Source organism: Anas acuta, chromosome 8, assembly GCF_963932015.1.
Source record: "Anas acuta chromosome 8, bAnaAcu1.1, whole genome shotgun sequence".
Lineage (NCBI taxonomy): Eukaryota > Metazoa > Chordata > Aves > Anseriformes > Anatidae > Anas > Anas acuta.
Genome location: NC_088986.1, coordinates 20,213,454 through 20,489,937, shown reverse-complemented (window position 1 = coordinate 20,489,937; position 276,484 = coordinate 20,213,454). Strand labels below are relative to the sequence as shown.

Below are 276,484 nucleotides of genomic sequence, written 5' to 3'. Positions count from 1 at the left end.
TCTTCCACGTCGAGGTTTTCAGTGACCCTTGCTCCCACGGACCGCAGGAAGCCGCCGGCGAGGTTTCTGCCTTCAAACACCTCATTCCCTGTCAATTCTGCAGCTTCTTGCCTCGGAGGACAGCTGCAATTTAGTTTTATTTCGCGAAATTTGACATGACTTGAGCCTGTGATTTACTGGCCTTGAAGGATATGGTGTATGTAACCGTGGAGGGCATAAGTGGCTTTTCATGGTAGAGGAGTCATAAATTGAGATGAAAAAAAATGAGGGAAGCATTACTGTCCAACTTTACAAGGTAGCACTGAGAACAGGACACACCGAAGCCATCTGTAACTGTCAGGGGTCTTTATTGTCCCTGATTGTGTGTAATAAAGCTCTGGAACGAGCCCCATGGTCTCCAGTACAGAGGCAACCAACACTCGAGCACCGGAGGAGACACAAGATGGCAATCTTTCCAAAAGGACGCTCTGGAACGTGGTGGGGCTGAGTATCTCTGAGCTATCGGCTTTCCTTGGGAGTTGCTGCTGCTTCAGTATTTGTTTGTCCTCTGAATATTTCCAGGCCTATTTGCAGGTGATCTCTGTAAGGCAGTGAGCAGGGAGACAAACACCAATTTTCTGGCGTAGAAAACATGAGGGAGCTGTGCAGAAAGACAAGGGGACCCGAGTACTGACCCCTCCTCGGTGTGGTGGGGTTTGGCTGCTGTGTCCCCGTTACCCCGTGGACACCCTGCTGGGATGCCCGGTGGCACGGCCTCGGTTCGGGGCTGGGAGATGGACGTGGCATTCACAGCCAGGAGCTGCAGGTCCTGCTGCGGCAGGGATGGAGGAAGGGGAAGGCTTTGAATTTTTTGGGGCGTTTCTTCATAATGGCAGGCTGGCATTGCACACATGGTGTGGCGCATTGCACAGGCACGCTTTGATTTCTGCAGATAAGAGCTTTTTGCACGTCTGCTTTTTCTCTGAGTACAACACTGGGTGTAAACTGCTGTTTCTTAATTTGCTTTATGCTGAACACTACCGGAATGCAATTAATATTCATACCCTGAAGTCACAAAAAAAAAAATTAATAGGCATATTTTGGTGCTGCTAAATGTGTGTTTGTAGGAATGGTGAAGTTCCTCAAGGCTGGGGACAGACTTGCAAGGGCTGAAGCAGACAGAAGGATTTTGGGAAGTGCTGTGCTGTGGATCAGATCCACACGATGGAGCTAACACAGCAGCTCTCATCTTTGCTGCTTCAGGAGCCACCACCTTCCCCGCCCTGGGAAGGCCAAAATGCCCCTGCGAGACCCAGATAGAGCTGGGCTCCCACCTGGCAGGAGTGCTCAGGCTAATTAATGAGCTGCCACTGAGGCTGATTGAGGCTGAAGGCTCTGCCAATACTCATAAAGCTCCTGGGTGGGTTTGGTGGTCTCAGTCTTCATGTGATGTGAGATGCTGGTGGGTGTCCCGAGTGCTGGTGTCTTTACTTTGAAGAACCTGCAGATCAGTCCCCCTGTTTCTGCAGCCCGTTTGCTGCTCACATTCCTGCCCCACAGATGGGACGAGGCTTTTTGGTGTTCCCTCCGGATGCCACCAGCCCTCGCAAACCTGCTGTGCCGGGGCGTGATGCTCCCACAGCCCCGCCGGCAGACAGCCTGCGTCACCTCCGGGGGGCTGCAGCTCAGAGGTGGGCAACACTTCCTACTCATGCCATTTACAATAATGATCTCATCTTGGAGATGATTAAAAACAACATAAAACCGCTAAAAATAGCTTCAGGTGCTGCGGCCACCTCGGTTTCTCCTTTGGTTGCAAGGACTTCTGCTCAGGCTTTGCTGATTTTTCCCCAGCTGGGCTCGGTGCCCCAGCCCGGGCTGGCTGCAGGCGATGTGATGCACACCCCAGGGCATGGAGAAAAATGTTTTCCACCTAATCTTGTTACTGTGACAACAGCAGGGAAACCTTTTAAAGTGAAAAATATGATTTTTTAAAGAGATAGCTGTGCCCCTTCAACTTCGTGTAACAAATGCCATCTATAGTGCCTACTGCCTGTCTTGCAGTGGACTTGTGTGCTTGGTGGCAGTCCTGTGGCACAGCTCTGGGGTTCCCAGGACATCTCTGGATCCTTCTCAAATAGAAATGTATTGGCTAGGAGAGATGCAGTTCAAGGGCTACTTTTTTTTTCTTTTTTCTTTTTTTTTTTCTCTTTTTCTCCCTCTTTCCAGCCTACCTGCTCCTTTTGTCTGCATCTCTTCCTTTCACTTCTCATTTCCCAGCTCCTTCCCCTGGCTCTCCTCTTCTAACACACTTTTCTGCTTGCTTTTCCTGAGAAATTGGCGTTCCCCAGCTGTCCATTTTAAGCTGCTGTTGCTCACAGCTTCATGTTGCTGGCAGTGGTTCTCCCACCTCCTTCCCCAGCGCACAGCCAGGCAGCATTTCCCACATCCCAAACCCCGGCAGCACCAGCCACTGCTGCTTTCGTGCAGGTCGAGCATCTTCCCTGCAGCCCAGACCCCGAGGTCTTGCAGGCAGCAGCAGCCTAAGAAACCACAGGTGCTCCAAGTGTTGCTGCTTGCCCCTCAGGAGTCCCACATATAAATCCTCGTGGTTGCTAGAAAATGGGCTGGAAGCAGCCAGTAGTCACCTCTTGGCCAGAAACCTGGAATTATTAGCCAGTGGAGAGAGGAGGGGGAGAAATCTATGTGTATGCATGCTAAAATATATATTAAATATATTAAAGCAGCATCCTTGTGTTCTCTTGGGCTCCTTTCTTGCTGTCCCAGGAGGGCTGCCCTTTCCATATCAGGCATTTTGCTTTGCTCCCAGCCACCCAAAATGATGAAGAGCAGCTGTGGAACTGAAAGGGGAGCCTTCGTTCTGCCCTGCCCAAGCAGCTTGTGGGTGTGGGGATGACGCTTCCCAGGTTTGTTTCCTCCAGGCTGGTGGCACGGCTGAGTGATGAAGATGTTGGTTTTTATTTGAAGCCCTTAATTCTGTGGAGACTGAGCGCTTATTTCTTGGGATCACCAGGGAAAAGTTCTATTTTCCCAGTGGGGTGGAAATTTCAAGCTCAGAAGCTGAAACACTGTAATCTTCCAGCATCCTTAAAACGGGATTTCTCCTGGTGGTGCAGGTGGGATCAGGACACATTTGGGAGTGAGAGGCCCGGGTCTTTTTCTAGGGCCACCCTGTGATTTTGGGAGAAGATGGCATGTCACTGTGCTGCTGGGCAGAAAGCAGTTTTACGTTTGGCTCTTGCTGTGTGTCTCTGTGATGCAGTCTGCCTTCATTTCCTCCATTTTTCAGTGACTGGGGCTTCTGAGGGGTTGCAGGAGGCTCTGTAGGAAGGAATCCCTGGTCTCTTACAGAGTAAGGACTTAGAGGCATTGCTGGGGTGCTGCCTGGGTCCGTTCTGCCCAAATTGTGTCCCAGTCAGCATCCCATGGGACGGATGTTGTTTGCTTGAGCATCTGTGGTTGGGTCCGGATCAGCTGAGCTTAATCTGCAGGTTTTATTTCTAATTTCTTAGGGAGTACAGCAGTGGGAGCAACAAGAAGATGGGCAAGGGAGGATGCGTGAACCATGGCTTAAAAATAATAATAAAAAAGAATACAGGAAAAAATATGCTTTTTTGGGGGGGCTCAGGGGCTCGTGTGCTTCCTGTCAGGTGGGAGGGGATCCCCAGGGGCCCAGTTCCAGCAGCAGCAGCACCGACCTGGCTGGTCCCCGGGCGGAGGAGCCGCTGCCCTTTGTCCCCTGCAGTGGCAGTGGACTTTGGCAGCGGCGCCTGGGGAGCGGAAGAAGGGCCCCAGCGGCCTCCCAGCAGGTGTGTGCGGCTCTGGGGGGTCCGAAAATGGGGGGGGAACCCCAGTGATGGGCACCTGCCCACTTGCACCGGGGCAAGGGGAGGTTAGTTAGGTGGAACCCTTTTTTCACCTCTGTTCGGACATGAAATGACCCCAAAATGCCTTAAATTTTGAGCGTGAGGGGCACTGCTTGTAGTATGGCATGTACAGCACGGGGTTTTACCCTCTTGTTGTGGAGGGGAGCGGGTTTTCCCCCCCTGCGTGGGGCAGCAGTGCCCTGGGGTGCTTTGGAGGCTGGCCAGGAGGATGCTGCCTGGCTGCAGGCTGCTCGCAGTGATGGCCGTGTTCATCCCGATGTTTTATGGGAAGCTTCACGGGGAGCCAAAAGGGGAAATCAATGCTTTATCTTGCCTCTGCTATGGGTATTTTGGAAACAGGATGGCAGGCTTGCAGGTGGGTGGGCAGAAGGTGGCCACAGGCTTCAGAGGAGGCTTAGTGGTGGGTGAGAAGCCCTTGTTGAAGCCCTTTGTCATTCATCTTGTTGCTCTCAGGCCTCCAAAGCCCCTTGGATCTTCTGCATGGAGCCCTGGCCCCCCCTGAGGCCACCCCTGCCTTGGCAGGGTCGCGCAGCCCGGGGCGAGAAGTGGTCTGTGTGGGCAGAGGGCCACCATGGGCCACCTCCTCGGTGGCCTGTCCTCCACACAGGTCTCCCACCTCGTCCCGGCTCCTGGGAGCAGGGCCACCCCCCCGGCAGGGACACGCGCCGCCCGGCATCCCGGGCAGAGAGCTACGAGAGCGGCCACCCCTTCAGGCCCTACTCCAGGTAGGAGGCGTGTGGCTTTTAGCATGGCTCGTGCTGAGCCCCTTCTCATCCCTCCACCTCATTAACGATTTTTCTGGAAGGTTCGGTGAAACCTTCTTGGCAGAGAAGCTGCTTTTTGTCTCCAAAAGGTCTACCCTAAAGGTCCCATCCCTGGATGGGGCCGGGGGCTGGCGTGGTGTCCTTTCCCAGCTCCACGCCTTGTGTTGCTCCAGGCAAGGACATGAAGACCCCCACTGGCAGTACCCAGCGGCCACCTACGGGGACAACCACGCTTACCAAAGCCACCAGCGGCAGCCTGCGGCCTGGCAGGGTGACAGAGGTACCCCCTCCTCCTCTGGGTCTGGGGACAGACCTCTGGCTTGCAGAAGGAGGTGATATTTTCTCCGGGATGGGATGTTCTCCTGGGACTTGCACACCTCCAGGGCTTTCTCCTGCCCATGCTCACAGGGCAACAGTGCTGTTCCCCCTGGGCTGTGCTGCCCTAAATTTACATTTGGGAGCTGGGCATGTTTAATGCGTCCCAAGGGAGCATTTAATTTTGACCTGCATGTCTCAAAATCTGCATCGTGCCTGGGTGCAGGCTGAGCGTGGGGATGCTAATGTGGTCAGGGTGGCTGGTACCTCATTTCTGCTGCATTTCTGGGCTGAAGAAAAGGGGAGGCAGGAAAGAAGGAAGGGTGCTGTTGGCAAATGTGCACAAGGCTTCCTCAGACCTCCGACTTGCCAGGCGAATTTGGAAGCAAATGGAGTGCGTGCAGCAAATTGCCCAGCTCCTTGCTTTGCTTTTTTTAACTCCACGACGGCTTGCTGCTCTGGGGGGCAACGCGAAATCTTGTTTCCCTCTCTAGACTTGAGGCAGGGCGAGCCCTACAGCAAGAGCAGCACCTACCGGGACCAGCACTACCACAGGGGCTACCACCCCAACCTGGCCACCAGCCCCCCTGGGCAGGACAGGTGAGGGGGTGCTTGGGCTGTGGCTCGTCCCTTCACACAAACCAGCAGGTTTGTGGCTGGTCCCAAAATCTCCAGCACCAAGAGCGTCTCCTTTTGCTCCCTCCTGCAGGTCCCAGAGCTACGACGTGTACAAGGAGGGCTCCAGGCGGTCGTGGGCAGGGGGGGAGGCCATCGGCCAGCCCCGAGAGGTAACCCCAGGATGGGCAGGGATGGGGGGGAAAGGCTTGGAGCTCTCCCAGGGATTTCGGGAGCCATCCTGTGCTCCTCCTCCAGCTGGGAGAGGATGAGGAGAAAAGGGCTGCTTTGCTATGTTACGCTTGCTGCTAAACGTTTTATCTGGAGGTTATTAGGATTTATGAAATCTGTCTGCTGGGCTGGTGAATCTAGGATGCTGAAGGGCTTGAGCTGCTAGGACAGCAATCAGCTGTGCTCCTGCCGCCCCAGGTGAGCGGTGGAGCCCCTAGTTTCTCAGCCAGGTTCATGTCTTCTCCCCTCCTCGCCGTGCCGCGGGCCAGCCCAGCCTGCTCCTGCAGTACCGCGAGTCAGGGCTCAGCTCCAGTGGCTACGAGCTCAGCCAGTACATCCGCGACGGAGCCGACCACTGCGACACCGCGTTTTCGGAGAGCTGGAGCCCAGCGCAGGGAGGTGAGGACACGTCAACAAATGGCTGCTTCAGGAGGTTTGCTGTCCTGTGGCGTGGGCCTTTGCTGGAGGTGATCCTGCTGGGTGCGAGGAGCTGCCACCCATTTGTCTTCTGCTTTAGGCGGCGGTCCCTGTGTGGGGGGCCACTGGAGCGTTGCTCGAGTTGGGGGGCCAGGAAGGGAGCTGGTCACCTCACCATGGAGGTGGTGGTGTGGGGTCAGGGTGGGGGGACTCACGCTGGCTTGTATTGTTGCAGGGGGGCCCTCGGTGTCTGGCCTGGCACCCCCCAAGTTCTCGCTGCCGCACAGGGCGGTGTGCTTTGGGGCTGGAGGGCAGCTGGTGCTGGTGTGTCCCCACAGCCCTGCCGAGGGGCAGCGGCCCCTGGTCGAGCTGCACAGCCTGGAGGTACGCCCCAGCTCCCAAATCCACCCGCGGTTCCCTCCCTGGAGCTGCCCCTTCCACCCCTTTCCTCACCCAAGCGGCCTCCTCAGCGGCCTTCCCGACCCCCTGCTCCATCTCATCTCCAGCCCTCATGGCCTCCTGGGCCTCGTTGTGCCAGCCCGTACCTGGGCATCACTCTCAGCCTTTGGACCCATCTCCTGCTCCTTTGGCTCCACAACCCTCGTGTTGTCCATGGCCTGCTCACAGCGATCCCCTTCCCTTGGGGTGGATGTGGTCCGTACCTCTCTGAGGGACAGATCTGCCTACCTTTCCGAGGTCCTTCTATATGGAGGCCATACCCATTCCCTGAGTCCACCACAACACTTCCCCCTCCTTTCTTGCCTCCCAGAGGAGGCAGGTGCCATCTCAAGGACCATCCTGGCCATAAGGCCTCACATGATGGTTTAGTGTCCATGCTGTGGGGTTACCTTAACAAGGCACAGAGGATGGGTTCACCTGGGCCAAGGCACTGACTTTCAGCTAGCCCAGTGAAAGCAGGCCTCCTTACTGGAGCCCAGCTGCTGAATTTGTTGCTGTTTTTTAGGTAATCCTTCACGGCACAAAAGAGCAGGAGGAGCTGCAGGCCTTCCCAGGGCCCCTGGCCAGGTATGGACTTGGTGGATCCCAGAGCCACGTCCTGTGCTGGCACAAGCCCAAGGCAGGCTCCAGAGCCCCCCTGGTTTTGGGAGATGATGTGTGCAAGAGCCAAGTCTGGGCTGGGATGGGGAGCCTGGGGATGAATCTTAGTGTGTTGCACCAGGCAATTCTCCTGGTCACACCAGCATGCAAAAGGAGAAAAAACTTTTACTGAGCAAAAGCTGCAGGTGCTCAGCAACTGTGTGGAAGATCTGGAGGTCCCTCTCCTCTGGCTGACGTTCCCCGTGTCTCTCAGCCACCCCTTCCGTACGACTGTCAGATTTTTCTCTTTGTAAGACAGAGTAGCACTGCCTGGTTTGCACACAGCTTAAAGGTTCTGCCTCTGTCAGACCCTAAGCGTATATATGGTCACAACCGTGTCTTTTGCCCTGCACTGTGGCAGTTAATCAAATAAAAGATACTGCCTGTGTGTGTGCCTGCTCCTACAGCCCTGGACATCCACGTCTGTGACAGCATTGCACCTAGAAGCAGTGGGGGATCTTTCTGGGTAGATTGGGGAACAGGCTATTAGTAGGGCAGAGGGTGTGAGATGCCTTCAGCACCCCCAAAACACAGAAATTTGCAAAGAGTCATCAAAATGACCAAATTTGTTAAGCATTTTTGAGCTTAGTGGGGTCAATGCAGTATGTTTCTTTGACTGCTTAGGATCTTCTCTTTTCTGTCTCTTGCTTCTTTGAATCTTTGGCATCCCTGTCTGTGAACCTGGGGGCGCTTTGATTCTTAATGATGTCCTAGATTGCTTTCCCTTGGGTTTCTTTTGATGCCTTTGTTTGCTGCCGTAGGGAAGATCTGCACAAGGTGGATGTGATGACATTTTGCCAGCAGAAGATAGCCACAAGCTGTGATCTTTCAACACAAAGAGGCAGAGATTCAGCTCTTCTCTGGAAACTCCTGGTCCTCCTCTGCCGGCAGAACGGGGTAGGTACTGACCCTTTTGATCTTTGTGGTGAGACAAGTGAGAACCTTTATGTGTCTCTTGATCCAGTGGCTGCTTTAGGGGAAAGCTAAAACCATCCCATTCCCAATTTGGTGTCAATCACTGTGGTACTGCCTGGGTATCTGGAGCAAAACCCTTCTGCATTGCTTCTCGTCCTTGTGAACCACCAGCAGCCCAATGCAACGGCAGCTCTGTTGCAAGGAGATGAATCCCTTAATCCAACAAAATCTACCACATCTAGTCTGTGGCTGCTTGTTGGAAGTGGGTGAACAAGATCTTCAGAGCTGTGATGGTCTTGGGACTGGTGCTGGCTCCTTTACCCCCCCAGCTGCATGCTGGTGGCCAAGGCTGGTCTTGCTGGGAAGAGTTTTTGGGCATTGAGCTGGAAGTGGTGTTGGGCGGCCTCCACAGGCCTTGTTCCTCCATTCCCCACCTTCCCTTCCACAGTCCATGGTGGGCTCAGACGTGGCCGAGCTGTTGATGCAAGACCGCAGGCACCAGGAGAAGTACAAGAGGCAAAACCCCATGGAGAACCCAACCAGCCTGGTGGAGGATGAGTGGCGCCAGCCAGGGACGCTGGACCTCATTACAGGAGAGGTCCCTCCCGTCGTGGAGACACAAGCGCAGATAGTGGAGAAGTTCACCAAGCTCCTCTACTACGGCAGAAAGAAAGTGAGTTGTGAGCAGGACCCGGGATGTAGGGGGGACTTTTTTGTTGGTCCCATTGGCCTCTCCAGGCAGGTTTGAAGGGGGGGTCAGGAAGTATCTTGTGGTTGCAGGATTGGCTCTTCAAGTTGTGTTTGTGCAATAGTTGTCATTGTTGTGGAAGTCAGAAAGCTAAATAGGGCTTTGTGAATGTTTTTTGGAGGGTAATTAGTTAAACCTCAGGGACTACGCTGGGTTTTTCTCCGAGCCGGATGAGCAGAGGAGGAGAGCAGGGAACTGGAGTGAGCGCAGACCCCTTACCCCTCTGCCTTGGCTGCAGGATGCCCTGCTCTGGGCCATGAGAAACCAGCTGTGGGGCCATGCCCTCTTCCTCTCCAGCAAGATGGACCCGCGGACCTACAGCTGGGTGCTCGCAGGGTAAGTGGGGGAGTTCAAGCAAGGTGAGCTGCTGGCGATGGGCTTTGTGAGCAGGTGTCCCCCTGGGTGTCCCCCTGGGTGCTCTCCGCCCCGAGGCACTGAAACAGAGGACCTTTCAGAGGAGCCAAAAGGGAGAGGAGAGCACCTGTCCAGGTGGGGCTGAGTCCTTCAGGCTTCCTGATGGGCAGCAGAAACCAACCGGAGGGCCGGGAAGCAGAAGGAAAGCTGTTCCCCAGAGACGTTGGGGGGATTTATTCCAAGGGCTTTGCTTTGCTCTAGCTGCAGGTGGGCAAAGGCTGGGGTAGGGGTAGCTGAGCCATCTCTGCCAGCATCCAGCCCAGGCTGAGCTGTTCATCCTACTCGTGTGAGCATTTTCTGGTGGAATTAATATACTTAGGCTGGATTGGGTTGATCCCTTCAGGGAGGGTTAAGCAAAAATTTTCTCTTGCGCATCCGGAATCCTTTTAAGAAGGTTTTATCCAGCATTGTCCTTGAGACTTGCCTGCTCCGGAGGCAGCACAGCTCACCAGCCTGGTGGGGCTTGCTCTCCTTTCTGCCTTGCCTTCAGCAGCAAAACAAAGCCTCCCAGGACACTGCTTTGCTGCAGCCTCTGGGACGTGCCCTAGGGGGTGTGTGAGAGTTTTGGGGTGCCGGCACAGCATCCCCATCTCTGCTGTCTCCTCGCAGGTTCACCAGCACACTGGCCACCAACGACCCGCTGCAGACCCTCTTCCAGCTCATGTCGGGAAGGATCCCACAGGTGGCACAGGTCCGTGAGCCTGTCCTGGCCTGTGCTGTCACCCACCGGGGACACCTGCCTGGTGGTGACCGCCTCATCTCACCTGGGCTTTCCTCTCCCTCCAGAGCTGTGGGGATGCCAAGTGGGGAGACTGGAGGCCCCACCTGGCCGTGCTGCTGTCCAACAAGGTGGGAGACATGGAGCTGAACCACCGGGCCATCATCACCATGGGGGACAGCTTGGGTGAGCTGAGGCCCCGATGCTACGTGCACCCCTTTCTGGGAGCTGCTTGGTTAGCTGCTCTTCTGGAGACGCCTGGGATTTTCAGGCGAGCTTGAAGGCCTTCAAAGCAGCGCCGAGCTGGTGTTGCTTGCTTGCCAGGGCTGAGTATCTGTCTGCCTTCCCCCAGCTGCCCGGGGAGCCGTGGAGGCAGCTCACTTCTGCTACCTGATGGCAGATATTCCTTTTGGTTACTTCGGGGTGAAGGCAGACCGCATGGCGCTGCTGGGCAGCAGCCACCGGTGAGTCAGCCCGGTCCCACCATAGCTTCATCTCCCCTCTCTTCCTCATCCCCGGGGTTTCTCCCACAAAACCGAAGCCTGTTTGGGGGGGATTTTATTGCCCTTAATGCCAGCTGTGCTCTGGGCGCCTCCAGTTGCAGGCTGGCACCGTGGCAGAGCTGTGGCCCTGCAGTTTGGGATGGAGAACCTCTCTCCTATGCCCTGAGCACCCCTCTCCCCTCTGCCCCACAGGCAGGCATTTGCCCAGTTCGCCAGCACGGAGGCCATCCAGCGCATGGAAATCTTTGAGTATTGCCAGCAGCTGCGGCAGCCCAAATCCTTCCTGCTCCCCTTCCAGGTAGTGAGGGCAAGCAAACATGGATGCTGCTCAGACCTGCCCTAAGGCATCCCATAAGCATCCCCCAGCCCTGCTGGAGCTGAGGGCAGGGGCTGCTCTCCACAACTTGGCCCCTTGCAGTTTGTTGGGGTTGATGGTGGGGCTGCGGTGGCCAAGGGGCTGCTCCAAGGCAGGGTTTTGGGTTTTGAGGACTGGCAGATGTGAGCATCCCCTCGCTCCTGCCCTATGACCGCTGCTCTCCCAAGGTGTACAAGCTCCTCTACGCCTCTCGCCTGGCTGACCATGGGCTCCCAGCCCAGGCCCTGACCTACTGCGAGCACATTGCCACCGTGCTCCTGGGACAGGATCCGGCCAGCCACCCCGTCCTGGCCCAGCAGCTGGTGAAGGTGAGTCTTGTGTCCCTGCTGCGCAGATCCCGGGTGGGGGCATCGCTGGGGTTCCTGCCAAGTCTGGGACTTCACCTGGGTGCCTGCACACATTGATGGTATCACCTGGCAAACAGGGATGGAGTTGTTTAGAGGCCAAGGGTGCTTTCTGTTGTGGAGGTTTTGAACTTTTAAATAGCCCAGACTGTTAGATTTGCTTTTGAGAAGCTGCAATCCACAGGGCGCTTGACGTTTCCTCCCCAGAACATCATCTCATGGTTGGATTTTCTGGCTGGGGACTCTTCTGGGCTGGCAGTGGATGGGAGCATGTCCCTGTTTGCAGCTCAGAGCTTCTTTCCTGCAAAACCATGGTCTCATGCTCATGGTGAGCTGGGAGGTGCCTATGGCACATATGAGGTGCTGGTGCTTGCACATCACCCCTTTTTGGTGACAGCGTTGCAGCTTGAACTGGAAATCCCCCATCCCATGCTGGGGCACGGTGCACGTCAGTGTCCCATGTCCCCAGGGGCAGGTTGCACATCTTCCCGTGGCAGTCCTCTGCAGGGTGAGATGGGGAGAATGGGGTGCAGGATGCTGCAGGAATGGCATCCAGCCCCAAAACTCGGCATTGTGCATCACACCCCCCTCACACACCGTTGTCGAAACCTATTTACTGTCTAACAGCCTCTCAGATCTGCAGTTCTGCTGGGGATAATGCTTCTCCTGGGAGAAAACACTTTCATCTGAAAAACCAGTGCATTCGTAGACACTCTTGTCTTTGATGTTTTAGACTGTGTTACAAATTATGATACACATTAGTGTTTGATTAAGACTTCCCCTCTTTTGAAGCTGGGGACGATATACAACCAGGTGCTGGTTCATTAATATTGGATCAAAGTGCACATTAGCTTTTGGATTAAACATTCCCCCCGTTTAGGAGTAATCATGCTTATAATTTCCTCTTTCCTGCAATTGATTTAGGATGAGCACACGTGTGTTTGCACAAAGCCGGGACGGTGGGGTCCAGCCGGCCGCGCTGGGTGGCTCCACGGCTGGTCCCTGTCCCCAGGACGGGTCCCATCTCACTGTCACCTGGTGGTGGTGGGAGCTGGGTTTGTGCTGGTTTAGGCTCCATTTCTAACATCTTTGGGATTAGGAAGAAGCAGCTGATGTGGACTTGGTGCAGGGTGGGGGGGTGAGGTCTGCAGGGTGGCCCTTGGGGTGGCAGCCTTCGAAGGAGCATAAATCAGTGCCAGGTGGGGAAATGGAGCTGGGAGAGAGCTCGACAAGTCCCCAGACAGAGGGTCGATAACAGTAAGAACAGACTGGACGAAGAGCTGTGCTTTGGGTGTTGTTTCCCCTCGACCTTCTGTCTTGAAACTGGATCCAGGTCTAAGCAGGAGTCCCGGGTCATTCAGACGGCTTCGGCTGGGGTGGCATGGACCCTACTCGTGCTGGAGAAATGAAACGTGCAGCAGCAATGCTGCAGAGAGGGACCTGGGGGAGACAGCGGAGCACGGAAAAAATATTGAGCAGTAAAATGATAACAGGATGCTGCTGAAAAAAAAAAAAGCCAATGTTATCATGTTATTCTGGGCTGTGAGAGCAAGAATGGCATGTGTGAGACAAGGAGGTGATAATCCCCCGTGCTCAGGGGTCTCAGCTGGGGCACTGTGCCCCATTTTGGATGCTGTGCTCAGGGACAGTGCCAGATTGGAGCCAGTGATGAAGAGAAGAGCTCGGGTGATAAGAGGTGGAGGGGAAAATGACCTCAGGGTTATTTTCTGCAGGCAAGATAAGCTGGCGGAGGAAGGGGGCACGGGGGGATGTGATAAGGGTTCTCCAGTGTGCAGGAGGTTGATTTTAGGGGCTGGTGCCTGGCCATCCCTGCAGCATTTGCAGAGCAAGAATCAAGAGGCTTAGCTTGCAGTGGGGCAGATTTCACCTAGATATCAGGAAAATCCCCGTTGTCCCCGTCCCTGCAGCTGGCCGAGCGGCTGAAGCTCTGTGACCCGCTGCTGCTGGAGATGCCCGAGCAGGACCAGGCGCTGGAGCCAGAGTGGCTGCTGCAGCTCCGAGCCCACTGCCAGCACTGGGAGGTGAGGAGCAGCCCTGGGGTGCTCCCGGTCTCATCTCTTCTGGTGGTTTTGTGTCCCTCTGGCTTCCCCTTCTGCCTGCTTGCAATGGGGCACAGAGCCATGGGGGTGTTGGTATGGGGGTCTCCTTTAACTGAGCTTGTGCTTTGCTTCACGCTGGCTGCACGGTGTCCTCGGGCTTTGCCCTGTGCCCCCCTGTCCTCCTCTTTGTCACGTTTGTCCTCTGGCTCCCTGCAGGTGGAGGACAACCTCCCTCCAGAGGTGGCACCGACCCAGCCGGAGCTCTCCTGGGCTGCTGCGTCCACCCCAGGTACGGAAGGGGGACAGGACCAAAGGCTGCCTGCCTAATTACCTCACTGGGCCTAATTATCTCTGTGGGTGGGGAGGGTGCCGGTGGCACACATCTGTTGGGCATCCCATTGAGGAGAAGCCCAGCCGGGTGGCTCCTTGGTGGTGCCCCACAGCTACCTCCATCAGGAGGATGTTTGCTCCTGGCTGCCTGCTCGTACAGTTTTCTGGCGCCGAGGAGTGGCGGCGGAGACGCCAGCACTGATGGGTAGAGGATGAAGGCTGGAGCAGACAGGATAAAACAAGACAGATTTCTCCGAGCCATTTCTTCCTATCAGCTTTCCCTGCTGCTGCCAAATTCCCCTTCAAGGAGCTCTCCCAGGCAGTAAAAAGGATCATCAATCCTGATTGCCTCATGCTGCTATCAGGGCTGAGGCTATGATCGTCCCTCTCTGAAGAAAAAAATACATCGCAGGTATGATGGGATGGCTTCTCCGAGCCTGTGGCCGCCGCTGCTTGCTTGCTTTCCTTATGCCCAGCACTTTGCTTCATCGAGAAGGCTGTCCAGAACCAACCTTGGGACGGGAGGCTGCCTTGTTCTTCCTCATCAATGGACTGGTGTGCAGGGAAAGCTGGCTTGATGCTGAATTCATCCATCCTGCAAAGAAAAAGCCTGGATGAAGCCTGTTTGGGTGCAGAGGATTTGGCCCAGCGACCCAGTCCAAGGTCTGACCACAAAGTGTCCTCCCAAGTGCCACGCTGGGATGGGCATGGGCACAGCAGCCTCCCTGTGGCTTCCTCCTGGGCTTTCTCCAGCTGAACGTGGAGTCGAGTATCGGTGGTGCACTGGTCCCTTCTCCTTGCTGCAAGCATCTCCAGGCAGGTGCAGAGCCCTGAGCAGGCTGGGAGCAATGCCAGCAGGCCAAGTGAAGGACTTGGTAGAGCCTCATCCAAGAAGAAGTGTGGTCCTTCCCCTGGCGGGGTCTGGCTCATGCCTGGTGGCATCTCAGGGTGATGGGAGAGAAGATGCACCGTGAAGAGCACGTTTCTGCCCAGAGACACAGAGCTGGAGCAAGCGGTGTGCAGGAGGGACACGCGCCTTGGGGCATCCCTGGGACACGTGTCTAACATCAGGCAGAGCATCGCCTGCATGTGCTAAATAAAACCAACCCTCGCCACCTACTCAGCCTTCCCTTCAAACAAAAACCCACCCTCGAACAAATCTGCCTGAAGCAAGAAGCTCCCCCATGTGTGAGGCTGCAGCTGGAGAGCTGTGGGTCTTCACTCCCACTTGGGTTTGCAGCGAGAGGGGAAAAAAAAGGCTCGGGGCCCCACATTGCTTTCATCTGCTTTCAGCTGCTGGGCACGTGTTGCTCGCTCCTGGCCTCTACTTCGACAGTGTTCTTCTGGGCTTGTTTGCAACCTCAGGCAGGTTCCCAGGAGGTTTTCCACCATCAGTCACAGCCCACCTTCCTTGGAGCCTCTTGCTCCGTGCTCTGCCTCCTTCCTCGCCCACGTGTGGTCCCTGGGGTCTGTCCTCACCCTCGCAGCTCCTGCTGATGTATAATGGAGGAGGAGAAAACCCAGTGCAACAGCCCGATGGAATTGCAAACACTGGTCTGAGCTCTCGGATGTGTTTTGCAGGTGGAGAGCCCGACTACGAGCTGCCCCCGAGTGATGGCTACCAGCAGGAGCTGTGGCACCAGCCTGTCCCCCCTGTGCCACCACAGGGACCCAGTCCCCACCAGGATGTGTCCATCCAGCCCCTGGCACCTGCTGAAGTTGCAGTGTTGGGCACGGGACCGGCCACCTCTCCAGGAGGGCTTTCCTCTGAGCCCTCTCCGCAGGAGGTGCCACCAGCAGGTAGGCACCAGCCTGGCTTTTCTGCAGAAATGCCTGTCCCCAAGTCGTGGCAGTCAAGTGGGGTGTCAGTTGGGAAAATAGGGTCACCATGCACCCAAACAGTTTCCACCAGGACCATCACCTTGGTCACGTGGGTTGTCTTTCCTGCAAGGCATTGTCCAAAGCAGCAAGGGGCTTAAAAGACTTTCAACAGATGGGGCAGGAGCTTCCTGGGCTCAGCCCTGACCATGTCTTCTCCTTTGCTCCTTAGGAGATGCTGGAGAGCCCCAAGACACCCATGGGGTGCAGAAGCAGCCGTCCCTGCCAGCAGAGCCAGTGAGTTGGGGTGAGCGGTCAAACCGCAGTGCTTGGTGTTGAGATGGGGACGTGGGACTCATTGATTCCTCTCCTTCCACACCTTTGTTTCCATACCACACAGCACAGTGCCACCTGTCCCCTTAGGGAGAGCCGAGGGGTCATGGTGGCCCTCTCCAGCATCCTCCATCCCAAATCTGGGGCACCTGGCAGCACCTTCCCACCTGCCCTAAGGGACACAACAGGTCCCAGGGGACATTAACCATCAAGCCTGGTGTGGTGGTGGCCCCAGGCTGCTCTGGTCACACTTGGTGCTCCACAAGCACCATGTTACAGACCAGGTGGTCTCCGATGCCAGCAGGGGTTAAGCACGAGGGCTCGCTCGGTCTCGGAGAGCTCGACCATCTCCCAGGAGGAAGGCAGCCAGCTGTCTTCGGACAGCGCAGCCGAGGAGCCAGCAGCAGAGGTGACACCGGGTGAGGACAAGGTGAGCAAGCTGTAGCTGATGGGAAGCGTGGCTGTACTGTGCCTGGCTGCCCTCTCCCAGCCGTGCCTTGGACAAAATGTCTGTCTGGGTGTCAGCAGTACAAGGGGGAGCTGCAGGCACCGTCCTGCTCCCATCCATTGGGCTTGTAGCAGCCTCACCTGCTTGCCGCTTTGACTGTGAAACCTGTGCTTGCCAGAGCTCTGGATTCAGGTGGTTTGGCTGGTTTCGGTCGAAGCCCACTACAGAAGCCTCTCCCAAAGCCACGTCTGCTGCAGACTGCCCCACACCAGAACCACAGGTAGGAGGGACACAGGTGCAGCTATGAGGATGGGTGGTTCATTGCTCCCTGCATCCCTCCCCTCCATCCTTCAATCCTAGAAGTGAATCCTTTATTGAAAATAACTGTAAATACATGAAGCGTTACTGCTCTGGGAGGTGCCCCAAGCTCTGGGCAATCTCCCCAGAGACTGCTCACCCCAGCCAGCTGCCTTATAGCCCCCATAGTGGCTCTTCAGGGGGTGCAGGCTGGCACCCCAAACCGGAACGTGCAGGGCAAAGGCCTTCTCCACACACAGAGCCCCAAGCGGGTGGATGTGTTTCAGGAACGGATGTCACCATCCCCACCTGATGCTGCTCCTGCAGCTGGGACGAGTCCTTCAGCCTCCCCATTGCCTCCCTCCAGAAACCCCGGTAAGTGTGGCACGGGGCATTTCTGCCCCCTCCCTTTGGAATGCTGCTCCTTTTGTTTCTTTTAAGTATGTTTTTGAGTTGCATGCCTCAGAATCACCAAAAAGTCAAATCTCTTTGTTGCTACTGCAGTGTCCATTGACATGAAAGGCCCGTGGGATGTGGACAGTCACAAGGCTGGAGAGCAGGTGAGGGGAGGTGGGCGTAGTGGTGTCCAGCCACCCCTCTGCTTGGGGCAGCTCTGAAATCGGGGTTGACTGGTGTCTCTCCCTTCACCCACTGCAGCCTGGCTCCAAGCAACCACCGCTGGGGACAATCCCGCTTTTCAACCCTGCTGAGATCTCCCAGGTGAGAGCCTCCTTCTGGGCTGCTGCTTGACTGGGCGGGGGGGCAGCACCCTGACTTTTGGGCATAACAGAGGCGCGATTGTGGCCAGCCATCACACCTGTTCTGGGGGGCAGTGGGGACAAACCATGAATGTCTCTTCTTGTGCTTCCCCAGCTCACCGCCGCCCGACCCAGCCAGCCCAGGCTGCTCTCCCAACGCCGCTACCCCAACCCTTTGTGAGTGGAGGGGGCAATGCATGTGTATGGCTGTGAGAAACCAACAGCAGTTTGTGGAAAGCTTTGATATAAAATGGTGTTTGTGGTTTCTTTATTTATTTTTTTTTGGTGGGGGGTGGAGGGGGGGTAGGGGGGGGCAAGGGCGGATGACGCAAAATGTCTGGCTCTCCCCAGCTTCTGCCTGTAGGTTCTGAGGGTGTTGGGGGGTGTTTCTGTCATAAAATGGTGGGGGTGTTGGGGGTGATTCTGTCATCTGGGGGTGATAAAATGGTGGGGGAGGGGGGTTGAGGGGGTGTTTCTGTCATAAAAGCTTATGTGTGGGGCTTTTGGGGGGTGTTTAGATGTAGAGCTTAGGGATATGGTTTAGTGGGGACTGTTAGTGTTAGGTTAGAGGCTGGACTCGATGATCTTGAGGTCTCTTCCAACCTAGAAATTCTGTGATTCTGTTTCTGTCATAAAATATTGGGAGTGTGGGTTTTTGGGGGAGTTTCTGTCATAAAATGTTAGGTATGGCGGTTTTGGGGGCTGTTTCTGTCATAAAATGTTGGGGAGAGGGTTTTGGGGGAGTTTCTGTCATAAAACGTTAGGTATGGGTTTTTTGGGTGTGTTACTGTCATAAAATGTTAGTTTTTTTTTTTTTTTTTTTTGGGGGGGTGTTTTTGTCATAAAATGTTGGGGGTGTGGGTTTTGGGGGTGTTTCTGTCATAAAATGTTAGTTTTTTGGGGGGGGATGTTTCTGTCATAAAATGTTGGGGGTGTGGGTTTTGGGGGATGTTTCTGTCACAAAATGTTAGGTATGGGTTTTTTGGGTGTGTTACTGTCATAAAATGTTAATTGTTTTTTTTTTTTGGGGGGGGGGGGTGTTTCTGTCATAAAATGTTGGGGGTGTGGGTTTTGGGGGTGCTTCTGTCATAAAAGGTTTGTTTTTTTTGGGGGGGAGGTTTCTGTCATAAAATGTTGGAGGTGTGGGTTTTGGGTGTGTTTCTGTCATAAAATGTTAGGCATGAGGGTTTTGGGGGGTGTTTCAGTCATAAAATGTTACCCTGGCAACCGTTACCATGGGTTATACCAGGGCAATTGTGACTATGGAACCATTACCATGGCAACCATTACCACTGTAACCGTTACCACGGCAACTGTTACTATGGCAACCGTTACCATCCATCTCCTTTTCAAGGCCAATAGGGCCTGGGTCAAAAGGCACGTCCAGGTCACCAGGAGATGTAACAGCAAAAGCCTTCGATGGCTGTAGCAGCAGAGGGGCCCATGGCGTAGCAGTCAGATCAGTAAAGGAGCCCGCAGCTCCCTCACTGCCTGGCAAACCACACGTTTGTGACTGCGGTCCCACAGGGCTCTTTAAGGCCTCAGGGACTGCTCGCCAGGTGCCGAGCAATCCCGCCACTACCTTGTCGGTTTTAGTTGCAGAGTCCCACACCTTGACCTCAATTTGGTCCCGTATTTCAGGCTCATAAACTGTCCGATTGTTAACAAGGAGAATAAGCTGTAAGGTTACCAGGACAGTCTTTGTTCCTAAGGACGTATGATTCCCCGTAATGCGCAGCTGCTTACCAGCGAGGGGCAGTTGTGTGCGCGGCTCCACTTCTCTCAGCTTCAGCTTCTCTCCAGCTCTGGTGCGCCCATTTCCAGCGACTTTCAGTACGAGCTTCTCTGAGCGGTTTGCTGAGTGGCCGAACCCATCTTCATGAGGCGATCAATGTGCCTGTTCCCGTCCTGGTCTCTGTTCTGCCAGCCTGTTCCTCTCCATTCCTTCTTTCTCCTTTATTGATGGCATAACTTCATTGTGCTGTGTTGCCTTTTATTTTTATTTTGAGGGCAGGCTCCCCTCTTATGCCCTTCTCCCCACAGCAGTCCTTTTCAGAACAACTTTTCACTGGTCAAACAACTTTGCATATAACAGCAAACACCCAGAAACTTCCATGCCTTAACGGCTGGAGAACAAGCAACCCGGGACTGCATGGAGTCTCCTGAAGCACCCTGCTGTGTTCCCTTTATATTCCTGATGGAATCATCGTTAGCAGTCTGATGGCACCATCAGCCACGGGGCTTTCGGACCCCACGGCCACACTCCCAAATCTCCTGCTTCTTTATTAATAGCACCCACTTTCTCGACCCCCACTCAAAGTGTTGGGGTGCGAGTGTTGCGGGTGGGATTGTCTGTGGGTGTACCTAAGATGGTGGGCAGCGGGCCCCCCAAAATGGTGCCCGGGGGAGAGTAGTCTGAATTGGGTTGTGGGGCCGTGCCCCACCCCACCCATTGGACTCAGCGCGCCGGCCGTGAGTCTGTCTCAAGGCCCCGCGGGGCCACGAGCATCCGCGGGGCTGGGGTTGGCCGCTGGGGGCTTCCCCCGCCCCCGCTTCTCCTGCCCGGGCCGGCCCTGCGCGGCGCCCCCCCTTGCTGGTGGCTCACCCGCCCGCGCGGGCGGGGCCCTGCTGGGGCCGCGGGCGGCCCTTCCCTCAGACCTTCCCCGAGGCGGGGCCGGCGGGTGACGGGCACCCCGTGGGTGGCCTCGGCGGTGAGCTTCCCCCGGACAGCGCTGGGGGTGCCGGGCGGGGATATAAAGCCCCGCGCTGCGCCTGCCCTTTAGGTCAGGGCGAGGTACCCGGCGTGCACCGCGCCGCATGCAAATGAGGCCACGCCCCTCATTAGCATGCGGCCCTTTCCCGGCCAGCGGGGGGCTCGAGGGGCCGTGGGGCGCTGCCGGCTGCTGGGCACCGCCAGCGAGTGGGCCCCTGTGGGGCCGGCACCCACCCGTGACCGGCTGTGGGGTATCGCTGCTCTCACAAAACCCACCAGGAGTGACACAAACCCGAGCACACCTGGCTCTGCCTCCGCCAGGGCCCCCTGCACCTCAGGTCTGCCTTACGGGGCAGAAGTGACCCCACACTGGGATGGACCCCACAGGTTTGCGGACCCCACAGGGGGCCCTGGACAGCGGTGCTTGTAGGGCAGCCCTGCTGTGAGGCCCGTACCCCGCCTGCTTTGTGGCACTAAGCACTTCTTGCTGCCTTCCCCCCTTTTAGGATGGTTTAAATGGGCTGAGCGGTAGGCAGCACTCACCTGGAGCCTTAAACATCCTACTTTTTTGGGATTGTGTCTCATGGCCCGCAGGAAACCTCTTTTTTTTGGGGGAGAAAAGTGATCTTGTGTAAGATGGCACAGGTGGAAATATCTGGTATTTCTGCAAGGCGGAGGTGCCGAAATAACGCCCTGTGCTTGCAGCGGCAGGCAGGGAGCAGGCAGCGCTGGGGGCAAGCAAGCTGCGGGCAGCCTGAGCGGAGGAGAAGTGAGGGCGGTGGTGGAGGGGGAATGAATGGCAGGTCTCTTCCCCGCCGAGGGATGAGGGTGGCAAGCAGTTTCTGCCTGAGCAGACACGGAGACTCCTGCGTGTTGGCAGAGGAACAGAATGAAATTTGAAATGTCAAGGGAAATATTTTTAGATAGAAGTTGTATGGTCTCGAGCTCGCTCCTCGGGTTTTTAGTTTCAAACTCCTTTCTTGATACCCCTGGGGTTGTAAGGAGTCGGGCAGCGAGGTGTTTCTGAGGCAGGAGAGGCAGCTCAGCCACACGTGGGGAGGGGCAGCGCGAATTTGCTCACTTGCTTCTAGCTGGGTGTGCTGTTTGGTCTCAATAACATGGGGAATGGAGATCAGGAGTCATGAAAAAGTTCAGAGGGTGGATCTGCATTGTCTGGTGTGTGTGAACCGTGTGTCAGGCTTCAGTCAAAGGGCTTAAAAAACATCGAGGCTGTGGCTGGTGCTGGTGGCTCCTTGCAGCAGGGAGGGCTGGGCTCTGGGTGAGAAGTGATTTTCCATTAGTGTCTCGCTGTGGAAGTGTAGAGGCAGGCCAGCTGTCTGCTTGGGCTAGGAGGCTGGCAGAGATTTTCTTCTGTGCTGCTTTGGGCACTTCAGAGGTAGCGAGAACATCTCTGTGCTGGGGGCAAAGCCCCCTGGCCTGCAGGACCACTCTGCTCAGCTCAGCAAGGCTGGAGACAGGGGATCCATTTGTCCCGTGTTGTGCACTTAGGGGTGCACCGCAGTGATTCTCTGAGGTGCTGGCCCAGCCTTTAAGAAGAAATAGGGGATTCCCCAGGCCTTGCAGCTATACTAAATATCCTGGGGAATCGTGGCATCTGATTGTCTACAGAGGGGCACCTCAACTGGGAAGTTTGCCTGTGAGTTGCTTACTTATGGCCTCCTGATGAACTTGAGGTAAACTGGGACTAAGGCTCTCTTTTTCTTCCCCATCCTCTCCTAGGAGCCCTGGAAATGCATTAACCTGACGCTAAGTGTTACTCTGACTGATAGCAGCAATTAGGGCCGGTAATCTGAGATCGGGTGTCTGCTACGTGCAGTGCTGTAATTGCTGCCTGGGGGAGCTCCCGTTAAATGCCCTGAGATGGGATGCTCTGGGAGCACTGGGATGCTCCTCGATGCCACTGGCTTGCAGAGGGAGGTGTGTATGCCAGGCTCTGAGGATGCGGGGCTCTGTCGCAGCCTTGCTGTGTCTCCACACTGGCTGCCTGCTTAGGAAGACCCTTGGGGACAAAAAGAGGGCAGCTGAAGATGTCTTTCATTCAGGCCATGCTCAGAAACGGATCCGCATCTCTGTCATTGCCATAGGAGCTGTCTAGAGGAATTGTTTCCTGACAGAATTGTGCTGCACAGCGTGGCAGTAGGTGCGAGCACAACACTGATAGAGGGACGAGGAGGGCTGGTGAGGTCTTTACATTTCTCAGTGAAAATGGCTGGAAGCTGAACCAGGCTGCAAATGCTTTCTGCTGGCATTAAGGTGACTGGCTGCATGGTTCCAGCCATGACTTGAGTATTCAGGAGGTAATGGTGCAGCCGGGGGGTGCTGGAAACCCGTCAGCAGCCTGTGATGGGGTGCAAGAGCTCTCAAACGGGTCACTGGCGTATGGAGTTCCTTGAAGGTTAGTGAGGGCACATACTCTCTGTGCCTGTGACAGGTGAGTATGGATGGACTGCTTTTGGGGCAGCTCCAGTTCCCACTGAACTGGAGCTAGCTGTGCCCAAAACACTGATTTATTTAGGAATTAGGCTGGTGAGATGTTCCTTCCTCGCTTTCCCCGCTGCACAGAGGAGGCACCGCGGTGCCCAGCTTGTGCTTCTGGCATCTTCTGCCCAGCTGCTTTTAGTCTCGCGTGTGTCCCGCTGGGTATTGCAAGGCCACAGTCATTTAGAACTGTTATTTATTAAAAGAAGTGCTGGGTGGTGACCCTGTCTCTGTCCCTTCAGCTCCTGGTGACATCTGTGACGCAGCTGGTCTTAAGAGGTCACTCATTTCCCCCCACTTAATGATCTGCTGTAGAAAGCTTGCTTTCATTGCTTGCTCGGATGTCAATGGGACATGAATATTAATGAAACCTCGGTTGTCCTGTGGTGCTGGCTGTCACGGCCGCAGAGGGCTCGTTTGGAGCTGCTGGGCAGTGCGGGGAACTCCATGATGGAGCTATAATAAAGTGTTCATGAACTCTGCTCCAAGGTGCTGCTCAGGACTTTGAACTTGCGGGCTCCTGGCACAGTGCAATGAGGTGGCTTGGCTGCTTCTCCAGGCTCTTGCGTAGCAGTGTGAACATTAACAGGAAGGGGACTCACTGGGACACTTCTGATACTGCTGGTAGAGGAGAGCTTGTTGTTGCAACTTCAGGTGGCAAATGTGTTGGTTAGTGAAAGTCAACGTCCTCCAGGGCCCTGAGATGGAAGCAGGGGAGGGCAGACACGACACAACATCTATTGCAGTGGCCTCTTTTTGCTGGGATCACCTCAAAGAATGAGATGACTGCCTGATGCCTGTGATGTGCACGAGGAAGGAACATAATTTTGAGTCTGGGAAATGGGATTTTGCTGTGTTACTGTGGGAAAGTCCCTTCCAACATCTGTTACCCTACGTGGAAAAGTTGGATGCCAACTGAGATTTCATAGATAAATATATATATATATATTTTTTTTTTAATTAAGTATTTTACATACTAATCTGGCAAATGTCATATAGGCATTTCACTGTGCCTTTCAACAGTGCATATTTAATATATGCCTTGAATGGCTGCAAAATTGCTTGTCAAAAGTCTACCTTGGAGAGATGACCCCAAATCAAGGTCTCTTGCTCTGAACTCTTATGGGTCTCCATGCTGAGAGCCCAGGGTCAAGCTGCTTGGCCTAGGTGGCTGGTGACTCTTATTTTCTTATCTGTGGAAAAGCTTCAACCTGCTGCAGTCCTGGAGAAAGTAGACCACAGGGAGCAAAGCAGCACTTGCTTGCCCTGCTTTCAGGTAGAGCAATCTTATTCCCCTGTTGGCTGGGTTGTTCCCTGCCCACAGTGATCACAGGAGCCCCTCTGCAGGTGTTTTTGGGAGATCAGGGCCTTGGGATCTTGCTGGAATCTGGTCACAGTAATGGACATCTGCCTTCAACACCTTCATATGCCTGCACCTGTAGAAATTTCCCTTTAGTTGACCAGGTTTGTGCACCATGCTACACAGAGGGATTGTTCCAAACTCCTCTGATCTAAAGGAGCATCACCTTCCCTTCTGTGTCCTGTCAGGTGTGGCACAGCTGTGCTCATTTATGTTTAAAAACGGTGCGTGTTGGCCACCAAGCTGTGGCTGCTGCAGGCTGTCATGTCCTAACAGCACAGAAAGCCTTTGGTACCCAAATATGCCCACATTCACTGTGAAATAAGGGACATTCACTATGGTAGGAAACCCAATGGGTTGCCTTGGGGAGAACTGCAAGATGGTTTCATACCTGCTCATCTTTGCTCAGAAACACTGGAGATACCCAGCCCTCTAACGAGGGCAGGAAAGACTGACCTACAAAATCCTCTGTGAGCCTATGTCCATGCACCAGCGTTTCCATGGAGTATAATCCATGTGAGTAGGGAGCAGGAGGGCCTCCTGCACCTGCAGGACCTGAGGGACCTATGCCACTGCTCTTGGAGATCTTAAGTACTGAATATCATCTTGAGGCAGTAAATTGTCTTCACAGAGGGAGAAAAAAAGGCCAAAAAAGTTTGGTAGAAGCCTTTGACAGTGTAGGGTAAAAGCATCACCTTTCTTGACATGTTTGTCATGAGAGGAGATTGTATCTGGTGGTAAGATGAAGAGAAGTTGCATGCTGTCTGGTGTTAATTACAAAGGGAAAAACACATGAAAATCAAGTGAAATTGAATCCCACTGCATTTGATATTCCCAGAGTTGAAGGCCTCAGTGCATCTCATTAGTTTAAAACCCCCTGATGGAGAGAACTCAGCTTCGAACAGGAAATTGATATGACATTGAAACCTGGGAGAGGATTAGCCGCCTGCCTGTGAACTTGTCCAAAGGAGTTTAACATGTAAATGTTCCAACAGAGCAGCTCCCTGTGAGAAGGCATGCCAGTTAATTAAGGCCCCCGGGACTGCACGGTTGCAATGAGGGAGGGATGAGGTCTGTGCATGCGGAAAGACCTGCTGCTGTTTGCTCTCTGTGGTAAAAACACTCCGTGGGTTATACAGACAGACCCAGAGCTTTGTGTCTGAGGGCTCTCCCGGTGGAAGAGATGCTTTGATGTAGCTCTCAGAGGACTTTGTGGGCTCTGGGTTAGGATTGTGCCCAGCAGGATGTGGTGTTCAGTGACTTCTGGGGCTAACGTGGTGGCCCTTTTGAAGGAAGTATCTTCAGGGGGTGTGTGATGGGGAGCAGAACCTAGATGTTGCCTACAGGTTACTTGGGGACTGGCTTTTGTGCCAAAGACACTGATTCAATTTCTGGACTTCTCAGAGATGCTGAGGGCCTAGAGGTCTGTGAATCTGATGTCTGTGTGCCGAAACATCCCATTGCTGTGACCCACCATCATTGCTCTGAAGGTATGAAAGCTGCAACTGCACCAAAGCAACGTCCTCACTACTTGCAGAAAGCTTAAGCTCTTTTTTCATTGCTTGAGCTGATGAGAGAGATTTGCCAGGGAATGAAGACCATCAGATACGCCACACTTCTCAATTTATGCCTGTGATCAATCTGCTTTGGGCCCTGCTGTGTTTTCCCTTCTGATGCAGCGTTTTGTAACTGCCGTGTGTGGAGAGAGAGCCATTTCCCATTTTCTCTTGTGATCACCAGCCGTGCTGCGTGCAGTCTTGAGGTAAGGTGCTAATGGTGAAGAATCCAAGGCTCAGTGGCACACCAGGCTTTTCAGTGGCATTTTGCTCTTTTTGAAAACAAAATGGCTGGGCTGACTGCAACCTGGGCCAGGTACCATTTGGAGGCCATACCAACATCTTTGCGCTTCTCTTGTGTTTGGAGGGCAATTTTGAGTTGAAACATTGCTGTCACTCAGGCAGGAGTTCTGGAAAGAGGGCTGGTGGTGATGTGGGCTCTGAAAACCTGCAGGAATCTGGCTGTCAGCACGATGCCTCTCCCAAGGGGCCAGGGGCTGCCAACCTGTGCACCCCTCCAGCACGGGCCTGCTCAGGGGAAAATCTTGTCTCTGGTGAAGAAGTAGTGGCCTGTGGCAGGCTGTACCACCATGTAAAAGGCAGAGATCCTCACCTACCCTCTGCCTGTGCCTCTCACTGTTCTGCCTGCCCACTCTCAAGGCCTGCTTAAAATAAGCAGACCTTCAGGTTCTCTGTGGGAAAAAGGCCCCAGTGAGGAGCCCCAGAGGAGAGCCCATGTCCCAGGGCAACGCATTGCTTGTGCTCACACCGCTGCTGGAGATGTGAGCTGGGCTTTGAGTAACTTGACAGCATTGCAGCTTCCATGTGTGGAGACACCAGGTCAGGACTCACCAGCCTGGAAAAGACAGGAGTGATGATAAAGACTTGTGAGGGACCAGTGCAGGGCTAAGAAGTGGCAAGAAGGTGTTTAGGAAGCAATTTTATTGTTTTCTGCAGTGCAAGAAGCTGGGGCTTCCTGCTGAAAGCATCAGGCTTTATGAAGGCTTAAAACAATGTGGGGTTAAACCAAACAGCAGCACGTGCTATGTCTCTGGGGGTAAGTAACTCAGCTGAGGAAGCTTTGTTGTCCTGAAATGTTGGGGAGCCCAAAAATAACATGAGCCTTTAAAAAGGGATTTGACAATTTCATGGCAGATAACCCTTGTCAATGGACCTGAACACAGCCCTGGAGCAACTTACAACCTGGGGGTTTATAAACCCATGCTGCTGGAAGCTAGAGAAGTGTACTGGGAGAAGACCTCCATGTTCCACCTTCTGTTAAGCTCCTTCCATCAGCACCATGCTCGGCTGCTGTTGGAGGTGGGATGCTTAATTAGAGGGACCTGTGGTCTCTTGGCTCATGGCTGTGGTGAGTAGCCAGAGGGGTGGGTGGCCATAGCGGCTGTCCAAAGGAAGACCCTCCTTTTGGGAGGCTGTGATCACAAGAGCCAGTTCGGTTCTATCTGAAGGCCTGTTCCTGCTTAGCGGACTTCTGATAACCACGCGTGCCTGTGCAGGGCAGGGAATTAAACAGTAAGTAGGATTAATAAAAGCGTATCAAAATATGTAAACATATGTATCTCATCTCTTTGATAATGAAGGAGCGGTTAATAAGTATTTGCAATCAACGTTCCTACGTGAAAGCATTCTCTGAAAGCAGCTCTGAGACTCTCAAGCAACCCATTTATTTCCATCACTTTAACAGCTTGTTTCCTCGAGGCAGTTGAAATGACTTGCCTGAAGAGCTATCTCCACGTCTTGCCTCCTCCCCACCTAGACAGCCTCCATTTTCTAGGCCTCGGCTTGGCCTCTGGCTCCTGGCCATGTTCTGAGGTGCTGGGACAGATCCCGAGCCTTGTCTTGTCTGGGCTCCTGCTCTGCTGGGGTGTCTGCAGGGCAGGTGGGCGGCTGGGGGTGATGGTGAGAACCTGGATCATAATTACTCACGGAGACATCCCTACCCAAAAGGCAGCATGGGCAGGGAGTTGGGAGCTGCCTCGATGCATGGCCTAGGTGCATGTCCCTTGGGAACAGGCACACGGGTCGGAAGAGCTCTTGTTGTGGCAGTTTTTGAGCAGGGCTCCTCTTTTGCCATCTTGCTGAAGCAGCTCCTCCTGCTGAAGTGTCCTGAGGACTTGTAGGACACTTTTTCTCAGTCACCCAGTCGCTAATGCCTGTGCCTGTTTCTTTCAGTGCCTTGATGATCTGTTATATACATCCTGGTTCTTCTCTGGGGGGAGGGAGAGGTGCAGCTCCCCGACTGCTTCCAGAACACGTGGCCAGCACATAGGTACGGATGGCCTGGCTAAGGTGCAACGACAGGTGATGGGAGAAAGGTTCAATTTCCAGGGCTCTTCCCCACAGACTTCTCACGGGGGTTTTGGTGCTTTCTGTGCTGCAGCTTTGCATTCCCCTAAGGCCACAGGAGCCCCTCAGCTTGTGGTGTTCCCCTGGTTCCTGCGGTTGTTCCCCGTCCCTTTCTCTGAGGATATGTTTGGGCTCTGCTTTGTGGGATAACTGATGGGACTGTCAGGCCTGTTGTCCCAACAACCTGAGAAGATAAATGGTCCAACACGTGCAGCAGCCTTCGCCGGTCCTGCAGGCCCAGAAGGAACCAGCGCCGTGACAGATGGGCTGACGAGCAGCGCTGACACAACTGGGGCAGCATCAATGTCAGAGGGTGAGAACTGCATCCCTCTCCCTTCCTCTTGGCACCCCAGCGCCTCTGGGCCAGACGGCCGCCACTTATCAGCACCTCCTTGCGTTATTGATGTAAGCTGGCAGCATGAGAGCCTCATCTAGGAGGAAGACACTAGTCATGGTCCTAACGTTGCTCCGTGGAGTTGCCATCTGTCCTCTCTTCGGATGCTGGTGCCAGGGCGGTGTGGGAACATATCCGATAGTGTCAGTTACATTTCTGGTTGGACTCTGCTCTGCTCCCTTCTCAGCATACTGTGGCGCTCCTTTTCCTCCTCCAAAAAAAAGCGAGCTTCATATATTTGCACATGTATATGCGTATTTTTAGAGAATTCTAACTTTGTGCTCTGCGGCTTGGCACCTCTGCCCGTGCTCTACCTCGTGCAGCCTCAGCACTTCTTGCTTCTCCTCTCTGAGACATGGGACAGGTTAGTTGTTCCTGCCTGGGGCCCTGGAGTCACTGCAGATGGTGCAGGGTAAGGTCTCTGAGCATGCTCCGGGCTCAAAGCACCTGCCCCAGGCAAAGCCATGTCACAAACTGCTCCGGGAGACAATTGTGGCAGTGTCTGCGGCCCACCAGGCCTACGTCACCTGTGAGCCTTCTTGCAGGCAGAAAGACACGAGGGGTTCTGGTGACCTGTAATGATAAATGTTGATGGGAGAGGTGGGGAAAGGAGGCAAAGCAGTGGATTGGACCACACAAAATGGCTGCTTTGCGTGAGTGATGGGGTCGCTGTATGAGAAATGCTTGCCCAAACTGGTGTGGCCGAAGCAGCCTGTCGGTGTCTCTCCCTTCTCTCCTCAGTCACCCCAGGAGCCCTCCTTGGGTAGCTGTTACACAAAGCTGGTGGCCATCACACAGGGAGCTCCCAAAGAGCAGAAGCTTTGCGTGTCTAAGTTTTACAAAATAGCCATGGTCTGGGGGTTTGGGGAGGTAAGAATCTTGGTTTTGTATGGAAAAACATGAAAAAAAAATACACGTGACTGTGTGAACTTGTGATGCTGGCTGCTTTGTGGAGGGCTGGCACAGAAAATGCAACTCACTTCCTATGGAGCTTGCTCAAAAGCCATTTGCACAAAGCAGTCTTGGAGACTGTTCACACCAACGCATTAATGCAAGTGTGACTTGCTCTCCAGCACAGCAGCCTTTGGGGTCCAGCTGTACTCATTAAAAGGACCTTGTTGTTCCTCCTAGTGAGGAGCAAACCCCTCAGGAATCTGTGTGAGATCCCAGACTGGCTCTTTGGGATCCCATTCCTGAGCTGTCCATGTGCCACCACGTGCCCACCACCTGTCCTGCTGATGAGCACGTAATGCTGACAGTGCTGGTGCAGCAGCAGCCTGCTGCTCGCCTTGGGGCATCTGGAGTGGCTGGGCGGGGAGGAGGGATGCTTGCAAAATGCCACAGCTAAAGCTGTTTGTTGGGGATTGTGCTAGTGTGACCACATGACTTTCTCCTTTTGTGAATGGGTGAGGAAAATTTGGCAAGACTGCTGCAAATGAATCTTTTGAGCGTCCTGGAGCTGTGCGCCTCGAGCCACGAGCCAGCTTTACTGTGAAAAATCCATTAGCCATGAGCAAAACTGCTTCTGGGCTCAGCATTCAGTACCTGTTACGGGCTGAATTAGTCCTTAATTTCTGTCCCTGACAGTTAAAATGACTCAGACGTTTTTTTCGTGAGACTGGGTATTGCTTCTGACTACATACCCTGTAGCCATGGCTCTACTGCCTATTAAATTGGTCTCAGAAACCCAGTGACCGTCTTGTCTGCAGGTCAGGGTAGGCTGGTGCTGTCACCTGCATGTTGCTACGTGGCTAGAAGAGCTGCTTTGCTATAGGAAAGCAAATGCCGAGACACATTTTAGGACTCGATGGCTGCAGGTTTAACAAGATCAATACCACCTCTGCAAAAGATTACATGGTATACTAGGCAGCAAATAGACCACTTCTGCTGGATTTGGAAGCCATTTATAGAGTCTATTAGGGATGCTAAGGTAGAAGGGATGTATCCGGAGTGAATTGCAGAGATGCAGTAACTCACTCCCACGTTAAGGGTTTTGCAGTCTATTAAATAATAGAACTAAAGGCAAAATAAATGAGAATTTCTGTAAGAAGCTTTACCTGCAGCCTCAGCAGCAGCAATGGCAGAGCTGGACTGTAGCAGCCGTCTGGCTCCTGCTGCTCCCTCTAGAAGGGCTAAAAACCTCCTTTTTCCAAGTCAGTGGCCTGATTCTGCTCGAAGACTGAACCTCCACCCTTACAGAAAGAACAGGGAACAAAAGCAGCTGCCCAGGAGACAAGAAGGTGGCACCTACAAGCTGCCTGACACAGCAGGGAAGAGCCGGACAGGGGGTAAGACCGGGGCCGGTTTGGATGGAGGTCCTTGCTGCTCCCACCCAGCAACTTGTTGGCTCTCGTACCCCACGGATGGTAGGTCAGAGCGTGTCCCCTGCTGTGAAGTGTCCCCTTTCCCCTGCTCCACCCCTCATCCCACACAGCGAGCTCTGCAGCTGGTGTCGATGCTGGCCCGTGGTGGGCAGGCTGGAGCTGGGGATTGCTGCTGGGAGCAGCCTCTCCATGCCCAGGCTGCTCTGTCGGCTGTGTTTGAGCTGCCCTTGTGCTGCCATTGCCTCCTGTGGTGTGCCCTCAGAATAATTAACTCTAATAACACATGAGCAATAGCCTGCCTGGTCACCCTGCCCGCACAGCAGGGCTCTCGGCTCCTGTCATTTCTCCCATGCTCTGTCCAGTCTCATTTGAAACATCTCGCAGGATGAATTACAGTGCTCTGAGGGAATCTGCAAAATAGGATCACAGGCCAATTGAATCCATCTGCAAAGTATGGGAGCACGATATATCACCCTGCAGATGGATTTTTATTTTTTTTTCCCCTCCCTCCTCTATTTTAAAAGACTCTCAGACCAAGGAAGAACAACAAATGCTTAGGAAACAAGCTCCATGGTGTAATTTGGCAAGTAGCTGGGTCAGGCCGTGCTGACTGGAGGTGTGATGCAGAAGGGGAGGCGATGCTGAGGATGTACGTGGGCAGCAGCAAGGCAGAGATCCACGCTGTGGCATTGCCCAGCCTGGTCCCTCCCACAGCAGGACGATGTTCTGGGATCATGGCATGGGGTGAAGTGCCTGTGTGCAGGGAAAGACAGGAGCTGAAAACATTTACCAGCAGTGGGAGGCTTTAGGGACCAAAAGCTGTCCAAGGCTGGTCAGGAGTTTCACTAGGAGGCACGCAGTGCCACGAGGAGGTGCTGCAACGCGTGCGGAGGATTCGGTTACATAAACCCAGTGTGCTGACCCCTCAGGGTCAGGGGGCAGCTACTTTCGGGAGGTTGATGTGGCCAAGCCTGCTCCCCTTAGCTCCCCAGCCTGGCGCAGGTGGGCTGCTGTGGAAGGAGTCTAACCCCCTGCCCTTTGGGTGGCTGGAGGTTGGCCTTGGCCCATTCCCAAACCTCCTTTCTCCTAGGGCTGGGATGCTCCAGTCATTGCCCGAGGGGGAAGGGAAATGAGTTAAACCCATCTTCAGACACGTTTGTATTGATTCTGTCACTTTCTTGCTGCTTGCTGACAGGTGATGGATGGCTCATAATGCGACCGGCACAGTACATTACGTTTCCCATCCAGGGACTCCTAAATCATTTCAAATTTTCAAATTCCCTAATCAATATTTTATCAGTAGCAGAAGAAAGCGGAACGGGCCCATTTCTCAAGAGGCAGAGGAGTGAGTGTGTGTGTATGCGTGCCTGCACATATATTTTGTATAGGCATGTGAGTTTTTGTATTTATAATAGCAACTAAAGCACTGCTAGTACAACAATTATAATACCTGCAACCATAAAAATAAATACAGAAGTAGGACTGGGAGTGATGCTTACGTTTCGGTGACTACAGGATGAAGCAAATGAAGGACTCGCGTTTCTGATGTGAGCACGTAGGGTTCATGCAGGTGGGGCCTGAGCTGATCTCAGCCAGTCGGTCCAGCCTTGGGCAGGGTGCAGGAGGGCTGGAGGCAGATGGGAACGTGCCTAGGATCTAGCAGGGAGGAAACGTGGTGTGCAGCCTCCTGTCCTGCAGTGGGGCTCAGGTCTGTCACTTGCTGTGGAAGCGGTGGCAGGGCAGTGTCCCCTCAGGGCCTGCCTGGGTTTGGTTTCCTGCTGCCGCGGCGTGCAGCTCCTGGTGGGCACTGGGTGGTCCTGGGCACACCACATGGGCTCTTCTGCTGGCACTGGCTGTTGCAGTAGGGTTTGCTCCAGGCACTTTGGGATGGAGGGAGGCTACAGAAAGAAGTACCGGTGGTTTTTGGAGGAGGTGGGGAGGGCTCTGCGATGTTCGTCCCCGTTCTGCAGCAGCTAGTTCTGCCCAGGCTCACAGACTCGGCGTGTCCTCCACTCCGGGCTACCTTCAGCAGAAGGTCCCAGCTCCTGTCCAGTGTCTGGCTTCCTGCCTGGCTTTGCGGTGCAGGAGCTCAGGGGAGAATGGAGCTAGCTGCTGCTTCCCCTGCAAGATGATCCCATAAAGCAGGCAGAGCAGGAGCATGCCTGCCAACCCCATGGGTCCTGTCCTGTGCCAGTGGTCTCGCACGCTCACTCTCCACATCCCCTGGCCTCTTCTGTTCAACAGCCTCTCTCCGTTGAACTGTTCTTAGACTGCTTTTTTATTTCCAGGCTGGATTTTTTTTTTTTTTTTTCAAGTAAAAGATTTATTCTTGAGATGTTCCCACCACCGACCCCCCTGAAGAGAGCCTCCGAACAGCACAGATGTGAGGCTAAACATAACCCTCCTTGTTACTGTCACCTCTCCTCAGCGTCTGCTTGGGTGCCCTGGTGTCGTCCTCGCTTCCGAGCGCTGTTTCACAGCTCGCTCGTGGCTTGCCGCGGGAGCAGGCGGCGCAGCGTGGCACGTCTGGGTGGCACTTGCAAAACTGCTGCTGATGTCCTGGCTCTGTCCCAGGCTGTGCAGGGACACCAGCCCTTTTGGCCTGCAGGTAGGTGAGGTGTGCTGCTGTCCCCTCTCTGTCATCACACGTGGAGAGCTGCTGCTCTGTTTGGCAGGGAGGGGAGGGCCTGTGGGTTGTGCTGTCCGAGCTGCTCCCATCCCTAGAGGCACCAGCCCTGCTTGGGGATTGCAGTGAGGTGTGTGGGAATAACCCACCTCCCTCTCCTCAAAGCCTGGGCTGATTCAGGAGGGCAGGAATCCCGAGGAAGGGCTCCTGTCAACGTGCAGGGAGGTTGCTCCAGCCCAGCAGAGCCCATGAGCGTTCATCCTCTGGAAGGTAAATGGCTCCTCCTTCGTGCCCAGCAGTGTGCCTGAGGCAGGATGTAAAAGATGCCTTTTTCCTGAAGAAAAAAGACGGGTGTCATTTAATGGTCTGGTGGCCACTCGGGGTTGGATGTGGAAGGACTGCAGTAAAATGGGGCTCATCCAGCCATGCGCTGCGCTGGACAGCGTGTGTCTGAGGCTGGGAGCAGAGACAAGTACCGAGCTGCTTCCCGGAGAGATGTTTGTCAGGTACCTATCGCCAACCTCTCCTCAAAGCAAACTTGGTCACCCAGACAACCTGCTGCCTTCTCTTTAATATGCACTGGCATGAGTTGTCTTTCTCCTGGCTCTCTTTGACGTTAACCTCTGCTTGTTCTGGGGCTTTTTGAGGACAGGCCGTGTGTTTCACTGCCAGTGGGGCGAGAGGCAGATGCAGACCTCGGTGCTTCACGCTGGCACCCTCGCCATGCACACCTGAGAGCCTGTCAATACTTGATCTTGACAACTACTGCACTCGGCTGATAAATTCAGTCCTTCACCAGAAGAGGTGAAGCCCATTGTGTGTGGATGGCCCTAAACACTGTCTGCCGGGGTGAGAGATGTTCTGAGAAGGTCTGTACCGCAGAGGAAAGACCCGTGCAGCCTGCAGAAGTTGCTGTGGTTCTGTAATTTGGTTCTTGTCCTCATGGTTGCTGCGGAAAGAAGGTGAGAAGCTGTGGACTCTGCAGGCAGTACTGCGAGGGGCAGCTCGAGCAGGAGGGAATGGGGTGAGCTGGCTCCCCAAGGAACAGTGCTTACCCCCGATTTGTTTTTGGGACAAGGAATATGTCTAACCCCGAAGCTCCAGGACACAGGTCCACACGGCACCCTGCATGTTTTAAAACATCCTTGGATGGGGGCTGGAGGAAATCTCAGGTTGGGAGAGGGATTTACATCCCTCAGGATAAAACCTGGTGGCAAGAAGGAGATCTCAACTTTGCTGGCTGTCTGCCTAGGTTGGCAGCAGGGCCGGGCGATCTCGGCCCTGGCACAGGGGGACAGAGCTGCTCGTGGTGCTGCCTCCGCTCTGAGGACGGAGCTCTCTGCATCTGAGCTAGTCCCGTTCTTTGCTATGCCACACTGACCGGAGGGGAGTCCCTCTGCTCATTTTGTCTTTGTTCAGGGTGGTCTGGGGAGGTCGGATTTGCCTGCTTTGTCCGGGTCTAAGCTAGACGCTGATAAGCAAATAGCTGTTTTTCCCTGCCAGCCACTTCTGCCAAGCCAGAAATAGCCTGCCTGAGTTAGCTCACCATAGCAGCATTTCTCATTCAAAAGTTAATAAGCTTTGAAATTGGATTTTAATCAACTAATCTTTGATCCTAGGCACTAGAGCTCCATTAGGAGGGTCCAGTAAACCAAGTTTCATCTTTCTCTCTCGTGGTGTCTTTTTTTTTGCCCCAGTTTTGCAAATAAAAGGCTGGGAGATGTTTTACCATACGAGGACTGGTGTGTTGTAGGATTTCTGTTGCCCCTGCTCTTGTGATCTGATCCATCCCATAGATGAATGGAAAAGCTCATTTCTGACAGACATCTGCTTTCTCAAGGTTGTTTGACAACTCCTTTTGGGGAAAGTGCCAGAGCTCTTTGAATCCAGCCCTGTGCTAGAAACCAGACCAGGTGGGACAAGGGATGGGAGATCTGTGGTGGCCCTAGCCACATCCCTGCTATTCCCAGCATCAAAATAGGGAGCCATGAATCCCATGTCCAACAGAATTGCAGAATAGCTGATGTTGGAGGGACCTCTAGGGATCATTTAGACCAACCTGCCTGCACAAAGCAAGGTCAGATGGAGCTGCAGCACTTGAGTATCTCCAGGGAAGCAGACTTGGAGAACCTCCAAGGGTGGACGCCTCTCTGGCAACCTGGTCAGCTGTTTCATTGCCCTCATGGTAAAGAAGGTTGTGTGTTTAAACAGAATTTCTGTATTTCAGTTCATGCCTGTTACCACCGAGAGGACCCTGGCTCCCTTGTCTTTGCTCCTCCTTCTCGGTGCACGGGGTTGTGCCTGCCCACACGTGGGGCTTTGTCTTCCCGAGGTTCCTGCTGAGGTTCTCCAGCCTGTCGAGGTCCCCCTGAAGGGCAGTGCAGCCATCTGGGCTGCTGACCACTTCTCCCTGCTTTGTCTCATCCACAAACTCGCAGGCAGTGCGCTGTCCTGTCATCTGAGTCACTGATGAAGGTCATTAAGGGACCTTTTGTCCCCTCTTTGTGGATTTTGGCAGGCAGCAAAGGCCGTTATAGCTAGACTTTCAGGGTTATGTAGTTGCACTTCCACCGAGGGGATGGATTTGGTTCAGATCTCTCCGAGTTGTTATTCAGACTCCCCATAAATCTGAGCAAACACTCCTGTCTTGGTTTACCCTCTGAAGACTTCCCTCTTGCTCCGATGGAGTAGAGCCTGATTTTATTTTTTCAAGCTATATTTAGGTTCTGGTGCACAGGCACCCGTCTCATGCAGAAGTACTAGCTTAGTGAGCTCTCCAAGGACCAAACACAGCTCCTGTGCCATTCAGGGCTAGGGCTCTGCTTGCTCTAATGAGCATCTCAGCCCCTGGGCTGCAGGGGGATGCTGCGAAAGACCCGCAGCGGGCTTGCCGGAGGTGGTCTGGGTTTGATGGCACGCTGGCAGGGCGAGCCAGGTGTGTGAGCAGTCCCTGCCTGTGCCTGAGCTCTGCTCTCCAGTACTTTTGTTAGCTGTCACTTAGGGTGCCGTGCTTCCCTTGCCCAGGGCTGTGAACACCTGACCAGACATTTGTCTCCTTTCCTCTAAGGAAGGAGGAGGGAAGGAATGTAGAAGTCCTTCCAAACACACTTTAGAGGGTAGAATATCTCTATCCAATATAAAGCTGCCCCGGTGGCCGGCTTTTACTATTTCCAACACTTTCCAGGGATGTTGAGCCCTATGCTGGAACTTGGCAGGAATGTGAACTGCCTGATGCTGGCTTTAGGGGGCTGGCAGGCACCCTGGGGGGAAGCTGGTGTGCTGCACAGGGCTTGGGGTGAGCCCGCTTCACCCAGAGGGGTGCTGCCAGCCAGCCCGTCCACACGAGCAATTAGAAGTGACGTTAATCAACCAAGCCCCAGGCCAGCGCAGTCGTCAGGGCTGATCCTACGAGGGTAAGGAAAGGGATGCCCGTCCCTTCTTGTGTTAGCAGCGATCTTTCTCTTATGGCATTTGGTGGCTGGTTACTTTTCAAGGCTTTTTGGAGAGCAGTAGCCCAATGCCATAACTGAACATTGTTTTAACCTGCCTGGAGCTGCCTGGTGTGGTGCTTTAGGGCCTGGTCTCTGTGTCCCCCAGCATGTGTCCAACTTTCTTGTCCCCATCAGTGATGGCTGAGCATGGAGCCAGGTTTCAAAAATCAGTTTTGGAAACTATTCCACATGCTGTGGGAATTTTCTTTTTGGGTCAAAAGCAGACGTAGCTTGAACTACCTGGGAGGGTTTGCCACCGAGTGCCTCTTCCTATCCCTTCCTCTACATCCTCCAGACACTCCGGATTTTTCCTCCTTGTTGCTACCAGCCACTGGCAGGACTGGAACCACTCAAGATGCCCCTTGCTGGATGTGTGTGTACATTGAAGAGACTCTGTCTATGGGGAAGGCTGTGGGAGCTGGGATGTGAGACATGAGTTCAGAACATGGGAGACACGGTTTTGAGTCCTTGCTCTGCTTGATTCAGAGCAAACAGCTTTTTCTCCCCCCTCACAGGCTAGGGAATCTCTGACCTGATCTGTGCTGTCGTTCCCCTAACCTTCCTCACCGAACTTTACCGATATATCTCCCTGAGAAAGGTTGCCAGTATTGAAATAGCATTTTAACTGTCTTTTTCGTGGTTGTGTTGTATTGTGACAGGTTTGGAAATGATTATGGGAACTGGTAGGAGGATGCTATAGAAATGCTGTATGCTGTGCGTGCACGGGCCCGGGCAGGGGGAGAAGGATGGAAAGCTGTAGTAAAGCCATTGCCCCAAGGGGAGAGGAGAGCATTTGCCCGGAGCTGTTCCCAAGGGCTGGTGCTCAGTGCTCTGACAGACGTCCGTCTGTCCTCCGCTGCAGACAGGGGTGGGCTTCAGGGCTCCTTCTGTGGTGAACCACTGCAAAGACTTGATTGCACTTGGAACATTAGAGCAGGCCCCACCAGGGACAGGCAGCGTTGTCCTTTCCAGATTCTGTACGGTTCCTTTTAATGAGGGCAGAACTTGTCTGTAAGCTGATGGACAAAGATCTGCCTGTGCAGGGGTGGCAGCCCCCAGCTCTTCCATGCAGCAGCACCCAGGGCTGATGTGAACCTGACAAACCCAGCCGCTGGCCCAGCCCGGCCAGAGCATTGCTGTGTGCTAGCACAGTCCTGTTGCTCTCACTGATGTTACCCTTGTGTGGAAACTGCGCTCAAACCACTTACGTCTGCGGATTGCTTAGGATCCAGGTGAGCTTCAGAGTTTTCTCGTCTGCCTTCTTCCCATCCCTGCACAGAGTGTGGGGCTCATCCCTGCTGAAGGACGCAAACAGCCTTGTCAGAAGAAAATCGTCTGCAGGTGACAGTCCCCAGGGACTGCTTTGCAAAGACCTGCCAGAGCTGCGGGGGCCACAGAATTGCTTAAGTTCCAACACGGAGCTCGTCAGTGCCAAATCCCATTTGCATCGCTGTGAAAAATGGTAAAATCATCGTTAGGTGTTCACTAAAATACTCTAAATTTTGCAGAACACGAGGCATGAGTCAGGCATTGAAACCAGCATCCAGAGGAGGGAGGGAGTGGGGGGAGACGACAGGAGTGCTTATGAAATATTTTGTTTCACTGGCAAGAGGACAAGAAATAATTGGGCCCTAAATCAAGGAAATGGGAGAAAAGGAACAGCAAATCAAGGGAAATGGTGGAAAATTAGGTCTTAGAGTAGAGAAATGTGTACACATGATCACCTGGTGGTTCTGGCAAAGATATATGTCTATAAATCTCCTCCTTTAACCTGTTCCCTGCTGCTTTAAGGGGAGTAGTGTCAGATGTGCTGCTCCTATGCACCTTTTCCAGGGTTTGGCCTCAGCCTGCATGGTGCTGAGTGGCCTGAGCCTCTTCCAGAGCTGGCGTGGGTGCTCCAAGGGTGCCTGCACAGCCTGGAGACCCCTCACCCCATCACACAGACCCACCCTGTGCACGGGGAGGGCAGCAGAGGCTGTCCCCCTAGGTTTGCAGCGTGTCTGTGTGAACACCTTGGCTGTCCCGGGGTGGGAACACGGGATGTCCCGGCAGGCTCTTCCAGCCGCAAACCTGCAATTCTGCTGTTAAACAATCCCCTCTATGCCCCCCTCCATAAAGTCCCCGGCTTGTCTTTCTTACAAAAATAACGACATGTAAAAATAAAGCTTTCTGTGTTTGCTTTCCCCCGGCCCTCCCTCCCGCCGCACAGCGCTCATTAACTCCCCGAACGCTCGAGTCAGACGCGGCCCCTGGTTAAAAACAGCATCCGCCCTCGTGCCTCGCCTGTTTCCCGGGAGCTGGCAGCCAGACAATAACACCGATGGGATCGTCTTCATCAGAACATGTCAGCCCCTCTGCGAAATTTAAGTAACTTGAACTTGGAGGCTGAAAAAGATTAAAAAAACAAAAAAATTGCTTGCCAAAGAAGTGGAGAGATCAGAGGAGAGCGGCCGCTGGAGAAGCCTCCTCCATCAGGGCAGGGGATTTGGGGCAGGTAGGGGCCTCTGCTCCTGGGATCACAGGTGCTGTGGGTTATGTTGCTGCCTTTTTTTTTTATTTATTATTATTTTTATTTATTTTTTTTCCTTCCTGGAATAGCTGACCCTGCCTTTCTGAGCGGCTCTGATATCTGGAGGCAAAAGTACTCTGCGAGAGAGGGGTGTTAAATTATTCTGCTGAAAACAAAAGTCTCGGCTGAGCATTGTTCTAAAATAGCCGGCCTCAGCCACGTGACTGCGTGTGGCTTGAAGAGCTCTATTAGGCAGATGAAAATGTTGTCTCCTGCCTCGATATTTTAGCAGCGTGGGAGTTTCCAGAGGTGTCTAACAGGAAGGCTGTCCCAGCAAAGCCTTTTCCCTGATGTCATTTGGCCGTGAGCCCACCCGAGCGGGGAGCTCGTGTCTGTGTGGTGGTAAGGGCACAACCCATCCAGCAAGGAAGGACTGTGAGCTTGATTTGGGGTGATGGTGGTGATCCCCAATTCCTGCTGCTATTCTGAAGGAATGGGGGAGAGGAACCCCTGCAGGGGCTGCGTGCCCCCGTGGTGTCCCCAGCAGGGAGGAGCGGCTGCCACCAGCCGCTTGGGTGAGGGAGGAGAATTGCCCGGAGCTGCCTGGAGGAAACTCCTTCACCCCGTTAGGCGTGACACGGCCCCGGAGCTCAGAGTGGTTAATGCTATTGTGGATCTCTTTTCAAGGTCTGTCCATCAGGCTTTTATAGTTATCAGAGCTCCAGAGATGGCAATGGAGCTAATACCCGTGCCGGCAGCCGATGAGAGCAGCAGCAGCCGAGTCCATTAAGCACAAGTTCAGGTCCCGGCCAGCGTGCTGTGTCGTGACCGTCCCCGGCTGAAGATGTGTCCAGGAGATGTCAGGCAAAGCTTGTCGTCTTCAGTTAGTTTCCTGCCTTTTTAAACGTGGAAGGTGCTGGAAGATGCTGCAGTTTGGGGTGTGTGCAGGCACAGCAGCGTTGCTTTTCCATAAGAGCGTGCTGTTATGCTGCTGCAGCCTCTGCTTGTTTGCTTGCTGTTGTTGTGACTGTATTTTTTTCTCCCCCCCTACTTCATCTCTAACATAAAAAGTTATTTAGCCTGGAAGTGTGCGGGAGCTCATTGTGCAGAGAGCTTCAGCACAAAGGGTTCCAGAAACAATCTCGTTTGCTCTCACCAGCGCAAGCCGTGCGGGCAGATGATTCAGGAACACAACATCTGCGAGTCTGAAAAGGAGTTCTGCTCTGCCGGGCTGCAGCTTCGGGCGAGAGGACGGGGGATCCTGCTGGTGGTGGCGAGACTACTTCCCTGCATCACAGCCCAGCCCCGGGGCTGTGCAAGTGGTGCCTGGGTTTGCAGTGGGGTCTGCAGGGTTTGGGCAAGCAGAGTTTCCCCTGGGCAACCCCGACAGGAGCTCTGGCTGTCGGGAGCAGAGCCGTCTCCCTGCTCTTGTCGGCACTTGCTGGCCCTCCAGATGAGGCACTCTCTACAATGCCTCGGGGTTTGGGTGGGCTCTTTGTCACTCCTTGGGTGCCATTTGGTTTCAGCGCTGCACCAAGTGGGAGAGGAGGAGGCGTTCCAGAAAATGGCAGGGACAAGCAGCTTTAAAAAAAGCCTATTTTCAGAGTGCTGTTTCTCTTAACCTTTAGCGTCTCTGCTTTGCTTCCCTTCAAAGCCTCCTGCTTTGATTTCCCGTTCACAGTTGTCATTCTGGCAGCCCCTGGAAGAAAGGAGAAGCGTATGAGGGTTAAAGAACAGCTGCGGGAACATAATTAATGCTTTGCAACATTTCTGAAGGCCTTTAGCACCTTGCCGTGACCCAGCCTGTAACATCTGTGCGTTGGCAGCAGCCAAGCTGTAAAACTTCCCCCCTCCAAGTCCTGCACAAAGCAACTGTCGCCTGCCCGAGGCGTGCAATCAGGGCAAAAAACTTAACAAATCAGTGGAGGAGGCAGGCTGCCGCGCAGATGGCAGGTCCTTCGGTGCTGGGATTGGCAGTGGGAAGGGGCTTCCAGCTGCTGGTCCTCGTAGTTGTCCAAGGGGGAGGTGGGAAAGCTCTGCTTTTGTAGGGATTTGGTGGTAGAAATGGGACAAGTTGCTCCAAATCTGGGAGCAACAGCAGCCCTCCCGCTTGCTTTTACCCGCTGAAGGGCTCTGGGCAGAAGGCAGTGCCCGAGCCCTGCCCGGAGCTGTCGGGTGGCTGCAAGCTGTCACGGACCCTGAGGGATGCTGTGAGCATCCCGTTTGGATCGCGATCTACCAAGGTCTGTCTTTCACGGTAACAGGAAAAGTTTTCCTGTTACATGGCTAAAAGGCACCTTCAGGGCTTGTCACCCTCCTTTTTACGGGAGCCACAACTCAGTATAAAGAAGACACAGAAGTGGCTCCGGTTCTCGAGAGCTCCAGCTGGAGTTTGCCTTTCAGTCCCAGCACACAAGTCACAGCTGGCGCCACCCTGGTGACCAAAGGGAAGATGAACAAAAACACTTTCTGTTTTTAAGGATTAACCTCTCCTGCCATATGTCCATTTTCCTCCCTGTTTCGCTGCGGCCAGCCCCGCCGAGCTCCCAACCTTCAAAGCCCATCAAATGCAGCTGGAGGGGAGCGAGCCTGCCAAGGGGAGGTGTTCGTCCTTTGCTCGTTGTGGATTTCTGAGAGGCCTGCGACTGCACTGAATGCCAAGCAGCCCTGACCTTCACCTGACTGGGGCTCCCAGCTGCTGCCGTGTTGTTACAGCATCTCTGCCTGATACGGATTCAGCTTGGCTCCTCGGACCTGGGTATTTTATCTGACAAATGGGCCTCATTTCTGATTCTAGCCTCTGTTTGATGGGCCAGACTGTCTGCTACCTGGGAGAGGTTCATAGATCTGCAAGGCCGGAAGGAAGCATTACATTCCTCTCCTTTGCCTCCTATTAAGAATGTGCCAGAGACACTAATCCAGCATTTGAATTTCAGCCAGGTAGCTGGAAGGGCTGTGGCTCAGCACCCTGCTCTGATGGACTATCCAGCACTGCTGCTCTTCACGCCTTCCTCTGCTGCTCTCGCCTTGGGCAGGAGGGAGGTGTCACGGGAGAGAGGAGCTTTCTTGAAAGAAATCTCTTTCTTCACAAGGCAGATGAGGATGGCTTTCTGCGTGCCGATGAAATTTCTCCCCTTCAGAAGAAAATGTGGTTGGTTTTGCAGTCTGCTCCCTCCTGGTAATGAAAGCGAGGGGTTACTTCGGTGACAGCAGCAGGGGAATTAGGGCTTATGCTCCGAGTGACAGCGTTTCGGTACATCGCAGACACCTTTGTGTAAGCAATGCATCAGCCACATGTCCACATAGGCTAGCTGCCCCCCACAAGCTGTACGGCTTTCCTCCACCCCGGGCACCTTTGGGGCCGATCTGTGGTTTTGCAGAGAGGTGTGTGTGACTCCACGCCTGCTGCCACGCACTTACCCTCCTCTGTGGAGAGGATTACTGGCTTGTTGGGATGCAGCTTGGCTCTGCTTTCATTTCTGGTGCTGTATTATTTTTCCTTTGGTTGGCATTTGCAGGTAGGCATTTTTATTTTTATTATTTTTTTTTCTGATGGTAGTACGTTAGGGTCATAATTTATGACCAGCTCCTCTTGCTGGATGCTGTGCAGTCACTTCCTTGTCTCACCCTACAGACAGTATATTTAAGAGGACTGGAGGAAGCTACGCAGCATTATTTTAGTCCGGGAGTTGCAGCTGCAGTAGAAATTGCCTTGCACTGATGTTCAGTCCAGTCTCAGGCATGTCCAAACCACGCTGGTTGGAAAATAGCAGGTTGCTGCAGGCTGCATGATGGTGAGAAGCGAGCATAACCATGGAGGAAGGGAAGCTGAAGGTTGGCCTGGAGCATGGGGAAAACCTTTAGGCCCTGCAGCCATGCCAGAAATGAACGGGAGAGGAGGGCCAGGAGTGTCGCCACCACTGGATACATCACCTAGGACCCTGAGAGCAGTTTATCCAGAAGCAACCTCCTCCAGAAGCAAGCACGAGCCCAAGGAGTGCCAGAGCTCCCCAGTCATCCCAGCAAGAAAGGGTCTGGAATGGGGAAAGAGAAGGGATGCAGGAGGGAACAGGGCAGTGGATTAATAAGTTATGCACAGCAGATTGCCACGGCTCCTTTTCTTGGTCTTATCCCCCTCAACTCCAACACAGTGATTTTAAAAAGAAAACGAGTGCCAAGATTATATGCGGAACATACACAAACCCCCGAGCGTTCTGCGAGGAAACTGCTCTTTTCTCCCAGGAATATTCTTTCTCCCTGTGCAAACGCATATGTTCTGGGCAAATTCCATTACAGATATTTTGTGGCGAAGGTCCTGAAATATCACCGTCTGAAGGAGAGCCTATTTCATATTTGCACCCGAATTTCTTCTCGTATGGCTAAAACAACGCCACGTTTCCAGCCAATTCTCCCGAAGCAAGGAAGCATTACATTCCTCTCCTTTGCCTCCTATTAGCAGGGTTTCCAGAGGCTCTGCAGCTCCCACTGACGTGAGCAGGGCAGAGCAACTCTGAAAATTAGATGTGAGAGCTCTCCGAAGAGCGCAGCCCTCTGTTTGCTTTGCTGCTCTTCCAGGGCACAGTGCGAGGCCCCGGACACGAGACCCAGCGTGTTTGCTATGTGCGGTGATGCTTTAGGGCTTCCTGTCTGTTTTATAGCCCTCTGCGGTGGGATTCTCAACCCAGCAGTTCACTGGTTGATGGGATGATGGGGACCTGACCTGGGCACTCGTGCTTTTGGGTGGTGGTCATCCCCTTGGATTGCTAGGCATAAATCTCCCTGAGGTTACAGGCGGAGATGAATACATCAGCGAGGCCCCGGCCACGGAGTCAGAGCAAGCATCAGGGGAATTGCTTGCATGCTTGCTTGCGGTCCCAGTGCTGTGGCAGGGTGCAAAGGACCAGTTAATCAAGCTGGAGGACTGAGGTGCCCCCCGGCTGTTCTGCAGTTGTCACCTGGCAGTCAGACAAGCGCTGCTCCGACAGCCCCATGTGGATGCACATGGATGGGGTTGTTGGCGGTGGATTAAACAGCAGAGCCTCGTTCTCTGCTCCGTGCCCCTACAAACTGGGACCGAGTCCTCAAAATCACCGTTTACCTATGTGTGGCAGGAGGGAAAACCAGGGTTGTCGAATAAAATGGAACAGACCAGTCAAGTAATTTAATTCTTAAATCTTGTCTCCCTCAGGCTAATCTCCAAGCCGCTCTTTGCTCAGGTCAACTGCTTTTAATTAGCAAGCTTCATTGATCAGGGCAGGAGTGGGAGCTGGTGGGTTGCTGTCCAGACCTTTTTAATTTAGAGGCTTTTCTCTCTTGCTGGAGGGATGGTGATACCCAGAGAGGGACCTGGCAGGAAGACCCCGGAATTGTTTGAAGGAGGCTGACCTGCAGCTGCCTTTACCGCATCTCTGCTGGCAGTGTCAGGCGTTGGCTAATTGTCAGGTAGGGAAAGGGGAATAAAAAAAAAGATAATCCTGAAAGCAGGCTGTGGTGACACTGGGAGTTACTACGTGCCTGTGTGTATTATTGCTGTAAGGCTGCTGCACAACCCAGGGAAAGGGGAGACCCCCAGCTCCAGGAGCTGCTCTTCTCCTCTCTGCCCAGCAGCACGGGGGGACCTTTGGGACAGGGGGTGGATGATGCCTGTTCCCTGCCTTGTGGAGGGGCTGCTGCAGCCTGGCAGGCTCCTACCATGGCTTGTCAGCCTCTTGCAGTGGCTCTCTCCGAGCTGGTACCACGGAGGATGGTGCTCACCATGCGAACGTGCCTTTGGGCAAGGGAGGTGGGAGTGCTCGTTGGCTTCTCTGGCTGCTGCTTCCTTAGGAAACAAAGTTAAAACAGTTCGACAGCTAAAAAAAGGCACCTCCCGAAGGAAGACACTTCATTACTCCTTCTTCCTATAAATGGAAACAGCTATAAACCTGATAGCAGTCCTTTTTCACCAGAGGTGGTTGGACCCCAGGCTGGATGTGGGACACGAACCTCCAGAAGAGGTGGAACACGAGGACGTGGGCGCACCAGCACCTCCCTTCTCTGCTGGGTTCGCTCCTGGTTCGTCTGCCCCACAGCCCGGGAAACATCCTGCATTTGGGATGAGCCTCCAGGGGGTTGTGTGATGACTGTAGGTGGGAATCTCGGGGCCGTGCTGCGTGGTTGCTGGGTCATTGCTTGCTCTGCCTCTCCTGCAGTTCGCAGTTAAAGAAAATCCATCTGAGTAACACGTTTCCTGGTTTATGTATTTGATCAGCTAAGCTATGAAAATTCTGAAATGAAGTTCTCTCAGGTAAATCAAACAGAAAGGAAGTGGCTTTGTATCAAACTATTGAATTAATAGAATTATTGTATTGATTAAATCATCAAATTAGCCTGCAGCTCCTCTATCTGCTTTACGTTGTCGTTTGGGAAGGCAGCCGCCTGGTTGAGCTCGCAGTCCCTGAAGCACCGATCTCGATGCCAGCTGCTCCCTTTGTATTCCAGGCAGAGAGCTGGGCCTCGCGAAGGCTGCAGCCATCTCTGGCTGAATCTCGCACGGAGAGCAGTGCTCCGGTGCCCATTACAGCTGTCAGCCAAAATTATACCCATTTGGGTAAGAGGTGATCTCTCACACATCCCCTCCAACGTGAATCACTGAGCCTGAGCTGGCATTACGCAGCCTGTTACACTCCAAATTACGGAAGGAAAACGTCGGTGAGTCATGGCTTCTTGGGGTTAAGCGTGCCCCAGGAGCACGCTCGCCTCTCTTGCGGGCAAAGGGCTGCAGCACCAGCTGCCTTCGGAGCTGGGAGGTGCTCCTGAAATGTCTTCTGCAATACATCAGGTGGCTCTTTCTTTGTGACAGGCTTCCCCTTCTTGCATCTTGAGAGGGAGGCGTGTGAGGGAATAGGTGTCATTAATAAATGCTAACATGGGAGGACGTGGGGAAACCTCAGTGGACTGAGATTTATGTGGAGCGGCCGAGGCATGGCTCTGCTGCAAGTAATTGCAACCAACGACTACAGTTGCTCAGCTGCTTCACGTCTCGGACTTGTTAGCTGGCCTGTCAGCTGTGAGACCCTGCTGGCTGGCTGCTTTTTGGTTGCTGGCCAAAACAGGGAGAGGAACCAGCTATGTGGGAAAGGTGGCAGAGCCTAAGGTGGAGCCAGGCTGCTGTAATGGCAGCGAGAGCGGAGGCACTGGTTTGTAAAAGGGGTCAAACTGTAATGTCTGATTTTCAGTGAGTCCATCAGAAGCACGGATGTTGCCCTGTGATCCATCATCTCTCCCCAAGTGACCATCCTTGAGTGTTCATCCTCCCCATGATCGTCTCAATATCTGCTCTCACTGCTCTGCAGCTTTGGGGTAGGGAGTATTTTCCATCCTAAAAAATGAAGCTGTAAAATGTTGGCTTGGCTTTAGAGCAGGGTCAGAGTAATACAGATCTTTAACCAGATGGCCAGAGAAGAGCTGGGTGTGATCATTCAGAGACATTGTGATCAGTGAGTCCATGTCCGTTGACCCTGCAGGACTCCCAGCTTGAAAACATTAAGAACTTGTCACAATTTGGTGCTAAAATTGTCATCGAACCCCCAGCAAGTTTTCTCCTCTGTAGGCAGATTGCTGTCTCTGCAAGCAGATGTTTAGCTTGTTTTTAGGCTTTGGAGCAACGCTGAGCGTGTGTAGGAATTGAGCAAAAGGTTGAGGCTTTTGGGAACATCCCTATTTTGGGCTCAGCCTGGCTCACAGGTCCTGCAGCCACCTCCCCTGCTGGCTCGTGGCTGATAAGCGATGTAATTTCATCCTTCTTCCAGCTGACAACAGTGAAGACTGACTCATCCCCAGCACTGCTATTTGAGTGTGAGTTTAGCCTCCCATTGTACTGTAAAAAGAGAAAAGAAAAAAAAAAAAAAAAACGGACCAGTTCATGAAGAGGGCTGTATTGTTCCTTCCAGCCTTGGCTTGCTGTCGGTGGCTTGGACGCTTACAGGATCACCAGCCTCTCCGAAAACTCCCTCCCAGTGTGCCTCAGTGGGGGAGAAGCAATAAAACAAGAGGCATGATCCGGGCTTGGCTTTCTGCTGTGCTCAAACTTTTCTATGGTCCCTCCTTCTTCAGGAAACAGTCGGTCTGCAGGTGAGGCGTGAAATGCTTCCACTGAACAAATTGAAAGAGACTGCCTCAGCAGGGGAGGGATTTGAATAACCTTGTGCTTATATCACTTTTTGGGGGGAGGTTTTCAGACTTCCTTGGATGCAGATTTCCCAGGGGTGATGCTTTTCGCCCTGCATGTAATTTTTTTTTATTTGTGTGTGTGTGTGTGTGTTGGCAAGCTGCCCTTCATGCTGCGTGTTGCTTGAGATGAAAAGCCGGAGCGGAGCACGTTCCTAACACTTAGGAAAGCAGCTGCGTCGTCAGATTCACCTTGAAGTGCTGGCAAACAGCTCGCAGGGGCCAGCACCCTCGTTACCCTGCCTTGTCAGCGCCGCAATCTGCATAGGTGAGGGAGGCCACAGCCTCCCTTGCCGGTGGAGGAAGCAGCAGGAGGAGGCCGAGAGGGCTGAAGACACAAAGGAAGAATGGTTTGGCCCCGGCCTCAAATTTGGGAAATCCTGAGGCTGAGATTGCAGGCTGTGCTCGTGTCCCCTCTGAGCAGCACCATTTCTCTGGGTTCCCTCCTGGAGAGCTGTCATGGCCCTGCTGGTGGCAGCCCCCAGCTGGCGGGACCTTGCTGTTGTCCGCAAGGATTTGCCTTCCCCTGTTGTTGTTGTGCTGTGCTGGTGCCTCCCTGCGCCCCTCACGGCGGGCAGATACCTTCATGTGGAGTGCCTAATGTCTAGAGACAAGTGGATGGCGATGGCTGAAGGGACATCTGCTTGAAAATGTGTGCACGTCGGGGACTGTCAGAGCATCCGTGACCTGTGTAGCTGGCGTTAGGGTCAAACTTTCTGGCTGTGCGCCAGCAAAGCGCTGACGGGTTGTTTATGCAAGCACCTGCAGGGTGAGCGAGACCTTTCTGCTGGAGGTCTCCGCGGCAGGAGCGGGGAGCTCTGCTGGTGCTGGGAGCAGTCGCTGCGGTCTGCCCGGTGCCAGCACCCCAATTTATAGCCCTGATGGTGCTGCGTGGCCGTGCCGCAGCCTGTGGGACCTCGCAGCTCGGAGCAGCTCCCCTCCTCCTCCAGTGCCTCACTCAGCGGTGACTGTGGGTTTGCATAAGGTCAGATTCCTCTTCCTCCTTGTCCCGCTCACAGCGTGCCTGCACGGCATGCCTCTGACAGGCCGATCCGCCTCGAGGAGACCTCCTGTCTGTCCCCTACCTGCCTCCACTGCTCGTATCCCCAGCTCAAGGTAGGAGAGAGGGCAGCGCTCTGAGCACGGGGCTGCGTTGGTGCTCGATGCCGCAGCGCCGTGCAGGAGCCACGGGCAGGACTGTCCCCGTGTGCCACCTCCAGAAGACACCGTGGAGCTTCTCTTCCCTCCCTCACCTGTATCCTCCTGCCCAAAAGCAGACGCTCCAGCCCCGCATTCACATTCAGTGCCGGTGCTGGCACCCCTTGCCCTATCGATTCCCCCCGCTGTCGGGTGTTCACGAGCTGCCTGCTGCATGTGGTGCAGGCTCGGGACTGCCTCAGCCCTGCAGCTTCTCCCCTCGTCTCTCTCCTCCCAGCCTCCCCTCGAGCTGCACACCTGCCTGGCCAGCGCCGTGGCCCTTTGTCCTGCAGAGGATGCTGAGGCCGGGCTGCTATTTTTTCTGCAGAACGAGGGCCTTTGCTTAGCTCAGCTGTAATTTAATCAAGCGGTACAAAGGATTTAGTGCACCTTGCTGATGGAAATTGCCTTGGGCTGGACAAAAGAAATATGCATGCCTTTCCCTTCCTCTCCTCCTGCAACAGCTTAGTCTCTGGTTGTTGTTTTTTTTTTTTCCCCTCCCCGCTCCATGGCATGTAACTCGGAGGTAGTTTGCATCTCACTATCTGCCTCAAAGCGTTACGAGGCTTCTTCCCTAGCAATGATGAATTCAGCGTATAAAGCCCACAGCCATGATTTCCCTCAGGGTCCCTTGTAATAATAATTTCTGTAAATAAAGGCTGGAATCAGGATCTCTGTTGTAATAGGATTTTGTTTGTGCAAGGGCTGGGAGCCGCGTCCCCCCGGCACTGCCCTGTAATAGGATTTGGGGCTGTATGGCAGCGCTGCTCGTGGGCTGGGGGGTGGATCTTCCAGGGCATCAGCAGGAAAACCCTGCGGGGTGGGGCAGAGGGATGCAGATTTGGGGAGCAGGCCATGAACACAGAGCTGATGGGCACCTCCGCTTGTGTTTGACATCTCTGACTCTTGAACTTCTGCAGGGGTTGCAGGCTGCAGGGCTCTCTGCAAAGACCTGGCGGCCCGAGAGCCTTCTGTACCCCTTCAGGGGACAAAGCCGATGTGTCTGGGAGTAGAGGGAAGAGCCGGGGAGGATGGGGGCTGCTGCTGTAGCTGAAGTGATCTGCACCTAGAGATGCTGCAATCTCTTAGTCTCTGGACTATGCTGGTGACCCGCACCCAAAGCAGCCGCCTCGCTGCTAAGCTCATGTCTGCAAAGCGCTTACAGCCACCGAGAGAGCAATTCGGCAGCCTCACGGATGCAGGGTGCAAGGAGACGGTGTGCTTAATTACAGCTGCCTGGGAGAGAAGCGGGTGAGGGAGGCATGTGTGATCGCAAGCCTTTGGGGCTGCTAACGTTTTCTTCTCACCTGTTCTTGCAGCACGAAGCACATGTGTGTTTGCACCTTCACGTCGCTACCCCTGCTGGCTGCAAGAAGCCTTCCTCTGCTGGGGCACGGGTGGCAGTGGGGGCTTTTTGTGGGGGGTGGGACGTGCTGGAAGCGATGGGGGTTTTGGTTTGCTGGCTGCTGGAGCAGTGCAGAGCATTGTAGCCACAGCCTCTGGTACAGCGGTGGGTGAAGGCAGCATGTTTCGAACACATACTCCTCGGACACGTTGGTAAATGGAGATTTCTGGTCTCACGTTGGCTGTGTCTCGTCCCAAAAGGCTTGCAGCCTGGATTGGTCCTGCACCCTGATACAAGTAGGCTCAGCACCACCTGGAAACATGGAGAGGAGCCCTGCAATTTCAGCTGATACAGCAGTGTGAGGCTTCTCCCCAAGCAAGGGTGATGGCAAAGGGCTGGTGCGGATTTTAGGGTGGGCTGAGCGGGCCCTGGCAGCAGCGAGCCGTGTTGTTTTCAAAAATAACCAGCTGCCAAAACCGTTTGTCACTGCTGCTTTCTGCAAGGTGTGCTGGCACCTCGCGTACCTCGACAGCATCGTGGGTAAGGCTCAAGTTAGCTCTGACAAAGCCTGCACACCATTCACAGTGTAATTAGCACCACAAGTCTAGCTAATTGCTGAGTTTTTTCCCCCCTTCTACCTCTCCCCCTCCTTTCCTCCAGCACAAAATTTCTCTAGTTATCTTGGGTTATCATCATGGTAGACAGCGTGCTAAGCCTGGATGCCCCTTCAGAGGGCTGGTGTCAGGAATAATTACTGCCATAGTAAGCTGATCAGCCTTTCATTATTAGCTGCTGTTGTTGTTACCCGACATTGATTAGTAATTTGTAGCTGCCAGTGCTTTCCCCTGCCCTCAAAGCTGCGTGTTTGCTGGAGCCTCAGCGCTGCTCTGCCAAGGACAAATGAGCATCTCTCCTCTTGCCCCCCCCCACCATTTCCCTAGCTGCACTTTGTTTTTTAAACACGATGTTCCTTGCAGGGAGAGCGGCACCAGCCCCATCTGAATGCTGACTTTGCAGCTGAAAATCACCCAGGGTCCCAGTTGGCCGCGATGATGGAAGACCCTGCGATGAGCCAACCGGTGGCGGGACGATATTTGTGATTTCAGATTGAGTGCTTCGCAGCGCTGCCCTGAAAGCCCCACCGTCCCCGGCCCTGCCGGGTAGAGGCAGCAGCAGAAGCAGAAACACTGCCGTAAATATTAACTGCAGGCTCCAGAGCCCTCCGGGGTGCTTGCAGGTGGCTGCTCACGTGCGTTCCTGTCTGGGCTGGTGAGCAGCGGCGAAGGGAGAGGTGGGTGGGAGGGGGGGAAAGGAGGAAACACAGCACAGGTCCTGTCTTGGTGTGAAGTGTTCGGAGATGTTTTAATAAAAACATTTAGTAACTTGAAATTGAAAATGCTGGGAAGAGGGGGAACTTCATAGCTAGGTTCTGGGCTGGCTGTGGGTCTGTGCTCTGCAAAGCCTCCCCGTTTTGTGGTGCCGCACTCCCTGCGGCTGGGACTGTCTCTCTTGTGTTTTGGCTGTTCCTTGCTCCGTGAGCTGCCTGCCATCACTGGTTTGCCTGAGCTGCGAACCAGCTGTGCCTGGCAAAGGAGGGTCAGGGAGCAGCAGAAAGGCTTGCAGGTCCGTGCTGTGGCTGGGAGGTGAGTTTGGGAAATGGATGTTGGGAGGCAAATGTCCTGCAATGTGCATCCCCTTGTGCCAGCGTGAGCCCTCCGCCACCCACTGGGTAGGGTCCGTTCCCAAGTGCCTTCCCAGGAGATGCCCCACGCACGAGCTGGTAACAGGGCTCTGCTTTCCTCTCCACAGGGAGATAAGGGGGTGCCCAGCAGCCTCCCCAATGGCTCCAGTGCTTCCCTCCAGCCCTGCTCCCCAGGGACAGGGGCTCGCTGAGGGCAAGCCCCGCTGCAGCTGCGGGGAGGCGGCGTGTGCGGCCGTGCCAGGGTATGTAAATGTCTGTCTGACACAGCAGGTATAAATCATGCATGGGTAGCCAGAGACGGCAGGGAATGTGCCTCCTCGAACCCCCGCGCTGACTGGCGTCCTCGCTGTGCCAAGGGGGTGGCAAGGGGCAAAGCTTGATGTCACTTCTTGGCGCTCCACGAGGACGTTATTCAAAGAGACGCTGACCTCTCCTGGCACGCTGAGCACCGCCGGAGACCTCCAGCCCCGCGTCTGCGGCAAATCGAATGATGTGTTGTGGGAGAAGAGGGCTGGGACTCTGGCATCCATCACGAATCTCACCGCAGAGAGGGAGAAGAAGAAGCTACCAGGAAGCTTCCCCTCCATCGTCAGTCCTCAGAGGCGCCGGGGGCTTTCATCCCGGGGTGTCTTCTTACTCAGCCATTAGCAAGCACTAAGCGTGGCTCCGGGCACAAGCACAGTAATTGTTGCCTGGTCTGGACCAGCCCTAATTAAGACCAAATAGTGGTTTCTTTATAAAACCCTTGCTTTTATTATTTTTTTTTTTTTTAATATACTCTCACCTTCCCCACTCAGGTGGCGAGTTTTTTTTCCTACTCTTTAGCAGATTCACCAGTGTAGAAATGTGACATTATTGTGGGACACCCAACCAGACTTTCTTTCTGAACAATGCATTCAGAGGATTTTATTATCTTTTCTTTTCCTCCCCAGACAGCTCAAGCTCCAAGGTAGCTCAGGTAGAAAGCTGCAAACTGCAGAAATTAATCTTTGCTGACAAAGGCTTCCCTACTAAGCGCTGATCTGGATTTGGGGATGTGCCTGAAGTTGCAGGCTGCGTGTGAGCAGGGTGCTTCCCAGGTGAGCTTGAAAAGGTGCAGATTGCACCAGGATGTGCACTGCCACATACAGAGAGGTTGGTGCAAGGTGTGTGCCCACCGTGGGGCACTGAACGTACCAGGGGAGGACACCGTGGGCAGCCCAAAGGGGGCATTTGTGGGCTGTCTGAATCACGCTCCTTTCTGGCAGGCCTGACCCTCTCTGCTGATCAGGGGTCCCAACCACTGCTGTTGCTTCCAGGCCCTGCTGCACCACAGAGGGCAAAGAAGCAGCAGCCAGGAGCTGCGGCTCTTTAAAGTGGTGAGTTGAGAGGTCTTGCTGGGAGGAATTACGTATTTTGGTTTCTTATTTTCTTTCTGGGAAGTTGGTCACTGTGGTGATCAGGACCGAGTATCAGCTTGATGAGCCATGCTCCGCAAAAAGTCTGACAGAAATTGCCTAGATCCTTAAGACTGTCCTTGAGAGCCCTGAGCAGCACAAAAATCATAGTTTGGCTGCAGAATTGCCTGAAGCTGGATATTTACTGACTGAACCTGGCAGCAAAGGGCTCAGGGCACCCACCACCAGCATGGGTGCTGAGTTCCCGAGTATCCCAGCACAGCTGTGAGGTTGAGACCACCTCTCCAGGACCATACAGGAGCTGGGCAGGAGGGGGCTGTGGTACTCGGGGAGCCACCCAGATGGCCGTGTGAGAGGTGACTCGTGCTAATGAGCAATTAGTGTCCAAGCGGCAGCTGGTGCTGCTCAAGGAGTGATTTAGCAGTTGCTGGGCCCCCACTTGAGTGGCTGCTGCTGCTGGGGGTGCCTGCTAAGTGTTAAATGGGAAGGGGGTGGGGGGTTGCTGGCCCCTTGTCCTGGTGGCACAGGGAAGGGCATAGAATTACTACTGGACTTTCTCTCTCCCAGCTCCTGGACTGCTGGCTTTAGCTCTGATGAAAAAGAGCCCTCAGAAAGGATGAGCGTGGCCGGATAACCCCTGACTGAAGGTACAGAGAAGCTGGGTGTGAGTGTGGAGGGCTGTGCATGGCTGAGACCTTTGCAGTGTACGTAACTAGGCTGAGCTCTGCTATTTGAGAAGCTGCGTGTTAGGAAGCTGAGATATCAGTCTGTGACATGTTGACAGGTTAGGCACACTCCTTTACTGTCTCTGGGGGTTACTCTGGTTCCACAGCCTTAGAGCTGTGGGGAGGTGGCTGACTAGGGTTTAGGTCTGCATTGTTCTCCACAAAATTATTGGGTTTTGGGGCTGAATTTTCCTGGGTTAAGCTTCCTGGCAGCTGCTAGCGAAGCATACCTGTCCTGTTGGACTGCACGGCATTTGTTGTCCTGCAGCTCTCCATACGATCATATCCGCAGTTACTTTTTGTGTGGTCAGCTGTGAAAGCCTGAGTCTCTCAGCTGGCATCTCCAAAAGCTGTCCTTTCCTCCTGCTCACTGGCTTTTTTCTCATGGACTGGTCTGTGATGGATTTATTTAGGTCTCCAGATCTGTTCAGACCCATTTGGTTCCAGATACTGCCTCCAACCATTGGCTTGCAGACCTGGAGGGTTGGGTGCAGGCCTGGCTTCCTTACTGGGGGGAGAATTTTCTGACCCATTTCCCCCCCCTTGCATGGCTGAGACCTGGGACCCTGCTCTTCCTTCTGAGCCTTACATAGAGCTGTGCAGAGAGCATCCCTGCTCTGGCTGAGCCTCCGTGTGTCCAAGCGCTCCCAAGGAAATAGCACAGCTGAGTATTGCAGTACCCTTTAAAATTCCTTACCTGGTATTGAAATTTTCCTGGAGTGTGACGCATGCACCTTCATGCCCCCTGGTCCTGCTAACACCTTTCTTCCATGCAGGAGCCTTGGGAGGGTGGAAATACCTACCGAGTTTTACCAGGCCCTTCCAGAAGCAAGGCAAGAGGGCCTCTAGATGGCAATGTTACTGTTCAGGAGGCCAGGAGCTGCTTTCAGGCAAGCTGTGCCATTCTTCTCCGTGCCTAGCTTTGGGGAAGCTCTGAGATTTACTCGGAGCTGGAGTGGACAGCTTAACACCCTGCTGCCTCTTATCACTTCCTGAAAGTGGCTGGGATTTTGTGACCTCAGGGGACCAGTGGTTTCAGCAGGCTGGACAATAGTTTTCTGGCTTTCCTTTCTTCCGTGTGATAAAGTTGGCTCTGGCTCTATCGCTCCGAGAGCTGCTGTCGGTCTGGGAGGCACCGGGTTTTTTGGAGTGATGCGGATGCCATGCTGTGACTGGGAGCTGCTGGCGAAGTGCTTGGCGTTCCTGACGTTCAGCAGGCAGGGATGCTTGAGGAGGGCAGCTCCATTTGCTGCAGTCAGCCTGCCTGGAGGGGAGAGTGTGTGGAAACAGGGCCTTGCTGTTCAGCAGGAGAAAAGCTGGGAGGTTAGGGAAGGGAAATGTCACTGGGAACAGGACTGTAATTACTTCTTCACACTTAGAGCTGTCACTCGCTACTTCTTTCCTGCACCTTGCTCTGCTCTGCTCAACGCCTGAGTGATGGGATGCTGGGATAAATGCCCTCTGCTTTCCCCAGAGCTCCTGCCGTGATGCTGGATGGAGACCACAGCTCGGACGCTGTGCCCGTGTTCATTATCTCTTCTGGGTGCCAGTGCAGCAGGTACTTTCTTTGGCCATCACTGGCAAGGGAGGGAGGCTTGGAGGCCTACCAGAAATCTGCTGTCCCTCACTGGCCCCACAGACAGCATTAGATCAAGAAAATCTGTCTTGCCCGTGCTACAAATCCTTCTTCAGGGCCCTCCAAAAGCAGGTCTGAGTGACAGGCTGCCCAAGGAGCCAGCTGCCACGTGCTTTTAGCATCTCCCCAATGTCCTTGCAGCTCCCAGGGGTATTGAGCTCACTGGGCTTTTCCCGGCTGTACTTTTTCATGGGCTCAACCCACTTGCAGTCAAAAAGAGGAGAGGAAGATTCAGAGAGCTGGGGATGTCTTCCTGCCTCTGAGCGCTGTGAAATGCAGCATGTGTAGACTGGGCTCCTGTAACCCTTCCCTCTATTGTCCTCCCAGGAGCTGGCAAGAAAATACAGCCCCTCTCTGAAGTCCCTAGCCAGGCAGGGTGGAAAGCAAGCACCGTATTCAACAAAGATCAGACAAGCAGTTCATCCATGTTACGGCTCCTCAAAGTTTTATGAATCCAATTATACCCTCATCTTGGGAGGACTCTCTCTGTTTTGTGGACCAGAAATAGAGGCTAGACCAAGATCTTGCTTGGACTTGTAGTCTGGCGTTGTGGTAACAGCTGTCCTGGGATCTGGGTCTTCCTTTCTGGCTTTCAGTTGTGGTCTCCAGCCTGGACTTCAGCTGTTAATGCCTCTGCCTCGAGCCTGCCCTTGTGTGCAGGCATTTGCAATGTGGTCTAAAAGGGCTGCCTCCCTGAGGCTGAGGTATTGGAATATTTACAGCCAGGGTGTCGGGCTGGGTGTAGATACAGGTGAATGAAGCAGAAGCTCCAGGGCTTGTGGTGGTGGTTGGAGGGCCTGGGAAACATCTTCCTGGCCTGTCTCTGCCAGCCCCAGCTCCTCACCTGGGCTGCTCGTGCTCTGCTCCCCCAGTACTGCAGAGGAGTGGATCTGGCCCTGGGTGGGGGAATGATGCTGGGGTTGGGATGCAGGGTGCAGTGCGACACCCATCCTGTCCCAGCTTTGCAGCAAGGGAAATCCTTCCTGCCTCCCTCTGTGTACAACAGACTGTGATCCTCTCCTTGCCTTGCTGAATTAACACCAAAGGGGAGAGACTGGCTTCCCCCTGTGAGGATAACAGTCTCTGCGGGGCTGGTGTGCTCGCGCCAGGGCTCTCCAGTCCACCAAGGGCCCTTGAACCATAGCCTGAAACGAGCCCAGCAGCTGCAGGCTGGGCTTCCTCGCTGCCTCTCCAGGTATTCAAGGCTGTGCTAAGCTATCTCTTGTCTCCAGCCCACGCAGAGCTTTTTCAGCTAGTCCTGCACCTGCAGCACTGAAGACGGCTATAGTCATGCTGCAGTGGGCATGGACAATTGATTATAACTGGTCGTAGATTACCTGGAGCAATGCTATTAAATTTAATACAGTTCTCCACTGGCTCTTTGGGCACAGCCTTGGGTTGTGTAACTGACATCTTGTTGCAAAGCATTTTGGGGACATTGCTAGGGGCGTGAGGCAAAGAGATTCAGCTGCAAAGCGGGAGAAGAAGATGAGTTTCTGTTGAGATTTATTTCCTACCCAATAATTGCCCAGAAAAGCTGTGTAAACCTTCTCTGTTTGTGGAACAAATACTGCAAGAGTTACTGCTCTGACCTTTTTTTTCTTTTCCACTGGACAATTGTCTGTGCCCTTGCTATTCAGAAGCCTTGATATGCTGCTGGCAGATTTATGCCTCTTTGAAACCCACCTCTTATTGCCTCTGAGTTGATTGGAAGAAAGGAAACTTGTTTGCTGAAAAATAAACCCACTGCCATGTGCCACGCATGCCAAGTCAGGGGGGAAGTTTAGGAGAGCAATTTGGAGCCCTGACCTCATTTCCTTGTCAGCTGCTTGTTTTCTGTCACTGTGTCACCCGGGAAAGGTGAGTGACTGGCTCCAAGAGGGATCACTGCTGGATTCAGGCAGGAGCAGGGCACCTGATGAGCAGCCTGGGCTGTGATGGAGTGAGCGAGGGCACTGCCAGCCCTGGGCCTGATGCATCTCGAGGGAAAGGCAGTGTGAAAATCCTGCCCTGGCTTAACAAAAGCTTGTGGCAAATCCCCATGTGAGCACTCTCGCATTGATTTGGCAGCTGCTAAATTTGGGAATAAATCCACCTTCCTTGGCAGCAGTAGTAAATCAGATGAGGCATGTCCAGCAGTGTTTTGGAGTCTGATGCAAAATGCACTTAGTTTGTGTGTGGTTCAGGGTTGGCCCATGCTGAAGAGGAGTTGGCACTGATGCTCTCTGGAACAAACCTCAGAGTCGAAATCCTGTTTGTGGTGAGATCCCAGCAGCTTTAGTGCTTTGCGGAGGCCTTCGTTGCTCCGTGAGCCTCTGGTGGTGATAAGTGTCCCTCTTACCTCTGTATCGACACAGACCTGATAAGCCAACAGGGCTTCACAGTAGCCAAAGAGCCTGGAGAGGCTGTACCAAAGGCCACTTAGAGTCATTGATCCTTCCCTTGGATGCTGCACGAGAGCAGATGCCACAAGCAAAACCAACCTGGGCTCCTCATCCGTGCCGAGCCACTGCTTGGAGCCTGCGCCCACCTCCGCCCGCGCTGCCAGGGAGCAGCCCTGTCCAAGCAGAGCTGGTTCTGCCTGTAAGTTTTATTCCTGGCAGTTTGGGATCTCTGGTAGCTGGTAAATGTCAGCCCTCATTAGGAAATGTATCTCGTGGGTGTGTTTCTCCTTGCGCACAAACCTGTTGGAGGCTGCTGATATTTCGCCGCGTGGCTGAGCAGGGAATCGGGCCCCGCGCGTGTGTGTGTGTGCATGCACTTCCTGCAGGTGACGAGAGAGAGGAGGGTGTGGGTTTTAATCCGTGTGTGTGGGCAGCTCTGCTGATGCTGTTTGTCAGCTGGAATCCCAGCACAGGGCTCTGCAGCAACCGTCGCGGCTTCTTTTTTGCCTTCTGTCACATTTGGAGGGAGGGAAGATGTAGCTGAGTCTTGCAGTAGTAGGTCAAAACATACTGCAGCACTAAAGATCAGAGCAAAAGCTTTCTTGTACAAACACATGGTTTTATTCATCCTGTTATTTTCTTTATCAAATGCTTACTTGCTTTCACAGAGGAGCTTTCAGCCCCAGGGAAGGTAAGCGTCTCACTGGAAGGGAAGCTGGCGTAGTGGTTAGAGTGGGTCATGGTTGGGGAAGGCAGGAGATCTGGGCTTTATTCCCTGCTCTGTGCTGCCCTGGCTTTGGAACTGCTCAATATCCCTGGCCTTTCATCCTCCAGATCTCCATCAAGACCTTAGGAGACGAAGAGCAGGAACTGTCGCTGCGTGTGTGTGCAGCACAGAGCGCGATGGCACCCCAGGGGCATCCCTGGCACGGTGAGGTGCTGGAGGTGACAGTTGTGCAGTGAACAAGGACTGCACGCTGCACAAGTGCGGCTGCTGCTGGGTGGGGAGCAGGCTGGTTAGGGTATAACCTGGTTAGGGTCCTGGAGCAAGCTGGCTTAGCCAGACAAAGCTCTGCTCAGGATTCTTCAGTGCCCAGACGCACAGACAGCTTATTTTTAAGGTCTCATTTGAAAGATGTCAGCTCCCCCTCCCTACTCTTCCCCAGGCAGCGAGAGCAGAAAACTAAATTTATCTGCATCGGGACAGAGAGAGCTGGAGTAAACCAGCCAGGCGCTGCTCCAGGTCTGCTGGGGAGAGCAAACAGCACGAGGCTGTCTGTCTGTCTGTCCGTGGCTCGCGAGGTGCTCGGGGTGCTGCTGATGCTGCAGTGTCAGTGAGAACCGCACCGTTTTTTCTATCCCAGCCCATGAGTTTCAGAATTTACTAGACAGTTTGCCTGGTGGGGGTGATGTTTTATCTGCCTTGGCCCCTAGGGTGATCTTATTTAATGTGCAAAGCAGTCCCTCTGCTTTGTGAGGGGAAGATAAGGAGCTGCACGCCTTGCCTTGCCTCTCAGGACCTCGGGAGTACCTGTTACTCTGGGACTTCTGAATATCCTGAGAGCAGTGCATAGCAGAGGGCTCGATATTTTCAGTTTAGCCTAGCTGTTTTCTGGCTCTGGCCCGCAGCTCCCTGTTTTGGGGACACGGGGCAGGTGTTTGAATGGGTGCAAGCTATGCTGGCTGCTGTGTGCCTGAGCTGAAGAGGAGGCTCTTCAGTGCGAAACCCTGCCTGGGAGGTGTGCTGAGGCCGTGGGCAGGTGGGGATGGGCTAGGATGTTTTTTCTTTTCACCTCCTCTTAAAACTGGAGCATCCGTCTCTGTCAGGCTGCTGCTAATGAGTTAGTTAAACAGCGTCTCCTTACTGGAAGCTCTTTTCAGTCCAATTAAGATCTTGCAACATGTCAGTTGTGACAATAAAAGTGAATTAAGTCTCATTTCTCCTATTTTTATGATGTTTATTAGAAGATGGGGATGCTCATTTAGAGTATCTAATCATGATCATTTATATGGCAGCGGTACCACAAAGGCTCAGGCTCGGGACTGCTGTGCCAGGTGCTGCAAGCACCCGCAGAAGGCAGCAGAGCCCGTCCCAGGGGAAGGACTGACCACGCAGGAGAGGCACCCACGGCAGCTCGGGACTCACTGCTGCCTGGAGACACTGCAGGAGTCACTGGGGCCAGCAGATCCCTGGGAATCCTCCTCCGTCACTCAGCAGAGGTTGCTCAGAGCAGCAGGATCTCTCCTCTGCCCGCTTGTCCTCGTTGCGATACCTCTGCCCGCGTTTGCCGGTCTTGGAGCTGCCGGGGAGCATGTGCTGGGGGAGATGGATAGGCAGGCACGTCGCACGGCTCCATAAACCTCTTTTCCAGGGGAAACCAGAGTAAAAGTAAAAAATGAAAGCTTTAAGTCTGGAGTGCAGCTCGACAGGAAGGCTAAATTGTGGCAAGAGGCATATCTGACAGTCCTCTGGGTCCCTTCTGTTTTCGAGGGCCTCTATTCCTCACCCCTAGGCCTTTGTTTGCAGGCAAAGAGGAGAGTGCTTAATTCATCTCTCCTCTCAAGCTGCTCTGATTCAGTAGCTTGGCCAAGACGTAGAGCAAGCTCTGCCAGGGCCTTGGGCTGCTAGTTGGTGTGCTTTCTGACACTTCTAAAGGGGCAAAAGAGTAGTGTTTTTTTTTTTATTATGATTTTATTGCTGTGAGGAACCCAGGCAGGAGGATGCAATATAGGAGGCCTGTAGGAAGGGTCAGCTTGTTTTCAAGAGGAGATCGGTTTGTGCTTCTCAGAGCTGGTTAACTCCATCCTTAACTGATGTGCTTAAAGACCCCACAACGAGGAGTGGAAATCCAAGAATATGGAGGCCCAGGGACTGAGAAGCAGGCTAAGAAGGAGAAAGCCATGTGTCAAGCTGCCAATTGTCCCATTGGGTCTGTCCTATGGATGCGGTTCTGCTTCCTCCCACCCTGCACTGCACGAGCTGCTGGTTTGGGTACGGTCTTTTCTCTAGCCTGTGCTTTGGACTTCAGGTGTCTGGCTTCCAGCCTTGTCCTGCCCCTTTGCTGGGGCTCTTTGCTGCGGCTCAGCGTCCAGCGAGCCGCCTTTCTGCCTTGTGGCGGGCTGAGCCTCCGTCTGCATGGAAGGGAAAGTGTCATCGCTGCTCTTCTTGCAGTCCCGCAGCTGTTGATGTTTTGAAGTTAAGAAAACATTTAAATGATTAAAAAAAAAAAAAAAGAAAAAGCCAGCCTTGCTTTATCAAGGGAGCTTCTAATGAGCAGAAGGGGAGGGGGAGCAGACACGGGAAGGGCAGCAGAGACTAACAGCCTGGCAGAGCACTTGTCATCTTGACAACACAATAAGTTTCAAACTGGGCTCACTCCTGACGCTTGCCTGAAGGTATATTTAACTAGTGCGGGAGATGCTGGAGCAGAATTGTGCACCTTTCAGCCCAAGGAAGCCTCAGTGGGGGCTGGCTGGCTTCTGGAAAGGGGGAGATCAGCTCCGTATGGAAAATGTGCATCCTTCCCTCCCTGCCTGTCTGTGTGTAGCCAGACTGAAAGGCTGTGCTCGCAGCTTGGTGAGGGGATGCTAATGAAGCATGAACTGGCTGCGCTCAGTGGCAGCTCCCGTGCTATCTGCCACCAGCTCGCCTGCCTGCCTGCTCCTTTCTTTCCTTCTTTCGGTATTTGCATGTTGTCTGCCTGGCTCTGGATGACTGTGGGCTTCTCTTTGATGCAGAGGGATCTCAAACAAGCAGGGTGGGGACTGAAATTTTCATTTCCTAGGCTAAGATGTACGAGGAGGCATCTAGGGGGGATTGACAGGGACCTGGGTCTGCCTGGAGACCCCAGCTGATGCAGGTCCAGTGGGGTGCAGATAAGGGGTCTCTGGGTGGCTCCTAACTCTGCCCAGAAATCCTCTGCCCCTTCCTGAGGGGGTTGGATTCCCCCATCATTTGCTCTGTTGGCTGGGGTGATGCTGTTACATGCTTCTCTCCTCTCTGCTCAGGAGGAGAGGTGTTAGCCCCACATGGTCTGTGCCCCGTTGGCAGCAGGGGAAGGTGGGCAGAGCTTGGTGGAGGCTGGGAGGCTGTGCTCTGCTACCCCAAACTGCTTCACCCTCTATGTAGGGTACCAAGCCCCCAACCCTGCTCACCCCCTTGCTCCCAAAATACACCTCCCACCTCCCTCGTACCTTCCCCAGCTCTCCTTGCTGGAGCAAGCCTGCTCCCCCCAGGTACCCCTGCCCCAATGCTCCTCTCCTCCCAGCACAGAGCATTGCAACCAAGTCCTTGTTTGCTTTCTGTCACCAGACCCAGTGCTGTGGGATTTCAGAAACCTGGTTACAGCTGTTTCCCTAAATCCCAAGGTGGTGCCTGAAGACTGCAGGCTTGTGTGCTGTGTACACATTATGTGCGCGCAGGGGTGGAAGGCATCCTGTCTGCAAGCTCGCCTGCTGCAAAACAGGCTGTGCAGGCACAGGAGAGCAGGGTGCTTTGTTCCTTCCTGCTTGCAAGGGTGGTTGTGCGAGGAGGCAAAGGGGGCTGCTCCTGCGTCACCAGAGGTTTCCGTGGCAGAGCTTCAGGGGGTCACATTGACATTGGATGCTGCTGAAAATAGACATGTTTGGAGTCTTCTATTGACTTTTTTGGCATTTCTGAGAAGCCAGCCCCAGACTAGGAGGCAGAAGAATTTGGTACAAGACAGAGGGTGAAGCTCGTTTGTGTTTGTGCCTATGTTTGACAGCTGGACGGATGCCATGGAAAGAAAGTCCAAGAGAAGTGTGGCTGACCTCAGGCAGATATTCGGCAGTCAGAGTCTTCTCAGGCCTTGAGCTTGAGTGTGCAAAGGTGGTGCGAATGCAAGAAGTGTGTTTGTGCTGGCACTGCAGAACAAAGCCAGATGACTAAAGCTGAAATGCAGCATTAGAAGCTGTGCTGGGGGGCCCTGCCCATGAGTCCTGCCTGGAAACGGGAGTCTGGTGGTGTGGGGAAGGGGCTCAGGGTCAGGGATATTAGTCCAGGCTTGTCCCCGGCGGCAGCAGGGTTTTATCTTCCTTTCCAGGTTCATTTTAAGATATGGGAAAATGTTGACGTTCTTCCCACAGGAGAAATTTGCTGAGGTCCTTGGCTGGTACAGATCAATCAAGCTGTAACTCAGAAAGCACCCTTTGGGGACACAGCTTCGGTAGGAGCCTTCCCTCTGAAGTTTGATGTGATTTCCTTTTCTTCCAGCCACACATTTGCCCCTTTCTATCATGAAAATAAAAGCTGTGACAAAACCTGACACAGCCCAGGAGCTGGTTCCCACCTCCCTTGTCCCAGCCCTCATGCCCTCCATCAAAAAACCACGAGTCATCACCTCTTGGCTCCACCAGTCTTGCAATTTTTTTCTCCTCCTCATCCCTCTCCACCCCACCCCAGGTGGGGCGAAGAAGCGAGAAAGCAAATAGGAATAAATACCTCCAGCCATAAAAGTGAAATAAATCAATACCTCTTCTCTGAAGCCAGAGATGCTTAATAGGCAAGGATCACTGCCAGATTGTAAAAAAATGTGTTTAGTGTGCGGCTGGGGCAAGTTTAACCCTTGGACATAAACAGCTGAGCAGCTTCTCTCACCTCTGAATTAAATAACTTTAACTGCAGAGGGGTATGATTAATAGGGGTGCCTCTCAATGGGATGCACCAGGTATTTTGTGCCTGTGCATCATCTAGGCAATTGCCTGGGAGGGAGTTGTTGCCAGCTCCTTTCTGCATACACAGTGGTGCTTTTTTCATGAAGGCATAGCTCTGCTTGCTGGTAAGGTGGCTCCTGGGCCCTGTGCTGAGCTGGTGGGACTTCAGCTGCCCTTCCTGAACGTTAAGGACTTTTCCAGATCACCTCCCACCTTTCGGTGGTGGGAATGTGGAGGAGCAAAGCGAGTGAAGCGACCTTGTCTAAACAAACTTGGTGGTGTCCATGCTGGGGAAGAGCTGAGGGAAGTTTGTGTCCACAGTGTCCTGGGCTTTCTGAGCACACAGATGAGGATGCATGAGTGTCACCACACAAGGGAGTGAGAAGAACCATCCCAGAGGGATAATCCCTTCTGGGGGATATGGGAAACTAAGTCTCTTATTTTCAGGGTTGCTCCAAGGTTCTGCTCCGGATAGATGGTTTGGTTATCCTGCCCAGCTCTCAGCACGCGTTTTGTCTTTTTGCCTGGCTAACAGAGCTAGAAGACAGTAAATCTCTCAAAGCTGTCATGGGGGTGGGCTGGGTCTCCAGTCCCAGTCTATAGATTTATCGTTTTGTTTTTCTTAAATCTTTTCTTTTCTTTCCAGGGAAATTTGCCCTAGGACCTCCATAGCTTTATGGTCACTTAGAATCATGGAATCTTTTAGGTTGGAAAAGACCTCCAAGATCATCTAGTCCAACCTTTAACCTCATGAGTCCAACCTTTAACCTAGCTAACTTGTTTTCCCCAGTGAGTATGAGGCAGCAGGATGATGAGCTGCAGCCGAGGCTGGAGCAGATGGGATTGTAAGAAACCCCAGTGAGGTGTTTTGTAGTAGGCTGGGGGATGTGTTAGCACCATCATTAGCTTTTTTGGTGAGACCCCATCAGAAGCAGTGAGGATGCTCCGGCCACCTTTTCTGAAGTCAAAAGGGAGCAGGTATGTAGGAGACCAGAAAGAAATTCAGGGAAAGAAGATCAGACACTGAGAGTTTGGCTTCACAAAAGCAAGGCTGAGAGGTAACGTGCTGTGTGTATGTTGGGGCAGGAACAGCTGGCAGGGGGAAGATGTGCTTAGGTTAATCAGCTGTTGGCACACAGACAATTAGTTACATGCTGGCAATGGACCTGGCGGTGAGCTGAAGGCTCCCGCACGACAGAGCAGAAAGGTGCTGGTCACGGAGCTGGGAAGCACATCCCTGTTCTTGAAGGTGAAGCTGAGCTGGAGTGATTATGTGGTGGGACTCCAGCACTGCTCAGAGGTAGGGGCTTCTTGCTCATCTTGTTCATGACAGTCCGTGTGTCTTTTGTGGGGCTGGGAGCTCAAAGGTAGCCAGGAGGTTTCAGGAGAGGATTGGGGTCGCTTTTCTGCAAAGCCTTCCTGCCCCTCTGTTAGTTGTTTGTTCTCTTGGCACACGCTTGCTCTCAATTAAGTGCTGCCTGGCATGCGATTTTTTTTTCCTGAACTACGGCAGAAGTGTTTTGCTGCAAAGATCCCTGTGATGGAAGTTAACTTTGTACTGAAGAGCAGCAGTGCCAGCGGCATCTGGCACAGCCCTTACAAAGCCAGCTGGTTGCGTGCTAGAGGAAGGTAGGCTGCACTGGGAAGGGTGGTTCTGGAAGCACTTGTATAGGTTTTGCTTTTTTCTCATGCTTAGAGGAAATTAAATCTTTCTAACATACCTGTGACAAGCAGAGGTCATAGGGAGTTATTGAAGTAGCAAAGGAAAAACTCAAATATCCTCACTATGTGAAGGACACTGAAGCCCTGGAACGTGTCCAGAGAAGGGCTGTGAAGCTGGTGAAGGGCCTGGAGCACAAGTCCTGTGAGGGGCGGCTGAGGGAACTGGGGGTGTTTGGGCTGGGGAAGAGGAGGCTCAGGGGAGGCCTCATTGCTCTCTGCAACTGCCTGAAAGGAAGGGGTGGGGAGCTGGGGGTCGGCCTCTTCTCACAGGTAACTGTGATAGGACTAGAGGGAACGGCCTCAAGTTGTGCCAGGGGAGGTTCAGGTTGGAAATTAGAGAAATTTCTCCTCAAAAAGAGCAGTCAGGCACTGGGACAGGTTGCCCAGGGAGGTGGTGGCGTCACCGTCCCTGGGGGGTGTTGAAGGAGAGGCTGGACCTGGTGCTTAAGGACGTGGTTTAGTGAATGACATTGGTGGCAGGGGAATGGTTGGAGCAGATGATCTTGGAGGGCTTTTCCAACCTTAATGACTCTATGAAAAGGCTATTCTGAATGAGCATGATTTTGTTCTCCCCCCATGGAGCGCATTGATCTTGATTGGGACAGGACAAAGAGACTGAGGTTGTGGTTGGTATAAAATAGGCAGTGTCTGTCCCATCAGTTGTGCAAGCCCTTCTTTATGGGCAGGAAGGGAGGTTTGGTCTTAAACCCCTCCAAAAAAGGCCCTTTACTTGCTGTTGACACTTTGCCTCTACCTCCTCCAAGTGTCCATCAACACTTGGCTTGACAGGCAGCTCCCTCTGCTCTGCCAGCCTCCAAATGTTTGAGTTTGGACCTGAAAGGACTCCTAGTTAGAGCAGGAAGAATCTCTGGAAGTTCCCCCTACTTAAATCTCCCTCATATTCTCAACCTCCTGGCTTCCTCAAGCAGGTGCGAAGGATGGATAGTATTGCCTGACCAAGGTCTGTAAGAGCCTACTGCCTTCAGGAGCCCAGTCCTTTGGGCAAGTCATTGTGCTGTGAACATCAAACATCTGCATGGCCATGTGTGCATCATTCCATCCCCATGCCTTCCTCTGCCTGCAGACTTGGGAGAAAACACACTTTGTGGTGCCCAGAGAGCTGTCTGTGGGAATGGAGCCGTGGAAGAGCTAGTAAATTGCTTTTGTGCCCCAGGCAAGCCAATTGCTCCCCGTACAGTAATCAATCCACCTGAGAGCTCCCCCAGCTGAGCGTGGTGGCCCTGGTTTTATGGAGTGAGCAGTGTTTGCCCTGTAATGCCTGCGGCCCCCCTCTGACCAGCAGCATGCGATGGCTCACTCATGGGATGGAGTGTGTGTGTTTAGAGGTGGTGAAATGCTTCGTGGCAGAAAGCTCCGGCCGTTCCCTGTGCCAGCAGGAGAGCTCCCAGCACTTCAGTTTCCTTGGCATAAAATCATAGTGGCAGGTAAATCCCGGAGAAATGAAACAAACCCGATGAAATTAACCCAGGACCACGTGCAGGAGGTGGGGAACCTTTTCACTGTGTTTAGCCCTCTCTTGTGGCTACCACATCATTGCAGGTAATTTTTCAGCATGCTGCAGTTCAAACCAGCAAGCAGTCCTTGTTGATTAATGCTAATAAGGGAGAGAGGCCAGTTCTCTGATGGTCTAGAAGTGCCCCATTAGTGCTGTGTTTCCTGAAGTGGTAAGAAAAGGCACTAGCTGTTTGTTCTGGGCTTTTCAGGGTGCCCATTTACTTGCTTCTTGGAATTCCTGGTGCTGTGTCTGAAGGCATGAAGAGGCTGGGAGAAGGATGCTCCCAGGCGTCAGCCAGCTCCCTGGGGCATCCGATGGGGCTAGAGCATCACCTGCATGATCATTTTGGGGTGAGGGAGACTGGGAAGAGCTGCAGAGAGGGATTGGGGCTGGGGAGGCAGGGAAAGAGTTTCTTTCAGCATCTGAGGGTGGATTAAGCAGAGCGTTCCTTGTTAGCTAATTGAAACAGTCAAAATGTCAAATGAGGCATTTCAATAATAGTAATGTTAGCAGCTTTACGTTTTTATTTCTCTCCCGCTCTCTTTTGTATTGCGCCTTCAAGACATGGAGATATAAGTCCCTGCCTCTACAAAAACCCTCTTAAAGAGGGGCTTCAGGGGGATGGGGGCAAGGACAGAAGCAGTTTTAATCCCCTCCAATTCCAGCATTATTGTATTTCAGCAAATATTTTGCAAAAGGATTTTCAAGCTGAACTTCAAACAGGCATGTGCCTCACTCCAGTGACTCGGGGAGCTTTGCAAATTTAGAAAAGAAAATGAAGATTGTTTTAGCTGACATTTAAACCTCTTCTCTTCCTTTCCCAGCCTGTCAGGAAGCTTCATACACTTTGGGTCAGACGCTCTTTCCCTGAAGAAGAGAAAGATATTTATAGCCGCGTAGGACCGTAGCGGGGAAATCTCCAGGCTGCAATACCTGTCAGATAAGGTTACTTATGGGCCCCGTTGTAACAGCCCACGTGGAGTCTGTTGCAAGAAAGAAAGAAGGTGAGGGGCCTGGGACACCCAGGTTATCTGGCCTAGGTCCTTGGGGTGGAGGTGGACTTGGCTGGAGCACGATATTTTCTGTGGAAAAAAATCCACCATTTTCTGTATGGCTTAGCGTGCTTTTTTGCTTGTTGGAAACTTGTGGGAAGTGACACAGTGATCTTCAAGCATGGTGTGGATCGTTCCTGCCACTGTGGGAGGCAGGGTGGGGATTAACTAGAGGTGAGGTGCTGACCCCCCAGAAAAGCAGCTCTTCACGCCGAGGCCCTGGCTCGCTCGCCCTGTGCGCTTGGGAGCTCTGGGGGCTGGCGGAGCACCTGGCCCCTGGTCTTGGTTTCTCCTTGCTCCCTCTCAGCCAGGGCTGACACCAGGCCAGGGAGGTGGAGCAGCGAGCAGCTGTCTGGGCTGTGGTTGGAGCAGGTTGCTGCCTGGGATTAGAGTGATTAAGGTTTCTTAAGGTAAAGACAGCTTGCGAAGAAAAAGCAGTGTGTCTGGGGACAGCAGAGCTCTGCCGCAACCTGCTCTTCCCCCCGGTTTGTTCTGCACAAAGAGTTCTGGTTTATGGCAAGCCAGAAGGAGGGTGAGGGGCTGGGTGGCTCTGCTGCAGCTTTTGGGGAGCTCAGCGTGGCTGTGGTGGCCTTTGGTTTCGTGGGGCCACGCAGGGCTTTGGTGTAAGCAGTGCTGCAGGCTGGGCCCTGGGCTTGCTCTGAGGCACCAAGCGCGGTGCAGAGGAGGCTCTGATGAGGCACCGGGTGTCTGGATGCTGAGGGTTGGTGCCAGCCAAATGCAGCTCTGGGGCTGTTCTTCCTGTGCTGTGAAAACCTCTGAGTTTAAATGGCCTGGGAACACACATCCCAGCTGTAGGCAAAGGCCCATTCCTTCTCCGTTTAGTCAGCACGGGACCGTCTTTTTCTCCATTTCCATGTGTTTCCCAAGTTTTTGAAGGAAAGAAATCCAGGTGCATTATCTGGAGAGGGAGCTGTAATGTGGTGTGGCCAAAGCCCTGACTTCCCCATCACAGTGTGGGGATCCCCCCTTCTCCAAGGAGTGGGGATATAGCTACTGCTCGGAGCAGCACGGGGTGCTTTTCCTTCAGGAAGACTCCCCAGGGTGAGGGAATAACAAACCCTCCTACCAACCACCTCTCCCAGAGCTGACATCCAGGCACCACGGAGGTGGCAGGGGACCCTCAGCTGGTGCTGCTCTTCTGGGCTCAGTGCTGGATGATGCTCAGGAGGGCACCAGGCACGCAGCTGCTGTGTCTGCTTCCTTCTGGGGCCCTCCGCAGCAGCATGGAGCCGAGCTGGCCAGGTTCTCACCATCCCCACAAAGGAAAGCAACAAATCTTGTACGTGGATTGCTCTCCACCGTGGTTTTCCTGCCATCTGCCCACCCTGGTGGACGTTAACAAGCTAGTAGATCTAGTCCTGCTGTGCCGTGATACAAAGATTTATTTTTAGGATGTTGATATTTAAAATGATCTGTTATAATTTCATGCTTAAGTAACACTAAATAATGTTCCCTGTTTGCACAGCGTAATTGGAAGAGGCAAATAAACCAAACAAACCAGCTATGGCTGAGCTTCCTTAGTATTTTCAAACTGAAACAAACAGTAAAAAACAAGGGCTTGGCCAAGTTAACACTTCGGGGGTATTTTCTTGCTCGCATTCTACTTTTTCATTTTCACAGGCCAAGAAATGCAAGAGCTTTGAAGAGCTAGTGGCTTTTTGCCAAAGAAAGCTCAGTTGGTCTTCAACTGAAGAAAAAAAAAAAAAGAAAAAATTAAAAGTGAACTTATTGTGTATGTTTTTTTTTTTTTTTTTTTTTTTTTTTTTAGGAACTGGCAGGGCTAATGACTCCAGAAGTGCCATGGGATTTTATGTGAGTGCAGAAAAGACTTAGAAACTATTCAGCAAGTTCATTTAGGCTCCTTTCATGCTTCTCAAATCTTGAAGCTTCTTTATTGCTGCTTTATGTCAATTTGACACTGCTTGATTTCACTGTCGTTCTTGATTTTACTGTGATGGCACTGCAGTGTTTGGTGCTGAGCGGGTCCCACACCGATCACATCTGTAACATCTCATGTTATCTGCGTGGGATTTCAGGTGATTTAATTAAAGCTGCTGCTTTTAGATCGCCCTATTTGGGGATAGGAAGTTCTGGCTGAGCTGATGTTACCTATGTGCAAAATCACAGGCACATCATGTAAGCAAAGAGGTGTTGTGATTTGTCATGAATGTGTTTCCTCCTGGAAAATTGCCGTGGGAAACTGCATGTAGCCTGGGCTTTTTAAGCCGCTGCGCATCAACTAATCAATGCATCTTTAGCTGGAAGGATCCCTCCCACTAAAAGCGTGAGAGGGACTTTCCCTCCGTGTCCGTGTGCTTACGTTGCACCATGGAGCGATGTCTCTCTGGGCTGCAAAGCTGTTGGTGCTCTGCCTTTCCCCGCTGAGACCTGCCTTCATTCTCCTCTTGCCCCTGGAGGCCAAGGCAGGACCAGCCCTGGGGGGCACAGCAGGGTGTAAATGCCATGGCCATCTCCCCTCACCAATTCCTGCTCCTGCAGACCTCCTTCCTGCCACCGCTGCTGCTTCTCTCTCCACATCTGCGCTTTCCCCAACCTCATCCTACCCTGAGTCTCCCCTTAGCATCCTAGTGTCGTTCTCCCTGCTTCCCCATCCCTCCGGTGCCCCCATCCTCCTTGTGTCCCACCTGCCCTGGGCAGCTGGCTGCCCACCAGCCCTTCTCCTTCTCCATCTTCCTATCCCTGCGCTCCCACACCCCGCCGCTCCGCACAAGCCTCGGCTCTGTTTGTGCCCACATTAGCATTTCTGCTGACTGCAAGGATTGGTTTAATTTCATGGGTGTCATTTCCTTCAAGAAATCTCTCTCTGAGCAGCAGCCCGACGAATGCCTGATAAAACATATTTTCCTACGGTAATGATTTTATGGACCCATAAGTCATGAATTTATTATGATCTCAGCCCCTGCTGCTGATTGCTGTAAAATGCAAAGTAATTAACAGCAAGCGGTAGCAGCTATTCCCACCTGGTAGCGTGTTCTTGGGTACGCTGATGGGTTTGATTAAAGTAATGGCTAAAGTGTACAGCCCGGCTGTAAAATATTAGCATGATTAATGCCGTATCCTAAATAAGAAACAAAACTAATGGGCATGGTTTAAAGAATTAAAAATATATATATATATTCCTCTCCCTCCCTCAAGCTATTGTTCTGGCTCATTTATGCTTTCTTTTCTGTTAAATAATGTATGGGCTTCAGGGCCAGGGGGCAGGCTAGAGATGCATATTGCAGTTTCATAACATCTTAAGTGCTTGTGTTAATTTTTCACTCCTCCCTTCTCTTTCCCCTCAACCTGCCATCTCCCATTGGATAGGGGAGAAAGATAATCAAGTTTTCTGGTCTTGGCTTGAAGTCAGATGTGATTTGATTTGGATTGCAGACAGCCTGAGGAAGTGGCTCAGAGGCAACTTGGAGAGTTGGACTTGGTTCCTGGCCTCGCAGAATAAAAATCCTCAAACCGTGCTCACAGTTCCATGGCTGGGGGTGATCTCCATTCTGTGTCAGGAGCCTGGAGCCCGTAAGTTTTTCACACATGAACAATAACCACGTGGCTATCCACAAGCTGCAGTGCTTCCACTGAGAAAACAGTGCTTTTTCTTTTCTTTCTTGAACAGCTTAGAAGCCAAGCAATGGCTGGGTTTGAGTTTTTTTTTTTTTTTTTTAAAAAAAAAGGCTAAAATAAGGCTTGAAATACAATAACTCATGTCAGATTTCTTTTTCTCTTCACTCCCCTGCCAGAAGCATGGTATGTTTGATTTCTAATATATGGCATTTTCCAGTTAAAAAAAAAAAAAAAAAAAGATCAGAAACTACTTGGTTTGGGGGGTGAGAATAAAGTATTAAAAAAAAAAAAGACATTTTTCATGTCAAACAGAAAAAAAAATATTTGGAAATGAAGAAAATACCTGTTTCAAAAGAAAAAAAAAAAAGGGTTTAGTGACCTCCACGTTTTGATCAGCTCTTCTCTTTAAATTTCTGAAGATGCATACAAGATGCCATGTAATTCCCTCTGATCTGCCTCTAACTTTCCAGTTGTATTGATCTGCTCTAGTTTATGAAGGTACCGACTATTGGAAAGAAGAGTTTATAAATAACTACAGAGAAACAGGCTTCCATATCACAAGAGTTCCAGCAGGGCTGCTTTTGTTTATCGCACAACACACATTTTTGGAACTTTTCTTAACCGGGAGATTGCAAGGGAGCTCAGTGTGCCAGTGTCACTGAGAATTGTTGGGTTGTATTGTACTGTGCAAATGGTGTTTTCTCCCCCTTGGGACGGAGAGGTTTCTGTGTTTGTTTTTGTAGATAAGATATAAACTCTGTAGTGGTTCTGCTAGTAAATACAAGCAGCCTGAAGCTCCGGAATATGTCTTGTTAGTCCCTCCAGTAATTTGACAAAGTATCCTTCCAGCAACCTCCTAAAAGTACAACATGAAAAATGTTGTTGAGCCTTCAGTATCTGGAACAGTTGTGGCAAGGGGGTGCTGGGCTGTGCAAATAGCTGCGCATGATGGCCAGCTCTCTGCCAGTGCTGGTGTGTGTTTCGGATGTCTCATCCATGTTCTGTGGTGGTCAACACCAGCAGTAGACATAAGCGTTACCAGGAGAGAGAGAGACTGCCACCTCTGGGGTTGTCATCATCCTTTTTGGAAGGTTATAGGAAGTGTCAAAAAAAGAAAGATTGTGATCAAAGGCACGGGGGAGCTTCTGAATAAGGAGAGATCAAGCAGATTGGGATGTGTCAGCTTAGAAAAGAGGCAGGTAGGAGAGGGGTGCAATCGAGACATCATGCAGCCCGGAGTGGAGAAGAGGTGGCAGAGATGATTGTTTGCCATGTCTTGTGATTCAAGAGGGTTACCCAGTGAACTCATTAAGCAGAAGGCTTAAAGCAAATGAAGGAAAGTACATTTTCCTGAAGTGCATAATTACATACGTAATTCATCACTGTGGGCTGCTGTGGAGTCCGAGAGGGTAGTATAGATGTGAAGTGGGCCTAGGTTGTTGTGGAAGGCAGATCCCAGGGGGTTGCAGAGCATAACCAAAGGGTTTGTAGAAAGAAGAGGGCCATAAATATCCCATCACTCATTTGCTTCCTCCCTCCTCCCCTCTGCAAGGCTGTGGCCATGTTTCCTCTGCCCAGAGCATCCTCTATGGTGAAGCAGGGGCTCAGGGGCTGAGCCCTGGAGGATATAGTTGCTGAGGTCTCACTGACAACACTTTCTCTCCTCAGGGTCAGATGCCCCCAGAGTCTTCTCCCTCAGTGTGTGGCCTTGTGTAGTGGCTGAGGAAGCACGGGGATGGAGGGGCTGTGATGCTGGTGGGCTACATCATGGTCCTGACCAGAAACATCTGGGCTCGGTGGGGCAGCAGACACCACATGGGGCTGAAGCCTGGCAGTGGGCTTGAGAGGTAAGAGCCAAGTTGTGAATTTCAGCCCACCTATGGGACTCGATGGTACCCCAGCAAACACCTGAGTGTTTGGATGGTGCATGGTGGCTGGGCAGGGGAAGGCAGATCCTTTCCATTTCTCATTTAGGTACTGCTGGAGTTGGTTTCTGCAGGCAGGCAGCACGGCTGCAGGGTCATATTTGGAAGGCTTTCTCAGCAGTGTGCACATGTTAATGATGTTTGAGGAGTAGTTTCTGTGGGAGATCTGGGAGCCAGGCAGCTCTGCAAATCAGCCCATTAGTATTTTTAAAAGAAAGCCTCCATCCTGTAGTAACTACTGCGGCCTCTGGAGAGGTGCCAGAACTGTATCCCAGATTGCACTGCATTCACTTCTCCTATTAGATCTTTCCTTCTCTGCTTTCATCCACCCCTTTTCCTTCCCTCCTGGATAGAGCTTTCTATTGCTATTCTATCCAAAACGCACCCCAGCTATTGCTTTTCGTGCCTCTCTTGCCTGGAAGTTTGCACGAGGATAGGTTGTCGTTTCCCCCCCCCCCCCCTTCTCCTTTTGGAGCTAATCACCCTGGTGAAATTGAGCTGTAATGCAGTTGGCAGTGGTCAGATTGAGCTGAACGTGTGTGCTCCAGCACATACCCAGATTCTTGCATCAATAAAAATGAACACAGACAGCCGCAAAGCGAAAGGGATATCACTCGGCCTTGTTTAAAACACACTCACACCAAAGCATAAGCAACCCGAACAAAAGGTCCCTGTCTCCTCTTTTGAGGCAGGTGAAAGAAGAAGTTATTGGACTTGATGTACACGGTGAGAGGGGGAGACAGTCTCCCCCCCCTCCCCCCTGCCATCCGCAGCTGTGCAGCAGGTAAAGAGGAGATTGCCTTTGGTGGGGAGGATTTATAGGTATCGTGAGTCAGTCAGAGTGTCAGGGTAAATCAAGCCTGACGTTTTTAACATCTTCCCCACACAAAGGGGGGCAAGGGGGAATGGAGGAAGCAATTGTAATTTTATGTCTATATCCTGCTCGGCTAATCAAGGTGAGCAAGAGACATGCCAGCCAGAGGAGATTTTCCTCTTGTTAGCTTGATCGTTTCATGGCTTTGGCTCTTCCCTTCCGTTCCTGGACTACCAAAGCAATTTCCTCTGGGGTGGGGGGGAAGAAGGACCCAGCTGATCAGGCTGTAGGCAAATAGTTCTTGTTCTCTGGGCCTTTCTCCTGCAATATGCCTTGATTCAGGTAAATGCAAATGCATGGAAAAAGACCTTTTAGCAGAGGTTTGGTTACCTTTGGCCCTCTCCCATCTCCTCCTTCCTGTTCAGAGCCCTGGCTGACCCCAGACCCTGAGATGGCAGTGCCGTGGTGTGCAGCATCCTCTCCTGGTCCTCTTTCATCCCCGTCTCTCAGGAGCATCCTGCTCAGGCTGGACATGCAGGTGAGCTGTGGAAGGAAGGGTTATCTGTATCACAGGGGGAAGTTAATTCCAGAGGATTTCCAGCAGCAGCATGGCTTACGGAGTCATGCATGGCATTTGTCTTGTCTTGCCTTAGGCCCCTGCTGCTGTAAATCCTCCCGGTGCCTTTTGCCATGCTCCCAGCACAGGCAGCCTCCCCACGGGGTGCTGGGTGGGCTCTGGTGTGCGAGGAGATAGAGGGAGGCAGAGTAAATACATAATTAGGTCCTCTTTCACCCTTCCCAAGCCAGAGTGAGGATGCCTTGACCATGGAGGTGTCTGCTGTGGGTGGGAAGAGGGAGCAGGATGAGCCCTGGCCATGCAGTGCTGAGCAGAGCTGAAAACTGCACGCTGGGTCTGTGTGCAGTACGGGCAGGGCAGCAGCATTGAAATTCCTTGCGTGCACACAAGTGGGCGAAGCCATCAGCAGAGGGCAGGGAGCCTCCGAGCTCTGTGGGCTTGTGCTGATTTACACCAGCTGGGGAACTGGGCCAAATCTGTCTCTTTCAATGAATGATCATTCAATTTTTCTCTCGGCTATCAAGCCCTTAAACAAAAGCCAATTGAAATCAATGGGAGACTTGCATCATTTTCAGGGTTATAGGTCTAAAAAAATGGGATGCTCGGGGAAAAAGCAGGCAGGGAAGAGAAAGGGAAGAGAAGGAGGAATAAATGCTGCTGTAACGTTATGGCTTACAATGTAAACAGATGTGAGTGAGAAATGCTTTCGTTACGATTCTCCCAGCAGCCACAATTCAGGGAAGCGGTACGCAGACATGTATACATGGAGAGCATCCTTCGTTATGCAAACTGCTCCGCAGGCACAGAGGGAGCCCAGCCCTCTGAGAGTCCTTTCTCTGCATGCCCTGTTCCTATATGTGATTAAGTTCTCTGCTCGCCCACTGCACTTAGGGCTCTTATTAGCGGTAAGCACATGCTCCGCAGGATGGCTCTTGCATGCGGAACTACAGCAAGAAGCACTGCCTTCTGCTTGCAGAAACCAGCAGGATTTTTTGCAGGAGCTGGAAGATGGGGAAGCTATTATCTTGTCCAGCCTCTGGCTGCATTTTGATAAAAATCCGTTGTCCAATGACTGCAAAGTATTTTGCAAGTACAGGCGGGTAAATCCTCGACAGACAGGCATTATCTGGCCTATTTTTACAGCTGAGAATTCACAGCCATCAGACCCATCTAGGTGATGCTGCTGTCTTCACCTGGTGATCTCCTCAGCTGAATGAATATGTCAGGACCAGTCCTTTCAAATGCAGTCCCAGTTTGAACACAGCCCTCCAGTGTGTCTGGATAAAGTCACACTCTTCCTACCTCAGCCTCCCCATCCATATAACAGGTATGACAATCATCCTTTCCCCTGGGTAAACATTTCATTATGCGATGCTGCTGAAGTACCTTGGAGGGGAGAAGACCTTCGGATAAGTCTGCATTCTCAATTTGGATATATTTGTCTGCGTGTTTTCTGCTTTAGCTGTCGTTCTCTTGCTTTGCCTGCTCATTAGTTCTGCCTGAGTGCAAGACCTCTCCAAAAATGCAGCGTTGGCAGTGGGCATGAATTCTTAACGACTCCTGTCTCTAATGACAGAAACCAGGGCCAGGCAGTCAGTTTGCTCGCTGAGAGCAGGAGACGCAGACTAGTGTGCTGCCGATTTCTCTCATCACAGGGCGAGTTTGCAAATCACAGAAGGATCTGCGAAATATGCTCAGGTGCTGGCCTGCTTCTCGGGTGGCAAGGAGAATTGGTTGGGATGACAGACAGAAAGAGAAGAGGTGCCTCGCATTCCGTGGAAGGTGCTGAATTTGATTTTAATGCTCTCTCTGTCTCTCTCTGGACTCTCTTCTGTTCTGCCCAAGAGATCAAGAACGTATTTTGGCTTTTGATACAGAGGTGGAAATACCAAGCCTGACTTGCTCAGCGCCCTGTTGTGACGCCCAACTTCACACGGAGGGAAATATTAAATCAGTAAAAACAACAGACAACACAGCAGCCAATTTAAAGCAAGAGTTAAAACCAAATCCATTGTACAGAAAAGAAGGACTTAATGGGAAGCTTAAAAGTTATTTTTAGTAATGTTTTTGCTGCCTTTTGTTTCCATTCTGTGCTTGTATTCAAAGCTTTGTTGACTTCTAGAAACATAATTTTCAACACAAGTTAGCCTTTCCTTTTACAGACTCTTTATATTTTGTTTAAAAAAAAAACTCTTGGCAAGTTAGAATAGGTAGGAAGGGAAAGGAAGGTGAATCCTGCCTAGGTGCCATTCATTCTATTTCATTTAATGGCAGGGATAAGAAGAAAGAAATGAGAAAATAGCATTCAAAATCTTCACAGCTCTTTGATTTTTTTTGACTCTTAAAAGCCAAAAGAGAGAAAATTACAATTTTACGGGGAGGAGAAAAAAATCTGAATTCTCATTTTTGCTGCGTTCCTACTGAAGTGTTACTTGGTGGAATTGTATTGTTTCTGATGAAATCTCGGTATACACTGAGAAAAATTTGAGTTGTTTTTGTGCTCTCCACTCCCTCTTAGAGCTCTGCTTATTTCTTTGTGCTCGTCTTTGCTTTTCTTTTTCATCTCTTGTACTGTTTGTGTTTCTCCCTTCTGTCCTTGCTGATGCCTTTTTTCCACTCCTCCTCCCATTCCACTAAAATTACCACCGTCAAGACTGTTAAAATGACTCTGAGGTGTTTCCTTCCTGGACGGACTAATTGGGGCTGAGATCTTTATAATTCCCAGAGCTATTTTCTTGGGCTGACCAAGTTGACTTCACTTTACACATTACTGCTGGAAAGTTTGGTTCAGGGTATCTCTCTCCCAGTCTAATATGGCAAGGTAGGCTCTGGCACTGGGGTAGTCCACGTGGCCCATGTAGGTCGGTCAGGTGGCTGTATGTGCCTGGAGTGACTGGAGAGTCATTCTGGATTTGCAATAACTGAAGCTCAGCCTCCTTGCTAGCACTCTGCCCATCTGTTAGATAAGTTTGGAAATAAAAAGTTAACTATAAGCTATTTTTAAATATATATATATAACAGCTGTTTAGGCAGTCTTCTGAACCATAGGTTGGTGTTTGGAGGAAAGGAAAGAGAAAGCTGTGAGGTGTTCTGGCCATGTACCCCTCAGGATTTATTTTCTGTTTCAGGTCCCTTCTGTGGATGAGTGGAGCCATTGCCTGCTGTGGGACCCTGGTGCTCTTCGGTGGGGCTGAGGAGTGTGATGTCCAGCAGTGCTCTCCTGCTGTGTTTGGCTGTGACCTTCTTTTTTCTCTGTGGGGTAGGGCCACGCATCAAGCTGTATGGCTGTGTCAGTTCAGGGACTGCAGGTCAGCTTTGGCATTGTGCCACCCAAACATGTGAGGCATGGCTATAGCTCCCAGTGGGGCTTTCAGAGCCACCTCAGCCTGCAAACCTCACTTAGACTCTGCTCTGTTCCTAACGATGTCTGGCTACCACGTCCACTGAGCAGCGAAGGGAATACGTGCTGGGAAGAGAAAAATGAGACAAGGCTGGGATGAGAGGCTCAGCCATCCCTGGATAAAATGTTTGAGATCATGCTGGAAGTCTGGCAAAGGTACACTGCATCTCTCATGGGTGTCACGGGTCTAACTTGGGGATGAAAAGCTCAACAGCTGTTTTTAGTGAAGTCTCTGGGGCTCTCTGTTCTCTGCTTCACTGGCGGGCAGTTCCCACTTTGTCTTTACCCTTTGAGCCCCGCAAGAAGGCATGTTGATTCCACAGTGCACTTGTTCTTGAGGGCGGCTCTTGAAATCCTGCCGTAATTATTCACGAGCTGTGATTGGAGCCCACGCACGGAAGGGTGGGGGCTGTTATTTGCATCTAGGGAGGATCTGATTATAATTGTAGCAGGGAAGTTTGTTTGAGCCTGATTCGGTGTCAGCTTGAAATTCCTTGATGATGCTCCTTGGGCAGGAGAGGTGTACAGGCACAAGGTCTGTGGAAGGTTAATGGAAGGGACTCGGGGTGTCAGGCTTGTGTAGGGGAATTACTTTTAGTTCACAAAAGATGAACGCAATAGAACTGCTTAGCTGGAGAAAGAGCAGCATAGTAGAAACTAGAATTATCTGGCTGATCCTTAGGATACCACTGTCTTCTCCACCCTGAAGACTTCAGAAAGATGCATGTTTTGTTCAGGATGGTTGATTTAAATCACCCATTTTAATCATGATTTAAATCAACAAGCAGGAAATCTTGATTTAAAAAGCACATTTTAATCTTGTATTTTAAAGTTCATTTCCTAATGAAACATAGTTTCTCATTGGTTGGCATAATTTGGTACTATTTTTGGCAAAGCAGAAGGGGACGCGACACCCATACATATTTATTGATGTGACTGTATAGCTTAACATATATCTGTTCTGATTTGGAACTTTTACATCTTTTTCTTACATTGGAGAAATGGGAAACATGTAATTCCTGATTTATTAGACATGGCTGCTTCTTTTACGTGTCTCGAGCTACATGAGGATGAAAATTAAAATGCAATTAAAAATGCATGAAGAAAGCATTTTGGAAGTTTTGTTCGTATTGCAGAACAGAGGGCTGGAACGAGCTGCTGCAGATAAATCTCCTTCTAGGTTGGCATTGAGGCAAGATCAATTACACCTTTCCCCTTCTCACAGGTGTTTGCTTAACCTTTCCGTAGTTGTCTCCAGTGAAAAATTCTGCAACTTCCCTGATATCTGTTCCGGTGAGAAAGTTTTTTTTAATGTCTAAACTTAAGCTTTCTTTGCTCCAAGTTAAATTATTTCTTCTTCTCCTGCCACTGTGAACACAGAGAACAATCGACTTCTGTCTTAATAACCTGCTAGCTATTGGAAGATTGTTATGCCTCTGTGCCTTAGCCTTCTCTTTTTTTCTTAATTTTTTTTTTTAGGCTGAATGAACCTAGTTCATTTAACCTTTACTTGCCAGTTCTTCTTCCTAAAGCTGTGGCTGTTTTTATTTCTTTTCCTCCGGACAGCCTCCTGATTTTTTCATCTCACTCTGCATCCGCAGTGAAATTACTTTATGGATGCTTCAGAAGGAGAAATTGCTTGCCGCAGTGTGCCTGCAAACTGCGGAACTCATTGCTACAGGATACTGGGGATGCTAAAGTTAAATGGGTTTGGAGAGCATTTAAGCAAACTAATGAAAGACGTTCCTGAGCTGCGAACTGCTGGAAGGCCTCATGAGACTGGGACAAGCAAGACATGGAGGGAGGAGGGATAGTGTGCTGCTGCTCAGTCCCATGGTTTCATTGCTGGTTTTGGGGTGCAGCTCGCCCTGTTGGGGTCCTGCTGCCACTGGTCTGCTGCTCTGCATCCACACCGTGCTGTTATCTGCCAAGAGCCCATCACGTTGCTGTGCTTTGGAGAAGAGTTGGGATGTGCCGGTGCCTTCCTCCCTGCAGCTCCTCTTCGCAGCCTCTGCAGTGTCTGCCCCCAAGCTGGCTGTGAAAGCAGGGCTGGCTCTGCCGTGGGTACGCTGGCAGTCAGAGCCTTGGGGAAGCTGGATGGTTGCAGGGGTGTGCAAATGTGGTAGGATTTGAGTGCTCACTGGAGGCTGGCAGAGTCCAGTTCTGCTCCTTCCGATGGCAAACACAACTGCGGGGTGGTGCTGGGATCTGTGCCGGGGCACCAGGGTGGTTACTGCTGCCCTGGCCAGGCTGTGCTACCACTGTAATTAAACGGCTGCGGGGAAGCAAAATCTGCCTCTTCCCCAGAATGTGCTGGATTCAAGCTCTCCTTTTATCTGTTCAGAAAGTGCTGAAGTGTTTCTAGCTGCTCTTCAAAAGCAATTCTGCACTGCCCAGAGGGGGCTGTAAGTCATGTGGGGAGCCAGGAGAAAACGATACTCATCATCTCAGCAGAAGTGTGTAAACCACTTAACTTTTCTGGCTTCAGCTCCTGGGTGAGATTTAAACCCTCGGATGGGACTGTGGTTACAAGGGTACCTTTAGTTTACCCTGTGAAGCTATCACTTCTGGAAGGGCTGGGTTTGGGAAAAGTGCTGCTGTGGTGTCTTGGAGGATGTTCACAAAGGTAATTGCAGTCCTTGGCTTTCCCGTGTGCCGAGACATCATGGTGCTCTGTGGTTTCTGTGAGAAAGCCCTGTTATTGAGGGCCTTTGGAGAACAGCACTTCTTTGTTCCTGTTCATGGCTGGCTTTCCAAACCCCTTCTTCCTTTACAGTTCACCTTGTGGAAAGGAACACATTCAGAAGGGGCACAAACTTAGGAAGATCCTGTCTGGGATTAACTCTGCTGAGGCCACTGGAGTGCAGCACGGAGCCGGCAGGTCCGTGGGTCTGTGGGTGCTAATGGTGCTGCACCAGCACCTGCAGAGGGCTGAGAAGGGGCAAAGCAAAAAACTGCTCCTCAGCTTCCAAATGGTGCTCCCAAGAGGAGAATTGCTTCAGAAGGAGCTCCTCACAGGTATTGGATCCCTTGTATCTCTTGACAAACCTTTGCACTGAGAGATGTCTCTTTTTTTCAGAAAATAATAAAGCTGGGCAGCTTGCAAGCCGCGGGCTTGTGATCGCCTTCTCCCTCATGTTCATGTGCTTGGCAGTGTCTGTGCTTTTGCTGAAGCAGCCTGGATTTGGTTTTAACTCTTGCTTCTCTGTGAAAGTAGAGAGCATGCAGAGAGAGAATAGGTTTGCTTTTTTATAGGCAGGCGGAGGGTGGGCACCAAAACCCACTTCCCTTCTTTAATCTTACCTGCTGAGGATGACAGAACTCGTTATATAGACTCCTATCCACTGCCAGCTTAATTAACTAGTGGTCCCAGAAAGCCCTTATAGAACAACTGACTTATTTTTTTTATCCAATTTGGTATTGTTATCTCTGTCCTGTTGGCACTCACCCTTGCTCCTTTTCCCAAGCCTGATTTTATCCCATAGGCTTTTAGACCAGAGATGCAGATTTAGAGAGCAGAAACCCTCGCTGTCTATAGCTGTGTGGGGAGTGTGTGGCTGCAGCTGGAACAGCCTTCGAGTATGAATGGCACAGGGCAAGGAAAACATGCTCAGCGTTGTTTCATTGCCTTGGCTTACTGTCTTTGCTCCACACCTGACCTGAGGACACATGTGAGAGCAATACAAGATGTTCAGCCACTTGTCATGTTGTGTCTTTTCCTTGCCTCTGGCCTGAACCGAGGTCTTTCGGTTGCTAGTTCTTGCGGTTTTACTGGTGGCCCTCCTGGTGATACATGTCATGTCGACGCCCCGTGTTGTAGGAGCATGTGACAAAGAGAATCACAGCCCTGATTGCAATAAAACTTAATTTCCCCTGCCTCCATAAAAATGTGTATGTGAAAAGACACAGCTGAGCCCTCAGGGCTAGATGTAAGAAGGCAGGGGGAAGATCTCCCGGGGTGTGGGGATTTAAGAGGTTGCTGGTGTGGGGATGTGGGCTCTGGGGTCACTGGTTCTGGGTTCCCTGAGGCTGCTGCAATGGGGGGTGCTGGGGTGAATCGGGGCTTGAAGAGAATTAAAGCTGGCTCTGAGGAAAATGACCTGAACCCTCCAACTTGACACAAGGTTGGGTTTTGTGTTGTCTGTGCCAAGGACGTGAAATTTGTAATGGCAAGCAGGGTGAGGGCAAACAGCTTTTAAACCCAGGGCAGGTCCTCCCTGTTCCCAACCCCCTAGCTTCCCCAGCCCTCTTCTCACTCCCTGTTCCATTGACCAAGCACGGAGTACACCCTTAACCCTCATCACCTAGCCAGCTGGGCACATCCACCTCTGGCACCTCTGACTGTCCCTCTGCCCTATCTGCAGCCTCAGAGACACCAAAGGCATCCTGGAGAGGGTGGGGGTCCTCTGGGACTGCTGGTGGCTGGCAGGATGGTGTTGCTTTGCTTGAAAACACGGAAGGGGTCATTAAGTCAACAAATTTGGCTTCCTGCACGGCTGAGAGTGCCCCAGAAACTTAATGGGCTGCTCTTTTGGGCAATAGCTTGTGCTCAATATTTATAGAGAAATGGTGCTTTGAAAAGATCCCATTTTTTAGCCTCTCCTGCTGTTCTCTAGCTAGGGCTGAGCCTTACCGTTAATAAGGGAAATGCAGACATCTCTTCACAGTAAAGGCAAAAAAAAATATATAAACCCCCTTTGCTTTCCTTCCCATCTTGTCAGGAGCACCCTGCTGCTCCCCTGTGCTTTCTTCCTATTGCACAAAGAGCGGATTCTCTCTCTCTGTTGTGCTCCTCACTAGAGGAATGGCTGCTGAGCGTGTCCATGCTGCCATACTGTATCCTGAAGTTGGCTTTTAACAGCAGACAAAGGAAAGTGCAGCAGTTTGGGAGAAAACGGAGAGTCTGGAGGACCTGGGGTTAGTCTCTGTTGTGCTTTGGATTTACTGTGCAGCCTTGGAAAAGTCACTTGTATGCATCTGCTCTCAGCCTGTAAGCATAGCCTCTGTCCGCACCAGTGTGATCTGCTGGACTTTTTTAGTACTGCACAGTAGTCATGTGTCACTCCTAACCATATTCCATCCACGGAGGAAAATATGCGGGTGCTGAAACAAGGGGCACTTTGAAACTGCAGCTTGGACGTTTGTGTCGCTCAGGTGCTTTCAGAAATATGACCTGCAGTTTATGGTGCAGGCTGAAATATTGCAAAAGGCTATTTTGAGCCTTGCTAGCTTTAATTGAGATCCAGGCTCCTACCAGTCCTTGTGAAATGAGCCTGACACCCTCCTCTGTGTTGTTCTAGTGAAAATGGGTTTCTTAAGCTTTCTGGCTGCACTTTGGATAAGCGTTTCTGTTTGGAGGTGTGTGTAATGCCTGTCACCAAAAGGATGGGGGTCCTGGCTCCGGAGGGTTTGTTGGGTGTAACATAATTCTGCTTTCAGTTTTGGCTTTGGAAAATCACCAGCAGTGTTAGGATCTCCAGTGAGAGATGGTGGCTGAGAACTTGGAAGGACACTCGGTGGTTCACCCAGGGGAGAATCCATTGCCCAAGCCCCCTCCTGTCTGTGGGGGCTATTAGGAGATCAATTTATTCTTGAAGCCTGCAGGTTTATGAACACTGTCTCTTTTCTTCAGCTGAGTTAAAAGGAACTGTTTCCATTTGATTTCCTTGGGGACTGAAGCTGGCTGTCTCTGTTCCTCAGCTCAGGGCCATGGCAGTGGGGAGAAGAGGGAAGAGGGAAAGCTGGGAGCGTGCAGCAAGGGTCTTGGCTTGTGCTGGACTAGGAAAACCTGCCTCGTGGCAAGGATGGGGAGCAAGCTGTGGGATTGCTCCCCCAGTAAAACATGCAGTGCTGCAGCTGTGGCTTCCTGCCAGGAGGATCAGCCCCATCAGTGCTCCTGTTGCAGCATCCCTGGTGTGGTGGGTGGGTGAGGGCACGGTTTGGCTCTTAGGCTGAGCTGCTTGGCTTTGGAGGCTGCGGGGAAGGGGCAGCTTTCCCTGGGCTGGTGCAACATGCAGAAGACTGGCATTTCTGAGGCCTCTGAATGTCACCAGTGTGTTGAAGATGGCACTGGGCTTCTGGCTGGCAGATGCTATCAGCCGTCTGTGTAAGAAAGCCTACGGTATCTGAGAGCTTGCAGAGCTCCCTGCAGAACTGATACCAGAGAAAACATCTTGGTTTCTCTTACTGTTTTTTTCCCCTATTCTTTATTCAGGACGATTCAAATGCTCCTGGGACCTCTGAGGCTTCCTGGTCATTCTGTAGCTGCTGGATTTGTTTTCACCTTGCAAAATGGATTGAAGTGCTTTTCACCAGAACTCCTCGCCCTTCTGCACGGGGATCGAAGAGCTACGCTCCTTGGTTTGTGTGACAGAATGACCGCAGGTGCTGTAAGAAAGCAGGAAATCATCTTTGTAAAGCTGTCCAGAAAGCCTTGAATTCAGGTACAAGCCTCATGTTTATAGGAACATAAAAGGAACCATGGAAACTAAATATAGGTCGGAGCACCCGCAAGTAGAAAAAGAATCAGGGATTGAAAAGTTACCCAGATTTCTCTGCCTTTGGGTTTGCTCTGCTGGTTTCAAACTCGTTTGGGGTCCTAGGCTCTGTAGGAGTCTTTGGGATCCATGTAAAGAAGGAATTTCTGGGGAAAGCAGCTGACAAAAGATCTCATTTAAATCCTGGCTATGCTTTGGTCCTTGGGCTTATCGTTGAGGGCTTGTTCCACCAGGGTCCCATGCTGTTCGGTCCTAAGTGAGCTGCTGCTGGTTGTGGTGTTCCTGTTGAGCCCCAGGAGAGGTCAGATACCCGGAGAGGATTTGAGAGCTTTACATGTGTTGTTGACCTGGACCTTACACTTTGCTCCCTCCTGTTCCCTTATCTAGAGGATTATCCCACGGAGTGCTGCGTGCCCTCCTGGGCTCTTAGCAGGGATTCAGCTCCTCTGCAGTCCCCAGCTTCATCACAGGAAGCTTCTTCACCTCGCTGCTGCCAGCATGCTTTTGGCGACCCTGAGTGTCCCGTCAGCTGTTACAGGCCATTAAAGGATTTGTTTCTCGGCGTATGAAAAGGCTTAATTCAATTCTCATTCTCTCCTGGCATTCCTCAGAGGTGAGTGCGTCCCCTCGGCACGAATCCTCCGATGCCGCTAATTGACTTGAAAGTAGCTCATGTCTCCTTGGAAATGTCACCCAGCCCTTTTCAAGTGCAATTCCAGGCAATCAGGATCAATATGTTGCTTTAGCTAAGGGTATTAGCACATGACTGACAGCCCGGCGACATTAGCTTATTCATATGGACTTCCAGATGCTCATTTTTCTTCGCTGCCTCAGCTGCAATCCCAGTAAGAGGGGACAGAGCTTGGAGTGGAGCCATTACCTGGGCTGTGTTTGTTCACAGCACAATGGTGGGTACGGTGTTGGCTCTTGCACACCTGCCCTAAACCTACACAGTGTTCCCATCCCTCTCCTTCCTGGTGAGATCAAACCGTGCTGCCCCATCCACTTGTTCCTTGTGTCATGGCCTTGAGATGTTTCCGAGCGGCAGGGGCTGAGTTTTCAGCCTGTGTTAATCAGCGTGGTGCTTTGTTTGATATGAGACAAGGTGTTGGCGTATTTTTGCTGTACCTTTGCACAGAGAATATTGTCAGTGCAATTATCCCTCCTCAGATCTCTATCCCTTCATGCTCCTCTTGAGGCTTGGGTCCACAGCTGAAGATTTCTCTTGCTTCCCTTGTTGTGTGGTGATGCTCCTGTGGTCCTGGCGTCATTTGGAGCCAACATTTGGGTTTCTGATTTCTGTCTTTCAGCAAGTACCCATTGTTCCCCTTTGTCTCAAAAATGTCTTTGAATTTGTCTTCCCAGCAGCTCTGTGAGGAAGGGAAGTGCTGCTCTCTCTGCTTAGAGGTAGGTGGTGAAAGCAGCGGTAAAAGGAATTGAGAGGAGCTTACAAAAGAACTCGAGGCAGTGCTTCTGCAAGTGAATTCAATACGGGCCCAAGTGCCCTCTGCTCTTCTTGCCCTCTTTAACGAGGCTGGCACAGCTAATGCCATTGCACTGCTCCTCTCTGGGGACAGCTCGCATCCCTTCTGTACCCAGCCATGCCTCTCTGCTTGGGAGGGAGAGGGAACCTTATCCCCCGGTTCAGGAAACCCTGACCCAGGGAACATAGCAGCAATATTCAGAAGCAGGTTAAAGAATATTTCAGGTTTTCAAAGGAAGAAACTGAGATGCTGGGAAGCCAGGTGCCATGTCCTAAGTGAGGCGGTGTTTCTCAGAAGCGATTCCTCCGAGTGCCTGCCTCGCGGCTGTTGGTACTCCCAGCTCTCGAGAAGAGCTGCTCCCTGGCATCAGAGCAGGTTGGAGCCGCAAGGAAGAAACCTGAAGTTAGCTCCCAAGTGGCAAATATTAACAGATGTGGGAACGAGGTGTGCTGTGCTGGAGGACTGGGAAAACTTGGAGGGGCTTCTGTGCCATGCTGTGACTTTGAGCATCTCCCTTGCAGGGCTGGTGAAGGCACGCGGTGTGCTGCAGTCTGGGGCTCGAAGCTGCTGCAGAGCCAGAGGTGGGGAATCTGTGTCAGGGAGCTTCTGAGAACATGTTCCCAAAAGACACATCAAGAGATAAACAAGCAAGACTGGAAAACTACTTTTAATCTGTGATGCTGCCTGGATACCTGCAGATGTCTCGCTGAATGCTGTGCCCTTTGAAATTCGTCAGGGTAGTCAGGAAGGGGTTAACATGTTTGCCCTGTGAAACAGCCAGAACGAGTGCATCTGAAACTCTGGCAATCAGAGGCAAGCAACAATTATTAACGCCTCGGCATTTAATGTGGCAGATCGCTTCCGCCCCCAGTTATATCGTGTGTTCAATTCCAGAGCACTCGGAGTTGTCAGTCAGCAGGTCCATAGATCATGGCGACCTTAGCATCGTGTCAAGGGGCTTCACTCCATCAGGGATAATGAACATCTCCCACCGGTTTCTTCCCATCATTCATTTGAGATCCAGAAGTTCATCATGCAAATGACAAACAATGTTAATTTTCTGCAAATAATTCCTCCAGATGTCCGTGGGACTCCAGCGCTCCTCGCCCAGAACAGTAAAATATGTTTGTCTTCCTCCCTATAATTCATCACTAGGCCTGCAAATCTCCACGAACTCTCTATAAACAAAGCAGGAGGCAGAGCACAGAGCCTGATAGTTCGCTGCAGTGCAGACGTGCCTCGTGCTCTCTCAGCAATGCACGTGGGAGAAAGAGTGGAGAGGTGGAAGAGGTCAAGAAGTTTCTTCTCAGCTGAGTTGACTTTGTGCTCAGCCTTGCAAATGTACGCGTGATGGTCTGAGCCAAGCCTCGCACAAATGCGAGTCAACGTGAGAGGAGAAACTCGAATATTTCTGGACTTAAAACTTAAGACTGGCCTTCAGGAACAGCTGGATCTCCAGTGAAACCTGCTGCGAGCCTTATCTGCGTCACTAGGAGACTTGCCATCGGATGGTGAGGCTTTGCCGTGGCTCTGTATTGAGCTGCTCTCGGATGAGTAGTGAGGCAAATAGGCAGAGCTTGCTTGGTTTCTCCAAGCATCTCTCCAGCTCCCTGAGCTCCAGATCCAGCCAAAAATATATGAAGAGCTGAAATCCAGGGTGGTTTGGGCTACAGAGTATAAGAAAGAGTTTTGGCTTGGACAAGTACGAAGATGACGCAGAAATTAGTTCCAGCAAGTACATCTGGAACAGGGCAGACCCATGATGAAGCAGCCAACAAAACAGTTGTTTGTTTTTGTGTGTGTGTGTTTTTTTGTTTTTTTTTTTTACTCATAAGAAGTCAGCGGGCAGGTAGGACAAAAATACCAAGAGGATGGTGCAAATCCTGGTCTCCTGCCAAAATTCCAGCAGATCCAAAGCTCAGGTGATGCTGTATGCACCCAGATTTGCCACTCCATCCCCTACTCCTGCCAGCCATTAAATGGCATGGACCCGCTCCCTCCCCTGCTGTCCTTCTCACTCTGGAAGGGTTTTTAAAGGTCCCTCTAAGCGGCAGCTGCTGTGTGGCTTTTTGTTTTTTGTTTTTTGTTTTTTTTATGATGAGCTGGAAATTAATTTCCTTTTTGCTGGCATTGGACTATCTGTTCCCACGTCGCAGTGCAGAATGAGCTCGTAACTCTCTTGACTGCCTCATGGCTGAGTTATGGGGTCTTCTGTAGTGCAGCCCAAAGGGTTTAATTTAAGTACGGGTGTCTTGAAGAAAGCAGAGAAGTGGCAACTACCTAGTGCTTTTGCAGTCCATACACTTGGAAACTTTTACTACTCCTGGACTGAAAGGGCTCTTGTTTTAAATTAAAATTAGGATTTCTTGTTCTTCCCACAGCAGCGCTAGGAACAGGTTTTCCCCCTATTTCCTTTTTGCTTGTTGGGACATGTAACCACGTCTTCAGCTTTCTGTCTTCCCTTGCCAACAGTCTCCTACAGATTTCCAGTTGCTGTTGTCTGTCTCCTTTGGACTGTCTCCAGTTGTTCATATGGTCTTGGAGCTCAGCATCCCAAGCAGGACATTATGCTCCAGCTGAGACCTGAGCAGCGCAGAAGATGTGCAAGGATAATCCGGACCACTTATGCGTGACATCTTTGTCTGCTTTGATCTTGGTCGCCCTTGGCATGATCTTGAACTTGTTTTGGGGCAAGTGGGGTGAAGTGCTTTGGTTACTGTCTGGGCCACCTGTTGGTGGCACCTCATTGCCACACATGGGCACTAATAAGACCATCTGCTGCAGGAACCCGTGCCTCGCATCAGGGATGCTTGGGTGAGCTAATAGGAACGGACAAAAGACACAGCCTGCTTGCGGGACCCGATGGTCATTAACCCCTCTGTGGATGTTCTCCATGTAGGCTACTTTGTGAGACTGTTTGCAGGGCGCTTTAATAGGCGTGCAATGCCTATTAATATGCAACCTGTGTTGAGTCACACCTTAGCTGATTCGCCTTAGCTTTCCCAGCTGTCTGCTTGCTGACAGATTGGTGCAGTGTGGGCAGCTTGTCTGGCAAGTCTAGAGGCTGGAAGAGCAACCAGCAACTTGTATTTAACCCTTCTTGCTAAATGCATTGCTGTCTCTCACCTCCCTGAGGCTAGGACTAAGAGAATTGGCAAGTGATCCCTTATCCTTGCTTTCTTATCTCTTATATACCTTATCTTTTGCCTTCTGCAGGCTCCATGCTGTCAGCTCTATGCTTCCCGATGGCCTTTGGCTCTTCACAAACAGCAGAGGCTAACTGCAGGTCCAGGACTTCCTCAAAATCTGTCCTGGCCTGGCTGTGGGTGGGAAGAGTTGCTGGCAAGCTCTGCCTGGATGGTCCCCAAGACCTGCAGGACTTGGGGCCAGGCCCTGGATGTGACACCAGGGGCTTTGCTGCCTCTTTGGTGTTCTTTCTGTATGGGGGAAACTAGTGGGGTTGTGTTCGCTGTAGCACTCGTCTACTCCACAGAGAAGTGGAGGAGCCACGGGGGAAGAAACAAACTCCTCATCTCATCCTTAGCTCTTTTTGTGCTTTCTACTTACAGCTATCATAACTACCAGATGATTTCTTTTTTTTTTTTTTTTTCTCCTCAGCCCTTCTTTGGTCCCCTTATTGAGCAATAGCATCTTAACAGCACTCTCCTATGGCTTTGTCCCTAATGTGACAGCATCTAATCCTGCATTGTTTGTTCAGCTGAGTGGGTCACTGGTTTTACTGGGCTTGCGTGAAGGACAGGGTAAAGATCCAAATGCAGTTCAGGGGTTGGGCTGTCTTGGGCTCTTCCAAGGGGAGGACTTTATTTTTACCAGCTTTGGCATGCTTTGACTTTGGGGTGTGGAAAACAAAAGTGAGCTGTGTGGCTGTGGAGCAGGATGGCAGAAACAGTCATGAGCAGGACAGGATTTGATCCTGGCTTGCCTGGCTAACCCAGCTGGAGCCAGTAATGATGGCAGGTTCAGCTGATTGTCTGTCTAAAGACAGAATGAGATGCTCAAGTTGTCCTCCTCCTGTTCAGGAGTGGGCCTAAACTAGAGAAAAGTCTTCAGGTTTTGCCAGAACCCTATACCATCTTAGCAGTAAGGATGGAAATGCATTTTTACTGCGATGCATCGGTGTAACTCCTCAGGAGATGCATAAGTACAAGATGTGCTTTTGATTTAGCTTCTGTCTAAGTGAAAATGACCTAAGAGAACCTGTGAAAAACCTAATGTTACCAAGGAGTTCAGCCCCAAACGTGGAAGTAAATCAGTATAACCCTCTTGGTTTGCCTTTACCAGTCTGCCAGGCAGTCATCTATTTCTGTCTTGGCTTAGACTCTGCAGTCCAAACCCTGACACGTTCTGTGGGACAGCCTCCCTCTCAACCTCAGCCTTGTCTCCTGCAGTCAGGTGATTAGATGAGACTCTCTTTCATGTAAGTACTTTTTTATCTTTCTCATCTGTGGAGGGAAGCCAGCACATGTCATCTTTAAAGGCAAGGAAAATGGAACCAGCATTTTGTATTCCAGAAATCTCATTATTTTTCAACTAATATGCTGATTTTGGATGCCGGGGTTTGGCAGAGACACTGAGGGTCATTGCTGAACAAAGCAGAAGCGGGTCCATCCTGGAGAAGCCTGAATGGGTAAAATATGCAATTTCTATATCAGCGGAAAATGCGATTCTCCGGGTCATGTCAGAGCGAGGCACTGTGGGTAGCTTCCCTCTGACTCAGGCTTGACGCTAGATTTCACAAGAGGAAAAAGTGTGTTTAAGAAGTTACTTGATACTGATCTGTCCAGAGTGTTTTTCCCAGGCTGGATTTAGGGAGGGATTATCTCAGATTTTCATTTAGTTCTGAAATCCTGGGTATTGGTTTTATAAATTAAACCCCCTTCACAGCAGGTCGCTTGTTCTGTATTGTTGTTTTAGTTTGATGCATAGGGAGGAATTTAAATTTTCTGAAAGGACGGGGCTTGCTCCTTGCTGGGGTAAAGCAACATAGTTCAAATATTTAAAGGCAGATGCATCAATCCTGGCAGCTGAGGATCTGGCTTACTTTGATTAAAATCTGATCAAGATTACTCAGCCTTACCAAGGGACTTGGATTACCATTCTATAAAAAGAAGAGTAGGAGAGGAGAGGACATTAAATATAAAAATAATCCAATGAAGGACGTGAAGCTAAACTCACTGCAAATTGAACAATAATGAAAACATCCTACTGAAACAGGTGGAGGGCAGCAGTGCTGATGGGCAAACGCGAGACTTGAAGTTAAAAATATTGCTCCTGGGTTTCTCATGGCCATGGCCTAGTCTTTTAAAGGTAGATTTATTTTTTTATTTTTTTATTTTTTCAGAAGAGAGCCTTGCTCATTAGAAAATCCCCAGGGGAGCATTGCAGGAGATATGGGTGACAAATCCTTTGGAAAAATCCTTGCCTCTGCTTCCTCAGGGGACCCAGGATGGTGCCAAATCTCACTCACAAAGAGGTGATTGAAGCTGGGGAACAAAAAAAATCAACTCTTACAGGTATGAAACTGTGAAATGAACATTGTCTTCGTGGTTTCTTATAGTGGTTGAACTTCTCTCCCCTTCCAGTGTTCTTTTTCCTGGTCCTTTGTTACTTTTTAAATGTGAAGTTTATTTAAAGACTTGTTATGCGGTGTGATTATGCTTGATGGGCAGTGACTGATGGGGAGGCTACACCAAGCCCTTTGCTGGCTGGGTGGTCAGCAGAGGTGACCTTTTTCATGAGTCTGTCAAACCGTTCAGCACATGTCTAGCTTTCCTAAGATTTCTTATCCGTATGTCCCCTAGCATCAATAAAATCTGGTCATGCTTCTGCTCCTGTCAAGCAGTGGTGTAGCTGTTAATAGGGCAGACACACTTGGGTCCTAAGCTAGAGGGCTTTCTGAAGCCCCCAAACCCATTTATCTCTTCTCTTGATGGAGTATGCTGGCTGGATTGGATGGGAAGCACCTCCCTTGCTGATCTCTGCGAAAGACATGGAAGATCTTCAGCAGCGGTTGCAGGACTTCTGACTTGAGTATCCTTTTGGATCCAGGACAAGCAGAGGAGAACAAGGTGCACGGTGAGCTGGCTGCTCCGGGAGGCTGTCTGGGGTAACTGGAAGATGCTTTGATGTCAGAGAGCCCTGGGAGCCTGGAGAGCAAGGCTGAGCAGCCTTAAAAACACTGGTGACTTAAACTGATGCAGCTAAGTGTGCCAGAGGAAAGGCGAGGGGGTTGTTCTGGGACCTCCTGGGCAATTATATACATGGATGGTCAGTGACATCGCCTGAGTGCACCGACAGCTATGCCAGTCTCCCAGTTTTCTTCAGTCGGAGTTAGGGTCAGACGAGGATAAGGTTGTGTTTTAATAAGTATTTGTTAGGGACGTGCTTTCCCTTCCCCCCCGCCCCCATAAAACTGTTTATTTTCCTTGCAGTAACACGTGTGTCGTTCAGCTTCTGCTGTTCCATGTGTCGTGCTCTGTTACTCGGGCTCACTCACAGCCGCAGAGCAAGGGGAATGCTGCCAAGGCTTTTTCTGGGAGTTTGCTCTGGCCGTGCTACTTCCCTGGGAGTGCTCAGCTGATGTGTTTTGTTTGCAGGGGGAAAAAAAATGCTCAAATGTCAGTGTCTGAACTGACCGTCAAGAGACCAAGGCAAGGACCAGCTGCTCCTCTCTCTGTCTCTGCGAGCAGGTGCCTGCATACATATAGCCACAGTAAGTCTTGGGCAATGACTTTTTGAGCAAGAGAAGTTGCAAGAAGGTCGCATTTACTGCCTAGCTCTCTTTTCAAAGATGAGACTTTGCTTAAGGCAGCCCTAGGGTAAAGATGCTTCCTGTCCACCTGCCTCAAATCCTTTACCAGGTGCAAAAATCGGGCCTCCAAGTGGCTGTGATACCTTGTGGGAGGGCACTCCTCTCTCAGCCCCAGATACAGCTGTATCTTCACTTGGGCTGGGTGTGAAATGGTGTTTAGAACATTATTAATTGAGACATATTGGTGAACACATTTTTAAAACACCTGCTTTCTTGTTGGAGACGTGATTTTACTTACCCAGACTAAAGTGCTGCAGGGAAGGTGGAGGCGCAGTGCTCTCTGCGGCTGCTGAGGCCGTTCATTTGCTAGCGTGGCTTTGGATTTCTGATGACTCAGAAGGGAGCTCGGCTTCCTCTCAGCTATTTGCAGATCTGAAGATCTGTTGTACTGTGCCTGTGAACCAGGACTCAGAGCATAGTGCAGGGGTGGGACCGAAAGCACTCTGTCTCAAAATGTGTAAGAGCAAATAGCTGATGGTTCCCGAGTGTCAGGTTTGTGTGGGGTACTGACAGGCAAGTCCTGGCAAAACAATAAAGTGGGTGCCAAATATATGGGGTTCTTGCTGTTTGCCTTGGCTTCTTTCAGGCTGGGATGGGTGTGGGGGGGATTATGGATTTCAAGCCTCTTGTTGAACCCTTTGAAGTAGATGAGGAATGAGATGAATGTTGTGCAAATCCGCTGACTCCAGGAGCAGGCGCTTTACTACTGCGAGAGCTGGCAATACTGAATATCTTATTCTTTCTGATTTATAATTTCTTCCTGATCTGGAGTACTTTACCAAATATCTTCATACACAAAGCCTGTTGAATACATGATGGGAAAGCTCCTTTTCTTCTGGGACACGTGCAAGGCTTCTCTACCAGATAACAGCAGCTGCAGAGCTCCTGACCACCATTACAGGCCAAAAGTACACAGGCACAAGACTGGTAAGCACTGGTCGCTAGTTTGTGTCGATCCACGGCCTGCACCTATGCTCGTAGCACCCTTTGCAGAGCCTGCATGCCCACTGGAGGTATTTAACCTCAGTAACCTCAGCTCTAGGTGCAGTAGGTCTCCTTGTGCCATGTTCTGAGCTCCTGGGCTATGCTCAATTCACTGTCCTATCTGGGCTTTCTCTTTCTGAGCTCTCAAAGAGTCGGACAGGACAGCTGCCCAAACCCACTTGTTACACCCTTACTTCTTATCTTGAGGTTGCTTTTCTGAGAAAACAGGGTTAATGAGTTCTGGCTCCCTCTTGCCCACCTTTAATAACTTTCCAGCCTGATGACTGATTCCAGCTCTGCGTGCCAGAGATCTTAAAGATAATGAGTTCCTACTGGCTTGATATAAATAGATGGCAGGGGAAGACTTTATCTTTGCCCCCCTCTGACAAGAGAGTTCATTCCTTATCAGTCCAAGAGCATCTGTGTGAGGTGGAACAAGAAAGAGATGTTATGAATGCCTATGGGGAAGACTGCTCTCCAAGCTGGTACCCTGCTACCTCTTGGAGAATCCACCCGTGCTGTGTAACTTCAGGGATGGCAATGCTGGCTCTGCCACCCACTGAGCACTGTGTGAGCCTTTCTGCTGCTCGCTTTCACCACAGGCTCTCATCAGAGGCTGGACACTGCGGTGTGCATGCTGTTCCTGGCCGGAGTCGGGGCAGAGAGCTTGGGGGCAGCAGCCTGGCATGGGAGCAAAGAGCTGCAGCCTGTTGCCCGTGGGATGGGGCTCTTCTAGCCTCTGGTCTGTTGGCTGGGGAGGCAGCTTTCCCCTGCAGCAGCAATTGCCTTCCCTGGGCTGTTCTTTCTAGCATGGTCCTCTGGCTCATCACCCATCTCTTTGCTTTCTGCAAGAAAGCTGTTTAATCAAAGATGTATTAAAATCTGTGCACTCTGGTGTCAACAGCCTAGCTTCAGGGGGAATTTTAACTATTTTCTGTCCACAGCATGTGATGGATTTCATTGCCAAGGGGTTGGAGGCAGGGAAGCAAAGGTATTTTAATTACATCTGATTGCAGCATTTTGCAGGCTTGCCCTGTCAGTTGTCTTGCCACAGCACTGTTTAGAGTCCACTTTGAGCAGCACAGGCATATTAGCTGGGCGTTTACTGATCACGGAGGAAAACAGTAATATTTCAATCCTGACATCACTTGAGGCTGTATCTTTTCTCTCTGCCTTTGTGGCATCAGTTTCCTCCTCATTAGAGGCCTTAGTCCTTCTGTATCGTGTCACTTAGAAGCAGTAAAACCGAATTCAGCCTATTGCAAGGGCATCATATCTAGGCAGAGCAGGGGTACTTTGCTTTTAGGAGAACCTGCCTTACTTCAACAGAAATGTCCCTGTGAGCCCCTTTCCCACCCCCTTGGCTCCTGTATTGGTTTCACGGCTGGTCAGCCTCAGGGGGCTTCTCTTTTTCTCAGTCAAGCAGGAGTGCTCCTCCTCACGAGGAAAGGTTGAAACACTGTCTCCAACAGGACTATTTGGGGGATGAAGGCGGCAATGAAAAGAAGTTGCTCTCTGTGCTGAAACACCCAAATTGGACCCCCGGGGGCTGGATCAGTGCGTCGAGCAGGTCAAGTTGCGCGGAGGGACAGGCAGGAGCACTGCAGGTGCAATAAAGCACATCTTCAGAAGTGCCTGCTCACCAAAGGAGAGCAACTCCAGCTGTGTGTTTGTGAAATGAGAGTAACTACTGCATCTTTATGTGGCGTTAGGTGCATTGTCACTAGTGCTCAGGGCTAGCAGTATCTGCAATTCTGCCTGGATGTTTTCTGGAGCATTCAGCAGGTAGCAGCTCCCAGTGCCCATACTCTGACCTGCCTTTTCGGAGTGTTTAGCATGCTGAAGGCAGAAACTGTTCGAATCTAACCCAGGGTTTGGAGAAAGGAAAGTCTGAAGAGGAGAAGGGCAGAGTTAAGGTCAATTTTGTGTGACTGTTAGTATGCATTTCCACTCTTGCCAAAGCTCTTGCTTCTGATTTAAGAGGAACCCTAATCCTCAATATCCACAATTTTTCAGTGTTGGAACGTGTTTGTGTTAACAACTCTCATCCGTGTTTCCTCTTCTAATGGATATAACCCCAGCTTGCAGATTACAGAAGTGTTTTGTTTGTGATTCCTAGATGCTTGATGCATTGTTTTTGTACAACACAGGGCAAACTGTATTCCTTCCTTCTGGCCTGGGCTGTAATGATGGATTAAGTAGGTAAGTAATAGAGTGGTAATGAGATAACCACTGACATCGAGCATTAACGCGGGAATAAATGAAGTTACCATCCAGAACTAATGGCCTGAACTATCACTGGGTTGTAATTAATGAATGTGGTGTCTGAGATTTACAAGGGTATTTTAGGATGCAGCTTGCATGCAGCTTTGGTTTTTATGGCTTGGTTGGAGAGAAATCAATTAACGCCATGAACTTAATGAATGGGCTGAAGATGTTCTCTGTCAGATTGTAGTGCCCCTTTTGTGGAAGAGGCAAGACTGGTGCATGTGGAGTGCCCTCCTTTTCCTTACTCCAGGGCAGTGGAAGAAGATGGGATACTGTGGTCTCTGACTCCCTGGACTCTGTAGTGCATGGTGGAGTTGTTGCAATCTCAGAGGTCTTGTTTCTTCCTCTGTTTTATTAGTGCAGAGCAGCAGGAGTCTTCATGGAAGCAGAGCATCTGAGGTGAACCCATACAGCAGGCTGACAAGACGTTAGCAGTAAGGATGGCCTGGGAGGGGGATTCTCCAGACAGGACCTCTGACTAGAGCAATGCCAAATCGCCCAATTTCTACCCTTGTGGGTTAAACATCTAATTCCTTCTTCCAGCCTTTTCCTTGCCACTCTTGGTTCTGCCTTGTGCATGTTAGAGGGACACAGAAGGCAGAGCCTGGGTGTCCTGAGTGGCCTGCCGTGTGCCCCAATGACTGGCAGCACCTGCTGTGTGAGCATCCTGGCGTCCCAAACACACACCTGTAGTGCGCCCATGCTCAGGAGGCCTCAAAAGGGAGAGCTATCCCTCCCTGCTCGCCTAGCTTGCTATGTGTGCGACCCTGCCAAACGCTTTGGAGATGTGTGAGTAACACTTCTGAGGTGGTTGCTAGGCTCTTACAGAAAACACAGAAGAGCAGTCAAAATTCTTCACGTTAATTGGTAGGAATAACCCAGCCATCTCTGCTAACTGTTGCTTCCCTCTTCTTTCCATGGCAACACTCTCTACAGCAGCCCAGGTGCTCGTAGTTGGATGTACTGGGATTTCTGAGCCCTCTGTCTTCCCAATCACCCCCTGGAGCACAGAGGGAACATCTGTACTTTTAAAGTGTGGGCACCATGTCATGCATCAAATGGCTTTCTTTTGTGTGACCATACTCCTTTTCCTATGCTCTGGGACAGAAGGCTTTGGAAACATGCACAAATTGAATCCTTGCATTTCTTTGGTGGAAAGAGCTGCTCCCTGTTTTGTAACAGGGAGAGAAAGGTGCTGACAAAGTACCGCGTGTTTCTTGTGCTTTCCATGGCCTGGGCTGTCAGAGCTTTCTGAGAGCTGGGGGAAGGAAAGGGGCTGGTGAGCAAAGGGAAGGAAGATCTCTCTCTCCTGCAGAGCCCACGTGGGACGCTGCTGGGAAGTTTCCTTCAGGAAGGTGCCTCTTTAAAGCATCTCTGTGCGTATTTGAGCACCGTTTTCTCTTTTGGGACCCATTTTACAGGCACTTTTAATGATTCCAGGGGGAAAATGAGAGACAGATGGCCAGTGACAAACCCAGTTCAAAGCTGCCCAAACCTGGGGAAGGGTGCTGTTACAGGGAAGGGTGCTGTTTGAGCTGCAAGCATTGCTTTGTCTTGGTGCAGGCTCAGCGGCTCCCTTCCAGGCTGAACAGGAGGAAGAACATTCCACCTGCTGGATCAGTGCAAGCCAAACCCCAGACTGAACAAAGACTGGATGAATGGTTCATGGATTTACATATTCAGGGCTACGCAGCTCCCCTTCCCCCAGCCTTGGGAAGTTTATTGCCCTCAACAAAGTACACAGTGTGGCTGTCATTGCGGAGGAGCCCAGGCAGGTCGTTATGTGACGAGGGAAAATTACCCAGACTGTTCTCCAGAAGGCAAGTGAGCAAAAATTTTCCTCCGACTGGTTCAGGACAAAGTTAATGTAGGAAAGCCATTAAAATTAATGCTGGTAAACAAGGATAAAAACCAGCAGGGTTGTAACAAAATTTGGACCAGATTGGGTTTCCCAGCTGTCGTGCTGCTCGCTGTCTTAAAGGCAGCAGGGAGAGGGTGAGGCACACTCCGAAAGCTCTTGTTGATGGGGGCTGTGAGGTTGGGGACACCTGGGTTCTGGTGGCACTGGCTCCTTGGTCCAGCACTTTGGACCCCCTGTCTATTTTTGGGAAGCAATGACTTTTTTTTTTTTGTCTGATGGTCCTTTCATCTCATATTTTATTCATGCAGTGGTTATCTGCTTTCTTCCAGAGTCTGCCCTCAAAATCCAGGCCCTGCTCCAGGATGCTGGGAACCTGCCTGCCTGTGCTTGATGGCAGTAGCTGCTTAGTGCAAGCACGCAAGAGGCCATGGCTCAGGCTCTTGGGGCAGTGGCTCACTCCAAGCAGCCGATGCTCACAGTTCAGTTGGAAAAGGTGCAAAGGAGCATAGCCACCCCCCCATCTCTGTTTTGTTTGCTTCTGAGAATGAGAGAGTGCTCAGGCTGGCAGAGCAAGTGGTACTGGGTACATGGGTCCCATAGGGAGGAAAGCTCAGGTTTGTTTCCTTGTCCAGGTGGTAGGTATGAGCTAAATAGGGCCCAGAGCATCCCAGGGAGAATATCCCAGCACAGGGTCTGTGTGTTGCTTCTTCCTTTTAAATAACATGCTGCAGGGCTGGAGAAAGCTAACACAAGCCAGTCACCTTCACCAAAACTCCTGGCACCAGATATTCAGCTGGCTTGATGCTTTTGAACAGGCTGACTCCAATATAACCAACCCAAATTTTCTAGCCCCAGAAACATAGCAATGGCAAGCTGTGCTTGCCCAGACTTAAACAGTTTTGATGATCTGGTCCTGGATGGCTGTATGGTTGGGTTCTGGTGGAGCCTCCATGTAGCAGCTCATGGAGTGAAGCGAGGCTTCTGAGATGAAGTGCTGTGCTAGGTGCCTCCAACCCGGTGTGGGGAACTAGAACAGGATGCCTGAAGTCATCAACATCCAGGAGATAAGGGAAAGTCTGGGCAGGTCAAGGCTGATGTTGAAATGAAGAGCAGCGTCGAGGGAGGCCCAGTGCACAAATCTTCCTCTGGAGCCCTCATCCCTGGGGAAATCCTCAGGCTGCGTGTGTGGGGAGACCTCAGCTCCCTTTCAGAGGTGCTACAGACAGAATGGACAGAGCTGGACAGCTTTCTTCCTGTTTGTCATGAGAAATCATCAAAAAATCAGGGTGACAAAAATATTTCTGTGGAAGTGACTATGCGAAATATTTTTTCATTTTGATTATTTGAAAACCAAAACTGTTCATGGATTTTAAAATTCATGTCCCCTCCGGGTTGCTTTGCTTTGTTTCGTTTCTTATTCCTTCTCCCTTATTCCTTAGAGGGAGCCATCCAAACCTACACAGTGCATTCATTTTTTGAGGAAATGCAATGTGATCGTTTTCCAGTCTAACCTAGGCTGAAAATGCTTCTGGTGTTTTGTTTGTCTGAGAAATTTAAAAAGGCTCGGATGGAGCAGAATCCCGGCTGGTTCGGGGGGAGCTTTCTTGTTTCTGAAGAACCACTTGGGGGGTGGTGCGAAGGAGTTGTTTCAAAAGCTTTTTATCAGAAAAAGGAATCGTTGGTAGACTTTGTTGGGAAGATTTGGGCTCCAGCCATTCTTCTGTTAGAGCTGCTTGCGTGGTGCTGAGCTCTGGATGCCTGCTGCATGGCGGAGCTGGGCCACCTCTCACCAGGCCCTCCCCCTGCAGCCCTTGCTCTGCAGGCTGGTTGGGGGTGATGCCATCTTTGCCTTGACTGTGCTTTGCACCAAAAGCCCTCCCCAGGAGTGAGGACACGTGGGTGCAGAGCTGTGTCTTTGCCACAGCAGGGACCCGCTGCTATTGCAGCGAGGGGCCCAGGTCCCAGCGCACTGTTACAGTCTGCTCAAGCTCCTGACCACCACCAAGAACCCCTTTCTGAGGCTTCCCAATGTCCAGAGAGGTAGAAACCATCACAAAGTCCCTTAGAGAATCTCTTTGGCCTCCGATTTCCCCACCTGTAGAACAAACGTGGTTAAGGGGTGTGCTCTCGGAGGCACGGCGCACAGCTGTACATGTCCATGAGGAGCTGCGGAAGGCAAGCAGGTGAGGGCTGAAGTCAGAAGAGCTGGTCTGTCACAGCCCTGGGGCTCTCCTGGATTTTGGGGGCTGTTCTTATCGCCCCAGTGGTAGCTCAATCAAGATGAAGCACAGAGGCAGGACTGTGCTGGAGAGAGAGACACGGGTGTGCAGATACATCCCATGGGACAGGAGCGGTGACAAGTGTCTGCGTGTCTGGAAACCCAGTGAGAAAGGGGCTGGATGGAGGACACCACCTACTCCTGCTGCTGCTGGCTCTGCGAGCTGCCAGCTCTGCTGTTTGGCGCTGGCCAAACATAGCTGCTCATCCCCAGTCCCTGCCGTCTCCGTACCCCACATGCTGCTCCTCCTATAAATAGCCCGCTGGGAAGCGGAGCACGGAGCCACCGCAGATGGCCCCCAGTTCCACGTGCAGTCATGTGTGAGATCCCAGAAAGGGGCTGTCAATTCCTCGCCTTGAGCCACCCATGAAACCTCATTAAAAATGGTGTCCGCTCCCTTCACTCCCGCTGCCCCCCTCCCTTCCCACTTCAGCGTGCCGGCGTTGAAGCACCCTTATTAAACGTGCACTTCCAAGCAAGGAGCGCTGACTTCCCCTTAATTGAGGCATAATAATTAGAGCATTAACACATTAGGAGGGTGAGACAGCATGTTTAGCTTTTGTGATTAATTATCTGAGGATTGTAATAAGTTGTTAAGACATTAATTACTCTGGCATGTTTATTGCTCTTTATTGCAGAACAGACACTTCAGAGCAGCAAGTGCTGGTGTGTCTGGGAAGGCGGCGAGGAGGGGGCTGGCCGCAGGAGACCACCTACCCACCCTCAAACAAAATGAGCTGCTGCTGGGGGATGTGGCCTGGGTGGACCTTGGTGGCCAGAAATAGCTCCTGCATCTCCAGGAGGCCGCAGATGGATAGAAAGGGTACGCGAGGCTCTTAGGGCGATGTGGGAAGTATTCACCAATGTTTTCCTCTGGGTTTTTCTCCTCTTTTGCATGAAGTGTTTCCTTCTTGGTGGTTGGAGCTCCCCCACATTTGGATCTTCTGGTTTTCCAAGTCCCATCTGCGTGGCTTGTTCTCTGCCTGGAGGTGAGGAGGAAGGCTGTCTGCGTTTCAGACAGGCTGAAATTCAGGAGTTCAGAGTCAGCAGTGGTCAAGAAATGAGCCAGGGCCCCAGCAGCCTCATTCTCTCTAATGGATGAATTTTCTGCTGGGAAACAGGGAGGTAGATCAGGGAAGGCTGTTGCAGTGGTGGCAGAGCAGATTGGGCTGCTGTAGCCTGCTCGTTAGACAGCAAGCTGTTCTCCAGCCCCGGGTCAGCTCCGAGCTGCTCGATTGGACTGGGTCTGATGGCAAAGGTCACAGAGGATGGGTGGGTGTTACGTGCTGCTGAAACTCTGACTGAGAGAAAGGGCAGCCAGATCAGCAACAGCACAGCAAGCAGAATGACGTGATGGGCCCGTTCCCAGCCTTCTGCTTTCCCCATGAAATTCATGGTGTCAGATGCTCCCTGCCCAGTTCTTTGGGCTGGGAATAACACAGGAGACCTGATGGGAGATCAGGAACAGCCCCAGCCACTGGCTTAGGAAAAGAAATTTGGGAGGAAAAGATGAAAGACAAGAATAGGGTGGGAAAGCTGCGGGTTTTCTGTGTTTGGTATAGGTTTCCTTGGGGATCCCCCACCTGACATTTCTTGTTTGCAGGCTGTGTCCTCGTGACATTGCAACGTGTGCTTGTGTCCTGGGGCAGCAGCCAAGGGACTGGGAGGGGTCTTCCTCTGTTGCTTCTTTTTAGAGTTAAAACATGGTGATCCTGCCCAGCCTGCCTTCCCCAGGGACCGACTGGGGGCCTGCTTCACTGTGGCCTCCCCCGACTTGAGCTGGTATCACTGTCACTCAGCTGTCTTGGTGGCTGGGGAGCTGAGGCTACAGCCCAGGCTGAATCCCTTCCCTGGGATCCATCTCGTGCCAGCCGAGCGTTAGCTGCTGCCTTCAGCTCCTTGGAGCCTGCGCCTGCCTCTCGCTAGCCTGGCCTGAATTTGGCATTCACTGTCAGGTGTCTGATTTCTGCCTGCAGAACGTGCAAAGTGTCAGCCTGGCATTTCCTCTTCGGCTCCTAGGGACAAAGCGGGTCACGACTTAACGTGTTTTATCATTAAAAAGATAATTTCCTCTGGATGTGTGCAATAAGACAATGGTGCTGACCTGTGATCCTGGCATTGCACAGCATTAATGATTTCCCTTTGCAGGTAATCAGCAGCAAATGTACACATTTTGGGGGGAGATCTGATGTTTTTTTTTTTTCCTTTTAAGACTGCTGTCTTCCTAGGCCAGACTTAATTAGCAGACCTCATTATTTCCTCAAATGTAACTTGACTTCCATTGAATGAGAATTGTTCAGTGGATGGGGAGCAGCAGAGCGGTGCTGCAATATTCATATTGTTTTAATTGCAACATTAACATTTCATGCAGCTCTTGGCATATTTTCAGGTGCGGCCCTTTAGCTCAATGCAATGCTGTGAAAGGTTGGATCAGAACAATTAGGATACAGTGACTGGATTTCTGGATTTATTTTTTTTTCTTTTGTAAGAAACACAAGCCTAGATTCAATTGCTGTCACTCCTTTTGTTTGGCAGAACAGGGAGTCAAGCACCCCTGAAGTAAATGGAATAAAGGATACGCTGTGGCACGTGCCTTCCTTCTCTCTTTGCTGAGCTGAAGCCCTGCAGGTATGTAGGATATGTGATCCACCGGGCTGACAGCACCTCCTGGGACTTGACCTCACCAGGTAAATCAGACAATTCCCCAAAATGGGTCTGGCCAGCTGGGCAGTGGTCACATGCTGAAGGGAAGATGGCTGTTTTCCATTAGCAGGGCTTTTGGCTGCCTTGAGGCTGGAAGTGGTAACGACAGGGTCTGTGCAGGTCCTAAACGAGCCCATGGACTGCCCACTCTGCCCCTATACAGCTTGTGGGGCTGCTCCTCCTGCACGGGGGTCAGCGGATGGGGCTGTGTTCAGCCTTGCCAGCTCTGTGACCTTTGCCTGGCCACATGCCATGCTGGCTGCTAATTGTTCCCACCCCGGGGAGCAGCGGTCAGCAGTGGGAATTCCTGTCAAGAATGACTCCGGCTTCCACCCTGAAACAGCCTAATTAGGGTCCCCTAATTGGGTCACTGAAGGGAGCACTGTGCTCGCGCTGAGGCTGGGCAGGGTCTGGTGTGGAGCAGGGGCTGGTGGGCAGGGGGACAGGCTGGAGTGCTGCGATTCAGCAGCCCGCTAATGATGTGCAAGTGGTACTGCTGCGAGCTCCCCAGGCTCCTCCTCTGCCTCGGGCTGCGTTCCTGGCACTTGCTGGCAGCAGCCTGCGATGAAACATCTTGCTGGAGGCTGAAGTCTCTGTCCATGTGGCTGTGGGAGGATCAGGAAGGGGGGAGAACCGCTCAGTCCATCAGTGCTCCTCCTCGGAGCTGGGGATGTCTCTTCTCTTTCAGGGAGTGTCTGGACATGTCTGTATGGACTCCTGATGCGTGCAACACGGGGGGGTTAGGCCAGTGGTTTTAATGCAGTGGGGCCTCGGCTTGGTCACTGGAAGAAAGGTGAGAAAAAAGCACACGGCCCATTTCCAGAGGCTTGCCAAAGGCTAACGTGCCTTCCTGGCTGGCTCTCGTGTCAGCCAAACAGGTCTGAAACCTTCTCCCACTTGTACTGAGTGCGGTGGGATCCATGAGCTCGTGTCTCCTATGGCTCTATAGCTTGGGTTTAAGATTCTCTGGTGTCTAGTAAGCTGCTTGTGCTGAATGGAGCACTGCCCTTCCTGGGATATTTATAACGGCTTGCTCTCCCACGCAGAATGTCTGGTGTCTAATAATGGATGATACACTACGGTTTTGAAGGTACTAATAATTTCCATCCTCTGTTTGACAGTCTGTTCCCCTGAAATTTATAGACTCTGCCTGTCTCCGAGACCTCTGTCTCTCTGTCAGGACAGGTTGAAATCTGTTCTCGGTGCCAGGAGTTCCTGGGGAGTGGGCAGGGGGCAGGCTGATGTGGCAGGACTGCGTATGCTCCGCATCCCATAGGAACTCAGGCTAAAAATGTGCCTGGCTCTGCTTCCTGCCACCCTGGGGGGTGGTAGTGGCTCTGGGTTCCCAATTGTGAGTTTTAGGAAGGCAAGTGGACTGTGTGGGAGCAAGGCAAACCTCCAGGAGACACGGGCTGCCGTGCTGTGGGCTGTTCATGAGCCACACTCGGTGTTCCCACTGCCGGAGGGGCCCGCGAGCAGCAGAGCACGGGCTCTGCGGGAACAGCCCCTGAGGACGACAAACGAGTGAGCGCGGAGCTGCTGGCCGGTGTGAAGAATTGCCTGGCTGAAAGATAATGAATGCCGCGGCAGGAGACAGAGCATTTCTCTGGGGCCATTCATCCCCTTTATCACCCCACTAACAAGCCCCAGAGCGGCTGGCACGGAGCAGCACCATCCCTCACCGTGCTGGCAGCTGGGTGCCGGCGGTCAGGAGCACCGCACGTGGCTCTGCAGGGAGCCGCGGACCTCACCCCAAATAGCAGCCCCTGGCACGGCTGTCAGCAGGAGCAGCCACATGCTGTGCTGGCAGGGAGGATGGTCCCTCCTTTGGGACCCCTATAGTGCCACCGGAGAGATGCAGGTGTCAAAGCCCAGCACCCAGCTCCTTAAAGCACTTCTGGGCAGCGAGGACGCTGCAATACCCTTTGGAGGATTGCTCTGTCCCAGCTCCCAGCTTGTCTGAGACTTACAGGGTTATTTATACAGCCCGACAGGAGTTTGGGGCTGCTGGCTAGGAGGTAAGTCAGTTCTGCTTCACTTGCAGCTTGTGCACGAGCCTCGTGAGAGGAGGAGAGGGCAGGAGTGATGCGCTCTTCCTAAGAGCTAATAAAAGCTAATTCCTCCCTTTGCTCCGAGACGGTGGGAAGCATTAGTGGCTGGCTGAGTGCCTCCCGCGCTGCGGCAGCGTGCTGGGTGCCTCCTTCCTCCCGGCTGGGAGCAAAGCCTGTCCCCCCGCCGAGGGGAAGGCAGCTCAGCAAGAGCCGCGCGGTCTGCGGCTGCGTGAGCGGGCACCCGTGGCGCTGCCTGTAGCTGGCAGCCCTCCTGCCAAGGTAAACTAGCCAAATAACCCAGACAGGTGGCCAAGGGAGCGCAGGCGGTGGGCCCGTGGGCAATTTCCCAGTTGTGAGTGAGCTCCTCTACCTCTGCTGCAGGGTTTGGGGTGGGAAAAGCACTGTTCCTGACCCCACTGGTGTATGAGAGGGCACGTGGGCATGCAGCAGGGCTGGTTACCAGCAATTGGAAGGTCTCTTTTTTCTTTTCCCTCCTGCCTCCATATCTGTAGTTTCTCCTTTCCTTCCCAGTGTGAGGTGCTTTTTTTTATTATTATTTTTTTTTGTTCCTTGATAAACATCCAGTGCCTCAGCGGGCAGGGCGGGGGGAAGATGAGGAAGAGGAGAAAGGAAAGCAAACACAAAGCCGTGAGGCACTGTGCTTGGGTGTCCTCGGCAGTGCTGGTGGCCTGGGGGGGGCACAAAGGAGGAGAAGAGCTGTGAAGCCTTGCAGGTGGAGGGTGCGGGGAGCACTGTGATGGGCGATTCGGTTGTTCCAGCAAGGGCAGAAACAGCAGGGCAGCAGCAGAGAGGAGGCTGAGGAGCTGTGTGGTCCTTAGTCCCAGCTCTGACTTGTTAAGGGTGCTGGATAGGGCAGGTTGTCTTTCGTGGCCCTTCAGGGAGGGCTGCGTTTACAGGGGGGCTCCCTTGTGGCAGGGGGGAACGTTCCTGCTTGAGCTCTTCCAGCTCCCCATATGGGAGGAGTTGGCTTACAGGCTGCAAACATCTGGCTCTTAAAACAGCTGGCTCTTTCTTTTTTTGCCAGCACCGTTAAACGTCGAGCTGAAGGGAAGTGCAATCCATCACCTTCCTCGTGGGCTGCCACTCAGCCGAGAGGAACAGAGATCAGCCTTCAATCACACGGGGGCTGGGGCTGAAGGAAACCTTCTGGAGAACACAGTGGAGAAATATTTTCATTAGCAGAGGAGGACCTGACAGAGATGAAGTGTCCCTTCACCTCGCCTGCTGGACCTCTGCCCTGCCCGGCGCTAACAGGACGAGCAAACACGGTCCCAGCAGCTTGTGCCAGCTGCCAAATTTTAAGGGCTGGCTGCATCCAGATGTGTGAAACAGCCCCCACATGGAGAACCAGGCTTTTATAGCCTGGGGGAGATGGCTTTGCTTTTCTCCTGCTTGTCTACAAGTGAACGGGTGCCCTCGCACAGGCCAGAAAATGTTGTCCTTGGGCAATAAGGTCCGGGAGCACAGGAGGTATTGTGGGCTCTGCCTCCTGCAGCGTGTTTGCAAATGTAACAGGACTGCCCTTGGGGTGGGGGGTTTTCTCTGCTTCTCTCCAAGGAAAGCCATTTCACAGGCTGCTGTTGCAGTCACCTTCTCTTAGTCTGTGTCCCCCCGTGGCAGTGGAGATGCCCAGGACTCACTTCTGCTCTTTGTGTCGGTTGTGCCAGGGAAATGCATGCAGCTGGGAGCCTGGCACAGGAAGGTCTGGTCCTCCACTCACAGTATAAGGATGCCTCGCCAGGTCCTGTCTTGCAGGTTGAAGGGAAATTGTTTTAATTTGTGTGACACGTTCCTTTGTGGGCAGAAAGAAGAAGGGGGGAAGAAAAAGCAGACAAGCAAACCAACAAACTCTGGCCAGTGGGGATATTTTTAGTTCTTTGCAAAGGACCATTAATATTTCTCTTTAACTCCCTGAAGACCGTTCTTGCTCTGCAGGTGCCCGCGATGCTGTGCTCACACCAGCACAGCCCTGCCATGGAGGTAACGCAGTGCCCCAGAGACTGCAGCTTGCAGGGAGCCTCACCTCCACTGCCTCTTCTCAGGGTGCCCACCACAGCACAGCTCTCGAGGGGCTTGGACATTCACTTCTGTGATGTTTGTTTTTTTTTTAGTTGCAGTCTGGTTTGAGCTTCCTCAGCCCAGCAGCCAAGGCGTTGACGTGGGACACAAAATCAGTCAGCTTCAGGCTGTGGCTGTGCTGCTAACTGGCTGTGCAAATTTCCAAGTGCCTCGTGCCTCAGTTTCCTCTTTTGTGAAATAGAGGTGGAGGAGAGAAGCTCCCAAATGCCTCCCCTGAGCTGCTCCAAGCTCTCCCTTCCCTACCCAAAGGAGCGCTCAGGGGCCAGCTGCACACCCGGGTGTCTGTGCTGTTTTTTTTGCAGGGAGAGCGTTCCTGTATTGAGGCACCTCTTGCTCTCTCCTTCTCCCTTTCTGAACTGAGAGCAGACAAAATTAGAGGAAAACTTGGCTTCTGAGCTTTTTTTCCCTGACCCCTTCACCTGGCTTGTTTTTCCTTTTTTTTTCTTTTCTTTTTTTTCCTGCTACGGTCTCGGCTGGCTGAGTTTCAGCACCAGCCTATTGCAAGGAAGGGCACGTGCTACCTTACAGAGGGGAGAGAGACCTGAGGAAGGATAAATCTGGAGGCAATGAGGTCGGGGGGAGGCACGTCAGCTGCTCTGACACTTTTATTATGGAGCGAGGCTGCTTGGGAGTGAATCTTGCTCGAAGCATATGTGGTAGGATGACATTTCCACCAGGGCCCAGCAGTAACCTTCCCCAGCCCTATGCTTGTCTGTTCCCGGGGCGAGGGGACTGAATGTCAGCTGGAAATGCCACAGGCAGCAGCAGGGCTGCTGGGGTGAGTCCCTGCCATGTGCTGGCCTTGGCCACCATTTCCCTTCCCTCCTGGGTCTGCTGGGCTCTGACTTGTGGCAGAGCTGTTGGGGCATCCCAGATGGGTCTGACTGTGCAGCCAGAAACCTTTGGTGATTTCAGCTTATGAACACGGGCGGTGTTTTGAAAGGGAGATGTTGGCTTCTGTGTGCCTCCCATTTTAGAAACGGAGAGGATGCAGCGGAGATCACAATGAAATCCTCCTCGGGGTTGCCCAGAAGGATCGAGAGCTTCAAGGCAAGCTTACCCCCGAGAAGGAAGATCTGATTGCTCAACAAAGTGGCGAGATGTTGCTGGCCGTGCTGTGCAGGGGCTGGAGGCCAGGAGAGGCTTTGATACTTTGCAGTATCACTGTCAGCTTCGATTGCACGTGGAGGAGGCGATGCTGTGGCTGGCGGTGGCTATCTGAATGTCACTGGAGGAGGTGACATTTTTCCTCCACAAGGCTGCTACTTCCTTGCCTTTCCTTTTGGCTCAATCAAGAGCTGCTTGCTCCCAGCGCCGAGTGGGACGTATGTGTGTGATGCCCCGGGGATGGTGCATGCAGCGCTGAGCACCGCTTCTCACTGTGCCAGGAGGCAGCTCTGTGGGGCTGGTAACTCGCCAGCACTGGGGGCTGCCGGGTGGGTGACTGGGGGCAGACACTTGTCCCTGTCTGAGACAAACCAGGGCTGTTGGGAGCTGCCGTTTGCCACCCTGGGGAGCAGTGCGCAGACGGAGCCCTTGCCGTGCTGGCAGCCTCCGACCAGCAAGAGGTCTGCCAAGGCCATCCCCTCAGAGCCACAAGAACTCAGACCTGAGAGAAGTCGGGGTCTGAGTGACAGACAAATGTGTTTTAATGGCTAATGTTCCCCCCAGGCCTGCTCTTGCCTCCTCTAAACAGGAGCTAATCTGGTAGAAAAGTGCCTGTGCCCACACCGCTCCAGCAGCCCCTTTGCCAGCCTGCTGTCCTCAAGGGTGATTTCAGCAAAGCCCGAGTGCTGCTCCGGGTCCAGCTTTCATCTTCCAGCTGGTTACGGAGGAAAGAATGGAGGTGGTTGCTGCTGCCAGGCTGTGCTAGAAAGCAGGCAGGGGACAGGCCTTTTTGTGCACTTCAAGATCCAAGAGCTTAATCTGATTCTGCTTCTCTATTAGCCCTGATCCTGTCTTGCATCTCTTCCAGCTGATGCCTGAGCCTATCTTTGTTTTGTTTTCCTTTCTCCCCTTTTCCCTCACCTGATGAAAAATGGCTTTGCCATCTGCATCTGTCAGGAGTCCGCAGAGCGGGGCGTACGGCTCAGTGAATATACAAATGTGCGGTTGGATTGTGGCCCCTTCCAGCAGACCAGAGCTGAATACCAACGTGCAGGAGGGTGAGTGCCTTCCCTTCTTCTGCTGCTGGTGCCTCTGATGGTTGTTTTATTTTTTTTATCCTGAGGAGGTGTGAACGTTGCCTTTGGGAGCAATACTTCCTTCTGCTCTTGTTCCACCTCGCCAAGGTTCAGCTCTCTGCCATCCATCATCGGATGAGTCCTCTCCTCGCTCCTGCATCTGAGCTGCTGGTGGGAATGCTGGGGAGACTGTTTCACCCTGCTTTTCCTACCTACCCTTCCCTTCTTGTTTTGCATCTCACCTCCCGGGCTCGTTAAAGGGCAGCAGGCAGCCTGGGCCTTGAGGACACTTGCCTTTGCTTGCTGATGCCAAGTGGTTTTGGATAGAAGTGAGGATGACACAGAGGGAGGAGACTGTCCAACCCTACACACATGGCTAAAGATGTGATTTCAGAATGGAAGCTTTCAGCACAGGACTCCTTGGGCACTTTCAACACATCTTACATTTGCTCCCACATGTCTTGTCCTCAGTGTGTCCCCCATCCCCGTGAGGAAGCTGTGCAGGGAGGGATGCGCCCAGCTGGGAGATGCTCAGGTGCTGTAACTCTGCAGGTCACCCAGGTGTCCCCGGGGAGGTGACACCCTGCCTTGGCACTGCTGGGTGTGCTCGCCTCCATCCTAACTCTTGGTTTCTTGCAGCCTGGCGTGAGCTGCTTCCAAAATCTGGCTGTACTGAAATGCATTGAGCCAGGTGGGCTCGGAGGAGCAGGCAGAAAACAAAATGAGTGCCTCCACATTCCTGCCACAGCTATCTGGTCAAGGGGGGGAATTTTCTGGGAGGGCGGCCCCCCGCTTTGGCAGGAGGAGAGAGCTGGCAGCTTGAGCTGAGCTGGTTTTTTGACAAGCAGATGGATGTTCAGCAGGGGCCCAAGAAAACCTTCTAGCTCCAGGCTAGCTGCAAGCCCTCCAAACCATAGCATTGTGCTGACACAAAGAAAGCATCGCTCCGTTGGTTCTGGGTCTGAATTACCTCTTCTGGGTGCCTGGCTCGGGGGCAGCGCCTGTCCCCTCCTGCCACCAGCTCCTGGGAGGTGCCAGCTGCCTGCTTGTGGCTGGGCAGGGACCACCACGCTGCAAACCACCACGCAAGGAGGGAGGAAGGCGAGTGATGGCAGGCTCCTCCAGCATCTCCACGCCGTGGGGCTCTTGGCGAGCAGGCGCCAGCCTGCTTTGAAAGCTCGTCGTGCTCCTGCAGGTGGGAGCCAATTTGTCTGCTTTCCTGCCCAGGTGCCATCTGCTGTAGGATCGCCTGCGTTACGGATGAACGCGATGGGGATGGCGAAGGGGAGGTGGGAGAGACCAGCCTCAAACTTCCCTGGGTAACTTCAGCGCTCCTTGCAGCTCCCTCTGCCCGGCATCGCGGCGGGGAAATCACAGCCTGTCATTTGTCGTTCCTGGAGCGTGATAGGGAGCCGAGGCGCTGCTAATAGCAAGCTATCATTTTAATGCTAATTTCCCACCATTAGATCGGGCTGGGGGAGGCACAGCCTCTGAGGAGGGAAGTCCTTAGCAGATGGAGAGGGGGGAAGAACGTGCGGGGCTTGTTCTGCACCCTGAGAAGGGACTTCCAGGGGGGCAGATGATTAACAACCACTGGGGAAATGGGGAGCAGATGCTGGGGTCAGTCTCTGGTGGCTGTGGGAGGGAGAGAGAGGGATGCTTTATTCCAAGTCTCCTTCCTGTATGGCTTTCTTGAGTGCCTCAGGCTTTTGGGTTGAATTTGGTGTTTGCTGTTGGCTGCCAGCCCCCAGAGCTTGGTGGCCGCGGGGGTGCTCAGAGCAGCAGCAGGACTGTGCTGGTGGCTGGGTCGTCCTGTTTAGGAAGGAGCCAGGCCTCACCAGGGTTGGGTGTAGTGACCGGCCCCACTTTAGGACCCTGGATATCCCTGTTGGGTGGTGGTTTTCAGGGAAATTTGCAACCTGCTTGGCTGGCTGGTGCCCCCAGCCTGGTGCTGCTGCCCAAGGTCGCTGATGGTGGAGATCTCACATCCCACCTCTCAGTCTGTCTCCTGTAGCCATGCTTGCCAAGTGGCAATGCCCCTGGTACTCCTCATCCTCCTGTTGTTGCTCCTGGGAAGATGAAAGGGAGGTGACTGGTCGTGGTGGGAGCGTGGGGCTTCTTTGGGACCACTGGTGGTCGGAGCAGGTCCTCTGCCGCTTCTGGACCTGCTTGGAGATCTTGGGGCTAGAGGGAAATGAGCTTGGCCGCTGTGCCTGGCTGGCAAGAAGCAGGTTACTTCTTGCTGAGGGCTGGCATTGATTCAAAGCAAGGGCCTGGCTGGGTCCCTCAGTGGGACGCGTCTCCTGAAGATCCACCAGCCTGCGCTGATGTGCAGACCATTAGAGTTATTTCATGTGGAAGCACACATAGGTTTTTCAAGACCAGCAAAAAAAAAAAAAAAAAAAAAAAAAGAAAAAAGGCTCCTGTCCTGGCTAGAGCCTCTTCTGCACCTTGGGCAAGGAGACATTTAAGAAAAAAAAAAGTGATGGGTTGTTTTTTTTCCTAGCTGAGGAGAAGCAAACAAGTGGCTAAGTGAGGAAATCAACGCCTCATGCATGTCCAAGAATAATATAATCAAGTAATTTTTTTGGGGAAAAAAAAAATTGTTGCTTTTCCCAGCTGAGCACTCTGAGTGATGAGCCTACGAGCTGGAGGGGGAGCTCCCGGGAGAGGCGCCCGTGTGCGGGAGACAGACAACAAGTGTCTCGGATGGGCCCGTGTCTGCAGCGATCTCTCTCTAATTTTCTACATCAGTGAGAACTCGGCGCAGCACCATCCATCATAGTCAAAGCCTCCTCGGCGAGCCACCTCCCGGCAGAGGGACACCCCACCCCTGTGTCCGCCCCAGCGAGGGGCTCCAGGTGCTCCTGCGTGCAGTTGGCTCTCTCTGCTGTCTCCCTTGTGGGCTCAAGCACCAGCGAGAACCGGGGAGCGTGCTGCTTGCTTGAGCGCAGCTCCAGACAGAAGCATCTTCGGAATAAACCACTGCAAATAAACCACCGCAATTGCCACCTGCTTCTCAGCCTCTGGCTTCTCAGAGCAGTCAAAGAGCCCTGACCTCTCTCTCAGGCATGGTGATCTGCTTGTTTCAACCCTGCTCCGGCATTGCGGAGCTGTTGCTGGCTTCTGTAATAGCTGCTTTGTTTACTTCCCCAATGCCTGCCCTTTTGGTAATGAGCTATAATTCATTCTGTTTTATACAGTGCTCAGAGATACCTGGAGCAAGGAAGGTGTGCCATTAAAAACACCTTCTAGCCTGCTCTCTGGAGCAGGGGTTGCTGATCTCCTGGAGAGGTAAAATGGGGGGGAAAAGGGGAGGAGATGGAAAAGGGGAATAATTGCCTCCCAGGGTAAAAGGGGCTGGCTGGGTTCGAAACTGCTGGGGGCTGACGTGCAGGTGTAGATGAAAGGCTGTGATGGGCAGACAGGGCGGAGGGATGAAAGATATTTTTTTAAAAGCATCTGCTTTTCTCTCTTTCCCTGCTTTATAACCTGTTTTTATAGAGACTGCATGAGGAACACATTTTTTTATTAGCAGCTTGGGAGTGGAGAGTAATAAAGATTAATTTTTTAAATAATTCCTTGCATTATCTTTTAATTTCCTGTGGCAGCATTTGACTTTTAAATCTGAAAATGGAGTTAACCACTGATGTGCTCCTCAGTTTGGAAGTGCCAGCCGAAGGAGCTGCAGGATGTGGGGATGCTGGTGTGGTCCCAGAGCCGAGCCTGGAGCCTCAGCTTCTCCCGGGGAGGCCTGTCTGTCCTTGGCTGCAAGGATCTGCTCAGGTTTGTAGCTCTGGGCATCATTTCTGCTCCAGGAAGACTGCTGTAAGCCATCCTGCAGCTCGCAGTGTCCATTTTGCTTCCTTCCACTGATGGTAATTATGATGCTCCCTTTATTGCTGTTGAGGAAGGATGAAACCCAATGGCTCTGCGGGTGCGGGATGGGGAGGAGATGTTGGGAAGAAGCAATGAGGGTTGGAGAAGAGGGGGATGAGGTGGGAGAGGTGATGCAGACCTGAAGCCTGAGGCTCTGCTGGGCTTTAACCTGCTGGGGAGACTGGCTGAGATCTTGTGCACCATGCGTGTGCTCCTGCAGGCACTGAAGCTGAGCAGAAGCGATGCTCAGCCTGCAGAGACCCCGGCTTCCTTTGGCCACTCGCCTTCTTTCCGTGACCTGTGCTCCGTCAGCCCAGCTGCTGGCTGCCAGACTTGGCTCTGAGCTTCTCCTCTCCCTGTAGAGCGAGCGGTGGAGGTGAGAAGAGGTTGGTCTGGGGAAGCAGCCAGCATGAGCTGCAGCCCTTTGGCTCACGTCGGGATGAAGCCAGGTGCCACCCGGAGCAGGCACTATGCACGCCTGGCCGGCTGCGTGCCTTGGCAGCCCTCGGGTGGCCGGCTCTGCTGATCCAGCATGGGAGGGCTGCGCTCTCCCTGATCACAGAGCTGCTCCGCCTGCTTTGGAGACATGCTCTGCACTGCAGCAGGATGCTCAGCCAGTCCCACTGCTATCCCCACGTCTCCCTCGCTCCCTGCAGGAGGAGAACAAACACCCCAGCCCGTCCCCACGTGTGAAGGTCAGTCATCCCATGCCCAGATGTTGGTGTCTGCTGGCGTCTTGCTGGCAGGGCCGGGTCTGTGGGCACAGTGCAGGAGGATGTGGATCGGTCTGCTGCTGGAGGCAGCGACTGCCTGGCACCAGGCAGCCCGCTCGCAGCACTAAACGTGGCTGTGCTCTGCTTTTGTGCTTTGGCAGCAGGCTGAGATCTCGTCCTGCTGGCCAGGCTTCAGCCTGCTGGGTCCTCTGGTGTCCAAGGGAGCAATAAAAAGCTTTGGTGCACGTGGCTCGGGCATGGCTTTGGTGGGAAAAGGCACTCCTCATCCCTCTTTTTGGATTCTCCAGTTATTCATGTCTTTGTGCAGAAAAGGACCCTGTGCTCTGCCAGCAGGAGAAGACAAAGGTTCCTTATGGATGCTCCTTATCTTGGAGGCTCCTTGGTAAGAAGGTGCTCACAGACCTCCATCATCCACAGGGAGATCTTGGATGAAAAGGCAGAAAAGGAGGGTGGCCTTTTAGAGGGGGAAACCGAGGCACAAAGATGTGGCTTGGTGGGCTGTGCAGGGCTTGTGCACATCCAACCCCATGTACGGGGTGTCAGGAAAAGTGGAGGGCAGTTCCCAGCTGTCAGTGTCTGTCCAAAAGCAGAAACTTCTCGTAGTGTTTTTTTTTTTTTTTTCTTCTTCTTCTTCTGAAGTCACAGAGAGAAAAATGGAAATAAAGAGCAGCAGGGAGAGAGCTGTTAAAAAGCTTAAAGCTGTCACAAGGCATTGGTTAGTTTATGTGCAGTGAAGTATACAAACAAGTTTTCAGCTTGTTGGTTGGAGCCAAAGAGCTTTTTTTTTTTTTTTTTTTCTGTGTGTGTGTGAGAGATAAATATGTTTTATGGGTCTTTTATGGGATTTTTTAAAATGGCTGTCCCAATAAATTATTTACCAGGGTAATAAAAGATCAAGGAAATTGTTCCAACCGTATCGCCAAGCATCTAAATCCCGGAGTTTTGCTGGGGTACGAGGACCCCCTGAATTCCCCCGGCCTTATAAAAGCTGGCTCAGGCGTGCTGCTTTTAGCAGCGTGCAGCTGGAGGCCGGGTCCACAGCCAGTGCCAGCACTGAGAGCATCTCCAGGAGCTCCCGGGCAGCCAATGCCACTTCCCAGCCTCCAGCATCTGCTCCTGGAGGCTGGTGGTGCCTCCTTCCACCGCTGGCTCTCACGGACGTAGATCCCTTGTTCTCTGGCTCCTTATTGACGTTTCCAGCAGATGTTAGTGGTCCTTGCTGCTATGGAATGGGAGCTAGAAATCACTTGCAAAGTGGCAAGGGTTTGCCACTTTGGGATTGGGATCCTACTGAGGGTTCCTGTGGATGCTTTGGCTGCATCCCAGACCCGCCGTAGTGAGAGGGATCAGTGTTAGCCCCCAGCAGGGTTTGCAGGACACCCATTAAGGCAGTGGCTTTGGTAAGGACTCCGGTAGAGCAAGACGCATCCCCCTCTGGTAAGCTGGTCATAAGAAAATGTAGTCTGGGTTTTTAGAAGCAATTTCAGAGGCTTGAAAGAGATGATGCTGGAGGGACCATGGGTGGGAAGGGCCGTCTGCTGTTCCAAGGTAATTCTCAATATTCATAGGAAGGATTATCCATTTGGCCTTCCCAGACAGGAGAGTCCTTGGGCACCTGGTGTGTTGAAAGTGAGACTAGACTGATCTTTGCTGTCTTTGTCTTGTGTTAATCCTGTGCCTTAGGGCACCTGCTGTCCTCCTGTGGTGCAGGAGAAGTCCTTGTCCCCGCTGACCCCTGGTTTGGCTCATGAGCTTGGCGATATTCCCCTCTCTGAGGTGCTGGAGCCACGTCTGGGGGACAGGGAGAGATTTCCTGAAATTCAGGGAAATTTCTGAAGCTGCTTTAATGGTGATGTCTGCTGGGTTTGAGGCTGCGTGGGTTGGCTTTACACTGGCAGCTGGGGACTCGGTTTCAGAGCAAGCTTCCTGCTGGGGGGGCAGCGGCTGATACAGCCTGTGACGTCTGCCTTTGAAGAAAAGAAAAAAGGACACGTTTCCCCACATCCTTCTTAATTGTGAGCATGTCCTGCCAGGCTGGTAACGGCTGCCATAAGCTGAAGTTAGAGCACGGGTTGAATTGGGAACAACTGAACGTCCCGGCAGCTCCTAAGGCGGCCTCTCTCAGGCCGAGCAGCTTTAAAAATAATAACTGGGGCTGGTTTGGGCTGTGGTTTTGAGGTGGCGGTGATTTTGTGGAAGGAGGAATTCTAGAGGGTGGGTGGTTCAGACTGGGGCTGAATCCAGGCCCTCCAAGCTGCGATGGGGAGTGCATCTTGGAGGGGCTGTGTGCCAGGGCTGGGGAGGGATGCTTCCTCGAGGAGCCAGGCAGAACGGAGCAAGGCAGTGGTTGGGAAGAAATGTTACTATTCTCCCAGCCAGAAACAAGGATGATTTTGAAGAAGCAAATTTCTCTAGTGTTCGTGCAGGTCAGCCTCGTGTGCAGGTCACCAGCGTGCCGTTACTTACATCCAGGGGGGCACCGCCACGGCAAGGGAACAAAAAGAAAGATGAGAAATCCCATCTGTGCCACTTGAAACACCTCTGTTCAGTTGGGCTGTGGTCCAGGAAAGCACTTAAGCATGGGCAGCACCCCCGAGGCAGTGGGTGGCCGAGGGGACCTTGCTCTTGAGCCTTGACACCAAGGCCACCACCAGGTCCGGGGTCCCACCTCGAGCCGCTGGCTGCCCTTTCATCGGCATGCAGTGGTGCGTTTGCTGTTGTACAAACCTTGGCTGTGTCATTAACAGAGGAAGGAAATAAAAAAGCAAGGGCTCCAAATGGATCCCAAAGGGATTCCCTGTAGCAATTAGGTTTATACTTGAAAACATATTTCCAATCTTTACTGCCTGCTCTCTGTATTTGAAATAATTTTCTACCCAATAAACCTTAGTAGCCCCCAAACATAATTTCAGCGATGCATTAATTAACAACAGGCGACCTGCTGGTTCAAAAGCTGAGCAAAAACCAATGCATATATTAGGCAGAAGCAGTATTTCTGAGACACTCAGCGTGCGGATGCAAGCGCTTTATATAGGACATTATCTAAGGCCGGGGAGCACAGGGCAGCCTGGTGCCTTACTTGCTGACTGGCACCTTCTGCACGGGGTGAGCACATGGGAGCTGGAGAGGAGGCATTTCTCTCTCCTGATTTTTCATTGTTACAGCGAAAAACTTTTGATGTGTTGGGCATAGAAAGGTCTCCAGATGTGGAAAACCACTTGCTCAGTGGCAGGGAGTTTGCTCTTGGGGGCATGGGCTCGGCAGCCACTGCTTTCCAGGTCCCTATAACGCAGCCCTGGGACCATCTCCAGGTCCCATGCCTCCAGATCCCATACAGCCTCTGTCTGTAGGATCTGGGGAACCCAGATCTTCTCCATGGGGTCTACAGAAGCAGGTCAGGACCCTGCTGGAGAACATTGTGCCAGTGTGATGCCTTCAGCAGGTCCCTGCTGGGGATGCAGGAGGGACACCAGGGGTTGGTGTCCTCCTGTTGAGGAGGTGACCAGAGTCCCTGCAGCCTGGTCTCAGCCTGTGGGGTGAGCCCGTAATCTGCTGCTGAACAGCGGCTGGGAGGCAGCGTTAGGGGCTGCTGCTGCTATCGGCTGTGGCGGGCTCATCCTGCTTTATCTGCGGCGTGTGAAATATCCCATGTAAAGCTAAGCAAAGCTGCAAAGCTACTGTAATCCTTCCTAAAGCCACACTGCCCCTCAGTGCGAATATTGTACTAGATGATATGCTTATTAAACTTGTTCAACACAAGTTTTACTTCCAGCCGGCGCCGATAGCCTTGAGATGCCATTAAGGTAATAATTGCATCACGTCACCCTTGATCCGGTTTCCAGGCGGTTGCTGTTCACACGTGCAAGGCAAGGGAGAAGGCACGGGGCTGGAGGTGGGACCTGGAGAGCCTCTGGCACCCGTTGTCCCCAGCTTTGTGGAGCACCTTGGGTGCTTCTGGCAAACGAGTGGTGGAAGCTTCGTGCTCAGAGGAGGACAAAGGGAAGGGAAAGGAGATCGTTGTGGCTCGTTCTTACCCATGGGTGCAGGTCTGTGAGAGCAGCTGGTTGGCCACAGCCCTGTGCTGGGGGTAAGAGAGAGCGTCGTGGTTGTCACTTTGTCCCCTGTGAAAGCCCTGGATCCTCCCCTCAAATGTAAAGCTCAATTAACTTCAGTCAATTATACAAGGCTTATAGGCTGTACGTGGCTCACTCCTAGCATGCCTACTTAAATCTGGGAAGGGGAAGGGGTCTGTGATTTTTAAATTCATCGTAACTTCAAGAGGTGGCTACTTTATGAGTCAGGTGAGCTCGGTGCTGCCCGTAGGGCTTGCAGTGGCTCTTTGCATCCCCTGAAGGACAGCAGGGTGCTGCCTGCTCACACCTCGTGCTGCTCGGGGTGGGACACGTGTGGGAAGGGGGGGTCCCAGCAGACTGTGACAGTCCAAGGCGGTGTGCCCTGCCTCCCAGAGGTGAGGTTTGGCTTCTCCCGGCAGCAGCGGTGGGCTTGCAGGGCTGAGCCTTGCTCCTGTGCAGTCTGGGAGTTACGGCCTGCGTGTGGACACGATCCCAGCTGCCACCAAGGCGAGGGGCATTTTGTCTTCTCTTCGGCCCTGGTGGCTCTGCAGCAGGTAAGGGTCCCTAACCAACCAGGTGGGAATTGGGCATCTCATCCCATCCCCTCCTCTGTCCCCTGCCTTCGGGCTCCCTCCCCGAGCCTCCAGGGACAGGCGTCTGCCATCAGTCAGGGGCGGGCGGCGATCGGCTCCATCAGCACGACACTGATGTAAATTTAAACCCTTCTGCGCTCTCCACCAGCAGCCCTGTATTTTCAGGAAGAAAGAGAATGGGAAACAACTTTTTTAATGAAGTACGGCATTTAAATTCTCTTTATATTTAGTCCTATCTGGAGCTCTTTGCCCAAATGAAGCAGAAAGCGTTTACAGCTGTATTTTCCATCACACCAACCAAGGAATATATTCATTTGCGGCAACACGACACTCAATGAAGTGGAAAATAAGCTCCCCAAATTGCTCTCGCTATGAAACCATCTCAATAACGAGGAAAAGCCTGGTTGGAGACCACTGACCGGTCACTTTGGTTATGATAAAAATTAATTTGGTCAAGCACCTGGACTGCGGCCGGCGCTGGGCCCCGTGGTGGCTCTGCTCGTGGAGCAGCTCAGGGGTGCTGGAGCCATGGGCAATTAAACCTGGACCGGGGGCTGATCCTGCCCAACTTTGGTGCTGTGGTCGCAGGAGGGGACGACCTGTGGATGAGTCTGGGTTCCTCCTTCCCCCCTTGGCAGCCCGAGGAGGACGTGAGCAGGGCGCTGAGCAGGCGGCGGCGTAGCGGCGCGGAGGGCTTGCTAATTGCTTCTGATGTCTCGTCCAACTCCGCTGGCGCGAGCAACAATTGCTACTGGAAACGCAATTAATAATTAAGCGCCCGCTGCTGGCAGGTGTCTGCAGGAATCCGCCGGGCTGGCATTCCCCACGCTGACACCTGCGCCTGCAGCACTGAGCAGGATGAGGCCCCGCGCTGCCGGGGCTGGTGCTTGGTGAGATGCGGATCCCTGCCTCGGGGGAGCAACGTGCCGCTGGTGGCTCACATGTCGGCTGTTTTACCACCACCTTCTGCTGGAACAGAAGGACTTTGGGGTGCCGAGGACTGTTAGCATCCCACCCGGGGCTGGCACGACCCCTGTGCATGCTGAGGGTCCTCGCCAGCTGGCACGTCCCCGTTCCTGCTGGGAATGGTGGCATGCGGGGCAGCAGCTGGCAGCGAGCAGTGGTTCTCCCTAGAACCTCCTGCACTGACCTGCTACGTACTGGGGACCCCTCGGGACCCCTCCACTCTGCACCCTGCCAGTTCAGGCAGCATCCCCTCCTCCTGCAGCCCTCACTGCTGCACGGGCTGACTTAACGGTGTTCCTCAAGCTGGCTTTTATTTTTAATTACATTTTGCCTCTGAATACGCGCTGATCTGCCATTTTATTTTATTTTATATTTTCCCCTGCTCTTTTTCTCTTCCTTTTTACAAGTCACTGGGTTTTAGGCTACTCAAGAAGCAGCCCCAGCTTTTAGGGAGGTGCGGAGCGCTTCCCCCGAGCAGCAAAGTGCTGATTTCCAGCCACGGGGCTGACTGATGGTGATTCCCTTATTAAATTGCACTTAGAGGCAGCGACTGTCAGGCAGGAACAGAGAGCCTCTCCGATAAGTTGGAGCTATTCATTATTAAATTATCTTCATTCACTCGAACAGCTCATTTTCATTGAATTAGATGAAAAGTGCTCAAAGCCAGCTGCCGCGGCGGCTTGCGGGCTGCCAGGAGCATGGTGCGGACGTCACCGCTGGCCTTGCCTCCCGCCTCCAGCCTTCCTGGGGGATGAAGACCCAAACCCAGCGGTGGGTGTGAGCAGCCGGGGAGGTGCTTTGGCTGCTGGCCCACGCTTGGGGACCTCAAAGTAGCAGCAGCAACCCCTTTGGCTCACTGCTCCAAGTGCTATGTGGTGCTTTGTGCCTCCCACCATCGGTGCAGTGGCTTTTCTCTCTTATTTATTTATTTATTTATTTTTTCCCCACCAGCATCCATGGTGGTGTTCCCAGACCAGCTCGGCACCAACTGTTGCTGTTCCTTGCCAGCAAATCTCACCCGGAGACACGGCTTTGATCAGTGCGCTCGGATGTCAGGCTTCAGCCTTGATCAAGGCGAGGGGAGGGATGAGCGCACGGACTCTTCTGGGACGGTCCAGAAAAAGCAGCTCCGAGAAAAACCTGCTTCAAAGGAAGAGGCGGCGCTGCCGGAGGAAGAGCGAGGAGGAGGAGGAAGGGGGGCTCCAGGGGCTCCCTGTGGGCACGGTGAGGTGTGGGCCCAGCAGGGACAGGGACAGCAGCGGTGACAGCGGTGTCCGTGGGGCTGGAGCTGCTGCTGGGAGAGAGGATGGTGTGGGCCTGGTGGAGGGGCCACCCAGCCAACCTTTTCCTCCTGCAGGTGTGCACACACGCACACACACACACACGCGTGTGTGCTCCCCTTCCCTGTGCGCCGCAGATGGCAGGCAGAGGCGCCAGCCAGCCAGATGTGTTTTTCATAGCTCCCAAGCCGGGCATAACTAAACATTTACATTTATTACCAATTAGAGGGGAAACAGACTGTAGTTTTATGGACTGTGTGTGTCTGGGGGTATTTCTCTTCGTGACCTTACCCCCAGCAACCAACAGTCACTTTCAGGGGGACGTCACCCTTGGGGACACCTCCCTGCGGCCAGGGGACCACAGCGCTGGTGGCACGGGGTGTGGGATCCCCAGCTCTGTGTGCACGGTTCCCCTCTCGCTCCACTGACGTGCTGGGAGGAAAATTGAATTTATTTTTAGTTTCTTTTTTTTTTCCTTTCTCCCTCAACTTTGCTGGAGTGTGACAGAGGTGGGAGCTCTTGGCAGCTGGGATGTTAAATGTTTTTCCACATGGTCTCTTGGTTATTAATGGATTTTAGCACTTGACAAAGTAGAAATTAGGAGATAAAAGCTATTAGAAACTAATTTGGGTAATCACTGCGTCTGTTCCCCCAGGAGCCTTCCTGAGAGCACTGCTCCCAACGCTGCCACCTCTTGGGAGAGAGGGGACCCCCTGTGGGATGGGGTCAGGATGCAGCCCAGGAGCAGCTCAGCTCCAGGCACCTCTCCCCTCCCAGCAGCCGCTGGGGATTTATCGTGTTCCCCATGGTTTATACACTGTAATTTTGGGCTGTTAAATCAGCAAAACAGGCAAACTAGTTTGGAAAAACAACGTGGGTGCGTTGCAGTGGCTCTGTGATGCAGGAACAGAGCCAAGAGCTTGTGGAAGGTGCAGGGCTGGTGGCTTTCAAAGTGAGGGATCGGGGAGGAAAACCACTGCAAAGGGGAGAAAATAGACTGAAGGAGAGAGGGAAAATGTGCTGAAGCAGCTGATGACAACCCAAACAGCAGGGGAAGGCTCCTGCCTGCCAATTAACGAGTCTCTGGTGCTAATTTGCCACCTCGGTTGCACTTCTGAGCTTGTCAGGAGATGAGGAAATAACAGACGAGGCTGAGAAAGAAGCGGCAAGGCTTCGTCTCGCCTCTTGGCTATGCGGGTGCTGCTGGGCCGTGGGGGGGTGTGGGCACACCCCTGGGTGCTGGAGCACAGCGTGTTTGTGTGGGCAGGGAAACTGAGGCACGGCGCAGCTCCGAGCCCTGCAAACAGCAGAGTGATGTTGGCTGAGCAGCTGGAGGCAAAAAGGCCTCAGGCTGCCCAATTTGTGCCCTTGGGTTTGCAGGGACTGCCTCCCGTGGTCTGCTTTGCTGGTTGGGTGTGTACGGGGAGAGTCCTCGTGTGCTCAGGGGCATCTCTGCCACGCACCCAGCCCACGTTACGAGGAGGGTGGCGAGGGAGGGCGGCTGCTTGAGGGGCAGTTTTTTTTTTCCCTGCACTCCAAGCACGTTCCCTGGTGCCACCTGCTTGGGCAGGGCGTGCTGCCACCACCGCATCCCCCAGGTCACTGCTTTCTTGCTCGGCTGTGACCCGTCCTGTCCCTCCCTAGCACACCCAGGGCTGCCTCTCCCTCCCCGTTGGGGCAGATGTCCCACCCTGACCCTCACCGAGATGATGGCTGTGACTCCCCCCGTCCTCCCTGTGTGTTTCATTGCCTGACTTTTCTCTTTTTAGGACCAGGAGACACGGGCAAAGGATGGCAGCTGTACAGAGAGCAGAAGTCCAGGTGACAGCTTGAGGGATGCTGTAAACACAATAGGCTGCCTGATGGATTGATGGATCAGACAGGGAATATAGTTTATCTACTCCGCTTTTATTTTCCTCCTGCTTATCTCTTCATCTGTATCGCCCAAGGATGGAGGAGAGGGGGAGCAGCAGGAGAGATGAATCCGGGCTGCCGTGGCTCTTCCAGCAGTCACACAGACAAGTTTTGGCAGCCAGGGAGGATTTGGCAGAGTCGTGAAGATTGCCTTGAGCAGTGGGGCTGCTGCTCTTCTTCAGCCTTGGGGTAGGAAGCAGGGTAGGAAGGGGGCTTTCCCACTCCTGTCTTACCTCCATGGGGCTGGAGCTGATGTCTTTTGAAGACCCTGTGATGGGGGATGCAGCGCTGCCCTTGCTGCCTGCGCTGGGTTTAGCTGATGGGGAGCTGAGGCAGCTTTGGGGGCATTCAGGATGGGCTGCACCTGGTTTTTGCCTCTTCTAAGGGACAATGAACGAGGAGGGCAACGAGGACACTGCAGGTATGGAGCAACCTCCCCCCACAGCCCAGGGAAGGGCAGCACGGCACAGCTCTGACCATCATCTTCGTGGCTGAGTGCCCAGCAAGGGCGGCTGAGGTCAGTCAGTGCTCGTCTCCTTCCACACCACATCTCCGGGGCACTATGAGAGGCTCCTAAGGGCCACATCTATCATGCCCGAGGAGGTGCTACGTGCCACAGGGAGCGCATCCGACGGTCATAATGGGCCACCTCAGAGCCCCTGGCACAGCCCTGGCAGCTAACCAAGCCCTTGGTGGGAGGCAGAGGGCCGGCCAGCATGGGCTGAGCTCCCAACCTCTGCCCTGGGGGCACAGAGAAACGTGGGGGACACAGCACGGGGGTCTCCTCACCACCCCCCTGCAGCATGGCAATGGAGAAGCCGGGGCCAGAGATGACAGTAAGTGTTCTTTTTTTTTTTTTTTTTTTCCTCAGTTGTTTTGGTTACTCTTTTGCTCAAAAAAAGGCATTTTTTTAAAAAATATATTAAACAGATACATTTTACTAAGATGTCCCTTGGCTGGAGCCACCGACGAGAAATAACCCTCCCCAAATAAATAGGCTTAAAAAACTCCCTCCCAAACCAACCAAATAAATAAATACATAAATAAAACATTTTTTTTTTCTTTCTCTTTCCTTCTCTTGCTCTTGTTTTGCTGTAAAGAAAAGCGGCCCAGAGGTCTCTCCCGGTGTCCACAACAGCAGTGCCCATGGGGCAGACGCCAGGTCCCTGCCCGTGTGCGGGGTGGTGGTGCCTCGGATCTGCCCGTCACATCTTGGTCCCCCCCATGCCACGTGCGAGGACACAGCCGTAGGAAGGTTGGGATGTGAGAGCATCAGCAGAAAGACATTTCAAAAAACCTATGAAGCTGGGGCACCGCGGAGATTGTCGCTGGAGGAACCGATGGCGTGCACCAGGTTGGGGTCTTGAGGGGTTCGCTGTGGTGGGGCCAGCAGCTGCCTCTATCAGAGCTGTGTCCCCCAGCCAGCAGCACATCCCCTTGGCCACCAGCGTGGCGTGCTCAAGCAGAAGCAATGTCCCCACCAGAGTCATCCTGCGCCCTAGGTCCTGCTGCCTTCCTCCGCTCGAGCCCTGCATCCCTTCAGCCAGTGGCTGGGTGTACCGTGGAAGCACGCGGTTGGCACTAAGGTAAGGCCTTGATTTAATCTGTCGGGGGTGTTTTTGCTCTCTCCCATCCCTGTCGCTCCACCATCTGAGCAGCCCTGGCCGTTAGCTGCACAGCTTGCCCGTCTCCTGCTCCACCGCGTTAGGCAGCTTGGCGCTGAAGGCCCGCAGAGAGGACTGGATCCTGGCCACCTCGTTGTTGGCCAGCTTGAGCCGGTGGCGCAGCAGGCAGGTGAAGAGGTCGAGGCGGGTTTTGCCGGGGGGCGACAGCCTGTTCACCCGGTCCCTGATCTCCACCAGCTGCAGCATGGCCGAGTCCTGGGAGCCCTGCGTGTAGGGGTAGTCCAGCTGCAGGATCAGGTCGCGTATGGCGTCCGGCTCAAAGGGCAGGCTGTAGCCGAAGACCTGCAGGCTGTTGATTTTCATGTACCCCAGGTTCTTGGAGGGGTCTGCCATCTCCAGGGGCTCGTAGTAGATCGTCTCGTTGGAGCTGTCGTCCAGAGACTTGATGCGGCTCCGCAGGTAGACGTGGACCGTCTCAAAGAAGGTCTTCCACTTGTTGCCCAAGGTGAGCGTCCAGTTTTGGCACTGGGCAGAGGCATCCACGTTAGTCCTTTCCCAGTCTGGGAAGCTGCCCTCATTGACGGGCACGAACCAGCTCTCCGAGTGGCTCCCCCCAAAGGGGTTGACATAAATGGCCATGACGGGCTCCAGCGTGCTGTTCTTGGTGAGGCAGATCTGCAGGGACAGGGCCAGCATGACGTGCACCAGCCCGGGTTTGTACTTGTTGCTCTTCAGGGTCAGGAGCATGCGCTTCCTCCAGGAGGGGTCGAACCAGCTGCCCAGGCGCATGTCGTTGCTGATGAAGATGGAGTGCACCTCGATGCGGCTGTCCCGCTTCTGCAGGAGGTACTTGAGCTCCAAGTCCTGCAGGTCTGTCTCCAGCCCCAGGTAGTGCTCCAGCGAGTCAGCCACCTCGGGGCGGCACGAGCCCTGGGCCAGCACGTAGCCCTGGTTGCACGCCCCGCAGCGGGTGGTGTTGTCCTCGGCGCAGCTGGCGCAGGCTGTCCCCTCGCCCAAGGCACACGGGATGGACCCCTGGCAGGAGGGCTGCTCCGAGGGGCACGTGCAGCTGTGGCTTTCCTCCAGGAAGGTCCCGGGCACAGCGGTCTCGCTGCAGTAGAGAAGCGACTGTGCGCGGCTCCACCAGTAAGGAAGCGACCTAGAGGAGAAGGGACGGGGAGGACAGGTGCTTAGGGGGGCTCTGAAGGGCCACCCGCCCTCTGTTCACTTTTTGGGGGCAACACAACTCAACCAAGCCTGGTTTTGCACCTTGAACCCAACCTCTGAGGACCATGTCCCCAGGTGGCGAAGCCGCCTCTGCTACTTGCCTACTCCCAGGCTTCTCCCCAGCGAGGTGGGAGCCCCTCGGGTCCCAGTCATGGGGGACAGGGGCTGTGGCAGCCTACCTCTCCTTGGGCAGTTTGAAGCGAGGCTGCCGGTGACAGCGTTTGCTGAGGTTGAAGAGCCTGCGGATGATGCGGTGGGTTTTCCTGGCGAGCAGTTTCAGGCTGGTGCCCAGCTGCTGGTAGCGGTGCTGGACATCCAGGTCCATGGCCCAGAAGTGGGAGATGGCCGTCCTGTTGAGGAAACGGTCCCCTGGGAGCCTCTTCACCAGGGCCTGGAACTCCTCTGTGAGAAGAGAGACTGAGTCAGCAAGCCCAGAGGGGCGAGGAGCGAGGGAAGAAAGCGAAGGTAAAGCAGGAGCCAACCTCCCTCCAGCCAGGGTCATTCCTCCAGGGAACCCCCCTGCCTAAATGTTGTTGGGGATGTGTCTCCATGAGGTGTGAGGGAAGGTCTTTTCCTTCCATGTGCTCCCTTCCCCAAGCTCTGAGGGTTACTGGGACAGTGGTGGCCCACCACGCAGCGCTGCCCTCACTGCCCTGCAGCACCCCGGGATGGCTCTGGGGGGGCTGGTGTGACCAGACCCTGTCCTTGGTGTCACCAGAGGTTGTCACTTCCCATTAAAAAATGCCCGCAGGCTCCTTATTCTTCATGGTAAGACCCATCCTACATGCCAATCGCGGACGCTCTGGTGCCCCTGCAGCACCCCCCACCCATCCTGAGCACCCACGGGTGCTCCCCAAATGCGTTTGCCACCCACCACTGCTACAGGATCAGGGCTGGCCGGAGGGCTTCAGGCACGGAGTTGCTTTGGGGCCCGGGTCCCAGCACCTGGGGAGCTTTCCCTCAGCCTCACCTGACTCCTCGAACTGGCCGTGGTGGCTCTCCCAGGCACGATGGAGCTGGGCCAGGCTGCCTTCCAGCGCCTGCACGTCGGCCTCGGGGCAGTTGCAGTGGGGGAAGGCGGGCTGGCACTGGCAGCGGCAGTCGCTCCGGCGGCACAGCAGCTCCCCAGCCGAGCCGCAGGCGATGTAGCTCAGGGCAGCCGCCACGAAACGCTCCCGGAGGTGCGGGGGGAGCACCGTCTGCAGCCCTGTGGGCAGGAGGGAGCCCCCGGGGGGGTCAGGGCACCCGGCACGCCCAGCCTGGACCCTATCCCAACCCGTGTCCCTCCTGGGTGCCCACATCCATTCAGAGTGGAGCCGCCTGTCTGGGCTCTCCATCGATCGCGGCTCCTCTTGGCAGAGGAGCAGCAGCCCCTTCCTGGCCAGCTTTGATTTATTTTTAGTGTTTTTTTTTTTTTCTTAAAGCAGCAGCCTGATCCAGCACCCTGCACGCCTCCCTGCCTGCCCGCCAGCACCCCTTGGTGGCACTCGCACCGTCCCCGCGGCACCGGCCCTACCTTGCAGCTGCACCTTGTTCTCCGGGCTCTGCACCAGCACCGAGCTCACCGAGTCCAGGTTGTCGTAGTTGCTGCAGCCGAGCGGCCCCGTCCGCGTCTCTGTCACCTAGGTGGGACCCGTGGGGGCTAAGGCACAGGGCAGGGGGCCAGGGCTGCGTGCTGCCACACGGCACCGTGCACAGAGGGGGCTGCAGACAGCCCGTGGCCGTGCCTCAGCTCGCAAGGCACTGCGGCAGCAGCTCGGAGAGGAGAAATAATTGCCTGCTAATTGCCTTGTCGACAGCCGGCAGCCCCGCTGAAAAACGCGCCTTCATTAGCGTGCCCGATTTCCCATAAATAACACGGGTGGGCCAAACTTTGCTCTGCCCCCGCCTCGCCGCCAGCCCCCTGCCCGCTGTCCCCTCCCTCGCGCCCTCGCCCACCTTGATGGCGGCGGTGGCGATCTGGATGTGGTGCAGCCGGCGCAGCGTGCTCTCCCGGTCGATGAAGTAGGAGGCTGCCAGCTGGTGCAGCGTCTCCAGCGACACCGCTGAGCTGTTCCCGGCCCCCGCGGGCTCTGCCCTGCGGCTCAGCTTGCGCTTGTCCACAAAAATGGTCAGCGACTCCTCTCCTGCGGGGACACGCCATGCTCTGGGGGGCTGCCGGGCTCCCCTTTGTGTCAACATTTCCCCCCCCAGGCCATGCTGTTGCTCGCTGCCCTCCTGTTCCCCTTCCCCGTGCTCGGGGGCGGCTGCCGGAGCGGGCAGCTCCCCTCCCAGCTCACCTCCCAGCGTGGCGGCGAGCAAGAAGTGCGTGCCGTACTTCTTGATGATGCTGTCGGTGACCTGCTGCAGGCTGGGCCTGCGCCCCAGCAGGCGGATGTTGCGGATGAATTCGGGGGCGAGGGGCAGCGGCAAGCTGAAGAAGTCCTTCCTCTCCAGGGCCAGGTTGTTCACCTTCCAGCGGGCGAACTCCCTGCGGGACGAAGGCGAGGAGAGCAGCGGTGAGGGCCACAGAGGTGGGTGGGGAATGGGGTGCCCGGCTGCAAGGCTCCATCCCACCCCGAGCCATTGATGGGAGGCATTGGAGCCGTGCACGTGACATTGGTGTCACCTCTGCTGGGACACTGTCACCACTCTGCTGCCTGTGCCAGCCTGCTGGGCCAGACCTCATTCTGCCAGCCTCATCCAGCCTCCATCCTCATCCACAGGGATCCGGGTGGAAATCCAAGGTCTGGTGTCTCTGGATAACGGGCAGCGCTCTCTGTGAAGCTGGAGGTACTGGGATGAGGCAGTGGATGGGGTGAGGATGCTGGGGGTGGCGGGCACGGTGACAGCAGGATGTGGGACACTGGTGCTGGACCCCACTGAAAGCTTGGGTTGCTCAGAGCAGGGCAGGATCTGGCCTTTCCCCTCCACCAGCAGGGTCTTGTAGGGGCAGGGGATTGACCATGTGCCTCGAGCAGACCTGAAGTGTGGTGGGATGGCAGTGGGGAAGGAGGAGGGCAGGATGGGCTGGCACTGGGTGACATCTCTGTGCCCACCGGGAGCCCCCAGCACCGCGGGCTGTGCCAGCCTGCTGCTGCCTCAACCAACAGCCCTGTCAACACCCAGCGGCCAGCTTCAGCCTGATCTTCAGCGTTTTGCTCTAATTAAAACCAGGCGGTGTCTCTCCAACAGTTTAATTAGAGCTGATTGGGAGAGAAAAGAGAAGGAGGAGGAGGGAGGGAAGATGGGCACGAAGCAGCTGAGGGACTCGCCAGGCACCGGCCTGCCTCCCATGGTGACTTTTGGGCTCAAAAAGCATGATGCTGGGGGGAGGGGGGTGATGCTCCCTCTCCCGGGTGCAGTGGGATTTGCAGGGATGGAGGCCACCAGCACTGCACCAGGTCCCCCTCGGTCCCATCCCATGGGTGAAGTGAGGCTGCCTGCAGGTTGTCTTCCTCCTTCTCCTCCTCCTCCTCCTCCTTGGTGCAAGCCGGCTGCTGTCCCAGCGGGTGCTCCTTCCTGTCCCACCTCCGTCACCAGCAGCATCCCCGGAGGATGGCAGCGTGCAGGGAAGGGGAGAGGGGGAAATGAGCTCCCTGGGGGTGCCAGGCTTCATAACAACGCAGCCGTCCCTGCACTGACGTCAGGTCTCCAGGTAGGGTGCAGCAGGGCTTGCTCTGGTGCCACAAACACCTCCTGGGCTGCAGGGGGCTTTGCAAGGACCCCCCAGCATCAGCCCTGCTCCTGTAGCATCCTAGCTGTGTGTTTGCATCTCACCCTGCACTGCAAACTGCTGCTGGGTTGGGGAAACACCTGCCTGGGGCCGCATCCTGGCCAGCCCAGCACACGGTGGGGATGGGCTGAAAAGACCCCACCAGGCTCTGCAGCCAAATGTGCGTAGGGTAGGGACCGGATGCTCCCTTGCCGGGGGGAGACCCGGAGCCTGGAGCCCCCACGGGGATCAAACCCCCTCCCCACAACCCCACCGCCCTTGGCGCTGCCTCTCACCTGTAGATCCTGTACCTGGTGGTGAAACCCTGCCGGTAGCGCTCCGTGAAGTCCACGTACTCCTGGGCTCGGTAGAAGGGACCCCGGTCGGTGAGGAGCCAGTCCAGGGGTGCCCGGCCGGGGGAGGATGAGGATGGGGACGAAGGGGACGCGGCACCGGCGGCATGCTGCTCGGGCACGGCGCCGCCCGCCCCGCAGCACGCGCTCAGGGCCAGCAGGGCCAGTGGCCACGGGAGCATCGGCAGGGGCCCGTCAGCGCGCCGCAGGTCCTGCCGCCCCATGCTGCTGCCGCCCGGCCGGCTTCTTCATTCTCTCGCCCCGCCGCGCTCCTCGGGGACGGGCCCTGCCCTGCAACGGCACCATGTAGGGGATGAATTGTGAGGATGGGGCAACCTCATCCTGGTCCTGCTGGCCAGGAGTGAGAGGCTAGGTGGGGACAATTCCTCCACCCCCCAGTGACACGGGGCATGGAGCATCTGGGGGATGCACCATGAGGATGCGCAGGTCATCTGGGGTGGCTGCACAAGCTTCGCATCTACCCTGCAGCTGCCTGGGCTGACCGCATCAGTGTCTTGAGGCCAACCAGCATTTATCGTGAGCTGAGACCCTTCTGGCGCTCAGCATCTTAAACACGGGAGCAGCAGCCTGGGGTAAGAGCCCAAATCTGCCTTTTGCTCGCTGGAGCCGCGAGGTGCGTGGCTCCCAGCTGGCCAGGCTGGGGCAGGGAGAGGCTTCCTGCCTCGTGCCGCGAGGGCTGGCTGCCTGAAAACCCGCTTCAAACAGAGCCGAGTTCAAAGTCAGCGCAGGAACATCAGAACTGACTTGTTCTTCATTAGCCGATGTAAATGCTGGGCGTAAAGATATGGAACTGGGCCAGGGCAGGGAGAGCCGCTGCCCACTCCTGAGCCGGGGATGGATGCAGGGAGGGCTCCCGGGCTTATCTCTGGAGCCCAGCAAAGGCTGCAGACTTCAAACGGCCAGATCCGGGGCTTACCCTGCCCGCCTGGCAGCTTTGTGCTCCATCCTCAGGCTCTGCTGCAAGTTAAAACCTAGGAGAAGCCCCCAGCAGCAGGCTAGCTCTGAGATGGGACAAGGTTTTGGGGCCCCCATAGCCACGGTGCTTTTATTCCCCGTAGCAGGAACCACCAAACCCTCGCCAGCCCCATGCTTTGCCAAACAGGGGCTGTGGTGCATGAATCACCGTGATTAAACACGTATTATTATTTTATTTTTTTCCCCACCTCTTCTATTTTTAAACCCTTAAGGGTGCGTGTTGATGACGCGGGCTCAGCTGGATCCCTGGCACTTGTGAACGAAGCAGAGGGGCTCGCCGGGGTGCCGGGACAGCCGCCTGCGTGCAGCCTGGTGGTGAGACCGCGGGTGGAGGCGTGCACACCGGGGTGCGGTAGGTGCTGCGCACGTGAGCATCGCTGCTGACAGAAGTGGGACAGGCCAGGTGGGATGGGAAGGCACTACGGGTGGCTATCCCGCACCATCGTTACCGTGTTTATTATTTATGTTGGTGGTGGGTTAAGTGAAACCAGGATGGACGTACAAATCAGGACATGCGGAAGCATGGGGACAGCAAAGCTCTTTGGTAGCAAGTGACCCCCTTGACCTCACTACTAGAGCTGGAAATAACTCCTAATCACTTATCCTTGATCCAAAAGAATGGAGATTTGATAAGAAGCATCTGACTACCCCTCTTTTATTTTTTTGATTTAGGGTTTGTATCACAAAAGCTGGAGAACTTCCAGCTTGCTAATTATTTTTTTTTCCTTCCCCTTTTTCTATAAAAACCTTAAAGCAAAGGAAGAGACAGACCAATACAAATATTCTTGGCAGACCCGTCCAGGACCACAGCCTGCTTCCTGCCCAGGCCTGCCTGGTCTCCTTGCAGCCCTGTGTCCCCACTGCCCGCAGGACGAAGCCCAGGGTCCCTTTGGTGATGTCCCACGCCTGTCCCCCGCACCACCGGTCGTATGAGCTGCATCTCAAAAATAACTGGCTGTAAATTCCCACCTCTCGAGGCTCCCTCCTCCCCCTCAGGTGCCCGCGAGCAGCGGGGCTGAGCCGCAGGAGCCCGGTGCCGGTGCCAGCAGCAGCACCCTGCCGCCTCGGGCCACGTCCCGCTCGCTTCAATGCCAGCGGTGAAGCAGCTCTGGAGCCATGCGCTCCACTGCTAATCAAGCGGAGTTCGATAATTAAGACATTAGCTAATTGTCAGGGACATTAGCATTGATTTCTGCCCTTTCACGCTGCAGACACTGATCCGGCCACGTACATGCTGCACAAGGCGTGTGCGGGGGAGAGGCTGGGCTGGCTCAGGGCGCATCGAGCACCCCACGAGCACCCCTGGTGCGGGTGCCCCAGCACCCCCTGGGACAGGGCCAGCCATGAAGCAGTGAGGGGGGAGCACTGAGCCCCACAGAGATGCCTCTCAGTGGGAATGCAACCCGAACCGAGCCACCTTCCTGTTAAATGCAGGAACGGTTTATCAAATTAAGGCCGCTTAAGAGAGGCTGGGCAGAGGCTAAGTGCAGTTTAGTGCCTGGAGTGGGCTGACTTGGCTGCGTGTGCCGATGCAAGCTGAGCCACCAGCCCAGCTCCGCACCCACCCAGGGCCACGCAGGACCCAGCCCTGCCTCTTCCCACCCACGCCTGCATCGCGTCCCGAGGAAGCGCCGGGGCCGCATCGATCTGCCAGGGGAAGGATGGGCACGAGCCAGGCACCGCCGTGGCGGCAGCGGCGTAGTAATGGGCAGCAAAGTGGGCACGGCGGGGCGCTGGCAGCGGGCCCGCAGCTCCCGAGCACGCGGACAGCCACCTCCCAGCCTGCTGTCCTCGCCTGAGCGGCGGCATTAGAGATCCCAGCCACGGCTCTGAGCCCATCCCTGCTCCTTGCTATTGCAAAGGGGCTTCGGTAAGTCAGTGCCTTGCCCCCTCCCAGCCCAGCAGGCTGGTTAAAAAACCTGCAGGACTCTGTGAATTGGGCTCCTTTTATTAGCTCTCCTTAGAGCGAGGAACTTTGAGGTGAGAGCAAAGGAAAATGTCAGAAAATCCCTGGGCTTAGGGAGCGAAGGATTTGCATAAGACATCAAATAAGATGAAGCCCGGGCTGCGGTGGAGGGAGGTGGCAGCTGGGCGCCCCGCACCACACCGGTGCCATGTGCCGTGCCCTCTGGCTTCGCTCACTGGAGATTTTCACACCCGCAGGCAGGAGCCCTCTGAGCAGAGCGATGTGGAGCACGGCTCCCTCCAGCGCAGCGGCGGCTCCTCCAGCCTCAGGCCGAGCTCCCAGCCCCAGGCACCCCCGCGTCCCCCTCCCCGCTGTCAGGGTGGGCACCGGTGCGAGGCGAGGAAGCTCCCAGCCACCCCTCTCCCTGCTTAGTGGCACCAGCGTGGCACCGGGTGTCACGACAAGCAGCGAGGCACGGCAGCAGCCGGGCACGGGGAGCCTGGGGAACACGGGGCTGGTGCTGGGATGAGATGTGGGGTCTCAGCGGGGCCCCCCCAGATCTCCCCAGCCCTGCCCTCATGCCGGGCTCAGCCCGCTGCTCCTGGAGAGCAAAAGCGTCCCTGAATCCCCCCCAAAACCTATCCTGGGGAGAGCGCAGGGGGGTCCTCGGCACCGACCCTCCCGGCTGCAGACGGAGGGGGGACACTGACACCTGCCGGCAGGTCCCGCAGCGCCCGGCCCGGCCCCGGGACCACCGAGGGGGGTTTGGGGGCACCCCAGGACCCCCAGCACCTGCAGCCCGTGCCAACGCAGCGCTCGGGGGGAGAGGGGGACATAGCGCGGGGCTCCCCCGAAAAGGGGAGGCAGAGCTCTCAGAGTTTGGGTTCCTCCCGAAATTAAAGACCGGGGGGAGCAGGGGAAGAGCCGAGCCACCGCTCCCCGAGCCCCCGCTCCCGGCCCCACACGGGCATCCCGCATCCTCCCGCCCTCGCCCCGGGAACCGTGCGGCGGCACCGGGGCCGGGACCCCCCCTTATCCCCCTCCCCCCCTTATCCCCTCCCCAGCTCCCAGGGTCCAGCTGTTGATCGATGCGTGCCCGGCGGGGTGGGGGCGCGTTTGGGCATTTTAGAGGGCACCTTCCCCGCTGCTGCCGTCCCGAGGCTCTCCTGGCCACAGCGCGGCTCGCAGCCCCCCGCTGCCCCCCAGCCCCCCCGGGGGCAGCTCCGCGCTCCGTCCCGGGACAAACCCGGCCACGGGGGCTCGTCCCCCCCGGGACAAGGTCACCGAGCAGCGGCAGCGCATCCCTAGCGGGCTGCCCGCGGGGAGCAGGGGGGGACACAGGCAGCGCGGGGCACCCCACCGCCCTGCCTCAGCATCCCGATAATCGCGACATCATCCCCCTCCCGAGCCCCGGCCGCCCCCCCGGGGATGCTCCGCGCTCCCGAGGACTTACCCCAGGCTCCGGGGGTTCTCCGTCCCGTCCTGCCCCGTCCCCTCCTGCTCCGTCTCAGCCCCCCCGGGCCCGGCCCCGCCGCCCCATGGCGCGGAGCCCCCCGGCGGGCAGCGGCCACCCGGGTCCCGCCGCGCTCCGCGGCCGCCGCCGCCGCCTCCACGCTCGCCCTCGGCCGCCCCCTGATATATGCACGGGCCGCAGCCAATCAGCGGCGCCGCCTGCCTCCCCGCGCCCTCCCATTGGTGCTCCCGCGGCCGCTCGCCTCGTGGGGGCGCGGGGGGCGCGGACACGCGTGGGGGGCGCGGGGCGGCGGCGGCGGGGAGAGCGCGGAGCCGGCAGTGCCCGGGGGGAGCCCCAGCAGGCGGCAGCCCCCCCGCCTCCAGCCCGCTGGCTGAGTGTCCCCTGAAAGGGGAGGGGGTCCCCCAAAAGGCGGGGGGTCCCCCCCCGAAAAGGGTTTCCCCCGGGAAAGGGCCCCCACGCAGCCCCGCGCTCCTCCTGCGTCCCACGGCCGGGTATTGCAGAGCTGGGTTTGGGGACGGGGTGGGTGGGGTTTGGGGGGAGCGGGCCCGGCGTGGGGGGCTCCCTCGCGTCGTTTCCCACGGCCAGTTCCTCCACTCGTGCCATTTCCCACGGTCATTTTCTCTGCTTGTGCCCTTTCCCATGGTCTATCCCTCCACTCGTGTCATTTCCCAGGGCCAGTTCTTCTGCTCGGGTCCTTTCCCACGGCCAATTCCTCCACTTGTGTCTTTCCCCACGGTCTGTCCCTCTGCCCGTGCCCCCTGCCACGCGTTATTTTCCTCCCACGGCAGGGGGATGCTCCTGGGCAGCAGCCGCCCCCCCAAGCGGGGACCCTGGGGGTCCCCTCGGCTTCCCGCCGGTTGGGGCAGGGCTTTGGGGTCAGTTTCTGGGCCCCACTGAGCAGAGAGCCGTGGTCAGCCTGCCAGGGGGCTTCTGCCCCCAAAGAGAAGGCCAGGCCCCATCTTACAAAACACTGCTGTGGGTTTTTACTGTATTTTTACTGTTTTTTCCCCTTATCCTCCATTATATAGCCTTTATATTGTCTTTGTATTTTTCCTTATTATTTCTTTATATTTTTCCTTATGTTTTCCTCATATTTTCCCCTATATTATCCTATTTTTTTTCCATTTTCTCCCCATTTATTATATTAAACAATATAAAATATTATAAAATCCACATCACTTTTATTTATATTACATTTAAAAAGCATAAAATATATTTTCCCATATTCTCCCCATCTTTTTTCCTTATATTCTATCCCCCCCACCCCGCTATATTCCCTTCACACTCCCCTTCTGCCTCCTCTTATTTCCCTTTACATTTCCTCCACCCTTCCCTTACACCCCCCTTTCATTTTCCCTTACATTTCCCCACCGTGCTGGCAGTTCCGTACCGGGCCGTGTGTGTGCACAGTGTCCCCCGTGTCCCCCCCTCCCCCTCCCCATCCTTTCCCAACTCCGAAAGCACCCTCCCCGTTCAACGAGGCAGAGATTGAGAACGGGGCGGGGAGGGGGGATTTAATTTCCGGCGAGACGAGCCGTGCCGAGCCGTGCCGAGCCTAGCAGTGCCGTGCCAAGCCGTGCCGAGCCGTGCCGAGCCTAGCAGTGCCGTGCCAAGCCGTGCCAAGCTGTGCCGAGCCTTGCCGAGCCATGCCGAGCCTAGCAGTGCCGTGCCAAGCCGTGCCGAGCAGTGCCGTGCCGAGCCTTGCCGAGCCTAGCAGTGCCGTGCCTAGCAGTGCCAAGCCGTGCCGAGCCTAGCAGTGCCGTGCCGAGCCGTGCCGAGACATGCCGAGCCTAGCAGTGCCGTGCCAAGCCGTGCCAAGCCGTGCCGAGCCTTGCCGAGCCATGCCGAGCCTAGCAGTGCCGTGCAGAGCCGTGCCGAGCCTAGCAGTGCCGTGCCAAGCCGTGCCGAGCCTAGCAGTGCCGTGCCGAGCCGTGCCGAGCCGTGCCGAGCCTAGCAGTGCCGAGCCTAGCAGTGCCGTGCCAAGCCGTGCCAAGCCGTGCCGAGCCTTGCCGAGCCATGCCGAGCCTAGCAGTGCCGTGCCGAGCCGTGCCGAGCCTAGTAGTGCCGTGCCAAGCCGTGCCAAGCCGTGCCGAGCGTAGCAGTGCCGTGCCGAGCCGTGCCGAGCCTAGCAGTGCCGAACCGTGCCGAGCCAGGCCGTGCCGAGCCGTGCCGAGCCTAGCAGTGCCGTGCCAAGCCGTGCCAAGCCGTGCCGAGCGGTGCCGAGCCTAGCAGTGCTGTGCCGAGCCGTGCCGAGCCTAGCAGTGCCGAGCCAAGCCGTGCCAAGCCGTGCCGAGCCGTGCCGAGCCTAGCAGTGCCGTGCCGAGCCTAGAAGTGCCGTGCCAAGCCGTGCCGAGCCTAGCAGTGCCGTGCAGAGCCGTGCCGAGCCTAGCAGTGCCGTGCCAAGCCATGCCGAGCCTAGCAGTGCCGTGCCGAACCGTGCAGAGCCGTGCCGAGCCTAGCAGTGCCGTGCCAAGCCATGCCGAGCCTAGCAGTGCCGTGCCGAGCCGTGCAGAGCCGTGCCGAGCCTAGCAGTGCCGTGCCAAGCCATGCCGAGCCTAGCAGTGCCGTGCAGAGCCGTGCCGAGCCTAGCAGTGCCGTGCCGAGCCGTGCAGAGCCGTGCCGAGCCTAGCAGTGCCGTGCCGAGCCGTGCCGAGCCGTGCCGTGCCGAACCGTGCCGAGCCGTGCCGAACCGTGCCGAGCCGTGCCGAACCGTGCCGAGCCGTGCCGTGCCGAACCGTGCCGAGCCGTGCCGAACCGTGCCGAACCGTGCCGAACCGTGCCGAGCCGTGCCGAGCCGTGCCGAGCCGTGCCGAGCCGTGCCGAGCCGTGCCGTGCCGAACCGTGCCGAGCCGTGCCGAACCGTGCCGAGCCGTGCCGAACCGTGCCGAGCCGTGCCGTGCCGTGCCGAGCCGTGCCGAGCCGTGCCGAGCCGTGCCGAACCGTGCCGTGCCGAGCCGTGCCGTGCCGAACCGTGCCGAGCCGTGCCGAGCCGTGCCGAACCGTGCCGAGCCGTGCCGAACCGTGCCGAGCCGTGCCGAGCCGTGCCGTGCCGTGCCGAACCGTGCCGAGCCGTGCCGTGCCGAGCCGTGCCGTGCCGAGCCGTGCCGAGCCGTGCCGTGCCGTGCCGAACCGTGCCGAGCCGTGCCGTGCCGTGCCGAACCGTGCCGAGCCGTGCCGAGCCGTGCCGAGCCGTGCCGAACCGTGCCGAGCCGTGCCGAACCGTGCCGAACCGTGCCGAGCCGTGCCGAGCCGTGCCGTGCCGAGCCGTGCCGTGCCAAGCCGAGCCTAGCAGTGCCGTGGCAAGCCGTGCCGAGCCGTGCCGTGCCTAGCAGTGCCGTGCCAAGCCGTGCCGAGCCGTGCCGAGCCTAGCAGTGCCGTGCCAAGCCGTGCCGAGCTGTGCCGAGCCTAGCAGTGCCGTGCCAAGCCGTGCCGAGCCTTGCCGAGCCATGCCGAGCCTAGCAGTGCCGTGCCGAGCCGTGCCGAGCCTAGCAGTGCTGTGCCAAGCCGTGCCAAGCTGTGCCGAGCCTAGCAGTGCCGTGCCGAGCCGTGCCGAGCCTAGCAGTGCCGTACCAAGCCATGCCAAGCCGTGCCGAGCCTAGCAGTGCCGTGCAGAGCCATTGTGAGCCTAGCAGTGCCGTGCCAAGCCGTGCCGAGCCGTGCCGAGCCTAGTAGTGCCGTGCCAAGCCGTGCCAAGCCGTGCCGAGCGTAGCAGTGCCGTGCCGAGCCGTGCCGAGCCTAGCAGTGCCGAACCGTGCCGAGCCAGGCCGTGCCGAGCCGTGCCGAGCCTAGCAGTGCCGTGCCAAGCCGTGCCAAGCCGTGCCGAGCGGTGCTGAGCCTAGCAGTGCTGTGCCGAGCCGTGCCGAGCCTAGCAGTGCCGAGCCTAGCAGTGCCGTGCCGAGCCTTGCCGAGCCATGCCGAGCCTAGCAGTGCCGTGCCGAGCCTAGCAGTGCCGTGCCAAGCCGTGCCAAGCCGTGCCGAGCCGTGCCGAGCCTAGCAGTGCTGTGCCGAGCCGTGCCGAGCTGTGCCGAGCCTAGCAGTGCCGTGCCGAGCCGTGGCGAGCCTAGAAGTGCCGTGCCAAGCCGTGCCAAGCCGTGCCGAGCTGTGCCGAGCCTAGCAGTGCCGTGCCGAGCCGTGGCGAGCCTAGAAGTGCCGTGCCAAGCCGTGCCAAGCCGTGCCGATCCTAGAAGTGCCGTGCCAAGCCGTGCCAAGCCGTGCCGAGCCGTGCCGAGCCTAGCAGTGCCGTGCCGAGCCGTGCCGAGCCTAGCAGTGCCGAGCCTAGCAGTGCCGTGCCAAGACGTGCCGAGCTGTGCCGAGCCTAGAAGTGCCGTGCCAAGCCGTGCCAAGCCGTGCCGAGCCGTGCCGAGCCTAGAAGTGCCGTGCCAAGCCGTGCCAAGCCGTGCCGAGCCGTGCCGAGCCTAGCAGTGCCGTGCCGAGCCGTGCCGAGCCTAGCAGTGCCGAGCCTAGCAGTGCCGTGCCAAGACGTGCCGAGCTGTGCCGAGCCTAGCAGTGCCGTGCCAAGCCGTGCCAAGCCGTGCCGAGCCGTGCCGAGCCTAGCAGTGCCGTGCAGAGCCATTGTGAGCCTAGCAGTGCTGTGCTAAGCCGTGCCAAGCTGTGCCGAGCCTAGCAGTGCCGTGCCAAGCCGGGCCGAGCCGTGCCGAGCCTAGCAGTGCCGTGCCAAGCCTAGCAGTGCCGAGCCTAGCAGTGCCGTGCCAAGCCGTGCCAAGCCGTGCCGAGCCGTGCCGAGCCTAGCAGTCCCGTGCCGTGCCATGCCGAGCCGTGCCGAGCCTAGCAGTGCCGTGCCGTGCCAAGCCGTGCCAGGCCGTGCCGAACCGTGCCGAACCGTGCCGAGCCGTGCCGAGCCTAGCAGTGCCGTGCCAAGCCGTGCCGAGCCTTGCCGAGCCTAGCAGTGCCGTGCCGAGCCGTGCCGAGCCTAGCAGTGCCGTGCCAAGCCGTGCCGTGCCGTGCCGAGCCGTGCCGAGCCTAGCAGTGCCTTGCCAAGCCGTGCCAAGCCGTGCCGAGCCGTGCCGAGCCTAGCAGTGCCGTGCCAAGCCGTGCCAAGCCTAGCAGTGCTGTGCCAAGCCGTGCCAAGCCGTGCCGAGCCTAGCAGTGCCGTGCCAAGCCGTGCTGAGCCGTGCCGAGCCTAGCAGTGCCGTGCCAAGCCGTGCCGAGCCGTGCCGAGCCATGCCGAGCCTAGCAGTGCCTTGCCAAGCCGTGCCAAGCCGAGCCTAGCAGTGCCGTGCCGAGCCGTGCCGAGCCTAGCAGTGCCCTGCCGAGCCGTGCCGAGCCGAGCCTAGCAGTGCCGTGCCAAGCCGTGCCAAGCCGTGCCAAGCCGTGCCGAGCCGTGCCGAGCCTAGCAGTGCCCTGCCGAGCCATGCCGAGCCTAGCAGTGTCGTGCCAAGCCGTGCCGAGCCGTGCCGAGCCTAGCAGTGCCGTGCCAAGCCGTGCCAAGCCGTGCCGAGCCTAGCAGTGCCGTGCCAAGCCGTGCCAAGCCGTGCCGAGCCTAGGAGTGCCGTGCCAAGCCGTGCCAAGCAGTGCCGAGCCTAGCAGTGCCGTGCCAAGCCGTGCCGAGCCGTGCCGAGCCTAGCAGTGCCGTGCCGTGCCAAGCCGTGCCAGGCCGTGCCGAGCCTAGCAGTGCCGTGCCGTGCCGTGCCGCACGGGGAGGCGCCGTGCCCCGCGTCCCCGCCCCTCGCCGCCGCCGCCGCCCGGCCGGGGCTCGGAGCGGCGGGGCTGCGGGATGGCTTGGGCCGGGCTGTGCGCCCTGCTGGCCGGGTGCTGCCTGGCGGCGGGCAGCGGCCCCGCCGAGGCGGCGGCGGAGGCGGCGGCCAAGGAGCTGGAGTGCAAGCTGAAGAGCATCACGGTGTCGGCGCTGCCCTTCCTGCGGGAGAACGACCTGAGCATCATGCACGGCCCGTCGGCCGCCGAGCCCAAGCTGCTCTTCTCCGTGCGCAACGACTTCCCCGGCGAGATGGTGGTGGTGGACGACCTGGAGAACACCGAGCTGCCCTACTTCGTGCTGGGTGAGCCGAGCATCCCGAGCATCCCCAGCATCCCAGCCCGGGGGGCTCCTCCCTGCGGCATCCCTGCCCCGGCCGCCCCGCCGCAGCGTGCGCTCCCGGAGGCCGGGGCCGGGGAGGGGGTTTGGGGGGCTCCCTGCGCCCCTCCCGGGGCGGCATCCCGGGGGCCGCCACCCTGGGTCTCGCCCCGGCCGGGGGCCCGCAGCCCGAGGCCGGGGGGAGGCCGCCGGAGCCCCCCCGAGCGGAGGCCGGTGGGAAAATGTCCCCGGCGGTCCCCACGCTCCGCCCGCGGGGGCCCTGCCACAGCCCCCCCGGGTCCCCATGCCGCGGCCTGCTCGCGTGGGCCAGGCTGCACACCCCCTCCCCCCCCCATGGCCAGGTACGTCCCCGTGCTGCCTGGGCTCCGTTTTCTCAGATCTGGTGGCCTCATTCTGCTGTGTGTGTTTTATAGCCATATGTATTTTTATTTATTTATTTATTTCCATCCAAAAGCCGACCGCTTGCTGCTTTGTTTGTGCTGGGATCACAGCAAGGCCTCCGCCACCCGGACGCGGGCACCCGCTCCCCTTGGCGCCAGCCGCGCTGTAGCAGCCACTGCAATTTTTAATTTTCAGTGATATTTGTGCCGAATACCAATTTCCTACCAACCCCCCATGTAAGCCCTGGGTGGGCTCCACAGCTGCACCCCCACCGTGTCTGTGCGTGCCTCCTGTGCACCCTGCCAGCACCTTTGGGTGCCCCGTGACGTGTTCAGTATGCCCCCCTTGCCTGCGTGCTGTCCCCACAATAATGTGCTGGCGCGTGGCTTTGCATGCTGATGCCCACCTCCTGCGGCGGCCCCTCTCTGGGTTGTGTCCCCAGTGCTTTGTCACCCTCCCGTCCCCCAGACCTCCTGCAGAAAACCCGCGGTCCTGGCTCAGAGCAGCGCTGGCTGCTGCATGGGCATCCCCCTGCTCCCATGGGAACGGCAGAGGAGGGCGCAGGGATGGAGATGCCATGGGGGGGAGGTTGTGGGGACACCCCTGGTTCTGTGCCCGGGGAATGGGGGATGGCTGGAGGGGGCTGTGGGATGCGATGTCCCCACCCGTGGCACAGCCCCTCCGTGTGATGCTGCGGCGGAGGCCAGGGAGCGTTGCTCTGGCAACGGGGCCGCAGCGCAGCGGATGCTGCGGGGCCGCGCACGCGTGGCGTTGACGCCCCAAAAGCAGCACGGGTTCTCGTCCCCTCCTCGGACCCACTCCCGAGGAGCCAGACCCCCATGGCTCTGGGGCGTGGGATGCTCCTGCCCTTCGGATCTGGGGCTGGGATGCGTGGTGCTGCATGGGGAGGGGTCCCAGGGCGCGTCGCGGTGGGCCCTGCTGTGATATCGGTCCCCTGCGAGCCTGCGGGTGCCTGGGGCTGTGGCAGGGTGCGGGGGTGCTGGAGCAGCAGGATGGGCACCCCGGGGGCTCACTGTCCCCGTGGCTTTGCCTGGGTGACTCCTTGCTACGTCTCCGTCCCTCCCAGCAGGGGATGCGCCGGCTTGGCATGGCCACCTTGCACAGTGTCATTATTGTTATTATTATTATTGTTGATATTATTATTGTTGTTGGTATTATTATTATTATTGTTGTTGTTATTGCTGTTACCATTATTATCATCGTCACTGTTGTCATCATCCTGGGTGCTGTGCTGGCCCCGGGGAAGCCCTCCAGTGCACAGAGGTCTCACGAGACCCAGCCTTGCTACCTCGGGGGCTGTGTCCTCTGCACCTGGAGAGCCCCCAGCCCAAGAAGCCCCTGGGGCAGAGGAGCATCCCTGGCTGGTGCTGAGCACTCTCATTCACTTTGCACCAAAGCTAACATGGATTTGTCCGAGGGCAAACATGGGCATGACCATGTTACTCTGTGAGCTTGCCCCAATTTCTTTACAACCCCCTTGAGTGCCCTGGCAGCTCCCTGTCCTCCTTGGAGTCTTCCCAGGGGGTTGGAAAAGTTGCTTCGGGGAGTCTGTGAGCTCCATGAGCTTGCTGGTCCCCGCTCCGAGTTCCTCCCAAAGCGGAGGGATAGCAGGTTGTTTGTGGGGTTTTATTGCCCCCGTTTACTGATGGGGGGGCACTGGGCAGGGACTGCAGCTGCTCAGGGGTTTGGTGCCCCGCGTTCGCACGGCAGCATCTCAGACACGTGCACAGCACCTCCCGTGCTCGCTGGCACGCACTGGGAGGTGGGGATGGAGCAGCGCCCTGCTTCGTCCTTATTTAAATCGGGGGAGCCTCAATCGCTGCCTTTCATCTCACTTGGTGCTCGTTGCATTAGTTATGGCTTTCCTGAAGGAAGGCTGCCTCTCACTGCTCGGTGGCCATTAAGAAATGCTAATTTTCAGCTCAATATTCCCTTTCTGCCAACCTTCGCAACCCCTTCTTCCTGGCCCGTTGGCTCGGCGGCATCAATCCGCATTTGATATGTCATTAGCTGGCTGCGCACTCAGGCGGGCTGCGGACTTCTTTGGTCCCTTCCCTCTCAGGTTATAAACGGCGAGCGGGGTATTTCCGAGCAGCCTGGCTTCCCGCGGCCAGGCGGGCTCGGAGGACATTTGCAATGCAATTAAAAATGCACAAAAGGCAGCATCTCTGCCTCCTTTCCCTTCTCATCAACGTACCAGGGGTGTGGAAAGAGAAGTCGCGAAATGCGTTTGGTTCACAAAACGGGCTCGAAGCACGAGAATGCTGGGGAGCTGAGCTGGTGGGTTCAAGATGCCAAAACGTCCTGTTCTCCCTGGGTTTGGATGAGCCAAATGAGCTTTTTTTGCCTGCCCAGTTTGCAGCCACGCTGAGCTGCTCTGGGACGGTGGCACCGTGTCCCCTCGTGTCCCCAGAAGTGTCCCCTGCTGCCCGGGCCTTGGCTGGCCGCCTCACCTGCTCAGCAGACAGACGCTCCCAGCCCCAGTGACTTTAATGGATTATCATAAACTCAGGCCTTAATACAAGCTGTCACAATTTCAAATTATCTTACTTTCAAATTAAATAGATTCCTTTTTAAATACAAAATCAATTCTAATTTTTTAGAGGGGTGAGATCTTTCAAAGGCACTGATGAGCTGGGCATATTTAACCGCTGCAGGATATCTCCCTGAAATACCTAACATTTCTCGTCCTTTTAATTTATTTATGTATTTTTCTATGCTTTTATATTTTCTCTGCTATGCTCTTGGCTCTGCTGTAGGGTGCTCAGGGGCTGCTCTGGGCATTGAGGTTGGGGTGGCAGCGGGACGGACCCCCAAGGGGCACGGGATGCTTGTTACTTTGGTCACCCAAAACACCTCCTTCCTGTGGCAAAGCCACGGGGAGCCCTTAAACCTCCCAACACCCAAAGCTGCCTCTGCCCACAGGGAGCAGAGCTCCCATCACTTGCCTGCCGCGTGTGTCAGGCTGAAAGTGATGTTCCTTGATGGTCACATCCTCCCTCCACCCTAAAACAAAATAATGGGGAGCTCTTTGCACACCAAGGTGATCCCCGTGCCCAAACCATGGCTCAGCTTCATTTCTGGGGAGGTGAGGGCACCCCGCCTTTGCTGATGGAGCTCCCCTTCCCCATCCCCATCTCCTGTCCCCCAAGACTAGGGCACGACAGTGGGGTGCAGTGGGGCTGGTCCACCCTGCCATGGGACCCACAGCATCGCATTAGTGCTAACCTTGCACCTGAGAATAGGTGTAATGGTGAAATAATGGAGCAAATATTAAGAAATTCTTAAGTACCCAGAGAATAACCGAGTTAAATTATACCAGAGGAGCTCAATTGCCTTGCTTAGATTGATTGAATTACTAAATGAGCCTGACTAATGGAATGGAGTGGATATATCGGACTTTTACTCAAGATCCTGAAATAATTTCTCTAATAAGATTGTGAGCCATTAATTGAACTTGGCTTTGATCCTGGACACTGTCGCATGCACCGAGACCCGCCGCTATGATCTATGCTCCCGCGTTCCTGCAGCTGTCGGGATGATGTCCCTGGCGCCCTAACACTGCGTGGTGCAGGGTGCTTCCCTCCGTGCCGCTGTTTGCCACCTCCTCTGTTCTCCAGCGAACATCTGCTGGTCATCGCTGAGGCCTCAGTGCTGCAAAATCTCCTCTCTCTGCTGTTTTGGCACCTGTTTTTCATGCTGAAGGCACCCTCACAGCCCCCCACTGCCCCCTTGGCCAGGAGCGAGTGTTTCGGTGGCATACCAGCTATGGAGGGTTGCTGTATATTTTATTTTATTATTTATTTTTTTTTCCTGGAAAAAAAAAATTGGGATTTTGTCTCTGGGAACCCATTGCCACAGCAACCGTGCATCCAGCCGGCTCCAGCGGCAGCGGGGCTGGGGCATCTCCCTGACCCAGAAAGCAGCGGGGGGAGCCCACGGCGGGGCTTGTGCCGCTGCCCTGGGGCTCCGTGGGCGTCTGGCTGTGGGGCAGGGTGGCTGCGGGGGGCTGGTTCCCCCCGTTTTGGCTGCTGGGTGTGCAGAGCGATGCTCCCATCTTGCTGAACTCACAGCCTTATTCCTCGCTCCCGTCCCCGCAGAGCCCTGTCCCTTGTGGATGCAGTTTCGGGGGGCACGCTGCCCGTGTGGGTGCTTCAAAAGCCCACCAAAGCTTTGCCACTCCGCCACCTGCCTCTGCCCTGCCGTCCCCAAGCCAGCAGGTTTTGCTCCTGGGCTTCATCCCATTTCCCACCTTCTGTTTAATTTTTTTGGGACTGCTTATCCAGCTAAACGGGGCACGGGGCAGTCATTATTGGGGGGCAGCATCTCGCTGCAGAGGAGCCCTTTGGATGAAGGAATTTTTACCTCCCAGGACTGAGGAGGCGTCTGGGTGCTGGCAGCTCTGTCACTGCAAACTGAGCGTCCTTTTACTGGCACATTGCTGGGGCTCGCGCCCAGCAGCAGCATGCAGGTCGGGAGGATTTTCCTAAAAAAAGGGAAGAGTTTGATTGCTCATTGCTGGCTGCTCGGTGCCGAGAAGGGCTGGTTGCTAGCTGGTGGTGGCACGTCGGTCACAGAAGCCTGGGTGTGTGACCGTGGTGCAGGAGGAGGCATGGTCCCTGTGCTGGCAGGCTCTGAGGCATTTCAGTAATTAGTATGACTAATGAGCATAGCAGAGCAAGCAGATATCGGGGATGTAGAGAGCTGGCTCTGCTCCTGCGGGGAAGCGATCCAGCTGAAAACCAACCCGGTAGGAGAAGGAGATGGAGAAGGGTTGGAGAAGGTGGCAGGAGGTGTTACGGACAGACCAGCCCTGCCTTTTCAGGGAGATTCTGGGTGGCATTTGGTGGTGTTTGAGCACGGGGGAGCCTGGAAGGGTCTGGTCAGCCCTGGGGTGGCTGCACAGAGCTTGTTTTTCCCTCAAAGCAGCCCTGCTCCAAACGGTGGCCTCATGGCCAAGTGCCCCTCTGGTCCCCCCCTGCTCATCCAGGGCCGGTGGTGGCACCTGGAGCTGCGGGCACCGAAAAACCCGACCGAGATGTCACCGTCACAACATGGTGGCTGCCTGGGAAAGCAGATATTAGCAACCCCGAAATATCCCGGGGACAGGCTCTTGTGTGATGGGAGACAGTTACCATGGAAACCTCCTTCAAATGAAAAAAAAAAAGAGAGAGGGAGAGAAAAAAAAAAACGAAATTTAAAGCAGCCCTTGTAGCTCAGAGGAACTGTAGACCTTATTATGGGTTTTGGCACCCCCCCTTTCCCTTTTATTTGTTCCAGCTAACGGCTCCAGGAGACAAGCCAATTAATTTGAACATCCCGAGGGGAGCGGGAGGGCGAGGGCACGGCTCTGGCAACGCGCCGCCGGGGCTCAGAGCCACCCTCCTTCCTCCGCGGGGGGCTTGGCGGCTGCACCAGGGGGACAAATCAGCCCAGTGGGCTTTGTTGGGCCGGGAGGACATCTGGGGAGGGAGATGTGGTGGTCCCAAGTTTTCTTGCCAGGGTCTGCTTGGCAGCTGTGCTCCCACAGGGGGCTAAGCCCGGCTCAGCGCGGCGCTTCCATGGCGCCCGGTCCCCTAATGATGTCCCCAGCGTCCCCAGCCACGGGGAAGCCTCCTGGAGATGCTGGCTGTGCGCAGGGAGCCCACGTGCTGCAGAGCCTCCCCGGAGCCTGCCTCCCAGCAGCACTCGTGCTGGTGGGGAGCTGTTGTCCCACCTGTGGGAGGGCGGTGGCGTTTCGCAGGAGAGCACAGGTGGCTCCTGGCAGCACACCTGGACGCAGCTCCCCGGGCTTTTCCCTGGCGCTCAATGCAGAAGCAGACGGGTTTGGTGCTGGAGAACACCCATTTTTTTGGCACAGGTTGGTGGTGGAGTTTCTGCAGGTCTCTGAGATGCGTGGTTCAGCGAGCACAGCAGCAATCGCAGCTTTGTTTCAGGACAAAAAGCAACCCAACTTTTTTTTTTTTTTAAGTCTTTTTAGAGGGAGATGCTCTCTCCCTGGGTGTGCATCACGCCTTGGCCACTCAGACCTGGAGGACCTCAGTCCTGTTGGGTGGATGATGGAAATGCTGGTGGGTATGGGAGAGAAACATCGCTCGAGTCGTGTCCATTTGCTCAAACCCTGCTCAGATCTGGCTGTAAAAGCTTCTCCTTATTATGTTTCCCACTTTCCTTGCTCAGAGTAAGGCGCGTGGCTGGTTATCAGCCAGAGGACTCTGCCTCTTCAGAAGGACAAAAAATCATTAAAATCTTTTTCAATTAGGTTTCAAACACGAGGAGCACCCTTTGGGTCAGAGCAGGCGGTGGGCGAGGGTGGATCTGGCCCCGAGCATCCCTCCTGTATCCTCCTCCCCCCCCAGTGGCAGCTGCACGGGGGAGAAGGGAGCCCTGGGGATAAAGCAAAGCTGTGTCTGGCAGTGCAGGAGCCTGCAGTTCGCCACAGCCCGGAGTCTGGCAGGGCTCTCTGCTCTCCAGATGCCTGAAACGCAGCTCACTCCTCGCCTGGATTTAATTGCACTTATTTACCGAAATGCTGCATATTTGCTAAAACGGGGTGCAGCATCCCTCCAGCCGCGCTCTCAGCACCCCAGCTCCATCCCCAATGGCATGCCAGGATGGCAGCATTGCCCTGACAAAACCAGGACGCTTTCCTCTTAATTTTTCCCCCCAGGTTTCTCCCCACAGCCTCGCTCCCTGCCTGAAGAGCCCGGCAGGTAAACGCCGTGCTGCCCTGATGCGCAGCCACGATCCAGCCGAGGCGTGCTGGAGATGAAGAGCCCTGTTACATAACTCGGACTGCAATGCAGAACCCTCGTTTATATGTTTAATTATCCCATTCCCCCTCCCTGCTACGTTGCAGAGGGGCTGGCATGCGAGCGCGGGGTGCCGGTGGGTGAGGATGATGCAGGAAAGCCTTCCTCTGCCACCCCGTCCCTCGGTCGTTGCGCTGCTCCTGCTCCCAGCCAGCTGGAAGGGACTGGGCCCGTGGTCTCTACCCCTGAGCTGGGTGGGAGAGGGGTCTAAAAACGTGAGGAGAAGGGGTTTGGGTCTTCAGAGGTCTCCAAGGGCAGAGCTCTGCTGCGGTTTGCCTGCCTTTTATCCCCCCCTTCCGAGCTCCCGCTCTGCACTTTCTGTCCTTGTGACAAAGGCAGCCAGCTCCGAGCAGCTTAGGCTTCAAAGTTCCCAAAATAACAAAGGTTAAAATATATTAAAGAGAGGGAAAAAAAAAATCAAAAATTGCTACAAGATCAAGTCAGTGCCCTGCTTGCACCTGGGCTCGGTGCTTCAAAGAGGCTGTGAGGAGCCCCCGTGGCATCCACTTTCTGTGAGCAGCAGCTCGGGGCTGATGTCTTCATCCTCCTGAACCCCTCCTCTTCCTCGTGCCTTCATCCTCCTGGAACCTTCACCGTCTTGGACTCCTCATCCTCCTGGCGCCATGGGGAATTCCCTGGGGATCAGCCCACGGAGAGGGGAAGGGATGGGAGGGGAGGGGAGGCTCGAGGGGCAGGTGACACGGGTGTCCCCTCACCCCGTGCCCACCCACCCATTGCCCCTTGCAATGCAGGTGGGCAGAAAACTCCTTGTGGGGAGGCTCTGTGCCCAACTTGGTGCCTCTGCTGGCCCTGCTGATTTATATAGATCATCAATATGACAATTATATACACCTGCAGATTTAATTACCTCCATTTTCGTCAGGCAGTGACAGATTTATACCTCTATTCAGTTCCTGTAAATCTGAAACAAGCTTGACTAGACCCAAAAGTCCTCACATTGATCACCGCGCACTGGCTGGTCTCTGGCCCTCTTGACAAGCTTTTCTCTCAAGAGTGATAAATTCAAGATGCGCAGACAACTTTTTCCCTTTCTACATCTTTCTTCCCTGATTTTTTTTTTCTTGCCTCCCCCCTGTCATCTTCAAGCCTCTCCACAAACTTGAAAGTGGAGCTTGAAATTGGTAAGTGCTCCTAAAGGCTGAGGGTTTTATGGTACAGTTGGCTCTAGCCCATACAGCACCTTCTCCATCCCCTGGGACCGGTGTCAGAGGAGATGGGAGGAAGAGGAGACCCACCTCTTGGAGAAACTCTTGGCACAGGAGTGTGCAGGGTTATTTTGGTCCCGTGTGCCCCATCAGACAGGCAGGTCCCCATGGCAGATGCTTAGTGAGCGGCCGTGCTCGTTTCCTGCACCGAGGACGCCAAAATGATGTCTAATTCTCCCGACCTCTTGGCCTCGGTGTAACGAGCACTTAAACAAATTAGTCTGCGGGAGCGGGCTGGATTTACCCTTGAAGTGAGGTCCGTGTCGTCGCTGTAATGCATCCCCCTGCCTCCCCCGCCTGCCTCCCCACCGCTGCTGCTGGCCCTTGCTGTGCATTGCAGGAGTTTCTCCAGCTTGGATTTGCCTCTGGGCTGCTGGCCTCGATCGCTGCTGGTGTATCTGTCTTCCCCCAAATTGGTTCCTTTCTCAGTGCTTTCATGCTTTATGGTGGATGAAACATAGTCTTTTGTTAGTTTTTCCATTCCTAATTCTTGCAAAGTGAGAAATAGTGAATAATCATTGCCTTTTCCACTGCTCCACTGGCTTTATGATTTTATGGGCTTTTATCATCTCCCTGCTCAGTTGTTTGTTTTCCTTGCCGAGGAGCCCTAGCACAGTTGGTTTCTCTTCTCCACAAACCACTTCTGACATCTCCTCTTCCTTGTCTCCCCCCCAAACCCCTTTTGCTGCCTCTGTTATGAGATGCCTGACCTGAATCCTGCTGGCAGCTTTCGAGAGCGGCGTGCTGTCACCAAACTTGCATTTCACCTGCCCACTTCCTTGCCCACTTTTCCTCTAGCATTTCACAGCTTTGGCTTCGAGGAGCCTAAATTTAGCACTGGTGACCAACTTTGTCGTTCACCTCCTCTTCCAGCACGTTCCTGAGCAGCCGAGGTCCCGACGAAGATCTCCGTGGGGTGCCTTGGTAACCTCCTTTTTTCTTAAGGAGTAACCTCTTACCTCCTCTGCCTGGTGGGCTTTGAGAGGACTTTCCTTCTTGTAATGTCCCTATCTGGGTTCTCCGGAGAGATGTGAGGGCTGATTTTGACAAGAGCTCTTTGAAACGAGTCCATCAAACTGGATCACCCTTATCTGCTGGCTCACAGTGCTGCGTGACCCACATTCACCCACGCACCTACTGGTTCCTCCAACAGACGGTGCTGGGCAGAAGTAGGATTTACTAGTCTGTAATTTCCATGATGCACAAGAGCTCTTTTAAGAGATTGGGGTCTTTTCCATCAAATTTGTTCCTCTGGTTTGTCGCTTGCTCTTTCTGAGCAGTCGGTGGTGTGTCAGTTGTCCTCTCCGGTGCTCGTAAGTGAGCATCAACGAGGACGAGCAGTTCATGCTCTGCTCCTGTCCCTTTGCTCTAAAACCTCCTCTGTGAGTGCTGTCATTGAGCCAGCTCTGCTGCTGTGTCCATAGGGAGGGCAAAGATGGGGAATGTGAAATCCCCTGTGCTCCTCCGATCGGTCCAGGGAACCCCCCGGCCGCATCTCCTCTGGGTGTTCCTCCCCTGTAAATCTTCCTGATGTGGGCTGTTTCTATGTCATTTGCTGAAAAAGTTTGCCTTTTTTTCCCAGTACTTTGCTCTTTGGCCATGATGCCTCCTAATTTCAAGTGTTAGAGAGTCCAAGAGAGGCAGTGGGAGAGCTGTGGGGCTCTCCAGGCCAGTAGACAAGAGCAGAGCGGGATCTGGAGGATGCTGATTGCAGTTTCCTAAAGCTGAGTCTGCCCTGGTATTTGCTGGGAGGCCAGGGCAGCAGTTTTCTGTGGCTAACTGGGAACTTTGCCATCATTTGGGCTCTTTCTGTGGAGATCTGTGCTTCCCTCAAGAGGAGGTGATGTGATGGAATTGCAGGGTGTTGGGCTGGGATATCCACTGCAAATGTGGACCTTTTGGGGATTTAAACATCAATTTTGCATCTCTTCAGTTGCTGGCATGTATCCTATATACCATATATGTTCACGTGCTGTCACGGTGTAGGGTTTTGTGTGGTTTTCACATGAGCTTGTCTTCCACATGTTGGTCCAGGACCTGGGTTTGTTCTCTTCCCACAGCCCCTCCGTGTTTCCTGGTTGAGGTAAATGGGACCGAACTAACAAAACAGGAGTGAAAATCCACCAAATCCACCACCGACACATGTCCCAGCCTGCTTATCTCAGCCGTGCACATCAGCCAAGATTTTCGCAGCTTTTGGCCAAGATTGACAGAACTGGTGGAAAATAGCTTTAAAGGCGATGTTGCACAGTCGTGGTTGGACACATCTGTGGGTCTGCAGAGAGAGGAGCAATGGGACACGGCAGGCTGTAGGGTCAGCAGCTGTGGAGTAAAACTGGTCACCTTGAACCAGTTCTTGATGAATCAGGGTCCTTTGCTCTGGAAATGTGGCACAGTGTCACTCCAAAGGGTTGCTGTTAAAGGGAAGTGTTAGGGCCATGGCATATTTGGGATAAAAGCCCCAGTTTGAGGATAGAGTGTGAGCACAGCTTTGAAAAGCAACTCCTCGATGACCTTCCCAAAAGCAAAGGCACCCTACATTTCAAGGAGAAACCTGGCTAGCTGTCAGCCTGGCTACAGCAGCCGAGGGCTCCACGTGCACCAGCCCCAGGTGCAGGCACCGTGGTGGGGTGACATCTCCGACCTCTCCGGAGGACACTCCACTAGTAGCTGGGTGCCTTTTCCTCGAGACTCCAGGTTGTCCCATGCCTGTGGGTCTTGTGGAAATTTTGCCCCAAAATGCCATCTCCTGACAGGTAAAATGAGGTTTGTTCTTGCTGGTTCAGAAAAGCTGGGTTGTCTTAAAAAGGTAGAGTGACCTCCAGAGTGAGCTGGTTTTCCTGCCTGAGGTTGGGGAGGGGAAAAAAACGCAAATAAAATACGGATAGTCAGTGATGAATGTGATTGTGTTTAAACAGGCCCATAAAAACATGAATATCACCCCATGAAAGATGTGTCGGTAAAACCTCAGAAGTAAAACCTGCTCCTATACCAGGATATGGATTCTGACATCCGAACTGCTGAGGTCCCAGCGCAGGGCGAGCAGCTCACCGTGGGGAGGGCTTCTGAGCCCTTGGGGGCTAAGGCTTGCTTCAGCTGGGACAGAGCCTTTTAAAGGACCTGCGAGGTTCAGGCATGGAGCAAATGGGGAACTTAAATAAAAGCACAGTTGGGTTCCAGATGGAAAATAAGCCAGGTTTAAATGTTAATGAGGAAATATAAGTCCGAGTCAAAAGCTGCACTCTGCAGAGACTGACATTATGGCAGAGTTCATTTGACTAATCAGAGGCATCTATTAGTGCAAAACACTTCCAAATGGAAAGGAAAATTGTTTTGCCTTTTTTTTTTTCTCATAAAAAATGTTGGCTTGCATTTGTTTTTGAGGAGAGTTGCTCATTTTATGTGTTTTTCCTTCCTGAGGCATTGTGGGGGGAGGAGGATGGGGGAATGGCTCCGTGTTGGTGCTGGGACCCTGCTTTTGATGTTTCCTGGGCTTGGGCACGGTGTCTCTGTGTGCACACAAACCTGGCCTTGCTGCAAAAGAGCATGCAGAGACGAAGTCCAGGGCTTGCTGTGGCTCTCCCCAGGAAAATGGGTTTATTGGGGTGATAGTGAAGCAGGTGTAACTCCACCACCTCCAGCAACAGGTGTAACTCCACCACAACCAGACTTCCCTGCTCTCCTCTCCTTGCCTCACTCCTCCCCAGCCTCCCCGCACAGGTGGTGAGGGAGAGGAGCCGCCCTGGCCCTGATGTTGGAGGCACCAGATGGGGAATTTGGGGGCTGCTGCTCCTGTGGACGTGAGGAACCCGGGCTGCCTTCGGTACCAGGTGAGCGTGGCACAGCGTAATTAGTGGTTTCCTGCTGTTATTAACCCCTGACTCGGGCAGGCTATTTTTTAACAGAGGTGCAAGAAGTTAATAGTGGCGTTAATGGCTTCACATCCAAGGCTTTAATGAAAGCCAGGCGGGGACCAGGCCTATCATCAATATCTTTCAAACTTTGAACTTGAAGTTATCCTCCTCCCTTCGCCCTTGGTTGGCTTTCTTCCTGCTCCGGGGTCTTTCTGCCTACTTTCCTCACCTCCTCTGGAATCAGCTGTGCCCGTGGCACCAGGCTGGCACCCACCAGCTGCACAATGGGGTGGGCCCCCACCTGCCCCAGTGATGAGCTGAGCCCCGTTAGCACCCAGATAAATGGCCCCAGCAGGCATCTCTCACCAGCTGATGAGAGGTCTGCTTGGAGAGTGAGACAAAGATGAAGCATGCTGGAGTAGGAGAGCAAAGATATGAGGTGGTACCATGTTGGTCTTGGTTTTGGTCTTGCTGTTGCTTGAGCTAAGCTCCAGGAAAACTTTAAGGGGAAAGAACAGCACGGATAAATCTGTTTTTGAACAAAAATTGAGCATAATGGGGCAGCCAGAGAGCTGCCGAGACCCTTGGGGAGAGGAGGAGGAGGTCTGAGGATGATGCTCTCCAATCTGGTTCTGCAGGAGCAGAAGTGGAGGAGCAGCCTTGCCCTGTGGGGTGATGCCATGGTGGTGGTAGCCCACCTGTTTGGGGTGGTGGGGCTGACTCCTGGGATGCTTTCCTGCTCCCAGCACCTCTGACCTGTGGCTGATGCGGTGGCAGGAGGGAGTGCAGCGGGCTGGGAGGGGATCACACGTGGGAGCTCCGCAGCTGGGTGGTGCTCTTTTAAATCTCTTAAATCCATTTTTTATCGAAATACATTTTTCTTTTTAAAAATAAGCCCGTTTAAATAAATTTGAAATTATGACAACCTATTTTAAGGCCTAAATTTACTATAATCTATTAATCATTTAAATAACTTCCATCAAGGAGTCCTCCTCAAATATTAATGAGCTGAGGGGTGCTGCTTTTTCAATGATATGTCAGATCAGGGGAAAACATCTTTAACTCCAGCTTTCTAAATGTCACAATGTCATATACTTAGTATCTATTATTTCCAGTCTTCACAATGGGGGAAATGCTGGTATTTACATTTTTCCAAATGTCAGTACGTTGAGTTCCTGTTGTGCATAAAAGCCCTTGCCTTAATTACTCCTAATTTCACGTTAGCAGGCAGGTGCGGGGAGAATATTTTCTTCAATTTGAAATAGTTCATTTGAAGTTGGGAAGCCGTGGGGAGCTGAGGAGGCAGGGAAGCTTGTTTTCCCCTTCCAGCCCATGAATAAAGACCAGGTGGGAGAGGAGGAGACGGGCTGCTTCAAACCCTGGTGGCTCCCGGGACCAGATTTTCAAAGGGGATCTGTGTGCCGAAACACGCAGCTCGGCACTTAGAGGGAATTTCAAAAGTGCTTCTGGCTGCAGAGGTGCTCTCGCTGCTCTCGGCTTTGCTGCGGTGGCTCGAGGAGAGCTCAGCATCTCTGTGCTTGGGACACTGGAAGCGTGCTGATTGCTGCCAGAAACAGAGCCCGTGCTGAGCAGGAACACCCTGCCAACGCGCTCGCTGCAGCTAATGTTTCTTTTGATTAATCAGATCGCTCTGGAAGGGCTGAACCTGGTTTCTGATGCAGCCCCCCCCCCCAGTAGTTAGCTCACTTAAGGCAGCTTAATGAAATTAATTAACAGTACATTTAAAATGTTTTGTGTTTTTTTGTTGCTGTAATTGAATTCCCACTTTCATTTGAAGGCAGCTTGAGAAAAACCAAATACAGGTGACAATCTGCAGCACGGGCACGGGTGGGCTCCTGCCAGCACCAAAGTGGGCGGCACAGATGGGGCAGTGCAGGGCAGAAGCTGCGCCTCCTTGGGATGCAAATGTGAACAGAGCTTGCATTTTCAGGGAAATAACTCAAGTGCTCTGCCTGTCCATCCCGGTGCCCCTGGACCCTGAAGCCAAAGGGTCAGGGTACTCGGGCAGAAGGTGCAGGTGCTACTGCAGGTCTTGAGGCTGTGTCCCACGGGGGGAGCTGCAGAACGTGGTTGGGAACCTCCGAACGCATCTCAGTGAGAGCCAGAGCTGCGGGTGTGATGGCAGCCACGTGCACCTTTCCCCATTCATGGCATTTGTTTGCAATAATTAGCAGCACGGCCCCCTTGATCCCATCACTGCCCAGAGAGGTTGTTCTGTATCCTACGCTACCTGCAGCCGGGCTGTGTGCAATGTGGAGCTTATGAGCAAAAGTCATGCTGCTGGGTATCTGTGGTCACGTACCATCCCCTGGCTGCTCCCTCCACCAAATTTGGGGGAAGAAGCAGACACATTTCTGGTGTCCCCTCCTGCTCGGCATTCCCTTCGTGACCACCTTTGTGTTGTTTATTTTTTTATTTTATTTTTTTTCAGAGATTTCAGGCAACACAGATGACATCCCACTGGTGCGCTGGCGGCAGCAGTGGCTGGAGAACGGCACGCTGCTCTTCCACATCCACCACCAGGACGGGGCCCCCAACCTGCCCGGCTTCGAGCCCACCGATGAGCCCCAGACTGAGTCAGCAGAGGAGGAGCTGAGGATCCTCCACATCTCCGTCATGGTAGGTGCTGGTTTAGGGGGTCTGCTCCCGCTGCTCCTCCTGCCCCGGGATGGGGAGCTGAGCCTCAGGGGTGGGCTGAGCTTCCCCCTCCGGCCACTGGTGCACGCAGAGGTGCCTGCTTTGGAGTCAGGGGCTGTGTTTTTATTTTTTTCTTGTCTCGGAAAAAAATCTGAAGAACTGACAATTTCTGAGCCGCTGGAAGATAATTAGCTGGAGACAATGTGCTGCCGAGGCTGCAAACAGGCTGTTTAATGGTGCCTACCCTAATGAGAGCGTCGGTAGCTCTTCCAGATTGCAGCCTGGGGCCAGGTTTCTCCTCCATCATTTGCGCTTGATTAGTCTCGAGGAAAAAAAAAAATAAAAAAAGAAAAAGTTCTGGCAAAGCCAACCCCAAACCCATTTTGGTCCCTTTCCTTATTTTGGTCCCATCCTGGCTGTTCCCACGAGCGTGCATCACCCAGGGGATGGTTGTCCTGCCCTGCTGCTGTTGTTTTGGTGCTCGTGGACACCACTGAGTACACAGACCCGGGCAGGAGTGCATGAAATAAAGTTGTTATCAAACTGATGGAAATTATGCCCGCAACGCCTGTACCAAAATGTGGTGGTGCAGATTGAATCTTCCCCTCTTCTCCATCACTCCCAGCTCTGCTCTGGCAGCATCCTGACAAATAGAGCTTGGCTTCTGTGCCCAGCATCAGTCACGTGTAATGTTCAAGGCTGATTTTCTTTCTTTCCCCTTTGGAGAGATGTATGAGCGAGGGGCTGTGTTCATCATGGCACGTGGGCCATGCCAGAAACCCTCATGCAACTGTGCAGCACCGGGACCCCTTGGAGGCTTTTCCCAAGTGCCCGGTGGGAGGGGATGGAGGATTTCTGTGCTCCCGTGGGGAGGAGCTGGGGGCTGAGAAAAAAAAACATAAAGAACTGGGCCCTGGCTGCCTGTGTCCTCCATCACTGGATTCTCCTCCTTTATCTTTTTCTTTCTTTTAAATAAATTTTGTAAGGAGGGCTGGGAGGGTACATTGCAGCTCCATTATCCTGGGAATGGAAGAGGGCTAAGCCGTAATGGCTGTTACAGCTCCTTTTCCAGCCGCTTCTCCTGCTTCTCATTCAATAATTTCCTTAATGTTTTGTCCTAATGGAGCAGATTGTTACTCGCGTTTTATTTTATCAAGATCACCTATTGCTTGAAAAGGAGGAGGGGGCTGGAGCTGCAGATGACCAGGGAGCTCTTAGCTGGCACTATTATTATTATTGTTATTATTATTATTATTATTGGCACAGGGGGCCAGTGAGAGCTTTCATCTCACCGCCTCGATCCATGCTGCAGCAATGCCATCTCCATGGGGGGGTGGCCTTGGGGACAGAGGGGGGGTAGCAGGGCTGGGTGTGCTTTTGGCCATCTCCGGCACCGTGGGGCCGGAGCTTCTCCAGCCATATGCCCCCGAGCCTTCGTCTCTTCCCGCATGCTGAAATTTCCGCAGGACGCCCTGGGAAAATCTCCCAAGATTAAGAGCGACAGCACTGAAAGCGGCTGGAAATGGGTCAGAAAAAGTTGCCCCTAGGAGTGTTTGCCTGCAATAAACCCGGCCTCCGCTTTCAAAGCCGTCGCGGGAGCGCGAAACAAAACACACTCTACTTTAAACGCTGCCTTTTCACGCCTCGGTGGTGACTTCAAAGCCGGTCCAGCTCGAGGCAGGCTTTACCCCCCGGTGCCAGAACGCTCTTATCAGCGTGGCCGGGCTTCTCCCAGCCTGTCCCCCCTCCCAGCGCCCCGGGGCTGTTTGCTGGACCCCCCCTGAGCCCTGCTCGCCCTTGGTCCCGCAGGGAGGGATGATCGCGCTGCTGCTCTCCATCCTCTGCCTGGTGATGATCCTCTACACCCGCCGGCGGTGGTGCAAGCGGCGCCGCGTGCCGCAGCCCCAGAAGAGCGCCAGCGCCGAGGCGGCCAACGAGATCCACTACATCCCCTCGGTGCTGATCGGGGGCCACGGGCGGGAGAGCCTGCGCAACGCCCGCGTGCAGGGCCACAACTCCAGCGGCACCCTCAGCATCCGCGAGACCCCCATCCTGGACGGCTACGAGTACGACATCACCGACCTGCGGCACCACCTCCAGCGCGAGTGCATGAACGGCGGCGAGGACTTCGCCAGCCAGGTCACCCGCACCCTGGACTCGCTGCAGGGCTGCAACGAGAAGTCCAGCATGGACCTCACGCCAGGTTGGGGAGCTATGGGGCCGAACCGGGCCCTTTCTGCCTCGTCTTCCTCACGCGTGTGCGTTTTTCCTCCAGGGTTTGGCCCGTTTCTCTGGGACTCCCTCGCATGTGGGATGTTAGTGGGGTTTTTGCTGCTAGTTGAGGGTGGTCCCCATTGAGTGGCACGCGGCTGGGACAAGGCAAGGTGGAGCTTTGGGGGGAAAAACTGGTTCCTGTGGTCTGGCTGAGGACCCAGATGGTGTTTTCTCCGAGCTCCCCCATGGTGACCTTCCCAAATTCCCTTTTCCATCCCAGAACTCCTGGTGTCTGCACCAGCTGAGGTTTTTAATATCAAAATTAGACTTGCCATCAGTATGATTCAGAGTTAACGCTTTTCTAATCACCAGCAGAGATTATTTGAGGCTCGTAACACACTTGCCTGTTGGCCATATTGCCAAATGAGCCGTACAAGTGAAACCCTCTTAGTCAAGGCGCAGTTTGGGAAGGCCATACTGTGGTTCCCAGAGCTCTCCAGGGATTTTCTTTGCATACCTGGATATGCAGAAGTGCCCTGGGAGGAGGGGGAATGCTGAACCTCAGTATTTTTATGGGCTCGGTGGACGGGGCAGGCTGGTCCACCAGCCACAGTCACCTTGCACGGATGCTGGGGATCCATCGAAGGAAATCTCTTTCTCGCCTCCCTTCTTTTCTTCTTTTTTCGGTCTTTGTCCCTGAAAGATGTTGCCTTCGATTCTTCCCGCCTAGGGAGCGACAACGCCAAGCTGTCCCTGATGAACAAGTACAAGGACAACATCATCGCCACCAGCCCCGTGGACGCCAACCACCAGCAGGCCACGCTGCTCTCCCACACCTCCAGCAGCCAGCGCAAGCGCATCAACAACAAGGCGCGAGGTGCGGGGTGTATGGGGACGTGACAGCCCCCCGGCAGCTCCCCAAACTGCCCAGACCCACGGGAGTGGTGGGGCGAGAGCTGTGCTGCAGGATGGAAATGGGGGTTTGGGATTTGGGGCTGGGAGCCGTGGCAGGGGGGAGAAGTTGCAAGGCAATGGGGGCTGTGGTGGGGAGGGAGAAGATCTGCATCCAGCTTCAGCCTCCAAGGCCACAGCAGCAGCAGAGGGTGATGGAGGATGGGGTGTGCGTGAAGTCACCCTGCTGTGATGACGCTTGGTGTCCCCCGCAGCCGGTTCGGCATTTCTTAACCCCGAGGGGGACTCGGGGACGGAGGCGGACACCGATCCCCAGCTGACCTTCTACACAGACCCCTCGCGGAGCCGGAGGCGCAGCCGAGGTGGGTGCAGGCAGGCAGTGAGCGGGTCCCTGAACCCCGATGTCCCCCAGCTCTGCCTGCTCATCAGGCTTTCCCTGTGGGCTTGCCCCACGGTGTGGAGGGCAAGGACGGGGATGCAGAGCCCAGGACCCCTCTGAGCACTCTCCCGGGTGGCTGGGTCTTGGGTTTGAGAGAGTTTTTGTGCCTTGCAGTGGGGTCCCCCCGCAGCCCCGTGAACAAGACCACGCTGACCCTCATCAGTGTGACGAGCTGCGTGATCAGCCTGGTGTGCTCCTCACACATGAGCTGCCCCCTCGTTGTCAAGATCACCCTCCACGTCCCTGAGCACCTCATCGCCGATGGTGAGCGCCCCGTGGCTCCTCCTGAGCTCCCTCAGCCGTGCACTGGGAGCTGTAACGGAAGGGAAGGGGGAACGATGGAGGGGACGGGTGTGGGGTGGGTTCAGGATGGAGGGGACGGGTTTGGGGTGGAGGACAGCGGCGTGGGGCAGAGGGGATGGGGGTGGGATGGTGGGGATGCACACAATGTGGAGGTGGCTGCTGCGGGATGGAGGGGATGGGCGAGGGATGCAAGAGATGGATGTGGGGTGGAGGGGACTGTCAGGGGCTGGAGGGGACCATCATGGGATGGAAGAGGCTGTCACGGGATAGGGGACACTGTCATCGGACAGATGGCATTGTCATGGGCTGGAGGGCGCTGTCAGGGGATGGAGAGCTGAGAGTTGAGCCGCTGATTGCCCCCCGGGCGGCAGGGAGCCGGTTTATCTTGCTGGAGGGCAGCCAGCTGGACGCCAGCGACTGGCTGAACCCGGCGCAGGTCGTCCTCTTCTCCCAGCAAAACTCCAGCGGGCCCTGGGCCCTGGACCTCTGCGCCCGCCGCCTCCTCGACCCCTGCGAGCACCAGTGCGACCCCGAGACCGGTAAGCCGGGGGCAGTGGGGGTCCTGCGGGGCCCTCTGTCCCTGATGTCCCCCCTCTCCACATAGGTGAGTGTCTGTGCTACGAGGGCTACATGAAGGACCCCGTCCATAAGCACCTCTGCATCCGGAACGAGTGGGGCACCAACCAGGGGTGAGTGTGCCCCCAGCGCCGTGCCCAGGTTCAGGCAGCAGCACGGCGTGGCAGGGCTGTGGGAAATCCTCTTTGGTGAAAGAGTTAAAAGCACCTCGGTGAACCGTGAGCTGTGGGCTCTGCAGGGGCTCCGCAGGAGGTGAGGATTTTTGTTGTTTGAAGTCGTCAGAGCTGAGGAGCACTGGCATAGATGTTGCCGTTATTAGGTTTCAGAGTGAACAGCCCCCACAGAGCGTCGGGGCTGTTCCTTTTCTCCTTCTGGGGGCTCTCCTCTGGCAGCCAGCACCAGGAGATGTTTGCCCGACATCATCATACCCCCAGAAGTACAAGAGCAAAATTTCCTGATGTTTTGGTAGCATGCAGAAAGCCGAGACACAGCAAAAATAAAGAAAAAGGGGGGAGGGGGGGGACAAGCGACCGTCAGGGATGTCCCCAGCTCTCCATGGCTCCCCCATCCCCTCTTAATGGATGGGGGCATAGGGATGGGGTCTTCCCCTTTCCCCCGTTGCCGAGGACACGCTGAGTGTCTCCTGTTGGGCTGGAGGAGCCCACAGCCAGCATGCACAGAGCAAGGGGGAGAATGACTTTGTGCTCCAACACGCATCTGTGAGTGCCGGCTTCCTGCTGCTGTGCTTCTGGGGTGTGGGACTGCAGCTGAGCACCTCAGCTAGCTCCTCGCTGACCTAGCTGCTCCATCTAAAGGGAGAGGGGAGAAAAGGCTGGTTATTAGGAAAAAATACGGATGGCAGCAGGCGGGAGGGAAGCCAAGGGCAGGAAGGACAAATCCGCTCCTGCCCTTTAATAAGGAGTTGTTTGCTTGGCGTAATTCAAAGGGGTCTTTGGCATCGTCCCCGGGATAAATAGGACCAGGGAACTTGTTTTTTCCCATCTGCGGTTTTGGCATTATAGGGTTTTGCTGTGTTTGTGCTCTGCCTTCCGTCCTGCAGCAGCGTTTGTGCCTGGCCAGGATGGGACCACCACGAGCCCCCCGGCCTTTCCCTGGGTCCGTGGGGGCTCTGATGGGTTGGGGCTCTCTTGTCACGGCTCCTCCAGTTTGCCCAATTCCCTGCAGAACTTGCAACCTTAACCTGGGATTTATAGTGTTTTTTGGGGGGGGCAGGGCACAAAAGCAGGACCGGGGGGGGGCTTTGCTTTTGCCAGCCCCTTGGTCGTGCTGTGGAGTGCTGCTGGGATGCCTGGGCACGGTCTCTCAGCGCTGACAGAGCTGCGCTTTTATCTGAAAGCGCACTGCGAGGCTCTGGATGCGTTTCCGATTGGTTTGTTTTTATTTACAGTGATTATCATTTGAGTCAGTGTCTGTGCACTCAGCAGCATCTAATTTTGCTCGTGAAGGCGAGCTCATCTTTGAACTTTATTTGCAGTGGCTTTGTGTGCTGCGTGTATTTTGGGTACCACACCGAGAGCCGTGCCATCACCATGCATCCTTTACTGAACGCATCCGGTCCCTAAATCAGCACCAGTTTTTCAAAAACGAGAACTTTTTGATCATGTGCAGCAGATATATTTTGATCGTCTGCTTTTGTGTGCTGCTCTTCAGCTGTTTTAAACAAATCTGCTATGCGTTGCCTGTTTGTTAGCCGCCTGCCTCCCGACTTTGATATGCATTTTTAATTAGCTGCCCCGCGGCTTCTTCTCCAACATTTCTCAGGTAGCTTTCCAGCAATCTGGCCAACGTGGCCGATCCAACCGGATTCCCAGGGTGGCACCATGGTAGGGCTGTCCTGGAAGTCACATCGGCGAGCTGTGCACCCGGGTAGCCTGCCCACCTCCCTAATTTCTTGACCCCTTGCACCTGCAATGTGATGGCTGATGGCTGTCCCCTCACCAGCTGTCTCCTTACCTGGGAGACACCCCCAGTGAGGTCTAACACCCTTGGCTTTTAAGGGCCCCAACGTGCATTTTCCTCTGTTTTTGTTCTTCACCACTGCAAGGGGAAGTTTGGGGCCAGTTTAAGGTGATTTGGTCAATGTGGCTGGCTGCGTGCTGTCACGCTCTTCTGGCATGGGCAAAAATATGGGCTGGGGAAAGCAATGGGGTCAGCCCCCTGGTTGTGGGGTGGGCTGAGTTTGCCCACTGCTTGCCAGGTGAGACCCCTCTGCTTGGTAGGATCTGCGCCAATGTGGGCCCAGAGGACTGTTATAGGGCAAATGGTTCCCTTTCAATAATTTGGGTACTGCTTGAGACCCTGCAAGGTGTTAATTGCTTTTTATGGGTATTGGTGGGGATGGCTCTTGCTGTGGGTGTCTGTCTCCTGCTGTGGTCGTCTCCTGCCCTGGCTCTTCCCAGGGAAGTTCCCCCTGAAGTCAGCAGTGGGATCCTTGTGCTCACCACTGGTTTGCACTGGGAGCATCCCCTTGCTGAGCCTGGATTTGCTGGGGGTCCCCAGCCCCAAATGCTTCTCACTTTTGGGGGGACAGCAAAATCCCACAGCCAAATTGGACCACCCCAGCAGGGCAGGGCACCCCTTTATCTGTGCCCTGCTCACCCCCTCCGCACGGTGCCCCGTCTGTGGGGAGCTGTCCCCCTGTCCCCCTCTGTGCTGTGTACCCACCCGTGTCCCATCCCCTCCAGCCCCACAGAGCAGCCGGGGACATGGAAAAGTGACAAGGACAGCACTTTCCCTGCTTAAGCTCTTTTCTTTCTCTCCCATTTCATTTTCCACCCCTTTTTCTGCCTATCTTTTTTTTTTTTTTTTTTTTTTCTTTCTCCTCTGCCTCTTTCTATCCCCCGCTGTGCGCCGCGGCTTTGCGAGCTGGAAGGACGGCCAGATAAAAAGCTCGTCTTTCTTTCAGATCCTTTCACCACACCACCCCTCCGCCTCCTCCTCCCCGCCCCATTCTCCTCGCAGATTTACGGGCAGCCCAGGAGAAAGTGCCGGCATTAGCATTTTTAATAAAGAGCCGCTTAGAAGGGAGGGCAGCGGGCGGGGAGGTGGGCAGGGGAACAGCAGCCAGAGCCTGGCGAGACCCTGGCCAGGCAGAGCCTCAGTGGGGCTGGCACTGGGTGGAAACCCCAAAAAGCATCAAGGGGCCGTGGCCCAGACCTATTTTAAGCCCATAACCACCAGCCACCTAATTCTCTGGTGGCACTGCAGCCGTGCTCACGTGTAGCAACTTCTCAGCACCTTCAGCTCTCCCTGCCAGCTCCCTTCCAGCAGCCCCAGGTTAGCTCATCACTGCCGTGTCCCATGGGCTCCAGGCTTTTGTTCCTCATCCAGCAGAGGCAAAAAAGCCCCGTGGATAACAAGGATGGCTCCCAAGGCTGGAGGTCGGTCTGACCTTGTCCCCGTGGGGCTGCAAGGCAGGTACAGCTCCGGGGTGCAGGGGAGGTAAATCAGAGAAACGCCAACAGCACCAGGTCCTGAGGGCTTGGCTGGCACATCGGGAGCTTCCCCTTGAGCCTGGGTCTGGAGCAGGGCATGAGTCCAGCTGGAAAAAACGAGAGGCCTGAAGACCGTCCCGGGGATGTATTGGCAGAGCTTTGGCCGTAGGCACTCGCTCACGGTGCTTGGTGAGCTTTCTGGCTGTCGGCTGCCCCGTGGACCCCCCGTTTTGTTGTTTCAGATGCCAAGGCTTGCAGGGAGCCAAGGGCTGTCATTTCTGGCCCATTTAATCCAATCTGATCAGATGCAGAGCTGCTTCTGATCCGTCTCCGTACCCTTTGTGAGCTTGGAAGGCCACGCAGCCAAAATACCTGCCAAGAGCAAGGAAAGCAGAGCAGCGAGGCGCCTGCGGAGCACAGGAGGTGGGGAGACAGGCAGCTGCACGGGCACAGGGGAGGAAAGAGGGGATGAAACAGCACCAGAGCCACGGGGGGGCCATGCCAGCGATGGAGGGGGTGAGATGTGAGCGGGGGAGAACTTCTCCCCCCACCCTCTGCAGCAGGAGGCACGAGTAGGCGAGGAGGGGACTTGTGTCTGCCTGGGAGGAACAGTCGGTGCGGAGCTCCTGGAGAGCCAGGCTCAGAGCACAAAATTTTAGGCACGGTTGGAAGTCGGACGCTGGGGGGCATAACGTGTCCTGGGAGCTGATTTGCACCTCGCAGGCAGGCTGGAGGCTGCGTGGCACGGCGGTGCTGCCTCCTGGGCTCCCATGGCACTGCTGCTTTTGGGCTGAGCACCGGGGCATGCAGAGCGCGGCTCTCCACCACCGTTTTCCCACCCAACCCGGCAAGGAACAATACCGTGCTCTGCTTTTGTTCCCAGCCTGGCACACTCCGGAGAAGCAAGAATAAAGCCCATCTATCTGCAGGGAGGCGGGGATGTGCAGCATTCAAGGCGCTGGCGAGGCGCAAGGAGCAAGAGGGCCTTATCCGGGGCGAGGCGCTGGATGTAATCCCCCGCGCCCAGCCGGCCACAGCAGTGCCATTGTGTCCCGGCCAGGAAATGAGCAGCGTGCTCTAATCCTGCAATCAGGATTTTTATTTTTTTTTGTCCTTTCTGAAATAACTTCAGATTAGAAATTGAAGTGCTTATGCAGGAGAGCTGTAATTGCCTGGAGAGAAAATCCCCAGGATTGCTGGGGCAAGGTGCTTGCGGTGCCCCTTGCGGGGAGGCAAGCTCTCACCGGGTCTCTTAAAGGTGGCAGGGTGGAAAAATCTCTTTCTCTTCCCAGCTCCGAGCTTGCCTTGCAAATGGGATTTGGTTGGGTCTGGTTGTGATTCCCCTTGTCTGGTATCCTGCATTTTTTTTTTTTCTTTTTATTTATTTTTTTCTAGTCTCTGACTTGCCGTTCTCTCTGCAATGGATGCCGTGTAAAAAATGCAGAGGATGCTCCACAAAAGATGCTGTGCAAATGATGCTAAAAGCTGTAAATTTTTCAGGATAAAGGAAATAAAAGCTTTGTCTGGGTTTGGGTTAGCACCCACCCCACCTGAAACTATGAAACTGAAGGGGGTGAAACTGTCCTAGAGCCTGAGACGCTTCCTTCCAGAAGGCTCGCAGAGGAAAGTTTCAGATGTGTTTCGGGTTGCTTTTTGCAGTTTGATGGATGTGATACAAATCTCCACTGTGGGAGCGGGTGGGTGGTACCCGAGGGTGCAGGGGTGTGAGGCTCACAGATGCTCTGCAGTGGTGGGAAGGGGGGGACTGGAGCCAAGCGTACCCCCAAATAAACAGTGAGGTATGCCACTGACTGGGGGCACCAGCCATATAGGATCCTAAATCCTAAAAATTGGAGAAGAAAAAAAAAAAGGCCAAACATCTTGGGTGTGGGGCTATTTTCCTGCCTTGTCCTGGCTTGGTTTGAGCTGTGTGATTCCAGGACCCATTCTGTGCTTGCACCCATGTGTGTGCGCCACAGGTGCAGTGGCTCTTGCTGCAGCACACAGCTGAGGAAATATTTGGGGATGCCAGCGTGATGTCCTTGTGCTTCTCCTCCAGACCCTGGCCGTACACCATATTCCAGCGCGGCTTCGACCTGGTGCTGGGCGAGCAGCCATCCGACAAGATTTTTCGGTAAGCCCTGCTTCAGCCTCACCCCCACCCCTTGGACCTCCCCGCTGGTTTGGACGCTGCCTGGTGCTGGTCCTGGGGAGGGTGCAGCAGGCTGGTGATGGCATGGCCAAGCACGGTGTCCTGTGCCACCTCCTGGGGGCTTGTGAGCATGGCTGGTGTGGTCCTACTACGGCGGCCACGTGGGTTTCATGGGATGCTGGATGCCCAGCAGCCAGTTCCTTAGTGATATGGTTTAGTGGAGGACTTGTTAGTGTTAGGTCAGAGGTTGGACTCGATGATCTTGAGGTCTCTTCCAACCTAGACAATGATTCTGATTCTGTGATTCCTCCCCATCCACAAGGAGAGCAAGATGTAGGCTCTGAAGGAGGATTTCTACCAAAAGGAGAAGTGCTTTCCTTTTCCCTGGACACCTCAGAGAGGAGGAATAAATACATGAATAATCCCTTGTCACCTCTCCTCCTGCTCCCCAGCAGCACGCTCCAGGCAAATGGGTGCTGGAGATACCTGCATCCAGCTGGGGATGGGTTTGGGACCACCCCAGGGAGTGGGACGGGTTCAAGGGCTGGGTGTTGGTGGAGGTGGACATCTGCATGATGTCCCCGCATCGATGTGACACAAGGGTGGCCCTCTGGGTGCGGTGCCCCCCTGTGTGCCTGCTCCCCTGCCAGGTTCACCTACACCCTGGGGGAGGGCATGTGGCTGCCGCTGAGCAAGAGCTTCGTCATCCCTCCGGCCGAGCTGGCCATCAACCCCTCGGCCAAGTGCAAGACCGACATGACGGTGATGGAGGACGCGGTGGAGGTCAGGTGGGTGCGACTGCAGAGCGGGGACGAGGGTCTGTAACAGCCTGGTGTGGCTCTGCAGCCAGGGGGACAACCCAAAGGACGTGGGGGTGGTGAGAGCTTGGGGGCTGGTACGTCTGCTGCCAACCAGAGCAGTACCAACCAGAGCAGTGAAACACCTTCTCCTCCTCCTCGCAGGGAAGAGCTGATGACCTCCTCCTCCTTCGACAGCCTGGAGGTTCTCCTCGACTCCTTTGGCCCCGTCCGGGACTGCACCAGGGACAACGGGGGCTGCAGCAAGAATTTCCGCTGCATCGCCGACCGCAAGCTGGACTCGACGGGCTGCGTGGTGCGTGGCGGGGGGACAGGGTGGAGGAGGAAGAGATGCCTCCTGCTCTCCTCGTTACCCCAGAGTGAATATTTCTGTGTTTTTGGGGCACCTGGTGGCTCTTTCAGGTGTCCCTATGAGCTGTAGCGTGTTCTGTGCTGGTGGAGGGGCCTGAGGGAGCAGCATTTTAGCACCCACCACCTCCACAGCCTCCTCTCTGCCCCAGCCCAGCTGGGATTTCATCCCAGGAGCCACTTTTTGGCTGGCTGGGCTCCCCTCATCTCTCTCGCTTTCCCCTCCACCAGTGCCCGGCGGGACTGAGCCCCATGAAGGACGGCACGGGCTGCTACGACCGCCACGTCGGCGTCGACTGCTCCGACGGCTTCAACGGGGGCTGCGAGCAGCTGTGCCTGCAGCAGATGGTGCCCCTGCCCGACGACCCCCTGCTCTACAACATCCTCATGTTCTGTGGGTGAGCCCCCCAGTGCTGTCCCCAGCACGGGGACCTCCTTGTCCCCGGGAGCAGGAGACCCCTCCTGGCTCCGTGAGGGCACGCAGGTGGCCTTGGCCAACAAAACTGAGAGCACGCGGGGGTTTCTGCACCGTAACCTCTTCCCCAGCAAAACGCCAAATGCAAAGTGGCCCCAGGGGCTGGGTGGCTTCGAGGGTGTCCTCATTTCTGGGTGTCCCACCTGGGGTGGCTCGGGCCTCGCTGGTGGGGCTGCAGGTGATGTGGGCCCCGCTGCTGGCTTGCCAGGTGCATCGAGGACTACAAGCTGGGAGTGGACGGGCGGTCGTGCCAGCTCATCTCCGAGTCGTGCCCCGAGGCGGGGGACTGCGGCGAGCCCCGCGAGCTGCCCATGAACCAGACGCTCTTTGGGGAGATCTTCTATGGCTACAACAACCACTCCAAGGAGGTGGCCCCAGGGCAGGTGCTCAAAGGGACCTTTAGGTAAGGGGGGACGTGGGGAGGTGGCCGCTGGCAGGGTTTCCAAGAGCACAGTGCGTGGTTCAGCCACGTCTGGCCAAGCTTTGCAGGAGTTTGAGGGGCTGGCAGGATGGGCACATCTGAAGCCACATCTGTCTTCATAACCCATGCCCAGAGGCTTGGTGCTGGGTTTTTGGAGTGGGTTGCCAGCCAGGTGTTGCCATCCCTTGTCCCCTCACCCCATCCTCCTCTCCCCAATTAACTTGCAGGCAGAACAACTTTGCCCGGGGCCTGGAGCAGCAGTTGCCGGATGGGCTGGTGGTGGCCACGGTGCCCCTGGAGAACCAGTGCCAAGAGGAGCTCTCAGACCCCACGCCTGACCCCGAGTTCCTCACCGGTGAGTGAGCCCGGCCAGACCTACACCCTCCTGGGGATGCTGTGTGACATATCCTGCCTAGCTGCAGCACCCCGTGCCCAGCCCTGCAAGGGGAAGGCGGCACGTTTCCCGATTTTATTTCAGCCACCTGCAAACGGGGGCAGTCAGTAGCATCGCTGCGGCAGGCTGCCTGCTGCCAGGCTGCCTGTTTGCGGGGCACAGGCTGTGAATTAATTGTGTGGCTAACAGCTCAGGTGCCCACCGGAGAGCTGTGGGGTTTTCAAAAAGATTTTTCTTCTTCCAGGCAAAAAACGTTTTCCAAATGCCTTTAATTTGATTTCCAAACCAGAAATTGGTGTAAAGAAGCATTCAAAACCACAGTATTTTTGTTTGTCCTGACAGACCATTAACCATGAGCACCAAGCTCACGGTGGGTTCCTAGCCTGGAGGGTGCCACGGGGGTGACAAAAGTGCCACCATGGCCACGGCATCACAGAGGGGATGGGGGCCAGGGACTTTGCTGGCAATGACACCAGGGAGACAGAAGCCAGCAAATTGCTGTATTCATTTCCCACTGCTCTGCTGGCTCTTTGTGGCTGATTAGGAGGGGAAAAAAAAAAAAAAGAGAGAAGAAAAAAAAGGAAAAGGAGTGAAATCTTCTGTGCTTGTCAGTAGGCAGATCTGGGCATTGCTGTGAATACACGAGAGGCAGAGCTGCTGAGTAAGGAAGGGCTGTTTTTGCATAAACACTTTGCGGGGACGAGCGAGGCTTTGAAGCTGTTGGCAGCAGCCGGCACTGAAGGAAGCGGCACTGGGAGGCAGAGTACTGCATCCTCCTTATCCTCTGCCTCTCCTCCTCGCTGCGGAGGGGGGAGGCACGTTGTTGTCCTGCCCGAGCCCTGCTGCATGGCTGCTCGGCTGCCGAGCAGAGGTGTGCTGCTCTGGAGGTGTGCAGCCAGCTGTGGGATGCTCTGGCCACCAACATCAGAGCCGTGAGCAGCCTCAGTTCCTTTTCTTGGGCTTTTCCCAGGATTTGGCTCTCGGGAGCTGGGTCTGTCCCTGGGTTGACCACCCTCATCCTCATCCAGGCCATCTCGGGAGGGTTTCTGGTCTTGCTCAGCCCCAGCATTGCCACAGTGCCCAAGGGACCGTGAGCACAGGAGGGCGATTTCCCCATGCGCACGTATCCTGCTCTGTCCCCTGGGCCTCCGTGTTGGCCGCAGCTGTGGCGTGACGGTGACCGTTCCCAGGCCTGCCAACAGCTCATTAAAAAGCGCAACTCTCATTAGCGAAGTAATTAGCACACCTGGGCATGTCTGGGGAGCGGCCGCCGGGAGGGAGGCAGGAGGAGGCTCGTTATCTTCCGCCGCGGAGCCCCGGACGGCAGGATGAAACGAAGCCATCATTTTTCCTTCAAAGCCATGATTTTAATTGCCGCGGAGCAGCTGATGGTGGGGACGTGATGAGTGCTGGTGCTTTCCATGCCTCCTTCCCACCCTGCCAGGTGCACAGCGCCGGGCATGGCGCAAGGCACTGGGCCCTCCTTGGTGTCCCCATGCCTGGCAGCAGTGCTGAGCGGTGCTGAGTGCCGTGTCCTCTCTCTGGCAGGGATGGTGAACTTCAGCGAGGTGTCCGGGTACCCACTCCTGCAGCACTGGAAGGTGCAGTCCGTCATGTACCATGTCCGGCTCAACCAGCTCACCATCTCCCAGTGTAAGTGGGGCCAAAAGGGGTGGCGAGAGGACACGGCACCTTCTGCTGGGTGATGGGCTTAGGGGTGGCTGGTCTGGAGGGCCCAAGGGGCTCGGTGTCTGCAGGGATCTGGGCATGTCCCCCCATGTCACCCCCAGCCTTCAGCAACGCGCTCCACTCTCTGGATGGGGCCACCTCCCGCGGGGACTTCGTGGCGCTGCTGGACCAGTTTGGCAACCACTACATCCAGGAGGCTGTGTACGGCTTCGAGGAGTCCTGCTCCATCTGGTACCCCAACAGGCAGGTCCAGCGGCAGCTCTGGCTGGAGTACGAGGACATCAGCAAAGGTAGGAGCCCCAGGACAGGTCCCCAAAGCCACCCCGCTGCCTGCTGAGCAGGAGCTGGGTTTGCCCTCTGCACAACAGGGAGAGAGCACCCAGCCCTTGCAGAGGCTGCATCCCACCTCATTTTCTTATTTCCACCCTGCTGTTGTGGTCGAAGGACCCCTGTGGACTGCAGCCGGCGTCAGCCCGGGCCAGCAAGGCGTATAAATACCCACACCCCCAGGGAGATGAAAGATGAATGCGCTAATCCCACCAAGCCGTCCTGTCTGATTCTGGACTTAGCTGCTATTTGTCTTTAATCCTGTCCCTTTGCTCCCTTTGTCTCCTCCGTATCTGCTCTCTTCCACTCACATCCCGGGGCCAGACTTTCCTTCTGCTAATGTTTTCTCTTCTCCCCGGGTGCCAGCACTGCGTTTTACTGTCTGCACACCAGTGATGAACTGGTCACCGGGCTCTGGGAAAGGGGGGGAGCCTGCGGGAGCCCAGTCCTGGCTCTGCCTTCAGTACAGAGAAGGAAGCATCTGCACACTGCATTAGAAGCAGCAGGAAAGCTCAAAATCCTGGGTGTGGGTGACCCCTCGGGTGGAAAATGTTCATTTCTGAGCCTGGATGCTGCGGGCTGAGGCCTCCTGGAGCCTGGATGCCTTCCTGAGCCCACCTGCAAGAGTCCAGACCTGCTGCTGTTTTGCTGAGGGCTGTTTCCAGATGTAGCATCTTTTGATTGCGAGTACTTTTTTTTTTTTTTTTCCCCTCCTGCAATTTCCTCCTCTTTGATTTTCCTGCTTGGAGGCTTTTCAGGTCTGGCAGTCTCTTTCCACCCACAGTATCACATTTCGGTTTCGCTCTGGCACCTGCCACTTTCCCTCCTTTCCTTTTTGTTTGCAAACGTCAGGAGCTGGATATCGACTGAGAAATTGCAAGAGACAACTCATTCTCTGGCTCCTCTGCTTTCCCCCGGTGCCTGTGAAGCTGCAATTCACAGCTAGCCCAAAGTGATCCATTTCCAGCTCGATGGGGTAGCCGAGCAATGCTCTCATACCCGTTTTTTTGTCTAACAGCCCTGTTTTCCTCGCAGGGGTCTCGGAGATTGGCTTGGCCGGCCCTTGCAATAGGAAGATCTCTCCACAGCATCCTGCAGTGGCCTCAGCCTCTGTAGCTTCTTCCCACCCCACCAGCCTGCCTTGTCCTTGTCAACACCAGCCCTTTTTTCATGATGACACCACGGGGACGTGGTGGCATCGGGGCGTTGGGCACCTTTGCAAGGAGCTTGGAAAAACCCCATCACAGCCCGGCTGGGGGCTGCAGTGGTGCTGAACCTGTAGGACTGCTTCCATCTCACCATTTTCTTCTGCCTCATGTCCATGCTTTGAAAGCCAAACCCGGGAAAGACCCCATTCCCCAGCCTGGCTGCAACCTTGCCCACCTCCATCACACCCGTCAGGGTCTTTGGTGACTGTGGGGGTGATGGCATGCGCTTCTGCCGCACTCAGCGGGGGATATTTGGGGCTGGTGGTGCTGGAGGGAGAGGCTTTCCCAAGCCCTCTGGCCACCTGTCCTGTCTGAAAGCCCTTTTCCAGTGCAGGACATGTGCTCCCTCCAGCCCTCCCCCTACTTTTCTTGGGGGGAAAGGTGGACAGATGCAAAGAGCCAGCCCTGAGGCAGATCCCAAAAGGGATGCGCTCCTCATCTCCCTTCGCCATAGAGGAAACCGAGCACAGGTGCAATGGATGGACCAGAGGAAGTCTTGGTGGGTGGCTTTGTAGCCATCTCAGGAGCTTCCTGGCCATCTGGAAGCACTGACACATCTTTTCTGCTTATTCTGAGCTCTTTGGATCTGCATCCCTTGTTTTTGGTTTGTCTGCCTCTAGGAGGGATTGGCAGGCTGAGCTGTTTGCCTCTGCAGAGAGCAACGCTAAGATACAAAATAAAATTAAAAAGGAGGGGAAAAAAAAAAAACAAAAAAACAATACAAAATGCCCATGTGCAGGCACACATCAGTGTGAGGCACAGATGCCTCAGCACAGGGTAGGAAGGCAATCTGGGGCCCGCTGCTCCAGCAGTGGCTGCAGCTTTCGGAGCCGTGGGGATGATTGAGGGCAGCTCGGGGCAATTTGCAGCCTGCATTCATGAGGGTGCTGCCACGTGCAGGCCTTTTGGAGGTGGGAATCCACATCGCTGCTGTGCACCCGTCCCTGTGGGTGTGCAGTGCGCTCTGGTGCCTCGATGCCTGCGGGCTGCTGGTCGTGGTGGGGGCTTGTGAGAATCAGGGGAGTGGAGAGGAGAAATCGGCGGTCGGGCTGATTGCTGGGGGAGGCAGCCAGGTTGTTCCTCATGAGCCTCCAGCTGCAAGAAGGAGGCTCCCTCTCGTGGGGACCTGCTGCAAGGGCTGGGGAAACTGAGGCACTGGGAGACAAGAGGCCACGGTGGATTTTCCTGTCCTGACACCTGCTCTTGAGGCCAGTGAGTATTTCATTCCTACAGAGCAGCCCGTACAGACACAGAGGGTCCTCTAGGCACTGCCTGCCTCGAAGCATTCTCTCCTGGGACTGTCCCCTGACCGGTGGCTTGGAGCCCACCCCCGTGCCCCTCTTTTCCCCCCTTCTCCAGGCAACTCCCCCTCGGACGAGTCGGAGGAGCGTGAGCGGGACCCCAAGGTGCTCACCTTCCCCGAGTACATCGCCAGCCTCTCTGAGTCGGGCACCAAGCGCATGGCAGCCGGCGTGCGGATGGAGTGCCAGAGCCGTGGGCGCTGCCCCTCGTCCTGCCCCCTCTGCCACGTCGCCTCCGGCCCCGACACGCCGGCCGAGCCCATCCTGCTCGAGGTCACCAAGGCGGCCCCCATCTACGAGCTGGTCACCAACAACCAGACCCAGCGGGTGAGGAGCTGGGGATGGCATCAGGGTGGCATTGGCGGCCCTTGACCTCATCCCCAGGGTGGCTGGGCCATGCTGAACTGTTTTGGCCTCACCCATGGGGGACGGATGAGCACAAGCTCTGGTGGTGGGATGCCCACCCGGTGCTCAGCCCCTTCTCCTCCTTCCCAGCTCTTGCAGGAGGCCACCATGAGCTCGCTGTGGTGCTCGGGCAGCGGGGATGTCATCGAGGACTGGTGCCGCTGCGACTCGAGTGCCTTCGGGGCCGACGGGCTGCCCACCTGTGCGCCTCTCCCCCACCCCATGTAGGTCCCCGTGTCTGGACCCTCGGTGGTCCTGCGAGGGGGTGGTGGTGGCCCCATGGTGGTGGGCCCGGGGTGGCTCTGTGGGGCAGGGGTGCGAGCAGATGGGGGATGTGGGAACCAGGCAGGGGGTGCAGAGATGCAGTGCCTTTTCCAAATTCGGTTGGGCATTGGGGATGGGATTTTGGATCCATCCTGGTAGAGCAACCTCAAGGAAGGAGCTCTGGGGAGCAGTGTGCCCACAGCCAGGAGGGGGCAGAGAAGGGGGGATCACCTCTATCCGGGTGGGTGGCAGGGCTGCTGGTGGACCTGTCCCTCTGGGGACACTGATGGGCTGGCATTGCCCCCCAGCCTGCGGCTCTCCACCGTGCACGAGCCCAGCAGCACGCTGGTGGTGCTGGAGTGGGGGCACTCGGAGCCCCCCATCGGGGTGCAGATCGTCGACTACCTGCTCCGCCAGGAGAAAGTCACCGACAGGATGGATCACTCCAAGGTGGAGACCGGTAAGTGGGGGCTGCCTCCGGGTGGCGGGTGGGATGGAGGCGTTGGAGCAGAGCCTCTGCCTCTCTCTTTGCAAGGGGATGCTGCTAAATGTACCTTATCCTGTGGGAAAGAAAGCAGCCCCTCCCTGCCTGCCGTGCCGCAGAGGTGCCAGCCCTGGGGACACCGGTACCATCACCCACGGTGCGTCCTTCTCTGTCCCCGTAGAGATGGTGCTGAGCTTCGTGGACGACATCATCTCTGGTGCCAAGTCTCCCTGTGCCATGCCAGCCCAGGTGCCCGACAGGCTCTCCTCCACCATCTCCCTCATCATCCGCTGCCTGGAGCCCGACACCACCTACATGTGAGTCACCTCCGCCCGTGGGACGCCGCTCGGGTGTGCGTGAGGGCTTGGGAGCCTTCACCGCTGTCCTCCTCGGCCAGGTTCACCCTCTGGGGAGTCGACAACACGGGGAGACGCTCCAGGTCCAGTGATGTGACGGTGAAGACACCCTGCCCCGTGGTAGATGATGTGAAAGCTCAAGGTGAGGTGGAGCTGGTGCTGGCCTGGCACATCGCATGTACAGCTGGGAGTACTGGAAAGCAGCTTTGTTGTGCGAGATGTGGAGACCTGGCTGGGACTCGGGCAGGGCTTGGAAAGGGGGTACAAAACCACCCCAAATCTGTATGTCTGTGGTCACAGGGTGAGCATGCCCAGGGTGACACTTGGGACCAGTGACGGGGGATTCCCCACTGACTGTCCCCACTGATTGTACCCACTGGCTGCTCCTGTCCTGGCCTCAATGTCCCCTGCACCCCTGATGGCCCAGGCAGTGCGTGATGCTGAAGGCTGGCACGGGGGGCAGCAGGAGGAACCCATTCCCCCCACAAACAAGCACAGAAGCAGCCTGTGCTCATGCTAAGACAGGTAGAGGGGTAGGTACTGGGGACATATTGGGCACGGGTGGGGAAATAGCCGAGAAGACCTGTCCTGTCCTGCCCAAGTGACTGATAGCATCGGTGATGCCCGAAGAAATCCCAGTTGTGTTCCTTCTGGTAAATAAATGGTATTTCACCACCAGTACCTGATGACACCGCCCGTTTCTCCTCCTAATTGGATCAAACTACGGGAGCCTAAATTGGATTGATTAGTCCAGCTGAGTCCGGGTGATGCCATTCTCTCTGTTGTTCCTCCAGTGCCTTGATATGACATTAATCATACCCCGGGGGACAAATCTTGGCTCCAGTAACGGCCGTGGAAGATGTGCTTCATGGTTCCACCAGAGCCAAGCATTGTCCTGGTGGGCTTTGTTCTTTGTGCTCGTCTCTTGCACCCCACTGACTAGCCCTTGTCCTCCTGCCCAGAAATTGCCGACAAGATCTACAACCTCTTCAACGGCTACACCAGTGGCAAGGAGCAGCAGACAGCCTACAACACCCTGCTGGACCTGGGCTCCCCCAGCCTGCACCGAGTGCTCTACCACTACAACCAGCACTACGAGAGCTTCGGGGAGTTCACCTGGCGCTGTGAAGACGAGCTGGGGCCCAGGTAGGCTCGGGAGCTGGGTGGGCTTGCTGTGTGTGCCAACAGGGTCTGGTTGTACGTGTCTGTTCTTCTCCCAGGCTTTGGCTTGACTTGTCTGTGTGCTGGTCTCAGCACCACCCCTGCAGCTGCCTGGAGATGCGGTGTTTCCTGCCCTGTGTCCCCAGATGTCCCCTGCCCTGTGTCCCAAGATGTCCCCTGCCCTGTGTCCCCAGATGTCCCCTTCTGCCCGTCTCCTCCCGTGCCTGCCCCTGTCTGAATGGTTTTCCAGTAACGTGGCTGTTTCCGGGCGGTTTAGCAAGCCGGGCTGAGAAATTATGTGGGCTGCAGTGGTGTTTCCTAGCAGCTGGCCTCCACAGAACTGGAGTCCTGAGCCCGTCCAGTATTCAGCATTTCTTCAGATGTACGTCAGCAACAGATCCCATCTGGGAAACGCGCGGTCCCCCTGCTCAACACCTCCTCTCATCAGTCTCACCTCTGGCTCCCTTCCAGCCCTGCTTCTCCAGGTGATCACGGGTGGATTTCTGGCAGAGGATCAGAGAGCACCCACACCTTTTCTGCCCTCCAAGTCTCCACTAGGGAGGCAGAAGGTCTCAGTAGATACCTGGTGGCTGTCTTGCTTGTAGCATCCCTTCACATCCCTCCTAGTTCAGCTTTGCTGGGAAACCCTCCAGTGATCCTCAGCTTCCTGGGGCAAAGCTGGCTTTTCTCCTCTTTCCCCTTTTTCGATTTATTTTCTAAGAAACTTGAAGTCTCTAAGGCAGAGCGTCAAAGCTCGGGAACAACCTCCCAGTGTACGGAGACCTCTGGTTATGGCTTCATTCCCAGGATGTGAGTAGGACCCATCTCCATTGCCACACGTGAAATCCAGCCCCGGTTCGCACAGCCTGTCTGACATCTGCTGCAGTGGTTTGTGTGAGGAGTAAGTGAAGTGACACACGGGGTTTGTCACACAGCCACTGCTGCTGTCCAGGGCAGGCATTGCCGTCAGTGCTCGTGGTGCCAGTGAGGAGAGCACAGCACCACCAGGACGTGGGGTGGAAGCCGTCTGCTCAAGCCCCACGGGGCAGAGCGATGTTGGCACGGGGTGACCAGAAATGCCCCGGGATGACCCAAATGTTGCTGTTTGCTGCAAGTCAGAGGGTTAATTCCACCCGCTGGAAATGCTGGAGAGCTTAGGGTGGGGTGACGCAAGCTGCTGATGAAGTGCTCGCAGCTCGCGCTGCTTGGAAGGAGAGGTTGAGGCAGCTGCAGCGGGATCTGGTGATGACAAATCTTGGAAAGCAAGCCTCCTGTCTGATCGTCTGTGAGGGCGAAGCATCCAGACTGGTGGTGACAGGACAAATCACTCGCAGATGACATTGTTTAGCCAGCAGACGGAGGATTTGTGTGGCTGCTGCTGCTGCTCCTTTGAAGTGCTGGACGCGGACCCACGCGAGCGACTCGGCGATGCTCCCCCAGCTCCGCGCTGCCGTGCCGCCTTTGGCTCTGCTCACACTCATCCTCCTGCTCGCCAGGGCTGGCTGCTGGGCTGAGGGAAGCAAGTATTGCGTGCAGATAGCTCGGTCGGGGTTACCGAAGCGAGACGGTCCCTCCCAGTCTGGGAAAGGCTGCAGAGAGCTCTGGACTTTGCATACAAAGACGTGGAGAGGAGGGCGGGTCATTTTCCAGCAAGCCACAAGTGAGAAGAGGCTTTGGTGCGGATCCTGGTGGAGCTCGCTGGTGTTTGCGGCCTCCCTTCGGGTGTCAGACCTGGCCAGCCTGGAGCTGCAGCCACACGGAGCCAGCAAGGGGAGAGCTGTGGCTCGCAGCCCCTGCTTATCCAAGCAAGAGCGTGACAAAGGTTTTTGTCCCCAGCATCACGATTTGCCTCTCTGCTGCCTGCCCCGTGCCGAGTTACTGCAACCACGGGGACGTGTCTCCTGTTCCTTGTCTATGCCAGCCCAAAAAGTGACCTTGAGGCTGGCTGGGAAACTTGTTCCAGCCCTTGGGACAATGACAGTGTTGTCTGGCTTTCCAGGCACCCGTAATACTCACCTGCAAGACGCTTCATTTGGATCCATTACCTCCACATTTGCCAGATTCCCCCGAGATCACCTGAAGTGCTAGACAAGTTTAAAACGAACATAACGCGTTTTACCTGAACAAAGTGTTGCTCTCGATCAGAGCATTAGAAGCACAACTTTCAGAGGAAAAAAAGCCTGAAGAAAAAAAGAGACAATCTGGGTCGTATTTGGCCAGGATCGCCCGTGCTCCTCCTGTAACTAATCCAGCACGAGGGGCTGGTGGTTTAGCACTTCCTTGTTATCAGCACAAGCCCGTACCAAAGTGGTGCTGCTCTGAGGGTGCTGCAGGGGCCCTGCTGCTGGGGTTGCTTGTGCCCAGCCCTCCTCTCCCCCTGACTCCCGACCCCTTCCCCTGGCTTTCTTGGCTGGGTCTCACAAGCAGCATGGGCTGCCTGACAGCTCCTTACCAACCCCTGCTGCTCGTTTCTTTCCCTGCAGCCAGAAAACATGGAAAATGCATGTTCAGAAGAGAGGGGGGTTTCTCTTTCAGAGCTTTTCTGTGCTAAGCTGATGTTGTATGCATTGATGTATTCCTTCTAGCTTGCACGCTGTCCTGTGGGACACATTTCCTAAACTGTTATTAAGCATTATAAGTCATGTGTCAGGAGTGTCGTTGACTGTACTTACATTTTATGACACCGCATCTTATGGGGCTCGTAACAAAACCCCACAAGCCAGCATAATACAGATGACAGGCATGATAGTTTGAGTGTTGTTTTTTTTTTTTTATTTTTTTTTTCCCCTAAATCTCCTTCATGCTCAGTGATGTCCCAGCAGGCTGGTTCCCAACGCTGTGCATTTCTCCTCCACCACATCCCCCTCAGCCACGTGGTGGCAAGGGAGCGATGCTCCCCGCATGTCCCTGGTGGCTCCTCGCATTTCTCCCCCCTGCCTCTTTTCTCCCACTCTCCCACCCTGTGATTTGGGGTCCTGGAGCTGCAGCGGTGTCAGGTGATGCCGCTTGAGACGCTCTTGGGGCTCGGGCACCCTTTAACCACCTTTACTTTTCTCTCCCCACGCTCTCGTCCTGCCCTCCCTGCCGCTCCCCGTGGTGTTTCCATCGCCCCCGCCGCAGGAAGGCTGGCCTCATCCTCTCGCAGCTGGCAGACCTCAGCAGCTGGTGCCACGGCCTCCTGCAGGAGCCCAAGATCAGCCTCCAGCGCTCGTCCCTCAAGTACCTCGCCTGCCGCTACAGCGAGATCAAACCCTACGGGCTCGACTGGTCGGAGCTCAGCCGGGACCTCAAGAAGACGTGCGAGGAGCAGACGCTGAGCGTCCTCTACAACGACTACGGGGACAAGGACTACTGAGGGACGCAGGCACCCGCCTGCACGCCGGCCCTGCCGGGGCGGCGGGGAGGGTTTTATATACGGACCCACAGTGGGGAGGGGGGGTGTCTCTGGAGACAAAAATTGGGAGCGGGGAGCGAAATGGCTGCTCTGCGCAGTTCTGCCTCAGTATTAGTTTCTTCTTTGGCTTGGCCAAAAGTCTTTCTAGTTAGGAGTCTTGTGGGACCCTGTTTTCTTGGTTTGTTCCGTTCATGTTGCCAAGAGGTTCCTTGTGGTGGGTGTGGGGACACGGAGACGGCAGGCTGTGGGGCACGGCCCTCTGCATCACCCCGTGTCCCTGCCCCAGCCACGAGGGGCCACTGGTCGCAGGAGAAGCACGGTGACACAGGTGGGAAGGGAGAGCTGGGGAAATGGAGACAGGCACGCAGGTCGGGCTGAAATGCTAATGGTTATCGCTGAGCAAGACAGCCACCAGGCAGCCAAGAGGGTGTTTGGGGTGTATTTGTTGTTTGTTGTTTTTTTTTTTGGTTTATTTTTACAATTGTAAAGCATGAGGTCTGGATGAGACTTGGCTCAGCTGTGGTGTCATCGGCCCAGGTGAGGGGAGGAGGTGGGCGGCGGTGAGCCCACCTCCTCGGGGCTCCTCTGCCATGGCCAGCTCCCTGTCAGCTCGGAGACGCAGGGTGCTCGGGGCAGAGGCAGCCTGGCCACAGGGCCAGCGGTCAGCTGGACAGCACGATCTTTTTTCTCGTGGGACCAAACTCCTAGGAAGTCAACTCAAAAATCCCTTCCTTTTTTTATTATTATTTATTTATTTTTTATTTTTTAACCCACCGTAATAAAGACTTAGAAGCAATGACAAACTAGTGTTTGTCAAAAGCTGAAAAATGGAGGCTGGGCTCCATTCAGAGCAAACCGTTCCCCAAAACCCTGTTACCACTGATGCTGTTGGAGGCAGCAAACGGCTTCATTTTAGCCTCAGCTACCAGCCTGGTTCGCAGAGGAGGCACCTCTGGACTTGCCAGCTGTGCACCTTTGATCTGGACAAGCCAGGAGTCCCGCAGAGAGATTTTTTTATGATGCCTCTTCAGAGCGAAATTTCCTTTTCATTTTTCAGTCTTGGCAGGAGCAATCTTCAGCCTTGTCTCTTTTGATTTTCCACCTCGTTCCTCGCATTACCTGCTGAGGACACGGCTTCAGTATTTGTGCAGCACCGGAGGGGAGGCTGCCGTGGCCTGCAGCTGGTCACGGCCACCGGCGCCGTGCCGCAGAAGTCGCACAGCAGCCGATCAGAGCACACAAGCATCCCCCAGCAGGACAATGCTGCATTTTTTCCTCCCCACGGGCAGAGCTCTCATGCGGGGGCAGCTAGGCTGGGTGGGAGAGCCACTGGGCACAGCCACCAGCAGTCAGTATTACCTGGGCATCCGAGTGTCATTTGTGTAAGGAGTTCATCTGGCAGGGCTCAGCGGCCAAACACCTGATTTTTGCAAGCAAGAAGTCTACCAGAGCCTTCAGGCTTCCCCTCACGTTTCCTTCCATTTTGATGTACTAAACGCTGCCGACGGCTTGGTGCTCAGAGCAAGCCCAGCACCGTCTCCATGCTCAGGTACACATGGGCAGGTGCTCCATTTCCTTTCAGCCACGGGGAATCTTGGCCAAGACGCTTTGGTTCGGTCTCTTTTTCCTTCCAGCCGACACTGAGACATCCTTTAACTTCCATCCAGGCAGCCGGCCAGCAGCGAGCAAAGGGCACCTCCGCGCAGCGCCTCGGAGGGATGCTTGGACAGAGGCTGCTCTGGCCCGGATGCGACTTGGTAGCTGGCCATGTAATACCGCTTACGTGGCCTTTATAGGAAACACAGACGGTTTTCCTTTTGGGAGCAGCCTCCTCCCTCGAGTTGCTTACGAGGTGCAGGAGCAGGGCGGGCACAGCCAGCCAGCCGTGCACCCTGACTGCCAGGAAAACCCCGTGTGCTCGGTGGCTTTTTCACCCAGACGCAGAACTTACCATGGGGCCCTGCAGGTGTTTCTGTTCTGCTCCCACTCTACAATTTCTAAGCCCTTGCATGGTCACTGGAAACACTGCAGAGCCTCCTTTGAGCCCTGCGGTTGGGTGAGGGCTCCCTTGGCTGGGAGAGGCACACCCTAAGGGTGAGGGTGAGGTGACCCACATGAGGTCGGACACCAAGACCCTCGCATGGGGTGGGATTCATTGTCACCAGCCCATGGCAGGCACCACTCTGTGGCACCTGGGTGACCATCGCAGTGTCGCCACATGCCTGTCTTGGTGCAGCGTATGCCCATTTTCGTGGCAGCACTGGCTTGCCCAAACTTGTATTATTACTATTTTATTTTTTTTTCCCAAATCCCTGAGTTACAGCACATATGCTCATCTCAGACAGCTGCTCAGACAGCCCCGAGGCATCCCCTTCCCTGCAGAGCTGGAGGACTTCATCTGCCGAAGGCTCCTGCCCCAAACAGCCAGCCCTCGCTCTGCACAGTGTTTCCTCTTGTGGGCTCCTGCCTCTTTCCTTGCTGCCAACCACAGGAGAAGACATGTTTTGTCCTTTTCCCAACCTCCCTCACCCTCCTGACCTCTCTCCTCGTTTTATTTCTGAATTAACGAATGACCATTCACCTGAGATGAACCTCTGGGTCATTAACTTTTCTTTGCTGCACCCCTTCCCCTGTAATAGCATTACTACCTTTTACTTGTTGTGCCGTTATTTAACATATAAAGATGGTTTGGTCCTTTTCTTTAAAAAGATGGCTACAATTCATGTTCCTTGATGTTATATTAAAACTCTAATGTGACATTTTACTACTGTAGATTGAAAGTAGGGTGCTCTAGGGTTGGACAGCCACGTGGCAAGAAATGCAAAACCCTTCCAGATTACTTAAAAAAAAAAAAAAAGGTTTTAAAGAACAACAACAACAAAGTCACTAGCACTATGTACAACTCCAGATGATAATTTAACCGACTATTAAATGGAGCTGTTAGTAATCCGTGGCTCTGGCAATCTGGGATGTTTGTTTGCAGTTTTGGTCCAGCTGATGTCATCTCTTGGGAGCGGATGAAAAGCTCCCAGGCTTTGAACTCTTTGCCTCTTCACACGAGTTCAGCATTAGCCCGTCTGCCCAGCAGGTTAGCCAAGTCCCAAAGCACGGAAGGAGCCTCGCCTCGGTTACCCTCACCTGCTCCAGCGGCACAGGAAGGTCCAGGTCCCTTTGGGTTTGGGGGATGGATGGTGTTAACACACCCTCAGCAAGGGGCTTTGCTTTGCAAACCTCCACGGATGCTGGGAATTTGGGAATGGATTCACAAAAAATGACTTTTAGCCTGTTCTCAGATAGCAGGTGGATGGGACCATGCAGTCTGGTGGTCCACCACCCCCTGCCCCACTTGGCAGGCCCCTGGCAGAGGAGCAGCAGCATCGAGAACATGAGCTGCCTACAAGCGATGCAAAAAGCGGTGCCTGAGCAGGTGTGGGAGACGTAAAGGATGCCTTAAAATTCACTTACAGTGCAATTGAGCATCCAGAGGCAGCACGCTCGTGGCGGCAGGGCCCTTCCCCAGGCCTGCTGCATGTTGCCACCAGCCCTGCCAGGAGGTGGGAGACCCGGGGGCGGCTGGGGATTGCTGTGAGCACAGACAGGACGCCTGGCAGGATATGGGAGAGGGGGGATTTAGGGGCTATGGAGCACAAATCCATAGGAAACCAGACTTCATTCCGCCTCATGGAACAAATTGATTTTTTTTTCTCTCTTCCCACTGCTAAATTGCAGGAAAATAAGTTAAAAATACACCCGATACTTTCCTTCTACTATTTTCCATGCAGCTCACTGCTGTGGCTGCCACCAGCTTGTTGCACAATGACCTGTGAAGGAGGAGGAGGAAGAGAAAGAGGAGGAAGAGGAGGAGAGAGGCTGTATGGCAGTGAGATGGGGTCACAGGGATGAACTGCTGTGTCGGAAGATCCTGATGTGAAAGCCAGGGGAGAAAGTCATCCCCAACAGGGCAAAGTGGGCTGTAAAGGATGCACCACCAGCCGAAGGGAAAGGCAGCATTAGGGCCTGGAGAGGGGGTAGGCACAGCCCCAGCCTTGCTCCCAGCTGTGTCTCCCAGCTCCCCAGAAGCATGCAGGTGTGATTCCCTGATTTTGGCGTTCTAAAATGATGAAAATCTGCTTGTTTAAGTGCCTTTCAGCTCCGTGTGTGTGTGTTGGAAAGGCTGCTGTTGGCCAGCAGACTTTATTTACCCTCTACAAGGAGGTGCTCGCAGGGATTTCTTCATTTTAGAGCAGGCATGGAGAACATCCCAGCACTGCAGCCCTCACGCAAGACCCCATGTCCCCACGGTGCCAGAAACCACCTCATTTTGTAATTTCAGCATGGACTCCTTGGGCATCCCAACTGCTGCCAAAGCTTCCCAAAACCCAGTCTGTGTATCTGGAAGAGCCACCACCCTGCTCGACTGCATGTCCCCCTTGTCTTGGGGACGCGGGGGCCGGGCTCTCTTGCTTCGAGGCTGGGTGGTTGGTGGGAAGGAGGGGATGGGATGGAAAAACTGCTCTTCACTTGGCTACTGCCCTAGACATCGGCCCTGTTTTGTTTTAAGTGCAAGCCCCACAGCTGGAGTGCTGGTTGCTTGGTGGCTCCCTCCCATGCTTGAGGCTGTGGGGCCTCTTAATGAATTGTCCTCCGTAAAAATCTGGTCCTGGTGGGAATCTGTGCTCTGGGGACATCGGGTGTCAGTGGGAACTGCTGTTCCTCCTCTGGGGAGCGGCGAGAGGCTTCCTGCAAAGACCAGGAGCGAAGGAGGGGCTGGTGCTCACCAGGGGGAGGCGTGTGGCTGCTGGAGGAGGAGAGGGAGCAGGGTATAAAGGCAGGACAAGGGACGTGGCAAATGGAAGATAATACAGAGGGACGCTCTGGATGGGTTGAGCATCCCCAACAGGAGCACCCCAGACCCTCCCGGGTGTGCTGTGAAAGACAGTGCTGGAGGCAGCCCTGCTGTGTCCCCACACCCAGCACCCCCAGGGCTTGCCGTGACCTCCCTGCCTTCCAGCAGCAGCATGAGCCCAGGCAGCTCAGCTTGTTTCCATCAGCACATCTGGCTCCAATTGCCGGCAGAAGGAAGGGCCCCACACACCCGGGCTGCAGTGACAAGGGGACGGGTGTTCGACAGCACCAAGCTGCCCTCGCCCCCCCAGGTGTCTGGTGATGGAGGGGGGCTCACCCAGCACACAGCCAGCGCGAGGGGCTCCTCCTCGCATGTCCTCTTCCCATTGCCCTTCTCTGGGGCTGGGGCTGGTGACATGCTCATGCCAGGAGGAAATTTGGGATGTTGTTGCCTTCTGTAGCCTCAGCGCTGCCCCACAGCATCCATCAGCCCCCCAGCCCACTGCCGTCGCTTGTGTTTTCCAGTCCTGCCCGACCTTTCCGCTCGCTCGGCCGTGACTCACCTTCTCCGGCGTCTGCAAGGGAGGCGTGCGGTGGAGGAAAGACAAACAGCTCCTAGCTCGGGTTTGGGCTGCTCAAACCCTGCCGCGGAGCTGCCAGAGGTTGCAGGGGCTCCTTGGGGACCACCCCACACTGGGGCAGGTGAGTGTCCGGACAGGGGGACTACAGCCCTGGTCCGACAGGGGGAGAAGTTTGGAATAGTCACATTGGCAATGGGAAAGAGAAGCCCTGGAAGCTCCTTTCCCTAAAGTCTACAAAAAGCAATATTTCCTCTGAACAAACCATCCTGGAGCCCCTAGGACATGACCAAATGGGCTGGCCCTGGTTGGGATGTGGCCACCATCTGTGGACGTCCCCTGTCTTGGGGACATAGGATGTTTGTGGGATTTGGGGACATCCATGGGACCAGGCTCAGCTGGCACTGTGGCATTAGCTTGTCCTGGTCCCTGTTACACTCCACGATGGTGGGTGCTGAAGTCACTGGCATCCCTTGGGCTCACCACCATCTGATGGCAGAACTGGAGCCCAGCACCGTGGTGCCACCCACCTCATGCAGGGCTTTTTGTCTGTATGTGCACATAATATGTGGTTGTCAAAAATTAAATTAATATAAGGCTTTCTAAAATTATTAAGCACCTTTCTTATCATTTTTGTTTTTAACTCTCTTGCCAGGGTGCCACTTGGCATGTTGGGCACTGATGTGAGCCATCCCGTGCTCCCTGTCCCCAGGGAGGTGGCACGTGAAATACACACACACACACACACAAATTTCCTACTTTTATGCTGGGTTAATTACCAAAGACACCTGCTGTGGGCCAGTTTGTGGCATAAGCAGTGAAAGACCACTTGGCACAAAGGGAGAGAGGTGATGGTCACCCTTCTTGCCTGGCTGCAAAATTGTCCTTGCAGCTGGTGGAGGGCATTGAGGTTCCCCCAAACCCAAAAGGCCTTCTTCTGGTGGGCTGGGACAGTGCTGGGGGAGTCCGTGGTTTGGGGCAGAGGAGGGCTGTGGGTCGGGGGGCTACAGGAGCCACCGGACCACCTCAGTCCCCAGCCCAGAACCTATCAGCTCAAGCAAAGAGGCAGGAGAGGTGGTGGATGAGAAGATTATTTATTTTTCATAGATTTTTATAAAAAATAATTATCAAATACAAAAAAATAAAAATAGCAGCAGCCTCCGTTGTGAATAAAACCCTAAAGGGGACAAAAACCGCTCAGTGTCGCTATAGAAGAACAATATTTCGGTATGTAGAAGCTATTCAGCCATGAGAAGCACAGATCTCTACCAGCCAAGCCAGCACCTCCAGCCCTCCCATCCCTTCCTGCCCTTGGTGATCAGGGACAAGCCATGACCGAGACCAGGATTTTCATGCAAAAAGTGTACAATTTCAGCATCTAAACGCATAGGTGCCCAGGTAACGCTGACATCAGGCAGGTGACAAGATGCCAAGGCTTGAAATTCTCCCATCTCCCTCTGCGTGTCACCCTCATCCCGTGTACGTGTGGCCACCACAACCCCCTGGCCACCAGGTCCCCATGGTGTCCCCCACTCCTGCTGTGCCTGCGCCTGGGGGGCCCTGGGTGTCCCCTTCCCTGTGATGGAGCGGGATGGGACACCTGACATGCACCTTCCATGGGGCATCAGACTCACAGAGGGGCTTATTTTTCTTTTTCAATTTCCTTATTATTATTATTATTTGATTGAAAAGTTGCTTGAAGCCAAACAATTGCAGCTCTGCCAAACTGATGGTGCATTTGGGTGAAAAGATGGGGTGTTTTTGCTTGTGCTTGACAGGACCAGAAATGTCCAGAGGAGGTGGGTCCCAGCACCCCCTTGAGCATCCCTTCCTGGGCCAGGGCACGCAGCGAGGGCAGGACATGACGTGACCAGCTGCAGGTAATGGGAGCACTCAGGGCTTGGAGAAGGACATGGCATCTCCTGCCTGGGTGCTGGTGGGATGTCCAGGTGCCTCTGCCCCCTGCTCCTGTCCTCCAGCCAAATACAACTTTGGGAGATGCCTGACAAAAAATGCTGTGAGGAGGATGCTAGTAAAAGCCAAAGGATGCCTTGAAAATCCCTGGTCTCTCCACACCGTGTCACCCTCTCTCCATCGCTCCTGCACCAGACAAACCCTGGCTTGGAGCCTGACTCCACCGGCTCAGGCCAGGCACCGAGGATGCAGCTGAGCAGCCTTGGGCCTCCCAGCCTGAGCCTGGGGCTGCAGAGCCTCCTGGACACCGATGGGTTTCTGTGCTCCTGCTCTGGGGTCCCTTCTCAGCTCTCCTTCTTCTATTCCTTTTCTCTTTGCAGCACAAAACCATCGGTGACAGCCCCAGCTGGAGCTGGGCCCTTCCCAGCCCGCCACATTATGGGGCTGGCCCGGGCTCCCACACCAAGCTTCGGGGCAGGGGGCAAAATTTCTAGCTGGGCCTTTTCAGGGTGAGGAGAGAATCTGAAGATTTTCACTTGGTATCTACAGGAGGAAGAAACTCATTGACTGGATGTGCAGTGCAATGAACTGGGCCACAGAGATAGCAATAAGGAGAAGCTCAGCAGCAGATGATGCTCAAGGTGTCCTGACAGGTCATCTGGGTCCTGTCCCTCCCTGTTCTACAGGGCCTGGTCTCCCCCAAGAGCTGCTGACTGAAGCTTATGCTTGGAGATGTGGGGAAAGAAAAGAAGGGCCACTTCAGCTTCCTTCATCTCAGAGCATCACAGTTACTCCAGCTTGCCCGTCACATCCCTCATCTAGCTGGATCTCACCAGCTGTGGTGCGTCCAGGGCACAGCAACACTTCTCAACCTCAAAATCCTGTTCCAGGACCAGCAGCAGGCAAATCCCAAGGGCAAAACTTGCCTTTGGTGGATACCAAGAACACCTCGAGGCCCTGGCCTCCATGCCTCCCACCTGGGAGCTCTCTCCTGGCTTGGCTGGGATGTTTGGCTTCTCTCTCTGTCCTCCTTCCAGCTCCCTCTCAGCAAACGAGGGGGAATTCCCTGCTCTTCCCGCCCGGACCTGCCCTTTTCCCAATAGTTTGTACTTCACAGCAGCATGGGTGTGTGACAAAGGGTATCCTTTCTCAGCTTCATAAAGAGCAAAGAAAATATAATATATATTTTTATATATTATATATATATATGTATATATATATATAATTAAGTTTAAATATTTGCGGAGATCACAACTACCTCGACCTTGCTAAAAGAAGCCTGTACAGCAGAGGGAGGGGGGTGAATAGTGACAAAATCCAGAGCAAAGACAAACGCTCAGACGCTGGTCCAGGACACACGTCCATGGCAGCGTCTGGGCTCTTGGTGCTGGACCCTGCGCTGAGCCCCTCGGGCCAGACCCCGAAGTCCCGGGCAGGAGCCTGTGAGGCAGGGTGCGGTGATGGGGATGGGACCGCCCGGCCTCCTGTTCCACAGCCACCACCTGCTCCGTGGCTTCCACTGCCATCCTCCTGCCCGGCTTGTCCTCAGGCCTCCTGCCCCCGGCACCCTGCCACCACCCGTTGGTGCCCCTTCGCTCCTTGGGCGCTCGCCTGACCGACAGAGGTCCTCCACGGCCCCGCTACTGGTTCTCCTCCGCCGCCGGGTCACGGCACGTGCATTCGTCCTGGTCACAGTCAGCAGCAAATGGGATCACCTGGAGGGACACAAGGGAGAGGTAAGCCCAGGGCAAGCCTCCGCTTCGAGGACCCTGGCCTGCCAGCAGCCCCGCAGCTCCACCAACCCTCTCCACCTCAGTACGGACAGACTTTGGGCTGATGTTGGTGTGGTGGTGACTGCTGGGCTCTATGCCCACCAGAAAACAGCTCCACCATGGGGTGTCCCCAGCGGTAGCTGCGACCCATGGCTGAGGTTTGTTCTTAGCGTTTTTCTCTTCAGTAACTTGCATTTCAAATTCTGCCATCGGGGTCAGCTTGAGTCTCGTGCTCCAAAAGTCAAACCCTCGGGAGAACTGTCCCCTGGTGGGTGTTAACCATTTGGACTAGGTGAGGCACGTCTAGGTTTGGGTTTTACTTGACCCATGGTGGAAAGCCCCCTGTGTCCATGCCTGAGCCCGTGGTGCTGTCCTTCAGCCCACTGCTGGCTCTTCCCGGCTCAGCCACAGCACAGAGGTAGCACGGCCTCGTCTTTTGCTCTCCTTGGAGGAGCTCGTGCTGCTGGAGAGCTGGGACCTAGGGGGGTCATGAGCTGGGGCTGGGTCTCCTGAGAGCCATGGGACTGAATCCCCCTGCCTTCCACTGCAAACCCATCCTGTATTTTGGCCAGAAATGCAGATGTCTCAAACCCTTGAGAGCCATGCCTGGCTCCGAGATGTGATACCGGTACACAGGCTTCACTCATCACTTGGGTGTAAAGCCTTTTCTCTCCTATCTCAGCTGGATCTTCCCAGGATTTCATTTTTCCCTTTCTCTCTGTATGTGTGTGTGATGAAAGGAAAAATGATTCAAGCTCCACAACAAAGATGAGAAGATCCAAATTCACATATTTTTGCAGTGAGAAATTATCTCGTGCCCTATGGTTTGTTTTGCTGTTGGATATGTTTAGGAAGGATGGGCTGTGAGTACTGGATAGCGAGTTAGATGGGAGGGGTGGTTGTGGTGGGAGACAAAGAAGGGTCTGCACAACTCTTCCGCTGAGTTGCTCCTTCTGTGCTATTCCTCCTTCTTTCCCCCAAGTGCTGGGAGGGAAACACAGCCCACAGCAGATACCAAATGCCAAAGTCCCTTGAGATTGCTCTGTTATACAAGGTGACTTCTGACTCACCACGACTAGCACTATGATGGAAATCATTTATTTGGGATTTATTGCCCAAAATGAGAGGGAATCCTGTGAGCTTCAGCGGGAGCTGGGTTGAGCTCTCAGTCCCACTGGCGTGGGTCCAAACCTCACTGTAATCAGTGGAATTGATGTCTATCAGCTTCAGCTGGCTTTGGTTTAAAATCATGGGTTTGTTGATGGGAGAATTGCCTTGCAGGCCAGTTTCTGCAGCCAGGAAAGCCAAACAACATGGCTAGCAGTGACCACTTACTCCTAAATCCAGGCACTTACCTTCCTGGAGGACAGTGTGGAGGAGCAGCAGTCACCCCCGTCGTACTGGCAGTATGCCCGGTTGTTGATGGTGTCACACCAGCCATCTGCTTGGAAGGGCTAGAGAAAGGAGTCGTAGATGAAAGGGTTATTCAGAAGTGGAAGGTTGCCCCCAAAAGCAGAGATCCTTGGTCCTCAGCAAGGCCACCATGTGCCCCTGATGAGGCAGGGCCTTGTTCCAAGATGCACAGCCTAACCCCTAACCAAGGGTCACCAGAAGACGGTGTTCGTGGGGCAGCAGCTCTGGGATGGGCTTCCTCTGCCCAAGGGAATTGTGCCAGGAAACGAGAAGGTAAATCCACACTGCATGAGGGGGCAACAGACTGAGTGCCACAAGACCCCATCCCACTCAGCACCTCTCCACAGAGCCCAGCGCAGCCCACCTAGGAGTGGGTTCACCACCTCACCTACTCATCCACCTTCTAACACCATCCTCACGCAGTGCCCCCGTAATCCCGCTCTCTGCGTGCTCACTGCCAGGGCAGGGCTCAGTGAGAGGCTGTCCCAGCCCTTCCCTCCATCACCCCTCTTCCCAAAGAGCTTGGCTCTGAGGTTGAGCCTGGTGACCTGGCTTGGGCAGCTAAGAACAGAGAGGCTGTTATGAGGAGCAATGGAGCATCCCTTAGACTATGAGAGAGGTTTGGCAAGGTCAGGAGTCCCCCAGGAGCACCTGTGCCCAAGCCAAGCCAACACTGGCAAGTGCTGGTTGCAAGGACTAAACCTTTTCCAGAATGCTCCTGGTATGGCCCTACCCCAGGGGAATTGCCCCCAGATTCCTCTAGGCTCTCCAATGGAGGCTCTTGCCCAGTCCACAGCACACGGCTCTGCCAAACCTTGCCAGGTTGGACTGCACGGCTATTATCTGGTGTCTGGGTGGGAAGAAGAGAAGGGATCTTTGAGCACTAGCTCCCTGTAGGCAAAATCCAACTCTGGCTTGAGTGGAGAGGGCATCAGCCTACTGATGAGTCAGTGGGGGCCCCACCTGGCCCCCTGGGGGTAACGGTGCCCAGCTTGCCCTTGTGCAGCCCGGACAAATGCCCCATCATTAGCAACCTCCTGTGCTTTCAGCAGTAATGTGGAAACAGAAAGCTATTCCAAGAGAATAGCTTTCTGACCAGAAATATTAAATGGCACAAACAGCCATTCAGAAATCCACTTTATTTTCTTTCTTTTTTTTTTTTTTTGTTATGTTTAGTTACATGAGTCATCTGATCAGAGAAGAGAAACAAGCAACTGGAGCTGAGCAGCAGCCAAGTGGGGCTGCGAAACGAGGCCGTGCGACGGGTGCAGCCGAACTGCGTGCATGTGGAGCACTTGCAAAAAGCTGTCAGGAACGATCTGCAGCTGAGGTTTATTTATCGCAGATCCACATCAGCCCCGCCAAGCAACAACCCAATGTGCTAACAGAACGGAGAGGCCATTCATTAGCTGGGTGATTAGTAATGAAATAATTCTCCCGCTCTGCGCTGGTAGCTACTGGCCCAGCAACCGTGGCCATCCTCCAGGAGGACTGCTGTCATCAGAGAGGCTCCTGGTGGAAACCTGGCCATCCCGTTGCTCATGGAAGCAGCCGGCCCGTTTCACTGGGTCTGGAGGCCCCAGGTGACAACAGGGCTTAGGAGAACACACCCGACCCTGGCCTTTGGTGGCTACTCACCCACAGTGCTGCTAAACCACGTAGCAGGCTGCAGAGAAATGTCACTGCACCGGGGCCGCCTGCACCGACTGTGCTGAGGCCAGCACGGTGACAGTGTCACTGCTTCTGGTGCTTCACACCAGAGCCGAGCCCAAACCAGGAAACCAATGTGACTTTTTGTCAGCCCTAGGCTGGGGCCCAACACGGCCCCTCCGCTCCCCCCAGTGCAGGGAACAAGCACAGGGGTTATGGCAAGCTGCTGAGCCCGTCGGTGCTAGCGCTGCTGCAGCCATCCACAGCCCCTGGGGCTACCCCAGGCAGCTGGGTAGAGTTTTCTTTTCATGCCCCCAGCTGCTCATCCAAACCTCTTTCCAGCCCAGGAACCACTGCACCTGAGTTCCCAGGGGATGTGGGCGAGCAGCACAGCTGCCAGAAGATGCACGAAGCCCTGAAGCTGTGCCCTCTGCAAAGCTCGTCCTAAGCCCAGGCAGAGGGGGCTCTGCACGATGGCTCTCACCTCGTGCCTTGAAGAAGTCCCCAGCACTCCCAGCCCCTTGGGAAGCTAAGGAGGACTGCTGGCATTTCTCCCATGAGGAAACTGAGGAAGAGAGGCAGGGTGGTTGCTCGTTTTGGCCGGCTAAGCCCCACTTTGGTTCTCCATGGGGACATCCACCTCTGTTTGAAGCCCACAGGACCCCGGGGAGCGATTTCACCAGTGCAGTAGGGCACACACTCCTCGTCTCTTCCAAATAAACGCTCCGGTGGCTCTCAAAGGACGGTGAGCAAATGTGTCTGGGCCGAGATGCGGTGGGCTGGGGTGGCGATGCTGGGGCTGGCAGGTGCGGGGACGCAGGCTGGGGGCTGGCTGCTGGCGGGGACGCGCTCTGGATGCGATTTGCTTTCACGGCAGAGTTTTTCCTTGAGCTTTGCTCCATGTGTCATGACTCACTGGCAAAACAACACCTGCTGCTCCTGCAGTTTCCATCTAATTACTGCAGAGGATTGCCGGTCCCGGCTGCACAGGTCTGAAATGATTTCCAGATTGTGTCTTGTGTGCAAGGTGGGGGAGGACAGAGGCAGGGACAGGATGAGCAAGAAGAGGCTCTTGCTTTCTCCCTACACCTATTAGGGCTAATTGCCCCCCTCCCCTCAACCCGCCGGAGCCCGTACCCCACCCTAAACAAATACAGGCTCCTATGGCAACACTTGTTGGGGAAACTTAACAGCTCATGCTCCGAATTACATTGGAAAAACATATGAGGGGAAAATAAGAAATGACTAATTGGACCGGAGGCTCCAGAGAGCCAGCAGCATGGGTTGGGGACCGCCAGCCCTGCTCCTTGCAGCCCCGGGATGGGCTGGGACAGTCTCAGTTCTGACAGGGCTGCAGCAGATCAAGGTGAGCTACCAGGGACGGGCTGGTGAGGAGATGCTGCACCTCTCAGCAGGGGAGACACCACACATCCTGTCACTTTGCCCAGAAAGCCTCCAGCTGGTTTCAGTCTTTGCAAGCAGAAAGAGAAAACTATGGTGCTGCTGGATGCCTTTCATTTATGGGGGCACATCCGTGGGCTTTGGCTTTCCTCTGTCCATACTTGCATCAGTCTCATTGAGGTCTTGCAAGAGTCATGGGCAGTGCAACCAGCTACAAACAGGTGATGTGAGAGAGAGAATCACCTACAGACACCTGCAGCTTATCTTCGAGCCATGCAGCTCTGCAGGAAGCAATGCCAGCATGGGGTGAAGGGAGGTTGGAGCATGCCGGTGACTCCCAGAAGGACCTGTAAGTGTTTTAGGATGTGACAGGGAGCTGCTCGGCCAGGCTGCGTGCCACCATGAGCCGGGCTATATCATCCATCTTCCTTGTTCAGACAGGAGCATCGCCAGGACATGTGTTAGCACGTGGAGATCGGCATCTGGCACTGCAGGGCCCAGGCGATGCGCTGCCCTAATAAAAATAGTAACCACGCATCCAGTGTTTTGCTCACAGCTTTTTCCTCCATCCTGCAGAGCCCCCAGGGCTGGGGCTGAACTCACTGGCTCTGTCCCCACGTCTGGCTGATCCAAATCTGACAGTGCAGGGAGCCCCAGGGCCACCTCCTTGGCTCTTGCCCCAGTGTCACTGGTGAGGTGGACGGGGTCCAGATGCTTTCTTCAAACCACCTTATAAGTGAGTTGATTCACTGCAAAAGAGCCTGGAAGGGTGTGACAGGAATGGTGGTGAGCAAGACAGCTGGAGAGTCTGGGTTTGGGGAAGGCGGCGAAGCATGGCGGATAAACCACAGATGCCATCAGTACTGCACATACTTCGGTGCTGCGTCACGGGCGGTTGGTCAACAGTACGTCTCAGGAATGCAGGTTTTGCTCTGGTTGAGCAGACCTGAAGCCCCAGTACCTTGCTTTTGGCAATGACCCATTCCAGATGCTTCAGAGGAAGGTTGAAAAAATAAAGAAAAAAAAAAAGTGCAGCATACACCTGGCCAATTATGTACTGAACAGCTCTACTGCACTGCTGTGGAAAATGCTTGTGATTTCAGTCTGCCCCTAGCTAGAAAAAGCCCAGATCCCCATTTTTGGGGATTAATCCATCCTCAGTAAGCAAAATGTTTTCCCCCAGCTTCCAGGTCCTGGGCTTTGCAGCCATGGTGATCCCATCCAGTGAGGAAACACAGGTCCTCACGTCCTTCACTTTGGGCATCAGTATTTTGGGCTTTGATGTGGAAGGCCTCAGACAATGTACCTGCCGGGATGGCCACATGCCACCACACAGGTGCCTCTCTGGAAAGCTGTAGCTTTCAAAGCAGCCCCGGAGGAGCATCATTTTGGCACGGGGACCAGCCCTGGAAAAGCTGCTGATGCTCTCAGCCCCACACCTTGTGCATCAGCTTCATCGCTGCTGCTTCTGCTCTTGTGGCATGAGTGTCTGCCAGGGCTTGGGTGGGAAGACTGGAGAAGATCGAAGGGAGATGGTGCAACAAGGGAGACAGGGATGTGACTATGATAAGCCTCCACCAGGGAGTTGCTCCCCTCGGGGACAGCTGCAGATCTCACAGCACGTATGAGAAAGCTGCTGCACGGAGGAGGATGATGAGCACAAGGAGGCTGCACAAGACCTGGGCCACCACAGTCCCCAGGCAAGGTGCTTCAGAGAGCTCTGCTATTTCAGGATGTCTCTTGGAGGACATGAAGGGTGCCCTAGGCCTTGCTAAAGGATGGTTCACACAACCCTGCTGTGCATCCACCACCCCACAGTCTTTACTTGGGTCCCTAAAAATTCCCCTGTGGAAAAATCCCTGTCTCCATCCCTTCAGCATTGCTCCAAACCGCTGTTCCCTTACAGAAAACACAGGCTGCTTTCAGTCCCTCCAGCCACAGCCACAGCTAAAGGGATGCTCCAGCACAGTGTCCCCAGGACGCATCCCTTCCCTGCACACACTGACGCTGGTGGGGCAGAGAGCCCGGCAATTCTTGGCTCCCCTGGCTTGCCCAGGGAAGTTGACGGGGAATGCAGACTGTGGGAGGAAATGACAATGTTCATTGTTTGGATTAAATATTTTTCTTGGCCCTCTCTCTGTTGCAGTGTGTCTTTTATTTCATTATTTTTTCTCCCCCCTCCCCAACACCCCAAGCACGCTGACTTTCCCTCTCTCTTTCCTGAGGCTCTCCAGCACGCAAGGAGGAAATCAGCTCTGAAAAACACAGGGAGGGACAGAGAGGGAACAGAGCTGGCAACTGCTCAAAAGGTTTTTTTTTTTGGGATGCCTCACTGCTCTGGGCCACTTCAAACAGCAAGCAAGTGCTACCTGGCTGACTTCACCCAGGGAAAGAGAACTCTAGAGAGGAGAGATCGAGAAATTTGGCAAGAAGCACCTGGGACAAGTGGCTCGAGGAAGAGGAAAGAGAAATTCCTGCAGACCCAGCACTTGACCCGATATTTCTGCACTACCTAGTTTCTGTGCTGCTTTTGAACTGTCACAGCTGTCCCTTGGAGCCACGTGCCTACAGGATGGCTTGCTTGGAGAAGTCACAGACCTGCCCCAACACCTCTGACACTGCCAGAAAGCAAAACAGAGAAACACCAGTTGTTTCTGAGTTTGCTGGTGTCCCTGAGACATTCCTTATCAGCACAATGTGCAGGCTGCTTTCATCACCTTCTCAGGTCTTCAGGAAAATCTGCTCCAGTTCTGGCATCCTGCGGCCCACGCCTCATAAAGAAAACAGAGGCTGGCTGCTTGAGAAAGAGCACTCCATGTACTCGAAGGAATACTTGAAGGAAGAAGGGATGGGCTAAAAGGAGGCACCCTGCTGTCTGGTTTCAGCCTATGTGCCATCACTTGGACTGTGGTGCCCAAGGCAAGCAAGCAACTGCCCAGCTCCCAGTAGCCTTGGTAATTTGGAGGTGCTGCAGGCAAAGAGGATCCCGTGGACATTGGGTTTCCTGCAAACATCTAGGCCCAGGGATGTTTCTTCAGCTCTGACCCTTGCTCCTCAGAGAGCCTGCATCTCAGTAGACGGCAATCTGGAAAGGGCTCTGCACAGCCTGCGGGGGCAAGAGGGAAGGAGGGGATGGGAAGGTGGTGTAGGTATAGGTGAACACCACATGAGAGCAGATCTTTGCCTGAATAAAAGCATCTGGTCCATGATCTGGTCATGGTGGGTTCCCCTTATCCTTTCTACACCCTGATCTCAGTGCTCACAGCAGATGGGGGGAGGAAGCGCCCAGAAGAAGCAGAGAGCAGGCAAGGGGGAGGACAGGGAGATGCTGCATGGAGACAGTGCTCCTGGCAAGCCCGGGGCTTCCCGAGGTGGGTCCCCGCACGCAGGAAGCCTGGGCTTCCCCTGCCACGAGCACCAGCCTGCCGCCCTGCCCCAGCACCTCGCCTGCTGCCCAGCAGGGGATCTCCTGCCAAACTGTTCGTGCAAAATATGTTGCAGGATAGAACGGGTTATGGAAAACAAGCCCTGAAAACCACAAGGGCCTCCTGACCCACTTGTATCTGGTTTCTGCCAAGTTCTTGTTACAGATCTTAAACAGAAAGAAAAACAATGTACGAGGGATGAAGGAGCTGAAGGGGAATATTCGTGTTGGAAGAGCAGTTGGCTGGGCTACGCTTGGGGATGTTTGTTTATTATCCAATGCAACTCGCTGATTTTTATTTCAGCGGGTGCTTTCAGTGGCTTTCCACTCCTCTGTCTGCGCCCCTGGCTGCACGAAGGCACTGCAGAGAGAGGGGAGAGCAGGACAGGGGGCTCTGCAACCTGTCCCTTTCACCACGCTCCTGTGTGATTGCTTTGCTTCCCTCTGGTTGCTTTGTCTCTTAAGAAAATGTGATCTCTGTAATCACACTCCACATGCGTGCAGGGGACAAAGGTTCTCTCCTGCTCATACAGCCCTGCCTGGTCCTATTTGTATCTCTTTAAGCATCCTATGTCCTTGAATTTTTAAATCCCTTTCTGAACTTAAAGCTACTGCCCACCTTTGCAGCCTCACCTGCCAGCCAGGTTCAGAGTTCAGGGCTCACTGTGTACAAGATATTTTCTTTCACCTGTTTGAAACCCCCTTGCCAGCCTCTGGCAGCGCTCCCTAGTTCTGCGTCCATCTTACCCAGCACCTCTGTGACTTGGCAAACCTCCAGCAGCCTCCTGCTCTCCAAACTGGAGAGTCCCAGTCTTTTCAAGATGCCTAGCTGTGGCATCCCTTTAATCACTTTGATTGCTTCACTGCATGCTCTGGAGATGTGGAGGCCAACATGGCACACACTAACCAATATGTGAATGTACCAGAGCCTTGGGCAACTCACAGAGTCCTTTTTGGTCACCTAGACCACACGGGCTTGTAGGCTTTGGCAAGACCCTTGAGGGAACAGCAGTCACACAGCCTCTTGCTTGTTTACAAAAAAGAGCAGTAGGATCCTCTCCCCATTTTCAAAGCCAGGTGGCAGGCAGAGGAAGAGTGCAGACTGGATAAAAGAGTCACAAAGTACTCCCATGGGGATAGGAGATGAGACAGTGGTGATATGAGCAGGATGAGAGGGTGACTTTATATTCTGGCCCTGCTAAAATACCTGGTTGCTTCAGAGTCTCCTGGGAGAAGCTGGGTCACCTGCAGTCCTCGCTGCCCTAAGCACCAGGAGAGCAGAAGCGGGTCTCTCTCGGAGCACAGCATCCCACCAGCATCATGCTCCTGCCTGCTTTCCTGAGCTGAGCTTTGCCATGACATAAAATCAGAGTCCTGGGGGTCTGAGAACACAGGGGTCCCGTCGATGGTGAGGAGACCCCAGCAGGGTGCCACACCTCATCTCCCACCGCTTTAATGCAATGACCCTGATTTTAGATGAGACTTCCCAACATCCTTATTGCATGCATTCTCAAAGGGGTTAATTGCGGCTGACAAATGCTGGCCCCGGGCCACAGACATGCCAAGGGAGGGTTTTATGCATAGCGGTGAGGAGGGCCAAGGATCCTTCAGGGTCCTCAGCTACCTGTTGGGTCACGAACCGCGGTAACAGCTTGCAGCCAGAACCACGCTTTGATCCCTAACTCCTAATTGCCACTGCAATTACTCAGGAAAACCACGAAAGAGAGAACAGCTTAGCATTTTACGATCGTGATAACACGGTCGGCAGCACGCGCAAGGACAGCGAGACCTTGTCCTCGTGTGGTGAAGACCTGAGAAGGCCCCAGCGCGCCAGGCAGCCATCTTGTGGCCAAGCCTCCGGCCATGCCCCAGCCTCAGGCAGAGCCCCCCAGCCTTCCCCTCGGCTGTTCCCCAAAAGGGCACCTACCGCAATTAAAACTGCAATTAACCCTTTGCTGCCCTCACACAACGGTGGAACAGAGCTGAGGGTGAGGTCATAATGTCGTTGCAGGAGGTCTTGGCTGCCTGTGTCTGCTCGATCGCTGGGAGAGCAGCCCATGTGGCTCTGAGCAGGATGGTGGCGGTGGCGCCATCCTGTGAGTAACGCTGAGTAAACATGGTGATGATAAAATAAGCGAGCTTTTCCACTGGAACCGCAGTATGAAAAGAGAGGAGTCCCTACGGTGGGAGAAATAGGGGTGCAGAGCTGATGAGTAGCGTGGACTGGAAGATGCTCTCCTTTCAGAGATGTGGCAAATACTGGCCACCCTCACGCATGGACCGAGCACAGCACCAGGCTCCCGGTGGGGAGGAGAGCCTTCTCTCCTCCTCCACCCGGCCCCAAGCCCCCTCCCCTCTCCCCCTGGTGCTGCCATCTGTTTTTCTGCTGATGGCAGGGGATGAGATGTTCCGCTGGCCCTCGAGAGGTGAAGTGCACTCAGCGCTAACTCGTATTCCTGACGAGCTCCTGGAAGGCTTTGCATCCCCAACTACGTGCCTCCGCGCCGCAGGGATGGGGAACTTGGCAAGGTGCAGCGAGAGACCGGGAGGCAGATGGACGACCAGATTAATGGAAAGAGAAAGGAGGTGGGGAGAGGAGCGAGAGGGATGAGCAGGCAGGCTGGTCTCGCCGCCAGAGTTTGAGAGTGACGAGCATCACTCTGGTGCCGCTGCGCAGTGACTTGAAATTTCCAGCGGGAGACGGGTGAGGTGGGGCCGGGTGGGTTGAGGCTGGGCTTGGTGGCTGCTGCCATGCCCCAGCCTGAAGTGAGTCCTCCAGGGAGAGGCTGAACAGCAGGCAGGAGGCCTGCATTCCTCCCCGGTAGGGCTGCTTCCCTAGCTGAGGTGGCCAGATGAGAACGCTTCCTCACCCCACATGCTCTCTGCCGTCAGTGGAGAGACAATGACATCTCCGAGGGGTGACTTGGACCTGAGGGGACCTGGACAGGCCACTGGAACAGCAGTCGGCTGCTCAGTGGAGAGCAGAGGCTGGGTGAGGGATTGCAGGGAAATGAGGAGGAATCTGGGACTAGGGTGGCCTGCACAGCTGGCAGGTCAAAGCTGAACCATGGAAGACATAAGAGAAGCTAAAAAAGCAGAACATTTCTTGTGCAGGCAAATGAAGGAGACACAAAAATAAGGGATGGGGAGAGAGGTGTCATGCAGCAAAGCCAGATTAATGGGTTGTATTCCATCTCTACCCTACTCTTGCCATGTGATGTCCCCACATCCCACAAGAATTTGGCCCCCAAGTGAAATGACCTCCAAGATCTTCAGGGCTTTTGGTCACAAGGATGGAGGCAGGAGACGAAGGGCAGTGAGGCGATGTGGGTGCAAGTACAGATGAGATAGGAATGATGTTCAGGGCATTTCCCCCGGTCAAATGAGGGGACTGGTAACACCTCTCCCTAGTGCCAAATAGACACCAGAGAAATACTTTGAATGAGACAGTTTAGGTAATAGTTGTGCTTTGTGGCAATATAATGACTACTATAAAACCCATGTTAAAAATAAAATAAAATAAAATAAAATAAAATAAAATAATAAAATAAAATAAAATAAAATAAAATAAAATAAAATAAAATAAAATAAAATAAATAAAGTAAAATAAAATAAAATAAAAGTTGTCTAGCAAGACTTAATGACCTGCAAGATTGTGGAAGAAAACCCAATGAAAAGAGTAATCAAAGACATGAGAAGGGAGGAGGAGAACAGGGACGAGGCGACTGTGAGCTGTTTCTAAAAAGAAAGCACGAGGGCAAAAGAAACAATCTGAAGGATGAATCTTCATTAGTATTGCAGTGAGTGACTGTGACCTTAAAAATAGTCCTGGGCTGATGAAATTGCTAACAAGGAAGAAGACATTGTTCCACAGAGGAGGATCAGGTTATCTGACAAATAGTTAGATGACCTGGAGAACTAGGGAGAGAAACAGGATGACATTCGCTTGTGTAAAATTGAAGGGCAAGCTCTTATACTGATAGTAAAACATCTGCTGTTAGCTTCGAGCTCATCAGTTGGAAACAAAGGATGCAGAGAAAGATCTGGGTGTACTTGCTGACCTCAGGATCTCTCTGAGCTGCCAGACTGATGCAACTGCAGAAATGACAGCTATGTTCCTGGGTCCTATCAAACGAGAGATTTCCTGCACACAAAGGCTTTCTTGCAGGGCTTTGGTGAGATCTCAGCGGGAAGAGTATGTACTGCTTGGTCATTCCTGTTGAAAGAATAATTGAAAACAGAGAAGGTGTAGAAAAGTATACAATTGGAAAGATGAGAGTGGACTCTTTTTTTGCTCTTAGGACACTGCAAGATTTTGGCTTGCTTGTTATAGCTGTAGGCTATAACTGTTGTCTGGGATTGCTTTCTGAAAGTAAATGGGGATGACAAGCATCCAGGAACAGAAAGAGCTTGTGCTGGCCACAAGCATGTTTAGGTGGCTAACGAGAAGAGAGGAGAGACTTGGTGTAAGACAGAGACTTGGTGTGAGATTCATGTAGTTGGTCCCTCTCTCTCAAGCACACACAAACAGGCTGGCATTTTTCCATCATCCTTTATGGGACCTCCTGCTGAAGACACAGACCAAAGGTGAGGTGCAGAACCATCCTGCTTCAAAGACATTGCCGTAGAGCCAAGCTGAAAGGCATGCTATAGAAAGACACAGAGCTCCCAGGATACCGGATCCACCACCAAGCCATGGTACTCGACCATCCAACACCTCTCTAGCACACAGCAGCCTATTCCCCTAAGCTAGTAGCCCATGGGTTACAGGAGAGACACAGCACGACAATCAGTTTTGGGAAATAACTACTGCATGTCCTGTTGAGCACAACATTTCCTCCCTGGAGACGTGCCCCCTGCAGCACTGAGACCATCTGGTCACATGTGGTCGTATACGCTGCCCCTTCTCCTGTAGTTCAGCCGACAAAGAGCTGAGCTAGGCAGAATCAGTGAGCAAAACCGATCATTTGCATTGAAATGAATGCATCCAAAAAAGAAAAAAAAAAATCAGCAAAACCCAAAGCTATTTTTGGTGTGCAGACTTCATTTACATTTTCCTTTTTGGTAAAAATCCCAAATTTTCAGCATACAACATTCCAGATTCCCCCCCCCCCCCCTTTTTTTTTTTACCCTCAATCATAATAACAAATAGTGCTTGACAAAGACTGCCTATTTTTCATTTCCTCTGCGAACTGACTCCAGGCTGCCTATGATTTTCTCCTGCCTGGTAATTATTCAAAACGAAATGAGTGGCTAACCAATTTCTGCAAGGAATTCTTTGTCTGCAGATTCTTGGGGAGCGGTTTGTTTTGCACACACGACGTTGGAAATCCTCCTTGTTTTGGTTGGACGCGTGAGTCACACCGGGCTTTTCTGGACCCATATTACTCCAGAACTGCAGTTCTGGTTAAGGAAATATTCAGGCTTGGAGTCAGCGTGCACATTTTGGGGATACCCCTTGCCAGTGAAATCCTTTTGCTAGAATTTTCTTCCCGGGCTGGCCAAGAAGAGCGTGAGGAAGGAAGCGCGGTCTGAAGCCCTGGCCCCGCTCTGCAGCTGAGCGGCACGCTGCAGGCTCACCCCCAGCATCGCCCCAGGCGCTGACACGCCAGGACATCACGATGCCCCGTGCCAGCTCATTGCAGACCTCACCTCGTCCCTGCAGCTCCTGCAGGTGGGGAAAGGTGTCTTACCTCTGGTCCCTTCATCTCCAGGAATCCACCCTACTGGCCCAGACCTGGCTGTGGGCTGGCAGAGCCCGCAGAGCCAGGAGTTGCACCTGAGAGTGTGGTATCTGGAAGCTTCTGGCTGGTTTCCCACTAACTCTCAGTGTGCCCGGGGAGTTTCCTCCCCCCTCTCTGGTGTCTGTGGTAGCTCTGAAAACCCAGCTTGCTTCCACCACGCGCTGTCAAGTGTTCTTGCTCTGGTCTCCTGCTTGGCCTGCAAGCCCCGGCCCCATGTGGAGCAAGCGCGCGGTGAAGGCTCCCGGCTGCGACTCACCTCACACGACTGGATGCAGTGAATGCCGGAGGGGTCTGGGTACCATCGCAGCCTGCCTGTGCATACAATGTGCTGAGGAGGAGAGGAGAAAAGAGCAGTTAGAGGAGGTGGCAGAGGCAGGGCAGCCACCACGACCGCTTCCTGGGGGTGCAGGGGTTCCCTTGACATCATGGGCAGGGCAGCAGCATCACCCCCGAGCCCTCCCTTCACCTCTTGAAGCCCAGCAAGGTAGCACCAGCTTCACCCATAGAGCAGGGCATGTTGCTCAAAACAGAGGCTAGACAAACAGGCATGTGGGTGTATGTACATATATATATATATATATATATATGCACAGCAGGGAGAGGACAAGGAGAGATGGCAGGGATCTCTAGGGAACCGGGTTTGGCTGGCAGCACTATGCCACGGTGGCCACCAGCCAAGCTGGGAAGAAGCCATCTGCGGCCACCACAGACAGGAGCCCTCCATTCATCTCATTGCACCCAGCTGGATTTAGCAGCTTCTCATCCAGCCTGCGGTCGCTGGATGCCGGCATCAATTCGCCCATTGAGTCCTGCTCAGGCTCCAAGAGCCGTGTCCCCGGGGCGGCGGGCGTGGGGGGGGGAGGGACACCTGAGGACCCACGTCCCCGAACTTGGCCAGGTCTGGATACACCAGGCTCACGTTCACCCACGCCGTTGAGGTCATTGCTGGTATTTACGAGGCTTGAAGTTAGCTGCTGCAGCCAACTGGACACAAGAGCAAGATGCAGAGGTCTCGGTTTCATCTAACTGGAACGCTCCATCCCCGTAATTCAGAAGGGGGTTGTTGGGAGCACACATGATTATATGGGGGAAGAAAAGCCCCACCACACAGACAATTTCCTCCTTGTAAAGCTCAGGCAGGCTTTGAAATCTGAGGCCCCATAAAACGAGAGCTGGCCTGTGAAAGTGTCCTAGGATGCCCTCCATAGCACAGGAGCTGCACGGACAGGCACGTATGTCTTCCCCAGCCTGGCTCCGGCATCTGCAGGATGCACGGCAGCACAGGATGCAGCAGCTCTGCCCGGGTCTGTGCTTTAGCAGCAGGTTTGGATGTGGCTGGGGAAGGGCAAGGTAGCTGCAGGCTGCCTGGTGACATCTCTCTCTGCTTCACATGCCATCCTGGGCTTCTGTTGTGTTTCTCAGCTCCATCCTGCACCAGGAAGCCTCCAGTCCAACCTGATGTGTTGCCAGGAGCAAACCTGGTCCCGAGGTCCAGTGTCCTCAGGGTCCTCGGTCAGTGCAGAGAAGGCAGACTCAGAAGTAGCTGCAATCAGATTGGGCAGAGAGGCCCAGGATGGCCAATTCCTGCTCATCCCAAAATATGCTTGAATCCCAGCCCCACTGGGACATTTCATACGTGGTTGCTGCACGACTTGAACGAATCCCCAAACCTGCTTGGCAGTGGGAAGCGATGGATCAGTGCTGAAAACCACCGGTGCCGCCCCTCGTGCAGGTTGTTGCATTGACCCCATCACCTGGGGAGCCTGGCAGCCCCCGGGAACACAACCCCAGCGGGAGGGCTGGGTGGTGTAAAGGGGAACGAGGCAGAGAGGAAAACAAGGCTGCTGGCAAGGGGCAGCGCCGCTGCTTAAAATAACGCCTTTCTTCCCTGCTCCAAACTGCCTCCCTTGCACGAGAACCAGTGGCCAAGCCACCCGGTGCCTCCTTCCAAGGCTCGTGCTCCGCAATCCCACACGCCACGGGCGTCCTCGCCCCCGGCAGCGCCGTGCTGCGGGTCTGCTGCTTGGAGCCGAGGCAGGGCAGCGCCCGCAGGCACGGAGCGGGGATGATGCTGGGCCCCCGGGGAGGAGGGCGCAGCGCCTGCATGGGGGCGCCGGCTCCGGGGAAGGCTGTTTGCTTTTCTTTGTTCCACCTCCTTCCTTCTGCATCTCGGTTTTATTTTAAGAAATATTACCCCGGCGGAGCTGCTTTTTGGGAAAGTCGTGCCGTCGAGATCCAAACTATGCGAGCTATTTGAGCTGTTTTGCCTACAGAATGAGTAAGGGCTGGGGAGGGAGAGGGGAGCGGGCGGCCAGCGGGTCCTGGCAGCAGGAGCCACCTTCCAGCTGACGGCGATGCCTCCTCCCCGGCACGGAGATGCCTGCCTGGGGCTGCTTCACCGCTGCCAGGTGAGCGGGGACCAGGGCTTGCACCCTGCCCAGTGCCAGGGGCAGCTTTTGCTCCGTGCTCGATCCTCCCAGCACCTTGGCTGACAGTAACAGCCAGATCCAGGCATGCGGCGTGTCCCAAAAGTCAGCGGGATTCCTGCCTTTAGCTTCCTTTGCAGAGGCATCCTGCAAGTCCTGGAAAGCTCACTCGAGAGCCGATGGCTTACGCCGAGCTTTGGTTTCGGAGAGCAGGAGGCTGTGCAGTAGCATCCTCCGCCTGGGCACGGGTGAGCCTGAATAGCCACACACATTCATCACCCAGCTGCTCCTCCACTGCCACACCAATTTACCCAGAAGGGCTCAAGACGGGCAAAGGAAAGCGCTGGTATGGAAAAGCACCAGACGCAGAGGAGGGAGGACAGATTTGGCCACATGATAAATATTTTGAGGGCCCCACCTACATGGCCAGTGAATCCCCTGCTACAGGGACGCCACCTCCCCATGTACCTGGACTCTGGTGGGCTGCAGACGGTGATCCATAGTCTCAGCAGTTACATTTTCGGGCAGTATGACGGGGTCGCTGGGGGGTATAATACAGGAGGGTGTGCACACAGCGCCTGCGGAAGGAGAGACAGCCTTGAGGGCTTCCAGCAGGAACCAGGCAGCAGCGTGTTACGGGAGGGCACCAGGTCCCAACCTGCAGGCTCCTCACTGAGGGCAGAGGTGGGTGTGAAGGAGACCCGTAGCCCCCTAGCACTTGACAGTTCCTTCCCCAAATCCTGACTTATACAAGAGCCTACTGGCGTTTTTTGATGGCTGATTTACCTCTCCTGGATAAGTTAAGAATTGAACATGCCCTAAGAGACAGATCCGAGCCCTGATGGCAGGACGTGAGATCCAGCAGGAAAACACAACTGGCCTGGATGCTATGGGATGTTTGTTCACATGTCAAGAAGCACCTCTCATAGTTTTTCTACACCTTCCTATGACCCATGAGGAAAAGAAAAAACATGTAAAAAAGCCACCCTAGAAAAACAGGTGGGTCCCAGACCTATTCCCAGCTTCACGTCAGGTCTGTCTGAAGCTCAGCTTCAGCCCTGCCTCAGCCAATTTTGCTCAGACCCCGGTTGTGCCCAAATGTCCTATTCAGCAGGATGCTAGACAGGATGTAACGACTGTGACTGAGCATTGCGGCTGAAAAGCGACTGAGTCTTAGAGAAAGAAATGGATGATGTGGTCCCTCGTCTGGTGAAAGTGCCCTGTTACACACAATTGTCACTCCAGCTTTTATCTAGGGCCTGCCTCATTAACCCTGCAAATGTCAGCAGTCATAACAAGGGCAGAGACCACGCGGGGAGTGAAGGGCTGGAGGGTGGGAAAAACACTGCAGAGGGCTGGGCTCGCCCTAGGGACGAGTCCTTGCTCCTTCTGAAGAAACGCTTACACGGTTTTAGCTTCAGTCTTGCCCATGAACACAACCAGGCTATGCACAGGGTTAAAGCCACCCACAGGCTCTGCGTTCAGAAAGGGGACAGAAGAGAAAACATTTCCATGGATTTAGTGGGGATTGGCACACGAAGAGGAGTCACCGTGACCTTCCAGCTAGCTCTCCGGGAGGGCTGAATCAACACGGGGGTTGCGTTTACGCTTAGCTTTAGCCTGCTCTCACCTATGCCGTGTCCCTGCTCGCACTTGTACTCCACCAGGTTCAGCTCCGGGGGCGGCGGGCAGGTGCCCTGCAGGCTCTCACACAGCGTGAACTCCTCCGTCCACGAGCCCTCCTTGGTGCAGACGATGGGAACCTGGAAAGCAGAGGGGCAGTGGCTCTTTGGTGGCACCCAAGCGCCCAGCCCTGCTGTTTTGAGGTGCTGTGAAGCCCCACGTGCAGCCGATCTCCCCCTGTCCCCGTCACTCACCCGCACGCCCGGCGGCTCGCAGTTCAGCACACACTGGCTGTCCAGCTCGAAGCCCTGGGTGCAGTTGTACATGCCCTCAAAGACCGGCGGGGGTGGCTCGCACACCACGGGGACGCAGTGCCCCTCTTCCCACTGCCCGCTTTCCAGGCACTGGATCTTCAGGAACTTCCTGGGGAGACACAGGTGGAAAGCTGGGCTGCAGCCTCCCAAAACGCATCCCTTCTCTCTCGGCCGTGCATCCCGCAGAGGCAGGAGCAGCCTGGATGCCCCTCCTTGGTTCTCAAACCCCCAAGCGTGGTGCTTTGCCATGCCACTCCCCAGCACAACCCATGCTCAGCCAGGACCTTCCCTTCCCCTCGCACTGGTTTAGGAGTCCCAGGCACTTTTTCTCACCCTCCCACCATCTTTTGCAGCACCTCTAACTGCTCTCTCCCTGCCCCGCAGCCCCTGCGGGTACGTGCGCCGCGTTGCCTTGTCCTGCCGCCAGTAGCTGCATATTTTGCTCGGAGGAGCGAGCCTCCCCCAGTAAATCCTGCTGGCCCATGCCCAGCTCCTCCTGAGGCTCCTCTTTGTACGCTGGCCAGAGCTGTCAATCCCACTCTCACCGAGGAGCTGCCGCACCGGAGCAGACCAACACCATCTTGTGCTGCTGAAACAGCCCCAGCGAGAACCACTTGCCAAAAAGATGATGAAAAAGAAAAGGAGCAAAAGGCCAGAAGCGGAGCCCACCCGCTTCTCCGTCTCCTCTCCTTGGCAGCAATACAGATGTCGCATCATCTGCACAGGGACATGAAAACCCCCCGGGAGGCTTTGGGCGAGCTGGGGACACATCGCCGCGACCCAGCAATGACACAAGGCTTTTGACAGCGCTGATGAGCTTCACCCTGAGCTGACTGCAGGTCCTTAATGAGACTTTTCCCCCTCTGTAACAGGCTCCCGTCACTTTCCACCGGATGCCTGCTGCTAGCCTCTGCCCGCTCCCCCTGGGGGTGCCAGCAGGCAGGGCTCCAGGCGTTTGTAGCACACCACAGGTAAGCAGAGGGGATTTGGTGTCTCCTCTGCTGCCTGGTGCGGGGCTGGAGAACCCCCCAGGGGAGGCACTGAACTGCCCCTTGTTCACCACCCGGGTGCCCCCGCTGCACAGGGCAGGGTCACGCAGCCTGGAGCAGCGAGGGGGCAGTGCCCATGCCCTGCCACCAGAGCGGGAGGCAGTGAGCTTGGTGATGTCCCTGTGAGCCCACAGAGCAGAGCGGGGTCAACCTGCCCTTCACACCTCCACGCAAGCACCCCTCAGAGTATGCTATGAGCACCCCAGGACCCTAGGCAGGACCATGCTGTTGACAGAGAGATGTGCTCTCTAGCCCCAGAGCATGTCTGGTTGACCCCAAAGGGGATGTGTACATTTCTGCAATCCCAAGCTTTCAGAGTCCCCTTGTCCCTTCAGGAATTAGACACCTGTGTTGTTTTTTTTGTTTGTTTGTTTTGTTTTGTTTTCCTAGGGATTTCATACAAGTGATAGACGTTTCCTGCTCTGACAAACACAGGCTCCAACCAGTAACAAGGATAAGGCACAGGAAGGGATCGGATACGGCAGAGCCCCCAGAGCTCTGCCAAAAATCTCCCCACCAGACCACGCCAGGAACATGGGCTGCCACGGTGTGAGCATCCCAGCAGTGAGCAGTCCTGCAGTGCCCTCCTGGGACCAGCAGCCTCAAATTGACAGAAGGAAACTGAAACCACATCAGATTTTGGAAGGGACATGGGGAGAAACATCTCTAGATCCCATTGCAGACATCTGCAGCTTCAGCCCCCTGGTGATTTCATATTCCCAGTTGCTGCCCTTTCCCCTAGGATGATGCTCACTGCCTTTCAAAGACGTCCCCATCAGACCTGCTGCTCCGAACACTTTGCCTACCTTTGAAGGCCAGCGAAGGCACGTAACGTGAGGCACTGATGTGCATCGGAGGGTTGGCTCCTCACGCAGCCGTTTCCCCTCCTTGCATTGCCCGGCAGGCAGGGGGTAAATCCGAGCAGAGAAGGCTTTTCATGCACAGCTGCACCACAGCCATGCGGGAGGTCAAAGTGATGGCTTCGGGGCAAGAGCAGCAAACCGGCGGTGCAAAGCCTCTGGCACCGAGCAAAAACACTTCACAAAGCAGGAGTACACCCGGCCACCTGATATATAACTGATGCAGCCACTGCACGTCACTGTTGCTCTTCTGAATCACATCTCCCACATCGCAGTGGAGGCCCTTCAGCGAGGACTTGGGGAAGGGCTGGGGAGAAGGCACCCCACGGCACCTCGCGTGGCTACGCGCTGTGGTTTGCAGCCCCATTGCCTTCCCTGGGGCTCCTGATCTTGATGCGGTGCTGGAGGTCCCAGCTTCTCCCTGCATCCCCTCCAGGCCTGGGCCAAGAGCCTGCCTTGCTCTGGAGGCTCTCCCCACCACGAGCCTCCACGCCACAAACTTCAAAACTGGGTGGCCTGGGCTGACCCCGGGGCAGAAGGCAGCACGGGGACCACTGCCGGGCGTGTGAAGTGGGCAGTTTGTATTCAGGCACAGAGAAGGGAAGGGAGAGGCTTTAAAAAATAAATAAAATTGAAAAAAAAAAAAAAAAAGAACTTGTAGCAGCTTGAAGTTTCCAGACCCCCTGACTTCTTCTGATCTGGGTTAGCGGCATTTCTTGAGGATTAACAAGGAAGCCAGGAAAATCGGAGTCAACGCTTCCCCCTCCAACTGGGCAATCCAATGTCTGATGGGGAAAGGAGGCAGGGGAGACGCCTGAGGCCAGCGAGGGCTGTGCCTGACGTGAAGGCATGAGCTTCGTCGAGCTCCAGGAGCTGAGAGCACAGGGGCCTGGCCAGGATCCAGCCCTGGGCTGGGGTCCACTACGCAGGAACGGTGATAAATGAGCCCAAAGCCCACCTCATCTCCCAGGGCAGGAGACCGATGGCTTCAAAACGGAGAGGGGAGGAAGGAGGGAGATTTGCCGGTAAATTAAAAGAAAGCTATGCCGTCCTGTAGGACCTGTGCTGCTTTCCACCCCTCGCTCCAAACAGCCTGGGCAACCCGGGCTGTAAATCTTCATCAGAGGCCCAAGAGGTGGAAATGACATGGGAGCCCAGTTGACAGCCTGTGTTTTCTTTACCTGGCTTTTTGGCTCTCTCCACTGCTGTGTGTTTGCCTTTTATCTGGAAGGGGCCAGATGTGGGCAGGGGAAGCAGGAGCCCCACGCCTTTGTACCCACCACAGATGTGCAATGGCCCCGTGCCCTGCTAAGCTGCGATGCTGTGGGGTTGGGCTGTCCTGCTCTGCCTGCTGAGGTCCTTCTGATGCGCTGCCAGCCCCCAGGCTCCTAACTTCTTCCAGACCGTGCTCTCCTCCACCTCCTCTTCCTCTCCACCAGCCCGCCATGGCCTTTGAACAGGGCAGGGGGTTGGAGGGGCTGACATCCCTGCAGGAGCTGTCTGATGGCTCCCGTGATCTCCGGTGAGGGGCCGTTCGTTCGTTGCTCACTGACACATCTCCTGGTCATGCTGGCCAGCTTCTCGCCTCTGCCCTTTCAGTAGTCCCAGGAAGGGGTAACAGCGAGGGAGGGAGCAAGCAGGAGCAGGAGACGAACCACCAAGTGCGGAAGGGCATCTTCTCTGAGCCTACATATTTCTTTATCCTCTTTCTCTTCCACCTATGCTATGGGAAATGAACTTCAAAAGATTGCGGAAGCCTCCTAATATTCAACTAACAAAACAGAAGTGAGGAAACAAAGGCACTGCAGAAGGCTGGTCAGACACTGCAGTCATGCTTTCTTGTGCCCACCAACACCTGTACAGCACCAAATCTTTTACGAGACTGGTTCTTGCTGGGTTGATGGATGACGCAGAGACAACAGACCATGAACTCAGCTTGCTGAACCCAGAAAGAGCCCAGAGAGATCTCAGGACACCCCAAAACCTGATGCCTGAGTCTTCAGCTGAAACTCTGCTCCCTCACCAGCACATCAGGAGCCTGCACCCCACCAGTGCCAACCCCTTCCAGAGCTCCCCGTCACTTTCTCTAACAACTCCATTCTCCAAAAATGTCCCTGAACAGAGCGCAACCCCTCTGGCAGCTCTGATGGTCTGCCTGCCAGGCCTGAAACACCAGAAGGATTTCCAGCAACCTAGTAATCAACTGGCCCACGTACTGACTAGTAGCTGCTGCTCGCTGCACGTGCCAAGGGGCTTGCACTGAAGCTGAGTGCATGCACAGAGCTCCAGATGAAGCAGTGCGCAGGCACTTCCAGGGAGAGGTTTTTGCTTTGGATCAGGCCACTCACACAGCAGTTAACGTACATGAGAAAGCAACAGATTTTCTGCTTGTTAACTTTTTAATTTTTTCCTTTTTTTTTTTTGCTTGCTGTAATAGGATCATGCCCTACTGTCAAAGACATTGGGTGGATCAGTAATAATGATAGGAGCAAATGGGAAAGCGCTATCTCGACATCCTTTGCCATGAAAATGTAAACAATTTCATGTGGTTTTCCTTGACTTGACTTACAGGCTGTTCGGGCCTGTAGGGATGTCCCACGCATCAGAGGAGCGTTGGGGTCTCCCAGAGGGCATCCTTTTCCCCAGTGCTTGTGGCAGCATGGGTGAGACAGCCTAACTGTGCAAGCTGTGTTGATCTGATTGCACGTCCAGTGCCTGAATGCCACAGGCATCCGAGCTGTTCCACGGTTTGCAAAGCAGTCCATGTGACTGTAGCCATAATCGTAATTTGCTCAGCTCCCCCTGGCCCAAGAAATCCTCCTAACACTGTGAAAAGCTGTTTACAGAAACCACTTCCTTCATTACTAGGCAAGAAATTTGGCAACTGCTTCCCAGTGCACAACAACCCTACCCCAGAGCTAAGTAGAGCTGAGGTCTGCATCCAATTAAAACTGGAAGGGGGCATTAAACAATTAGCACGTAATTACTTGATTTGGGCTAGCACCAGGACTCTGGGGAGGACCCCGCCTGTGCCAGGGAATCTGTAGTGACCAGACCCAATGGGGACTTCAGCTGGAGGTATCACAGACAAAACGCTGCTCTACCCACCAGCATCATGTTATTGGCCCAGCACAGTGCTAGTGAATCACCAGGAATTTTTCCCTGAAGCACTGGGAAAATCTTCTCCAACTGAACTACAAATGCTTGAGATTAAATTTAGCCAAGACATGCAGGGGGTAAAATGTTAACCCTGACAGAAGGCTGTCAATTGTTGCAACTAAAACAGGTCACGGCGCTGGGATTGTTGCTTTGAGGAAAGGCAGCGGCTCCAGGAGTCTTCTAGCATCTTGGTACATCATTAGCTAATTACCTGAGAGCCTGCACACACTTCTGCATGTGCTTCATTTTCAGCAAGTGACAAGTGCATTGAGGTGTGTGGGACAACTCACGTGCATTAGGTTAAGGCACTTAACGTCCACGTGCTCAGTGGCAGCTTACATCTCATTCCCACCTGCTGTGACCTAAATTAGGAGAATACCTCTCACATCTGAGGAAATAAGCAAGACGAGAATCAGCTGCTCTGCCTCGTGTCTATCCCAGCAGCCAAAGCAGGGCTCCAATAAATGCAGCGTACCATAGCCTGTCCTCTTCCTCCAAGCTGGAAGGAGGGGAGGCAAGGAGGAGTGGTGGCAGACCTACTACAGACTTACTTTTTTGGTTTGCCTGCTGCGTTCTCGGCTACGTGGTATCCAGGTTTGCACTTGTAGCGGCAGACGGAGCCCACATCGTGGTTACCCTGCAGGCACCGCGGGACCAGGAGCTTGGCGTTGGGCACCGCAGGAGGCGCGTCACACTCCAGCTTGCAGTAGGCTTCGGGTAGCGACCAGAGACCGTCCTCCAGGCAGGTCAGCCACTGGTTCATTCCTGGCACCAAGAGAGAAGCAGCATGTTTGGGTTCAAAAGTCCTCTTGTTAGAGTGGGCATGGACGTGAAGGGAAGCAACAAATTGGAAGACCATGGGCTAGTTGGACAGCTAGGGGCTGGAGATGGGATTTCGGTTCTGCACATCTTCCCCCAACTCTCCCTTAAATTCCCCTCTCTGGTGATACCTCAGGAGAGTCATCAGTGGGCTGGGGGCTTTGTGTATGACTGCCTCTCTCATATTTATTTCAGCTCAACTTCAGTCTCCCTGGGTGCTTTCTGCAGCTTGTCCAACACCTGCCCTTACAAGCTGTCTTGCCACGTGTACAGCACAAGATGGGAAGTGCCAGCAGGACAGACGCAGGAGCCCTACCTTGTGTAACTGGGAATTCTGACCTCAGAGTTGACAGGGAACTGAGCATCACTTTCTTTTTATAGGATCACTGCTCTGCCTACAGCCGCTCTTGGACAAGGGCAAGACCGTGGCTCCGCTCAGTGCTTGCGTTCCCGACGGGCCGGTGCTCCCGGCGGCAAGGCGAATGGCTTGTCCCCACCTCCAAGTGCCGTGGCAGGAGCCATGCAATCCCTTCCCTTCCTGTTCTAAGCATTTATTAGCACTGAGAGGCTGCCCATAAGGACACCAGCCTTTGGGGAGTACAAGCAGCAGACACGTTCCTGCCTCGACAGCTCGGCAGCTGGACCTCTGCGAGTCTACCCGCGCGCCTCGACAGCCTTGGCTGAGCACCACCAGGACTTGTGTCAGCTGCTGGAAGCCACCCAGGGCACTCCATGGATGGGATGCCTCCCGCCAAGGGAGCCCGTGGCAAACCTCCCGTTGACTTCAACGGGAACAAGAGGAGGCTGTGAGGGAAATATCAGCTTCAAGCCCTGCCCTCAGTTGACCCACCGAAGGCAATGGCATGGGTTTGTGCAGAATTTGGTCTGTCGAGTTGTCGTTCGTGCGCTACCCTTTGATCAGCTCACGCTGGGATCTGCCGGCGTCCCTCCTGTCATGAAATGAGACCTTAATTCCCTGCAGTTTTTGCTCCGTAGATTTAACTAAAAAAACAGTAAATGATTCTCATACGTTTCAGCTATAAATGTCGCCATAAAATAGGGCACCCATTAAAATGATTTGTTGTATGTGATTGTTCGGAGCAAAGGCGCTGGTGGAAACTCACATAAAGTCCCAATGCTTGAAGCTGTCAAGGCAATTACCCACGAAATCCCATCCAGCTCAGCCTTGTATAGACAGGAACAGTAGCTCTCTTTCTCCGACTTGGCTTAAAAACATTCCTGTGGGTATTGATGGAGTCGGCAGAATGAAAGCCAGGCCATGGCGTGTCTGGAGGACTGCTGTGTGTCTGGGTGGTGCACATCTCTGAGACTGCTCTGCAGCTGTGGGCATCAGTCTCTACGGCTTTATAGTGCCCCAGGCTTCCTGAACCATATGCTTTCCCACAGCCACCAGCCCATTTTTGGCTCTCTGAAGTCCTCCCTGTTTGTCTGCACTGGATCCCTACGCTCTTCTGGCCTCCCTCATCCCCATAATGCTGGAGCCTGCCAGACCTCACCAGCTCTCAGAAGAAGACATCCCAACACCCTGATGGGAGTGGATATAGGTCGCCAACCAGGGGGTGAACATCAGAGGGAGCATCCCCACACCATGGTGTCCCTGCTCAAGAGGGATGGTTGCCCACCATGTAGGGAGGTCTCCCAAGAGCTCACCTGGCTGGCAGAGGCGAGGACACCCAGGACATTCAAAGTAGCAATGGTCACTTCAAAATACCTAGGGACACGCACGGAGAGGTGGCACCAAAAAAGGAGTGTTAAATCCCCTGGCACTCCAGACCATACCTTGAAGCTTGGCCGGGTGGACGCAGGAGAAGGAGCATCGCTTCAGGTAGGTGGTCCCTTTGGGGCAGGAGAACTTGGCGTAGTAGACATGCGACTGGTCAGGGACACCGCAGTCAACAGGGTCACAAGTCACAGATCGGTCCCACCGCCCTGAGCTGCATGTCAGAACCACGTCCTGCTGCGGAGAAAGTGAGCCTCCATCAGACCCCCAAAACCCAGCTCTAACAGCACGTTTTAGTACCGCAGCCAAACGGGCTGGCTCAGGTTTCAGGGACTTTGTGTGGCACAGTGTGGCATTCCCTGGGGTTCCAGGCATGATGCCGAGGGTGTGAAAGCAGCGACTGGTCCCTGGGATGACACACAAGTCACCTCTAGAGGCTGTCTGCAACTGCTTGCCTCCAAGTGTGACATTGTCTAAGTGGTGCTAGAGCACATTAAGGGCCAAAAGATATCCCTGCAAAATACACAAAAATTTCCTGAACTACAAGTTATTCCCAGCTCTGTGCACTGCTATTTTCTCCCCTACAAGACCGAGTCTTAACACAGCTGCTGATGTACACCTCTCCTGTTGACTGGTTTTCCCCATATACCCTGTTCCTGTCATGCCCACAGAGCCCACTGAAATCCGAGGTTTGTCTACCAGCATTTATAAGCTGTAATTATGAATCTGGGGGACTGCATGAGAACCTGAGTCCTAACTACCAGGGGTGCCAGGCCTAAATGTGGTCAGTATGTGCCACAGCCCAGGGACAGGAGAAGCATAGGACACGCTGTGCCCATGACCCGGCCAAGGCGACTCAGCTCCCAAGGACCTGTCAGCCCTGAGTCTCCTCGGTCACGGGCTGAGAGCGGAGCTGGCTTGCGGCTTTTATAAGGCAGCCCCTGACCCTCTGGAGAGGTGGACGAGCTCTTTCGTGCTGATCTCTGCGCTGCCCCAGAGGCTGGCAGCAGGATAGCAGCACAGCACAAGAGAAGAAGAGCTCCTGGAGTCTGCTCTCCTCTGCAGCCCTCTAAATATAGTCGCTCTGCAAGGACGTCTTTTTCTTTTTTCCCCGAGCCACTAACTTCAACTTTAAAAGAGAAATCCCCTGGGATGCTTAGCCCTCCCAGCAGTGCCCATCCAGAGAAGAGAAATGCCGACCTCTCCCTCTGGGAGCGCACCACCCCAGCCTGGGATGTCCCCTGCGGTGGCATTTAGCCTGGCAGAGCTGTGGCAGCACGGGGCTTGGGGCCTGGGGGGATGGCAGCAGAGGAAGGAGAGGGTCCGGAGCAGCTCCACCAGCACTGAGGTCCAGTGCCAGGGCTGTCATCAGCCTGAGGTTCATTGAAAAAGCCTGGGTTTGGAAGGACAACGTGTCCTGGGGCCACACCAACCACCCTGGGCTGCTTAAGACTTTCTCACCCAGCCCAGCAGTCACTCACCTGCGTGGAGCCCAGGCTCTTCCCACTGCTGGAGCGGAGCACGAAGCCCTTTTCGCAGGTGATGGAGCACTCCATGTGCCTCGGGCCATCAGAGGTGCAGTTCATGCTGGCGGTGTGAGCAATAGGGGGCTTCGTACAGCTTCCCAGCCCTGCACAGGCACCGTGGGCACAGCTACAGAGAAGAAGAGGGACGGGGTCAGCCAGCAGGCCCCTGGCGTTGTGCAGCAGGGGGCGGCTCTCCAGGTGGCACCTGCATGGGATGCCCAGCAGGCCACGGATGGGTACAGAGATGTGTGCCCATCCCTCAGCCACTGCTTCTTCTAGGCTTGGCTTTCCAGATGCAACAAAGCCCAAACAGCAACACTGGGTGTTCCTCCTTCCCAGTAAGTTTTGAACCCACGCCTCAATTTCAGTCAGCTTTAGCGTGAAGTAAGAGTTCCCTGTGCTGCTATTTAATGACAAGATTAGCAGCAAAAAAGTGGTCAGGAAGGAAAGATGAGGAAGCCTTTTAAAGCCTCTGCTCCTAGAAGGGCAACAGGCACATCAAGCACTGCATTGGACATCAGAGAACCCACGGGGGATGCTCCAACTGCAAAAAAATGGTTTAGCTGAAGAAGGAGCCCCTGCAAATCCATGCCATCCATGAGATGTTCTTCAAACTACGTGCAGACACCCCCCAGACCTGTCAGCAGAGTCCAGAGCTTCATGTCCCCACGGCTGTGCTAAGCTGTGGTGATGCCAGGCTCTTTGGGAACAAGAACATCTCCACGTGTATCTGTCCAGCCCTATAGGCTCAGCTGGGGCATACCTAGGACATTTGGTGGCTAGGACTCTTGTTTTTTGCTTGTTTCTTTGTTTTTATCCTTTTGCAAGTGGCACTAAGGTTGACAGCAGCCCTCCTGGAGCGGGGCAGAGGTGCTGCAGCTCCAGGCAATAGGGGGGGAGCAGAAGATGCCCCTTGATGATCCCCTGCTCCCTGGCCAAACCCCACTTTGCACAGGGCTGCCCCCAATTTTGTGCACTACATTTGGCCCACAGGAAGCATATGTCGTGCTGCCTTTGCCTCCCGCATTTGCTCAAGCCCTCCAGCTGAGGACACATGGCTAGAAATTCCTCAAACGACAAAAAACCCGGTGCTGACATGGATATTAAGGGAACGCAATGTGCCGCTGAGTCTGGACAAGTCTGCCGAGCCAAAGGCACGGTGGAAACCTGGGGGCCACAGCCCTGCAAGAGCTGGTGGGCACAGGCGGAGGGGAGGAACGGCACGGGAGGGGACCACAAAGGAGAACAAGAAAAAAGAGGCTGTTTTTTCAATGCAGACCTGTTTATGAAGTGAGAAATGGTTTCAGGGCAGCTGCTGCAAATTCTTTCACTAGCTTATATTTCCATTTGCTTCCTTTTTAAAGAATTTGTTTTATGAGCAGAGCGTTTGTCAGGTCATTAGCTTCTGAGGGCATCTGGTACCAATTGTGGCCCTATCCCCTCCTGCAGCTACCTTCTCCGGGCGGCTGCTTTGCTCCCCGTCCGCGCCCCCCGCGCACGCACACACGGTCCCTGCCCCTGCTGCACCTCCCCGGGACGCAGCCGCCGTCCTGACCCACATTCATCTGCTCATGAGGCCATGCTCATTGTGGTGGCACCTCCAAGTGCATCCAGCTGGGCCAAGGGCTCAGCTCGAGCGGCTCCACGGGTGCTGGTGGAGCAGTGACACAGCCCTGGTCCTTGGGACGTCTGCTGTCTGGTGACAGCACTAGCACAGCACGCATCGTTTGCAGCTCTGCTTTCCACCTGTTTGGACACACAACTGGCAGTGCTGGTAGAAAGCAGACCAAGAAACACGCACGTTACTGACTACGTTACAAACGCACCATGATTTGTAGAGGTAAGTATATGGGGAGATTTATAACTGCGTATCATAATGTGAGGTTGAAACATTCCTTTTTATATACACCACACGTGCATTACCCTGCACATGCTTTATATGTGCAGATATCTTTTAGCTTCCTCTCTTAGCCCCAGAAGGTGACTAACCTGTCACTGTTCTCTCTGTGTGATGACCAATGCCCACATCCCACAAAAAGAAAAAACACACTGCATTTTAGTTTGGACACGATCTGAGGCATGTTCTCAAGCCCTAAGTAGCTCTGAGCTCCCAGCCTGTACTTTGAAGTCTGATGCTGCTATTCCAGACCTGAAGAGGGGCTCTCATCACTGAAAGCTGGCTGCTATTCTCAAATACATCAGTAAGCTCAATTAAAAACAAAGCAAAAAGTCATTCTATCTACATGCTTTGCCTTGATCACTTCCTTTATCATTGCCAACACCACTGTGAGTGCCTTTGCATTATTCTGCGTCAGGACATCTTTGAGCCTGATGCCATACAAGTGCAGGACAAGAAAAGCCATGTGGCCTGGCTCCATCGTGCCTTACTATGGCTCGGGTAACGCAATGGAATAAATCATTGCTCCCAGCCGCTGGAACACCCCAACGAAGGCTGGACAAGGAAACGGTGTAGTTAGCCCAGTTCTGATCTCAGCATGAAGGAGCTCTTTCTCCTTTTGATGATAAATGAAATTCCTGTATCACAGCTGCAAACTCCTGACATTTGGCCATTTCTGGTTCAGACCATTTAAGACGTATGGCGAGCCAATATATTTTTTTTTTCTGTGTGAAACATCTAAAAAAAATTTCCATTTTTATCCCAGCACCCTTTGAAGCTCAAACTAATGATTTGTCAACAACATTTTTACAAAATGCAAAGCTTTTTCTCCTAACTTATTCCACATCAGCACCAGCCTGCATGACTTTCTGGGCTCATCGAGTTCCATAACTCATACATGAAAGAGAATTTCAGACCTGGAAATTTGTGAAATTCTGCCCGGCGATGGCCTTAAGTACTCTGGAATGATAAGAGCTTTCTTATGAAATGGGACCAATTCTATACACTTAGGGTAAAGATTTTCCTTTGGGATTCTTCATCGTTCTTTAATAAATGTGTGAGGCAACCACCACCAAGGGAACATGTTGAACCGGTGGTGACAATGCTGGTAAGAAGGGATCATTTTGTTGTAATGAAACCCAAATTCTGAAAAGCTAAAGTTTTGCATTTTACAGCAATTATTTCACGGAACCCAGAAAATACTGATGGATTTACCCAAGTCAAGCAAAGCCAAGCCAAATACAGTGCAGCTGCCTAAAGTACAATAAATCATCCATAAATTGCTGTAGTATCTACCCCAGCTTTCAACCCAAACATTGCTCCTAAAACAGCCCTTAACATCAAGCTCCAACTTTAGCAGGGGAAAATTATTATTATATGAAGTTCATCTCATAGTGCAAATCTGGGGGAGAGGGGGCTGTAGGAGGTGTTGATGGAAAGGTAAAGGCTTCAGCCAAATCTCCCCAGGTTGAAAGTAGTCACTGCATACACTCTGGTGGAGTCTGGATTGCGGCACTGAACATCAGTGAGATAAAAGATGTTTACCCCAATGCGGTCTAGCGAAAGAGGATAGCCGGGAAATGAGAAAAGGTGTTTTGGAAATACTTGGAAATTTCTTCTCCCTTCAGGCATGTTTCTCATGAAGGGGAAAGGTCTCACACTATTACAGTAAACCTGATGGCAACCGTCCTTGTGGGAGCAGGCTGCATGTACAGACCCAACGGTGGTGATACTTCTTGATTAAGATCTTCACGGAGGCCGCCACCTCAAAAAAAGATGTTTGCTTCTGTATGCGACTCCCAAAGAAACTTGCCAAAAAAATAACATCCCTATGAGTCATCTGCTGTCATCCACCTCACAGATAGAGAGGAGGTACCAGTGAGATGTTGAATGCGTCGAACTAGGTTTACAGAAGCTCAGAAAGATCCCGTCCAGAGGAGGCTCCTCGTGGCCTCCTCTGGACCCGATCTAACAACCCCACATCCTTCTGGTGCTGGGGGCCCCAGACCTGGAGGCAGCACTCCAGGTGGGGCCTCACAAGGGCAAAGTAGAGGGGGACAATCCCTTGCTGGGGAGGATGGAGCAAAAGGCAGTGACTGGAGCTGGAGATGGACAGCTTTCATCCTGAAATCATGAAAGAGGCCACTTCTCAGCACAGAGGGTTACTGGATGCAAGAATAGCTCAGCAGGGGCGATGCTGAACTCATCACCTCCTGCAGTCTGTAATGGGAGATAGGAAAGCTTTCTGAAGGATGTGTTTAATCCAGCTTCTGGGCAAAATATCGCTGCCTGTGTGCAACACTGGGGAAGGCAGGGCAGAACGGGTCAGGCTGGCTGCAGCGGTACACTGAGGGCCTCCAGCAGCAAACCCGGGTCTCCCAGAGCTCCTTCCCTTCTTCATGGGACACAGGGAGGACAGTGGGCTTTGCGTGATTCACAAAATGTCCCTACTGGTAAGAGAGTGAGGGAATCAAGACCGAGGTTCAAGGGTATCACCTGGAGATGTGCCTGAGCCAGGAAGGGAACGTCCCTTGCATCACACACAGCATGGCCATGGCAGCTCACCTTTCTGCTGTGTATCAGGGGCTGGCCACATTTAAAGAATATTTTTGTGACCAGGTGGCCCTTCCTCTAAGGTGACACCAAGCAGACTGTTCCTGAGCTGTTCAGCTGCTGTGTTCAACTCTCAGGATCAAACTGGTGAAAATAAATTGTGCTGAGAAATGTGTTTGCCCTTGGTGAGACTGGCTAACCCCAGGGAAAGGCAGAAGAGGCCTTGAGCATCCTAAAAAAGCCCGTATAAGAAACATTAAAACCAAGAAGCTAGCTGGGCTGCGGAGAGCAAAGGGTATGGAGCAGCCCCTGGAGATGGTCCTAGCACCTCCGAGGGTTTGCATTGTCACCTCTGCTGCCAGAGGAGAGGCACCTTGAGAAGTTTGAGGGCAGAGCCAAAGGCTGAGGTAAGCCCATGCCCTGGGAAAGATGGTGATCAGGACCACTTGGTTCTTGAGAAGTTTTGTCCTGCAGGGCAAGGAGAGAGGATGTGCACAGAGCCGCACAGACACAGCTATCTTTTAACACTAACAGATACAACTCTCCTCCTCCCTGTGACTTTCCCTCCCTGACAGTCCCCTTCCATGAAGGAGGAAGCCCGGCCAGGCTTCCCTTGAGTGCACGAAATGAAGTTCTGAGGGCGCAGAGGAGGGCAGGCACGCAGGAAATAGAAGCACAATGCAGCCTGCATTTTGTAGCACCTTGCCTGTTAACTTGCCAAGGCATTTCCCAGCATATGCTAACATAAAATAAAACACGCTAAAAATAAAACTGAGCTAAAAATAAAAATAACAGAGGAAATGAACAATGTTCCCCTGGTTCACTGTATAGTCTGTACCAAGGAAAACAGGAGGGATTGTGGCTCAGTGTTAAAATACAAAGAAAAGCATGAAAAGTGGAGAGCCCGAGCCTGGTGGGACGGCAGTCCTGTCGAGGGGCAGCGCTCCCTGCTCTAGGTGCTGCTTGGTTTGGAAGGGACAGACCCACGGGAGAGTGCCCTGCATCCAGTTTCATACCAGGTGCGTATATCTCTGCAGATGGGAATTTTCAGGGAACTTATTAAAAGTCTGGTTTCTGCTCGACCCCATGTGGTTACGATTCGGTGCAGAATGTGAAAAAGAGCCCTGGGTGCTGGCAGGGGCAGTGGAGAGGGGGTGGTGGTGCTGGTAGCGAGGGGCAAGGTCCATGCCACTTTGGTCTGCCAGCGTGCTTCCCACCTGTGATGCCTGAGGTGGGTTTGAAGGGAGAAGGCAACTCTTTCTTCAAAACAAGGACATGTTTTTCTAGCGACAATCGCCTTCTGCATCCTGACCTGGAGATGGCTGCATTTCACCAGCAGAAACGTGATCTCTTTGTTTTCCTAAGCCTGCAAAGCACTTTGAGATCCTTCAAGATGAAAGATGTTGCAGAAATACCAAGCAGTCATATTTATTATTTTGGCAACGAGCATTTCTAGGCTGAAGTCAGGAAACCTCGTTTCTTTCTTGCTTTTGTTACTGTCCCTTTCTTGGGTTATTTTAGGAAAGCACTTACATGCACGTACTGTGTATGCGAGGCTGGGTGCACGCGAATGGTCAATTCAACTTTTTATTGGAATAACACAGATCTTCTATGATCTTTTACAGTTGAATATCTCTAAACCTATAAAGATTTTACATTCCTTTTTTTTTTTTTTTCTTTAATAGGGATACTTTTCCCCAGATTCCACCTGCCCTTATGCAAAACCAATTATTAGCCCTGAAAAATAAAAGTACTACTGAACATTTGTTTTGGATATGAAATAGATTTTATAAACACAATAAAGGGGAAAAAATACTTGGACCTTTTCTGACTTAGCAAAGGCAGATCCTTTATTATTAGCAAGACTACTGGAGATTGTAAATCAAAGCCTTACCCCCTCTAAATATTCAAGCTTCTTGTCCAGAAAAGCAACACTATAAATAGTATTTCCTACTCCTCAGACTCTGGGGATCTGATTTGCTTAGCGTGTTTGCTAAAGACATGTGCATAACCTGCAGTTTAACAACCTGCCCCCTCGCAGCTGAGCAGGGAAGGTCACTGCAGGGAGGCCAGCAGACTGGGCTTGGGGTGCTCGAAGCTGCTTCATGATAAGGAAGGGCTGAAGCTAATCACTTGGCCATTCTTCCTGCCTGGGTGATGAGCAGAAGATTTTTAAGACACTGTAACAAGGCTGATTTCAGCCCTGTGTCCACCCTGTTAATGGCTGGAACCTCATGATGCCTCTGGCCAGGGGAAACTGCTCCGGAAATCTCTTCTCCAAAGGCCAGCCCCATGCCTGACTGTGCTGCCTTCCTCTTTCCCGACACTGGAAGTGGTGTTTTCCTGAAGGTGGGATTGGATCCTTACTGATGTGGATCCACCGGTGTCTAACAGAAAATGAGCTGACAGGGTCTCCCCTTGAAGCTTCTTCTCTCTCACCAGCTGTATGTCTTTATGAAACGTTTACTTTCCTCTGTCCCTTTATGTACTTCTGCCCATGCATAAGCGATGCTGAGCTATGTCTGGTCAGTCTGTTCATCCTTCCAGCCACTTCTGAGGGGGAGGGGGAAGCTCTCAAGCAATGAGAGCACAAAATTATTTTAAAGGATGAGAAAATGTAATTGAAAAACCACATCAGTTGGCTAGGGGCTTGGAAGCATGTGTGTACATAGCTGTAACAGCTACCAGGAGGAAACGGACTGCATTTCAGGTGGACACTGATCCTTTAATGTAAGGCTGAGAATAATATTTATATGCTGACTCACTAAGATTTATGTTTCTGTATAAATCACACATGCACTTAAAAAAAAAAAAAAAAGTAAAAAGCAACTGCTGGATATTCACAGCTTCCAGAACTCTACATAAATCAATCGCACTGTGATCCCACAAGCTTTTAGACAAACACACACACTCTCATTCATTATCAGGGATGTTCATCCATCCAGGGCCATCAGCAGCAGAAAAATAACGACAGGAGTAGCGATGTGATGACCCTAGCCAGAGCCCTTTGCTCTTAGTGCCTCCACAATAGCTCAGACCCAAACTCAGCATTCCCAGTTGCGTGATTTTAGCAACCAGGGGTTGGCAGCCCCACTCCTGCTCCAGGACAAAGCTGGGCATCATCCCCTTGTCCCTCCTCATGTCCTCATGCTCTTGCTGCCTTGTCGACTTAACCTATCTTGGATGATGGTCCTTACACCTGACTTTCCAGTAACAATTCAAAACCCACCTGAGAAGAGTCACAAAGCAACTCAGAGAGTGGGTCACGGAACGGCTGGGGTTGGAAGGGGCCACATGGTCCAATCCCTTCCCCTCATTCAAGCTCAGGCACTCCCTGCGTGATCACACGGAGCCAAACCCAGCAAAACCCAAGCCCAGAGCCCCTGGAAAGGTGCCCGAGGTGGCGATACCTGTATCGCTGATGGCCATGTCCCTCCTTGTGCGGCAGCAGGCAGGTGGTGGGGTCAGCAGAGCCCGGCAGAGCCGGCGTCCGCAAGGCCACGGCTGCAATGCCGATGAGCGGGGAGGAGAAGTTGAGCAGCACCGACCCGGCCCGGTAGGACGGGTCCTGCTGGCCACGGGTTGCATCGATGATGAGCGGGTTGTGCTGGCACGACAGCTCGTGCGTCCCTGCGAGGTGAAGAGGAGAAAAGAAGGCACAGGCTCAGCGCTGGTAGCACCGTGTCTCATTCCGGTGCTCCACCACCGCCCCTGCTTGCCCACGTGTCTCAGCAGACAAACCCAGAGCACAGTTTGGGAAGCAGAGGCGCTGCACCCGGTGCTCACCCAAGGAGCGGTTCAGCCCTTCCACGTTGCTCAGCTGGACGGTCACCCTCGGCTTGTGCTGGTCGCTCGGGGCCGTGCCGTCAGAGGCCAGGAAGACCAGGATGGAGGTGGGCACTGCGGGTCGCTCGAAGCACACCTGGGGGAGAGTCGGAGCACACACACCTGGTGCAGCCCTCCTGATGGCACCAGAGGGAGGCAAGGAGGGAGCAGGTGGGGAGAGGAGGGTTGGGGTTCACACACTGCGGGGGGTCAGTGAATGGGCAGGGGGAGGGAAGGGAGGGTGCAGGAACACGGTGCTTCCCCTCCTCCTTTCCCTTCACTACTATTTCCCACGTGCACCAGTCCTGCCTTGCCATACATTTATGGCATCTCCCCAGCTTCCCCATTTGCTGCTGTTAAAACGAAGCCCTATTTGACCAAGACCTGGATCCCCCTTTCTCTGTCCTTCCTCGCCAGGTTCCCCCTTCTACACCAGTGAGGCACCCGGGGAGCGCAATCCCCGGCTCTGCTGCCGCACTATTTCCATTAAAAACAAGACACGGCCCCAGAAGCCGAGCGAGCGCGAGCTGTCCGTCAGCCAACACGTGGAAAGATTTGTGGCAGGAAGTCCTGCCTGCTCGGAGAGCTGACAGCTCCCCACTTGTCTGCAGCCCTGAAGGCTACAGGAGGCAGCTGGGAAATGGGTGGCATCAATCACGGCGGGGCAGACGTTCCTGGGAAGTAAGAGGATAGAAATGTTTTTCTCCCCCACCCCAGACCCCCCCACACCCAGCGCCAAGATGTGTTTCAATCCAGATCCACCCTATGGAGTGTTTTTGTTGAATGCAGGCATAGATGGAGTCCAGAAATTCAAGGCAAAGCTGCATTTGGGAGGAGGACAAGTCCCGGCTGGCCAGGCACAGCCCGGAGAGCAGCCACCAAGCGGTGTTTCAGCCCAGCCATGCTGGGCATTGCCCGTGCACACCACAGAGCTCAGCTCTCGGCCGGTGCCAGCATGGGGTGAGGACAGCGCCTGCCCCACTGCTCCCTATCCCACCTAGGCAGCCAAAGTGGCACAGCCACTGACAGCAGCAAGCCTTGGGTGCCAGCTCAGGTCTCCCAGCCTGCAGGAGTGCACTGAGTGGCCCCAAGTTAGAGCCAGGGCAGCTGGATTACCTAACATCCCAATTTACTTAAAAAAAAAAAAAAATAGTTCTTAATTTATTTTTACATATTTTGTGTTTGACCACAGCAGGCTATCTGTTTAATTTTTCTTCTCCCTCCCTGCCCCCCTTCACATTTAATTTCCTGTGTGTTACGCATCGTGACTTGCCTCCAAGTGATTTTGATTCCTCCCTGCATCGGATGTGTTGCAAACAGAGAACAAAGCATGGCCGCAGATCTGCAAGTGGTAATTATTCCCATCTGCACGGTCGATGCTTCATTAGGTGGTGCAGCCACGTGCACCTCTTGCCCCCCTACAACACGACCCAACCTTTTGCTTGCTCATTGGTGCTACCTCTTGAGGAGGTAGGAAGCAATTCCTACGCTGTGGTGAGGCTCGTGGCATGGTTTTAGCCCAGGTGACACAGGTGCAGCTCTGAGCTGGCCGAGGGGGGTGGTAGCCACGAAATTACATGTGCACGCATGTAGGAGCAGCACCGTTCCTGTCCGCACAGGCGGGCGTGCTAGGCAAATTGTCAACAAGAATCTGTCTTTCCCAACCCAATATGTTACCAATCAGGAAAACTATTAAAAAAAAAAAAAAAAGGAAAAAAAAAAAAGAGAGAGAGAAAGAAAAGGGCATATTTATTACTAGTCCATAAATAATTTTATGGGCGGAAAATAATAGCACTCCTAAAGAGAGCATGGAGAACCAATAATGAAAGTCTTTAATATAAACATCCATAGAGGAAGAGAACTGACCACAAGCTCCAATAAAACTGGAACATGCTTTAACCCCCGGTGAGAAGTGGAGAGCAAGCTTTCATCTAGGTAGGGCAGAGAGGGAGATTTCTGCCTTCTCACTAGCAAAGGAAGAAAGGAGGTACATCTGTCATGGCCTACACCAGAGACTGAAGCTGGAAAGTAGGTTGTGAGCACAGACAGAGGGGGAAAAAAAAATCGGTTAAAGGAAGTTCTTTGGAGAGGACCTCAGAGAGGATGGAGAGGCAAGAGCGAAGTTTATTGGCTTGGGTTTGGTGATTCCCTGAGGCTCTGAGAGTCCCAGGATGAGGTCCTCTCTAGACAGCCTCCAGCCAAGCAGGGCAAGGTGTCCCTCAGGCTGCTGAGGAAGCAGCAAGCCACAACCCATCTTTCCAGTAACAGGAGGCAGCAGCCACGAAACCTCCAAATTGTGGCTGCAGTCAGAAAATCAACACTGTAAAAACCGCCTTGGCCCAGCCCTCGGCTCTCCCCTGCCCTGCCTGCTGGGATGGAGAGGTTGATGTGCCAGACACCCTCCCAAGACCAGCGCAGGCTGGGGACCAGCAGCTTGGGCACAGAAAAGCTTCTCCTTATGCGTGGAGTCACCGAGGCAGGAGGACAGTACATCTCCAGGTGAAGCCAACTGGAAGTGGGATTTTCATGAGGCTGAAGAGCAGATGTTCTGATCTTTATCCTGGCATGTCGAGAGCAGCCTCTCTCGGAGGCTCAGGCAGCAGGTGACCCAGCATCCCCAAAGATGCTGTTCTTCCTATAACCCTCACAGCTTCTGAAGCACCCGCTGCTGCTTTTCCCAGCCGTGCGGAGCAACAACAACAACACAGGCCTTTAGCACAGCTCAGCCAGCTTGTGCCCACCCTTTTGCGGGTGTAACAGCACAGATCGACTGCAGGGAGTAGTCAGGAGCAAGTTGTTTCTCAGCCTCAAAACATTTCTGTGGGCTTCTGGTTTCTGGCACAGCCTCCTCCTGGCAGTCTGCCCCAGGATGGGTTTGCTGTTCACAGTGGGAATGGGGCAACTACCTAAGACCCAGCCACAGGCATCCAGGGTTTGCAAAGAGCTTGGTAGGGGATACAGTCCCATCCGAGCAGCTTTTCAGGCTGCCATAGCTCCTACTGAAGGGCAGAAGAGGACTGGCCTTGGTCACCAAAGTGTTGGGATAAAGGCAAGCATATCTTTCTGTGCCTGACCACACGCCCTCGCTTACCTTGAGCCAAACTTTCTCACCGCCCAAGGGCATCCTCTCCTCATTTGGATCCTGAGCATTGTCTTGGCTGCGAGAACATGGGAACCAAGCAGCCTGGGAAAGGTCCTTTGGCACAGCGTGAAGGTAGGATTTACATGCCTGAAAGAAGAGAGGTTTGTATGTTTTGTTTTTTTCAACCCAGAAAGAAGAGAGGGAAGTAAGAGAAAGAATTAAAGAGCACCTACAGAAACTAAGGGGAGGCTCAACACAGTGTGAAGCAGAGGTAAGGACCCTGAGGTGTTCCTCATACATGTGTGCAGAAAGCCTTTGTCCTTTTGGGGTGGTGTAAATATGTTGTTGAAGTACCTCATGGTGCCTGTGGACCTGAGACAGGCTGTAGGATGGCAGAAAGACCATACTCTCTGGATTGTGACTGGGCCAACAAGATCTAAAGGTGAGATTTTTTTGCCTGAATACCAGGTTTCAGCACCATTTGGTGCCCTGTGGTGTGCCAGGCCTCCCTCTAGGCCTGGGGGACAAAGCGTGGGAGATACGTGTGTCCTTCTAGAGGATTAGACACCCAAGCCCAAGGCATCCCACTAATCACGTGCATTCGGACAATTTAACTAAGCAAGGAACCATCTTCATGATACTCAGATCATCAGGTCAGCTGAAGTGCACATACAAATGGCTAAAAATGTGCCCTCTCTACACACTTATTCCCCTTCTTCAGCTTGCTAGGAAAGAATACACACACATACACACACACCATGTTACACCATGTTAACACCGATCAGGTGAAATCCCATCCTAGGTCCTCCAGGGCCCTGCTCCAAAGCCTATATGAAAGATGATTCTCCCATTGATTTTTTCTTTGGCTTCAGATCAGACAGCCTGAGAGAGCAGCACAGATGTTGATGTACATGTGATTTTATCCTTTCAGGCCCCAATTTTATAAGGTATTACTTTTTTTTTTTTTTTTTTGTGTGTGTGGAACCACTGCTCACGTGTACTTAGCTGGTGGGACAGGGGTGGTCCCTTACTGCATACAGGGGAGATGCCCCCCATTTTGATGAGAAACCCCTCCATGGACTGCAATTCCTGGCCCTAGAAACTACTGCAAGAGGGGTGTAGGAAATGCTCTGGTCTTCTACTGGCTCTCTGCATGGGAGCACAGTAGTCAGTCAACACTTTCAGAGCTGCTCTGAAGCTTTGATTTCTGCCTCAGTAAAATCCTGCTCAGACAGCAAATCCCCCAGCTTTACTGGGAGGGGGTGGGGATAGGCTAGAAAAGTCTTTTTTTCTGTCATGCCTTTACTTACCTTTGCAACAGGCTCTCCAGTGGCCAAGGAAGCAGGGCAGGACTTCTCATCCTGATGCGAGGCATAGGCTTTTGCTGCCCACAGGTCCACGTACCCGTTGGGTGTGTAGGGACCGCAGTCCAGGACACTGCTTGTTTTCTCAAAGGGCTCACACACACCGTCTCCATCATGCACGTAGCACAGGCTCGGCTCTCCTGCAAGGAGATGGAGAATGCCCTGCTTGCAAACCAGGCTGCAGGCACACACAGCTCCTCTCCCAGGAGGCGTGCTGGTCATTTGGCCCTGGGATTTCCTATCAAGAGGGCCTGACAAGTCCTGTAGATCACTCCAGCTGTGGATGACATTTTATTACAGTGACATGCACCACCACGTGCTCTAAGGACTGTTATGAGGGAAGTGAGAGCAGTTCGCTGTTTTGATTTCTGCCTAGCAAGGGTATCTCAAATCTACTCAGACTCACCGACACAGTTGAAGCCTTTTTCCTTCTTACACTTCCTGGAGCAGCCATCTCCATCCAGCAAGTCCCCATCATCACATTCCTCCTCCAGGCTCCTAAAAGGACAGCACCCAGATGTGTTAACACCACCCTTGACTCGCACTCCCTGGGTGCTTCTGCCTCATAACAAGTGAGGACTCCATGTCTCGGGTCCATTTCCAAAGAAGGGGGAAGAAAAGGAAGAACACTGCATGGGGTAAGAGGGAGGAGAGAAGACACTGCATCTTGCCCAGGGGATGAAAACGGGGACAACGTTCAGGTTGGACCCCTCATCCAGACCCTGCTCCTCACAAAGACCATCTCCATCTCCTATGCTGGGAGCACAGCTATCTTCAGGCCGATACCCCTGGGTGGATGACCAACCCTGCACTTCCCTTTGGGGCAGGATGACCTGCCAGCTTAAAGACCCTCAGCTGAGAGCATGGGTTTCTTGACTTACGCTGTCACCTTCCCATCCCCACAGTAGGGCGCTCCGTGGATGTGGACGAGCGGTGGGGAAGCTTCTCCCAGGGTTGTCCCAGAGACGGCCTGCACCTGGTAGCGGTACACCTGCCCAGGCGTCACTTCCCTGCAGGAACACGGAGGATGTGAGCAAGGAGCAGGAGGGAACAACCCATGCAACCTGCAACAAATTTGATCGCCCCCGTTACAGGAATCACACGTCTGTGCCCAGGCAGTGCTGTGGCTGGACATGCGTCTTCATACCCTAAGCTGCCAGAGGCAGCTGCTGTGGGAAGAGAGCTGCTGCCAGGTCATGCAGAGGGGCCTGCTGTTCCTTCCCGGAGGGACTGAGCTGGGGAGAAGCTGCATGAACTCTAACAACCACTTTACTAGGTCATTTCTGGGTTTAATGAGTTCCTTCTCACTAGCCTCAGCTCCTTGGCAAGGCCTGCGCTAGCACAACGGGGCAGCAACAAGCTTCCTCGATGGCAGGCGGGGAGGCTGCTCGCAGCAAGACATGGTGGCCGGGCCTCGTAACCCCGTGAGCTCGAGCATGGAGTCTGCTCACAGCACTGGGCCAGACACAAACCCACTCGGGGGCCCGCGGGTGGCACTCACGTATCGACAAACTCGCGGTGCGCCTGTGCTGCCGTGGCGGGGGATCCGTCTGCAAAGGGGGGCTCGCGGAGGACACGGTATTGGATCAGCTTGCAGGAGGAGCAGAGGGAGCTGTGGGGCATGGAGGTCAGCAGGGCCGTGTCTATCTCCATCCTCTCATCGAAGGTGTAGATTTTGACTCCGGACACCTTCTTGTGGATGTTGAGCTTCACGGTAAAAGGGACGTCACAGAAGGTGTCCAGGGGGCCCAAATGGATGGACTCCCCCTGCTCTGTCAGGATTTCAATGTCAGACAGTGCCTTGGGTGAGTCAGTGGAGAGGTACGTGGTCCAGAGTGTGAGGGAATCAGGGTAGACAGGGTGCAGGAAGCGCAGCTCCAGGATGCAGCCATCCGGCTGGGGGCAAGGCACGGTCATGTTCATGTGGTACAGGTGGAGCTCTGGGCTCCAGGCCTGCAGGCTGGGCTCGCAGGGCTGATCCACATCTGGGGGCCCTAGGCAGAAGGACAAAGAAGAGGATGAGAACCAGGCGACAGCTGACCTTACAGGGGACCCAAAGGGGCCATCCTCCCCACAGGGTCCCCATAGGAGCTTATGCATCTGTGCTATAGCTGCAGGTTCCAGAGGTCGTGGACATCCCAGAAAGCAACAAGCACCACTGGTCTCCCATCTCCTGGTAGCATCAGATCTGCCAAGCCCTCTGACAGACAGGATATTGGTACCCGCACTGCATCAGGTCTTGGTGCCACCAGTAGCTCTAGCACCTGCCTGGACGTGGCTGGAGGACACAAAGCTTGCTGTGCAGAAGGCTTGCTGAGGACAACCAGGACCTCCAGTATGGTGCCCAGGCTGGCCCCAGCTGTCTGGCTTTCTTCCCCTGGTGGAGGATTAGCACTCAGCAAGACAGATGTAGCATTGGGCTTTCAGTCTCAGAAAGCATCACCAGATTTCATCATCCTGTAGTGAAATACTCTCGTCTCCATGAACCACTGCAAGCGTTCCTTAGGGAGCAGCAGTTCAAAGCCTGCATCCATTTAACTTTCCTCTTCTAAAAACCTTAAAACCTGTCTCTGTTTCACCAGAGCCAACATGAGCTTGTGATAATTACAGGCTCATGCAAAGGAGAAAAAAAACATCCAATACTTCCAGCTGCAGTTTTAATTTGCCAGTGAATCAGACAGGCAGGGGAAACAGGAACTACTGAAGATAAATGAGCCAAGCTTTGATTTGTTTGGTATCACTGAATAAGCACAAATTTGATTATTTCTTTAACTTGCCTGTGTGCGCACGCATGTGTGTGTGTGATTTGCAATGCTAGCAAGAGATAATCCCATGATATGCCAAATCTAGAGATGAGTTTTCAGGCACTGAACCCCAGCTATATGCTGACACTCCTGTTCTCAAAGCATGGGCTTTGTCCCAAGGGGGTAACGAAGTCCCAGCTGTACTTTCTCAGCAGTCACTGGTGCATTTTCAGCCAGCCTTAGTGGCTCAAACACATGTAGACACACAGGACTAGCAGATCCTCTGGCTCCACAGGTTTCAGCAGCAGCGTGCACACTACATGGGGTTGTTTCACCTGGTCTCCTGCCCCTTCTGCAGCATAGAAAGCCCAACAACTTCTGCAGCACCTGCGTGACCTTGCGAGCCAGAGCACCCAGGCAGCTCATGAGGTGGCTCTGCAAACCAGCAAGAATAGCATCCGACCCCGATCGGCCAGGACATGGTACACAATGCGTGGGACTGGGCAAGGGGCTTCTCCTGCTCCCTTCAGACAGAGTGGTCTCAAAGCCTGGGAACGTCCCCATGGTTTTGGATGAGGCCCCAATATCTATATTGTAAGCCTTTTATTTCAATGAAACTTGGCTCCATTTCCCAATGCCTCTTGTTAATACCATTCAGGGGAGCAATTGGAGTTACTTGTGTGGCATCAGAGTTTGTTTGTCCCAAACCAGCTGGCAGTTCCCAGGTACATTCTGGGCACCTCTTGCACTAGCAACCCTTGTTGAAGAGGAGTGGGTTCACTCTCTCAAAGAAAAGCTCCTTTTCCTTCTCCCAGCAAGACCTCATCTCCACCCAGAGGATTCACGGACAAGGAGAGAGAGGAGGAGAGTACCTTCTGCCTCTTCTGGGGTCCAGTAGCCAGAGGAGTCGCAGACCCGAGGGGACGAGGCCTCGTGCACGTACTGACGGAAAGTGCCATCTTCAGCACAGTCATCACAGAGAGTGTCCAGCTCCCTGCAGACCACAGACACAAAGGAATTGCGTGTATAATCGTGGCCAGTTACATTTCCATACAAGTTTGCCCAAGCAGGATCAGATACGAAGCTAGAAAACCAAGGAACCCAACTTCTCAGGAAGCCCCACGACAGATTGTTCTTGTCTGAATGGCTCACAACACCCAGCACCAGGAGGCTCTCATGCCTGGGTGGGTAACAGGCTCCTGCCACCCCCAGCATGAAAGGCCCATCATGGAGAACATTAATTCTTTGAAAAGACAGCAACCATGGAACCATGCTTGTGTCAATGGCCATAAAACACTTCATTTAAATTGCAAAAGACGGCTTTGTGAAGCAGCTTCTAAACAAGCTTGAAATCTCTAAGATGTGCTTAAGGTCCAATAATAAAAACATAGACCTGAAAATTGGTGGAAACTGAACCGCTTTAGTTAGAGGGCTGCTGAACAGAGGCACGGGCTGCTTGTCCAGGTCTCAGTGACTCCCCAGCATTAGCAAGATAAAAGGAAGACAGCTGCCCGAGGAGGCCAAATGACTGATTCCATTTCTCCTGCTTGAAACATCCCTCAAGTTACCCCCAGTTAGTTACACCGCCAGTCTGCGACAGCGCTGGGAACGAAACCCAGCTCTTGCGGTTCCAGCTCCCTGCCTTAACCACAAGGCTGCATTTCCTCCTGGTAAATGGCTATTTTATACAATAAGTGCTAAATGAAGCTCGTTTTTCATTCTGTGATTGCACTCTTGGGTTTAAGAATTGGCATCACCTCCCGATGCTCCTTGGCATCGCCTCCCCGCACCCCGATGGCAGAGGCTGGTGGGAGAGCCCTGCACACAGCTCAGCTCTGCAGGAGCTGGTCACGGGGAACAAGGTGCCAAGACCACATCGACACCGTCCATCACCAGGGCAGCTGCAGGAATGGGTGCTTGCTAAGGCTGGGGTGAGACTCGCCAGCTGGCAGGGGGCACAAGGAGTGTGCCAGCCCTCCCTGGTGTCTTCACTGACTCCCAAAAGGCTCCCCCCATCCCCTGCTATCTGCCCCAGCAGATCTCTGCACAAGTAAACCGATGTGAGGAGGACGTTGCTCTCTCACCTCTCGTGGATGACACCGCTGATGGGAGGCAGCCAGTAGATGCTGAGGGAGTCCTGAGTCTGCCCCGTGACCATGGGTGGGATTGGGATGGGCGCAGGCTTCTTGCTCTGGCTCCAGCGCTGGTACACCAGGTCCAGGTAGCAATGCATCCGGGCCACTTGGTTGGGGGTGAAGGTGTTGGTGCAGTCATCATCTGGGGGAACAGCGGTCAGGATGAGGGTGGCAGGGATCAGCTGGCACTCTCCCTGATCCCCGAATCCTCTTTCGGAGAACCCTGGGGACACCTGGGAGACACCAGCGCCCGGTGGCTCTCCTGCCAGGGACGGCTGGTGTCGTGTGTCCCCAGGGCCACAAGATGGCACTGCCTCAGCAGCTCCACAGCCCCGCGCTTGCCACGGTGGCTCCGGTCATAATAAGTAACCGTAAATAAATTAATAATAATAATAACGCTGCTTCAGGACAGGAGAACAAGCATATGCCAACAGGAAGGCAGAGCAGCCTCAGTGCACTTCCAGCAAGCCACGGGCAGGCAGGCAGGGAGGGATGGAAACCACAGCAAGAGAGGGGCTATGAGGTTCCTGCAAGCGCATCCTCGCACACCAGGAGGGAGCATGTTAGCTGGGGAGCAAGGCGGAAGGGAGAGAAAAACAAGTTTCTTGCAGAGGTCACCCCTTCCCATTTCTAACAACGACTGCTCCTCACCTGTGTAGCTCATGTAGTTGTTGAAGGGCGTCCCCGTGAAATGCGTCTGGCCACAGGTGTCATTGGTGGGGTCTGGGTCCCGACAGAGCTTACTCTTTGGGGTCGGGGCGGTGTCGGCGCAGAGGTCTCCCGTCTCCATAGACGGAGTTGTCTCCCTGCAGGGATCGTCACAAGATTCCCTCTCGCTCACTCCCTTAAAGACATGGTACAGCCCCAGGACATGTCCCACTTCGTGGATCATGGTGTTCGTGTGGCCATGCATACCATAATAAGCAGGGTTGAGGACAACACCACCTGGAATTTCAAGCACAGGGAAATCGTTGTAAGAAAGCGACAGTGAGCAGCTGCCCTTACTCACTTGTGCTGGCTAAAATTCTTCTCTCTGTGCTTCCAGGTCACAAAGGAGGTGCCAGGTGGAGGCCAGTATTGGCCTTGCAGGGTTGGAAGAAGGCTCCCTTGCTTCAGAGTAGGGTGGCTGGTTTCTCTTCCCCCTGCTGACCATATTGCTCCCCAAAAAGTCTTCAGTTGTTTCAGCTACCTTTTCCCTCTGTGTTTATAAGTCATTGTCTACTTTGGTTCACACTTAAAACTCCAAATGAAGTCTAGAGCTGGGGCACCAAACTGAGACCTGGGCTTACAGGGACAATCTTTTGAACCAGAGGACACATTAGACAGCTCACCCCCAGGCCCAGGTGGCTAAAGTATGCCAGCTCCTATGGCAGATGAGAACAAATTTTCTAGCAAAGCCTTGACATGCTTGGCTTTGCCAGCTGGGAGCCACCTTCAGCAAGAGTCCAGAAGATCCAAAAGCACTGGGTAGGTCCCATGCTCACCTTGCCCCAAGCAGCCTGCTGGACAAAGTGTTTCTCCTCTCCTGCCCACCTGCCCGTGATGAGAAGAGGAAGGAGCAATGATGTCGAGGAAAGCCAGGAGGAGCAGAGCCTTCCCTTTGCTCGCCGCCAGATCTGACTGCCAAGGCAGCATACACGTCCTGTAATGACAGCCGTGCCCCACACCAGCTGGGCAGCTCTCTGTGGAGGATGCTCAAGAACAAAACTTGCCCCTCTTCTCCTCTCTCTTCCTTTTCTTTTCTGTATTCTGCCCAAACAGAAACTTCTTTCGAAACTGCTCCTCTTCTCCCTGTTTTGAGGCTTTTCAGTGGCCATCTCCTTCCTCATCCTCTTCTCCTTGTTCCAGCCACTTCTCTGTGCTGCCCTGCGGTGCAGGAGCAAGGGCTGGGAAATATCAGCAAGACAAGAGGGAAAAAAGCAGCTCCCAACATGTGCCCAGGCCAACTCCAGGCAATACCTCCATGGCATGGCAGGCTGTTTTTACCCAACTACTGTTAACCTAGACAGCTCGGATGGCAGTGCAGTGAATAGTTGGCTCCCGCGCAGCTTGCTCCCTCCTTTGCAAGGCCCTGGAGAATTTACTGTGCCAGCTACCTCACAGCAAAGCCTCTGCTACTGCATCTCTGCTGCTGATCGCTGCCCCTGCCAGCAAAGTTAAAACTGGCAGAGGGCCACCGTGCGATCCTGTCTCCAGCCACAGCATAGACAGCTTGAAATCTGCTCCTGAATCAGCTCCGTGCGCTGCTGGCCTACCTCCTGTCCTCAAGTACAGGGCATTCCCTCCAAGCGAGGGCTTTCTTCAGATCACAGTGTCCCTGGCAGGGGACCAGCAGGACTGCGACTCCTCTGGTGGAGCCGTGCTTTACGAACATGGGGCTGGGGCTGGAAAGGGCCTTCTGAGATGCCCGGAGCAATTCTTCCGAGCCCAACAGGTTGAAAGGGTGAGGAAGTAAGGGTGGCACCTTCCATGCAGCGCCCTGCGCTGCGTGTGGCTCACGGAGGGGCTGGGAGGCAGCAGCGGCATGAAATGGCACCACTTCCTAGCAAAAAACTCACGGTAGTTGTTCTTCCTCGTGCTTTGTCCCCGGTGTGGAGGCTAAACCCAGGCATTTTGTTGGCCCAAGGCAAAGGATGGGGCACAATGTGACCGCATGCCTTTTCTCCCCAGAGCACTGCAGTAAAGGACCTTGTACCCTGGTCCTATAGATCTGACTGGTTATGAGACACAAGAAGCTACAGAGCTTGAAAATCCTTTCAGGACCTTCATGTTTGACTGTGTCCTGTCGTTCAGAAGTTTTTGCACACTGCCCCCCTCCCAGCTCTCAGGCTGGCAAATACTGTAGATAGCAGAGGACACCCCATCGACGGAGAACCTAGTGGGCATATAGAAAGCTACTTCTCATTTCAAAGAAAACAGAGAAAACAGAAAGAAAAGGCAGCTCTGCAGCCAAACCCAAGCCTGAACAAGGCAGGGGGCTGCCTGCCCAAAGGTCTGAAAGGAGGAATGTGCATGCAGAAAGAAAATAATGTTCATAAACAAAACGAGTGAGATGTGAAAGCCCTGCACGAATCCTGCAGCACTAACCACAAAGACGGGCCTGAGGGGCACCGGAGGCCCTGTGACCAAACCATCCTCCTTCCACCAGAAACCCGATGCTCTTCCCAAACAGGGGAAAAAATGGGATTCCGATGCAGGGAGGGAGAAAGCTGTCGCAGGGGAGGGATGCCAAGGCTGGGATACCCTGTCACTCCCTCCTCTCTGCTGGCTTCCCCTATCCCATTCCTCCCCCACACTCCACAAGGACAGTCGTATTTTTAGTACTTCTTACAGCTAATTAGATGGCAGTATTAGAAACAGCATGAGAACAGTGCCTGTCTTCCAGACCTTCCCCACCCCTCCATTCTCCCCACAGCTCCCTGGTGAGCAAAGGGCTCCAAGAACCCCCCAGCTTTAGACCTGGGAGTTGCATTTCCCCTCTTGGAGGGTCTCTGCTATGAAGGCAAGATATGGAGGTGTTCATAACATCCCGTTGCAACAAGAACAGTGTCCCCTCTCCTTCTTCTGCACATCAGATCTTTCCTTCCACCTTTACCTCCTTCTGCTCTGGGAGGTGTACTAAATCAGGTGTTAAGCGACCTCCTCCTCTCATGCCTGAGGACAAGACCAAAGAACCCCCCCAGGATCAGCATTTGCACAGCCAAGCAAAAAATGTCAATGTCATGTCCCCATGGCATCAAGGGCAGGTGAACCAGAGACGTCTTTGGACGTGCCTGCCAAACCAAGGCTGGGCAACTGGAGAATGGCAGCTGGTGGAACAAACGCACGGTGGTTAGTCAGGCAGGAAGATGGCCACTGCTAGAGGTACCTCTGGTGAACGACTGGCCTTCCGTCAGGATCCAATGTCCTCAGCAGATATATGAGCTGGCCTCAGCTTATATAACTACAGAAAATGTTTATAACATCAAATATTCATGCTCCCATTGCCTTTCAACCATGTTTATGCAAATACCGTTCACATGCAACTAGACAAAGTTTGAAGTGTCTACATTATTGCATTGCTGGGATTTTTGAGGCAAGGCTTTCCGTTGCGGAAAGATGAATTTTATATAGGACAGGAGTTCTTCATCTCTGTGTTCTGCAGTTAAAGAGATTTACTTGCAAGTTCTCAGAAAATTAGTCCTGGACTCCTAGCAAGAACACTCTGAATTTGAGAAGAACTGACTGTGATTATGGTGGAAACACTGAGACAAAGTATGGTTAGATGAAGCACTGCAAACAGACTTGAGATTTTGCTTTTGCTGCTGGCTGGGTACAAGCTGTCTCTGTCTGGAAGCTGTAAAGCAACTGAAAAATTGCCTATAGAGATGTCACAGACCAGTTCACCCTCTCCAAGTCGGTCGTTACCCTTTACGCCTCAAGGAACATAGCCGCTATTTGTTGGTATTGCTACTGGGCTAAGACAGTAAGTCTGCAGAAACTGCATGAAATTTGAATTTATTCAGGAAAACAACCTGGAGGAGAGCAATGGATCTGCAGGTCATCAGCATTGGAATGTTCATGTAATTTACAATACCCCAAAAACAATCATAGGTGAACAAAAGGGAAGAAAGAACAAGGTTTTCTGAAACTTCCAGAAGGTGACGATGCCAAGGGGAAGGTGAAGAGGACCTCCTTGATGGACACACTCGGAGGGAATGAAAGAGACCAGTTTCTACAGAGTTCAAAGTCCAGAGGGCAGATTAAAACCATCTAGAGAAGAAGAGAAGGATAATTTGGAAACGATATGTTTAGTGAGCTTCGGGATGAGAGAAGAGGTTGAAACAGAATCAGGAAAGGCAGTTGGAGAGAAGTCTCATGGTACGTCTCTCGAAAACATCTAAGAAAGTCCATTTCAGAGAGACAAATGGAGAAAAGTGGGGAGGAAAGTCTGGCCAGAAGGCAAGTTAGCTTCTTAGTGAAGTCAAGTGATACTCAAGGAACCAACATGATTTTGTTGGAGAATCAAAGCAAAAGAGAACAAATGGGGCAGGGTCTATGTTTGCAAGGTGGCATTTCTACCCCACAGGAAGAGACAGTGGCGCAGGGGGAGCAAAACCTGCGGGCTGACCTAAGCCATTAACATCAGGAGAGGCAGGAGACCTGCAAGAATCAGCGCAAGAAGGGAAGGACAGTGTCTTCCTGGAGACTGATTCCTCTCTTCTGTAGAAGCCTGTTGGCATCCCTGGTCACTGCTAGGGCCTTAAAGCTCAGGTTATTTTCTCAAGCTACTATTCACTCCTCCCAAGGCTTTCTTTGCTCTTTCCTCCCTACTGTACCTTCAGATTTACTCAGAGCAGGTAACCTCCTGCTCAGTCCTACATTTCTTCTGCACTGACAATGGTATACACTGTGCCTAGTACAAAACACTTGATGATGTGCTGGAGCCTACTGTTTACAGAGAAGAGAATCTGTCACCCTCCCTCCCCAGCTCATTAAATCTAAAACCAAGGACTGTCTTGAACCGAAGTCTTTGGTCTGTGCCAGAGCCTCAGAGAAGTTCAGATCCAGCTTCACACTTCACAGCTCTGGCACCAGAGCCAGGACAACACCCCTTTTCCCCTGAACCTCCCTGGTAAAACCCTGATCCAACATTTCCAGATGGTGCAACCCCTGCTTAAGGACTCTGGCTGGACACAAACTCCAAGACCAGAGTTAAATGCAAGCTTTTGATTAAACCAGTTACCCTGATTACCCTTCCTTACACCTCCTTGCAAGCCATCGGGAGGGGTCTGACAAGAACATGTGTGGCTGAAGCACTTGCTGTAGTAAGATGATTGTCCAGCTGAGCCTTGGAAGTGATTTCTGGAAGCCGAAGGAATAAATTTCATGGAGGTTTGCCTTCCTCGACAAGCAATTGTAGCAATATGCTATTGAAAAACCAGCCCTGAAACTCATTGAGGGAGGGAAACTGGCACAAAAGAACTTTAAAACAGGTCTTTAAGAGCGGCGTAAAACTTTAAGGGTTGAACATCACGCACTTGTAAAAGCAGAAGGTCTAGGTCTGCTGCGCAGGTGTCACGAGTAATTATTTCCAGTTACTTATTGAGAAACACTTTAGATGTTTTGACTACAAAGTGTAAAGGGCCTTGCCAGAAAATTCTGACATTGAAGAGGTGGAGGGAGAGGCAGGAAAAAAAAGAGACAACAGAAATAGGAGAAAACACACGGTACATTTACATTCTAGCGAAGCAGCTGCCGTTTTAACAATTTCACAGTCTGCCAAGACTGATGACCTTAATGGTTTGCCTTGAATTCACTGAAGCCGGAGTACCTTGCCTTCAGCAGGTAGCAAGCCAAGTTATAAAAACGAGGTTTAATTTGATAGTCATCCTCACATTTGCAGCTGGATTTGGAAGTGGCTAAAGCTCGCTGCCTGTTCAGCTCAGGAGCCCTGGCTCTGAGGTCACCGAGGCTCCTGGTTTATATGTTTGTCATTAAGCACTGCAGAGTGCAGTTCACCATTTCCAGAACCCTGGTGGATAGGCCAGGAAGGTCTCAGAGAATCCTCCTCACCTAAAGCATCTGGACAAGTACGACTCTTATTCCCCCTCCAGAGCCAGCACCGATGGCAAACCTGCAGCTTTCCCCTCACTCCCTGCCCCACTGATTCCCTGCCCTCACCACTAACAGAGCTTGTGGCTACCTGAAAGCCCCATCCATATAGTCATTAGGAACAGAAGACTCCTTCCCCTACAGCAGCAGAGAGCCTGTCACCGTGACCTTTGATGTTCATTACACGTCCTCAGTGTTGAGCCAAGCCATGGCAGTGGAAGTCTGTGCTCACTTTCCCAGCTGCCCCCATCCCAAAAGGCTGGGGTGAACTGAACACAATTCAGTGCCAAAACACCAGCTCCCGCCACAGAAGGGCTAAACTGGAGGTGACAACTCCAAAACCTCCCTAAGCACCTGTAACTGCAGGCAAAAGGCTTTGTCTCAAAACATGAGCTTACTTTTTCTCCCACTCTACCGAAGTCTAGTGCCTCTTCTGGCTAACCCCACCGAGAGAGAGAAGCCAACGCCCCCAAGGCCCCACGGGTAGGTTCGCTTGCTTACCGAGGTGACTAAGAGCCTCTTTATCCCATGGCCAAGTGGCAGCACCAGCCAACTCTTCCCTCACCGAGCTGGCAAAGTAAACGTTGAGGAAGTGGGTGCTGTTCAGCTGCAGGGCCTCCTTCAGCTCCTTCACGCTCATGTACACCCTGCAAGGACGAGGGAGAGGAGACAGTCAGCAAACACATCGGTGGGGCAAAGAGGAAAAGCAAGAGCTGCCTGTAGATAGGGGGCAAGGGGCCAGCAGGCCTGGAGACTCCATCCTCAGCTGCCTGGGACCAACTTGGTAAAGTGCGGGAGGAGCAGGGACTGTTAGAGACGTCTTTAGGTGAGATGCAGTCACACAAATATGAAGACATTTCCCCAGCTTCTCTAATCTGGAGGATTTCACAGCCATGGCTCTCCTCTCTGCCCGCTTCCTCAGGACAAGCGGTCTGGTGGGAGGTGGCAGCGGGTGGTAAGAACAAGGAGTCCCTGCAGGACACAGGCGTGTGCCACGGGGTGCCACCTTGCCCCCACGCCTGCATGTTCCACAGGGAAGAACATGAGCAAAAGGTTCCTCCGACTTCGCTCTGAGACATTTCACTTCCAGTTCTGCTCAAAACAGAGCATGGCCTGACCTTGGAGAGAGCTCCCTCTGAGAGGGGGTGGTCTGGGATGGCTGCACAAGGGTGGAGAAGTACCAACTAAACTCCAAAATAAGCTTAATGAGGAGAGGGGAACAGGTCTGGAGACAGCTCCACCAAGGGGCATGTCTAGAGGGGGAAGCCTCCTAATGATACTGCTGGCTGTCTCTCCTCCAGTCTCCAGAGCTGAAGGTAAACAGTCGTAGGAGTAAAAAATTAAAATAAAATAATAAAATAAAATAAAATAAAATAAAATAAAATAAAATAAAATAAAATAAAATAAAATAAAATAAAATAAAATAAAATAAAATAAAATAAAATAAAATAAAAATACTTGAATGGGGATATGCAATACATCCATTTCTAAAGGTCACTTTGCACCTGTCCTACAGTGAACAGCAGAGCAGTAACACCATGGGCACCTGGGCATCATGACAACGATCCTCACTACTCCTGCAGGGCTGGCATGACTCCGTGCTTGGAGAAAAGTGGTAGTCGGGAGATTTAGGTTTTATTCTCCCCTGTGTAGTGCTTTCTGCATAGGTCGGAGATCTACACTGCCTTCACCAGTACACCAACAGCATTGGCCTTTACAGAGTTCACGTCCTCAGCAGTGTAAAAGGATCAGGATCTAACTTAATAACAACAACGACAATTCCAATAATAATAGTAGTGGGACTGCAGGGCCTTGGGCTGTGCTGTAAGTGCCAGATACTCTCTTAAATTAAGTACTACTGTTTCCACTGTCAGTGCCATGACCCTCATGGGCTGAGACAGCGCTGGGACAGGTAGTCCTAGAAGACATGTCTCCAGGTCTTCAAAGTCTGAGGAGTCTGACCCCACAGTTTACGAAGCCAAAGGGAAGACTGCATTAATTTCAGAGGTCCTAAGCGGAAAAAAAACGCATGGAAAGGCTTCAAGTACATCACTGTGGAATGATGATGGAAATGCACCATTGTGGAAATATGTCATAAGAATGACTAAATCTGCAGCATAAAGCCAATAGCAACATTAAGGTGGTGGAAAGCATTTCGCTTATCCCCCTGCTTCCAGGAGCAATTGGCATCTTCGAGCTGCATGGAGAGCTCACGAAGGGAACACAAGAGTTTCTTTACGCTGGACTAGCTGTGAAGGCACACTGGCTGTATGTGAGCGAGCAGCTTCTGTAAAAGTGGCATCCATTACCACATTCCTCACCGCGTTGAATTATGGAAGAAAGGACAAAAAGTTAAACACGGGCTAAGAGGAAAAAGGCATATTCTCATCCAAGATGTGAAACGAGCAGGGAAAGCAGTGAGAAATGTGCAAATACACTGTTTGAAATGGCAAGATCCCTAGTGAAGTTATTATACCAACATACTTGTTTAGAAAGAGAGAGGTTGCTACAGCAAAGGGAAGAGGAGGAGGAAAAAGTGAATAAAAAATAAAAATAAAGTAACAAGATTTCAGAAGCATACTAAAGCAGGATGACATGTGGAAAGGAGTGCGTGAAACCCAAGGGTGACCATTTCCCTGCATCTGAAATAGCAAAGATTTTCAAAAGCCATTACTGCCTCGGGAAGTATCAGGTAACTGGGATCTGCTGACTGCCTCTCCCTGCAGGTAATGGGGATCTGCTGACCCCCCCGAGGGGCCATCCTGGCCTGGGCATCTCCCCACCTTCCCAGGGGCAAAGGAGCTCCAAAACTTCACCTACTTCAGAAAATCTTGGCTGATGCGTATGGCAGCATTTAGCGATGGGATGAGATGACCAGCTTGTCTTCACCAGGCCCTGAGATCTCCCACCACAAAGCAGCATTCCCAGAACACTTTCCCCAGCCACATCAGCTTGCGGAGAGAAAAACTCTTCCAACCGGAAACGGCAAATTAGGATAACATGATCTCTTCTCTGTGATGTCTCGCCTGAGCATCCCAGACACGCGCCACGCTGACGCCATCTCTTCAACCCAACCAAGACGGGAGCAGGCCGGGAGGAATAGATAGGGAGAAGAATAAATAAACCTGAAGGACATATTTGTGGCATGAGTCGGAAGGAAGAGAAGCAAAAATTTCATAGAAATAGAGCGTAAGGAGGGGGAACAGGGAGAAAAAGTCTCCCTCATGCACCAGAGCTGCTCGGGGGACACAGAATTAAAAATAACGTTGATTCCTGACCTATGATATCTTGGAAAAATAGCCCCAAAGCCTTCCAGGCTGTCCAAATTCCGAGGGCTGACGTCAGCCCTATTCAGAGGGATATTCCCGCCGCCTCTCTTCTGGAGACATGATGTTTTTCTGGCTGTCGCCTGCTGTTCCCTTGACACTAGCAACATTTTTTGTCAACCCTTAATTATAAATAACTAATTTCCTCCATTGAGAGATTTGGATGGCTCGGGGCTGTGTCGAGGGTAGGGGGAGCAGTTTCAGCACTGAGATGCTCACGGGTTGGGTGGAGAAGGAGACAAAAGGACCCCGATTTCACCCACTATGACAGGGAAAGCACAAACATCATCCTGCTGGTGTCCCCAAAGACACGAGCAAAACCAAAACAACTCTAGAATGGGCAACTCTGATTCCCCTCAATCCATATTTCCCACTGGCATCCTCAGCTGAGACAAGGAGCATGCAACTGGCGTCTTTGTCTGTCACTTACTGCCAAGGTCATGCTCTCCCTCCTCTTTGGCGCTTCTGTGATTTTCCCTGGGGGGAAGCAGAGCAGCCTTTGGTCTCCACAAATGGGCCAAATGACAGCCCTCTCCTCTGCTCCCCAAATAGCTTCCCAACTCCTTCAAGACTGAGTATTCCAAACTAGATGGTATTTATGGCACGGTGAGTGCTGCAAACCAGCACACATACACAGGGAGAGCCAGAAGGACACATGAAGACATAGATTTCAGCTGAGCAGGAAAAAAAAAAAAAAAAAGCCAAAACACCAAAAAACCCACCTCATAACCCAAAGAATAAAGCAGAAGACAGAAGATAGGCAGAGAAAGGTGATCAGGTTTGCCAGATTCAAAAGAAGCACTTTTCCAAGAACATAAAAGCCTCACTAGTGAGCAGCTACCTGCATGGCAAGACCACCTCAGCCTAAGGAGTAGCTGCATCCCTGCACACAGCTCTGCATGGGCAATGACAACATGCTCTCACTGTGTGACATTTCAGGCTACTGAAGGGAGGGAAGGAAGGCAAGTCAAGCAGCTTCAGTGACTGTCACCAAAGAACTGTGGAATCCAAGACTCACAGCTGCAGGTGAAGAGGACCTCCTCAGGCCAACTGGTCTGACCCTATTTTGTTCAGAGCAGGTCTAATTACACCAAATTGCTCAGGGCCATGTCCCGCTGAGACCTGAACTTCTCCAAGGACAGAGGTTTCACTCCCTCTCTTGGCAACCTTTAGATATCCTGATGGAAATAAAGATTCCTAATGCCTAATACAAACTTCTCATGTTCTGACTTGTGTCCATCAGTTTCTGTCCTCTCGCCATGCAGCTCTTCTCAGAGCCCACCTCTATCTCCTCTGTGCCACCCAGTCACAACAGCAAGACTGTGCCTCGCAGGAAAACCCTCACCTCCCTTCTCATGTGTTTGCCTGCACATTTTTTTTCCTAGCCCACAGTGAAGAAAACGTCTTTCCTCTTGTGCTTGTAAGTAAAGCTCCGGGTTGGTTTGGCCAACAGAGAAAGCAACGTGTTTCTCCAAGCAGAGTAGAATGGGCAAACTGTGATATAAGCCTGATTTGGTTTAAAGTGGGAGAAGAGAAGCAAGAACAGCAGGTTTTAGTGATAGCCTTATCACAACGGGAAGACTTGGTGCCATAAAAAGGACCATTACCAGTGAAAGACAAAAGATGGCACTTCTGAATGAAAAGCAAGGCCAGCACGTACCCCATGCAGTACCATAAATCAAACCCAATTCTCTGGGTATTGCAAAGGATGCATGTGTAATGCCACAGGAATTCCACTGCAATGCAAAAATAGGAGTCTTCTCCCTGTAGACATTTCAGAGGGGATGTGGGAGTGGGGTTGGATGGAAGTTGTCCAAGTGCCCTCCATGGACAGCTGGAAAATACTTGAGACCCAGCCAGCTCCAAGCTAACCATTCAGCCTAATGAAGTCACAGGGGATTCTGCTTTCATGTCCCTCACCCACCACAAGGAAATTCCTCTTCCTGCTCCTGCCAAGCAGGGACGCTCCTTTTTTCCAACCCAAACCTTTGTTTGACAAATGAGGAATTCCTCAGACTTCCCAGGAACAAGCACCAGTAATATTTTTGGTGTGCTGACATGTGTCCGCAAGGTTGCAAAGGGTTAAGATAATGCACAGCAACATTTCTTCTGAAAAATCAGCTGAAACCAGAAGAGCCACAACTCAATCCATGAAGACAGGTGCTAGATCAAGTGGCATGAATATGTCTGAGGACAGACTCTCTCAACTCCCCTTTTCATCAGTGAAGAGATGTTCTTCCAGATTGCGAGCCAAAATGGACATCTTCAGTTCACCCCACCAAAGGACTCTTCCTCTGAAGAGTCTTCCAGACTCAGGCTCTGTCTGCATGCATGAATCCCCCTTACTAGAATTTGTGAATCCTCATCCCTGCTCCCAGCATGGGAATTCCCAGGTGATGCTCAACCTCGCCTCCCTTCTGGACATGTTACCAGCTGGGCACTGAGTGCAAGCCAGGATGGGTTGTCTGGTCTGCCTCCAGACTAGACTGATGGTGGTCCTCAAAACCGAGCCCAGGCAAGGAGCCCAAAGCTATTTGGGTGCACAGGGGATGAGAACATCACATACACCTCACTGTCAGTGAAAGAATAATGGGAAGGAGGAAGCAGCCACCACCAACAGCATTGTGTAGGAGACACTTTACTATTAGCACGAGGAGCTGAGCGTTACGATGTAAAAAAGGGTGACAGTCCAAAACCCCCCTGTATTGTGCCTTCAGGATCAGGGGTTTCCCTTACACAAGGGCAATTCCTGCTGCATTCAGAGGAAATCCTCGGTCTCCACGTGGGAGGTGGATTTGGCTTTGGGACTGAAGAAGCCGCTGATGCTGCAGGGTCGGAGAGCTGCACTGGCAGAGCTGCGGACAGGATCAGAAAGGGGCTGTGGTTCAAGGCTGTGACCCTTCTGTGCAGATTTACTGGGGAAAGAGACCAAGAAGGCTGCAGCCTGTTAGCACACAGCAGATGTTACATCAGAGGGGAGCGTGCAGCTTCTTGAGGTCAGATTTGGGTAAGAAAGAACAATAACGTTAGTGTCAGACTAGAAAGCTGTGCAGGGCATTTTGCCCTGAGATAGGCTGAAGAGTAAATGCTGCTAACGTTGGCATGATCCAGCTATTCCTGGAAGTGTTTGCTAACAAAATTCTTTACTAAATAATCATTGCACCAGAAAAAGCCGGTGCTATTTTAGACCTGGTTTTGGTAAGCAGTGTAAGAATTATGAAAGAGCCGATGAAAGAAAGAAAACTTGTCCTGAATTAAAGATGGATTGATTGAGATTAACTTAAATAGAGAGATAAAGACAGGTCTTGACTTAAGAATGGAAAAACAGGACTGACCAGCATACAGGCTGCATCTGGGAGGCTGGGGAGAGCAGGGGGAAACGGGAACTCCCTGAAGCCAGGCTGAAAGCAAAAAGTAAAAAAACCTTCGAGAAATAAGAGCAGCAACAGAAGGAACGAGGAGCGATCTGAGCAGGAAAGGGGGCTGAAGCTCGATGTAATTGAGATTAAAGTGCAGGAATGAAAGTGTTCATAGATAAAAAAAAACTTGCTGAGTGTCAGGTATTTGCAGTGGGAGCCTGGGAAAGTGGGCCTAGCTCCTTGGGCCACCTCCAGGTGGGGACCTGCCCGAGCTATCACCCTCCAGTGATGAGCAGGGACACCAAGCCTCTGCTCCACAGTGGCTTTTGGGACTTGCACAGCTCTCATCTCCCAAGCGTGGGAAGAGCTACCAGCCATGTGGGAGAGTGGGTGTCCCCACCACAACTCTTTCTCCCCCAATGTTTCCAAGCCCCTGGGCACCATCCTTCCACCTCAAGCCACTTCTCACCCAGGGACAACCTGCAGCAATCTCCTACAATCCCACCATGCTCACACCTCCACAGCCTCCTTTAGGGTCCATCACAACACCAGCAGCCCAAAAGAGCTTCCCTCCCAGAGCAGAGAGACAAGGATTGGAAGAAGGACATCCTCATTTCTGTAAGGTGACCTTCCTCACAGATTTCCCTCTTGCAGCCTCAGAGGTGTGTGTCACCCACACCCACACACACCTGGTATAACTCTGCTTGGAGAACCCTGTGACACCAAGAACAGATCCATAAATTCATCGTTTCTTACAGCTCCTCAGCCCTAGAGCATCATTTCATTCTGCCAAACAACCAAAGGCAACACTCACTTGAAAGTTAATACAAAATATGCCAGATGTTTCCCAAAAAGATCCCCAGAGAGGCTGGCTTTGAGCTTGTGTTAGTACTACCGATTCACCCCGTGAACCTTCCTTTTCAGCCCCTCGGGGAAGACAAGCCCATGCAAGTCCCATAAACTTCCTGGCTTATGTGACAATTCTTGTGTTGCTTAAGCATAATGGGCCATCAACTTCCCCCTGGGATAAATTTGTCCCAGCAATCTGTGTTTTAGTGCTCTACATCTTGGGGGAGTTGATAGCATTTGGGGTTTATTTTAATGGGAGTTGGTAGCAGTGATCAATTGCAGAAGCTCTATTTCCACGGAAATGGGTATTTAATAGATTTTTGAAAACGGTAGTTATTGACCCAATGGGCCTTAATGGCTTAAAAACCATCTGATTGTAGTATGTAAGAGTAAATGCATATGATTTTCAAATGCGTACTGGAATAGGTAGTAAAAACCCTTTTAAATTGCAGGGACATGGTCAATAGGGAGTTTCCATTTGCTTGTTTGGCCTTTCTATTTCTATCGGCATGAATCATGGCCATCTCTTCCTCAAAGAGACTTGCAATTTCCTCACGGGTGAGATCATCTGAAAACACGCGACCCATCCGAGACCCACAAAGGTAGGAGGACGTCTCTCATCAGGGCGGGTGGCGATGGAGAGCCAGGCTTTCAGAAGAGCTGGGCTCTCGTGCAGGGAGCAGAGGACACAGAGCACCTCATCCTCTGTGTCCCCGAGGACTGCCCATTGCTCCCAGGGAGAGCTCAAAAAACACACCTCCGAGACCCCTGGGATTAAGCTCAACCTACAAGCTCCCAGCTGATGATCCTGCACTCAAAGTCCCAGCCAGAAAACTTGGTTTATCTGGGGGTTAACATGGACCAAAACCATAAATAGGAACAAATTCCAAAGGAAGCCCAAATCCCCAAACTGAGACACAGATTTAAGGTTATTTCCCCCCAAACCTAGCAGCTCTCTGAGGTCTCCAAGGGCTCAGCACAGGCTGCTGTTACTCCCCACCTTAGGCCCATTGTCCCTCCCCTGGCTGCCCATTTTCAGGAGCCCACAGGGACATGGATATGAGATTCTTGTCTGAAACCAGCCTGGGGGCTTTGCAAAGAGGAGAACACCATCTCCTCTTCATACACAGTCTCCTCTTCATACACAGCGGGCACAAAGGATGACCAGACCATCACAGTGACTTCTGACCCCTCTCCTTCATCCCCCAAAGCACAAGCCTGGCCACCCCGAGGGCACAGACCTAGCAAGTGGGGAAGCCCCTGCACACCTATGGGGGCTACACGAGGGTTGTCTGAGAGGCTGGCCCTTGGGAAGAAGAGGGGAGGTTGGGTGAGGCCCTAAGCAACCTGACCTAGTGGGTGGCATCCCTGCCTACGGCAGAGGGTTGGAACTGGGTGATCCTTGAGGTCCCTTCCAACCCAAGCCATTCTGTGGTTATGATTCTCTGATTCTAGGGGAGCCGTCGGCACGAGGCATCATCACCTCTGAGAACAGGAGCAGAGCACTGGGCTGGGGGAGCTAACACACAGAATTTGCAAGGAGAAGAGCTCCAGACCCGACCCGGGGCAGGGAGCCCTGCAGCCCTTCTCCACACGGCTTGGCTCCAAAAACCCGCGCAAGCAGCAGCAGCAGCCCAGCTCCAGCGCCCACCAGCACGCCTCGGAGAGCCTGGCTGTCCCCAGGGCAGGATAAGCGCTCGCCTGCTCTTCCTGCTGTTGATGCTGGCGGCCGAGAGGCTGCGTTACACAGAACATGTGCGCGCGCGGGGGGAGCGCAGGAATACGCTCACAGCCCCTTGCGGTTTCACCAGGCTGAACTCAACAGTGGCAAGTTATTCTAGAGCAGGCTCCAAGCTAAACAGAACCAGGTATGGTTCACTTTCCGCCTGGATTGTTTGTTTCAAAGGAAAATAAAAAACTTCCAGGGCCAGGGCTGAGCCTTGCAGCACTCTTCCCCTGCCGCAGGCTGTGCAGATAAGCCCAGTCCCCATTCAGACCGTGGGAGGGGATCTGCTGTAAATCAGCTCCCTCTCCCTTTTTGCTCACATCAGAATAAATGAAATAGCAGCACAGGGGGATAAAGGGGTCTCTGCAAACAAGTGGGTGTCCCCTGGAGCCCAAAGCAGGGACAACACAGGAGGGTGCAAGGCTCCTGTCCTCTGCTGCACAAGGCCAGGAGACGCCAAGCAACCCAGGCAGGGGAGGACTGTGCAGACACCAGCTCAGATTTTTGCCTCGCAGCTAGTCAGGACAGAACAGCTTCATCTCCTCACATTAAATGCCTCTTTTACCCCTCTGTCTCTGTCTCCTGTCCCTCTAGGACCTGAGGGACAGGAGACAGAGCCCCAGCACTGCGCTGCACAGCCAGGGGACGTGGTGGCAGGGAGTTCTGTGCCTCAGTTTCCCCAGCTGGTATTACCCTTCCCCACAGCACAGGCAGGTGGGCCCATGCTTAAAAACACTGCAGAACACACAGCCTTTGCTGCGCAGGGCTTTCAAAGGCATTAAAGAAAGCAAGCACCTACATCCCCCGCTGCTGTTCAATGGAAGGCAAGGGCCCAGCTTTTCACCTGGTGCCTCCACCTCCTGCATCCTCCTCTGTGGGAAGTGCCTCAGATTGCTGCTGGGAAGAAGGCAGGGCTGCAGAGAGACCTGAGACGTTGCTGCATTCACCCCGAGCTTCTCACTGAAGGGCAAATATTTGTAGCCTTGACATTGGCTGGGATGGGGATCGATATGCACAAAGAGAGGAAAAGGAATCTGCTCAACCCAAACATCTCTGCGTCTTCTTTAAAAAAAATTAAAAAAAAAAAAAAAAAAAAAAAGATAGGGGAAAAAACAAGTCCTCAGCCTCCAGCTTATTTTTAGGTCCCGGCAATTGGGTGTCCCAGCCGGAGTGCGGCGCGCGCAAGCCAGCACTCTAAAAATGCCTCCCTCGCAGATATAAAAAGGACACGGGATAATTTATTGGGGAAGCTTTGCAATGTAACAATTCTACGTTAACCACAAACAAACAACACAAAAAGCCAACCCTGGGGCTGCCTCTGGTCCCCAGCACAGCCCTTGGCAGGCGACAATCACCAGCACTCAGCATCCAGAGCCCCCCAGCAGAGCCTTGGGCTGTTTTGGGGGGCTCAGGCCGTGCCTAGCCTGGGCAGTCCTGTCCCCTCTGCAGAGGGACGATCTGATTTACTAAATAATGGGGCTGGTCGGGCCAAGGAAAATTAGACTCCTGTGTCTGCAGCCCCGCTTGCCAACCCAAATGTGGATAAATCACCCCCTGATACAGAGCTGATGGGGTGCCACCGGGCCACCCCGCTTTGGTGTTTCCTGGGCTCGCAGCCACAGACACGAGCACGGCGGGGCGAGGAGGAACACCGGGGAGTGCTGAAAGACAGGACAAAGAGCAAACCCCCCCAGTCCCAGCCCCCGGACACGCTGTTCCTCACAATTGTCCTCTTGATACAGCCGTGCCCCTGGGTGGTGGGAGCTCCCAGAACAATAGCTCACATCTGGGCAGGCTGTTTTCCCCAAAAAGTGCCCAGACTGCCTGCAGCCCCAGGCAGGGACCTGCTCCCCGCTGCTCACAGGCAATTTGGGTTGTCCTCCTCCTGTCTGGCACCCTGGGGGAACCCAGCCAGTCAAAAGCAAATCCGGGAGCTTTGCCCCAGCCTCAGGCTCGGGGGAAGCTCAGGCACCCAGAAGCACGATCACAGACATGGGCTCTTGGTCACATCGTCAGCGCCTCGGCAGGCAGCCTGTCCTTGTGGTAGCAGGGGCTCTACCCAGGACAGTCCCATCTGTCTTTGCCAAGGTTTGAAATTAGAAATCAATGGGAAGAGCCCAGAGAGAGTGGGCTTTCCCACAAGGAGAGACGAAGATTTTTATGGGCTCAGTCCAAGGGCTCTCATAAAACATTAACGCTGCCACCAAGAAATCCATCAGACTCTAAAAAAAGCCCTGTTAATCAATGCTCCTCTCCTGCACCTCTGCCAGAGAGGAGAAGAAACAGGAGGCCATCCTTGCCTCACGGGCTCTCCCCGGACACCTTTAGTGTCCATCAGGCAATCAGCCAAATTTCCTGACAACGACTCAAGGGCTGTGAGCAGCTCAGAGCCGTGAGTCCTCGGGGGTGTCCACAGGAGACGTTCCCTGAGGTTAATCTGGGTCAGCTTCTGAAGGCTCTGCTTCGAAAGCAGGAGGCTCCCGAAGGACCTTAACCCAATTAAGCATCCCTCCCTTAGGGGGGAGCCCAGCTATGCCTGCATTAAGGCTCATCAGGCGCCCGGCGGATCAGACAGCTCCGTACCGCAGCTGTGGCCGTCCCAGGGGAGGCAGAGCTGAACACGGCTCTGAGGATGTGTGTGAGGAGGGAAAGGGGAGGCGTGGGGCAGGGCGAGCTCAGACACTGCCCCACACCTCTCCTTTTCCTACACGGCCTTCAGCGCCATGGCAGAGACAGAGCGGGGAGGTGCCACAGTCCCTTTTTCCCTTGTGGCCGTCCCTTTAGGGACCATCTCCTCCAGCACCCGTGCTTCTGGTGGGGCTGGCGGAGCCCGGTGGTTTTCCACCTCCTGCTGATCCTTGTGGTGGTTCTGCTGGGTTCCGGGGTGCTGAGACAGGGCCCGGCAGCTCTGCCCTTACGTGGGCCGCCCTCTGGTTTTCCTTTTCACGCTCCCTGTGTCACACACCAGACTCATTGACTAGCTGCCCGAGGGGGACCCTCGCTGAGTGTTAATTGCTGCTAATGAGCTGTTGCTGCTTTCCTTCCAAGAATGCCAATTACCGTGGCGCTCAGGCGCTGCAAGGCGATGCGTGTCTGCAGCGAATCAGCGCGGATGTTACCCCGGCCCCTGGCACCACACTGCCACCAGCTCCTGGAAAATGCTTTAAACCCTGGTGAGACTGGGCAAAGGATGACAGCCGACAGCCCTCCTGTCATTGCCCGTCCCCTCCCGCTTCCCGTGGTGAGTCAGGGTGGCTGGGATGTGCTTGATGTGCTGTCTTCAGGGCTGGCTCTGCGTGGAGCCAGCCGCCAGCACCCAGCCCCTGGCTGAGCCGTGCTGGGGGTGCCGTGGGGGTGCTGTGGGACTGGCACGGTGTCGTGGCACAGCGCTGGTCAGTGTCGTTCCTTCCCCGCAGCCCTGCCACCCCTCCTTCAGACCCCCTCTCCATCCTGTGTGCAGCACAGCCAAGGAGGGGAAGCACACAGATCTCCACCAGCTACAGAGCACGGCTCCCTCCACAAACATCATTTGTCCTTCTCCAAGCTGCAGCCCCAGGGAAGTGAGGACGTTAAAGGCATTTACAAGTGCTTAAAGTCACGCGAGCCAAGGCACCGAGACCCTTCACCAAAACTGCATCTGTCCACAGCCCTGGCAAGAAATGGCCTGGTGCCTCACTCCAGCTTTCTCCTTTGGATGATTTTTGGCAGTACTGAGAAGCATTCACACCCAAAACGCTGCCTCGAAGTGAAATACGACGGGGATGATTCACTGCACGAAATGTCCTGGGGCTTTGTTGTGCCACCTTGCTCTGACAGGAGGTGTCAGCAGCTGGAGCGTGGCCGGGGGCATCCTGCTGCCTGCCCCCGCTCACCTCCCAGCACCCGGCTCCTCCAGGGCTGCCCTTCCTCGGTCGGTTTGCTTTTATTTCGCGCTATTTCCCTCGTTTTGGCTTCCATCCTGAAAGTCCTCCTGCAGGCTCCTCAGCTGCCCCACTCCTCATAAATCTTTGTTTGGCCAAATTGTGGCCAAAGCCAAACGTACTGGCTCAGCGGGAGCTTTCCCCAAGCAAAACGCCTTGAGCTTGTGTATTTGGGGGTTTGCCCACCGGCAACTGAACGGCATTGACCCAGCCGTGCAGGCAGCTCTGGATCACCTCACCATTTCCCAGACCCACGCTACCAATTTCCCAATGTTTTTCCCAGAAAAACAACGGGGTGCAACTGCTCCATATGCCTACCACAGCTGCTGGGGTGCCCGAGGCAAGGGCTGTGCCAGCGCTCCCCGAGGGCAGGGAACGGCAGCCAGGGGGAGCTCGGCAGCAGCAGGGTTCAATTCGTGCCCCCACGTTTCCCAAATGCAGGGCACTCTGGATTTCTCCTTCGGAGCTTAGCCTACAATCAATCTTGTCTTATATGCAGACCAACGAGGTCTGCGGAAAGAAAAATTGCAAAAGATTTGTTATTTCCCTAGTGTTCCCATTTTCCCATTCCTTTCCCACAGAAGCAAGGTTTTTGTTTTGTTTTGCTTTGTGTGTGTGTTGTTTTTTGTTGTGTTTTCTTTTTTTTTTCTCTTTCCCAACTTTCAGGGGAAAATCCTGACAAATGGAAGCCCTGATTCATACCAGCAAAAATTTGGCCTTTTTTATTTTAAGGTGGAGCCCTTCTTGTCTGAGGATGAAAACATTCCTCTCGCAGCGCACACAGGGCAAGGACCAAGCCTTGGCCATGCTCCTATGGAGAAGCAAAGTCCCGCCTGGTGGCCAAGTGGCCATGGGTGGCCACCACACGTGGAGAGCAGTGGGGCAGGCAGGAGGGCCGCTCGTCCCCCAGTGCTTAGGAAAGAGCTCGCTCACCACGGTGGGAAGCAGGAGGACGGGCAGAGACAGGGTGGTGATGGTGGCTGCCACCAAAGAGACTTCCAGGGGTGGGGAAACATCTGCTGGGGGTACTTGGGCAGAGGCATCGTGTGTGGCTCCATGGCTGGAGGGAAGCACTGGGAGAAAGGCTCCTCGTCCTCCCCCGGAGTGTGAGAAAAGCTTGAGAAGGAGGGAAGGGCCCCAGAGCCACTGCCCAGCCCTCAGGCACCTGCTTCCCTCTGCCCTGCGGTCCCCACCTGGGAGCTGGCAGAGATCAGAGGCTGGCTTGGGAAGAAAAAATTTATGGCCACAGCCTACCTACTCGCACAGCTTAGAGAGTAAAAGTGATGGAGAGAGGAGACCAAAGGAGCTACGCCTCCCTAAACCCTCCCTTGAATATGTGCTCCCTGGGGGCAGTGCTGCCCTCGGTGGGGATGGCAGGGGGGGAGCCCCACGGCCACGGGGAACACGCAGCTCTCTCTGACACTGAGACAGAAATGACTTAAAAAAAAAAAAAAGGAAAGCCATGTCTTTTTTTTTTTTTTTTTTTTTCCCCTGTCTCTGGCCAGAGAGCACATCTGGCAGCGCCACGAGTGCTGGAAGCCATCAGCGCCGGCACTTCAGAGGCTCCGGCAGCCTGCGCCGGGGGAGGAGGGCGGTGCACAGAGCGCACCGAGGGCAGCCCCCCCGGCACGGGGGGCATCCAGGGGCACTGCACCACACACAGATGCCCCATGGGCACCTCGCACCCGCACACACACCGGCGGCCAGACCCCACGCCACAAAGCTGCTGCGTCTGGCACAAGCACCGACCACGCACGGGGCGGCTCCGGTGGCGCCGCAGCCCCCAAACCCCCCACACCTACCGCTGGGGTGAGTCGGGGTCGAAGCAGGTCCTGCCCACGTCGGCGGCGTGCGGGTCGCAGCAGTCACCGTCGTCGAAGTCGTCCAGCATGTTGTTGCACTCCATGTGGCAGACGCCGTCGCGACGCTTCCAGGAGAAGCAGCGGCCGGGCCGGCGGCAGTCCCCGCCGTCGTAGCCGGTCAGGGGGTGCTCGCACTCGGGGTCGCAGCGCTCGTTGCCCACCTTGCTGGGCTCGCAGCCCAGCAGCACGGCGCGGCGGCGCAGGGAGGAGTTGCGCACCTCTAGCAGGCTGAGCTGCCAGGAGATGTTGTAGGGGCGGAAAGCGTCGCTCAGCGCCCGGTGCTGCCGCCAGACCTGCTCACGGCTCACCGTCGGCCGCCCACCGCCGTCCTCGGCCAGGCTCACCACGCGGTACCGCACCGCCTTGGCCCCCCGCAGCGGCCAGTGCTGGTTGTAGTGGGAGACCAGCTCCACGTTGTCACACGCTGTCTGCCCGCAGGCCGGGGGACCCAGCGGGCGAAGGATGGGGGGCGCGGGGGGCAGCAGCGCCTGGCGCCGGGGGAAGGAGCCCTCGCGGAAAGGCGCCCAGCGCTGCTCCGGGGCGTCCAAGCCGGCGGCCAGCACCGGTGCCACCCCCAAAGCTGCCTCCTCCAGGAAGGGCCGCTGGAGCTGGGGCTGGGGCAGGGCTCCCTGCCACAGGGCCAGCCCGGCCAGGTGTCCCCGAAAAGCATGGGCGTCCCCCCAGGCGTCCCCTCCCAGCAGCAGGGTGCGGCAGGAGGCCATGAAAGTGCTGTGCAGGGGTCCCCGCTGCCCACCAGCGCGGCCCACCCGCGCCCCATCCACGTATAGGGACATCCAGTGCCCGTCGTAGCTGGCGGCCAGGTGGGTCCAGGTGTCCGGGCGGTAGCGGTGGGACCCGGTCACCTCGGTGGCGGCGGTCGCCCGGTCAGTGCGGAGGGAGAAGAAGAAGCGGGCGTCCTTCTTGCCGCCCAGCCGCAGGGCGCGGATGCCCAGAGCCCAGCCCTTATCGCTGGCCGTGTGCGAGCAGTTGTCGAAGACGCCTGCAGAGGGGATGGGGATGGAGAGAAAGGAGAGGCGGTGAGGGCTGGAGCTCCACGAGCATCCTCGTGGCATCCCAGGGTCTCCTGCACCCGCTGGGATGCTCTGCTGAGGAGCTGTCAGAGCAGCTGAGCACCAGCAGCAGCAAGGATGCAAAATCTGCACCACCGGGCTTCTGCTTGGGGGAGAAAGGGTGAGGGGAGGTTTTGGACGTGTTGGGAAAGATGCAGAAAAACGCAGGTGGCCAGAGGCTGGGTAACAGGTGCTGGTCACCGCTTGGGTGAGCCAGGAGGGGGCTGCAGCCAGACAGGCCGGATGGAGAGGGGAGGAAGAGCGCAGCCAGGAGGGGAGGAGAGGCCAAAGAGTGTGGAAGGAGAGCGCATCTCACTGTGCACCCAAGCGCATCGCCAACCCGAACTTTGGGCTGTGCATGACCCAGCAAGGAGCAATGGACCCACTGCTTGAACAAAGTGGTTCTGGGCTCCTCCATCTCCGAGGCAGCTCAGTGTCCCGTCACCCAGACTCACTCCCTGTCTCCCTCCATCCTCTTGGGTTAATGGCTGTGGCACTGCCATGGGTGCCTGGAAGCACCTGAGGCCACCACGGCTCCAGCAGCCATCGCCTGGTGGCTGCCACCACAGCTGGGACATCTGTGGAGTCGTCACCTGGGGCTGGTGAGCTCAGCATTGCTTCCGAGCCCCACCAGTGGCACCTTGGCATGGGGGCAGGGCTGGCCCCATTTCCCAGAGTGTTTTGACACTCTGTCTGTTGACAGGTCGGGTTTTTCAGAAGGCAAGAGCCAAGCACTTGAAGATGCCTTTCTCAGGCATGAAGCTGGGCTGCTTTGCTTTGAAAAAAAATCTTGGCCCCATCCTGAATCTCCCTCCAGCCAGCAGCGATGGGCTGGAATTTGAACCATCTTGAAAATCCTGCAAGCAGGCAGAGCTCGAGCCCCCCGAGCCCTGTACCTCAGCATCCCACCCCAGAGCAAGGCTTCGGGATAAGCCCATCAGCACCATCCCCTCCACCCCACCGAGCTCCCACCCCGACAAACCTCCCCAGGACGAGACAGAGCAAAGCCAAAAAGCAGAAGGCAGGAGAAGGAGCCTGGCAGCCGTGGGAAGGCGAAGCCGAGCGTGCTCGTGGACAGAGGGCTGGCTGGAAGGTGTTTGGACCTGGATCTCGTCTGGAGGATGGGGAAGGGGGAGCGGAACCTGGCCTGTGACGTTCATCAGTGATTAGAGCGATAACGCCGGGTTTTAAAACAAGGGCTGCTGGCAGCAGTGCAAAAAAGTGAAGAGAAGCAGCGCTGCTTGAGCACTGATACATGAAGAAACTGGCTGCAAAAACGCCCCCCAAAGCATCAGGGTATAAGGCTGGAGAAGCTGAGACAGCCAAGAAATAATAAACCCCATTGGTTCTGCTGCAGCTTGCGATTGCAGAAAAGTTGTCAGGAAAAATGTTTGATGGAGAAGTGACCAAAAAAGTGAGGTGCCCCACGTTGTAAGGAGCATGCTCGCACACAGCACCTTCTCCATCGGGCCAGGTGCTCTGCTGCCCGCTTGGTACACCCAGGTCCCCAAGTGTCACCTCCTGGTCGCCCCTGGGGACCAAGCAGCAACGGAGCTGCAGCCCCAGGAAGACACCTGGGCACAAGTCTGGGGATGCTTCTGGTGAGGGATCTTCCGACCCAACAAGACCGCCTCTGATCTGAGCAACACCAAATCCCAGCCCGCTGCGAGGTGGGAAAGCTTGGAGATGCTCAGCTCTGCCCCGCTCTCCTCCCACCTTCCCTTACATGTGCACAGGGGATTGGGAGCATCTCCAGCTCCTCCACGGCTGCAGGTGGCCCCAGGGCTGCAGGTGGCCCCAGGGCTCGGTCCCTGCAGGGCACGAGCCCTGGGCCAGCAGCTCTCTGTGTCACCTGCCTGCACCAAAGACGTCCCCGCCGCCCTGTCCCCCTCCCGGGCTGCCGGCCCCGCGTTCCCAGCTGCAGGGCGAGGGTGGGAAGCGGTGGGTGACTCAGAGAGCCGGAGGCTGACTCAAGCCTCCGGAGCTTGAGCGCGGAGCGGGAGATATTGGCTGCCCGAGCGGGTGCCAGTGGTCGCTGTGTAACAACTGGCCCACCCCCGGCAAGGAAAAAGAAAGAAAGAAAAAAAAAAAAAAGCCTCGATAAAAAGAAAAGAAAGGAAACTAGCGGGGAAAAGTTAAGCCTAACACCTGCGGGGCCGAGCTCCAGGTGCAAACAGCTGTGCTGCGGGTGCGGTGAGGCTGGGGGACGGGGATGCAGCGAAAGGGGAGAGAAATTTAAGCAACGCGCCCGGGGGAGGGTGGCAATTGGGAAGGGAGTGAGGGTAACGGGAGGGTTTCTCTCCACCCAGCCCTCCGATCCGGCTCGGCACGGGGCCGCAGCAGCCCCCCGGCTCTCCCGAGGGGCCGCCGTGTGCCGGAGCCCTCTGCCCGCAGCTCCCCATCCCCTGCCCGCTGGCTCTGCTGGGGATGCTGCGGGCTCGCTCCCAGCGCCAAGCGCCCCCCAAAGCCGAAGAAGGGAGCCCCGGGGGGGGACCCAGAGCCCGCAGCCTGCCGGGGGGGCACCGGGGAGCCCGGCCGGGAATGGGGCCGGGGCCGGGGCCGTGCGTGCGGCGCGGCTGCCACCGTGCGGCCGCAGGGTCCCGGGGCTCCGCCGGCGGGGAGGAGGAGGAGGAGGAGGAGAAGGAGGAGAGGGGAGGTGGAGGAAGGAGCGGGGGGGCTCCGTGCCTCAGCCCCGGGGCGCGCAGGGGCCGAGCCCCGCAGCCCGGGCGCCGGTTTGGGGTCCCGCGACGGCGGGGGGCTTGGGACGGGGAGGGGACACTTTGGGGTCGGGGGAGCGGGGCGGGGACGTCACCTGCCGCAGGTGAGCAGCGCCCGGCGCTCGGCGGTGTCCCCGTGTCCGGGCAGCCCCCCCCCTGCCCCCGGCCGCGTCCCTCCTCCCGTCTCGGGCCGGCCGAGCCCCCGGCGCCCCCGGACGCGCCCCGCCGTGCCCCCGTCGGGCCGGGCGTTACCTGCGATGACGGCCGGGTTGCTCTGTCCTCCCTCCGCCTTCACCCACAGCTCCAGGGTGAAACGCTCCCGCGGCACCTCGGGCAGCGCCTCCGGCCTCGCCGCCAGCGTCTCCCGGCCTCCGGAGAAGTACAGGGCGGGCAGCGGCCGGGCCCGGGGGGGGCTCGGCACCTGCGGCGCCCGGCCCCGCGGCCTCCCCTCCGCCTCGCCCCGCTCCTCCTCGCCTCCACCCCCGGCTCCCCGCGGCCTCCGACCCCGCGGCCTCCCGGGGGCGGCGGCGCCGAGCACCCCCTGGGCGGCCCGGCCCGGGTACAGCCCGTAGGGGTGGTGCGGGGGGGAGGCCCGGCGGCTCGGAGCCTCCAAGCCGCAAAGCTCCGGGGGGCCGGGGAGGGGGGGCCGGGGCACCCCGCGGGCCAGGCTCAGCGCCGCCAGCAGCAGCAGCGCGGCCGGGGGAGCCCCGAGGCTCGGCATGGCCCCGGGGGACGGAGAGGGGCGCCGGGGGAGGCGGGGGGGGGGACGGGGACGGGACCGGGGGTGGAGACCCCGGGGTTTTGGGGAGGGGGGGACGGTGGGGGGCGCTCAGGGGGGCGGCGGGCGGCAGCCGGGGCAGCGCCGGGGCATCCTCCCCGGGTCCCCGCCGCTGCCGCTGCCCCCAACTTTTCCCCGGCGCCGCTCTCCTCTGTCCGCTCCTGCGGGCCCGGGAGGAGGAGGAGGAGGAGGAGAAGAAGGAGGAGGAGGAGGAGGGGGAGGGCGAGGGCACCGCCGCGGGGACCCCCTGTGCCTGCGGCGGGGCCGGGGCTCCCGCTCTCGCCGCGCCGCCGCTGCCCGCCGGCACCGGGAGGGATGCGCCGGGCGCCCTTATCTAGAAAGCCCCGAGGCGCTCCGCTCCCCCCGCCGGGGAGGGGTTGGAGGGGGGGGCTGCCTTATTTAAAGATGATTATGTCCAATCTAATAAACCCCGAGCGACGCATCGCCCTCCCCTCCCTCCCTCCGCCCTCCCGGCCGCTGCACCCCGCCGGGACCTGCTCCCCGGCTCGGCACGGCCCGGGGACGGGGACGGGGACGGGGACGGGGACGGGATGCGGAGCGGGGCCGGAGCCGCAGCAGGAGCAGGGGCAGCACCTGCGGACACAGCCCCGGCTGCCCCCGCCGCTCCCACGCTCCCCGCAGCCTTCCCCGTCCTCGCCTCTTCCTCCGCTCACCGCTCTCCAGCCTGGCAGTCCGGCGCGGGGCTCCTCCGCTTTTCTTTCTCTTTATTTATTAGGACCATTATTATTATTATTTCCTTCCCAAGTTGAACGGAGCCCGCGCTGCGCTCCGGTTCTGGCTCCGGCCGTGCCGTCGCCTCCATCCCGCTCCTAACCTGGGGGTGGGCGAGAGGAGGGGGCGCCCCCAGCCCCCCCCGAGGGCTGAGCCGGGGGGCTCCGTGCGGGAAATCCGCCCGGAGAGAGCCGCGGGGTGCCCCCGGCCGGCCTGCCCTTCTTTTTTTCCCTCCTTCTTGTTTTTTGGTGGGTTTTGTTTTTTTCTTTCTTTCCGTCTCCCTTCCCGAACAATGATCCCATCTGTTGGCCACGTGCAGCAAGGTGGGCTGGAGGCGCCTCGGCCAGGCGAGAGGGACAGAGCAAAGCCCCCCAGACCCACCTTGCGCGGCCCCCACCCGGCCGGGGGGCACCCACCCCACAAAGGGTGCCCCGAGCCCACGGGTGGGCACAGCAGCTCCCAGAGCTCCCCCCCAGAAACCCTCGTGCAAGCTCGGCAAGGCAGGTACACTCGGCAAGGCTTTTCTTTTTCTTCTTCTTATTTTATTTTTCTTTTTTTTTATTTCTCTCCAAAACACTATCTGTGGCGGTCAGTCCGAAGCAGGGTTGCCAGCGAGAGCTGGGAGGCCCCTTCCAGGGTACCGGCTTTCGAAGCAGCGAGGCAGGAGGGAAGGGATTTAAGAGCAAGCGGCAGGAGCTGGCCGCAGGGGGCTTGTTTTCTTCCCGAAGAGCTGGTGGGGGGGGCACAAAAAATAGTAGGGCTGGGAAAACCGGAGGGCCAAGAGGGGTGGCACGGAGAATTGCCAAGCCCCTGGGAAGTGGGGAGGGAGGTGCGAGCACGGGGAGAGGTAAGGGCATGGGGAGGATATGTGTGGAGGGAAGAGGACACGTGTGGGGCACGCGAGGACATCAGAGCTGGAGCAGGAGTCCCAGGAGATCCCCAGGAGGGGAGGGAAGGAGCTGCCTGTCCTGGGGCGCGAGCGGGGTCCAGCACCCAGGGATGTGGGGAGGTTTGGGGCTCCCCAGGCAGTGCGGGGGCACTGGGCGAGATAACCCAGAGCTTGGCACGGCTGGGGCGGCCCCGACGGCGTGTTGTCCTGGGGCAAACGCCAGCAGGCATTGCTTACAGTGCGTACTCGTTCAGGAATGAGCCGAGCTCCCGATAGCCCCGTCTACCAGGGCCTGATAATGACAGATCCCGCGGGATGGCCCATTTTGAATGGCGGTGACCTGATGTTAAGCAGTTGTTTGTCATCTCACCACGCACCCCGCTGCGCTACCCGGCCACCAGACCAGGAGCCTGCACCCCAAGGAGCCAGGAGAGCCCCAGATGTGTGTGCCCACTCCCAAGGGATGGCCTGCTTGGGGTGGGTGCAGCACTGCAGAAACAAAACCTGAAATGCAGAAACGTACCCGTGCAGGCTCTGCAGGAGGACAAGGTGGGCAGGAGCATCGGGGCAAAAGCTCTGGGTGAAATCTTCCCAGGGTGGCGCGGGTACGGAGCAGAGCCACCCCTGTTTCTCTTTGCCACCGTGAGCTGCTGCTGAGCCTCGTTGCCCCGCTGCTTGCAGGTGGCAGAAGATGCTCCAGCCCCCAGCCTCCACCTGCCCCAGCCCGGCGGTGCCATGGAGCGATGCAGCCCCGTGGGCTCCCTCGGGGACATCCGAGGGGAGGACATCTGCCGATGGTCCCAGCTGGTGCCAGCCCTGCATGCAGCACTGGGAGGGAGATGCTTGCACTGGGAAGCCCGGTGCAGGAGGGGAGGGAGGAGAAGAGGCTGCAGGTCCCTGCTGGGTGCCCCCCGCTCCCTCAGGGCCCCGGGTGCCCCCCGAGGTGGCACAGCTGGGGCAGGGGCAGGGCTGTGCCTGACCTGACGCTGCCCGTGCCGGGGGGAGGCGAGCAGCAGTGTTTCAGCAGGAGCCGGGGCCGAGCCCTGCCTTTCCCCACGCCTGTCAAGAGCCATCAGCGAAAGCCTTCCTCACCCTCTGCTCCTCTGTAGGAAACCACCGGAGAGCCCGATGTAGGAATAAAGACACGGGGAAAATCTGGCTTTTTGTTCACCGCAGGGCAGCCAGACCTTGCGGGCTGAGGCAGCAAGCCTGAGCAATCAAAGCGTCTGGGGGCACAGCCCGGCCTCCCCCCAGCTGCCACATCTTTTCCCAAGCAGATTAGGAGACCGTTCAGACGGCCGGGACCCCTGAGGTCAGGCTCTGGCCTCATACGCTGGAGGTTTGCTTGGGAACTCGCTGGGTTCCTGCCTCGGGCTGCTCTGCAGAGAAGCTCCCGTACATGGTCGGTGCTGGTGCCAACAGCACCAAAAATCCGGCTGTGAACCCCCCTGAGCCCCCTCTCCTGTGTGCCTCGTGGCCGAGCTCACACCTCTCGTAACGGGGCTGGGGTAATGCTGCACGTCTCTGCCAGAGCCCTCCCGCGGGCTCGCTGGGTGGGATTCTCCAAGGTCTGATAGGAAGGCTGAGCTCCCGCAGCCCTCTCCGTGCCACTCACTCCCATGTGACAATATTTTCTCCAAGCTGGATTTGTCTAAAACCAGCTCAAGCATTTGAAAAGCGATGTACATGACCTCAGCTCCTTTGGACACAGAGCTGCAGAACGAGCTTTAAATAACAGCGAGGAGTAGCCCAGCAGGATCTGACTGCTCCCTCATCCCCGGGTCTGCAGCAGGGGCGCTGGGAGCCCCGGGTGAAACCAGTGAGCCTCGACGAGCCCCCAGTACAAACCATTTGCTCCCAGCCAGGAGGTGAGGATGCTGCAGACGTTGACATCTCTGTGGGGAATGTCTGCGCCCCGGCATTTTGCACATCACCAAGAACTTGCGGGTGCTAAATTAAGACCGTCAAGAGAACAGAGCACGACCTTTGCCAGATGGGGTGTCTCAGATATTGAAAATTATTCCAGCAGCTCCCACAGGGCAGGGACATAGCCGCCTTTACACCACGCAGCTCCTCCAGCGTGCATGAAGAAGCGAGGCTGGGGCTGTCCCGCGGCTCTGCGGGCCGCTGTCTGTCGGGAGTTTCAGCCCCATTAAGTCAGGGGTGTATGAGTTTATTTCTGTGTCCCTGGCATCTGCTTAAGGGAAGAGATGGAAGAGGCAGGATGCTGTGGTCCCGGTGCCAGCAGCAGAGGCATGCTCCTGGAGGACACCAGCTCACGGCCACCTGCAGGAGGAGCATCTTGATACAGACGGCACGGAGCAGAGCTTGCTTCCAAAATCCCTCCCCGCAGAGCCCCGGGCTGCTGGCAGGAGCTCCAGGAGAGCACCAAGCTCACAGCAGGCAGGTCCCAGTGGGACAGGGACATGTCCTTGCTGCATCTCCAACCTCTCCGTGCCTGCACCAACATCTGCTCGCTGGTGCCCCTCGGATGTGCTGCCTGCACAATAGCATCTCTGCATATTTTTGGTTGGGGTGGCGGTCCCCGCGTGTCAGAGCAATCCCTTGTGCAAACAAGCCTCGCTGTCTCAGGACAGCTTTTGCTCTGCCCCCTGCATTTCTCTATGCATTTTTATCTGGCACTCGGAGGTGCATCCTGACTGCTGCTCCAAAACACGCTGCCATCCTGGCTTCTTCTGGCCGAGTGCATCACAGCAAGGAAACGCCGTGCCGTGCCGTGGTTTCTCTGTTGGCTGGCGAAGCCCACAAAAACCCTTGAGTCTCCTCTAACCTTCCAAGGTCGGGGTTTTCCCTTTTTCTCCCCTCAATTTCTTTTTTTGCGGCTTCTTCTGGAGCTGCACAGATGGTCCCTGGGGTGCTGGGGGTTACTCGGAGGTGGGTGCCCACCCCGCAGGGTTGTTCCCGTTCAAGAGGGAGGCTGTCTGCTGGCAGGTCCTTCCCAGGTGGCCTCTGTGAAGCTGGGGACCCTGAGCCAAGCTGGGGGAGCTCCAAGGATTCGATGGGCCTTGGAGCATCGCCCAGCACAACCCCATCACCCAGCGACCACCTTGCTGTGTGCACCCATTCCTCTGCTGGGGAACGTGGCGCTTTGTGGAGGACAAGTGGCAAAGCTCACACCTCGCCTTGCACCTTGGCACCTCCACCTTTGTGCGCAGGGGCAGGACAGGCAGAGCGGGGGGCGAGCTCATTGTGCACCCTCCATACCCATCAGTAACACAGGCCTGGAGGCTCCAGCTTCAGATCCATGCAGAAAAAGGGCAAATGTGGGCAACGTGCCTGTGGGGTTCACTTTTTGTGCATGGCAAGCTGCCCCAGCATGGCTCGGGGGGAGGCTGTTCTGGAGGCATCTCCAGAGGTATCCATCCCCTGCAGCCAGCAGCTGCGGTGGCAGAAGCTCATCGCCAGCCACCCGACCATGTGCTCGTGTCCCCTCCTGCCCCCCAGGCTCAGGTGTGGCCCCGTTGGCTCCCATTCATCCCCCTGAGCTTTGGCAGGGCCACCCCAGCCAGGCCCCCCGAGGAGGACAGAGGACGGACAGTGATGCTCCCGGGCGCGTGGCGGCTCTGTGGGGACCACGGCACCCAAACCCCGGTGAGGACGCTGTGGTTCTTGGTCTCCCCCCAGTGACCAGACCACAAATAACAAAGCAGCAGGTCTTACCCGTGCGCTGGAGTTTTCCAGCCCGAGGAGCAGAGCTCCCAGAACAGGCGTATTGTTACCAGGTAATTATACTAATAATTATTTCCCCGAATCCTCCCAGAGAGAGAAGCCCTCTCGCCGGCACGCCGGCTTGCTTTTGCATTTTAGGAAACAAGAACCGATTTCCCCACATGCACGAGCCCTCTAAATGTATATTTTTGTTCGTCAGGGAGCACCGACACCACGGAGGCAAATGGCCTGTCAACAGATTTACGGCAGGAAGTAAGTCACTGCCTCCGAGCCTGCGCTTTTAATGTAATTAAAGTCCTCTGTTTGGAATTCGGTGCTAATTAATATTCATGCTCTGTTCCCCATCTGCCATTCCCGCATTGCTGGTTCCTCCTGAGATTGATCAGAGGGTGATTAAGGCAACGAGCAGGCAGGGAAGAAGGGGGAGGCCAGTGGGATGAGGGCTGGGTAAAGGGAGCAGGATCGGCACCCAAGGGCCCAGCGGGGCTGGAGCTGGGGGAAACGATGGGAGGCAGAGCCCTGGGGTACCACAGGGCTTGGTCAGCCCTGGGGGAAGGTGAGAAACATCTCTGGAGCCGGGCTGCAGAGGACAGACCAGCAGCTGGTGGTGTGAGGGAGGTTTAATGGAGGCAGCACTGCCTTGCTGGCTCCTGGGGCTCGTCTGGAGACACAGACCATGCGGTCCCCTTGCTCCAGGTGGGCACCGTGAGTGTGCCCCTCTGCCTGGCAGCTGGAAGCCAGCATCCCTGTTCCAGCCCCGTGTTGGGCTGAAACCAGGCATGCACTCTTTACCACTTGGGGTGAGAAATATGTCCCTGTACTCTGGGCCGGGAGCGTGGTGGGCACTGCCATGCAGAGCACATGGGTGCTGGGAGCAAGAGGAGACCAGGGATGTGTGTGGGTGCTGGCTTTGCCCAACCCCATCGCCCCATCTCCAGGTGCTGGAGATGCTGAAGCAGAGCTTCCTCTGGACCTAAGGGCACCGCGCCTGCTGGAAAGCCTGCCGAAGACCCGTCCTGCTGCCAGGGCACAGCTGGGGTGGACGATGTCCTGGGCTGGTGGCCTTGGCCCATGCCGGTCAGAGGGGTGCTGGAAGGCAAGGCTCTGCAGTCACCTCCCTTGGCAAAGGACGCTGCCCTTCTCCCTTGCCTTCTTCTTCTCCAGAAATGATGGCAGGGGGACATGGTGTGGCAGTCCCCAAGGGGCTGGAGGAATGCAGGCTTGCGGCCGAGAGCTGAGAGACACTGGTTGTGCTGCAAGTGTTTGGCCAGGGGGGTTCCTCAATTAACAAGGGGCACTTCAGACACCTTTTAGATCCTCAAAAGCAATCATAGGGCTTAATTTAGATGCACCCCGCTTGGAGAGCTAAGTCCCGCTGGCATCTCCTGTTTACGTACGAACAATCAAAGTGATTTATTCATCCATCTAAAGCACGGTTGCTCTTTGACCGTCCATCCATTATGCTTATCTCCCTGTCCTAGTTAGGAGCCGAGCAATCCATCTTGCCTGCCCTAATGCACGCCAAACGACTCTGCACCGCACGGGCTCCGCCTGGGAAGACAGTGCAGGCACAGCTCCCCATGGCCCAAACCCAGCTGCGATGACGCCGGCCCGAGCTGGATGCCCACCATCCCGGAGGATTAGGACTCGGGATCTGAGGATGGGCTTGAAGCCGTCTGCAGCTGTAACCAGGACTGGGTTTGGCCAGGGGCTCACGGTGGCACGCAACAGGCGGCTCGGAGGAGCTCACCCGTGGGGACCCCACGCATGTGTGAGGAGCGCACGTGCGCGGAGGAGCCGCACCGCCCCGTTTAACCCGGGCTTCTTCTTTCTCCTCATTGAATTGCAAAAGTGGCGCGGTGCTGGAGCGGTGTGTTCTCATCCATTATTGAAAGAACAGGCTGCTCTGGGGCCACACCAGCACACGGGAGAGGCAGCCCCTTGCTCTCGCCCCAGAGGAGAGGAAGGCGGGATGCTCAGAAAGCACCGTGCCACCTCTCTTGTCACCTCCTGCTGGGGGCAAGGGGCTGAGACAGGCTGAAGGTGCCTGGAGGCCCCCTGCTTGCACCAGGCAGGTGCCCACAAGGAGAAATGGGGCCCCTGCGCCCCTTCTCCATCCTGGGCTCAATGCGGACTGGTGAGGGACACAAGGGTGGTCCCATCAAGAGCTTTTTCAAGGGGTTTCTGCTCTGGGCAGCATTAAGGGTACTCTTTAAGGGCTCCTTAAGGGCCATTGCCAAAATTCCCCATCCCCTGATGAAGCGCAGGACATTACAGCTTTCCAAAGAGGTTCAGGAAGGCTGCTTGGGTACAGGCAAAGCAAATGTCATCCCTCCGGCCTTTCTTGGAAATAGCTGACCCAATGTGGCTGAAATTTTCCAGAGTTCAGGCTGAGGCAAACCTCTGGCAGATGATTTCTGCCTAAACGGTTGTGCCTTGGGCACTGTTCTAAGCAATGGGAAACACAGCCTTATAATGGGAGGTATTGGGTAACCTCAGCAACAAGCAGCATTATCTGCCCTGCCTACAATAAAATAATTAATTCTCATTAAGTTGCCCTTTGAAGAGTGCTTCCAGACTGAAAGAAAAAAAAAAAAAAAAAGACAAGAAGAAAGCAATGGAATTAGCCAGCCCCCTCCGGACTTGGATCACTCCAGATCTGCACAGCAGCATCTGGCAGAGTGCGGGGAGGTGTGAAGTGCTGAGCCTGGGAGAGCTCCAGGCTCACCGACAAGCAGAGAGGGGTTTTGGCCATGGCTGCCTCCGAGCGGGATCACCCATGGCAGAGTGATTTCAGGGGAAGCTCCTGGAGGAGAAGCAGGGGGTGGCACAAGGAGGGCACTGACCCTAGCGAAAAACACCATCCTGAGAGGGGGCAGCAAACCACGATGAGGTGAGCCAGTCAAGAACAGACCCAGGAAGAGCTTCAGTCCCAAATCACACTTGGCCATTTACGCGTTTTGAAGTGCTTTGATTGATTTTTCTTTTTCTGTCTTTCCCCCTGTGCGGCTTTGAATTTGGGCAAGAGACAGGCAGAAACAGTGCTGGGGGAAAAGAAAACCTCTTCTTGCAGCACCCGAGGCCCCCTTTTCATCTGTGTGATGTAGGCAAGTGATGCTCCTGCACCAGAATCCTCTGTAGCACTGGTGAACAGAGTTTGCTGCCAGTCTGCAAGCAGAAGCAAACAAAATTTTAATGGGGACAGAGGCACCGAGCCCTGCTGCCATCAGCACCAGGCACAGGGCTGCCAGCAGGGCAGTTGCCACATCCCAGCTCTTTATCGTTTCTGTTCCCCTTTTCTTTCCCCTTCTCAACTCTTTCTGAGCCCTGACCTGCTGTCTGCTGGGAAGTGCTGGCTGGGTTATGAGAAAGGATCTCCCCGCTTTGGCAAATTTAGCTTGGTTTGGTGTCAGATGGCTGTGTCCGCCAGCTGCGGTGACTTGGTAGCCGGTGCAAGCCTGGTGGCACTCGCCACTTGCTCGGAAAGGAGCCCACCAGCCAAAAAGGTGCTTTTGTGCAGTGGAACTGTTTGCACAGAGCTGGAGTCGAGCAATGAAATATTCATAGGACACTAAAGCAGTGGGCTCACTGGCTGCCTTCTTATGGGAATTCAATAATACTGGAGACAGCCTTAATTCAATATTCAGAAAGCCTCTTTCTCTCTCCATCTCCCGGCTGTCTCTTTGGGTTCAGAGATCTTTTCGGAAACCTCCTTTCTGCACGCTGGGTCCATTAGCAGAGAGTGGCAGAGAGGAGGAATGGGGGGAGAAGGAGGGGAAAGGCAAGGATGGGGACTGCATGTCGGACCTCTGGGTCTCCGAGCTGCCTCGTGGTGCTTTGCTGGATGGCCAGGGCCAGCCCTTCCTAAAAGCGTGTCTGCGTTGGCTTTGGGGCCGGACCCAAACCTGTGCTCAGGGCTGAGCCAGGAAAGTCCTCCAGGGGCTGTTAACACATCAGTGGGGTGCTTGGGGTGCCCTGAGCCGTGAGTTTTTGGAGGCTGGGAACATGTCCTTGGTAGGCAGGGCTAACCACATGCCCTGTCCTGCTGCCCATGGGGACAGAGGTGGATCTGTGAGCTGAAAGGAGACGACAAGCTGGGACCGACCACCTGCAGGGCAGCACAGAGCAGCAACAGGCTTGTCACCTCTAGCTCAGGGCTGTGATGCCCTGTGTGTTGCAGCGAAGGGGAGGTGTAGAAGAGCAGCAGCTTTCCAAGCACTTAGGGCTGGGTTTTTAAGTGTTTTTTTTTTTTTTTTTCCTCCTCATAGGGTCCTTCCCAGAGAGCATTTAAAATTAAATGATTTACTCCACGATGCACTGGTTATTTGGTTTCTTCTGGCATCTCCCTGTCACGAACGCCCTCAAGAAGATCGATTTCGACCTTCAGAAAACCTCGCTATTAGCATTTGATCTTGTCAACCTCTTTTTATAGTGGCTCTCAAAGCTCAGCAGCAGCAGCTCGATGGCTATCTGCCACGCACGCAGATGCCAGCTGGCGGGGACAGCGCCTTGTCCCCCTGCTGGAGACTGGCACAGCACCACCCATACAAAGGGTGCACAGAAACTGGGGGAGAAATGGGAGGGTAGGGGGCTGAGCACGGCTCCGAGCTGCTGCCCACCCCCAAGACGTGGTGGGAGCACTCTGGGGAAACAAGAGATGTACATGCTGCTTCACTTTCCACTGGAAAGAATATATAAAAGGAATAAAACAAATAAAATAAAACCTTTTTGTCCCTTACTCTGGCATCTCCAGGCCTGACCTTGATCAAGCAAATGCATTGAAGATGCTCTTTCCCCCTGTTGATATTTTATAGATTCTTGTTCTGGCTGTGTTTGGGTTTTACTCTATTTTTTTAAGACTTTCTGGCAAATCGTCAGTCCCACAGATGACGGCTTGGAGCAGAACTCCCTGTCTGCTTGGAGCAGGTGCAGCTCTCCGCGTGGGGTCCCAGGGAGCTCTCCCCACCCCTGCTGGGTGCTCTGGGTGCTCCCAGTCCCATAGCACTGCGATGCCCCCTTCCCACCCCAGCACCCCTCTCCGCTCCACAGCTGGGAGCCAGGCCGATGGCTGGGCCATGTCCCCTCAGGACATGGGGTCCTCCTGCTCCCAAAATGCCCGGTACAGCCCAGAGCCCCCTGGTCCATGGGGACCCCCGGGGAAGCTCACAGCAGGCCGTGCCATTTGGCTGCTTCTCCTGAGCAGCTCTGCCTAGCTCCTTCTACAATTTATAGATCTCCTTAAACAAGTTGCTTTGGGATGAACAGGACCAAGTTTGGTTTTCTCCAGATTTCGATTCTTTTATTCCGTGTTTCGGTCAGATCTCCAGGTTAGGCTTTATCCGTAGCTGTGGTGTTTCCCGTTTCACACATACATTTGGGGTATCTTTAACAGCAAAGCGTGCTGGGGGCTGAAGGCAGAGACATGCACCGGAGCTTCACTTTGGAGAACGGCCTATGAGCTATGGTAAAACAGGGCTATGGGGGAGGCTGAGCAAGGATGGGGCATTGCGTCTCCATCACAGTGCCCTACACTTTGCCTTCACCCCATCCTTCTCAAGGACAGCCTGAAGCACCCCGGGGTCTCCCTTTGCCCTGAATCCCTGTTGTTCCAGTGGTCCTTGGGGCAGCGGCGGGTGGAGGGCTGGCTCTGCTCCCCCTCATCCCCCAGCCGCCCCCAGCTTCTCCTTCCATCAGCTGGGTGGAGGCCAGTGAGCCTCCAAAGAGGACCTCTGTGAGGGATAACGCCGCTGATGGATGTTGCCTGTCTGCGTGAATCGTCTGCCAGTAGGTCAAGAATTACTCAGATGTGTCTGTTATTCCAAATTATTCACTGATTCACGCGGCAGCTTACGCAGGAGCTCCTTGATTAGATTCCTCAATATCGAACGCCCCGGCTCTTCGGCCTGACCTTCTCGGCCACGTAAGCCTTCGGGCCATAAAGCATCCTTATCCAAAATCTTGACCTCATGTTTAATTTTATCACCGTTGACGTTAACGGAGGTTGGTTAAACTTAAGCGCACACTGGATGTTTCAGCTTTCCTGTATCGGGGCCTCGGGACATTTCCCATCGCTGACTGATGACCTGAATTCAGAGATGCCTTTTCCCTGGCTTTGATGGGCTTCAGCTTGGCATGCACGCAATTCCTGGAATCAGTTTTCCACCACAGATGATCGTGAATCAATCATTTGCTTTCTGAACGTGTTCCACAGAATTCCCTCAGCTTTCAACACGCTGGCACCTTTCCTACCAGAAAATGAGTTGGCTCAACAGTTCTTGGGAGAGCAACCACCCCGAGAACTGTTCCCGCTTGGGAACAAAGGGATTTCAACACTTGAAGTGAACTTTTGTGGGATGACCTTTTTCAGAGCTTCCCCACCTTTGCTGAAAACCAGTCTCAACAAAAACGTGCTCATGGGCAGAGGGCGGCTGAGAAGAAAGTGTGCACAAGGGTTGTCTGTGAACAGCGGTGAGCCCAGGGTGGTCTAGGGAAGACTTTTACACGTTCACCAGACCCTTGGGTATCTGATCTTCCCTGGACTACTCTATGGAAAATCGCTACAACACCCAGGATGAATTTACCTCACCTCACATGAGGTATCTGGCAGGTTGGTTGTCTAAACCGAGCAAAACATCCAGGCTCTGTCTTTGGTCAGTGAAGAGATGAGGAGTTCAGAGGTTAATTTATCCCAGGTATTTGAGGAAACTGGCTAAGACAGCACCAATCACCCTCAGACATCCGCTTGATCATCCCTTTGGCAATTGAGGGATCCCAGATGACAGCTTTTGCTGCCACAATTAGCTTTGGGATGGTCACAGTTAGATAAAGGGCATCCTGCAACTTCATGAAGCTCTCACACCATCTGAACACCCCAGTCCCGGGGTGGCTGCTCAAGGAGGGATGAAAGCCAGGCAGTGGGAGAGGAGCATGTTTGCAACGAGGAACAAATCATTTTTGCCTATCCGTTTAATTGTCAGATGCTGCCTCTCTCCCCAAACTATTCGTGAGTAGATGGCAACTTTCTCTAATTTAATCATTAGTCCTAATTATTCAGTACGTCTCTCCTATTAATAACAGGCAGTCAGCAGACTGACAGTAAGCAGCTCCGTGCAATTATTTTTCTGGGTGAGGCTGGAAACACGAGCCGTGCCAGGTATTTCTGCTGGGGCACAGATTGCATGGAGCATCCCTGCCTGCCGGCCGCGTGGATACGGAAGCCTAGAGCTGCATTTCTGGTGTGAATGCCCCTGTTTGCAAAATGAACACGTGCCAAAAAGCTGCTGGTTCCCAGACTCAAAGGCATTTGTGTGAATATCTGTGAAAAGGGAATACAAAGAAGGACCGAAGCTAATATATTTTAAATAGCTCCACAAATCATCGGTCTTGGTGTTGCAGGAGACAGCTTTCCTCAGGTTCAACCGTGTGCTCACACATTGAGTTACAGCGGGAATTTGCCACCTGAAACTAAGGGTGATTTATGGCGAGGGTACATGAGAAGTACCCAATATTTAATTAGCATGATGTTAATCAGCTACATCGCAGTCCCCTTCCTCCAGCCACACCAAGACCCACGTCCGTAGCATGTGAAGCCTCTGACTGCCTCTCCTTGTGATATGGGGCAAGGATCCTGGACATCACCGAGCCACAGGCGAGTTACTTATGGCTAAGTAGCTTTAAGGCCGTTTTTGAGGCTGCAGCCTTACATTTCAGCAGGGAACAAACAGGGATCTCCTTTATGCCCGTACAGAACTAAATTTAAAGCCCCATGAGGCAGGACCGACTGCTCGCGGGCATGCCCTTGTCCCCCAAAAGAGGCGGCTGCTGCTCCAGCTGAGGAGTTCGCTCCAGACAGAAATCCCTGCGAGGGGAATGCATCGACTTCTGGTGGGGAGAGCTCTCTGGTTTTAAATTCACTCGAGATGCAGAGTTTATTCAATTATCAGCCATCGAGAGAACGAAACGTGGCTTCAGTCCAAACACCGAACGGGCAGGGGAGAAGATGACAGCCAGGTTAACCCTTCGTTTACCCTCCGGCTGGAGGAGGGTGGGCAGCGGGATGGCACCGAGCGATCCTACGTGTGTGCATGGTGCGGTGCCAAGGCTAAAGCTATCGGCTCACAGAAAGGGCTTTTACCCTGGCCGTGCCTAGGAGGGCAGGTGGAAAAAACTCGGTTTGATGTGGTACCCGACAGGAGGATGCTCTGTTCACAAGCCCCCTTTTGTAAGGGGACCCCATGGAGCACAAAGGGCCCTCTGTCCTCAGGGGAGACCCACGGCTGGAAAAAAACAAAGAGAGACACCGGGAAAGCGTCTGGTTCATTATTCCTCTCTGAAAAGCTCTCCAGCGTCAGGCTTTTTGAAGGAAGACTCTGGGCGAGGAGGGGGGTGTGGATTAAGGCTGAAACTCATTGGAAGAGGCAAGGAGAGGGGGAAGCGTGTGGCGGTGGGGCTGGCGAGATGCGGACCCTCGCCAAATGCCCCGGGAGAGCCTCAGACGGGGGCTGGCAGCGGGGACCGTGTGCCAGTGCAGGCAGCTCAAAAAAAGCCCAGAAAAAAGGCCTTTTGCCTTCCTCTACAGCATGAAGGCTTTGGGGGGACCGCTCCCACAGAGGCTGCCTTCGTGTGAGCGGAACCTGGGGCGCAGGGAGCATTTCCCCTGCTGGGAAATAATCCCAGCTGAGCGTGGTGGGCAGCAGCAAGCCCACCCCGGGGAACGCTGTGCCTCTGCTAGCTCAGCACCAGGGAGCACAGCTCCAACACCCGGAGCTGCTCAGCCTCCTGCCCCCCTTGGGGTGCTTTTTTCACCCCACCGTTTTCGCTGGGGCTGCGCAGCCACTCTGGGGAGCAGCAGGGTGCTGGATAGGAAGCAAACACCAAACAGCACTGCTTTTTTTTTCCAGCTCCACGTTTGTTGCTTGGATGCAATTTCTGCTGGGTCTCTAGTCCCGGGCAGGGAAGGGCTTGCTGGCTGTGCTGGTACCCGAGGCAGGAGCCCTGGCAGCTCTTTTGCCCGGGCTGAGCTTGCCCTCTGATGGCAAAGCCCGGTAGTGAGAGCAAGCCGCTCCTTCGGCACCCCTAGGCTCGGGGGGAGCCTTCCCATCGCCAGGTAGCCCTCCCCAGTGCTGCTGCTGCTGCACAAGCACCCTCAGTGCCGGAGCTCACCCAGGAAGCAGGGGGAAGCCAGCAGCTTTCCCCAGCCACCCGCCAGCCTGCCCAAAGCCAGCAGCTGCTGGCTCACACGAGCCCTGCCATCGCCCTGGCTGCACTGGGTGCTGCTAGCAGGGTCCCTCGGGCACCCCAGCCATCGGTCAGGCCCCCTGCCCACCCGGGAGGCAGGGCTGGGGAGCAGAGCCCACACCCAGCCAGAAGGCAGGATAAGGGATGGACACAAGCACAGCTCAGAGCAGGAGGAAAGGCCAAGACCTGACCCTAAATACATCCCCAGCCAGTGGGTGCATGGGTGTAGGTTCCAGGTGGGACTGTTCAGGGCAGTTGAGGCCAGTTTCGGAGGGCTCTGCTCTGGGCCAGTTTCGGAGGGCTCAGCTGAGAGCAGACACGATGGCTAAGGAATCCTCACACAGCTCAAGGACCAGCACACTCTGGCAGGGCTGCAGCATCCTGAGGCAGACCCAGGGCTGCTCAACTCGAGGACAGGCCAAGCCTGTGTGAGAGAGAACCTTGCAGCAGCCCTGCTTACACTGAGCGGTGGGCAGAGGCTTAGTTAATGTTTCCTGGGAAGCCCACTCCTTGAATGCAAGGTCGAAGACTCTCAGCAAAGATAGTCCCATAAGGCAACCTTCACCCTACCCCTGGGCACGCGCATTTCAGTGCGGTGTTTAGTAATAAGATATTATCTGTTTGTTTTTCCCCTCGTAAAAGAGATTTCAAAATTCTGAGCAGTGAGTCGGGTGTTTCTGCTTGGGTGGGTCAGAAATGAAGTCAGGCTCCCCTGCAGCTTCGCCGCAGACCGCACACGTGGAAGCGGAGTTGCACGTGCATTGCTGGTCGGGTCTCTGCAGCACCCAGGAACCTAGGAGACAGCATTCCAGTATCACAGGAGAACCACCAAGTGTTTTTAACCTCATTTTAGCTCAACCAAATCAAATCCCACTTCAGAAGATCTGAACGGTCCAGTTGGCAGCCAAGAGGTGACACCTTTCCCAGATAACCACTTTTTATTTTCTTTAAATAATCAGAGCTGTTCAAACGCAGCAGTAAATGTTAATATTTTACTTTGCTGGTTCTTTATTTCTGAAAATGATGCTTAAATCACATTTGCTCAAAATCTCTACACTAGCTTGGAGTTAGGTTGAGGCTAATGCACAAAACTCCTCCTGGGAGTGGCAAAGGTGTTGTTATAAAGCATTGAAAAACAAACAAAAACAAAAACAAACAAACAAACAAAACTATTTTTAAATGGCATTGTATAATCCTAACTATAACAGACGTCACTAAGCACCCTCCCTCCCAGCAATATTTGATTCTGCACTTTTAAAACAGAAAGGAAATTTAAAAGAAAAAAGCCAATACTGCCCATTCACCGCGCCCTCCGGATTCCCACTCCTCTGTGCCTGGCTTCAGGAATTAAAGCTTGTAGATGTGTGTCCTGGTTTCTCCCAGTAAGCAGAGGAGGGAGTGTGCCTAACGGGTAGGAACTGGGTCTCTTGGACAGCTGTGCTGCAGGTTTGCTTTAGGAGAAGTTGCTGACAGCCTAATTTTCAGATTTATGGAGCAGTAAGAGTTGCCATTGACTCTGTAACCAGGTGATGAATCTCTCCATGCTTCATTTTTTTCAGCTAGAAAATGAGAGAAATGGCGTTTCTGTCACTGGCTAGCTGGGAGGTTAATGCAATGATTATTAATAAGGCTCTCTAATGACCTCTGGAGCAGCAATTCCCAAGCCTGATGGCAGCTCCTAGCGGGGGCTGCAGTGCACCTGAACAGGGTAACGGACCTGGTGGAAATTAGGTGGCAACCACAGGCTCTGCAACGGGAGCAGAAGTAATTTTCCTAATGAGTCACCGGCAGTCAGGAGCAGAGCCTGGGACTTGAATGTCACTTCCCCAAACACCTGGCCAGCGTTGCTCTGCGTGGAAGGAGTTGCAGGCTCCCTGACGTCCTTCACGATTGCTGCAGCTGTGCCAGGAGTGGGTATCATGGCTGCAGCGGCCTGTTGCACAGGAAAATGGATCTGCAGATATAAAAGTCACAAAGTGGGGCTTATAATGAGCAGGATTTATGTACCCAGAAGAACAGAACCTACATTGCTATTAAGGTTCACTCACCTATAGACACAACTTTTCTGCTCCTTCCTATGTCAGGGCTAGTGTGTCACCCCTGCTCACGCAGGACAAGAACCAGAATGTTGCTGTTCAGGATGCAGTCTGTGCCCACCTTCGGAGGGTGGACAATGTGGTAAAATAAGAGCACATTCCTACAGCCAGTTTTCCAAAATGTACTCCTATTAGAAACACCAGTTTTGTTGTGCAAAGTAATCCCTAAGGCAGATAGAGGCAGCTTATCCTGGGGTAACTGAGCTGTTTTCAGTCTAGGTTTCAGGGCACTGAGTGATGTGCTGGGTACGAGGCGCTTGCCTTGCTGTGCTCCACACACCTTTGAAGGTACAGACGTGTTTATCTCCTTTAAGACAAGACATAAGCTTAACAGCCAGGTTAAGTGAGGAAACAGAGGGATTCTTTGTGACAGGTTTGAACAGGACCCCAGGAAGAACGTACTACGAGGGAGTGCAGAGATCCCCACTCTCCCCTGCACTGAACCCAGCACAAGTTTTGCTCCCAAATGGGATCCCAGCCACAGGGCTGTGTAAGCAATGGGCATGCAGCTTGCTGCAGGGAACAGAAAAATCCCTTACAGCTGATCTATTGTTTCACTCCTGTACCCCTGCCACCGAGCCTAATAACTGTTGTCAATATTTGGACTGTAGCAAATTAATTTAGTGCTCATTTTGTGCTAACAGGGACTTGAGGATAACTGGCATGCCACTGTTCCAGCTGTGGTGAGCTTTAAAGACGTGAGCATTAAAACCATGTCCTTTATCCTGCTACAACACACAGGTATCTCTAAGAAGCAGCATGTAATCTTCCCTTAGGCTGCATACATGGATCTTGAAGCTGGTAATGCAAGGTAACCCTAGGAAGGAAAGGTTTCAGGTGGTTAGCAGAAGCCAGAGGCTGTTCAGTATTCATCTGGGCAGTGCAGAAAAGGTCTTTGCTTCAGGGGCCTCTGGGAGTTCATAATGATATCCTGAAGCTCAGGTATTAGGGAGTTGGTCTTTCAACGCCGAAGGTGCTGAGTGCCACACTCACCACTAGGCCTGCAGGTGGAGGTGGTGCAGGGAAGGCCAGTTACACGGAGGCATTGGAGGGGAAATATCTGACCCTTAAAAGCTTTTACCTGGCCCACTTTTTCCTCCCTGGAGCACAGTAATATTAAGTATCAAAAAATTGCATGGCTTTTAAAGACCAGCCAGTATTTCAGCATGCATGAAGTGCGTAGGTAAGCTACTGCTTATACTGGTGCTCACTAAAACTGTTTTTCCCTGGAAAAACTTAACAGTCCACTGCAGATACTCATCAATAAAGCTTCTGGACACTCTGGAAGACAAGGAATTGTTGCTTTCCTTTCTTTTAACAAAAGGAAATGTGATGCACACAGATGTCAAGTCAGGCTCAAAGAAAGATATTTTGGCACTTGTCTTTAGCCTCCACTGAAATCAGTGGGAATCTATGTGTTTCAGTGTCTTTGTGGGATTAGAACTGAGACTTTCCAGTCAGAAGACTATTTATAGAAACAAGGGGAAGAATCTTTGGCTCATTCCCCAAAAAAAACAAACAAAACCCACAATAACTATAAAAAGGAAAGTTTTCAATAGCAGCTACAAGGGGTTAAATCATGGGAGTGACAGTAACAGGCAGATGTCATCTTATAAAGGTGAGGCTGCTCT

The 276,484-nt window shown here is 54.4% G+C and overlaps 4 protein-coding genes and 5 long non-coding RNA genes across 21 annotated transcripts; 7 read left to right on the top strand and 2 right to left on the bottom strand.

Annotated features, from left to right (window-relative positions):
• The first annotated feature begins 3,126 nt into the window (after nt 1-3,126).
• SEC16B (SEC16 homolog B, endoplasmic reticulum export factor) lies at nt 3,127-17,655 on the top strand. Of its 3 annotated transcripts, none has more exons than XM_068690548.1 (26): nt 3,127-3,809; nt 4,341-4,612; nt 4,825-4,931; nt 5,461-5,566; nt 5,676-5,754; nt 6,082-6,211; nt 6,465-6,613; nt 7,194-7,255; nt 8,089-8,224; nt 8,691-8,915; nt 9,229-9,326; nt 10,014-10,095; nt 10,191-10,308; nt 10,475-10,586; nt 10,818-10,923; nt 11,169-11,309; nt 13,274-13,387; nt 13,622-13,694; nt 15,317-15,535; nt 15,786-15,850; nt 16,188-16,316; nt 16,513-16,614; nt 16,892-17,006; nt 17,136-17,191; nt 17,289-17,351; nt 17,505-17,655. In XM_068690548.1, exons 1-26 carry the CDS (start codon nt 3,555-3,557, stop codon nt 17,568-17,570), a joined length of 3,180 nt encoding a protein of 1,059 aa, XP_068546649.1. In that variant the 5' UTR covers nt 3,127-3,554; the 3' UTR covers nt 17,571-17,655. The 3 variants fall into 3 exon arrangements, with proteins under 3 accessions (XP_068546649.1, XP_068546650.1, XP_068546651.1); XM_068690549.1 differs by having other exon boundaries at nt 3,128-3,809; nt 16,191-16,316; XM_068690550.1 differs by having other exon boundaries at nt 3,129-3,809; nt 16,919-17,006.
• A 23,182-nt stretch (nt 17,656-40,837) lies between these two features.
• On the top strand, nt 40,838-48,175 carry LOC137860512 (uncharacterized). The gene is made up of 2 exons (XR_011098973.1): nt 40,838-46,566; nt 47,016-48,175. It is a non-coding gene; the product is annotated as an uncharacterized lncRNA (long non-coding RNA).
• Nucleotides 48,176-50,167: 1,992 nt separating this feature from the next.
• LOC137860508 (uncharacterized) lies at nt 50,168-81,235 on the top strand. Of its 7 annotated transcripts, XR_011098970.1 has the most exons (8): nt 53,530-53,721; nt 69,572-69,615; nt 71,197-71,334; nt 76,351-76,477; nt 77,824-78,251; nt 79,321-79,388; nt 79,662-80,721; nt 80,872-81,235. It is a non-coding gene; the product is annotated as an uncharacterized lncRNA (long non-coding RNA). The 7 variants fall into 7 exon arrangements; XR_011098969.1 differs by having other exon boundaries at nt 79,662-81,235; XR_011098966.1 differs by lacking the exons at nt 79,321-79,388; nt 79,662-80,721; nt 80,872-81,235 and adding exons at nt 73,048-73,226; nt 74,544-74,656 and having other exon boundaries at nt 77,824-79,302.
• Nucleotides 81,236-92,489: 11,254 nt separating this feature from the next.
• On the top strand, nt 92,490-113,878 carry LOC137860517 (uncharacterized). Its single transcript, XR_011098975.1, has 3 exons — nt 92,490-92,809; nt 100,938-101,122; nt 102,835-113,878. It is a non-coding gene; the product is annotated as an uncharacterized lncRNA (long non-coding RNA).
• Nucleotides 113,879-122,779: 8,901 nt separating this feature from the next.
• Nucleotides 122,780-134,178, bottom strand: BRINP2 (BMP/retinoic acid inducible neural specific 2). Of its 2 annotated transcripts, none has more exons than XM_068690652.1 (8): nt 134,030-134,178; nt 129,633-129,965; nt 127,907-128,097; nt 127,566-127,753; nt 127,144-127,249; nt 126,598-126,834; nt 125,807-126,029; nt 122,780-125,559 (listed from the first exon to the last, which is right to left on the bottom strand). In XM_068690652.1, exons 2-8 carry the CDS (start codon nt 129,896-129,898, stop codon nt 124,443-124,445), a joined length of 2,328 nt encoding a protein of 775 aa, XP_068546753.1. In that variant the 5' UTR covers nt 129,899-129,965; nt 134,030-134,178; the 3' UTR covers nt 122,780-124,442. The 2 variants fall into 2 exon arrangements, with proteins under 2 accessions (XP_068546753.1, XP_068546752.1); XM_068690651.1 differs by having other exon boundaries at nt 122,781-125,559; nt 129,618-129,965.
• Nucleotides 134,179-139,718: 5,540 nt separating this feature from the next.
• Nucleotides 139,719-179,074, top strand: ASTN1 (astrotactin 1). Of its 4 annotated transcripts, none has more exons than XM_068690625.1 (23): nt 139,719-140,067; nt 154,849-155,036; nt 156,864-157,257; nt 157,972-158,145; nt 158,435-158,542; nt 158,734-158,883; nt 159,294-159,461; nt 159,527-159,611; nt 165,013-165,087; nt 165,756-165,893; nt 166,068-166,218; nt 166,503-166,669; nt 166,955-167,149; nt 167,395-167,522; nt 169,110-169,214; nt 169,352-169,540; nt 172,145-172,413; nt 172,582-172,715; nt 173,064-173,215; nt 173,421-173,556; nt 173,637-173,737; nt 174,558-174,741; nt 175,066-177,517. In XM_068690625.1, the coding sequence occupies exons 1-23, from the start codon at nt 139,785-139,787 to the stop codon at nt 175,076-175,078; spliced, it is 3,687 nt and encodes a 1,228-aa protein (XP_068546726.1). In that variant the 5' UTR covers nt 139,719-139,784; the 3' UTR covers nt 175,079-177,517. The 4 variants fall into 4 exon arrangements, with proteins under 4 accessions (XP_068546726.1, XP_068546724.1, XP_068546723.1 ...); XM_068690623.1 differs by lacking the exon at nt 175,066-177,517 and adding an exon at nt 177,877-179,074 and having other exon boundaries at nt 139,720-140,067; nt 157,999-158,145; XM_068690622.1 differs by lacking the exon at nt 175,066-177,517 and adding an exon at nt 177,877-179,074 and having other exon boundaries at nt 139,720-140,067.
• Nucleotides 179,075-184,646: 5,572 nt separating this feature from the next.
• Nucleotides 184,647-259,012, bottom strand: PAPPA2 (pappalysin 2). Its single transcript, XM_068690598.1, has 22 exons — nt 257,684-259,012; nt 253,585-254,644; nt 239,104-239,249; nt 232,660-232,953; nt 231,958-232,150; nt 230,746-230,867; nt 228,631-229,123; nt 228,011-228,139; nt 227,536-227,627; nt 227,076-227,269; nt 225,775-225,912; nt 222,645-222,780; nt 222,269-222,488; nt 214,364-214,535; nt 212,942-213,119; nt 210,874-211,087; nt 205,195-205,363; nt 204,948-205,080; nt 203,786-203,895; nt 201,148-201,219; nt 188,615-188,713; nt 184,647-187,202 (listed from the first exon to the last, which is right to left on the bottom strand). Exons 1-22 carry the CDS (start codon nt 258,150-258,152, stop codon nt 187,128-187,130), a joined length of 4,908 nt encoding a protein of 1,635 aa, XP_068546699.1. The 5' UTR covers nt 258,153-259,012; the 3' UTR covers nt 184,647-187,127.
• LOC137860398 (uncharacterized) lies at nt 188,327-195,812 on the top strand. Its single transcript, XR_011098884.1, has 2 exons — nt 188,327-191,067; nt 193,958-195,812. It is a non-coding gene; the product is annotated as an uncharacterized lncRNA (long non-coding RNA).
• Nucleotides 210,929-216,592, top strand: LOC137860397 (uncharacterized). Its single transcript, XR_011098883.1, has 2 exons — nt 210,929-211,068; nt 211,337-216,592. It is a non-coding gene; the product is annotated as an uncharacterized lncRNA (long non-coding RNA).
• Nucleotides 259,013-276,484: the final 17,472 nt, after the last annotated feature.

What these genes read in the sequence shown, in the direction of transcription:
- BRINP2 (XM_068690651.1), bottom strand. Translation starts at nt 129,898, where the DNA reads ATGGGGCGGCAGGACCTGCGGCGCGCTGACGGGCCCCTGCCGATGCTC. An exon ending in GCTCGCCGCCACGCTGGGAG is followed by an intron (nt 127,754 to 127,906) that starts GTGAGCTGGGAG and finishes GTGTCCCCGCAG; the next exon opens with GAGAGGAGTCGCTGACCATT. An exon ending in GAACAAGGTGCAGCTGCAAG is followed by an intron (nt 126,835 to 127,143) that starts GTAGGGCCGGTG and finishes TCCTGCCCACAG; the next exon opens with GGCTGCAGACGGTGCTCCCC.
- ASTN1 (XM_068690622.1), top strand. Translation starts at nt 139,785, where the DNA reads ATGGCTTGGGCCGGGCTGTGCGCCCTGCTGGCCGGGTGCTGCCTGGCG. An exon ending in AACATCCTCATGTTCTGTGG is followed by an intron (nt 166,670 to 166,954) that starts GTGAGCCCCCCA and finishes CTGGCTTGCCAG; the next exon opens with GTGCATCGAGGACTACAAGC. An exon ending in CCAACAACCAGACCCAGCGG is followed by an intron (nt 172,414 to 172,581) that starts GTGAGGAGCTGG and finishes CCTCCTTCCCAG; the next exon opens with CTCTTGCAGGAGGCCACCAT.
- PAPPA2 (XM_068690598.1), bottom strand. Translation starts at nt 258,152, where the DNA reads ATGCCGAGCCTCGGGGCTCCCCCGGCCGCGCTGCTGCTGCTGGCGGCG. An exon ending in GTGAGAAAGTTTGGCTCAAG is followed by an intron (nt 222,781 to 225,774) that starts GTAAGCGAGGGC and finishes ACTCTCCCCCAG; the next exon opens with GTGTGCTTCGAGCGACCCGC. An exon ending in AGAGCCTGGGCTCCACGCAG is followed by an intron (nt 213,120 to 214,363) that starts GTGAGTGACTGC and finishes CTTTCTCCGCAG; the next exon opens with CAGGACGTGGTTCTGACATG.
- SEC16B (XM_068690548.1), top strand. Translation starts at nt 3,555, where the DNA reads ATGCGTGAACCATGGCTTAAAAATAATAATAAAAAAGAATACAGGAAA. An exon ending in TCCTCTGCCGGCAGAACGGG is followed by an intron (nt 8,225 to 8,690) that starts GTAGGTACTGAC and finishes TCCCTTCCACAG; the next exon opens with TCCATGGTGGGCTCAGACGT. An exon ending in CGTCCCTGCCAGCAGAGCCA is followed by an intron (nt 15,851 to 16,187) that starts GTGAGTTGGGGT and finishes CTCCGATGCCAG; the next exon opens with CAGGGGTTAAGCACGAGGGC.